General features: G+C 51.5%; 4 protein-coding genes and 1 long non-coding RNA gene across 12 annotated transcripts; 3 read left to right on the forward strand and 2 right to left on the reverse strand.

Moving 5' to 3' along the window:
- Positions 1-1,313: 1,313 nt before the first annotated feature.
- PALD1 (phosphatase domain containing paladin 1) lies at positions 1,314-70,964 on the reverse strand. Its single transcript, XM_059170028.1, has 20 exons — positions 70,607-70,964; positions 34,110-34,323; positions 31,344-31,446; positions 29,962-30,141; positions 28,686-28,850; positions 27,678-27,838; positions 27,374-27,449; positions 26,491-26,642; positions 26,037-26,136; positions 25,739-25,843; positions 23,555-23,650; positions 22,977-23,105; positions 22,367-22,483; positions 22,116-22,271; positions 21,612-21,794; positions 20,385-20,525; positions 20,071-20,142; positions 17,528-17,668; positions 3,535-3,684; positions 1,314-3,019 (listed from the first exon to the last, which is right to left on the reverse strand). The coding sequence occupies exons 2-20, from the start codon at positions 34,292-34,294 to the stop codon at positions 2,867-2,869; spliced, it is 2,565 nt and encodes an 854-aa protein (XP_059026011.1). The 5' UTR covers positions 34,295-34,323; positions 70,607-70,964; the 3' UTR covers positions 1,314-2,866.
- On the forward strand, positions 69,722-76,110 carry LOC131828869 (uncharacterized). The gene is made up of 3 exons (XR_009352597.1): positions 69,722-69,979; positions 74,812-74,881; positions 75,070-76,110. It is a non-coding gene; the product is annotated as an uncharacterized LOC131828869 (long non-coding RNA).
- A 23,090-nt stretch (positions 76,111-99,200) lies between these two features.
- NODAL (nodal growth differentiation factor) lies at positions 99,201-107,016 on the forward strand. Its single transcript, XM_059172627.1, has 3 exons — positions 99,201-99,795; positions 104,005-104,702; positions 106,127-107,016. Exons 1-3 carry the CDS (start codon positions 99,600-99,602, stop codon positions 106,277-106,279), a joined length of 1,047 nt encoding a protein of 348 aa, XP_059028610.1. The 5' UTR covers positions 99,201-99,599; the 3' UTR covers positions 106,280-107,016.
- A 2,733-nt stretch (positions 107,017-109,749) lies between these two features.
- EIF4EBP2 (eukaryotic translation initiation factor 4E binding protein 2) lies at positions 109,750-133,018 on the reverse strand. Its single transcript, XM_059170038.1, has 3 exons — positions 132,572-133,018; positions 117,040-117,225; positions 109,750-116,108 (listed from the first exon to the last, which is right to left on the reverse strand). Exons 1-3 carry the CDS (start codon positions 132,714-132,716, stop codon positions 116,077-116,079), a joined length of 363 nt encoding a protein of 120 aa, XP_059026021.1. The 5' UTR covers positions 132,717-133,018; the 3' UTR covers positions 109,750-116,076.
- On the forward strand, positions 131,995-243,248 carry LRRC20 (leucine rich repeat containing 20). 8 transcript variants are annotated; one of them, XM_059170029.1, is made up of 6 exons: positions 132,002-132,169; positions 161,665-161,809; positions 198,138-198,287; positions 216,169-216,336; positions 228,167-228,247; positions 240,767-243,248. In XM_059170029.1, the coding sequence occupies exons 2-6, from the start codon at positions 161,728-161,730 to the stop codon at positions 240,919-240,921; spliced, it is 636 nt and encodes a 211-aa protein (XP_059026012.1). In that variant the 5' UTR covers positions 132,002-132,169; positions 161,665-161,727; the 3' UTR covers positions 240,922-243,248. The 8 variants fall into 8 exon arrangements, with proteins under 8 accessions (XP_059026016.1, XP_059026012.1, XP_059026015.1 ...); XM_059170032.1 differs by having other exon boundaries at positions 228,170-228,247; XM_059170035.1 differs by having other exon boundaries at positions 132,004-132,169; positions 228,167-228,222.
- Positions 243,249-251,393: the final 8,145 nt, after the last annotated feature.

Here is a 251,393-nt window from a genome sequence, read left to right on the forward strand (position 1 = left end):
CAAGTGCTCATTAGCACCCACGGGTGCATCCCTAAGGCAGGCAGGGTCCCAGTGAAGGCCCCTCTGGTCTGTACACAGGGGCAAACTGGTGTGGCAGGACCCCCAGAAGGCCCAGGAGCCTGTGCGACAGAACCCAGGGTAAGGGCGTGGGAGCCAGGCACATGGAGGCAGCTGGCCTAGGTGCTAAGCCCTGGGGGGGGGGTAGCGGGAGGGGAGTGTGGCAGCTCACCCCAGAGACCTCGTCGGGCTCCTCCACTGCAAGTAAATACAGACCCCAGGCCCTGTCCCCAGTGACACCTCCCAGCCTGGGCGCTTGAGCAGGTCAGAGCTCCATGATGTCTGAAGTTTTGGAAGGTGCAGGGAAGCCCCCCACAGTGATGACCACACATGAGATAAGTGAGGAGACTACTCCTGAGCACCCCAAAAGGACTGATTCTGCCAAGTTGGCTAAAACTGACTGCATACTTACGATGCATCAGGGGCTGTTCGAAGGTTTCACGTGTCTTCACTTATTGAAGAGTCTTTGGGTGTCTTGCCCTAGAGGGGCTCCTGACATGGGAGCTGGTACCGTCCACGTAACGGCCCGATGCCCTCCCACAGGTGGGATGGCCCAGGGAGCCAGAGGGGACACACACACCATGACGACGCATGTCTCTGCATTCACATTCAGAAGGCAGAGGGAGCCTCTTGGACTCTGCCATGCCGGGCAATAACCCCAGGAGACCTTCCCCCAGGGCTGGGCAGATCATCACCATTAACCCATGGGGCTCTGGGTTCCATTCTGACCACCCCCAGCTGACCTCTGAAATACAACCCAGAAGGTTTCATTCCCCTAATGCTGGGAGAGCTGGGATCTGTGCCCTCTGCCTCACACTCCTCGCTGCCTCTTTACACGAAAATCTCTCAATGCCGTTGTGTCCAAGTATTTAGGGGCTGGAAGGGGCCAACCAAAGCCTACAGAAGTGAGAGGAGGGAGGAGAGGCTGAGGTACATCCTCCATCATAGCCCCTGAAATTCCGTTTTGCTCCATGTCCAAACACAACAGTCCTTCGCACTTAAGCATGAATTTGCCTATTTTACCATGTTCTTCAAGGAAGGGCTCAGCATGACAGCCCCAGGCAGCCAGAGTGAAAGAGTCACACATGAAGAAAGTGAAGGAAGGAGAGGGATGTCTGGACAAACCTACCTTCTCAGAGAGCCAGTGCTTTCAACTCATCTGGCCCCCACCCCCGCCCCGTTACTCTGAAGGAGCCAGGACCACAGCTCGCATCCGTTCTAGAACATACTATGGACAGATCAGCAGGCAGGCACAATTCACATTTAGCCATTTTTAATGCTCAAAAGCTCTGTACAAAAAACAAAAGTCACAAATGAGTCCTCACAACACCCCTGTGAGGTAGGTAGGCAAGTATTATTCTCCCATTTTACAAATGGGGAAACTGAGGCAGAGAGGCGAAGTGACCAGCCCGTGGTCCCAGCACAGCTGAAAGTCAGGGCCAACCATGAGAACACACAGAGGATCCCTCCCAGTTCAGCCTGATCTGTGACCCCTCATCTAGACCTTGTCTGCAAAGAAATGAAAACTTTTTAATACATGCAAAACTAAAAACAAAAAAGCAAATCTGAAAAGGTAATGAACAGACATACAGTAGTTTTGCAAAAGATTTCAGCCAAGATGGCCAAGTATTTTCCACTACTAGGTGGATGTGAACAACTCTGGCCTCTCCTCTCAGAACCAGAGATGCCTCTGCTGTTTTTCTGCAGAAGTGCATGCGTTCAACCGGGGAGGGCTCCCAGGCTGCCACGAGCCAGGCCTAAGGGGCAGCCTCCGCACCACCAGACCCAGGGCATCAGCAGACAGTGGTCCCCAGAGGAAGAGCCGCAGGACTCACCTCCACAGGGCCAACCGCTCCCCGCAGCCTTCCCACCGTGGGGACAGCGGCTCCCAAGGCCTCCTGCTCCCCAACCCTCGGCCCCTCTGCTTCCTCTAGAGGGAAACCTCAGGGGTCCTCAGCTGGGATGGCATGGAACACCCTTCAGCCTACTCGCATGCTCCACTGTTCACTTGGGGTCACCCAGCCATCCTCGGGGCTCCTGCCACAGCTGGAGGGGACCTGGGGCCATCTGGGCAGCCAGGGTAGGGAAGAAGTGAGAGGGACCCCCTGCTGGGAGCTGGGGCTTCCTCAGCACTGCCCACCCTGGTTCCCTGGAAAGCAGGGCAGGCCTCTTTTATAGGCCTGCAACCACCTTCTAGAAGCTCCTGCCTCTTGAGAGGGACTCTGCCCTTCCAGCTGGAGGACCTCCTCAGTCCCACCAGCCCCAGGGGATGGGGCGGGGAAGGAAGGATAGGCAGAGCCTCTGCCAGACACAGCAGGTCATGGGGTGGCACTCTTGAGGTCTCCAGACTAGAGATGGGGCACGAGAGGCAAGGACACTGGGTGGGAAGCTGCCTTAAGGTGACAAGTCCACCAGAACCCTGTCTACTCCCGGGGGACCAGGAGCCAAGCAGGGAGGGCAGCAAGAGAGGGAAACCAGCCCAGCACCCCAGGCTGTCGGGACCACTGTGGTATGAGAGAGGAGGGCGCACACGTGGCCGTGGCGAGGAGCTTTGCTCGGCTACTTGGGGACTGAGCTCCTTGGAAGCCGTCTGCAGTCTGCAAGGCGCACGCGCCTGCTGTTCACAAGCATTAACTGTGCACTACTTGTCCTATAAAAAGCTCTTTTTGAAAAAGGGTCCCAACCCCGCCCCAGTGTCTCTGGGAAGCTGGGGCATGGATTCCTTGAGAGCACTCCCCGTGGAGAGCACCTGGAGCACCCCCAGACTGCATGAAGCCGTGGGGGGGGGGCAGGGATGGGGGAGCACATCTTACAGGAACTCCCCAGGGGTGGAGGGCTCGGGGAGGCGGCTCTGCTCCTGCCACCGGCAGCGAAGCCTGGAGAAGGGCTGGTCCCACCCGCTCTCGAGCTCGGGGAAGCCCAGCTGGTTGAGGATCTCGTAGACTCCCGCCTTCGATGCCACCTGGGGAAGACAGCAGAGCTGGGGGCGGTTGTCCCAGGAAGTTCAGGTCACCCTGCCCCCTCCCACGTCACCAAGCCCTACCCCCACCCCGGCCCCTCCGCCTGCTGGGCTCCAGATCACACAGGTGAGGCTGGGGCCCAGCGCTGCCTTCCACCAGCTCAGGCCCTGGCCAAGCTTGCGTTTTGACTACCACGAACTTCAGCTTCCTCATCTTCTACCACCCAGGACGATGCCGAGGGTGGGGGGGTCTGGAAGCACAGAAAGTACCCAGCAGATAGCAAGGCAGAGAGAGTGGCGCAAGGAAGCCAAGTATCCTGTGCCCATGTGGCCCTGATGTGCCCACTGAGACACTGATTCCCGCCTCTGATGCCTCCCACGTCGTGGCCTCTGCCACAAGCAGAGACCGGCCTGGACGCCCAATGCTGATGATAGAGACACGGTCCCGTATCATGGAAGCTTCCCGCGGAGCCGAATGACAGCGGGGCGGGCGGGGGCGACGAAGGGTGGCCCCTCACCTGCCGCATCCAGGAGCCGAAGGGCCTCTGCCAGGAGTCGGGCTTCTCCAGGTGGAGGTAAGCATTGAAGAGCACCAGGTACACGTAACGTTCCAGAAACTGTAGGCTCCGCAGCTGCAGCCGCCCCGCCTCCGACTTGGCCGCTTTCGCCTGGAAGACAAGGGCAGTGAGTGGGAGTCACCGCGGGGCCCATCGCCACACCCCATGCACGGACACACACACACACACACACACAGCTCCGGGACTAGACAGGAGGAAGAGACTCGGACAGCAAGGCCCAGGGCATGGCCCTGGCTCAGGTTCCAAGGAGACCAAAGGAGAGCAAGGCTGAGCCATTAGGGCTCTGACCTTGGACGCAGCACGGCCTCCCCTCAGCCCCCAGGGCCTGAGCTCTACGGCCTCCCCGTGGCTCCCAGGCTAGTGCGTGTGTCTCTGCCTGGGAGGGCAGCCTCCACCTTGGCCTCGGCCCCGACGGGTCCTTAATGGACTTCCTTGCCCATTTCTCAAATGGCTCAGGATCAGGGGCAGAAGTGGGGTGAATCCAGTCCCCTGGCCCTGGCCCTACCCTCCCCAAGGCTGGAATAGATCCTAGAAAGGCCACCAGGGCTGGGGAGTAACGAAAGATAAGACGGCTGAGGGAAGAAAGAGGTGTGTGTGTTTTTAACAAGCCATCCCCAGCCCCCTATAAGACAGCATCAGGCCACATGCCAGGAGAGAGGGGACCGCCACATGACTAGGGAGAGAGCATGGGTTGTGGCTGGGCGGTGCAGGCCGGCTGGGGTCGGGGTAGAGAGCGCAAACAGCCCGTCATGGGGCTGTGCGGACGGTGGGCAGACAGTACCCAGCCGGCGGGACCCAGAAGGTGCTGGCCTGGCTGGAATGAGGGTGTGAAGGGACAAGACAGGGAACTGGGCTGGCAGCTGACTGTAGAAGCCCGCGCTCTACCCTAGCCAAGCTCCGCACCCTGGCACGCGGACACCGGGGCCCCAGCTCAGACCCCTCAGAGGAGAGCCTGCGAGACACGGGGTACAGGTCAGCGTCCTGAGAAGCTCCCGGGGGAACTCTGCAGAAGGGATAGAGCCCCATGGCTTTAGCTCAGGAGAGTCACTGAAGGTGTAGGGGCAGGAGTGACGTCTGACCGGAAGACTCCCGGGGACTTAAGTGGGGTGCTCTGGAAGCTTCCTCGGTGTGGGCATCAGTAGGCACCCCAAGGCACACAGAGTCGGCGTCCCCGTGGTACAGTGTCCCTGCCGCCATGCCTGAGGTGCTCCTTAGACCCACCACAGACGTGCAGCCCACCCTGGAGGGGGAGCTCAGGAGAGAGAATGCCACACCCCACCCCACACCCTCCAGGCCTCCATCCACCCACTGCAGCTCCCTGTGCTCCAGGAAGACTAGCCCGGGAGCTGTTCCCTCAGGCGCCAGGAGCCTCCTCAAGGAAACAGCAAGGAACTAGAAACCAGAGACCCAGGAGCCAGGAAGGGCCACCTCCCCACAGCAGGCCCGTTGCCAGAAGCCTTCCAGTGCAGGCACAACTCAGCCCAGCTGCAGGAAGGCTTTGTGTGTGGAGGGGGGGACCCTTCCCCAGACATGACGAGACCCACAGCCTCAAGAACCAGGAGCTGGAGTGGGGCCGTCTGCAGGGCCTGTGGTCCCCCACCTCTCACTTCCACCTCAGTTAACAGCCTCCTCCAGGGTGGAGCAAGGACATAGTAAGAAGGAGCTCTGGGGCACTGGGGACAGGGAAGGGGTAGGAGGTGGGCAGTGGAGGGGGCCGTGGAGGGGAAAGGGGCCCACAGCCACTGCTGTGGCTCCCTGCAAGACATAACTCTGGGCCCGGTCCTGCCATGTGAACTCTCAGCTCCCAGGTTTCTGGAGGTAGGACTGCTCAGATGTGCAAGGTAGCAGGAAGCATGCTTAAACCATGAGCAGCCACAGCAAGCCATGGAACAGGAGAGAGAGCAGCTACACGAGGAAGATGCGTGCACGGGTCCCGCCTGCAGCCATCCCTCGGGGGCTGGCTGGGTGGCTGAGGACAGTCCCAGGGCAACCAGAGCAGCTGGGTCAGGGGACTGAGACAGGGAGGGGAGCCAGACCAGGGAGGGCATCAAGGAGGCGGTGGTATCTGAGGCGGGTTAGGAAAAGGGGCAGGGAGAAAAGGCCTGAGAAGAGGAGGAAGGGGCCAGAGAATGAGGGGTGTCCAAGGCAGACTGACAGGGGAGGGGGCACAGAGAAAGAAGCAATGGAGGGGGGAGACAAGAATAGGATATGGAAGGCCAGCCAGGCCCTGATCCTACAGACAAAGGGGCCACAGAGGGCTTCTGGAGAGGGTGAGGGTGGAAATGGCCCCAGGGCTGCTGCCCGAGATGACCGCAGCAGGGTAGGGCAGGGTGCCTCTTGTTTTAAGGATCAACCCACCGGGTGCTCAAAAAAAAAAAACAATTTTGTTTAGAAATTAGGTAGTGGACCCCCCCCAAAAAAATTTACCTAGAGACAAATTATGGCCAATCCTCCACCACCCCACTCTCCCCAAGGAGGGCCTTGCTGTCCGGCATGGGCCACTCACCGCCCCATCCTTCCTGCTGCCTTCCCCATCTCCATCTCTGCAGCTTATTGAAGGAGGGAAAATTACCCACAGTTCCACAAGACAGGACCCGTTTGAAACTACTTTCAATTAGCGCTAAGGAAACATCCCGTGGGCATGAGAAGCCCACGGCTCCAGGGCTGACCCATGGGCACAGGCACCCAGACCTGTCCTCCCCAAGCCCTCAATCCCATGGGGACAGGGGCCAGCTGCTCCCAGATACACCAGAGAGGGCCGCCTCTGAGCAAAACTCAGGGTGGAGAGGCTGGGTGACTCCTTCTGAGCCCTACCGGCAAGGTAGGGTAAAATTATCTCTAAATTCAGATCGCAAGTAAAGGTGACACCTGACACCCCCCAGAAGGTTCCGTGGGCACTTCCTGAGCGCAGTCATAGTCTGTGATTTGAGACAATAACCCATCTTCCTATCAAAGCCCAATTTCCTTAAAATTCCTTAAAACCCGATGTGGGCACTGTCTGGGGACAAGGATAGGCCAACCTCCTCCTGTTGATAAAAATAGCAGAGCTGTTTTTAAATGGCCTGGCAGGCCAAGCTGTCATTAGCTGAGGTGGCGCTGGATAAGGCTTCCGCGTCCATTGGGACCGAGCCCTAAAATAGAACAAGCTTAGGAAAGGTGGCCAAGGGTGCTGGGCGTTTCAGCTCTCTCGGGCCTGCGGTCGGCCGGCATCCACATAGGCCCAGCGTCTACAGCCGTGGCTCTCTTGAAGCTCTTGCCCTTTGCTGGGCCACGTGGAAGAGACCTACCAAGGCAGGGCTGATCCCCCTCCCCAGGTGTGTCAAGGGTCTACAGCATGCCACGTGCCAGGCTGAGCCTGTCACACCCAGAGTGGACTGTTAGATCCTAAAACGTCTCCTAGAGGGACACCCATTTTGCAGATGAGGCTGGGCAAGGCTAAGTAAGCGCCCAACGTCAGAGTTCCCAGCTGGGACACAAATTCCAAATGCCCAGCTCTCTGACCCCTCTGGGCCCTGTGGGCATCAAGCTCAACCACGCCCCGCCTCACTCTTGCTTCTGTACCTTGACCGCCTGCCTTCCCTCTGCCTGGAAAACCCTTCCCTTCCACCAGGCCTGGCCCTGCTCCGCTCAGCGCTCCAGGCCCAGGCTGAGACCCGGCTCTCCTGAAGCCTGCTCTGAGTGCTCCAGCCTCTTCTCGGTCTCCTCTGCTCCCCAAGGAATGATCAGTCTTGAAAACAATCCTGGGGACAGGCACCAGACTATAACGAGGTTTACAACTTGCATCCTCCCCAACACCCCGAATATCAGTGTCAGGACACAGACCAGGCACGTGGCAGGCACCCAGCTGGTGGACAAGCACAGACTCCCCAGGCCAGCTCAGCCACTCTCATGTCTCCAGTGCCCCCCTGGAATCTAGAGTTCAGACAGGACACTGGGGACCCCACACGTGCACCTCCACCTCCGGGAATCCAGACTCCAGGCTGAATGGAGACTCCGAGTGCACCACCACGCTGAAGAGCTCTAGGTAGATATCAAACCAACTTCTCACACTCACAAAACATGTCCCACCCAGGTGAACCTCCTGAGCTTTCCCCAAACCTGCTGGACAGTCTGCCCATCTTAACGTCCATTCTTCCCGCTGCTCAGGCCAAAACCCGGTCTCCCGTCCTAACTTCGCCCTTTCTCAGCCCCACAGCCAACCAGTCAGGGCATCTCGTCAACTGCTTTGAACACTGCCAGCTGCTGCTTGCCTCTTTATCACCTTGGCCCAAGCCGGGTCACCTCAGTGACAGTCCCTGACTGGCCTTCCTGGTCCCCCTCACCCCACTCCTGCAGACTATTCCCACCACAGCCCCAGAGTAAGCCAGCTAGAACCTTATGTTTGCTCCTCTGCTCAACCCGCTCCACAAGCCCCCACTGGTGCTCAGAGTAGAAGCCGACATCTGTGTAATCGTCTATACAATCCCAGACCAGGCCCCATTCTGCCTGCCCCCAGCCCCTGTAACCTCTGACCTCCTCTCCTGTTCCTCAAACATACCAGGAAGCCCCCACCTCAGGGCCTTTGCACCTGCCGTATCCCTCTGTCCAGATGTCGGTATGGATCTCTCTCACCCCCTCAGGTCTGTGTTCAAACGACACCTTTTCATCAAGCCCCTTCCTGACTCAGACCCCATGTAAAACTGCAATCCCCTTAACCTCACAGACGCATCCCGACCGGACACAACGTGACTTTGACCTGTGTCTTGTTCCTCGTGTGTCTCCCTCCCTGGAGTGAGGGTTCCACACAGGCAGGAACTTCCCTGGGCTGTCCACGAGGCATCTCCAGACCTAGCACAGTGCCTGGCACTCAGGAGGCCTACCAGAAATGTTTGCCGAATACTTCAATCTCCCATTTTTATCAAGCCCGGCATCACTGACAGGCCGGGCTTACCTACCTCAACCCTTCTGCTTTCCAGAAGAGGCGACCGAGGCTAAAGAGATGAGCTGACCTGCCGGATCGCATGGAGGGCTGGACGCAGCCCAGGCCATGGGAAAACCAGAGCCCAAGGAGAGAAACAAGAAGCGCAATTGAGGCCAGGCTCAGGGCCTGAGTCAGTCCCAACCAGAAGACACCTTCGTTCCTGGGATCCACCTGCTGCCCTTTCCCTGACCTACTCATAGCAATGAGCACAGATGGCCTGGTGGCCTCTGCTGTCCAGCTGAGCAGGCAGCAGGCAGTCCTTGAAGACGGCTAGTCTCTAAGGGGCGAGGTCCCAGAGCGCCGACCCACCCATCCTTCTCAAAGCCCAGTGCTGCCCTCTCCCTGTCAGATGCTGGCTCTCAAGCAATCAGTGCCACCTCCTTCCAGAGGCTTCCTAGGGGTCCCTGTAAACTCCATCCTCCGGCCTGTCCCAGGGCCTCAAGCACAAGGATGCTTTCTACACCTCATCCCCAGAAGAGAGAAAATGGCCCTTGGCCCATAGACAAGTAGCCAGTTTTCCAAACAAAACAAAACATTTTTTTTAAAGATTTATTTATTTACTTGAGAGAGAGCACGCGCATGAGCGTGAGAGAGAGCACAAGCGGGGGAGAGACAGAGGGAGAAGCAGGCTCTCAACTGAGCAAGGAGTCTGATGTGGAGCTCAATCCCAGGACCCTGGGGTCATGACCTGAGCCGAAGGCAGATGCTTAATCAACTGAGCCAACCAGGCGCCCCCAAAAAACACATTTTATTCAGTACTTTCAAAGCAGGAAGGTACTAAACCTGGCAACACAGACTTCTCTGTGCACCCTTCATTCCCCAAACATCATTTACTCCTAGGCCAGGCACTGGGATGCGGTGCCAAGACAGCCCTCGGGAGCCCACTGCCCTGTACGTAAGCTAGTGAACTGGCCAGGTGTCCCCGCTCCCCGCCCACGGCACCCTACACACCCCACTCTCACTTGACCTTGGAAACAAGCTGTGCTCACTGCCACCCTTATAGGCAGCTGGAGAAGCAACAGTGACCCCAGGTGACAGATGGCAAAGGAAAGGCCCAGAGAGGCCAAAGCAATCCACCCAGGGTTGTGCAGGGAGCTCTTAGCAGAGCCCTGGCCAAAACTCGGGGCTTCCCACACAGACTCGGCATTTTGGGCGGCTGGAGAAGAGCGCCCTCTCCTGGCAGACCAACAATGTGGACAAAGAACAAAAAGGCACAAGGAAGGGTAGGAGTCCGATTTCCTATTTAATCACACGGTGACTTACTCAGGCTTCGGCTCACTGGTCTGCTCACTGGCCAGACATCTGTGGAGCCCTACTTGCCCCAGGCGGGGTCTGGGGGTCAAGGGGTCAGAGATGAGCCCTGGCCCAGCAGAACAGAGAGGAGCAGCAGAAAGAGGCACCCTCGGGGGAGGGGGGGAACCAGAAGGTTAACAGGGGCAGCAGTGAGCACAAAGGCGGGTCTCCTTGGGGAGTGTATCGGCTGAGACCTAGACCCCTCCCGAACCACAGAGAGCTCCAAGCCTCCAGGGGCACACCTAGGGCCAAGCTCAGGGCAGGTGGGCAGGGCATGGCTGGGGCAGGGTTAAAGCAGGAGGTCGCCCTGGAGGGAGAAGATCGTTCAGGCTCAGCCATACCATGGGAAGGAGGGGAAAGCAAGAGAGGTCTCAGGTCTGAGAACACGTGCCCTATACACACACACACACACACACACACGCACACGCACACACGCACACACCGTTCGAGCAGCCACTCGTCCACCCGAGCAACTCTTCCTTCCATCATATTTTCTGTGACAGTTTACAGCATTCCAAGGCCGCTCTAATTGCACGGCCCAGGCCCTGGAGACACATTACCTACTGGAATGAGGTCTTCAGGGAACGACTTTAGCCAAACCATAGTCGCAGAGAGACTGAGAGGAGACCCCACCTGGGATCTGTATTCTTCTGAAGATAACACCCTTTGTCTTTGGGGGCACCGAGCTAAACCTCTGACGTTTTGGCAACTCGGCACCAACCCAGGGCAGCGCATGTGGTAGGCCCTGGTGGCTTCCTCACTGGCCCCTTCCTTTTTCCACCACAAGACTGCCCCCTGGGTCATGGCTGTCATGGAGGAAAGGAACACAGGCTGAGGTGTTGGGAGACGGGTTCTGATCCTGCTTCGAGTTGATCACGGTGTCATTAGGCCTCAGTGTCCTCCTCGCGAAAATGGTCTAGTAAAACCTACCATCACCTCCTTACCAGCCGCCCCAAGGACCAAGGGAGACAAAAGAGTAAGTTCTTAGAAAACTCAAAAAGCACTGTTCAAAGTTAGAGATTTATAGATGAAATCTCATTTCAAGACCAAAGGACATTTTATTCCTCTCTGTGTGGCTACTTTTATCTCAGTTCTTCTTCAAACTCCTTCTGAAGGGACAGAAGGGAGACACATCAGACTGTTCAAAACACAGTACACTAAGAATTAACGTCACCAGCCAAAGCTAAGGAAAAGGCCGCTGGCATTAATGATTCTAGCAGGACTTCCTCCAGGAGCCCTGACCTGAGTTTCTGTCACAAATATTTTTCCCTTTCTAGGCCCAGCAGGAAACAACTAATTCACCAGATGGTGTCCCCACTGTGGGCTGGGACCTAGCCTTGTCACCTCTATTGCCACCTCACAGAGTAGCTTAGTTCAAAGAGCTTTCTCTTTCTTTTTTCTTTTTGAGGTGGTTTTTAAAATGCCCTGAGCATTCTGGCCCCCTCACACACATAAGGCAGATTAGGCTCCGGCCCAGTCTCACTGCACTCTAGAGAGTGGAGGACACATCGCTGGGCTGCCTGGGATGAGCCTAGGCAGAGAGGGGGGCCAAGACTGTCATACAAGGGAAGGCCTGTCTCTGTGGAAAATGTGTGTGCAGCTGCAGTCCCATGACTCCCTCTGTGTTTATGACCCAAGTCCGCGATGTGCTCTTGTCCTCTGGCCGCCTCAGGCCAAGAGCACGAATTTTGGCTTCTAGTTCTGCTTCCCCCAACCCCGGAAGCAGCAGGGCTTGAGTTGGGAAGGAGCTGAAACTGTCCTCCAACTTGGGCGGCAGGGCAGAGAGGGCCCAACCTGGAAGTCCGGGCCTGGAGTCTCGCGCTCCTCTTGCCATCCACCAGCTATGGGTTCCTGGGCAAGCCCAGGGCCTCCCTTCCTCAAATGCACACATGGCCGTGAGGTACAGCTTCCCCTTCCTCGGGCACAGATACAAGTAAGGACTGAGCCAGACTGTGGAAGTGAAAATGCTCAGTGAGCCTCGTGGGGGCACCTCCCACACTGTTTCTGAGTCGGGATGAGTGGAGACTGGGTCTCCGGGTCTCCAGCCCTGGCCTCTGGCAACTCCCAGCCTCCCCTCAGGAGCCCCTCCATCTTCCTTCTCCCAGACCACCCCAGTCACCCAGACCCACATGACGGGCTCCAAGTCCGAGTCTGGAAGAACAGAGGCTCCCCGAACCCAACATCCTTCCCCTGGGCTTTAGCGAAGCACACCTTGCAAACCTCCTTTAACACGAGCAAGTCCAGTGAAAAACCAAGCTCGGGCCCTGCCTTCCTGCCTCCGCCACACCTCGGCAGGGAGTATCTTTCTGGAATGATTGAGTTAGCTAACAGAGGGGGAATGAGAGCACCAGCGAATCAGCATTTTGCAAACCCTCGGTGAAATAAAGAATCCAGGAGACGACCTCCAGCAGTTGCCCAGTCCCAAGAGACACCACGGGGACTTCTGTACCCCTGTGGAAGCCCACGGCATCACCCGTGATTAGTTAGAGCTCGGGGTGCGACCAGCCAGGTCCAGACTGCAGGTATCTGGTAAGCAACCTGCTTCCCTCTGGGGTTACACTTCAGGGGAAGGAGAGGGAGAAGAGCAGCCCTGGGCTCCACGGGCCACATCAGCCACATGTGATCTGTGGTTCTGATCTGGATCCTGATCCAACCGCAGAAAGACTCTGGGAGACCACTGAGAAAATCTAAACACGGACCAGGTGCTGGGGCGGTTTGGAGTAACTTTTAGAGGCGTGGGGTCTGGGAGCAAGGCTCTTTGCCTCTCAGCCCTGCTCTGAGAGCGACGCCCATGGGACCCTAGAAAACCGCTCTCTAGCTCATCTGTCAGCAGAGGGGACAAATGCTCTGTAAGTTCTTTAGCGCTGAAACCTGAGGGTCTCTGTGGGGATTCTGAAGCTACAGGACATCACAGGACACTCTGGCACTACAGGGATCCTCAGAGCCCTCCCATGAGTCAAACACGTGTTGTGTGTCAGCCCCGTACTTCTGGTCCCTTGTGTCCTTTTCACATACAGCCCTGCCAGGAAGCAGTATCGGTCCTGCCTGTCAGGTAGGGACACAGGCGGTCAGAGAGGATGAAGATGGCTATTGAAACCCAGGCTCCTCCAACTCCCACACCCACATTCCTTCTGCCCATCAGCCCAGAACAAGCCAGCCATTCCAGAGTCCACACATAGGCATGCACAGAGCAGGCCAGAGGCCCCTTCTAATCTCAAGGCAGTGGGGGCAGCTCAGGCCATCCTGACCTTAGCAGGACATATGCTCTGGGTCTAGCCAGGCCAGGTCAAGTGCAGGGTAACCTTGGAGGAAAGACATTCTGCCTTTTCTCTCTAAAGGATATAGGGGCCTGGTCACCAAAAGCTGTGATTCCTAAATCTGGGTCCATAACCAGTTGCAAGGGTCCACAGGAACTTAGAAACATAAATCTGTTCAAGGACTCTACTCTGAGATCATGTCTATTCTACTCCCAGATGACATCCATTCTACCTTTCTGGTACTAAAATATCCTTTTATTAATGAAATGTCAACCATGTATATGGTAGTTAGGTTTTTAAATTGTTGCTTCTTTCTTTCCTTCCATCTCTCCTTTCCTTAAAATGGACACATTTAGCAAGGTTATATACTGGCAACCCTAGAAAGGTCCTTCCCTGTTTTAAACTGGCCTCATGAATCCCAGCTACTGGGATTGAGGCTGCTTTTAGCTCTTTCTTTGTTCTAGGATCTCTAAGATTAGTGTCCTTATAAGAAAAGATATCAGACAGCCCCTTCCCTCTCTCTCTCTCTCCCATCCTGCCATCTGTCCATATCCAGGCAGCCAGGAAAGGTTGGGGGAGGATACAGAGAGAAGGTCGATGTGTACAAGTACGGTGAGAGTGCTCTCTGGAAACAAATCGGTCAGAACCTTCATCTTGGACTTTCCAGTCTCCGCAATGTGAGAAAATAAATTTCTGTTGTTTAAGCCATGTGGTTGTGGTATTTTATTGTGGCAGCCCGAACTGACTAATAATGCACGTATGATGGCCTCTCCCTTCTTGAGGTTTCGGTCTCATCTGCAAAATTGAGACAGTCACATTCTGTGAGGCCAGCAGGACCCTAATGCCAAACCGAACAAAGATAAAAGAGACCAAGATCTCTTATGAATCTGACACAAAAATCCTCGACAAACCAAATCTAACAACATAAAAAGACACACCATGACTGAGTAGGATTTATCCTAGAATGCAAGGTTGGTTTAACACCTAAAGTTCAATTAAAATAACATACTATATCAATAGAATAAAGGGCAAAAACCATGATAATCATCTCAACAGATATGGAAAAGCATTTAACAAGAGTCAATATCTCCTCATTAAAAGAAAAAAAAATACACTCAATAAACTAAAAATGGAAAGGAACTTTCTCAAGCTGACAAAGTTTATGTTTTCTCAAGCTGACAAAAATCCAGTTAGGGCACCAGGGTGGCTCAGTGGATTAAAGCCTCTGCCTTCGGCTCAGGTCATGATCTCAGGGGCCTGAGATCGAGCCCCGAATCTGGCTCTCTGCTCAGCAGGGAGCCTGCTTCCCTCTCTCTCTCTGCCTGCCTCTCTGCCTACTTGTGATCTCTGTCTGCCAAATAAATAAATAAAATCTTTAAAAAAAAAAGAAAGAAAGAAAGAAAGAAAAAGCCAATTAAAATAAGATTTAATGTGAAAGGCTGAAAGCTTCCCCCTAAGATCGGGAACTAGAGGGAGGTGTCTCTGCTAGCTAACTTTACTTAACATTCCACTGGAGGATCTAGCCTGGGCAATTAAGCAAGAAAATTAAACAAAAGGCACCCAAATTAGAAAGGAAGAAGCAAAACTATCTCTATTTGCATATGACATGATCTTTTAAATAGAAAATCCTAAAAATTTCACTAAGTATGAAAATTAATGAATTAGTTTAGCAAGGTTGCAAGATAGAAGATCAATATACAAATGTCAATTGTATCTCTATATAGTAACCATGAACAAACTAAAAACTGAAATTGAGAAATTAACTCCATTTACAATAGCACAAAAGCAGTAAGTTACTTATGAATCAATTTAATATAAGAAGTGTAAAACTCACACTCTGGAACTATAAAATATCTTGTAAAAAAGCAAAGAAGCCCTATGTGAATGGAAAGACATTTCATGTTCATGCATCAAAAGAAGAACTATTGTCAAGATGGCAATACTCGGGACGCCTGGGTGGCTCAGTTGGTTAAGTGGCTGCCTTTGGCTCAGGTCGTGATCCCAGCGTCCTGGGATCGAGTCCAACATCGGGCTCCTTGCCTGGCGGGGAGCCTGCTTCTCCCTCTGCCTCTGCCTGCCACTCTGTCTGCCTGTGCTTGCTCTCGCTTCTCTCTCTATGACAAATAAATAAATAAAATCTTTATTTAAAAAAAAAAAAAAAAGATGGCAACACTTCTCAGATTGATCTGCATCGAAATCCCTATCAAAATCTCAATTGGCTTTTTTGTTATTGTTCAGAAATGAGCAAGCTAATCCTAATTCCTATTCATATGGAAATACAAGGGACCCAGAATAGCCAAAATAATTCTGAAAAAGAAGTTCTGAAAAAATAGTTCTGAAAAAGGCATACTGGGAGAATTCATTTCCTAATTTCAAAATTCACTATAATACTAGGGTAATCAAGACAGTATAGTACTGGCATAGAATACACAAACAGATCAATGGAACAGGATTAAAAGCTCAGAAATAAGCCCTCATATTTACAGTCAATGTATTTTTTTTAGAGGTATCAAAATAATTCAGTGGGGGAAAGAACTGTCTTTTCAACACATGTGGGAGGACAACTGGATATCTACATACAAGAGAATGAAGTTGGATCTCTACCTCACACCATATATAAAAATTAACTCAAGATGAATCAAAGACTAAATGTAAGAGCTACAACTACAAAACTCTTAGAAGAAAAATACTTGCCTCTTAGAGGTGAATTCTCATGAGTTTAGATTAGGCATGACACCAAAAACAGAATGTGATATATACAAACAATAGAATATTAGTCACAAAAAGGAATGAAGTCATGATCCTGGTTAGAGCACAGATGAAACTTGAGCACATTGTGCTGAGTGAAAGAAGCTGGTCAAGAGGACCACATGGTGCGTGATTCCATTTTTATGAAATGTCCAGGATAGGCAAATCCATAGAGCAGAAAGTAGATTCACGGCTGCCTAGGGTTGGGGGAGGACGAAATGGGGCAATGAAAATGTTCTGTATCTGGCTGTGATGATGGCTACATAGCTCTCGGAATGTACTAAAAACTGGGGAATTGTACTTTAAATAATTGTTTTGTATGGTATGTGAATTCTATCTCCATAAAGCTGTCATTTAGAAGACAGCAAGAGGGTGAGACTTGGCTGCAGCAAATCCCCCAGAAGGGGCCCCCAACCAGAGCATTGCATCATCTAAGAGCTTTACAGACCTACGGAATCAGAAACTCAGAACTGGAGCCCAGCCCAGAACGGGCCCCCCAAGTGATCTTGAAACTCACCACAGCTGGGGACTCCCGCTTAGATGAGATGGTTCTCACCCTTGACTATGCATTACAATCACCTGGGAACTGTACAAAAAACACTCACACCCTGGCCCCCCAAGGAGACCTAGTAAGTTATACTTTATGGATGGAACTGAGGCATGGGAATGTTTTAAAGCTCCCATGTGAAACAAGTGTGTCACCGGGGTGAAAAGGACCAGATAAGAGAATGAAGGCCTTCTGCTCTTCAGCCTCTTTGAGAATTTGACCCAGGCTCAGCTCACTAAGGCCACATAGCGGCCATACTGGGGAATGACTCTATATCTTCCTTCCGTTCCACCCCCACCCCACCCTATCACCCCTGCACCAGGGAGCCCTGCGTGGGGCTCAGGGATCCCTATCCTCCCACTGCTGAGGTCAACAGAAGCCTGGCCTCTGGAATGGGAGTGCGTGAACATGGTTACCAAAAGGTAATGTCAAATCATCTGACTGAGCCAGGAGAGCTGTGTATGACAGAGCCCCACCAATAGCTAATGGAACGACACACTTTTTTCTAAATAGGCTGAAACTCTGGGCTTTTACAGAAAGTTTGTAAATTTATGGAAACATTTTCATTGCTATCGTTTAATGAGTCACCCAAACACAATTTTTAAAGGAGGAGGTCAATCTGGGAGCCACCCCAGCTCCCAGGTAGTGCAGACATACATAGGTCCTGAGCAGTCACACGGCATCAGCCGTTAGAACACTAAACGAGTGCCCTGCCAGCCGTTACATGGCCACGTGCCAAGCCCTGGAGTGGCCCCATCTAGCTACCTGACTCCTGCCCGGGACCCTCAGTGCCCCCCATGACCCAGAACCTGAAGGGTTAACACCTGGCACCACAGGGGTCAGGATGGAGTGCTGGTTCTGACTGGCCACATCTCTGACCAGTTCCAGGGCTGCCACAGTTGTCAAACGCTCTGATCATCCCTGACACACAAACCTCACCAAGCACTCCCTGAATCAAGCCAGGGTAAGCCAGGGTCGGGTGTGTTTCCATTTCACAGGTCACTTCCAAAAGGTGAAGGAGTAACAGAACTGATGAGGGTCCCACAGGAGCCCTAGCTGCCTCACGTCCAGTCAGCCCCAAGCTCACTGTGCCCTGGGGTGGGACACCTGGGTCGGGGCGAGGCTCACCTGGCGGTAGGTGCAGATGATGATTTCCCGCAAGTGATAGTGCATGGGCGTCATGGTCTCACTGACTGTGTCCAGGGCTGCATCTACCTCCTTCTTCACTCGGTGCCCGTCAGGCAGCAGCTGCACCACCTTCATCACCACCTGGGGCCAGGAGAGCACAGAGAAAACTAAGGGAGGGGGGAGGTAGGTGGGGCCTCCAGCCCCAGCAACAGGCTCACCCCACACAAAGGGACCCCTCAAGGCCCACTCCACAGTGTGCTGAGAAAACTGGATATTCACATGCAGATTTTTTTAAGTTTTTTTTTTAAAGATTTTATTTATTTATTTGACAGAGATCACAAGTAGGCAGAGAGGCAGGCAGAGAGAGGAAGGGAAGCAGGCTCCCTGCTGAGCAGAGAGCCAGATGCGGGGTTCGATCCTAGGACCCTGGTATCATGACCTGAGCCAAAGGCAGAGGTTTTAACCCACTGAGCCACCCAGGCGACTCTCACATACAAATTTAATTTAAAATGGATCAAAGACCTAAACCAGGGCTAAAACCATAGAACTGGCAGAAGAAAATACAGAGGAAAACTCCATGACATCGCATGTGGCAGTGACTTCTTGGTCAGGCCATCAGACATAGAGGCAAACAAAGAAAGGACACCATCAACACCATAAAAAGGCAACTGACAGAATGAAAGGAAATATTTGCAAATCGTGTACCTATTGAGGGATTGATATCCAGAATATATTTAAAATTTCTGTAACTCAGCAACAAAACAAACCAAATCAGAAATGGGCAAAGAACGTGAACAGACATTTCCTCACAGAAGACATGCAGGCAGCCAACGAGCATCTGGAAAGATGCTCAGCATCACTCGTCATCAGGAAAATACAACTCAAAACCACGAGGTATCACCTCACATCCACCAGGACAGCTACTATCAGAACAGAAGACAACAAGTGTTGGCAAAAACAAGAAGAAACTCAACCTCTTGTGCTTTGCCAGTGGGTATGTAAAATGGCGCTACTACCACAAATGACAATATGGCCACCATTTAAAAATCAAGCAGGTTGGGGCGCCTGGGTGGCTTAGTGGGTTAAAGCCTCTGCCTTCAGCTCAGGTCATGATCCCAGGGTCCTGGGATCGAGCCCCGCATCAGGCTCTACTGCTCAACAGGGAGCCTGCTTCCTCCTCTCTTTCTGCCTGCCTCTCTGCATACTTGTGCCTTCTGTCTGTCAAATAAATAAATAAAATCTTTAAAAATAAATAAATAAATAAATAAAAATCAAGCAGGTTACTGTACAATCCAGCAATTCCACCTCTGAAACTGCAAACAGATATCCAGACAGGTATTTGGGCTCCCATGTTCATAGAAGCATGACTCATAGTCACCAGAGGGTGACGATAACGCAAGTGTCCACCACCAGATGAGTGGATAAACAAAACGTGGTCCATACATACAAGGGAATACTACTCAGCCTTGAAAAGGAGTGAAAGCGAAAAAACACTCAACCTGGAGGACATGATGCTAAATGACACAGACCAGACACAAAGGGACAAATAAATACTGGGTGATATTACTTGAATGAGGCATGGAGAACAGTCAAATCCACAGACACAAAGTAGAACAGTAGTCACTAGCAGCTGCGGAGGGAGCAATGGGGAGTTCCTGTTTCATGGGTATGGTCAGTTTGCGATGAAGAGAAAGTTCTGGAGATGGATGGTGATAATGGTTGCACGACAAAGTGAATGTACTCAATTCCACAGAACTATACGCTTAAAGACACTTAAAATGGTCAATTATATGGTATGTACCTTTTACCACAATGAAAAAATAAAAATCTAAGAATCAGCGAATCAGTGAGAAGGAAGAGGGGAGTTTCAGGAGACAGAAGAGCAGATGCAAAGGCTGAGAAGCTGAGGGAGTTTGGTAAGTTGGAGGGAGCACGCAAAGGCCACAGTGACAGCAGGGACAGAAGGGGAGGGGAATGTTGTGTGGCCAGATGACGAAGCAGGGAATGTTGTGTGGCCAGATGGCCACAGCACCAACAGCAGAGAACCCCATGCAGGCTCTGAGCAACCCCCATAAGATAGGGACCCGCTGCCCGTGTGCAGGGTGTCTGTGGTGATGACATGTGGCAGGTGCACAATACAGGGGTGACTAAATCAGAAATGTGAGCAGCTGTCCACCCAGTGCCCTGGACTGAAACAGGGGCGAGGTGGGACAGGCCACAGCCCAGCATCAAGGTTACCAGCCACAGCTGGGGCCCCGGCGCCTATGAGGCAGTCATCAGCACCATCCAGACAAAATGTGGCCAAGGCCTCCCCTAGGGCACAGAGCAGCCCAGCAGCAGGGCCAAGTGGCACCCCCTCTTCTCCAAGAGCCAAGCTGACCTGTGCTCTGGTTTTCTCATCTGTGAAATGGGAGCAGGGGAGCATGGAGATGATGACATGGGAGAAGGTGATATAAGTAAGAGGAGCTCTGAAGATCCCCCAGAACTGTCAGCCCTCTCCCCTCACCGAGGGGTCCCCACGGGGCCCTGTGGGGTGTGCTCACCTCAAACTCGCCCTTGGTGAACTTGGCATCAGGCACACTCACGAGCTCCTCCTCGCCCACCTCGGGGAAGCCCTGAGGGAGGACAGCTGCTGGGACAGGGAGCACGTCCGTCCAGGTGGCCCCCTCCCCAACCTAAGGAACCCCTTGCCAGGGGTCTGCCGGTCCCCAAGCCCTCTGCCCAGGACTGATGGGACAGGCTCTGGGACCATGCCATGCACCATCCCTGCCCTCCACATGCTCCTGCCACAACCAGGGTCCCAGGGGCTAAGTAGCACTCTGCCCTGTGCAGGCAGGACAGGACAAGCCACACATACCTGGATGTGCCAGAAGGCGAGCACAGCCACCACCATGGCAGTCGTGGTCCGGCCCTGGCCACTGAGGCAGTTGAACACGAAGCCGGTGCCCGGGTCCTTCGCAAGGGCAGCCCGTACAACTTCGAGCAGCCGGTCAAAATCCTGAGTGGGGAGACCAGGGTCCGAGTCAGGCAGCCGGACTGCAGGAAGCAGACTCCAGACGTGGCCCGCCCCTCCAAGTGGCAATCCCATAACAGCTGTTGTGGGACAGCCAGGTACAAAACGGCATGCTTATAAACAGCCACCCCTACGCCTTATTCCCCTCTTCCCCCAGGCACCCACCCATCAACCCACGCACAGACACCCTCCACCAGGCAAGACACAAAAGATGTGTATGCCACATCCATGTGCTCCATCCCCCAAGGCTGCGCAGGGACCCGCAGCCCTGCTGCTGGCCTGAGAGGGACCCCACTCAGGTCCCAGCCTGAGGGCAGGGTCGACCTCAGCCGTTCCCTGAAGCATGTGTCCACCAGGGGGCGACAAACAACAGGCAACCAGACCCACAGAGGCAGGACCTACCAGCCCCGGAGGCCGCCCCTTCCAGGCTGCCATCACCTGTCCCCACACGCACCCAGCCCAGAACCACACCCTGCACAGACACACCACCCGAACAACAGGCGTATCACAGCGACCCGCATGCAGTAAGGGCTGGCCACACGCACCACAGACGTACCCACGGACCTTAAAACACATACTACACAAAGACATAATCCTACAGAGATCGCACACACAGCACACAAACAACCTTGGACACACACAAGCACCCCACAACCCCACTACACACACACCACATCACACAGTTCCCCAGAGACACCTGCCACATACCCCCCGGGAAAGACAAGATGTCCGTCGGATTCCAGACCAACCCACCCACCACATACATGTACACAGTCCACAGGACACCCACACACACTCCAAACACGCTTCCCCCACAGACGCACATTCGCTACAGACATCGTGGATACACTTCCCCCACACACACACTTGAGATACAGAATAAACACAGACATGCATACACACCCCCGGACTCGAACCTTGGAAAGGAGTGAGTAAGCCACTGGAGGCTCGTGGAACAAGCGCTCAGTCCCTCAGGGGCTCTGTGCCCACAGCCACAGCCCAGGCCAGAGCAGGGGTGGGAGAGGGTCTGCTCTGGCTCCCTAGGGGCCCAGCCCACACAGCCCCCTTCACCTGCTCGCAGGGGGCGCAGAAGTCCGGCAGGGGGATGCGGTGGTAAGTGAGGCCAGGGTAGGCCCCTAGGTGCTGGGCGAAGACCTCCTGCAAGGTGCGGCAGGTCTGGAACCTGCGGGTCGCTGGACCCCCCGGGCCTGGGAGAGGCATACTCAGGTGGGCCTTCAGCTGGGACTCCAGGTTCTAGAGAAAGGTAGGACAAAGGTGCCACTGAGGCAGCCTCCAGGCCAGCCCCGGAAGGGCAGAGCCTGCCATGGCCAGGACAGGTCCTGGCTTTCAGGTGGACCCTTGCCCCTTCCTGAGCCTCAGGGGTCAGAGCCAGACCCAGAGCCAGGGAGATGACCAAAGTGGGAGTCCCGAATCAGCCACTCCCTGAGTCTGCTCCTCCTGCGGCCTCAGTTTCTCCATTTACAAGAGGAGCCTGGGACCTTCTGAAGATTCTCCAGGGCCAATTTCCCAGAAGGCCTCCAAGGTTGGGGTATGCAGAGGGCAGGAGGGCCTCACCTCAAGCTGGTCGGAGGCCATGGGGGGCCCAGGCCACTTCAGGCTGTGGGTATGCCCGTCACACTCCAGCACGGCCTCCTCCCTCAGGCTGACCCACACGACATGCCGGAGCTTCCTCTTGGCATCAGTTAGGTAGGCCAGGATGCTCCCCAGGGCCTGGGGGGAGACCATCAGTGGGCCATCAGTGAAAGGGCTCAACTGCTACCCCCTCTTGACCCCACGAGGGGACCTGGGGCCCCTGGGGTGGTTACCTTGGCGCTGGGCTGTGCCGTGCCATAGATGGGCATGCGGGGTACACGGCGGAAGTTGGCCACATCCATCTCTCTGACAGTGCTGAGAGCATCTGGGGAGATGAGGTCGTCCGCCCCCTGTGGGGAGAGCAGCAAGCCTGGGACCCCCAGCAGATGACTGAGCTTCAGAGCCTGGCCCAAGTCAGGGCAGGGGAGGGCAGACACCAGCACTTTACAGTCCACGAAGCACGTTAGCACACTGGGCGCTTCACCGCCCCAGCAGGGAGAAAGGCAGTAGTGCCCACCCCCCAGAGGAGAACTGTAAGGCTCTACAATGAGAGGCTGGTGGCAAAGACATCCAAACCAGGCCTCCTGCCTCCTCGCCTGCAGCACGTGGGTTCGAGAATGATGAGAGGGAACAAAAGCAGTGGCCAAAGCTGCAAACGCTTCTTGGGGCCTGAGATCAACCCCACATCACTCACAGGAAGTCTGCCACCCCAAAGGCCATCGCCTCTTTGTCTCCTGGGAAGGAGGGTGATGTTTAATCCAAGCCATCAGGAATCAAGGGCCCACCAGCCCCAGGGACAGCCCGCACTCATTCCCACTGCCCCAGCCAGCCAGCCACACTCACCAGAGAGCCCTTAGTAATGAGGTCCCCAGGGGCCACAGGCCCTGCTGAGCTCAGGGTCACAGGCAGGCGGTACAGCTCAGGATGGGCACATAGCCAGCGGCTGAAACTGAGGGCAAAGGCCAGCGGGTACTGCAGCCCGAGGCAGAGAGAGATGGGAGTTCAGGGGCACAAGGCCATCCCAAACTCTCCCAGCTGACCCTGCCGGGGGGAGGGGGCGGAGCTTCAAGAGACATCCATCGTGGTCCAGGGCGGGGCGGGGGGGGGGGGGTGCAAGAGGACCAGAAGATCCAAAGCAAGATCCTTTCAGGCCCCGATGCCCTGGCTAGGGTTACAGAGACTGGGGCCCAGGACAGAGAGAGGTGGGCCCTCCCTTTGCCTGACCTGCTCTGGAACCACCACTCTATCGGGGTCTCTCCAGGCCTCCCACACCCACCTTCCTCTGGGACCAATAAATACGTCCCCATTCTCTTCCCCAGCTCCACAGGGGTCCTCAACAATCCCATGCCAGTTGCTGTGGGGGACAGGGCTGGAGGGACCCCAGGAGGAGGGGTTGTGGGTCCATTGATCCCCCTGCCCACCTGCTCATGGAGATAGTAGTTAAACAGGATCAGGTAGAAGTATCGCTCCAGGCTCTGCAGCGCCCTCTGCCGGACACCGTGCTGGCTGCAACTTTCCTAAGAGAAGGTGACCCAGAAGGGGGGCCAGATGGTAAAAACAAGGCTCCCGGAGCCACCCTGTCCCCATCCCTCGAAGGGCAGGAGTTAAGCCTCAGAAACCCCCAGGACAAAATCTACCCCTCCCTTTATAACACAGTTCTGCTGGGCTGGAAATTCTTCCAAGCATCTAACACTCTCCCGTTTGCTGCAATTAGTCTGTGGCCCAGGGGAAGCTCTTGGTGACTACCCCAGCTGTCAACACAGGGACCACCTCGCCCACCAGTTCTGTGCCCAGAGATAGGCTGGGACCCTCCCTTCCCCCAACACCATCTTTGCACCAAGCCATGCACATGCAGGGCCGTGCACAATCATGTTGAGGAAGCAGGGATAGAAACACCCTTCTCTAAGCCAGAGGCCCTCCCTTAAGAACCCACTTGTGACCCACTCCACAAGAAAACAAAAAGACCCTCATAACAGTGCTCCAAGGGAGCCACAATTTTTTCCCTTATTTTACAGAGCTTCTGAGAAATGAGCTGACTTGCTCAATCATAACACTGATGGCAAGGAGAGTTGGATCCCCAAACAAAGTTCGTAACCACAGCCCAGCCTGGGCCAGGGGCAGCGAGCAGTCAGAGAGAATCCCAAAGTCTCTCTCCACCTTCGGATCTCAGAGTTTACCGGCTGGGTCAGTACCACCTTCTGGAGGGCAAGTGAGATTCAGAGAGGCCCGCAAGAAAGGTCATGCCCTTTGATTACACTGAACCCCATCTTTAGGAATCTAGGCCAGAGGTCGGCAAACATCTATTTCGATGAAAGGCAGTAAATATTCTAGGGTCTCTGCTTTACCTGCCCATCTTGGCAGCATGAAAGAGCCACAGACAGTGTGGAACTGAATGGGCAAGTCCATGTTCTAATAAAACTTATTCACAAAAACGAGGTAGCGGGTTGGATTTAGCCCCTAGGTCACCATTTGCTAACCTCTAATCTAGACTAAGGGGGAAAAAAATCCTAAATACACAACAGCTTCATTTTCGTGAAGTTATCTTGTTGCAAAAGAATTTACACTGGTGAGGAACTGGAAACGACTCAACAGTCCAACCCGAGGGGCATGGTTAGTAAACCATGACAGTGACATCCCAGGGACGCGTGCTCTGCGACAGGCTCCCTTCCAAGGGCATCAGGGCTCTTCTCTCAGCTGATCCTGGCAACAACTCTATAGGGTGGTTATCATTCGTGGCTCCCTTTTTACAAGCGGGGAAACTGAGGCACAGGCCTATGTCCACACACCTGTAGATGGCAGAGCCAGGACCAGACCCCATGTGGTCAGGCCAGAGGCCATGCTCTTAACCTAGCAGGCCAGGGATGGCTGAAGTCACACAGCCGGCAAAAACCACAATGACGAAAGGAGGGATGGCATGGGGGACTGAGGAGAAGGTCTCCAAGCAGGCATAAATACGCCCAGGAGGCACCCGAACCAAGAATGTCACAAACAAAGTACATGGGGAAAAAAGTGGCCTGAAATGCTCCCAGCAGCCATGCTGGCATGATGGGTGACTTTCTGCCTGCTCCAATTTCTCGATTTTCCATACTCTACTATCACTTTCGAAAGATTTTTTTTTTAAGTGTCAAAGAAGAAAAAGTCTCCGCAGGCCTTAGATTCCTTCCATGTGCTGTGCACAAACACTGTCAAGACAATGGCCTCTCCCCAGAGGGAGGGACAGAGCTGCTGAGATAGCCCAGAGCCCATCGCTCTTCCAGAAGCAGCAGGCTGGACCGAACCCCAGCCTACCCAAGGAAACAGCAAGGGACTGACTAGCAGGGGGACCCGGGAGCAGTCTGGGAAGTCTCTGGCTCCAGAGGCCCCCGGCACCCCTGCCAGCGGCCCCTTCCTCCGTCCTGTTTATTCTCCAGCGAGGGGACCTGGCCAGGGAAGTAAACTTCCCCTCTTCCTTGTCCGTCCTTCCTGCCGGCCCAACAACTCCATCTGCCTCTCTTCTCTGGGAGAAGCAGCCACCAGGAAAAGTCAGTCTCAAAGAAGCCGGTTCACAGCTTTCACAAAATGAGGTCACGGGACTCAGGCAAAAGCAGGCCCTCTCCAGGCCTCACCTGGGCTGGGCTCTCAGGCCGGGCGCCTTCCAGCTTCCTCTGGTATCCCAAGACCACCTCCTTCAGGTCGTGCAGCTCGGCACAGGCGGCAATGGCTCTGTCCACCTGGGGGCCCACGACCGGGGCAGGGAAGGGGTGGTAGGTGGGCAGCAGGGCCGGAGAAAGACAGCGGAGAGGGAAGGGGAGAGAAAGGGAAAGAATGGTTTTCCAAGAAGGGGGCAGTGCAGGGGAGGAAGAGACCCCACCAGTGGAGAAGGGCCCACCCCTCCACGGCCCCGGCCCCCAGCCCCCAGCTCACCTCGTCCACCATCTTCCTCCCCTGAGGCACCACATGGAGAAAGCTCTGGATCAGCTGAAGCTGCCCCAGGGGCAGCGGCTTGGCCTGCAGGGGGACAGCCCTGACGAGGAAGGGGTCAGTAGCAGAGGCGGTACCCCCAAAGTCTTCTACCCCCGCTCCCGCTTACTTGATGCTTCCATTCACACAGCTGCTGAGGGGCCCTGGACTACAGGTTCCAAGTCTTCCTTCCCATTCAGGCTGGGGGAAGCAAGGGGTATTTTCCCCAGTGGGGAAACTGAGGCCCAGAAAGGTCAAATGACTTTTTCCACATTCCTCAGCAAGCCTGTGGCAACCCAGGAAATGATCTCCACGTGCCCCACCTCCAGCTTTGGCCCTGGGCTCCTGGCGTGGCCCCAGCACTCTGGCAGCCCTGCGCCCTCCTCTCCTCATCCCTGCGGCGCCCTGGGACACTCACTCTGGCCTCGAGGCAGCCCCACTGTGGTGAAACAGGACGAGGGACCCCAGGGTCATTCCCAGGTTGGTCCTGCCCACGCCTGTCTGACAGCTGAAGAGGAGAGCAGGGGGAGGCCCGTGGGCATCACGGAGCGGCAGCAGGCTGGGGGTTTCCTGGGAAAGACCACGACCGTCAGCAACAGCATGACCTGGAAACCCTCTGCCAGGACCAAGTCTGGGGAGATGGGGGTCATGACATCGGCCCATCTGTGCCCCGCAGTCTTTGGCAAGGGGTGCCTAGACGGGGGTTCAGCCGCTTCTGGCAAACTTCTAAGCCTAATCTGTTCCACCTGCCCTGAGGAGTACAGCCCTGCCTCCTGCCCCGGCCCTTGGGGAGCTCAGCCAGCTGGGCCTGGAAGTGAGACTGCTCAGAGGTGACAGGCCTATATTTGACATCCCCATGAGATGCAAATTAAATAAGGTGGCCTCCCGCAGGGGCTGGAAAAGAAACAACACCAGTACTCAGGAAACACCAGCTCAAGAGGCCACAGACGAGAATCTCTGAGCCCCAATAACTTGATGTCCAGAGAAGTCAGGTAATTTGTCCAAGATCACACAGCCAAGTTAGCAACTGAGTCTGTCCAGCGTCCAGGCCTTCAGACTGTCAGTGCTGGGCTCTGTCATTAGACAATGCACAAATATACACAGCTACACACACCACACACACACACACACACACATATTCCACCTCCTACACAACACAGAAGGAAGCCTTCCTCTGAGGAAAGCCAGAGGCCACGCTGAGCATCACAATGGAGACAGGGCCTAGACCCAGACCCGCTCTCCAGGCTCCTGTCCCTACTCTGTGCTCCCACCACCCCCTGCCCCCTCCTGCCCTGACTTACCCGGAGAACATTCACAAAGGCATCAAACTGGGCTTCCAGGGGGGCGCCTTGCTCTGGAAGGGGCAGGCGGTGGTACCTGCCAGGTGACGGGGAGAGACCCATCAGGCAGGCCACACAGCCTGGGCATCCCCCCATCCCTGCATTCCTATGGGAGAGATGGCTGTGGGGAGCTCGGCCCAGGCTGCAGACAGTGAAAACGAGGCCACAGCTGGGGAGCAGGGCCAGGGAGCTCCACTGCCCAGCACGCAGGCATCTGTGCGTCCCAAACCCTCTGCTGACATCGAGGAGGCCTGTCACTCGGTACCTGTAGGCAGGTTGCAGGAAGAGGGGCCGCTTGTACACCTCCTCGGTCAAGTGCACATCATCCTCTCCCCGGATGGTCACAACGTGGGGCTCCCCCAGCAGGTCCTCGATGTTGTGGTAGACGTGGTATGTGTTCTCGCTCAGCTGGGCGAAGTCGTGAATCTGCATGGCGGAGTGGGGGCCAGAGGGCCATGAGGGACCTGCAGGCCCCTCCTGGCCTTCCTGGCCAAGCTCTAGAGTGAGGAGACCACACAGAGGCCACGGACAGGCTGCTCTTCCTCCAGGGGGAACCAGGTGCTCTGCGCCCTGGGAGGCCTGATGGGACAGTGGTGGCCAGTGGCCCAAGGGCAGCAACCTATACACAAGATGACAGGGCCCACACTGGGGCCAGGGAGCAACTGCCCTGCCCTGTCCTGTAGGCAACAGGAATCAGCTAAGCCATCAGAATCAAGGACAGGGGAAGCTCAGTCAGCCGGGTGCCAGAGGAGATGAGGCCCCCAGAGGGAGATGGGAGACCACGGGTTTGTGCCCGTGGGAGCCTCTGGGTGCACTATAGCCACCGACTCCAGGCACATACCTCCACATCAAAATCCTTGACAGGCCTCCAGGTTGTGCAGGAGAACAGGGGCACCTCAGGGACAGCCAGAGGCCCATCAAGAGAAGTGACTCACCTGGGCCTCACAGCTCCTGGAGGGCTGACCCTCCATGTTGGGGCTCCTAGTCTAATGCTCCTTCCACACCACCAGGCCCCTGCTAAATATGGGTGCTGGGCCTGGAGGAGGTGTGCAGGGTGGGAAAGGGGCAGAAGCAAAGGGAGCCGGGAATAGGAAACGTCCCTCCTCCGGCTGCCCGTAAGCAGGCCCTACAGCCAGCGACTCGCCCAACCAGGGCTGAAGAGTGGGTGAGCATGGGCCGGTGAGAGCACAGTGGGGCTGGGAGGCAGGGTCCCAACACAGATGCCCGCGGCCTGCCAGGGAGAGGGCCCTCCACCCACACCAGGCACCCTCACCTCTTTCCGGATGGCCAGCTCTAAGCTCTCTGCCTGGATCCCAGGTCCCAGGCCCTGGAGGTTCTCACGAAGGTTCTGCTTATCTCGAGGTGTGTAGGGCACGAAGTCGTCATCGGCACGCAGGAACAGCACGGGCTCCTCCCGCACACAGAAGACCACGCACTCCTGCCAGGGACCAAAGGAAGAAGAGAGTGTCACCGCTACCCAGCACGGGGGCGCCTGGCCTTCTGCCTCACCTCTGTGCCTTTGCACAGACCGGTCCCTCCTCTTTGAACGCCTGTCACCCCCACCCTGGGCCTGCTCAGTCCCAGTGTCGCCTGCTCCTGACTGTCCCTCTTCTCAGAGCCCACAGCCCTTTGCCTGAAGCTCCTGGTGTGAATTCCTGCTTCATCCTCACATGATCAGTGAACACGTCTCCCTTCGTGGACTACAGGTTCCTTACAGGGAGAACCGTATCCTGATCATTTTCACTTCCCCACTCTTCAGAGCATGAAATGGCAGATAAATCAAGCGCTTGATGAACACTGGGGGGAGAAATGAATGCCCGCCACCACCGTTCAACCATTCCTTCACTGAGCACCTTGCACAGAGAAGAGAGAGGTGGGCAGACCCTTCCCTGGGGAACCGGAGAGCTAACAGCCCACCCCACTCTGGTTCCGCCCAGAGCTAACAGCCCACCCCACTCTGGTTCACTCGGGGACTCTCGGGCTAAACCCTGGTCACACAAGACACGGGCTGCCCACATGGAGCCTGAAATCACAGGGGACCCTCAGGCGCGCAAAACCCCGCCTCAGCATCAGGCAGGAAAGAGGAGTCATTTAGAATCCAGGTGGCTGGTTTGGGTCTCAGGACACCACTCCGAAGCTGCAGCACTCATCCTCTCTGGGCCTCGGTTTCCTCCTCTGTGAAATGGGAGTAACTGCCCTACCTTCATAGAAGGACCTGTGTCCACTGTAGTCACCAAGCTGTGCCTCTCTTGTTATGACCTGGACCCTCTCATCACCCCAACACCTTTCTCATTCTCCAAGGTTCTCAACGTGCAGTGTATAAGGGCATTCCGACCTCAGGGCCCCCAGGTCCACACAAGACAAGGCAATAAATATGGACCCAGAATTTCCCAACCATGCTGACCACAGTGATCACCATGGCATTCAAGGCCTGGTAGAGCCTGGTCTGGGTCACTAGCCACCCTCCCCATCATGGGTCCAGGCCCCTCCCAGGAGCCCCTTTGCCAGATGTTGGGGGCAAGACTCCGTCCAGAAGCAGCCCCATTTACCTTGTGTCCATCCTTCTGGAGTTTCTGGAGGACCCGCCTGAATCCAGAGAGACTGGGCTGTCCCATGCCAAACACGGTGAGCCCATTCCGCACTTGCCGGAAGTTGGGGGCCCCACAGCTCCGTGCAGTGCCCAGGACATCAATCTTCTCAGCAATATCCCGCACCAGGAAGTAGCGTCCCTGGCAGGGGAAGAGCCACAGGGGGTTACTCAGATGGCTCAGGGACATCTTCTATTGGTGGAGCTCTGTCCCAGGTCCCCGAGGACAGGGAGCAGAGAGAAGGGGCAGGGGACAGGGTCTTCAAGTTGTCTGCAGGTTTTTAGAAAAAACAAACAAATTATGTGGCCATCTGTGATCCCAAGGAGGATGTCTTTTAGCATGGGAAAGGGAAAAACAACTCCTCCTGATGAGGAATCATAGAAAGTTTCATGGAGGCATTGGAGCCAGGCCTTAAGGAAAGAGAGCACAGAGAGACACTCCAGGGGCAGGATTTGGTTTTAGGGTGGGGCCCGAAGCTCTCCAGGAAAAAGCAAATATCTCCCTTGGCCTGAGGAAGGACTTGGAGCAGGGGCTCAAGCAGGGAGTCACAGCCAGGGCCCCAGGAGTCAGCTAGAGGAAAAGTGCACTAGGTCCTTCCTGAGGTCCTGAAGCTCTGAGGACAGACGGGGCTCTCTCCCCCGCAGCTGGGAATGAATGGATGCAATGAGGACAAAGACGGGCGAGAGCAAGAGGCACCGGGCGAGTTCATTCCTGGGCACAACGGAGCTCGGACATCATCTGGCCGTGCCCCTCCAACAGGACCCACACATGGACTGACAGATTAGAAATGGAACCAGCTCTTCCAGACACCGGGAAATGCCAGCCTCTCTTTCAACAAATGCAGTCTAATCAGCATGATTACCCATTTGCTATTTACGGAGCACCTACACGGTGCCTGAGCACTGTTCCAGGGCCGGGAGCTATAGCAGGGAACAAGAAAAATGAAAGTCACCTGGGTATGAGGGGCTTTCCTGAGGATATGGGAAGGGAAAGACAGCTAAGCCAGAGAAGTTCTGGAATGTGGAGAATGGAATGGAGATCCCCCAGCTCGGGATCCCCACTGATTCTGTTCTCCCTCCTGCTCCGAAGGTAGGGTGTGTGCAGGCTGGGGCCAGGAAGGGACCTGCCAGAAGAGATGAGCAGGGGTCCCCACAGGGCAAGGGGTGCAGCCCCAGGAGACCAGGGGGTGAGAGGAAGTGGATGAGGACCCCAGAGGATAGGGTGAGGACATGAAGCAGAAAAGGGGTCAGTGGGGAAAGTAAGAGGAGGGACGCCATGAGGAAGGAGGACCAGAGGGAGTTGAGGGAGGCTCAAGGGGGAGGGAGGGACCAGGCTGCCCTCACCTGCACCAGGTAGTGCTCAGGGGTGGCGTCTGAGAGCCGGCCCAGCGTGTAATGGGCCTTGAGCAGTTCGTCATGGATCTGGAACTCCTCCTTGCAGTTGTACCTGTCAGGGCAGAATGGAATCCAAGTCAGGAAACCTTCGGGATCAAGGTAGCCTCCACCCTCACCAGACCCCACAATAGGGCCAGCCTACCCACGCAGCTACACACCTGTGCCAGAGACGGCCTGCTGTCCCCAGTATCCACCCTCCCCTTCTTCCTCAGCAACAGAACCCTGGAATTCTGACTGGGCCATTATTCGGCAGAGAACTACATTTCCCAGCCTCCTTTGGAGCTATAGGATGGTCATGTGACTAAGTTTTGACCAGTGGGGTATGGGGAGAAGTGGTAATGCAAACAACTTCTGGCCATTCCCTTAAAGGGAAGGTGGGTGCCTTCTACTTTCTCTTCAGAGGTGATGGCGAGAAGTAGGTGCTGATGATGGTGGGGAAACAAGAGAGAAGGGGCCTGGCTGATCCCAGAGCGGCCATTTCCAGCCTGGCGTGCGTCCTGAACTCTCATGCAGAGAGAAGCTTCGGTCTTATTTAAGGCCTCCCATTCAAGGGTTGCTTGGGTCCCCGGAGACCCTTCCATCAGATTGTCTCTGAGAACAACCCCATGGCACAGTAAGGAGGCTCAGGACACGGGCTTTGGGGTTGCATGACCCGGGCATGAACCCAGCTCCCTCACTCAGCAACGTTGTGGTTTTGGAGTTACTCACTCTCTCTGTGGCTCCCTTTCCAGTAAGTCTCACCTTCTGGGGCTGCTGTGAGAATTCAAGTCACTGCTGAATGGAAGTGCTCAGCCAAGAGCCTTAGGCACAATAAGGGTTTATTAAAATAATCATTTTTACCAGTCACAGAGCTACCGCTACATGGGACCGTTTCAAGCAAAACCCATGGGTATAAAACCAGATTTCTGCAGATACTAAACTGGGATGGATCTGTCTGCTCAAGACACAAGAAGCTTCTGTGCTGGTTGTAACAGTGAATAAGACACTGCTCCTCTTTACTAAAGAACTGCGTCCAGGAAAGGCAGGGCAGGGGACCGAGGAGTCACCTCGAGGAGTCGAGAGACTTAGGGTCCCTCTCCCAGCTCAGCCTCCATCTCACCATGTGGTGGACAAATCCCTCTACCCCCAGAAGCTTGGTTTATGTATTTAGATCCAGTTTTCACACCTGATCTAAAACATATTAGATCAGGAGTCAGCAAACCTTTTATATCAAGAACTGGACTGTCCAGTTCTTGATATAAAAGGTTTGCTGACTCCTGATCTAATATGTTTTAGATCAGGTGTGAAAACTGGATTTAAATACATAGTTTTTAACTTCTATGTGTGTGCCAGACTTCTATGTGTGGCCATAGTTTCTGTTGCAACTACAACTCTGCTATTCCAGTGTTAAGCGTCCACAGACAGTATGTAAATGAATAGGAGTGGCGGCGTTCCAATAAAACTTTATTTACAAAAACAGACGCTAGGTGGTATTTGGCCCACAGGATACAGTTTGCCAGGCCCTGTGATGGATGATTTTTAAGGTCCGTTCCCCCTAAACATGCTACAATCCCAAGGGTGCTGGGCTCATGCTGGATCCAGGAGGCACACACAGTCCCACTCCGGCAGGCCCAAGACTGTTCTGAGCCACACCACTTCATTAAGTATTTTGCTCGTCATCCCCATGTGATCGGATAAGAAAAACAAGACCCAGAGAGGGAAAAGGATTTTCCCGAGGTCACAGAGCAAGGCCCAGGACATGTGTCTCCAACACAGCCCTCAAGGGCCAAACCTCCATGTGTCATCTCTGGCAGAGAGACTACGTATCAAGTCTCTTGTCTGTAACGTCTCTTCTCTTCCCCTTATGGCAAGCACAGTAGTGGATTGGGATCCTAATTTTCCTGTCAGGCCCCAAAGCCAGCAGGCCAATTTACTATTCCCACCCCTTAGGTCTCCTTACACATAAAGTCCCACCTGCTAGGTCTCTGCCAAACTTCTATGTGTGGAACACAGTTCGTTCTTAGCTCACTATGTCCTATATCTTGCGTGCTGGAGGGGCCCAGAGGCAGATTCAACTTCCCAATTCACCAGGAGACAGAGCCCATGCCTCTCTTGTCCTCCTGGCCTCTGGCTCCCAGCACCCACTCCTTCACTGACACCACAGGGCAGACAGGGTCGCAGAGCCCCCTTCTGGATCCTGTTCCTCTGGACGCACGTGGTGTATCCACGTGTCTCAAAATATGGTACCAGAACCCCCTCTCGGCCTCCTCCAGGAAAACCCCTCCAGGACCTAATTAAGAGAAGTGACCAAGAGCTGCCAGCTTTTTGAGCCCACAGCTCTTTCACAACCTGGTATTAACCTCAGTTTCGAACCATAATTACTAGGTGTGAAAAATAAAAATCTTTAAATTTTATTCATCTCCGTCTGTAAGCTCCCTTTGAAAATATTCGGCCAAAAATGATTTTCAAAAAGATGTCCCCCAACCAGCCACTCCTCCTTCTCCATGCTTCCTGGCCCTGTGCCATGAGCTAAGAGACCCACAACAGAGACCCATTCAGCCACTTGATTGCTGTGTTACTCCAGGCAAACTGCTTAACCTCTCTGGGCCTCAGTATCTTCATCTGTGAAAGTGATTTGTAGACTAAGTGCTCTATGCCACCACTCCTCTGGGCAGCTGCCCCCACCATGTCTTCTAGGGATACAGTCACACAAACCCCCATCCCGCCACCACTCACGTGATCACGACGGGGGCCACTTTGTTGGGGATGATGGACTTGGCCTTACTGTTGTGCACGCCCGTGGTCTGGAAGGAGTGGACACTGAGCGAGTGCTGACTGTCCATTGTGCCGCTGCCCTGGAGACCCTCAAAGGGGGCGCCCGCCGAAACCGTCTGCTGGGCTGTGCTGGCCGTGGTGCCCATAGTCCGCTGGCAGCCTCAGGAGCCCAGACCTGCAGGATGAGAAGGCATGTGGCGGCAGAAGCGGTGAGAAAATTCACGGCAGGCCAGGACCTAGCCCACCTCTACCCCCACTGCTCAGATGTGAAGTCTGAGGCCCAGAAAGAGCCAGCTCAGCCTGTAGCTGGAAACAGAAGATAGGTGTGCTGTCTCCCACCTGTTCACTGAGTGCCTACTGTGTACCTGTCCCTTGACTACTGGTCTGGGAGGGTAATGGACATAAAGGGACAGAAAGACACAGCCCCTGACCCCTTACGGTTATACTCCTCTGGCGAAAAGATGAGTGTCAGGAAGGGGTTAATTAACCCTCCACACCAGGTCAGCAGGACCTAGGGCTCTAAGTGACTGGGTCAGGCCCCATGGAGGCCAGGCTCCCAGAGTGGAGAGAAGTGGGAAGACCTGGGGCAGGTGCAGAGGGAAGTCGGGCTTGGCTCTGAAGAATGCAGATGGGTAGGGGGTGCTCAGTCCATTAAGAGTCCACCTCGGTTTCGGCTCAGGTCATGATCTCAGGGTCATGAGATCGAACCCAGCGTCAGGCTCTGTGCTCAACGGGGAGTCTGCTTGAGAGTCTCTCTCCTCTCCCTCTGCCTCTGCCCCTGCTCATGCTCTCGCTCGCTCGTGTGCACTCTCTAAAATAAATAAATCTTTAAAAAAGAGGGGGAGAAAACGTGGATGCAAATAGGATGCAGGAGGACAGTTTAGTCATGAATATCACAAGATGAGGCTGGGGACACCCAAGGGTTCAGTGAAAGTGCCAGGCCCCTGAACTTGACGCCATCATCAGTATCACCATCACAGCCAAAGCTTCCACCCTGCACGTGCAGGAGGCAGGCTGGCCCTGCTGGATGCAGTGAATCCCTGGGGGAGGGGGATTCTCTCCCAGAGAAATACTTAAGGATGTCCGCAAAAACCAGGCTTCCGGGTTGTGTTGCTCCTGGAAGTGTCACTTACAATGGCCAAGCCCCGGGAACCCCCCTCCAGTCAACAACAGCAGCTTTGCTGAATAAAGTAGGGGCATCGCGAAGGTGAAAGGTTCAACAGCCATTGAAAATATCACACTGATGGACTGGAAAGGCATTGAGGACGCAGGGACAGAAGGAACGGGTTGTAAGGCGAGGATAGGCTGCTATTCCGTTTCACTTCATGAAAATGTATCGGTGGAAAACCCTGGCAGATACATGTCAAGATGCTCATGTAAGTTATCACCAAGTGGGATGACAGTTCATTTGTATCATCTCCTTTTGCTTTTTCTCCTCTGAACACTAGGTAATAAAGTTAAAGCATACTGAGAACAAATCAGAGAACGTCTGGGGAAACGGCCAGAGATAGGGGAGGAGCTGCTGGAGGGCGCAGAGAGCGTTCCCTAGACGCCAGACTCCCTCACCCAGAGTCAGCCCCTCAGCCCGAGGTGAGCTGCTCCACAGGATGCAATCTGCTGGAGCCAGCCATGCTTCCCTCTACCCTGGCCTCTGGAAACCAGCAGCAGCACCTCGGGGAAGTGGGTGACGGAGGCAGAGGCTCAGCGGGTCAGTGGGAAGGCGGAGCGTCCCCAGGCCCTGAACACTCAGACTCCCCCTTCCCAGAACCGTCTAGACAGTGACTAGACTCATCCACCCCTCCTCAAACTTTCCCAGACCACCACCTGTCCTGTCCCTCTCCAGTCTGGAGAGGGCTCCCTCTCTCCCTCTGGCCCTGCCTTGTCATCCTTGAAAACTCCCAGCAGCCACGCAACATGGCTGTTAACATGCACACCTTGTGTTTGTAAGAGCCCCACCACACCCCGTCCAATTTCCCCCTCCCCCTTTCTCGCTCTCTCTCTCTCTGTCTCTGCCAAAGGCGGACAGAATGAGCCTCTCTGTTCCTAAACGGAAGCACAGGCTGCTCAGAGAGCAAGAGGGGCTCCGCAGTGGGTCCCAGTCCGCTGAAAGGAGAGCCAGAAAGTTCTTTCCACCTCACTTGCTTTGGCAACGCCACTCACCGAAATTCTCCAGACCTTCTCAGCAGCCTGGGCCGAGAAGGCATGGCTGGGAAGAGTTTCCCCCAGGAACAGGAGCATGGGTAGCTGTCGCAGACAAGGGCATGAGGGACAGGACATGGGAAGGGCCTACAGGAGGCAGTAGGTGCCCACAGCTGCCCGCTCTGCCCACAGCTGCCCAGCTCCAGCCACCCCCCCACTCTCTCATGGGCTCCACAGGTGACAACAGGCCCCAGCTGGAGCCCCATCAGGGCCACTGGGAGACAATATCCATGTGCACAGCTGTAGGCTCCAGGGCTGGGGGATGGACAATATCCTCTGAAAGTTGACTGGTTTCCAAACGGTCCAGAGGAGGGTGAAGCCCCGGATCTCCAGGCCTCCCACTCTGTAAAACTCCTCCTGAAACCTCTCTCCACCCTGCCTGGAGTGAGCCTCACTGGCCCAGGGGCCTCCTCCTGCTGGTCCTAGGCTGCAGGACCCCAAGCAACTTCCCCACGTCCCCAGCCCTAAAACGACAGCAGGGATGGCATGGTCCAAAAGCCTTTTCCAGATCCAAACGGATTTAGCTCCTACGACTGGTGGCCCTAGTGGTCACGCCACGACTGCCCACTACCAGGGAAGGTGGTCAGCAAGGTAGGGGGTGTGTTAGCGAGGTCCCTAGTGCTCAAACTTCTGCCTGGGGGGAGAATGGAGGGCAGGACAGGGTGTGGGCAGACTGAAAGACCCGCTCCATGGACCCTGGATGGTTTATAAACAATTACGCTAGTCTGGAACTTCATCCGATCACGAGTGAAGGCTGCTGTCCCCACTGTGTGACAGAGCCTGGGACATGGTTGCCATGAAACTCACGGGCAGTTTATACCCCACCGCGCCGTGCAGGTGTCTGGAAACTCGGCTGGAGATCATCCCTCCTTTAAAGCCACAGGGACCCGGGGCCCCGCCCACAGGCACTGAAGTGCCTTGACTCGCCAACTCTGGGCAAATGTGTGCCTGGTAGTCTTAAGCCCCCAGGTTCTCACAAGGGACCTTACGAGCAGGTGAATCCTGAGGACCCCAGAATGAAACCTATCCTCACTGTGCCCGGCAAGCCCAAAAGATGCTGCCGTGCCATCTGCAAACAGGTTCTCAAGGCCTGAGACCGAAAGGACAATCACACTGACGTGGGTGTCTGCCGTGCAGACATGTGCCCATCAAAGGCACACTCTAGCTTCATGTCCCCACCTGAGCTGAGCGACAACAGCCTGGTCACAAAATAAAAGTTAACCTTCGTTTACTTCATCGGTGATCTTGTTCACAAAATAATAACTGATGGCATGTATTACTACATCACCAACTTGTTTTCTAGTGTTTCCATAGCTGACTACAACTTACTTCCTCTGTAAGCCCGTACAGTCTGTGCACTTGAAAACATTCTGGGAAGGGGGTTCATGTGTTTCTGCCAGCTTGCTAGAGGGGCTCTTGGCCAGAAAGAAAGAAAGAAAGAAAGAAAGAAAGCCCTAATTTGAGGGAGGAATATTCTCTGCCAGAGGCGCCTGGGTGGCTCAGTGGGTTAAGCGTCTGCCTTTGGCTCAGGTCATGGTCTCAGGGTCCTGGGTCCCGCGTCGGGCTCCCTGCTCGGTGGCGAGCCTGCTTCTCCCTCTCCCTCTGCCCCTCCTCCTGCTCATGCTCTCTCTCTCTCGCTCGCTCTCAAATAAATAAAATAAATCTTTTTCTTTAAAGGTTATTTATTTATTTATTTGACAGAGAGAGAGATCACAAGTAGGCAGAGAGGCAGGTGGGGTGGGGGGCAGGCTCCCTGCTGAGCAGAGAGCCCAATGCGGGGCTCGATCCCAGGACCCTGAGATCATGACCTGAGCCGAAGGCAGACACAACCCACTGAGCCACCCAGGCCCCCCAAATAAAATAAATCTTTAAAAAAAAAGAAAAAAAAGGATATTCTCCATCAAACATAAGGCCCCTTTCACCTTCTCCTTTGCATCTGCTTGTTAACACTTCAAAGCACCGACAGAGTAGGTGGCATCCAACAAGCCCAAAGATCCTAGCCTTACTGTGTCCATTTTCGGAGGAGGATGGCGGACAGCAGCGGCTGTCAGCCACTCCTCCCAGTTTGCCTTCCTGCCTCCTCACAGCTGACCCTGAGAGCCGGAGCATGCCCCACACCCTCCCTTCCTCCCTCTTGGACCCCTACCCACCCACTCCATTCTCTGCCAGAGCACCCCAGACACAGCCTCCCAGAGAGGGAGAGAGATGCCCAATTCCCCATGGCGGGATCAAGGACTCCCAGCCCCTTTTCACCCACAGAAGCCCTCAGCGACTAAGAAGCCACAGAATCATCTGGACCACAGCTCTCACGGTGTCTGAGGAATTCCCCCATGAGGACATGCATCCGCCTGCCTCCACACGCAGTCATTCCGGAGAGAAAAGAAACCGCCCTCTGGAACCCGGGGCAGAGAGGTGACCTTGTTTTCCCAGGAACAGCTCAGCATTAGGAGCTGGAACATGAGCTCCAGCTCATCAACTGACTGCCTGATGTTACAGTACAAATGCCCAGGCTGCAGAGTGATGAGCTTCTCGTCAATGGCAGCATTCAAGCCGAGGAAGTGCTGAAGCAAGGAGGCCAGGCAAGAGGTTCAATGGTAGACTTTTCAAGCCTCGGCCCAAAACAGCAACATGAGTTTAAGTCTGTTTCTTTTCATTTGGTTCTCCGTAGAACTGAATCGTCCCCACTCTGGTCTCTGTTTCCCCATCTGTAACCCAAAGCTCGCAAGTCCTCACCTTCTTTGTCCCTGTCCCGATGCAGCAGCCATGACCTCCAGGTTTGGCAAACCTTGCAGGCTTTTCCAAAGCAGAGTTTGGCTCTCAGGACTGAAGTGGAAAGCTGCACGTCAGCTACTGACCCCAGCCTGTTCCTTTGTCCTCCCTCCCTGCCTACTAGGATGGACCCAGACCCTCTTACAAAATCCCTAGTCCCACCTCAAGGAAAGACGTGACTCCCAGAACCACACAACCAGCTGTCACCAAAGGCTCCCAAAAGCAGCTTCAGAGCAGGCTACGCCCCTGGAGGTCAGCTAGTCCAACCCTCTCTCTCCACAGATGAGGAAACAGAGACCCAGTGAGGGAACTCGGGGTGCTCCAAGTCACAAGGACAGAACTGAGAGCCAGAGCTCCTGCCTCCCATGCCCAGGCTCCCTGGCCGAGCCATGGCTCCCTCCAGCCTGAGCAAAGGGGAAGACTGTGTCAGGAGCACAGGGAGATGGTGTTGAGCAGATAATGCATGAGTGTGTAATTAGCCAAATCAGGGTGTGTGGTCACCATGCGTTTGGGGGGCAGGGGGAGTCTACAGTCCCCTTCCCCTCCCAGGGGCCCCAACCTCATGCACTTCTCTCCCCACCACCCCTTCCCTTACCCCCTCCTGGCCACTGCTGGATCTGAACCTCCCTCATGGGGCCAGGGGCCTCACACAGACAAGGCCTATGAAAGGAACGGTTGGGAGGAATTGGTGGGCTCAGCGGTCCGCTGGCTCCCATCCCAAGCCAGTGACAGGGCAGAGCGGGTATAACACACAGATCTAACTTCCACTTCCGTTCGATGTGGCAGCTCTCTTAGGGAGATTCCCATCTGCTCCTGGCCATCACCATGAACCCAGACAGCCCTGCTCTGCATGACCTTGGGCAAGTCCTCTGCCCACTCTGGGATTCTCCCCACAGAAGAACAGGTTTGCCCCCTCCTGTTCCCCCCACCTCTGCCACCACCCGGTCCAGATCACCAGCTCCTGTCCTCCGTTCCTGTCCCCCCACAATCCATCCTCCGTGCAGCAGCCAGAGGATCCTGTAAAACCCTGAATCAGGTCACACAGGGACATCCAGCCCGGTCCCCTGCTGAGGAGGCCCCGCCCCTCTGACCTCACTCACCGCTTGTCCTGGCCACTGGCCCCTCCTTCTTCCAGCACCCCCAGCCCACTCCTCCTCATGAGGGCTGCACCCTAGCACCCTCTGCCTGGAACGTTCTTCAGCTTGTTCACATGGCCACCCGTTCCTGTGCTCGTGGCTCAAATGTCCCTCCTCAGGGAGGCCTCTCTGAGCCTCTGGGGACGCTATCTGCCCACAGCACCCCACACCAGTCTCTGTCCATCCACAAGCCCTTTTATTTCCCAGTTGCCTCACTGATAGGGTTATGGGAACCCCTCAGCCTCCTCCAGTCCCTCTCCAAGCCGGGACAGTGCCTGACTGGTCCACATCGCTGCCCCAGCACCAGGACAGCGCCTAGCAGATGCTCAGGAAATATTTATGAGATGAGCATTTGACCAGCCTCAGGCACCTGAAGCTTCTAGGCTTCGCAGGAGCGGGCAGCTGGCACCAAGGAGCAGGTCTCAGTCCTTCTCAAGAGTGTGAGGAAGAAGCAGCTCCCACACCATCCTGCTCTTACCTGGACTGCCCTCCTCCTCCCACCCTCCCCCAGTCCACCCACCCCTTGAGGTTAAAGCCCAGTGCCTCCAGGAAGCCCTCCCTGATGACACACCCACCACCCACCCCTCCCCCCACCTCTCAACACCCGCAGCCCATTGTGATCATTGCAAGATGGAACACTCCATTCCCTTCCACAGCATGCTCTTCCTGGCAGGGGCCATCCTGCGTCCTTCCTGGCTCCGTCCGCTGCCTGACTCAGGGGAGGGGCTGCACACATAATGACGGAACAAATCGGCTCCATCTCGTTATCTCCCCACCCTGCCTGGCTCGTGCTGATGGGAACAAGGGCCGCACCCCACAACAAGGAGGCACAAAAGATACTAAGGATGTTTACTTACTCGTGAGTGGGGGCACCAAGTGACCTTATCTACTTTCCTTTGGCTTATTCATCCTTTCTCAGTTTCCGAGGACCAACAGGATTACTTTGGGAACGTGGAATTAAAGTATAGTTATTTATAATGGTTTCAGAGTGGGACAAAGGTCACGGCTCCTCACGTGGGTGCCCCTGCACCCCCCCACACTGTGCTCCCCCAGCTCTGTGTCTTTGTCCCCCCACCACCTCCAGGGGCCGCTGCCCCTTGCCATCCACGTTCCCATAATAATCACGGCACTCATACAGCCTGGTGGGATTTTTCATATCTTTGTGAGTTTTTTAGCTTTGCGAATGTCAACCACCTCAAAACCAGGTGATACAGAGACTTTGTGACTCCCCCACTTTACAGAAGAGGCCGCAGGGAAGCAGGCCAACAACAGGAATTTCCCCAGGCTCCGCAGCTCAGGGGAGACAGAGTCACGTGGCTTCGGCTTTGTAGCACATGGCCTCACGTCTCTGAGTGTCACCCAGACCTAACCCTCCACCTCCTCCAGCCCTCAGCCTCCTCCATTTGAAAACCAGCAGATCAGCATATAAAGCAAAGCTACCAGGGGTCTGGGATGGCAGGAGACCTCCCTCATCTGCTACACTGTATGTTTCTGAAATGTTTCCACTTTTTTCTGAACTGGGGAAAAAAAAAAAAAAAAAAAAAAAAAAGATCTACAAGTTAAAACCAGAGTTGGAAGAATGTTTGGAAACATTCCCCAGTATGCAGCAGGTGGAGAGCCATCCACCAGGATGGGCCTGGAGTTTTGGGCTAGCCTTCGAGGGTCCCAGTTCCAGCAGGGAGGAGTCACAAGACATCCTTGTCACCCCCTGAGATGACAGTATGGGGTGGGCTTAGAGCCAGGAGTGGGCAGACTGGGCAGAGTGACTGGGTAGCTGAGGAGCTGTGGCCAGTGGGAGACCCGCAAGTGACAGCAGGTCCCTCTGCCGAGGGAGCGCCCAAGCTGGGAAACACTGCAGGGGGGAGGGCTAGCCTCCCTCCTGGCTCCCCTAACAGCCGGCGGACGGACGGAGAATGGTCTCCCGTCAGCTCTGCGGAATCTGGGACCCTTGGGAAGGAAAAGGGTCCTTTCTGGCACCCCTAGCCTCCTGCCTCTTAGCCTGGGGAGCCCTCCCACCTCTGTACCTCCCCTGTAGGTCAGCTCCGCCTGACATAAAGCTCTGTCTCTACAGGAACCTGGATTAGAGAAGGAGGAAAGATTATAAGGAACATTCTGCAGACAAATGAGAAATTTTGAATATGGATGGCGTGTTGGAACAAATAAGTTAATTCCTTGGGTGTGATGATATTGTGGATATTGTGCTCCTGGGAGACCCAGGCTGAAGGGTCCAGAGATGACGCACCTTGATGTCTGTCACTTTTAGGTGGTTGAGAGACAGAGATAGAGAGAGAGAGAACACAAGCAAACAGAGCAAACTTCAGCCACCGGCGAGGACAGACACTAACTCACTAACAGTACTCTCCTCCCTTTTGTAGGCTTAAAAGTTTTCCAAAACAAAACTGGGGATGAAAACATTTTTTAAATGAAATTTTTAAAAAGTCAAGCTGTCTCACAAGAAGTGAGTCTTCCATACATTCCCCCTAAGTCCTCCCCCTTGAAGACTCAGGAAGCATCTGGTCTAGAGGGTAGAGGTTATCATCCGCAGGCAGAAAGCTGTCCTGTGTGCCACTGGCTTGATCCCTGCGGGTTTGCGATTTTCCACTCTAATTAGCTGCCAGTACTTGGAAATCAAGGGGTTTTGAACAGAAGTGTAGATCTCTGGTTTCTCTTGAGGTGGGGTACAGGTTCAGGGTCCTGGAGCCCTCCCTGACCTCCCAGCCTGCTCCCTGGAGCAGCACTGTATTCGTGGCACCCGATCTACCTCTGTCACAGCTCCTGCAGCCCCTCCATGAGTCCCCAAGTCTGTGAGTCCCCTGGCCTCCTGGCTACCATCCAGTGAGGGAGCTTGTCCTCTCCCTCGGGCCCCAGCAGCCCAGACACGGGCCACACTTCCCGGGCAGACTCTGACCCCCTCAGGAGAGGCTGGCCCACATCCTTTGTTCTGACCGTTGCCACTGGGCTGCCTCTGACCCCCAGAGAGCTTCTCTGCTCCCTCTTGCTGGCCCTGGGGCAGGAATGTCCCAAGACTGACCTCCCTGGGGGGAATGTCCCTAGGGGAGACTCCACAGCCCCAGAAATCCTGATCCCACTTCTCAGCCTGGGGGGCATCCTCAGGTTTGACCAAAATGCCCACAATGCTTCCACCCATTAAACAAGCCAGACGATGAGCAGGAGACCACTCCCCATATGCCCTGCAGGTACCCATGACCAGTCCCAACTAATGGAACACGAGGGGTCGTGTCATGTGGCAAGTTCCAGAATCTTCCCTAGGGCCCCTTTTCCTCTCTTCCTCCATCCTGCTGTCTGGAACACAGATGCGATGCTTGACATTTCCCAGCCATCTTGAACCACAAGCACGTGAAGCCACACCCTCGGAATGGGAGTGGTCAAGTTTCCCAAGGAATCCATGGCCTGGAACCGCCACCCCAGGCGTGGGCTGCAAAGCTCTGGGTTTGGACAGGACATAGAAATAAACTTCCATCTTGTGTAAACCACTGTTATTTGGCTTGTTCTGTTACTCGCAGCCAAACCTAATCCTGACTAATGCGCTCCAGTATTTTTAGGTTTGACCCTCAGTGACCACACGCCACATGCAACAAGACAGAACGTACTTCTTTCCCCTCTCACAGGAGAATGTCAAGTTTCCTGGCTTGTAACAGTCAGGTAGAGCAACACCAAGATCCTGTGAACCCAGCCAGTGCTGGGGCATGGGGGTTCACAGGATACAGAAGACATTGTCTCTGGCCACCAGGGCCCACAGGGTCGCTGAGGAGACACACACAAAAGACCATCAGAGCACCAACGACTGCCAGATGGTGTGGGGCAGCAGCTCTCCCCAAGTCAGCCACAGAGACCTGGAAAGTTCCAAGCAGCTAAATATTTGTTCCATGTTATAGATAGAGGCTTGGCCACCATTACTCTGAAAAGGCAGAGAGAGGCTACAGGTGTCTCTCCATCTGCAGTTTCTCTGTGGCCCTCCTGGACTGTTCTGGAAAACAGGAAGGTATTATCTGGATGAGAGGGCCCCTGCCTCTTGGATTTTTCAGAAAGGAGTGAGAGGAGGGGGATGTCATACTCCCTATATGGGGGGACCCAGTAGGCTCTGGGAGGGCAGTCATCCTGCTCCTGGAAGAGACTGAGGCACTGTCTGTGTCCAGGTTCCATGCACCAGGGACTGGGGGAAAGGAGAGGCAAAACCCCAGTGGGGAAGACCCTGGAGAGAACAGGGTTAAGGAGGACATGCTCACCGGCTGAGCTCCAAGCAGCTGGCCATCTGGGTATCTCCAGGTCAGTAGAAATCTAGTTTCCTGAGACCCCACCCAGGTCTCTGGGCCTGCTGATACTTGCCTGGCCACTTCCAGGGACTGGGCCCCAAGGGGCCAGTGATACCTCAGGATGGACCCCCACTTCTGACCTCCAGTAACATCTTGGGGGCCTGAGGTCTGCTTTTAGGGAACTGTGAAAATCCATGACCCAATTCTGGGGTCTGTCCCCATCCTTCTACTTCTGTCCCCATCCTTCTACTTCTGTGGCTTTCAGTCTAGACTCTCTTGCCCAGCATTCAAGACCCCTCCCTTCCTACCCTCAGTACCCCCTATTACCCTCCACATCCCCAACCTTCCTGGCAAACCCCGATCTCTATGGTATAGAGCAGCAAAAGCCCCAGGAGACGTTCCTCTCCAGCCCGGACTTTCCAAGAGGTCTCCAGTTAAGCACAGCCCTCTCTGGGCCACATTTCATTGCTATCTGCAAAGTGAGGGGGCTGGGTGGGATGGAAGGCTTTCCAGCTTTTAGCAGCTGAGACCTTTCAGTCCTTGATGAAAGTCCAGTGTGCAACACAGCTCACTGTGCAATACACCCGCTAAGCTAGCGGCCAGCTCAGGAAGGGCGATGCAGAACCTCCTGTCCCCAGCCCCACCACACAGCTTCTCTAGGGAGGAAGAGCTCCAGACCTATGGGCCAGAGATGCTCCAAGTCCCCTCCTGCTTAGGCCTCTCAGGACACATCCAGCCCTTCCCTGCCCCCACGCGTCTGTGCTCAGACATCTGCACCCACATCCCCTCATGCCTTCCACCAATGCCTGATGGCAATGCCCCCTCTTCCTTCCAGAGTGCAGCCTGGGTCCCATGTGACCCAGGCTGAGCTCCCTGCCCTGGTGTCTAGTAAACACATGCCCCATCTCCCTGCTCTGGATCCAGTGCTCCTCCAGGGCCCCTACAAAGCTGAACCCACCACAGCTGTTGGTTCCAAAGATCATTTTCCTAAATAAATTTCACATTCACAACCTCATTTTCACTTCAGAACAATCCTCTGAGAAAGGCAGAAGTGCCAGCCACTGTGCCATTCGGCAGATGGGAATACTGAGGCCTCAGATTCACTACACAACAGAACAACAGAACCAGGCCTCTGGTTCCACAGCTGGGGCTCTTTTCACTGCCTCATCCTCCCACCCTCTCCCATTTCTCCTGATGCCACCCTCACTTTCCCAGGAGACCATGGGAAACTTAAACCAGAGACCCCTTGGAAGGCAGGGAACAAGCTGGACCCAGAGAAGAGGACCCCTTCCAGGGCCACGGCCTGTCATGTGCACCCCAGGCAGCCAGATGCCTGGGGTGGGTAACAATGGAGCTAAAAATAGGGCAGGAGGCTGAGTGGCCAGCTGCCGGAAACATCTGCCTGGGCGGCAGAACAAACATGACGGAAGTCACCATGCTGCAGGGTCCCCTAGCGTGGGGCTGGGGACAGCTGGGGGCGGGGGAGGGGAGGGCAAAACCCTCAGGTCTGCACTGAGGGCAGGGGCCTCGTCGCTCCTAACACACACACACAAACACACACAGTGCAAATCCACCTTGTACACCAACATGGATCTCAGAGTCAGAGTCAGACGCACCTTCAAGTCCCCTGTCTGTTCCTCTCATTTTATAGAAGTGGACACTGAGGTCCAGAGTAGGCCAGACAACCGGCCACAGTCACAGAGACAATGGACAGCAGGGTGAGGCCCCGGGGGGTCTCTGACCCCCTCGCCTGCCCACCTGCCTCCCCAGGCACGTCCATCCAGGGCTGGGAAAGACCTTGACCAGGAGGAGCTCTCCTGCCCCACAGTAGGAAGCATGCCAAGCGGAGGAGACCTATCAGCCTACAAGACTTCAGTTCAGACTTGAGGAGGAACTACACAGCAATCCACAACTTCCACCAGCCAGACCCAGCCTCCCCTTCCAGCCTCGTGCTCCCAGCTCCCAGCCTTGTTCTCCAAACTTTAGCCAAAGTGAAATTCTTACAGTCCCTGGCACAGACATCTCAACGGGGCTTTGCAAATAATTAACAATATCAAAACTAATAAGAAAGCCGAGGTGCATCTTATTGGAGTGGGGGTGGGGCCGGGGTGTTCTAGAATCTATGTAAGGTAGAAACTATGCCCTTGGAAATTCGTACTATAACCCATGGCGAGGCCAGCTCTCCAAGACATCAATGCCGCCCGCTTATCCTCCGAGCGATGGCACACACATCAGCGGGCTGGGCTGAGAGGCAAACGAGGTTGAAAGCTACGCACCGGCCTCATGCTCAATCACGCCGTAGCTTCCTGCCCCACCTGCTCCCCCTGCCTAGCTGACCCCCAGCCCCTGATCCAGGGAGCCTCCTTCATGTCCCCCAAGCCATGTCCCACACGGCCGTGGCCTCCAGGAGCCCACCAGGCCGGGGACGAGGCTGGCCTTCGACAGTACCCCAGTGCCTGGCACAAAGTAGCCCCTGAAATGAACAAAACTGGACAGATTTCTAAAGAACAACAAAGAACGATCAGCTCCATAGGAAGCATGTTGTGAGCACAAATGAGACAGCACAGGTGGGTTTTAGTCCAGGGCCCAGCAAACAGCAGGCGCTCAGTAAATGCATGCCTGTTTGAACCAGCATAAGAAAATGGAGCCTGGGGAAGGACGAGGACTCCTGCGTCCCATATGGCAGAGAAGGTTAATGAGGAAGGGACATGAAGGCCAGAGGCTGTGGAGGCCCCTTCAGGCCAGGAAGGGGGGAGGGTGACTCTGAGAGCCCGTCTGAGAAACAGACGGCTGCAGGAGAACTGCCCGGCTGAGCCCCCTGGGTCTCTCTTGTTGACTCACACTCTCCTTGCCTCCCAGAGGAACAAGAAGAAAGGGGCACCTAAGCGTCCCCTGGACTCCTCACCCACTTCCAAGGACTGAACACATCAGCAGCTTCAGCAGGATGTGAAATCACAAGTGATGAACTACCCAGTGGCTTACATCCCCACCCCCACCCCAAGGTGCGCTCTGCAGATTGTTAGCGGGCGGGGGGTGGAGGGTAGGATAACTGTGGCAGCGGACAAGATGGCCCGAAGCCCTAGAGAAGCCCAGGCCCTGCGCGGAGGCCATTCCCTTCTACCTTACCCACAGTTCCCACCGCATGCTCTGGAGAGCCCAAGTCCTCAGTGCCTTCCCGGTGCCCGCAAGGTCAAGACTAGTCTCAGGACAGTACTAAGTAGCATCGCCTTCTCACCATGAGCGAGGACACTGATAGTGCAGAAGCCACAGGTGAGACTCAGCAGGAGAGATAGTGCTGGCCCCCAACCAGGCCACCCGTCACTCACAGTGACAAAATATGCCCGTGTCACCTAAGAAGGTCATTGATGAGGGAGGGGCACCTGGCTGGCTCAATGAATGAATGGAGCATGCAACTCTTGATCTTGGAGTTACGGCTTCGAGCCCCATGCTGGGTGTAGAGATTACTTAAAAATAAAATATTTTTTTTAAAAAGTCTTTAATGAAACAGTAAAACTAATTTCACTGAAGCCCAGGGCTTAAGTACATATACAAGTGTTTACTATTCTGTGTGATGACAGAGCGTGTACCTGGGCTGCTGGGGGGACACGACAGGTGTCTGGGGGAGAGGCACCTGTGAGGCTATCCAAGTAGTCAGCCTAACCAGCCTCTGCATTCACAGAAAGAACGGCCAACAGACAAACGCTGGCTACTCACAACTGGGTATCTAGCAAAGATCGTCTCAAAACGGAGCAAAGTGAGCCTGCCCTTTCAAGGATCATTGTTGCCAAGGATCAAGTTGGAGCTTTAAGGGAAACAATCGAATTTTGGAAAACTTGCATCAGCCATCATGAGTCTGACAGCATCCCAAAACACAAAGACTTCGCAATGCTACAGGTGGTGATACTAACATAAGTAATTTGTGGACGTCGCTGAAATGAAATGTATCCACATTCAGAAGATCTGTGTAACTCCGTGAGCCAGTATTTTCCCAATGATCAATATGTGATGTGACACAACCATACCTGTGTCAAAAATCCATTCATAAGACAATCCAATGCATCTTAGCATAATGAAATATGAAAAATTCATTAACAGGGTTGCAGATTCTACATTTCAAATGACCTTTAAGAAGCTATCACATGTTGAATTCTAATGGGGTCTCAGAAGAAAATATCCAGAGGCTAATAAAATATCTTTCCCTTTTCCAATCACTTATCTGTGTGAGGCTGGATTTTCTTCATACATTTCAATCAAAACAACATATCACAAGAGCTGAATACAGGAGCAGATATGAGAATCCATGTGTTACTAAACCAGACAAGAAAGTGATCTGCAGAGGGGGTCTGGCTGGTTCAGTCAGTAGAGCATGTGACCCTTGATCTCAGGGCCATGAGTTTGAGCCCCACATTGAGTGTACAGATTACTTAAAAAAATTTTTTTAGGAGGGTGTGTGCTATGATGAGTGCTGTGAAATGTGTAAACCTGGTGATTCACAGACTTGTTCCCTGGGGATAAAAATACATTATATGTTTATTTTTTTAATTAATTAATTTAAAAAATTTTTTTAATCTTTAAAGTGATTTACAAACTGCAATACAATGTCACTCTTCACGTTGTATTTTGTTTTGGAAAACACAGTTCAGATTTCAGGGAAAAGAAAATAAAAAACACCTTATCTATGTTAACATATAATGGGTTTGTTATTATTTTTTTAAATAAACTTATACATGTATGTTTTTAAATATATTCAGTTTTAATTTCTCATATAGTAAATATCAATTTATGTATATAATCCACATAAACAGAAGTTCTTTGGAGTCTTTAATTTTTAAGAGTGTAAAAGAAGGAGGTCCGAAGCTAAAAAGTTTGCAAATAGCTGTGATTTAACACCCACATACCCTTGGTTAACATGTACTAGCGTCTGTCCCACCTTACAGGTACAGATCGTGAGGCACAGAGAGTCTGGATAACCGCCCAAGAGCACGCAGGTGGCAGAGCGCTTCTAAGGGCATATCATCGTCCTCTAGCATCATGCTCTTGAAGGGAGTGCCAAAGGATGAACAATGACATACTAGAAAGGACAGCACATTAGTGACAGAAGAGAATTCGGGACAGAAAAGAACTTTCTATACAAAATGCTAGGAAGACATACAGTTCAACATCAGTAGATCAGACTACATTTAAAAAAAATGGTCAGCTTTACAGCTAAAAGGCAAATGGTAAACCAGATAAAGATATTTTTGATATTTTTGTTATTATTAATCATATTCAATACAGCTCTTCTCAAGCAGAAAAACAAGTATACCTTGAGAGTATAACAGACCCCAAAAAAACCCCAAAAAACCCAACCAAGAAATATAAATGGACAATAAATGTGAGAAAAAGACACTCAACCTAACTTGTATTTTAAAAAACTGGTAAGCGGGGTACCTGGGTGGCTCAGTCATTCGGTGTCTGCCTTTGGCTCATGTCATGATCCCAGAACCCTGGGATCAAGCCCAGCATCGGGCTCTCTGCTCTCCCACACCCCCTGCTTGTGTTTCCTCTCTCGCTGTGTCTCAATCTGTCCAATGAATTTTTTTAAAAATCTAAAAAAAATAAAATAAAAACTGGAAAGTATGAAATGCCCCACCTTGCCTCTCTCATACAGATATAAGAGCATGAAAATACCCAGCATCCATGTGGGTGCCAGGGATGGGCTCCCCCCAAAACACCTGGCAGGATGCACCTTGCACAACTCCCTAGAGGCCAGTCTAGCAATAATTCTTAAATACCTTAACAACACGCAACCCTTTGTTCCCGCAGTTTTCCTATCAGTTGATTCAAAGGAAATCATCAGAGATATGGCCGCAAAAATGTTCGACATAGCTTAGCTTAGTTTAGCCAAAGCCTGAAAACATCTTTCACATCAAACGTGGTCAAAGTCCGCTGTGTGGCGGACGTCATCGTGCGGTCATTAAAATGGTCAGAGTGTCAGACGACTGTCACTTAACAGAACATGGAGGAAAAGAAGCCAACAGAAACACAGTCTGTCTGATTCCGTTCCTCTAAAACTCAAACACAGGCCAAACTAATGCGTGGTGGTGGAAGTCCGACAAGACGTCCCATTTGGAGCAGGAAGGAGGGGACATTGACAAGTGCAGGGATCTGGGGTGCTAGAACCCTTCTGTTCCTTGGCCTGGGGGAGGCCGTGAAGGCTGTGCTCATTTTGTATAATCAATCATCAGGGTGTATACCTGTGATGTGCCTGCTTTTCTGCCCCCCCACCCCGTGAAACTCCAACTTAAAAGTTTCAAAAGCAAGAAGTAACAGTTTATTGACTCACATAGGAAAATATCTATTGTGTGTTTAGTTACCAAAAAAAGACACAGTATATATACACGTGGGCCCACACATACATACACATAGAAAAAGCTTCTGGAAGGATAAATCTCAAAACATGCATGGTGATGTGTGGTTATCACTGGAAAGTGGGGTCACAGATGGCTCTTCTAATCTTCCTGCATATCTTTGTGTTCTCTGATGTTTCTTTTTTGTTAAGATTTATTTATTTGAGAGAGAGAGAGAGAGAGCACATGCACACCCTGATGGGGAGGGACAGAGAGAGAGAGAGTCAAGCAGACTCCTATTGAGCAAGGAGCCCAACACAGAGCCGGATCCCAAGACCCTGAGATCATGACTTGAGCCGAGACCAAGAGTCGGACGCTTAACCCAATGCCCCACCCCAGAGCACCTCTCTTGACGTTTCTGTGATGAACAAAAACTATTGATAGAAAACAGAGGGTAAAACCACAGAACCACACAGTATGGCCGCTCCCAGCAACAACCCTGGTTCTTTAACCACCTTATGGCCCAAAGAGCACCTGATCCCACAGGAAAAGCTCGGAGGACAGGGTGTTCCTGAGTTGCCAGTGATGGAAAGCTAAACACCTTCCCGTGGAAATCATTAGGATCTCAGAATCAGCAAGACTTGGGTAGCCCCCAGGCCTGGCCCCCACAACCAGAGGCCTGGATTAGCTCCTGGGCTTCAGTTTCCCTGCGGCAGAGAAAGGGTTAAATGAGGTCATGGATGCCCTGGTCTGACCCAGTCAGTGCCCAGGGCGTAGGAAATATACAGGCTCCCCCAGGTTCCACAGAGGAAGAAATGGGGGCCCAGGAGGCCGAGTGACAGCCCTGGGGACACACACAGAGCCCTTCTGGCCATCCATGCTCCCAGCGTACAGCGCAGGCTGGACACTGGACTTGACCTCAGGTAGCCTCCCTTGGAACCCACACCCATCATCCCCATGAAACCTCCACGTGGAAGGCCAAGGCAGGAAAGGTGGGTGGCTGATCCAGACAGGAAGTGACCTCACCGGATGAAGGACAGGCCAACATTCCACAGGGAGCCCCACCTGCTGGGGACCTTCAGGGTCATGGGAGCCAGGAGTGGGTGGGCACACAGAGGCCAAAGGAGGAAACAGGATTTATAGCAGAAGGCCAGGCACATGGCAGACCCCCCAGCAAGGAAGTGACTTCATTTCACACTCTGTCGCCCTTGCTTCCGTCCCTAGCATGGCTGGGAGTTAACCCTGAGAGGGCCATTCTCCCCTGGGCTCTAGCCAACTCCACAAGAGCCAGGGCAAGAGAATCAGGCTTTCTCCTCTCCCCACTCCTATTATCCCCAATCCACAGATAAACTGAGGCTCAGAGGGCTGACCACAAGACAAGGACTCCAGGACCTTTTCCTCTACACTGAGCTGCACAAATGGTAATTCAGGGTCAGGAACTCAGGGAAGGCTTCCTGGAAGAGGAAACCACTGAACTGGGCCTTAAAAGAGGAGGAATATTTGACAGACAAGAAAGGCATCCCGCATGAAGGATACAGCATGGAGAAAGAAATGTGTGGCACTGTACAGTGGCTTCGAGAAGTAGTAAGGTACTTGTGAGGCCAGAATACAGGACAGGGTGGGGTTAGGCTGAACCCCAACTGCCTTGGGAACTGTGCCAAAGAGTCAGGATGTTGCTTTGTGGGGTGACTATTGCATAGACTGCAGCAATAGCAGAGCTGTATGATGATGCCCTGTGTTAAACAAAGAGGGCTGCATGGAAGAGGCCACACATGGAGGGACCACTTCATCAAAGACTATTACTCAGGTGCCCAAAGCTCAGAAGACCTCACCCCCCCACCACCACCACCACCCAGCATCTCCAACTGCTCTGGGTTTCTCTGTAACAGAGAAGGAAAGAAATCCGTAGTACCAAGAGTGCCAAGGGACACATTGGACGCCCAGGCTGATCCCAGCCCATCAGGCAAAACTAAACTTGAAACCCTAAAACCTAAAACATGCCTGCTGTGACTCTCCAGGCCTCTGGGCAGCTTCTGGCCAGGGAAGAGATCCACCACCTCAAACCTCGGGTGACCAAGGGAAGGGCAGGGAGAAAACACCAGGGCACAGCAGGGGAAGAAAAATATTTTGAAGTTTCTCCCTCTTCCTGTTTATCTATCCTCTTGATCCAGAAGCTCCTGGTAGCTGTTTGTCCAGGGAAAGTTCTGCCAAGAGTGACATCCTGCCGTTCAGCCACCCTGGACCCAGCGGCCTCTGCCAGCCATGGGCCGGGGGCACTGAGGACCCCATCCCTGAAGATCACTGCTGAGCCCAGGGAGACTGCTTCATAGAGGGGCTTTCAACAGAAGCTGGGACACAGGAACGGGGACCCAGCCAGGGGGAAGGGACCGCCTGCCACGTCTCCTCGGCACCAGCCGGCACCGATCAGCTCCACACTCAGCAAGGGAGAGGTGACAGACAAGGTTTCAAGGAAAAATTCTGAGCCTGGCCTGGACACTGCAAATGGGGGTGGGACTGAGGAGCACGGACTGTGCAGCACGGACTGGCGGCCCATCTTGGCAGACCGAAGACTTGCTGTGTGACCTTGGCCTAGTCACTGGACTTCTCTGAGCTGAATCCCTTTATCTGTAAAATGAAAATAATATTGGAACCTACTTCATAAGGATGTGGTGAGGACTACATGAGACAACACGGGGAAAGGACTGTTCTCCTAGTAAATGTGAATAAACATTCTCTATTCCCACTCCCACCATCAAGTTAATACCCTCACTCAATCCTGAAGATCCGAGGTATTTTGAAAATCTCAGGGGCACCTGGGTGGCTCAGTACATTAACTGTCTGCCTTCAGCTCAGGTCATGATCCCAAGGTTCTGGGATCGAGTCCCACATCAGGCTTCCTGCTCAGCAGGGAGTCTGCTTCTCCCTCTCTCTCTCTGCCCCTCCCTGCAGCTCATGATCTCTCTCACTCAAATAAATTACTTTTTAACAAATAAAATAAAATAAATTAAAAATAAAATAAGCTCAAAAGAACAATTACAACTTCAAAAAAGGAACGAAATTCTGACACAAGCTACAACATAGATGAATCTTGAAGGTATTAGGCTAAATGTTTAAATGAGCCAGACATGAAAGGACAAACACTGTATGATTCCACTTACATGAAAGACCTAGAGTAGTCAAAGTCACAGAGACAGGAAGGACAAAGATGGCTGCCAGGGGCCAGGAGAGGGAGGGTGATGTGGGGTTAGTGTCAATGGGTATAATCTTCGGTTTCAGAAGAGGAGAAAGTTCTGGACATGTTGGCAATGGTAACACAACAGTGTGAATGTACGTCACGCTAGTGACCTGTACAACTAAAAATGGTTAAACAGGTACATTTTATGGTATGTATAATCTATCTCAATTTTTTTTTAAAAGGTTCATTCAAAAAAAAAAGTGGTTTGGGATGCCCATATTAATTTTTGTCCCTGCCTTTGTATAGTTCCGGGCCAAAAGGCAGGATGGACATGGAAATTGCTAAAGGCATGGCCTCCCCCGTCGGAGACCTGGGTGGTGGGTGCCAAGGAAAGAGGCAGACACATTGCTGCCTGGGCCCGGCCGGGCTGGGAGGAGGCAGCCCCAGAGCCAGTGTTGGGAGTAGGGGCGCACCAACTCAGAACAAGCCACTCTGCCAGGCTCCTTCCAGCACAACAAGGGGTCTGAGCCAGGCAGCCCCACCCTCCTGCACCCACCGGGAGCACAGCGAGTGTGAGAGGCACAGGACACTCATACCTCGTGCCCACGCATGCACGCACACATACACACACTCCCAGGCTAAAGGCCCCAGGGCGGCCTTCACACGCTAGTCCTAGCCTCTGCCTGGCCTGCCCAGGCCCCAACAGCCAATAACTAACAACGGCTCCCCCTCAGTCCCAACACCTACCGCCAAGGAAGGCAAACTGCGGCCTGCCTGCCATGCCCAGGGCCAAGGACGGAGAAGGAGGTATGCAAGCAAGAACCACTCAGTGGCACTGCCCAGTGTAAGGAGACCTCCTGATGCCCCCTGACCTCTGCCTGACCACCCTACCCACAGGGCTAGGGTGAGAAGCAGACCACACTGTGGGAGGGGGAGGGAGGTAGGAAGTGGGGGAGAGGGCCAGAGGTGGGCTGGATTGGCTGAGCTCCCCCATGAGTCACTGTGTGACCTTGGGCAAGTCATTTTCCCTTCTGGGTCTTCTGAAGACTCCTTAGCTTCTTTCTTGGTAAAATGAGCTTTCTATCCCACCACCCGGCGGGTGGGCATCCTACAGTAATAAGTGCGCGTGTCCACCAAAAGACAAGCAGGAGTGTTCAGCAGCTTTTCTCACCATCACCAAAAGCTGGAAACAAGCCCCAAGTCCATCCATAGGGAGAAACCGACGCCTGGTGGCACACTGCTATAATGGAATACTACAGAGCAATGAAAAGGAAGAGCCCACTGAGGCCTGTGGCCTCACAGATGAACCAAACCATTGATGCTGAAAGAAGCCAGAAGGATCCAGAGAAAAACAGCTCCTATGCTATAATTCCTTTCATACCGAATTTACAAAAAGTTCAAGAGCAGGGACTAACCCCTGGGGAAGGCACTCCAAAGCATGGGTGCCTGAGAGCAGGGGCCAGGTAACGGCCCGGAAGAGGCCCCAGGGAACCTTCCAGGGCCCTCAAAATGTTCTCTGTGTGGTCTGGGTGAGACGCGTGCAGCAATCCCTCAGACTGTCCCCTGCTTTACTGTCTGTAAATGAGACCTCAGTTCACAGAATAAAAGACAAAGAGCCAAGAGCTCCTGCTCTGTCTTCGGCTGAGGACTGCTGTGAGGCTCTGCTGGGAGTCTGCAGTGGAAAGGGCTGGGTGTGGTGAGAACGTAGGCTGCGAGCCAGAAGGACCAGGGTTCAAATCCTGATGCTCCCTCTGACTGGGTCCATTTTTTTCCCTTTGTTGATTTCTTGTCGTTGTTGGCCAGATTTTTTTATTACATAAGTATTTGTACCTACAGTCCACATTAGATGAAGGTATATAAAGAAAAGATTTATGTCCTTCCCACCATACTCGGAACCCACCTCTTAGAAACTTCCCTCTTGAGGCGCCTGGGTGGCTCAGTCGTTAAGCGTCTGCCTTCAGCTCGGGTCATGATCCCTGGATCCTGGGACCAAGCCCTGCATCGGGCTCCCTGCTCAGCAGGGAGTCTGCTTCTCACTCTCCCACTACCCCTGCTTGTGTTCCCTCTCTCTCTCTGCATCTCTCACTGTCAAGTAAATAAAATCTTTAAAAAAAAAAAAAAGAAAGAAAGAAAAATTCCTTCTCTAGCAAGAGTTTTTTCCCCTCAACTAGATAACACAAACACCCCTCCTGTTCAGACACAGACACCCCCCACCCCGTCTGTTTACTGATGGCAGGCCATTTCATTGAGGTACTACTCATCCAACTAACAGCTATTAAGGACTGACCATGTCAACCAGAGGGGAACAGTCTTGCCCCTCCATGGAACAGACATTCCAACAAGAGAGAGAAAAGAGAGTAAGAGAGAGAGAGAGACAGAGGGACAAGGGAGTCAACAAAGAAATATAATAATGACACATTATACACATTGGAATGTGGGCTCCAAGGGACTGAGAAGCTCAGAGAGAAAATGAGGGAGGTAGGGAAAGGACCATGGTCAAAGAAGGTCTATGCCGGTATCTGAAGACAGAAGGTTTCAGCCATGTGAGAAAGCATGCAGGCAGAGGGAATGGCACGTGCAAATGCCCTGGGGTTGGAAGAACACAGAACTGAAAGGAGACGGTGTGGTCTCCAGCATCCTGCCACAACATCCCTGTGCACACAGCCTTCCATCCTGATATTTTCCATCTTCAGAGCGGGCTACCAAAACTCACACTGCTGAGATACAAAGGCATGTGCATTTAAAACTATGGTAGGTTCTGCCATCTTACTTTGCAAAAGGCAGTAGCATTTTGCCCAGCAACCAGCATTGCTTAAGAGGGCCAGTTTCCTCGCATCTTCACTGGCTCAAGAAATTACTGATCTTTGTCCTCTCTGCCCCATATGGAATCTCTCCACTTCCTTGTCTGTAGAGCAGGGTCAATGACAGTTCCTCCCCTCAAGATGCTGTGAGATTTAACTGAGAAATAAATTCATCCAATCTGCTACCCCACCCAGCACCTTATACAGAGTGGGCACTCCCCATCCCATTAGAGTGTCTTGTCATTCTTCCCGTCTCTCCCTCCTGTTTTATTTCTTCAACAGCCACGAGAACGCGGAGCTCACCCATCCCATTAGAGTGTCTTGTCATTCTTCCCGTCTCTCCCTCCTGTTTTATTTCTTCAACAGAGTGGGCACTCAACAAACGGGGAGAGCCTGTTACCATCATCTCTGTACAAATGTGAGGAGATGCACCTGTCTTTTGTTATTACCATACTGACCAGGCAAACTTCCTAAGGGGAGGTCTGAAGATTCAAACCCACACAGTAGAGCATGGCATTCCCTGGAAGCACGGACAGAGAGAGAAGGAGATAGAAATCACGGCTCAGCACAAGAGCAGTGAACTGGATGGGAGTCAAGAGACTAGGTTCAGGTCAACCTGTGACTCAGCTTCCTCGTCTATAAAATGGGCCAATTCATTCCCTCTTCATGCATGCATTCTATGAATGTTCCCGGGGCACCTAGTAGGTGGGGAGGACTTGTTCTATGAGCTGACAACATAGGACAAAAATCCCACCTTATACTTGCTAGCTGGAGCCACAGAAATACGCTCCATAAATTAGTAAAATGTATGGGGAGGTGATAGTGACACGGAGCTGAGGCACGAAATTTTAGGATATCTAAGTGAGGCTTCACATTTGAGTAAATATCTGAAGGAAATAACAGGGCAAGCTGTGTGGCTCTCTGGAGGAAAAGCATCCCAGATCTAGGTGACAGTCAGTGCAAAGGCCCTGAGGTGAGGTATTTCCAGTGTGCTGAAGGAGCCCTGAGGCAGTGTGGATAGCTCAGTGTGAGCAAGGGGGTGGGTATTAGACGGGGGTATCCTAGAGGCTACAGTAAGGATACTGGCCCTCACTGTGAGTCAGTGGGGCACCACTGGAGCCCTGGGGCACAGGAATGCCTTGATCTGACATTCACATTCTAACACAGTCACCATGGCTGCTGCATTGGGGAATGAGGGGGAAACGAAGCCCACAGACCTATGTGGAGTCTCCCGTGGGAGTCCCAGTGCCACTGGGGGCCAAGCCAGTGGTGTGGGAAAGCTGAGGGGAAAAGGGTTCACCGTGGATCTGCTGTGAGGGTGAGGCCCACAGGGTCTGCTCATATGTGGTTCCAGAAGCGGGAGAGAACGAGAGGAACCATGGATGACTCTGGCCGAACCAACTGAGATGAGACAGACTGGGGAGGCAAGTGTGCAGTGAGGCCTGGACAGCCAGGAGAGCCCCGGTGTGGTCGTCCCTCACCCCGCTACAACCTCAGAAGCAAGCAGCAGGCCTTGGAGGCCTGCAAAGAAGGACAAACGTGTCACAAGCCCCCTGCGATGAGCCGTATGAATGGTAGAGAGGGACAAAGCAGATCCAGAGAAGTCAGTGGGGCACGTCTACAGGCGTCTCTGCCCACGGAGTCCAGGCCACAGCCAAGGCTGGCTGCTCGCAGGTGGGGAAGCGGAGGAAACTGGGTTCTACAATGAACACCTGCCATTTAGAAGCCAGAAAGCCACTGAATGAGCCAAGGAGGTGGGCGGGTAGGAAGCTGGCCCATCTGGTTCCTATAGCTCCTACCTACCACACCAAACAAAGACCACAGGGCAGAGGACCAGCATCCCCACCACTCAGGAAGTCCACAGGACTCCACGAGGCAATGCGGGACAGTGGCTTTTCCAGTGCTGACAATACGGCTCAATCCAGACTCCACAGATGTCTGCTCTGGGGTCCAAGAGCCCTCTCTTTTTTTTTTATTTTTTTATTTTTTAAAAGATTATTTATTTATTTATTTGACAGAGAGAGAGAGAGAGATCACAAGGCAGAGAGGCAGGCAGAGAGAGAGAGGAGGAAGCAGGCTCCCCACTGAGCAGAGAGCCCGATGCGGGGATCGATCCCCGGACCCTGAGATCATGACCTGAGGCAAAGGCAGTGGTTTAACCCACTGCGCCACCCAGGCGCCCCTCTTTTTTTTTTTAAATTGGGATTTAATCCACGTACCATAATATTCACCCTTTTAAAGTATAATTCAGCAGCATTTCAGAGATTCCTAATGCTGTACAACCATCACCACTATCTAACTGCAAAATATCAAACCCAAAAAGTTAAATGCAAGGTTACCATATGACCCAGAAATGCCATTCCTAGATAGATATCCAAGAGAAGAAGGTATTCGAACAACTGCTTGGACACCCGTGTTCACAGCAGCACCGTTCACAAGAGCCTAAGGGTGGAAACACTGCAAGTGTCCCTGAGTTGACATACAGATAAACAAAATGTGGTCTCTCCGTGCAATGGTTTTCTTATTCAGTTATTAAAAAAAAAAAAAAATGTGTTAGCAAGGCTGTCGAGAAAAGGGAATCCTTGCACGCCACTGGCAGGAACGTAAAATGGTGCAAACGCTCTGGGAAATAGTACCAAAGTTCCTCAAAAAGTTTAAAATAGTATTACCATAGGATCCCACAATCGCGCTTCTAGGGATATTTACCCCAAAGACTTAAAATCAGGATCCCAAAGAAATGTTAATATTAGCACACTCGTGTTCGCTGTGGCCAAGAGGAGAAAGCAGCCCAAATGCCCATTGCCGGATGAATGGATAAAGAAGATGTGGTCTGGAGGCGCCTGGGTGGCTCAGTGGGTTAAGCCTCTGCCTTCGGCTCAGGTCATGGTATCAGGGTCGTGGGATCGAGCCCCACATCAGACTCTCTGCTTGGTGGGGAGCCTGCTTCCCCCGCCCCCCTGCCTATTTGTGATCTCTCTCTCTCTGTCAAATAAATAAATAACATCTTAAAAAAAAAGAAGAAGAAGATGCGGTCTAGACGTACAACAGAATAGTGTTCAGTTGTAAGAAAGAAGGGAATTCTGCAATATTGCCACAGCGTAGATGAGCTTTGAGGACGTTATGCTAAGTAAAATAAGCCAGTCGCAGGAAGACAAATACTGTAGATTCCATTTACATGAGGTAACAAAAATGGTCTAATTCATACACTCACAGAGTGGAATGGTGGCTGCCGGGGGCCAGAGGGAGGGGAAATGGGAGCTAGTCATCCTGCGGCATGAAGTTTCAGTGCGGCAATATGAAAGCATTCTAGAGATCTGCTGAACAACATGTATGTAGTCATCCTGTATTGTACGCTTAAAATTTTATTAAGAAGGTGGATCACATATTAAGTATTCTCACCAAATTAAAATAAAATTTTAAGAAATGTTTTGGAATGACATGGTTAGTTGCACAAGGCTGTGAATGTACTTAATACTGCTAAATTGCTAAATTAACCGGGCACTTAGAAACAGTTAATTTTGTGTCATGTGAATTTCACCTCCATTTGTTAGGAAAAAAAAAAAGTAATGAGCGCACCCCTTGGGTCCTCTCAATGACCTCATTAGCAAGCACCGCTATGCAATTTGGTGCTGAAGTAGGCCCATGTTTATAATCAATTTTCTTTTTTTTTTAAAGGCCAAATCTCATCATTGCACATGGTACAAACAAAGGGGGTGGTTCAGGCAGGGGGGTGGGGTAGAGAACTGAGCCACCCCATACATAGCCCAGGGCAGCCTGTTCAAAGGCCTGACTCTTGGGAGCGGGGACCATGTTCACGTCGACGGCATCTGTGTGAACTGAGCAAAGTCCACCTCTGTTTATGCCAAATGCCCGATTCCCACCGGAAGTAGGGTTACGAGCCAATATATGCAGATTTCAAAAACACCACTATTTCGCCTTTATCTTCGATCAAACAAGCCAGCTTCCCAGATCTCAAGTGGTGCACTACTGAGACAAACATTTGGAGATTACTCACTGGCAGTCTGCGCTTTCTAACGGGAGTGATCAGGATTGCCCTCAAACCAGCCAACTAGCCAACATCATTAATGCCACTCTGTACAGCAAGTTCAGGTGACAGGGGCAGGGGAAACAGAGGAGACTCAGCCTTCTACTATGAACCCAACACTGGCAATTTAGGCGCAGCTTACATCCTTCCAATACATTAACATTGTTCCTTTGCAATGGGTTGGCTTTCTAGTTTTATTGGTATTTCATGTTTATTTCACGGTTATGGAGAAACTATGTAAATGTGAGGCATTTACGCCTAGTTTTATATGTGTACACATTTAAATTATTATTCTAATAAGGAAACAAATCAACAAGTAAGGTTTTTATTCTCTTACGTTTTTAAAGGTTTTATTTATTTGAGAGCGAGCGAGAGATCGAGACAGAGAGAGAGAGCAAACAGAGAGGGAGAGGGAGAAGCAGACTCCCCACTGAGCAGAAAACCAATGAGAGACTCGATCCCAGGACCCTGGGATCATGACCTGAGCTGAAGGCAGATGCTTAACCAACTGAGCCACCCAAGCACCCCCCAGAGAGTGCCCACATTGTGTTCCCAACATTGGGCTCTCTGCTCAGCAGTCTACTCCCTCTCTCTGCCCGTTCCCCCCACTCCTGCTTGCTATCACGCTCTCTCAGACAGATAGATAAGATCTACAAATAAATAAATAAATAAAAACTTCAAAAGGGAGTCCCCCCACCCCAAAAAAAAACCACACCCTGTATGATTCCATGCAAAATGTCCTGAATAAGAAACTCCAGAGATACAGAAAGTAGATCAGTGTGCTGGAGGTAGGGAGTGACAAGTAATAGATACAGAGTATTTTCTGGGGGTTGATGAAATGTGATCAGACAGGGCGCCTGGGTGGCTCAGTGGGTTAAGCCGCTGCCTTCGGCTCAGGTCATGATCTCAGAGTCCTGGGATCGAGTCCCGCATCGGGCTCTCTGCTCGGCAGAGAGCCTGCTTCCCTCTCTCTCTCTCTGGCTGCCTCTCTGTCTACTTGTGATTTCTCTCTGTCAAATTAATAAATAAAATCTTTAAAAAAAAAAAAAAAAAAAGAAATGTAATCAGACAGTGGAAACAGAGACAGGACTTTAAATATACTAAAAGCTATTGAATTATGTGGTTTTTTTTTTAAGATTTTATTTATTGGACAGAAAGAGAGACAGACTGCAAGAGAGGGAATACTCCACAGGGGGAGAGGGAAAGGGAGAAGCAGGCTTCCTGCTGAGCAGGGAGCCCCAGGCAGGGCTCGATCCCAGGACCCCGGGATCATGACCTGAGCCGAAGGCAGATGCTTAAAGACTGAGCCACCCAGGCGCCCCAAGAAGGATCTTTAAAAAGAAAGGGAAATAAGAACTAAAGACATAAAGATAGAACACAGACCAAATCTTTTGCAATGTTTGGCTAAAGGAGGAGCAAAAGCTTAAAGGAGGTATGAGGTTTTAGGGCAATTTTATTTGGCTGGATTTTTATTTTTTATTTTTTTAAAGATTTTATTTGAAAGAGCGTGAGAGAAAGCACAAGCAGGCAGGAGGGTTAGAGGGAGGAGCAGACTCCTTGCTGAGCAGGGATCCCAATGTGGGACTCGATCCCAGGACCCTGGGATCATGACCTGAGCCGGAAGCAGATGCTTAATGACTGAGCCACCGAGGCAACCTGAATTGTGTGCTTTAAATTGGTGAACTGTATGGCTTATGAATTCCATCTCAAGACACTATTTTTATTTTGTATTCTTTTTAAGATTTTATTTATTCATTTGAGAGAGAGAGCAAGACAGCACAAACTGGGGGTAGAGGGAGAAACAAACTCCTCACTGAGTGGGGAGCCTGACTCAGGACTCAGTCCCAGGACCCTGAGATCATGACCTGAGCTGAAGGCAGACACTTACGGTATTTTTAAAAGGGGAAGGGTCCACATGTTACCCAGGTTTGAGCAGCACTAAGCTGGAGAAATCACAGGGAAATCAGCAAACCCACCTGTTGCTAGCTTCCTTCCTAGGCTCACTCCCCTCTCCCTCCCCTTAAACCGTCCCCAAGGGCTCAAAGAAAGAGGCTCACAGGAAACCCAAAGCCACAGACAAGCCCATCCTGAAACACAACTCAGGATTCCCATCTCATAGAACTCACATCATCCAACAATAAGACACTATTCTGATTACTAAACTTGGAAACAATGAAAACAACCGATGTTAGTAGTATGCCCAGAATGTGAATCCTTTACACGTGCATGGCCATGGTCAGGGAAAGAAGCATGACAATACAGATGCAGAGCCTCCGTAACCCCATCGGCTGGGGTCAGGTAGAGCCAGGCATGTGCAAACCTGAGCCAGGAGGGCCCTCTTCCTCAGGAGGGCCACAGACATCCCCACTCCCCACCTGCACACCCAAGACAGGGGTCCTGTCACCTCGACAAGGTGCAATTTCATTGCAACAAGAAGGGAGGCCTGCAGGGTCGTCCAACAAATCCCTGCTCCTGGGCCTATTCTTTCCAGGGACATGTTATGGAGCCCGGAAGAGGAAGCCCCTGCAGCTGGCTGCAAGTGGGAGGCAGTAGTGACGGAAGCAGGAATGCACATCCACCCAGATGCCCAGCTACCCCCTCACCCACCCCAAGGATGGTCTGATCTCTTGTGTTCCAGTGCCTCCCTCCTCCAGAAACCTGATCCGAATGGCCCACCTCCAGCAAGCCTTCATTCTATCTCCCCAAAGTCTGGCAGAGCCTCAGCTCAGAGCCAGGGGGAGACGGACACCTGCCCGTCTGACCCAGAACCCCATCTCTGGCCGGGCAGCTCCCAAGGATATGGCTCCAGCGGCAGTGCTGGGACCCTCCCCAAGACCAATGGCTAATAAGGGAAAAAGCAGCCCCAGGGCCATGGCGCTGGTATAATTGAGAACCCCAAATCAAAACTACACAAATTCACCAGAGGCACAGAAGAAACACTGAGGAATACTCAGTAAACTGTGGGCAGCGTTCTCTCCAGTGAAGACAGGACGGGGGCGAGGGGCGAGGGAGATTCCCATCGTACTCTCTGTGCGAAGCTACTACTTGAATCTTTCATGAACATAACTACTTTATATTCTTTTCTCATTGACATTTTCAAAAGCAGGGTGGGCAGGCATCTCCTGGGAACCTGATAAGCGATAAGCAGTCCCCCCCACCCCACCCACACTCAGCCTGGAATACTACTCAGCAGTCAAAAAGGAAGGCATGGCCAAAGTGTCCAGCAATGTGAGCACATCTCAAGGGCACAAGGACCAGGGAAGCTGGACAGGAGACGAGCCATGCTCTGAGTCCATTTATGTGACAATCTAAGAAAAGCAAAACCAGAGGGACAGAAAGGACCTAAGTGGGCCCAGGCCTGGGGGTGGGAGTGGTGACCGGCTGCATCAGGGCTCGAGGAACCTTCCAGTGGGGAAGGGCTCTCAGACTTGACTGAGGTGTTGGCTGCACGTTCCCGGCAGTTACCAGCACTCATGCAGCTGTGCACTAAGAATCCATGAATTTTGTGGCACATACACCTCCGTAAGTCTTTTTGCGGGACGCCTGGGAGGCTCAGTCGTCTTGAGTGCCGGACTTTGGCTCAGGTTATGATCTCAGGGTCCTGGGATTGAGCCCCGCATTGGGCTCCTTGCTCTGCGGGGAGTCTGGTTCTTCCTCTCCCTCTGCCTTACCCTCCACCACACACACTCTCTCTTTCTCAAATAAATAAATAAAATATTTTATTTATTTTTTTTTTTTTTAAGTAAGACAGAGGTGAGAATGGGAGAATGGGAATTGGCTGCTCCGTGAGTCCAGGTTTTCCTTTGGGGTAAGGAATACATTTTGGAACTCGACAGAGCCGGTCATCAAACGACACTGTGAATGGACAGGTCACTGAAATGTACACTTGAAAATAATTAACTTTATGTCAAGTGAAGATCCCCTCAATTAAAAAAAAATTTTTTTCTTTAGGTAGGGAGGGAGGGAAAAAATTATTATGCCCATTTTTCAGATGGGAAATTGGGCTCCAAGGCAGCTGTGAAATCTAGTCCGGGGCTTATCCACCCCAGGCCCAGCTCAGGGCCCAGTAGAGAGTTGCACCACAGCTCCCTCAAGGGCTCTGCACCTCGGAGGCCCGATCTCCAGGGAAGGCCCTTCTCTCTGAGGCATCTGGAAACCAGAGCTTCCCAGCAGGCCTTGGAGTGAGCCAGTGGCACAGCCCCTGCCACAGACCTCTACAGCCCATGAGGCTCCATCCAAAGGCAAGTCAGCAGGCACACACCCACGGAGCAGGGGGTCAAACTGAGGCTGAAGAACTGCTGGGCCAAGATATGGGCAGGGAGGAGCCAGCATCAGACCCAGCCTGGATGAGGTCTTCTAGGCCCTGCCAACCAGGGCCCTGGGGCTCTAATGGAGGGCTGCCATGGAGACTTGAACAGGTCAGCACCCACTTCAGGGACCCTAGGAGGAAGGACTCAGTAACTACAGGGTAGCAGTCAAAGAGGACACATGCAGCCGTCACTCTGTGACCAGCAGGAGAGGGTTAACGTTGTCGTGGGGTCTACAGTTCCAGGAAAAGGAAAAAGAAAGGAAAAGAAGAGGGAAACTCCCTTCTGTGCTTTCTAAACATCAACAACCTTCAAAACATCCAAGCATCCCTATCCTCCACTCTGAGGAAGGCCTGGACAGAGGCCACATAGCCTGCAGGCAGACAGGCCCTGGGGCTCAGCAGGCAGCAGAGGCTGGCAAGGCCAAGGTCATCTGAGGGCACCTACCTCTCTCCTCCTGCATGGGCCAACCCAGACTCTTGGAATGGGGCTGTTCCTCATGGGCAAGGGCGGGAGGCTGAGCGGTGGACCCACAGTGCTCCCAGCACCACACCCTCCCTTCTGGAATTTCCAAAAGCCCTACCTCCCTGGGAGCCCACCAGGTCAGCATGACACACCCAGTTCCCAGATGCTCCCTGCTGCCTGCCTTGGGCATGAAGGTAACCCCAGATGCCCTGTGTCTCACTCGTCGGAGGACCACAGCCAAGAAGGGGCACCCCCCTCGGAGATAAAGCCAGTCCATATGTCAGTTAAAGGAAACATACAGAACACGTCCCAAGGTCCCAGAATTCCACCATTAGACATTCACTCCTTAGGAAAAGCTAAGGAGTTTTCAACGGCTTCAGTTCATTCCCAAGATGGGGGACCTATTAACACCTGGGTATCTTAACCAAGAGCAAAAATAGGCACGTTCCTGGGGCAGGAGCAGTCTGGAGCCCCAGCTCAAAAACAAGGGCCCCCAGGGAGGGCTGGCAGGCATTTCTAAGCAGCAGGAGGGTCTCTGGAGAATGAGGGGACAGCAAATGTGGCTCCTAAAAGGGAAGTGAGAGGCGCAGAATTCTGGTGGGCCTCCAGCTTGTGTCCTAACAGGGAAACCAGGGCTGCCTCCAGACAGAAGGTCCCAGCATACAAGGGCTTTTGTGACGGGGCAAGAGGCTAAGTGTGGGTCCCCTCCCCAGGCGCATGGATCTGCTCACGTTCCTAAACACACCAAGCTGTCACCGCTCTGCATGGGCTGCTTTTTCTGCTTGGGAAGCCTTCCCTCACCTTTGCAAGCTCTATTCCATCCTTTGAAGCCCACCTGATGCATCACCCCACCCCAAGGCAGATCATTGCCTCCCTCCAGCTCCCATCACAGCTAGTACAGGCCCTGGGAAGGTGCCTGTCAGGTATGGTATAATGTATGCATGTGCCTCCATCACCCAGCAGGGACTCGGTCTCTCTCACCTATGGTCCCCTGTACCTCATACTGAACCCAGGGCCAGGAATCCCCATCGAAAAGCTTGCATACAGGTGCCTTCTGACCAGGAGGCACCATGCAAGCCAGCCTGGCCTCACCCATCTCCCCCTCTGCAGAGAAAGCACTAATCACAGTAATCACAGTAGCCCCCGACGTTCAAAAAGCACTTACTAGGAGCTGCACGTGACCCCACTCTCCAGGCACCACCTCCTTTCATCCTTGCAACATCCCTCTAAGCAAGTTACTAGCATTAACCCTGCTACACAAGGAAATCAGGCACAGAGAAGGTAAGTGAGCTGCCCAGGGGCGCACAGCTAATGTGTGTGGGACCCGAAATTCACACCCTGGTGGTATGGTTCCAGAACCTGTGTTCTTAGCCACCGCAGATCCACTGGCAGGTAGGAAGACGATCAGGGAGCCGGTGACAATCTCTGAGTGGAAGAGGAACTTGGAGATTTGAATGGTCAGTGCTTCCCAGGCCTTCTCTTTCCCCAGGTCCCAGCCAAAAACCCAAGAAGAGGCTGCTGCTCCCAGGCCTGCTCCTGTGGGGAGAGCCAGCTGCAAGAAACATAAAAGGGCTGGCAAGCACCTTGGCCCATACAGGGGAGGCACACGGCTCCCTGCTGGGAAGCAGACCCGTGATCTGGGCCTATTCTTAGCAAACCACTGGCTGCCCTCCCAGAGGCCTGGCAGGCAGCAGGCCCAAGCCTCCAGACGCCCTGCCTGCCATTTCCTGACCCTGCGTGTGGACGGTCCATAGGACTGAGGAGTGGCTGGTGGGCAAGGGTTGAGGACAAAGCCCCCAGCTTTCCAGTGAAGGGTGCCTGCCTGCCCAGCTTCCCAAGGCCAGCCACCTGGCTTCCGATGCAGCTCTGGGGGGTCCTGGCCACAGGGAAAGGCTTGTAATCAAAGCTCCACTGACAGTACTCCCTCTGTGCCATATCCTGGGTCACAGGCCCTCTACTGACTTTCTCCTATTTAAACCTCAAAACACCCTCAAGGGCTAGGGGTCACTGGCCCCGTTTTAAAGATGAGGAGTTTGGGGCTAAAGGTAAATTAATGCAGACAAATTAAGTAACTTACCCAGGGCTGTGCAGTGAGTTAGTTTCAAACTGGGTCTAGACGTCGTGCTGGCTCCCAGTCTCCCAGTTGGGCAGAACAGAAGTGATGACAGCCAGAAAGGGGGGGGCCCTTCCCTGGCCAAGCCCAGGGTTTAGGGGAGGGAACACCTGAGGGCAACAGTCTTATCAAAGACAACCCCCTACACCATCTGCCTTTTCTTTTCCATAAGAATGGTCCCCTCCTGGGCACCTTGCTGGCTCAGTCAGTACAGCCCATGACTTTCAATCTCAGTGTCATGAGTTCGAGTCCCATTTTGGGTGTAGAGATTAGTTAAAAAAAATAAACTTAAAAAAAAAAAAAAAAAAAAAAAAAAGAATGGTCCCTTCCCTGCCAGAGACCCTCACTCAGGCATGGGCTCCAAAGAAGAGCCCCCAGCAAGGTTCCTTCCCTACGCAAACCACACAGCCGCACTTCAGGAAACTTCTGGAAACCCAAGGAAGATGAGATTTAAAGGTTCAAGGAGCCCTTACTGGCGCTAGGGCATGTACCTAGCCCTGTAACCTAGGGAGAGGGGAGGTCAAATGACTCTTAGAGTACAAGAGAGAACATCAAGCCCTTTGAGGGCTTCAAACCCCAGTGGGGACCTAGAAACACAGCCACACCACAGATCGCCTACACCACCACCACCTGAAACGGGACAACTTCCTGCTGCCAGGAATCACAGGGATAACCGAGCAGGGCACTCCTCAGGCTACATCCTGGAACCCACCTCTGTCCTTGTCCAGGACTTCCTGTCGGGTAACTCAGCAGGTATATGTGTCCATTTCCCCAGGAGCCCTCAGCCAACTCCCAGTCCGCCAGCTACTCAAGCCACATCCGTGGGACTCCATGTCTAGTGTCTCTGCCTCTCGTGTGGGAAGGTTCCAGGGCCCCCTGCCCCGGGAGACCTTATCTGCTTACACAGTGTCTGTGGCCCATGTGTGGTCCACGCTTAAGTGTCCCCTGCCCACATCTGTACCCCTGGGTTGCTTGCCCACCTCTGTCACCTTCCTGTATCTGTCTTCATTCACACTGCATCTTCTTCCTCTCAGTCTCTGCCCACATTGCTGCAGACCCAAGCACACTCACATCTCTGGGCACACCAGTGTCCCCCACCCGGGCCTGGGTGACCCGTGTGTGCCGACAGCTTGGAGGTGGGTGTATTCACAGCAGTGCTCACGGTCCCAGCCACGGGCCATGGGGTGAGCAACACCCTCTCTCAGAACAGTGCTCAAGGCCACGAGCACAATGCCACCTCCACAAAGCGTTCCAGAGAAACAGAAACCTGCCAGGGATGATGGGAGAGGGGGCAGAGCCCCCAGACAGAGCAGAACCTCAGAGTGAGGTCAGCGCTGCCCTGGGACCACCCACATCAAGCTAGCCCTGTCCTACCCACCCCCCCATGCCTCCATCACCCCAACCAACTTCAATATCTGATGGCCAGCAAAGACAGACAGCCTGTCTGTGCTCACAGGAAACCCTGGCTCAGGGCCTCCAGCCTTCCAACCTCATCCGCAGCCCCCCGCAATAGAGGCGCTTCAGTAATGAAGTGCGGACTTCCTCCCTGCTGGCCTCTGAGCCTCCCTCCCATAAGGCTAGACCTAGACCTCAAACCTCAGAGGCCCCAGGGAAGCTGGGGGAGTCCCGTGCTTGGCCTAACTCCAAAAACCAAAAGGGCTTCTTCAGAAATCTACCAGCGGGAAAAAACCTGAGCGTGGGGCTGGGGACACATACAGGCAAGGAAATCTCTGGAACCCCTTTCTGCTCCCTGTGCACAGGGGTGGGGACTTCTGATAACCAGGAGGAGAGGGCTATGGTGCTAGAACATTTTAAACAGATTTAAACATATGCATATGATTGCCTGAGAATAGCACCCCCCACCCCAGCAGTGGCAGCCTACATCACTTATTTGGCAATTAATCATACGGAGCCTCTTGGCATTTCCGCTATTATTAGTCCGGGACTGGTATGGAAAGCCTGTATCAGCAAACTTTCTGTTTGTCTTGCATTCTCCATAGGGCTGAGCCACCTGAGGACAGCACCCTGAGTCCTCCCAGACTCCCATTCTCCCCAGCAGAGCCAGGGGCCTGGCATGTAAGAGGTGCTCAGTCACTGGGTCCAGCCACTCGAAGCAGAAGCCAAGGACTTGGTGCCTAGACCTTTGGTTGGGAAAGTAAAGAGTGCCAGAAGCTTCCTGAGGCCAGGACACTTTCTTCCATCTCCCACTGCCCAAGAGGTAAGAACAGGTTCCAACCATCCTGGCCACTTTTGAGTCAGGTGCAACAGCTCTCCCACACCCCACTCTGCTTTCTGACAAGTCACTGACTCTTCAGGAAAAAACTCTGAAGATGAAAAGGGATTCTCCCGGGACTCCCAGGCCTGCAGAGGGACAGGGCGGGAGGGGCTCAGAATCAAAGCTTGAGCCCACTGGGACCTCATAATTTGAACCAGCTCCATGGGCCTCAAGCCCCTTAAAGATGTGTCCAGTGACCCTATGCATGGATCAAGAGTTGGCTTCCCTGCTTCCCTCCTCCCAACTGCGCAGTGAGGCTGCTCAGGGACCGTGCCCCAGGCCTTGTCCCCAAGAGTGGCGGAAACCTTGGCGGAGGAGAGAGATATAGCCCAGCGGCTGGCAAACAACTAATAACCGCCCACTCTTTATTGAGGTCCCACTTCTCTCCCAGGCACCAATACCGTGCGGGTTTGGATGGGAGCCCGGAGCCTCTCCTCTCCGGGAGCCCAGGAGGCGTGCAGAGCCGGGGGATGGCGAGTGGGTGGTCTGAGCCGCCCCAGGAAAGGGGGTGCCCAGGGGACTCCGGATCTGTCCTCCCATCGCCAGCCCCGGGACCGGACGCGTGTATACCTGCCAGCCCGCGGCTCCGGGGGGCATCCGCGCTCCTGTGTTTGGTGCGCAGCGCCCAGACTGCGGGCGCCAAGACAGGCAGCGGCTGGGCGCGCCCCGCGCGGGCTCCGTCTCGCTCCTCCCAACTTCCCCAGCCCATCCGTGGGCAGAGGCGGCTCCGGAGGCGGTTAGGCCGGGCGCAACGAGGCGAGGCCAGGAGAACCTCAGCCCGCGCTCGCTGGTGCTGGAAGATGCGCGTCCCAACCCCAGCTCGCAGCTTAGCTTCCCGCGCCCGGCGCCCCCCGGCCAAGAGGCGGACCCGGCCCGGCCGCCAATCACCGCTCCAGCCCCCGGCCAGCCCGAGGCCCTGCCCTAGCCGCCGCGGGGGCGGGGGGCTTGGATTTAAAGACACACTCACCCAAGCCGCGTCGGGATTGGCATCCCAGAGCGGCGGCTCGGGGGTGGAGAGGGAACGGCTGGCCCCACCTTCTCCGGCCCCGCTTCCTCTCTCTGCCCGCCCACCCCGCGCTGGGAGGAAAAGTTTGGGGCGGGGGAGACTGCCTGAGAAGCCAGTTCCTCTTCCCTTGTCATTAGTTCGGCTCCTGCTGGAAGATGCCCAAACCCTCCATGCAGCCTCCCTGGCTGGAGAGAGAAGCGAAAGCTCTCGGCGCCACACCCCCTCCCAGACTCCAGCTCTCCCCGGCGATCGGCGGGCCGGAGCTTCCCTCGCCTCTCTCTGCTGTTTAAAGCCCGGCCGGCCGTGCCTCGGCGGTACTCCGATGAGCATCGGGGAGCCTGAATAAATGCCTCACTGTGCTGAGAACCTGAGCGAGACGATCGCCGTGTCCGGGTCTCAGCCACTCCAGTGTCAGCGGCTGTAGAGCAGACTGTCCGCTCGGCCGGCCGTGGGCTTCTCCCAAGCCCTGGACGCCCCTCAGACCCGAGGCTTAAAGGGATGAGAGGACAGAAACTTCGGAAGGGGAGGAGACCCTCCACCCCCATCCCCATGAGTGGGGGGAGGTGACTCCCACTATCCTCGCCCCTTAGGTGCAGCGTTCCAACTCCCGACGCCGCAGCCGCCCACGCAGGCCCGTGGATGGCACGCCTCCGCCGGCACCCGCGTGCGTTCACTCTCTCCCCGCGGCTTCCCTCGGAGAGATCGGCTTTGTTGTGGTTAGTGAGTCACTTCTTCCCTCTCCACATTCGGGAAATCCTTCTTCCTCACCTGTCACTACCTGTCTGGCCCCCACTCAGAGCAGGAGCAGGAGGTGGGGGAGCCGGATCTCCCCAGGACAAACGCAGCGCTGCCCTCACCTCTTTCCAGAGTCAGGCCAGAGGGCCCTGGCCTGGAAGAGAGGCACGCAGCCCCCCAGGTCAGCCCTGGGAATGAATGAGAACAAAAGGAATGGTTGTGGTTTGTGGTTCTCTCATCCAGCCTCCAGCACCCAGGTTTCAAATGCTACATTCAGCAGATGATTTTATGAAATAAGTACTGTGACTTAATATCACCCCTAGTGTAGTGGATGGGGAAACGGAGGCCCAGGGAAGACTTGCCTTCCACTGCAGGCCTGCCTCTGCTGCACCCAAGATATGCCAAAAGAAGGGAAGAGGAAGTCCAGGAGGGGCCAGAGAAGCCTCTTAACCACCTTGAGAGTCCAGCCAAGCTAGGACCAGATGGGCTCACAGTGTACTGGCTATGTGGTGTGGAAAATGTGACATAAGCTCTTTTTCCCCCAAGTTCCTCACCCCTAAGCAGGCCTGTCTGCCTTCAAGGAGGTGTCCAGGGCTAGCAAGTTGCACATGGTATGCTCCATTCTTGGGCACCATTCCTTTCCTTCCTCCTCTTGCCACAACCCCATAATACCCCACCCACTGCCGGGTCCCCCACTGATGCCTGATGCCCCTGCCTGCCATCCCGAGGGTGCCGCGTTCCTGGGTACTTGTCCCTGGAGTCTGGGGCTAAAGTAAGGGTGCTTACCCCCGCATTAGCATGAGCGCACACAGAAACACACAAACGCATGCGCGGGCATGCACGCGCACATAAATACACAAGCGTGCAAACATGCTGCTCACCCTCCCTCACTGTCCAGCAGAGGCCGAGGGCTGTGTCTGTGTTTATTTCTCTACACTGAGTTCCCGGAAGACAAAATTCTAACTGGTCCCCAGCGCAGTGCCGAACTCCTCCATCTGTATCCACCATGCACACAGTAGGTGTTCTTGTTGAATCAAGCAGAAAACCCCAGAGCAGAGGTGTCCCCAGGAGAACCAACCATTGCAGCCCTTCTAGCTCCAACAGACAGCCCTGAGGCTCGGCTGGTAGATCCCAGAAGGAAAGGGCTAGAGGCCTGAAGCTGTTTCAAGGTAACACCAGGGAGTCCACCGGGCCACAGTGCCCAGTCTCACTAGCCCACACCCAGCCTCTGAGGTTCCACCAAGTCCCTGCTGGTCATGAGGCTGGGGGTCCCCCCAACCACAAGAAAGGCTCAGGACCAGATAGGCCCCACCCTGGGCCTGGGAGGAAGAGAGGGCTGAGTACTGAAGGAGAGAAGAAGGAAGGGACATAGAACAGCCCTAAGTATGAACTACTCTATTCTCTATTCTCTATTCTCTCCCAGCCCAAAGCAGGAGGGAAGATTCTTTTGTGCCAACTCTTTCAGCCCAAAAGGCCCCAGAAGCTTCCTGAGAGATCTAGACGCTCAGAGCAGAAGCCCAAAAGTCCATGGGAAAGGATCCATGGTCCTAGAAGAGGACCTCAAAATCTAGAGGGCTCAGGACCTACACCCACTCTGCCGGCACACCCTGCCCCCAGCGCTATGACTACCCCACATTCCCCACACACCAGCACCCAAGACATCACTTCATGACTTAAAGAATGCCAGGGCCCCACTGACAGCCCTATACAAGTGTGTGTACTTGTGTGTGCATACATATGTGCTTGTGTTATTCATGTGTAAGCTCACATCTGCAGAGATGTGAATAAGGGTATATGTGTGCACAAGTGTCCAATGGGCATGAGTGTGGACATGAAAGTGAGCATGGGTGTGTAGGTAAGTATGTGTAGCACACACACAAACCAACCTACTGTAGCCCAAAGCTACAAAGAATAGCCAGTAACCCCACTACTCACACTCCCAGAACTGTCTGTAGCCTCTAAAGTCCCTCTACCCAAGCCAGCCGGTGCTGGTGCTGTCAAAGGAGAGATCCCATGTCCAGTCCCTGCACAGAAACATAGGCTGTGGGAACCCCAGTTCCCTCATGGGAACTCTCAAGCCAAGAGTTATTGCCTGACAAGCTCAAATGACTCACCGGGAGGCAGAGGAGCTGAGTTCAAATCAGCAAAGATGAGACTAGATGAACGATGAGAAACAGGTCTCTCTCTGCTCTGCTCCTCGCTCCCTGCCAAGCCCACCACAGGCCGCAGGGGGCTGGGGCCGAGGCAAGGACAGAGTCAGGGCAGGGAGCCAACCTAACCTTGCTCCCCAGGGCACTGCTTTGGTCTCAACCTGGGACCTACATGGGCCCACGAGGTTGGGGGTTTGTCATAGAGCCTGCAGTCTTCCCCCTGAGCCAGGAGGCCTCTGAGGCTCAGGTAATCAGACATCTACTGTCTGAGTCCCAGCATAGACCAGTTTCCACCTGCCCTGGTTGCCTGGGGTCCTACTGCACCTGTCTGGCCTTCTAGGCCCACCACACCATCTCCAAAATGTGGCAGCCTTCTTCTGTTCAATCCCGTTTCATGTACGGCCCAGGCCTTACAGACCTGGTCTTCGAGCAGTGCAGTCGTGCCTTGGATCCAGCCTCTGTAATGTTCTCTACCCTAAAAGTCCCCACATTTTTCAAGTCTCATTGTCTTCATTTGCAAAATGATGTGAGTGGTTCCTGCCTCCCAGGAGTGTCTGGAGGAATGAGGGGGTGCCTGGTACTCAGCCAGAGCTCACCAAAGGCACCTCTTACTAGCGTTATGATTAGTGCCACCCGAGGTTTGCGCTCTGACCCAGCCCTGAACCTGCCAGGGTAGAGGGGTTCTTCAAGGCTGAGTGTGCATTCCACCTCCTCCAGGCAGTCTTCCCTGCTGACAGGATCACTCTCTGCTCTGGACTCTTTCCCCCTCGCCTCTGTGCAGGGCCCTGGGCCTAAGCACCCCCACCTGACACGGAACACATGTTCAGTAATTGGCATCATAGTTACCAGCCGGATCATTAATTTCATTGCTTGTACTCTTTCAGGTTCAAGGATGACATCTCCCATGACTGAAACTCACACACTGGGCTCCAACTTTTGTGATCAACACTCGAAGTAAGAAATACATTTTACATATGTTAACTAACTTGAATTTAAATAAAATCTTGGAAGAAAAAAAAAGAAATGCATATTAGGTGGGGACCACCACCTACACAAGAGCCATGAAAACGTGTGCGGGTCACAACAAAATGCTTAACCTTCTGTGTGTGATGTCTAATCTATCCTGGTTGTTCCCACTGTAGTACACAAAACTGATTTCACCTGTGGCCTGTGTGTGACAATGCTGTCCCCAAGGGCAGGGAGACCTCACTTCCCTCCTTGACTTCAGTGCCTGCCTGAAGACTGCCCAGGACATATGAGAGGAGGCTCATTCTGTCTCCAGAACATTCCTCAAGAATGACAGAAAGAGTGCTCCATCAGAAGAAGAAAGAAAAGGGAGAAGAAATCCTGGCTCGTTCATTCAACAAATATTTCATTCATTTATTCATTCAGTTGGTTGGTCGGTCAGTCAGTCAACAAACATTTACTATATACCTTCTCTGTGCCAACCCTGTGGTCGGCCCTGAGTAGGGAAAGAGGCAGACAAGGTCCTGCCTTCATGGGGTTGACATTTCTATAAGATGAGGGTGAGGGATACCGTGAACAAGTAAACAAAAAAGAAGAAAGATCATTGTGGAGGGACTCACACTATGAAGAAAATAGCACAAGAGATCGGTCTAGAGGTGGGTACTATGGGGCTGCATTAGAAATGGCAGAGGCCTCCGAGCCTCTGGTGGCTGTCTATAAAAGGACAGTAGTGACAATTACCTGAGCCGGTGGCTGTGGGCCTCAGGTGGGGCAATGAATTCGCCGCCCTGCACAGAGCGGCCTGTGTGACCCCCATTATCAGAGGAAATAGCAAGGCCTGGTTTGAAGGCAGGTCATGATCAGCTGCATGCAGCATAGCCGTGGGGTCCAGGGGAGGATGAGGGGACAATGCCAACTACAGCACAAACCCAGGACCCACACTCATGTATGGACCTGCCCTTCCCCATTCTGCCCCCGCCTCCCCACTCCCACCCTGCCTACCAGAACTCGGCCTGGCTCAGTCTGAGCTATCCTCTCTCTAAAAACTAAACACTGAAGAGTCTTCTGGTGAGGCGTCCCAGACCACACAGGGCCTGGTACCCAGTGCCCCCACACCTAGCGGCTTTCACCACCCGACCCTGTGCTTTGAAGTGCTCCCAGCTGATCAGACCTCGCCTGTCCACGAACCCCGGTGCTGGATCCCACCACACAGCAAGAGGGTGCAGATGGGAAACCAGCCCCCAGGGAATGCTGCAGGGCCCAGGTCTGTCCAGCTGGGGCAGAGACGGCTCTGGGGGAGGACACTGTCCTTAGGGATCTGCAGGTAACAAGGAGGACCCTGTCTCATGCATCCGAGCTCTGTGTGACAATGTTCTCTAAGTACCTACAAGAATGCCTTACCCTGGGCTCGGGGCACAGAGATAAGCAGGATCCCACCCGCCCTAGGTGCTCACCAACCTGTGGCAGAGACAGACAAGGAAATTGATCACCAGTGCCCTATTTCCTGCAGAAGGCCATGGGATCTGGGTGCTGGGGGAGCAGGGACAGGGGCACTCAGCATGACTTTCCAGGTCAGCTCGGGGTGCAGTGGGTACCCTGCCAGGGCCCTGCCAACTCCAGCCACATACAGCAATTCGTTCCTGTGTGTAATTCGGCATCAGACAGACCTGACTTTTAATTCAGTTTCTGCCCCTTGTTAGCTGTGTAACCTCAGGGAAGTCTCTAAACCCCTCTGAGCCTCTGTTTCCACATCTATAAAATGGGAATAGTCACATCTACCTTGACAGGGTTTTTAAAGCTCTTAAAAATGAGTAGTTGGAAAAGAAGCTCAGTACCTACCAGCAGTTGTGGCTACTGTCACCATCAGAAGATTCCTCCGAGGCCTTGTTCCGAGGCCTTCCCTAGCCAACGCTTGCTTGGTGCCTCCCTAGAACATTCAGGGAAACCCCTGCCCCCACTGCTATCAGGAGGGAGCTCCCAGTGGTCTTGTGCTGGGTCTCGCAGCAGAATCCCATGCCCCGGACACTGGGAATAATGAGGCAGGAGGTGGGGGGAGCGTGAGAGGGGGTCTGCCAAACCCTGCGGCAAGGAGATCATCTACTCCTGAATAAACAGGCTGTCACCCCTTCCCTCCCTCCCTCTCTTTCCTTTAAATAACCCAGATCTGTTGCCCAGTTGTCTCCAAGCAACGTCACTTGGGCTCCCAAGGATGCCTCACTCTGACAGAGTCCTTTAAGAAGATGCGTAGGGGAGGTGGGGGGCAGGGCGGGGGTGAAGGGAGCTACAGAGGCCCGACACAGCGTCTTCCCAGGACCTCCGAGCGGCAAGCTCCTGGGCTGCCCCTTCAGCATGCCAGTGGGCAGGGCTGGCTTACCAGACCCTCCTGGAGGAGAGACCGAGGCCCCCAGACTTACAGGGAAGGTCTCAGGCTCCAAGCAGCTCGGGACACACAGGAGCCAGCCGAACGCCTTGGCAAGTTCGCTAGCCCAGGTTCAGCCTCCTGGGCTCTAGTCTCAGCGTCAGTACTCACCAGCTATGTCGTCCAGCCCGGTCACTTACCCTCTCAGAGCCTCAAAGAACCTTAGTGCTAGAAGACAGCTTCTGGCAGTGGGGGGTGGGGTAGGGAAGGGGCACTGTCACACCCTCCAATGACATCTATCCAAATGACAACCATACAGACTGCTTCGGTGGCTGCACCTCCGAGAGTTCCGCCTATACTTGCACACACACACAAACGGACACATGGACAAGGGTGCGCATGCTTCGCCATGGTGAAAGAACGGGAACAAACGAAACATCCACAGACAGAGAGCTGAAGGCTAGCTAGACTGCAGCTTCCAGAAACAGGAACTGCCATGCCGATGTCTTAAAATATGAGGTGGGTGTATGTGGGCTGATGGGAAAGGATGCCTAGAGGCCGGAGTAAGGTCCACACGTGGACGTGGACACGACGGTCAAGGCAGGGCTGTCCGTGATGGTGCAGGGCTGGAGTCAGCCTCAGAGGAATGGGTAAGTCACAACTACAGAATCCTGTGCAAGTTATACCCCACAATCCAGGGGTACACAAGGAAGTGCAGAGCGAGTGTGAAAATGCAATATTCTAGGATAAACTAAGAAACAGAGCTCAGGGGCACCTGGGTGGCTCAGTGGGTTAAAGCCTCTGCCTTTGGCTCATGATCTCAGGGTCTTGGGATTGAGCCCCACATTGGGCTCTCTGCTCAGCAGGGAGCCTGCTTCCTCCTCTCTCTCTCTGCCTGCCTCTCTGCTATTTGTGATCTCTGTCAAATAAATAAATAACTTTTTTAAAAAATCTTTAAAAAGAAAAAAGAAAGAAACAGAGCACAACGGGCCACACAATACCATGGATGGAAAGTAACAAGACTTATACCCAGAAAAACATGAGAGTGAGGATGTGTACGTTATGTGAAAACATTTGTCAAACACACTACCCTGGGTGCTTATGAGAAAAAGGAATGAGATGAAGGGAAAAGAAACCAAAGAGAACAAAGAGAACAACACCAGAGAAAAGCTTCACGTGTCTCAATGATGAGAAGGTGCTGTGGGTTCAGGGAAATCACCCATTCAACTCTGAAGCTGAGTGAAGACAGTACGAGGGGAGGCAATGGGAGGGAACCAGGGGAAGAAAGTACAGGACAGACTTTCTGATGTTTAACGCTTGAGGGGCTGCCAAAAGGGTATGAACATACATAAAGACAATATATAGATAATATAGATAATATATAATAATATATATCTATTTTTTCTATATATAGATAATAGATAACATATCTATATATACCTATATATCTATAGATATCAATATATACATAGATATTCTATATATGTTCTCTCTATATATGGGATATATATGAACATACATACCTGAATATATATATGAATATATATAAATATACATATTTCTCTTACACACGCGCATGTGCGTGCGCGCGCACGCGCACACACACACATTGAATGTCTCTGAAGGACACCTGAGAAACCAGTAACTTTCGTTGCCTCCACGAAATTGGGTGGCTAGAGCCTCCAGCGGAAGGGAAGGTTTTGCTGCATACCTTCTCGTGCATTGGAATTTCGTTCCACATGGATATGCTATCTATTTTTAAATATATTTTTTTAAGTGAGCTCATAGATGTGTGTACCCATGCACAGTGTCTGTTGGCTGCAGAAGAGGCTGGAAAGGGGACTCAGCCCTCGCGGGGGAAATGGAACCCGAGGAAGGTCAACCGACGTGCCTTCTACTCGCTGTCCTTTTTTACCCCGTACATCGAGGACACATTCGGATAACTAAGTCATTTTTAGTTTATATTTTGAACATTTTGTATACGTGCCAAAACAGACGAGTATGCTTGATTCTATGTCCCCATCATTCGATTAGAACAACCATCACAATTCGGCTGTCCCGGCTTCATCTCCTATTGTCTTTTTTTCTCGTTCGGTTTTCTTGCTGGAGGATTTTAAGGCCACCCCTCGACACCCCCCCGCATCAGGATCGCATGGACGTCATAAAGGCAGCTAAAAGGAACAAAGCCTGAGGAAGGAGTCAGTGTATGAAATCCCCAAATGTAGTGGTCCCTGCCTCCACTTGACTGCTCCCAGAGACCAGGAACTCACTACCTGACCCAGTCCCCTTCTTTGTCCTTAATGGCCTAGAACTAAGCCTCTCAGAAAGGACAGACACCACCCCCACTCACTCTTTACTGTCTTGGAGGCGCCCAGCAGCGGACCCGGTCAGCTCAAAGCCACAGGGAAACAGGCCCACTCGTCAAGGGCTATTCCTCTCCAAAGCAAACTTGGAAGCAAAATGGCACACCACACATGTTCACAGAAACCAGAGGCCCCTGCATTGTGGCAAGATCTGAGACAGGCATTCACTGTCCTGGCAGTCAGGGGGAGACCTTGGGCCAGGACTGCCTGCCTGTGTGCGTATTTGAATCTCCAGCAAGAAAGTTTCAGCCTCAGACCCCCAGGCTCCACTCCAGGCCTCGTAAGCTCAGATCTCCAGGGCGGGAGACTGGGAAAGCCCCCTGGCTGGTTCCAAGGCTGTACTTGAGCTGGTATTTGGGGAACCACTGGGCCAACAACCCTGAGGCGCTCTTCCAGCTGCAATCAGCCATTCCAGCTCCTGGCTGCCTGCCCTGATGCTAAGACTCCAGCCTCCCCCACCCATCAGCATGGATGAAACACCCCCACCTGCAGCTTATAGGGCACTGGGGGGGGGGGGGGGCTGCCAACTCCTTTTAAGAGTTCGTTGGCCCAGGGGCACCTGGGGGGCTCAGTTGGTGAAGTGTCTGCCTTCAGCTCAGGTCATGATCTCAGGGTCCTGGGATCGACCCCCACATCAGGCTCCCTGCTCGGCTGGGAGTTTGTTTCTCCCTCTGCCTCTACCCCTGCGCGCACTCTCTCTCTCTTTCTCTCTCTCTCTCATGCTCTTTCTCAAATAAATAAATAAAATCTTAAAAGGAAAAACAAAGCGTGCAGGCCAAGGCTCAGAGGGGCATGTGCAGCTCCGACCCCACAACCAAATCCAGGGCGCTTCCTGGAGCCAGACACGGCAGATTCAGAGATGGCATCTTGCTCCCTCCTCTCACCATTTCCCTCCTCCAGGGAAGGACAGACTGAGCATTCCCTCTGTGTCACAGTTCATGTGCCTTCACTCACTGAAGACTTGCTTCTATCCCACAAGGCAGGAGTCATCTCCTTTAACAAAAGAGGAAACTGAGGCTCGGGGACGTGAACTAACCATCCCAGGGGACACAGCTGGTAAGAGGCAGATCGGGGATCCTTACCAGGCAGGCTGATTTCAGAGCTCACCTTTCTCTACCCACAACACTTGGCAGCCCCCACGTTCCAGCAATCCGAGTAAGACATCTGAGGTCCCCTCTGGCCTGCCACCCAAAGTGAAGGTACCACTTTTTTTTTTTTTTAAGATTTTATTTATTAATTTGACAGAGAGAAATTACAAGTAAATGGAGAGGCAGGCAGAGAGAGAGAAATAGGGAAGCAGGCTCCCTGCTGAGCAAAGAGCCCGACGCGGGACTCGATCCCAGGACTCTGAGATCATGACCTGAGCCGAAGGCAGCGGCTTAACCCACTGAGCCACCCAGGCGCCCCTGAAGGTACCACTTTTTACCGGATATTAGTAATGACCCACTGGAAAGCGGACGGCGAGGCGGTTAGCCTTGCCAGAGGCTTACTGGGAGAATGCACATGAAAGACTGTGTGAAGAGGCAGGAGTGGGAGGGAGAGCATTCAGAGCGCCCTCCAAGCCTGACACTGAAAGCGGTGGGGAAGGGGAGGTTGCGAGAAAGAGCCCGAGACCTGGCATAGGCCTGAATGCATCGTGGCCAGGCCGAGAGGGCAACCAGAGCAAAGCCTGCCCAGTAAATCTGTCCTGCTTCTGGCAAGAGTGGCCCAACTAGTGTCTCACCTGGGCTCAGCCACTGTCTGGGAGCAGCCCTGGCAGATGGTGGCCTGCATGTAAATGCAGCAGCAGACCCCAAAGGTGTGGCCACTGGGAGCAGCCAGTTCTCTGGAAGGGAGCTCAGAGCAGCAAGCTTGGGCCCAAGGTCTAGAAAATGCTTTTCGGGGGGCACCTGGGTGGTTCAGTGGATTAAGCCTCTGCCTTCGTCTCAGGTCATGATCTCGGGGTCCTGGGATCGAGCCCCGCATCGGGCTCTCTGCTCAGCAGGGAGCCTGCTTCCTCCTCTCTCTCTGCCTGCCTCTCTGCCTACTCTGTGTGTGTGTGTCAAATAAATGAATAAAATCCTTTAAAAGTAAGAGAAGGAAGGAAGGAGGGAAGGAAGGAAGAAAGAAAACGCTTTTCAAGTCACATACAAAGCACTTTCTCAAATGTACCATGCTGGGACGTACCAAACTGGGTACATACCAAACTGGTACATACCAAACTGGGACGTAGCTGCCACTCCCACATCCCAGAGCAAGGAGGCTCAGATGGTGATGTCACTCATCTGAGGAGGGCTCTCCTGAGTCCAAACCCTGCCATGCTCTGTCCATGACGGCAGGTCTGCAAGAGGCCCTGGGCAGGGGCTCCTCTTGGGACAAAGACAAGAACTTCCTGAAAGAAGCTTTCTTCAAAACCTTGCCTGGTGCCCCTCACCCAGCCTTGTTCCCAGCGAGACAGGCAACCCCTCTAGCTCAACGGAAAATCAAGGGCCCCTGCCCAGACAGGTCGGGTGTTCAAGGCCCTGACCAGGCTTCTGGAGACCCAAGCCCCTAACCCAGCACCTGCCTCACCATGTCCACATTGGGCAACTCAAGGGACCTCTGTGGCCTCATCTGTTAAACGGAGTCAACAATTCTTTTCTTACACAGAAACACGAGGTACCCTCCTCACACCCCATCTGTGGCAGGTAGTAAACAGGCTGCCCATCTGGCAGTGGGCGACAAACTCAGACTTCTCTGAACTCTGTCAGAATGAGCCCCGCGGTTCCCCTTCCATGGAACATCAGAGTTGAGGGATCCTTGACGAGGACTTAATGGAACCCCCCACCACCTCACCCAAGAACGTTCCCACAAGCGCCCTCTCCTTCGCGGGGTGCTTAGAGCCACACCGTGTTAGGCTTCACATCCACAACCTCATTCCTCACTTTAGAACGTCTATCCCATTATTATCCCTATTTTAGGAAGAAACAGAGACACAGAGAGGTTGAGGAACTCACCCAGTGGCCCCCAGCCCTCTCTGACTCCAGTGCCCTGCGTCCAGCCAGAAAACGGCCGCCCAGCTGTAATCCTCCCAGGGACAGCCAACTCACTCCCTAGGGAGCCTTCCCTGCTGAGCTGTGACTGGCATGAGGAGGTCTTTCTTCTTTTTCCTAACACAAATCTGACACCCACTTCCCAGACACTCCCCTCAGTCCTCAGCAAGTCCTTTTGTCCCCCACCCTGTGGCAGAACCAGATCACGTTGCACTGAGCACATCTTTCTTTCAATATTTGAGAAACACCCGTCTCATCCCCCAGCCCCAGATGTCTCCAGCTGTTAACACCCCCAAGGCCTTCAAAGCTGGTGGGAACCTCCAGAACCAGAAGAAACCTTAACAATTATTGCACCTTCAGACTCCCCCAAGAGGTTCCTTCCCAGGGGGGTCGAGAGGAGAATGAAACCTCTCTTTCTCTCACCACTCAGCATGCCTCCAACCCCCCAGGAAGCTGGTCTCCCAGCTCTGACCTCTCACCTAGCTGACATTCGACATTTAAAAACCTCTAGACAAATCTCCTGGTGGGGCCATCGGCCACCTCCCAGCCTGTTGGGAGTGCCGTGCTGAGCTGCCGCTGGCCCAAGGCAGTAAAGGGGTTAAAACGCCCTCCATGCCAGTGAGGGGAGAGTGGGAGCAGCCAGGATGGGGGCAGGAAGGAAATAAAGAGCCCAGTGCTGGGAGTCTGGAAAATCCCAGCAGGTCTTGGAGGTGAGCATGGGGAATGTTCCACTCACGAGGCCCGGTTGCCCACAGCTCCCTTTGTTCTACCTTCCCCCACTTCCCCTTGGCTTCCCCCAGATTCCTCAGGGAGGGCCACCTCCTGCCTCCTCCCCAAAAACCACTATTCCAAAAGCCTCCGAGAGTCAAGGTGTAATGGGTAGAGAGTTCCATTGGGGGAGAATGAGAAAGTTCTGGAGATGGACGGCGGTGACGGTTGCGCAATGTGGGTGTCCTTGCTGCCGCTGTCGATCCATGTTATATTATGTGTACTTTACCACAGCTTTTTAGGAAGGATAACCCACAGAACGGAGAAAATCGTCACCACACCCACACCCACACCAAATGCCTCCCCAAGATCTCAAGGTCCAGCTCTGAGGAAGGAAGACTAGGGTGTGGGAAGCAAAGAACGTGCACGGCCCCCCGGCGGGGGGGGGACCTAAAAGAAGGGGGGGGCCCTTTTCCCCTCCCTTCTCCTTGATAGCAGCCCTGGAGCACAGAACACCTGTTGGGCCAATGAAGGCCAGCAGCCCCCCAGCCCCAACCCCAACTGAGCAAGTTGGGGAACAACTCAAATATCCACCAAGGGGAGAGTAGACAAATCATGGAGTCCTCTCATAATGGAATACCCCCCAGCAACTAAAATGAACAAACTCCCCGTACAGTATCCTGGGTGAGTCCCACAGACTCCATGAGCGAGAGAAGCCAGGTAGAGATGAGAAGGTGGCAGAAGATGTCCTCCACTAAACTGAGGTCCTAGGACAGGTCACACTAGGCTGTGACCACTGAGGTCAGAGAGTGGTGACCCCCAGGAAAAGGGTAACACTGACTGGGGAAGGGCGTCCTGAGGGAACCTTCTGGGGCACTGGGCATGTTCCACATGTGGCACCAGGTAGGGGCTACAGGGAGGCACACATCCGTGAAAGCCCATCAGCTTGAAACAAATAACACATTATATGTTAAAAAGGAAAAAAAAGAAAGGCCCATCAGCTTAGGACTGTGTCCTCTCCCTCAGCCCCTTCACCCACGGAGTTCCAGCCTAACTTGTTTGAGTTCCCTCAATGGGCCAACCATAGGACCTCCTCAGGGCCTTTGTACTGGCTGGTCCCTCTTCCTAGAATGCTCTTCCTCCAGGCCTTCTTCCTTCCTTCTGCTTAGATCTTTGCTCAAACACGGCCTCCTTGGAGCGGCCTTCCCTGTTGCTCTACCTGAAGCCCCGGCTCATTCCCTCACTGTTGCCAAGCCCTGCATAACCCCCGGCATGGCCCCCATCACCATCAGATGTTTATGTCTCCCCCCCATTCCCATCCCCCAAGGATGTCAGCTCCATGAGAGCAGAGACACATCCCTCTGGGCTCGCATCTGGACTCCACGCAGAGCAAAGCCTGGCTGTACAGTAGCAGCCGCTTAATAAGTCTTCATGGGACGAACAGGCCATCTCTAGGGCAGGTCAGATTATGCCTGACAATGTCACTCTCTTCAAGGCGGGGAGAAGGAATTCATTTTTTGTGTGTGTTCAGCCACCATACACACATGCCAGACCAGCCACTGTGTGCTGGGTGCTACCCAAACTCCAGAGGGGTTCACCATGGGGCAAAGGAGAAAGGCCTATACCAGACACGGGCCAAAGGTGCGTGTGCCTGGGGCTGGCTCAGCCTCCCTGTCCCCAGAGCAGGGAAGGTGGAGGGGGCTCTGAGTATGGCCATGGCTGCCTGAGCCAGCTGAATGTCTGGGCTGCAGGAAGGCCTGTGCTTTGGCAGGAAGCCTGCTCCTTCTAAAAAGCCAGAGAGCTCGGCCAAGGCCAGCCACTGTCCCCCTGCAGGCCTCACCCGCCCCCCGCTACCATGGCAACCTGTCAAGTGGTCCCGAGCTCAGGGGGCACATTGCCAGGAGGGTGACAGGGCATCTGCTGGGCTCCCCCGTCCTGGCACGGAGGGCACCTCAGCCCGCCAGAGCTGTGGCTGGGAGCGCTGCATGCTGTTCCCGTACTTTCCCTGGTGTGCGTGTGTGTGCCGTGCACACGCATGTGGGAGGTTGCCCAGTGGCACTGTGGGTAGTCTCTCTCACACCTGCAACTGGGGGTTCTGGCGGGGGGTCAAGAATGGTTCCATTGTGGGCGCCTGGGTGGCTCAGTGGGTTAAGCTGCTGCCTTCGGCTCAGGTCATGATCTCGGGGTCCTGGGATCGAGTCCCACATCGGGCTCTCCGCTCAGCAGGGAGCCTGCTTCCCTCTTACCTCTATCTCCCTCTCTGCCTGCCTCTCCATCTGCTTGTGATATCTCTCTGTCAAATAAATAAATAAAATCTTTAAAGACTTCTTGGAACCTTTCTTGTGTAGTGTGGGTTTGCAGCTGCTGAATTCTTTCAGCTTTAAAAAAAAAAAAAAAAAAAAAAAAAAAAAAGAATGGTTCCATTGAGCTGTCCTTCACTGAGCCTTCCTTCTATACCAGGCCCTGTTCTGAATACTTTCCACAGATTTCCTCAGTCTGGTGTCATAGTGACCCGAGGAGGCAAGCGTTAGTCTCACTTTTACAGAAAAGCAGCCACAGATTGGTTAAGTGACTGGCCCCAGATCTCACAAGGAGTCAGCAACAGGGCCAGGATGAGAACCCAGGCAACTGGGCTCCAAAGCCTTCGCACCGACCACCAGGAGAACGGCCTCGCCGCACGACCAAGTCACCTTGTTTCTGCTAGTCATTAGTTCTGGAGCTCCTCACTGTCACCAAGGGAGAAAATGGGTTAGAGCCAATCCAGACCTCTGCAGGAGATGTGGGCCAAAATAACCACAATGCGATACTTAAAAAACAGGGGGAGGGTGTGCCTGGATGACTCAGTAGGTTGGGTGCCCCTGTCTTGATCTCGGCTCGGGTCATGATCTCAGGGTCATGAGATGGGCTGATGTGGGGCTCCTGGCTCCACGCGGAGTCTGCTTGACATTCTCTCTCTCCCTCTGCCCCTATCTCCGTGCCCCCCCCTCTCTCTCAAATAAATAATCTTTAAAATATATATATATATAGCCACAATGCGGAGATGCAAGTTTCAGACAAGTGTAGGGGGAAGACTGCCTCCCACACCTGCCTTTTAGATCTCCAGCTGGGGGGCACCCTGGGATACCATGAGCAGTCCAGGAATAGGAGGCCTGATGAAGTTCTGTCCTGGGAGGCCACCTGCTGGCCAGACAGCAACAGGACAGCCTGGGCAGCCAGCCTCCCCAGGCCTCCCTTGGGCCAGGGAGCTCTTGGGGGCCCACGGTGCGCTTAGCACCGTACTAAGTGTGGAAATGCAGAACAACACAGAGGGTAACATCAACAGCCCTGGGGGGGCCGCTTACAGTCAGGTAATAGAGGCTGGCATAAACCAAGAGCCCCATGAGCAAAGCCGAAACTAGAGCTGACAAGTGCTCGGAAGGGAAAATACAGGGTATTTGGAGGGAGTGTGGGGCTGGGGGTCCTTTTTGGACAGGAAGGCAGGGGGAAACCTTGCTAAGGAGGTCATATTTAAGCAAAGACTTGAAGGTCAAAGAGGTGTCTGCGAGGCAGCATGGGGAAAAGGGCATTCTGGACAGAGGGACAGCAGGGTCAAAGGCCCTGAGATGGGGAGAGGCTCGTCAAAGCCCAGGAACTGAGAGAAGGCTGGCGTAGCCAGAGAGCAGTGGGGCCCACAGGAGATGGGGGGCAGGGGCAGGGTGGGTTTCAGGAGCTCGTATTTGATCCTAAAGGCAGTGGAAGGCTCTGAAGGGTCTCCCTAAGGGAAGGGCTGCCATCCTATCTGACAGCAGCTCCCCAGAGAACTGGATTATGGGGGGGAGGAGGGGGAAGACCAGCAAGAAGCCACTGCATCTGTCCAGGCAAGAGATGGCAGTGGCTGGGACCAGGGTGATGACAGGGAAGATGGAGAGGAGCAGACAGGTTCTAGAGAATGATTTTGAAAGCAAAATCAACAGGGCTGGTTTTGGATTGGATGTTGGGGTGTTGAGGGAACCAGGGTCGAGTAACTGGGTCGACAGAGGGGCTCGAGTGAAGTGGGAACAGCAGGCAAGGAACACAGAGAGAGCCCAATCTTGGATGGGGTGGGGGGGTCAAGATCCCCCCCAAGGGAGCCCAGGGGAGCCGCACCGATGGACAGTAGATCAGAGTCCTGAGCTCCGAGGAGTGGTCTGGGCTAGAGAGAGGCAGGGCACCTCGGGTATCAGGTGGAGTTTAAAGTCTCCAGGAGAAGCGAGTCGTGGGAGGACAGGAGAGCCGTCAGAGCTGAGTAGGTGGGGTGAGGGGAAGCGAAGAGGAAAGAGGCTGAGGACAGGGACCGAGCAGGGACAGCCAGGGAGGTGGAAGGGAAGCTGAGTGGGATGAAATCCAAGGGGTAAGGAAGGGTTTCAATTGTATCAAAGGCTGGTGTGAGGTCAAGTAGGCCTAGAACCAACTTGGCAGCAGGATCCCACAACCCAGGTGGTTGGGGACAGCGGGAGGCACTCTTAGGGGTGAAGAGTGACCCTGGGTGGCGGGAGTTTCAAGGATTGCAGGGAGCAGAACTCATCAACAACTTGGTTGGGAGGAGAAGATGCCGCAGCTAGAAGGGAACTGGGGTGGGCAGCTGTAAAGACAGGGTGTCAGGGCACCATGGTGCTGTGCTGATGGGATTAGGGGCACGGAGGCGAATAGAGGACACTGGCCAGGCTGCAGGACCCAGCAGCTTTCCAGAGCCCCTTCTGCTCCATCCCCTTCCCCCTGGTTTCTGCAGTCCCTCCTGTAATGACCACCCCTTCCTCTGATGAGGGAAATTGAGCCCATAGAGAGGCTCCAGGTCACTCAAGGGCTCTGCCCAAGCTGGCTCCTTCCATAGCAGACAAAGGGGGTGGGTGATGGGGGAAGGTGGGGAGGTTTGCCAGGCTGTTGGGAGTCCTGGGAAGACAAGAATGTGGTCATGGGAGCCCACTGACCAGGTCTGGGTGCTCTTCTCTTCCTGCCAGGCCTACACACACACACAAACACACACACACACAAACACACACACACATAACCCTGGGCAGTGTGGCAGAGGACAGCAGACAGAGAAAGTACCCCAGAGAAATGACTTGTTGTGGAACTTGAGCCTCATATTGTTGAGGAAAGGAGCCGTTAAGAGAAAATACGAACCTACTAAGATACAACAGGGTGGGGGGCCTTGGAAGGGTCTGAAGCTTACACGTCATTAGCTTCAGCGTAACTCCACCTGTGGTTGCCCTGACCTCAAGCAAGTGATGGGACCTCTCAGCGCCCACTCTGCGAGCTGAGAGCACCAAATGAGACAAGTGTGCACAGCGCTCCCGCGGGTCTGGCTCGGGCACGGGTGCACTGTGGCAGACTGCGGTGACAGCTAGCGTAGCCCAGGATCCCCTGAGGCTGGGGGTGTGGGGACCCCTGCTCTCAGTGCGCTCAGAGACAGCAGCAACTCCTGGGGGCAGGAAACACTGAGGAGGACGAAGGGGGGGGTGGTGTGTGTGTGACCCATGTCTCCTGTCATATCCCTTTCCCAGAGCTAGCCTGGTACTTCCTGGGGACTCTGCAGATGGTCCTGAACTATGACTTTATCCTCGGGTCCCCTGGTCTACAGAGCAGGACCTGCCACCCCTTGAGGCCGGCTGGCAACAGGAGAATTAGGCTATTGGACAGAGACCCAGAGTGGGAATGGGACGGGGGAAGGGGGACACATCCAGCCACCCCCAGGGAGCCCTGACCACCCTGCTGCCCCATCCGGGGCTCACCTGGGAGTGCCCCCCTTTGGCGGGGCTCAAGTCCAGGACCCCATGGTAGTGGCTCGACCCACAGGGCTGGGGAGATGCCTGCTGGGCGGTGCCAGGACGCAGGAGCCACAGATAGGACTGGGGTGACTCCACAGCGTCCTCAGGCCAGGGCTCAGGGTGGGGGCGGCCCAGGGAGGGGGCGGCCCCGGGGACACTCACCGCTGCCTCGGGCCTCCTGTCCAGCGGCGCCACAGCCGCTCTGCCTGCTTTCCTACAGAGACGGGGCCTGCGAGGCACCGTAGGCACTCAGCTCGGTCCCACGGGGTCTGCAGGCTCCAGACGCCTGGGCTGTGCCAAGGGCAGGGCCCGGTGCACCAGGCGACTGGGCACCGCCCCCTCACATCCCTTTAAGACCCTTCTCCAGAAACAAGGAAGCGAACCAGAGGCAGGCACACACGCTGAAGGGCACAGGTTCGACTATTGGGCCAGCCGGTGCTCCCTTCCTTGGCCTTGGCCACCCCCTGTGACAGCAACCAACCTGCAGGGGGCGGGGGGAGCAAGCTGTTTGATAAGAAAAGTACCCTTTGGGGCCTCATTTATTAGCAACTACTGTACACAGGGCACTGAGTGCAGGGGTCAAAAGGCGACTTCTGTCCCCCCGGAAGCTCATAGTCCAAGAGGAGGTAGGTCATAGGGGGCATGACGTAAAGGCCCTGGAACCATGCCAAATGCAGAAACAGGCTCCCTGAAGCCATGTGCCCTAGTCAAGGTCACATGCTGGTCTGGACTGAGCTGAAAGGAGATCCTAGGTGTCCCAACTCCCTTCACCTCCCCCCAACATACTGCAAGTCTAATTGGTACTAATTCAAACCAATACTGTCCCCTGCTCCTGGCTCCCCTGACCTGAGCGGGATGGATGCCCCAGCAGGGCAGGGCCCTGTTAGTTTCTATTTCCAGTCCTCCCAGTTCCACTAGGGCAGCTCAGGTACAGGCCGAAAAAGGGAATCTTTTTAAATCTTAAATCTTACCAGCGGGGAAAGAACAGTGTTCTGAGGGTACAGCCCACGGGAAGGACGGAAAAGGGGAGCTAAGGGAGGAGGTGGTAGAAGGGAGGGAAAGGGTGCTGCGAGCCAGGAGTAGGAGCTGGGCCAGGGTGTCCCTGCAGGGAAGCCAGCGTAGCCTTTGTCTCACCTCCTAACCCTGGTCCGCTGGCTCTGAGTCTCAGCTGCCAGGGGAGTGACTGGGGTGTGTGGGGGGGATATGGAAGCTGCAGGATAAAGTGGGGGCATAGGGTGGTTTTGTCCATATATAACATCTTAAATCCAGGGGACATGCTCTCAGCACTGGATTACCCAGTCCCTGTCCCCCAAAGATGCGAATGTAGAAAGTTGGCAATGAGGCACAGGGCCTCCGCCCCCCGTGCCTGTCACCCTCCCAACAGAGTGAAGAAAAGACCAAAAGAACACCCGGGGGTCTTAACTGTTTGTCCCTTTCCAAATGATAGGATAGAATATGAGGGTTAGAGTCAAAACAGACCTTGGCCCCAATTCCGGCTCAACTGCTTAGTACCAGTGTGACCTTGGGCGAGTATTTAAGCAATCCAAGCCTCAGCTTTCTCATCAGTAAAATGGGAATAATTTTATCTATAGACCACAATGTGAAGGGAGTTGGGTGCGAGGCCCGTGTCCAAAGCACTCAGCACTATGCCTGGCACAAAACTGGTAACAACTGGTTTTCAACATGTTTTTCAAACAGCTCTCACCTCCCCCCCCTAATTCCCAGGGGTCTACAGTGTCTGTTCGTAGCCACAGAATGAAAGATGCTGGGTGTGGGGGGTGGGCAAGAACGTATTCAAGTTCCTTCCACTGAATTACCCGCTCCATGAAGACTCTTCCTGCCCCATTGGGTCTCTGGTTAATCATATTAGCTCTCCTGGGCCTTTCCTGCATACCCAGACAGCTATGTGCATCTCCCTTTAACCTGCCTTTGAAGCCTGGGGCCCTTTGATGTGGGTGGAAAATGCACCAGCCTGGGATCCTGCCAGCCTTGTGGTCAGGAGCTAACAGAGCACAGAGCTTGGTAGAGTTTGGAAATTCAGGTCCCCTCACCCTGCCTGAGTTACCCCAAGTGCAGGCTTTGGAGTCAAACTGCCTGGGGCCCCCATTCCAGCACTGCTTTTTTTTTTTTTTTTTTTTTTTTTTTTTTAAGATTTTATTGATTTAGTTGACACAGAGAGAGAGACAGAGAGAGCAGGAACCCAAGCAGGGGGAGTGGGAGAGGGAAAGTGGGCTTCCCATGGAGCAGGGAGCCTGATGCTGAGCTTGATCCCAGGACCCTGGGATCATGACTTGAGCCAAAGGCAGACGCTTAAGGACTGAGCCACCCAGGTGCCCCTCCAGCACTGCTTTTAACTGCCTGCGTGAGCTGGGACAATTCACCCAGCCCCTCTGAGCCTTGAACCCCTCAACTGTAGAACAAAGCAGAGAAAAGCAGCTATGTCGTGGGTTTGAGGAAAGACAGAAGAGAGAGGAAAAGAAAGAGATGATGCCCTTTTCCATCATACTTAGTAAGACTACTCCAGTAAGTCCAAAGTCCAACAGACCTAGAAGGCTTTGGTATTCCAAGTTTTAGTGCATTTTGAAGCTTTAGCTGAAGTATAGTCCATTAAATGGGCTTCTATTTGCTAAATGCTTTTAAATGCTTCTTCTAGAATGCTACAAATTTACAAAGAACACTGAAGCTTAATTATCTAAATGTCTTTTTTTTTTAAGAATGACTTATTTATTTTATTTTTTTTAAGATTTTATTTATTTATTTGACAGAGAGAGATCACAAGTAGATGGAGAGCCAGGCAGAGAGAGAGAGAGAGAGAGAGAGAGGGAAGCAGGCTCCCTGCTGAGCGTAAAGCCCGACGCAGGACTCGATCCCAGGACTCTGAGATCATGACCTGAGCCAAAGACAGCAGCTTAACCCACTGAGCCACCCAGGCGCCCCGTGGAATGACTTATTTATTTTAGAGAGAGCAGGGAGGGGCAGAGGGAAATGGAGGGAATCTCAAGCAGACTCCCTCTGAACTTGGAGCCCGATTCCACAACCCAAAGATCATGACCTGAGCTGAAATCAAGACTCGGACGCTTAACCAGCTGAGCCACCCAGGCGCCCCTCTAATTTTCTTTTATGCCTATTTATTTTTGTGGATTTCGAATGATGATTCTTATATTTTGAAAGTTTATTATGGCTACATTCATTGTGACAAATTTATTTTCTTTTTTTTTTTTAAGATCTTATTTTTTTTAAGTAGTCATTCTACCTAACGTGGGGCTTGAATTTACAACCCTGAGATCAAGGGTCCCACACTCTACCAACTGAGCCAGCCACGTGCCCCAATTGTTACAGCTTTAGTTAGGTATAATAATTCAGAATACCTGAAGCGTGTGTTTTGGTAAGCTTTGACATGCTATACAGCCATTGCTATAACCAAGACAATAAATGAATTCATCACCCCCCAAACTCTCCTTGTGCCCCATTGTAACATTTCCCTCTCCTCCGCGACAACCACTGAGCCACATCCTGCCCTGTTTACCTGCAATCATTAGTTAGCCTTTTCTAAAATTTGATAGGAATAGAATCATACAGTATATCCTAACTTTTTTCTGGTTTCCTGAACTCAGCATCATTTTTTTGAGGTTCATCCTCGCTGTGTGTGATCAACAGTTAATTGCCAAGCAGCGTTCCCACGTACAGGTATACTACAGTCTGTGTGTCCAGTCACCCACTAGTGGGTGCTCGGGTTGTTTTGAATTTCAAACAATGAAATTTTCATTTAATATTTTTTGGAAGACAGCAAAGGTCGACTGGAACAAAAAAATTTTAATTAAAAATGCCATTAAAAATTCACAAACTAGTACAAAAGGAATTTCTATAATTGTACTGTCAAAGGGTGGTTTTTATAAGTTTCTATCCTTGGTACTTGCCATATTGTTAACATTTCAAAGGGCGCTAAAAGTGCACCCAGACTTTGGGGGCTCCCTTTATCTTTAAGAAGTGCCTCCTGGGGATTACTGTGGTCAGGCAGTTTTGGGAGACACCAAGTCGTGGTGCATGTAAATCTTTCGGCATAGCCAGGACCTGGCACAGGGGTGACGCTCCCTAAGCTCTCCTTATTGTCGTTCGAATGTTTGCCCATAGTTCTCATTCTTTTCCCTGCCTCCCACGCACGCACACATGCGCACACACGCACATGCACACACGCACGCATACGCATACATGGAGGCTCTCCGACCCCCGGCTCTCTTATATCATCAAGCTCCAGCCCACCTTCAGCACCAGAGAGTCTCCCTGGAAGGAGATGGGGAGGTGGGAAGAAGGAGGTGGCTGGCGGGGCTGTGGGAATCTCTGAGAAGCTTCCCAGTGGGAGGAGAGGGATTCTCCCGGTGGTCTCTTTGTTTGTTTCCCAGGGCAGGCTGAGCCTTCACCTCCTGACCCTGTGGGAAGCACAAGTGGAGCCTGGGCTCTAACCAGGAGGGGTTTCGAAGGAGAGACCTGATCGGAGGGAGCACTGAACTCCAAGTCAGACAGGCCTGGCCCCTACTGGTTATACCATATGAGGCTAATCCCCCTCTTCAAGGCTGACAGCAGCCCTGCTCAGGGCACAGAGCTCCTAGAATGCGGCAGAGATGGCTCCCTTACATGAATCGTGGTCAGACGGAGCCAGGAGCACTCAGGAGGCATTCTCTTGCTGGTGTTAAGACATCAGCATGCTAAGACAGGTGTACTGACTATTTCTTGAGCATCCACTGTGTACCCGCCAGCCATGTACTCAGGACAGTGAAGTAGAAGAACTTGAAACCAGGAGGAAACTGGTGACCTGTGGTGCTTACATCCTTTTGGCGGCCCCTGCATCTCCCTGTCCTTGTCTTCTCACCTCTGTGTCCCCCAGTCCAGGGACTGGGTCAAACAAATTCATTCAAAATAAATAGGTACTGAACATTTGCATGTGTCCAGATCTGTGCTAAACCTCGGGGGTTCCGTGGTGAACTGAACGGACAGGGAATCTGGCTTAAAGCCCGGGACTGGGGGAGGGAAGAGACAAAAACTGAACAGGACCAAGCACAACAGGTGAATTTCTGACCAGGGAAGAAACGAACATGATGATGTGATAGAGCCCAGAGGGCTTGCTGAGATGGGGTAAGTGGAGAAAGGCTTCTTTGTGCACAGGCGGTAATAAGTGACTGTGTAGGGACACGGTGGTAGTCAGGCTCCCTTCCAAAGTCAGAATAACTGAGGGTCCATCCCAGCTTGACCACTTGCTAGCGGTTCTGCCTTGAGCAAGCTCTGAGTCAGTTTCGTCACCTGTAAAATGAGAGTCAATATCCGGTCTGCTTCCTAGGGGCAGGAGGGGTAAATTAGATAATGCAAACACATTGTGGTAAGCACTTATTTAATAATAGATAATTCACAGCTCATCCAGCCTGGAACGGGTCCCCACAATCTGTGGGTTAGTCCCCGTGGAGTAGGACACTCCTGAGTCTCTGTTTCCTCACTGCTTCCAGAATGTCTCTCATCCAACACACAGCATGTATCTCAAACTCACCCGTCTCAGGCAGCCGGGCGAATGGGCGCAGTCAGGTAAGGAGGGGTGAGAACCGAGGCACGCTGTGGACAACAGAGCCTGCCACAAAGAAAACAGCTAACGTTCTGCATTAGGGAACATTTGCCATGTTGAAACAAGGGCCAAGATCTTTCCATTTCTCAGACGACGAAATAAAAGCATTTTATTCAGGGGCACCTGGCCAGCTCAGTGGGTAGAGCACACAATTCTTGATCTCAGGGTCATGAGTTCGAGCCCCATGTTGGGGGTAGAGATTACTTAAAATGCAGAGGTATTTTATTCAAGATCTCAGGCATTTTTACTGTTGATGATTTAAATGAAAACCTTCCAAAACATTGTTGGGGGTAGGTGAAACACTGCTGCAACCCAAGGCTGGCTGCAGGCATGGTTTGCTCCCTCCCCTTACAGAGTGCCAAGCCCTCCACTGAGCACTCTGACGAAGGCAAAGGCAGGCAGCAGGCTCGCTGGTGGAAAACTCCTGAGGGCTTGAGGACCTCAGCCCTCAACAAAGAGTGGCTTGGTTCAGAGCCTGCAGAGGGAGAGGGACCACATAGGAAGGCTTTGTGGAAGAGGAGACCCTCGAGTTGGACATAGGAATAAAAAGGAGTGTTTTGTGTGAATGCAGAGGGGACAGAATTACCCTGGACAGAGGAAGAGGGGCTTTGAACTTTGAGGGAAGGGCAGGTGTTTCCACAGGGCTGAGTACATTTGGAGTACAAAGGCACTGTAGTGGGGAAGGCTGGGTCTCTCTCTCCAGGTCACAGGGAGCCACATGTGCTCAGCAGAAGCATCTAGATGATTCTCCTAGCTCCGGGAGTCATCCTCCAAGATCAGCAGAGTGGGCAACAGAAAGGATGGACAAATACTGAAGACAGAAGCCAGAAGCCTGTGCTGAGAGCCACCTCTACCATTTCTTCCTTTCTTTTTAAGATTTTATTTATTCATTTGAGATAGAGTATGAGAGAGCACAAGCTGGGGGAGGGGCAGAGGGAAAGGGAGAAGCAGACTCCCCGCTGAGCAGGGAGCCCAATCCACGACTCCATCCCAGGACCCCGGGATCATGACCCTAGCTGAAGGCAGACGCTTTACCAGTTGAGCCACCCAGGCGTCTCTCTACCATTTCTAGGACTGGACTCATTCCTCTAGGTTGAAGATCACAGCAAGCGACAGTCAGTTATGAGCCAGGAGCTGGGGCTTCAGAAGAAATGGATCAGGAGCCATCTCTGCTTCTTGGGAGCTCACAGTCCGATGGTGGCCTCTGAAGACAGTGTGGATGATGGCTCTGTCATGCTGTGCTTAGAAGAGGCCCTGCCCAGCTGTGGGGGAGCTGGTGATGGGTCCTTTAAGCTGTGTCTCGATAGCTGAGTAGGCGTTCCCTCGGGATACAATGGACACACGACCATAGAAGAAGGAGCAAGAGGGGCACTGGGGAAGTGGGGACAGCCCAGGTCACACTGGCATATAGGAGATGCTCCCTAAATACGTGCAGACAGGAGCTGCCTTCCTGCCTTGCCCCCGAGGGAGTCTAGCTCTTGCCGTTAACCGGCTGTAGGCACACTAGAAAAGCATGTCTGTTCGATGAGTGAATACACAGCCAGCGCGACGCTATGCACACTGTGTGCTTTACACACATTTCCTACTTAAAACATCCCTGTCGCAGGGGTCCTATCCTTTACCCCCATTTTACCACTGAGGAGCAGAAGCTTCGAGATGGTTAGTGGCTGGTCTGCCGCGCCCAGGTAGGGACATAGAAGGATCCTGACCCTGCCTCCTGGCAGCCTGGGTTCACGGTTCCAGCATATAACCATTTAACCATGCTAAACGCCTCTGCCTGTGTCAAGGGAGGGTCTGCGACTCTCTGATGGAAAGCATTCAAGAACTTCGGGGGACTTTGCTCCCCGACCCTCCAGCGAGCTGGGAGGGCCCTGAAAGGTTATCTCCCAGGTCAGGTAATCTGTTGGTCAGTCCGTCTGGGGCAGGGGAGGTGAGAAGGTGTCATTCCCCACCCAGGAAGAGGGAACTTGTAGTCCTTCTTGCAGGAAACAGATCCTGGGTGAACAAACACCCTTAAAAAATGAGTGGGAAGACAATGAGCCTTTGTCCCACAGAGGTGACAGATTCTATTTCTTCGAGGTGTGGGAGCTGCAGAAAGGTTGGTGATGGATGGGATTTGACAGTTGCTCTTGCTGGCCGGAGAGCACTTCCAGGCCCCTGCGTGGCTCTGGGCCAATACACATCAGAAATGAGCTCTGTCTGCAGCTCCCAGACCCTGGGAGAGGCAAGGCTTGGGGAGTTTCTAAGTCTTAGTACAAGGCACACATTCACCTTCTCATCCGTGGGGAAGCGACAGAGCTCAAAGCACAGCTTTGGGTCCCAAGCACACCTGTTCTTCACATGCTGGCCGCTCCCATCTGTAAACCTAGGGCCTTGAGCAAATCACCTTGTTTCTTGCAAGCCTCTGTTTTCCCATCTCTGTGATGATAAAAATCAACTGCAAGGATGAGCAGAGTGCCCGTTGCATGAAGGACTCAGGAAAGGTTAGCTACCGTCCCAACCATTCAGCTTAGCTAAAACACTGATTACGCACCTTCCAGGTATCACACAGTGCAAGGGACACAGGAGGAATAAAACTTTATCCTCCGCTTCAAGAAGCTTCTGGTCCACTAAAAGTAGATTCATCTTTGCTGTTCCTTTCCCCATCTTTAGGGGGCGGTCAGATTGCTCTATGCTGAATGTCCCTGTTTCCACGGGGACCACCAGGATTCTGGCGCACGTGGGACTTGGGAAGATCCAAATTTGGAGGAGACTGACTCCTGTACCTCTTTCAAGCTCTACACCCCTCCCATGTGGTGCCATTTTCGGTGCCCACATCCTTGTCAGGGCTCCCGCTGCACTCTCAGTGACCTGTCAGTTTTTTATTTATATAATCGTCTGAGGGCTGGGTTTGACTATCCTGAACCAGCAAGCCCCCAGGCTGGGGAGGCTGAGCAACAACCATGGACCACCCATAATGTCCACGTGCAGAGAGTTCTACATATACACCAGGTTTCAGAACTTCTGAAACACTTCACCCTTTGCTCCATTTATTCTGTATGAAAGGAGGGAATCTCCGATAACATTTTACAGATGAGAAAACTGAATGCTGGGACGGGAAGGAGGTCTGAGGTTCTAGGTTCTACAGCTAGAACCCCAGCTAGAACCCCAGCCCCGCCCAGGTTCTCGAAGTTGTCTAGTCGGGACCATGGGGTGCTTGTTAGACATGTAGATAACCAAGCCCTCTCTCCAAATTCTAAGTCTAGAGGTCCGGATTGGGACTCAGGACTTGATAGTCTGACGGACACTCAAGGTGATAGTTATCTCTAGGCCAGTCCGGACACAGGGCCACTCACTGACTTACGGACTCAGCTAAGATTCTGGGGGTCCAAACTCAAATGCATACTGTGGGGAAAGCACCATGAACAAGGCAGTCCCCTCTTTAAGGAACTAACAATCTGCCGGCTGAGCGGACTGTCCAGGTCCCAGGGCCGGCGTGGGCTGCAGCCCAGCTGTGTCCTAAGTGAGGCTCCTTCCTGCTGGCTGTGGGCCTGGGTGTGGGCCCAGGTGTGGGCCATCTCCTCCCCCTCGACCTTCCCCCACTCTCCCAAGTCTGGAGCTCCTGACTGAGCCTGGTGGGCCTCCTTTCCCTGTCCCCACCTGCTATGGAATGAGTCTGTGGTTCTTTAGAGCTCAGCGTCCTGTGAAAGGAGCAGAGGTGGGCCTGGCACACAGCATTTCTGTAAACGCCAGCTGGCTACTCGTGTGCCCAGCAAAGCTAAGAAAGGAAACGGGGAGGGGGAGCCCTTCTGGTTGGAGAGAGGACAGCTGTGGCCCAACAAGGGGCAAGGATTTCTACTTCTTTAAAGGTAATTCCAGCTCTGACCTGACTGCCCCCGGGAAGGGCAGCCAGACCAGGGTCAGTCCCTTGCAGATGAGGAAAGCAGGGCTCAGAGAACGGAAAACCAGAGTGCTGAGCTGAAACAGGTTTCCTGCCGGGCATGGAGACCACTGACGACACCTTTCTCCTGAAATCCCCTGGGGGATGGATGGGAGCCTGTGAAGGGAAGAGCTTGATGCCCCCCCACCACCACCCGCAGGTGCTCCACTAAACAGCGGCCAGGATCCCCCTGTTAGCCATGCCCCAGCTTCTGCTGAACACCTCCCTGATGGAGAGGTCTGTCCTTTATCCTGGTCCTGTCTGCCCTTTGTTTTCTCCAGGAGAGCCCTTCTGTGCCTGTCTGAAGCCTGTCCCATGGGCCTTCCTCTGGAGCTCACCTTCCTTGAACCAGCAACTCCCAGTACTCAGTGGTTTCCCGGAGGCTAGGCCTCCCGACAGGCCTTGCGGGATGAGGCCATGAGTGCTCCCGGAGGCCATGGGGCGGTGTCCTGGAAGGCTGCGTCTGGCGGGGCTGGCCTTGCAGGCCAGTGTGGGCAGAGCCTCCAGCACCCACCACTGTTCCTACCCAGTCCTGTTGAGCCAGACATCTCTTGGGAGCCTGGGGACACAGGAAGGGGCAGGAATCCAAGGTCAGGCAAAGCAAGGAAGCCACAATTCTAATCGGAGGGTTGCCTGTGACATGTTTGCTGTGCCTCCAAAACCAGGCCGTTAGTACCTAGAGGAGCCTGGGCTCGGTGCCAGGAGGGGCCACCAGGAAGGTCCCCCACCTACCATCACCTCCAGCTCCGCGGGTCTCCTCCCTACCAGGCTCAGGTCTGGCCCGCCCCAGCAGGTGGTCACTCTGGGGGCCACCACCAACAACCCCCTCCAGGTTGGGGGCAGGTATAGGAGCTCAAGGCTTTCCCCAGGGAGGGAGGAAAGAGGCGGGGCGGCGGCGAAGGCCCGGGATATAAGGGGCGGAGGCGCGGCTCGCAAGCCCAGCCAACCCACCATGCACGCCCCCCAGCTGCCGGTGTTCCTCCTGCACGTCTGGTGGGTCCTGCGCCAGGCGGGCGCCGCCACGGTGGCCCCGGTGCCGCTCCGAACGCGGGTACAGCCCTCGTCGCCGTCCCCTCTCGCGTACATGCTGAGCCTCTACCGGGACCCGCTGCCCCGGGCGGACATCATCCGCAGCCTGCAGGCTCAAGGTAGGCTGCGCCGCCCCGCCAAGCAGCCAGGGACCTCGGGACTGCGGAAGGGCGCCGGGGCGAGTTGCGGGCGGGCGGTCCCGAGCTGGGGACGCCGTCGCTAAGGGCGCACCAGGCTGGGAGCGCGCTGCCGGGGTCCGGGTCTGGGATGCTCGGCGTCGGCACTGGCTGGGCGCGCGGGGTCGGCGGGTGGAGGGGTTGTGGCATCTGAAAGGGCCCGGGCGGAAACCTTTGCGTCCCGACTCTTGCTTTAGGGTGGTCAGAGAACGGTGCGGGAGGGTGGGAGGCCGACTGGGCCAGGGGACCACGTGGGCTTGTTGAATTACGTAAGCTCCCGTCTCCTCGGCGTCCGATTCCTTGCAATGGGGACACCAGTACCTACCTCCCTTAGAAGACAGTGGTGAACGCTGGGTAACAAAACACATAACAATTAGCACGAAACCAGACGTAGTAATAAATGGTCGTTATTATTGCTACATACATTTTGCGGATTTCTTTTCTTTTCCCGCGTCAGGGTGAATGTGTGCCGGAGTCTGGCGCCGTGAGAGTCTCAGGCTGACTGCGAGCTTCGAAAGCCAATGGGTGCATGTAACATCAGGGATTAGAGTTCCGAGATCCTGGAGGAGAGATGGGGTGCGGCGAAGTCGGGAACTGAGACAGGCTTGGGAACTCGAGTCCAGGCTGGGAAGGGGTCAGCGTCCTGAGTGATTCCGGTTCGGAGCCTAGGTGTGGATGGGGGGAAGCCCTCAGCGACCATGGTGATTCGGGAGGATCACTCGGAAAGGGCTGGGCGTTCCAGGTGTCGGGTGCGATAAGCCCGTGGGTGCTGAACAGAGGGAGCACTCTCCCGGGGTCTCCTTGCCCCTTGCAATCCACATCCTGATGCCTGGGGTTCCCGGCCGCCCTGTTCAGGCCTATGCCTCCCTGGGCCATCTGGGGCCAGACGGCCCTCCCCCACGCTGGGGCGCAATCCACATCCTATAATCTGATCTAATTGGTCACCCGCCAGCCGCTTGTGGTCTGGGGGCGGGGGCTCCTAGCTCCCTGGCCGGCCACATCTGGGGTCAGACAGTTGGTGACCCTCTCCTGAAGGGTCATCTGGGGACCAGACAGACTGTGGACAGCCGAGGGGCAAGCTGGCTTGGAAATGACTGGAGTGGTCTCCTCAGTTTTTCTACCACAAAGCTGCGTGCGGGAGGACGCTGGGCAAACGGGTGGGGGGTTGCCCTTTTTCAGTTCACTTGTCCTTCTGGAGAGTTCCAGAAGGTTTGTGGGGGTTTGACAGCCTGGGAGACTGGGAAATGGAGTCCTGGTCTTCAAAATCTGCCTTTCAATTTGGATCAGTTTGGGTCCTGTGCATATCCATTGAGTTCTCTAGTTTCCCCTTCTGTAAAGCCGAGGGGGGGGGGGGGGGCAGCGGCTGGCTTTCTGCCTCATTGGTGTGTACACATGGTAAGATATACAGGACCAAATCGACCATTTTACCTCTTTTTAAGTGTGCGGTGACATTAAGTACATTCAGTGTTGTGAACTGGCTTTATTTTTTAAAATGCAGCAAGAAGATTCTGCCTGGAAAGACAATGGTGGAGAAGGGACATTCTAAATGCCCCTTTCCCTTGGGTTTATCTATAGGCCGCCCCAGGAAAGAGGGAAGTGGGTGTTGGGAGTCTAACCAAAGTGGCTTTGTATCTGCCTCTGTCCGTGTTAAAACACCCTCAGCTTGGGCCTTCAGTTTTCTTACCCCCAAAAAACAGTAATAGTGATGGTGATGATTGAAAGAGACCAGGCTTGGATGGGGAAGCAGTTAGTGGCACTTATCTTCAGAGCTGGACACCTAGTGTCATCCCCACACTCTCTTTCAGAGCCCCATGTCCTAACTCAGCCTTAGCACCCTGTCTGAGGGAGAGAACCCAAGGGCATGGGCCCAACCACTTTCTTCTTTAGAACTGGACATAGGTCAAGATTTCACGTAGGGCCCGTGGGGCCAACTCTGTCCAGTGCCTGGATTGGTTTCAGGGTGTCTGTGAACCCCCGTCCTGATACCGATCCCCTGAATCTCATTTATTGTACAGGTGGGTGCATTCTTACCTTGTATCAGGCATCAGTGAACCCCAAAGGATTAGGCACCCCTATCCTAACAAGAACCAGAGCCAGATCTAAGAGAACCTATCAGCACTGTTTCCCAGGGAGCCCTTGGCTAGGGGTGGGCTCATGGAATCAAAGACTTTTCCTGGGTATGGAGCACTCCATGCACATTGTCCATCCTGGGAACAGATGACTTTGCTCCTTGTCCAGGTCCCTCACTACCTATTCCGACACCTTCATTTCTAACCTTGGCCATCGGCAATAATAAGGAGGTAGTTGACGCCAGCCAACTTTTGCTGTACTTTGGTTGTGTTGGGTAAACACCGATGCATGTTATCTCAGTAAATCCTAACACTCCGTTACTATCTTCCTTTTACCAAGAGGCCTACAGAAGGAAAGTAATCTGCCCAAGGTTCAATGGTGAGTGGCAGATTTTGAAGCCTCACAGGACGCACCAGAGCCCCTGGTCTTGACCGCTGAGCTGGAATGTCTTCCTCTAAGAGGCCATTTGTGGGTACTTGAGATAAGACTTGACCAGGAGTTGCTGCAGGTCCCACCTAATCCCCGGGAGGCTAGGGGGTGCTGCTGTGGGCCAGGGGGAGTGCTGGTCTCCTCCTCACACCTCTGGGTAGAGTTGCTAGCCAGGGGCCGGTTATTGCCCCCTGCAGGTGCTAATGAGGAGGGAAGTGGAAATGAAGCAATGGGCAGCTGGAGGTGGGCTGGGAGAGGCTGCCAGGAGGCTGAAACTTGTCTGCAGGTTGGATTTCTCACAGAAATTCACTTACCATATGACCAAAGATGCTTCAAAAAAAAAAAAAAAAGTGGGGGGCACCTGGGTGGCTCATTCGTAAAGCGTCTGCCTTCGGCTCAGGTCATGATCCCAGGGTCCTGGGATCGAACCCCACATCAGGCTCCCTGCTCAGTGGGAAGCCTGCTTCTCCCTCTCCTACTCCCCCGGCTTGTGTTCCCTCTCTCGCTGTCTCTCTCTGTCAAATTAATAAATAAAATATTTAAAAAAAAAAAAAAAAGGGAACTGTCATGTGGTCTGCCCAGAGTGGACTTAAATCAGAGACCATTACCACCCTTGAGATGGATTCACAAAAGAGTTAGTGTTTTATTCTAAGGGACGATCCCTGACTTTGATTCAGCAACAAGCCTTCAAGCCTCTTTGTTTCCACATGCGCTCCTGAGAACGCAGGGATGGGTCGGGCACGACCATTCCCATTGCAAAGAAGAGGAAACCGGGCTTGAAAAAAGTTAAAGGTCACTTTTAGGTGACCTGAAAACCCACAAAAACATGTTATTCCCAGACATAAGACCAAATTAGTCCAGGACTAAAATGAATGGAATGTGCTTCCCCATTCCTTTTCATCCAGTTTGGGTTGAGTTGTCTTGAGGAGGGGGGTGTGGAAGAGGGCCAGGGGCTGTGTGTGTGCTGCGCTGTCTGCCCCAGGTGTGGGAATGCCCCTTGTGGGGGCGGTGTGATAAGCCCCATTCCGGTAGATGAGAAAGCCCCACTGGGTGGCAAACTGCCAGGTCATGCTTAGAAAGCCTGTAGAAACCTGTGCGTCAGGTTGTCAAGAGCTCCTGAAGTTTCTGCCTCCACCCTTAGAAATGGGTGGAGCAGAGAGGGGTCAGTCTTGGGCTTCTGTGCCCCCTGAGCGCCCCAAGCCTCACCTTTCCGTGATATGCGCTCATGAGCTAGACCACCCTTCCCAGCGAGGAGAGGAGACGGAATCTGGGAAGGTGACTTGCTCAGGGTCACAGGGTGGGTGGAGGCTCAGGGTGTGGCCAGAGAGCAGGGAGGACTCATCCAGTTTGTACCAGTTGTTCTCTAGCTCTGGATCCTCTTGGAGGGAGCAGCAGAACCGTGATTTGCTGTTTGGGCAGATCCAGGTTCATTCTTGGCTGTGCCACCTTGTGCGGGTGATTTAACCTCTCTGAGCCGCAGTTGGAATTGAACCAAAATAGACTCCACATTCCTAGCGCCTAGGGCTGGGGAGAGCATGGAGAGGATTCCTGTCAGGTCAAGGCTCCAGCGTGAGCTCCGGTGGTTGTCAGAGCGATGAGGCTGCAGGGGGCCCCCACTCATCCTGCTTCCTTCCCGGTTTTTTCCCCACCCAGATGTGGAGGTGGATGGGCAGAACTGGACCTTTGCTTTTGACTTCTCCTTCCTGAGCCAAGTGGAGGATCTGGTGTGGGCCGAGCTCCGGCTGCAGCTGTCCCGCCCTGTGGACCTGCCCCCCGGCGTCCCACTCTCCATCGAGATTCTCCACCAGCTAAAGCCCGATGCGGAGCAGGACCCGGCTGACTGCCACGAGCGTCTTCGGATGGACCTGTTCACCGTCCCTCTGTCCCAGGTTACCTTTTCCTCAGGCAGCATGGTCCTGGAGGTGACCAGGCCACTGTCCAAGTGGCTGAAGCACCCCGGGGAGCTGGAGGAGCAGATGTCCGGTTTGGTCGGAGAGTGTCAGCGGCGGGCTCCCACCCCGCCTGTCACCAGCGTGCTCCTGCTGCTCTACTCCAACCTCTCCCCAGAGCAGAGGCGGCTAGGGGGCTCCACCTTGCTGTGGGAGGCTGAGAGCTCCTGGCGCGCCCGAGAGGGACAGCTGTCCCAGGAGAGGGGCCGGCGGCACCGTCGACATCACTTGCCGGACAGAAGCCAGCTGTGTCGGAAGGTCAAGTTCCAGGTGGATTTCAACCTCATTGGGTGGGGCTCCTGGATCATCTACCCGAAGCAATACAATGCCTATCGCTGCGAGGGGGAGTGTCCTAGCCCTGTGGGGGAGGAGTTCCATCCCACCAACCACGCGTATATCCAGGTGCGGAGCCCTGCTAAGGGGAGGGGAGGCAGGGGGCTGTGGGGGAGAGGAGGCCATATTGCCCAATCAGTGGGGGGACAGGACTCTGGCTTTGCTGGTAAATTTGTGTTCATTCATTCACCGTTACTCAGGCACCAGCTGTGTGCCCGCTCCTGTCCTGGGAGATAGTGATAGTCTGTGACACGGTCCCCGGAGGGCCTAACTGCAGTTGCGCCCCCTTGGGTAACCTTGAACACCTTGCTTCGTTAGGCCTCCTTCCTTGCCTTTCATAAAATTAGGGTTGGAAGGTGTAGACCAGAAGGCCTCCGCTTTTCCTCCGCTCTGGCTTCTAGGAAAGGAAGTTCAGAATCTGGTCTCTGGGAATAAACCTGGCTTCGATCCCTACATATTAGCTGTGTGATATCGATCAGGTTGCTTATTCTCTCTGAGCCTGACCGTTCCTGCCTGTGAACGGGGGATGGCAATGCTGCGTAGTTCAGAGCAATGTTGTAGGGTTAAATGAGACAAGATGGATACCGTGTGTGTACCTGCGGACAGGGGACCGTGGATGTTGTATTATCATTTCTAGAAGCCTGTGATTCACTGATGGAAGGAGGGGGCGCATTTATGGGGCCGTGCTTGGGGTAATTCTGTTCCAGCCACTGTCCTTTTGCTCCCTCAGACGGGAGTTGGACACCGTTGTATAGTAGAGAAAGCCCAAGACTACCACTGTGTGCCACGAATCAGCCTAAGGTCTAGAAAGTGGTGGAGGAGAGCAAAGGGAAAATGAGAGGGAGGGGGAACAGAATAGAGCCTCACATGGGGGCCCTGATATTGGGGTTCAGATGCTCTGGGGAGCGCGTGAGCTGAGCTCCTACAAGGGAAGCACTGGTGGGGCCAGAGCCCTCTAGGACCTTTCCTGGGCAAAGGCCTCAGCCTCTCCTGGGACTTTGCTCCCTGAACCTCCTGCTGCATGATCAAGGGGACCCCCAGAGACCCAGAGAGTCCCAGTAGCAGCTCTGACACTGATCCAAAAAAACCTTGCTGGGCCGCAGGGACGGGGCGCGGTTCCAGAGTGCCAAGGAATCGTTACCTTTTCTCCCGTTGACTCTCCTTGCTCTTCTCTGGGCGACAAAGCAAATCCCACAAGAATTTCTGCATGACTCTCTTCTGCTGAATGTTTCTGGAACTAAACCAGGAGTTTTTTGGAATTGGTATGCACTCGAGGCTAGAACAGGAGGACATGTCCGTTTGTTCCTGCTCTACCCAGATCCAGCTTTTAGAATCTTCTGTTTAGCTCTTCTTTTTTTTTTTTTAACAGCCTGTAAAGTTACTTTACATGTAGAGAGTTGTGGATGCGTTGGCAGGCTGATTCCCTTTATGAGAACCAGCTTCTTCAGCTTTTGTACCAGAAACGGATTTTAACTGACTTTTTTCTCCCCCAGAGTCTACTGAAACGATACCAGCCCCACCGAGTCCCTTCCACCTGCTGTGCCCCAGTGAAGACCAAGCCACTGAGCATGCTCTATGTGGACAACGGCAGGGTCCTCCTGGACCATCACAGAGACATGATTGTGGAAGAATGCGGGTGCCTTTGACGAGATCCTGGTGGGGCCGGATTTGCCTATACCCTGGGACATTGGGAAGGTCCTAGAAGACACGAGAACCATCTAATGCAATGAGGAGACACAGAGGGGGAAAGGTTGTTCTGCGTGCTAGACCAAGGAGGAAGGGCTGTCCCCTCCGTAAAGGAAGGCTCTGGGAAATGTGCCTCATATGGAGGCTGCTGTCAGGAGATGGCAGGCTGGTTGGCTGTTCTTCCTGAAGAGATGGTGGTGATCAGAAGCACTAGGGCAAGGGTTCTTTACTTGACTTCTTAACCTATGAATCCCCAGAAATGATAGTCAAAAGGTGGGGCATGTGTGCATTCATCTTTGAGGTGGGGCAGGTTACCAATGACTTTTATGTATTCTCAGAAGGGGTCTTGGACCAGCCCTGCCCCCCCACCACCCAGCAAGATGAACTTCACTGTGTTAAATGAAAAACAGTTTCTCTCATTGTCTCTGGCTGGTTTGGGGTAGCCCCGCCCCCCAGGCTGGCTGGTGGCGATGTGCTGGCCTTGTCCAGAGGCTCCCCGGAGTGGGTCTCTGCTAATTATGTGCACAGACACTACAACCATTGTGAAGTCCTCCCAGGCCAGCTGGTGCCTTTGAAGGGAGAGGCAGGAACTCCCCCAGAGAGCTGGCCACGGTGCACTCCAGGAGTGGAGCCCTCGGGAACCCCCCCAACCTCCCCGACCCCCCGTCAGCCTGCTTGGTAGACACTGTCCGAGTCTATTAAAGTTGGTGACAGTTCTCCTTGGTCTCTCATTGTGTGCTGTTAATGAGGCCCCGAGCTTCCCATCCAACAGGGGTGAGGGCGGCCTAGGACTTGGGTTATGGTCACAGCTGAGCCACTGAGAGGCTGTGTGGCCTCAGGTAATTCCTTGCTCAGCCTCCTTCTGTAAGGTGTGAGTAGGAGGATCCTGTTGGCCACCTGTAACCTTACCAGCAGGCCTGACGTCATGGACTGTCCTCTGGGCCTTATTCCTGTCTTCCTCTACAGCTTACGAAGTCTGCTGAGCCCCGGGGCCTGCTGTACCCCTCTCTCGAACCTTTATCAGCCCTTCTGTTGCTCAGGGCTTGAAGTCTGGCTTCATTTCGGGTTCCACCTAGCCGCCCAGTAGAAGGAACCCCAGCTTTTTTGTGGGAAACTCTGCATCACAGCACCCGGGCACGGCTTTGCCTTTTGGACAAAAAGACCCCAAAGGCAGCAATCCTGGTTTGCTTTTAGCTGACCTCATAAAGCGTTGCCGGAACGGGCTGTTTCTGTTTGGCAGCAGGGAGGAGGAGGGCATTCTAGTGGGATTGCGGGGTCTACGGTCTTTCTACCCCAGCTCCCCACCAAGAAGCCGGTCAGCTTGTGCTGCCTCTACGCAGAGGAAAGGATGCATGAAGTGCTAGCAGAAGGCTTAGAAAAATGATCCCATCATGTGGAAACCTGTCCTGACGTGAGATGTGATTCGACTGTAGTGACAGTTGAATCAAGTTAGCAATTCTGGCCTAGGCCAAGGTTGAAGCTAGAGCCAGGTCCGGGCTTGAGAAACCTCAGTGCCCTGATTTGGCAACCAAGCCATTCTGGCCTCTGGCTGCTCCTTTCCTGGGGTGGAAACAGAACTGCCCTCGCCATGATCCCAAATCACAATGGGATTCTGCCCGCTGACTCCATTCAGAAAAGAGCAGAGCTGGGGAGCCCCTGTGAGGCCAGCTTTTTAATCCCACCCAGAAGCCCAGGGCCTGACCACACAGCTAGGAGGCACTGGGTCAAGACCGCAGCTCTGGTCTCGGGAGCCCCAGGGCCCTATCCTTGACAGTAGCCGGAGGTTTTTGCTCCCCTACTTTGGGGTCAAGGACTTTGGAACCGAACATCTGGACCCAATTCCACTACCACACTGAAGTTCTGGCAAGTGAAAATCCCACGCTGGGGCTTTCAAGCGTCTTGCATACTAAACAGGTATCCAACATTCCTTCTCTGGCGATGGCCGGGAAAGTGCAAGTTAAAGCTGCTTGTGGCTGCGGCTCCCTGGGAAGGTTTACTGGCTCAGAGCAAACCTCGAAGACAAGGCCCTACCCCTCCTCGCATGAGGCAGGCACGAAGGGGCAGAGCTTGCTTCTGCTGAGCCCTGCTGAGCGCCCCGCAATCCCACTAGAATGCCCTCCTGTCAGCCGTGGGTCGTCCTGCCACCGGGCCAGAAGCCTAGGAGTATAGCCTCGAGCCCTGCACTCCATGTGGAGGAAATACCGCCCCCCAAGAACAGAGGCCTGCCCTAACCTGGGGGCCACACGGGGCTCTCAGAATGGTTACTTCAACGTGCTCTCAAGGCAAAGGTCTCCTGTACTCAGAGCCGTGCCAGGCCAGCAGCTGAGTGGGGACAAGTAGATGTCTTACTGTCCCGGGTTGGAGCAGGAGGTGGGCCTGGCGGCACATACGAGTGAAGAAAGAGATTGGAAGGAGAGAAGTGGAAATGTGGGATGCATGGGAGCCGGTTGTGACTCCCACTGGGACTGTTCGCCGCCGTCTTGTCTCCCCTTCTCCCCCCATCCTAAGTCGCCTTGGAAGGTGGCATCCCACCTACCTTAATGTAGGGGAAAAGGCCATATGAAGTGCTAGTGGGAGGGTTTGGACCCTTCTTACCCCAGATTCCTTCCAGAGGTCCCAGGCTGGGTGGTTGGCTGTAGTCAGCTCCACGCCTCAAGTTGCTCACTCCCGAGGGACAGGAGGCCCAGCTGGCCGACCTCGGGTCACCCCACCAACTGGGCTGTGCTCCAGCCCTTTCCTGAACTCCTCCTGTGCCAGCCCGAGGCTAAACACCTTCCATGAGCCTCACAGCCACCTAGGGGCAGGTAGTTCTTAACCTTGACCTACCTGAGCGAATCCTGGCAGGAGGAAGGCCTCCGAGCAGCTCGGCTGGGCTTCAAGTCTGGCTCACTCCGAAACCTCAGAATCAAACTTCGCCACTGTCTGATCAGGAAAACATTTCCTCGGGTCCACTTTGACTCCACGGACCTCTGTTCACCTCTCTGACAAGACAGAATTCTCGCTCGCGGTGGTAATATGTGAGACTCACTGGATTAATAATAGCAAGGAATTGGATGCCCCCGGAGTACAGCCTAGTTTGGGACCTCGGAGGGGATGGGTGTCTGGCGGGTGCCCCTGGAGACACATGGTGCCCTTTTGGGGAAAAGGGGAAGCCGCTGTCTGGGCCTCTGTGACACTGGTCCATGCCAGGGGCCTTCCTGGCACGTCCGGCCTCCTGCATGCACCCATTCACCACCAGGCTTGAGGGAAGGGACTAAACATCTCTGGGCCGGCTGAACAATGTCGGTTCTCCACCAAGGTTGAGAACTGCCCCACGAGATGGCTGACCACCCCTGCCCCTGCCCATCTACCTCACCAGTAGATATCCCCCCAGCCTCCCGTATGAAATCAACAGGGTTTCACCCCAAATTTAAGACAATCAAAACACAAGTTGATATTCAAGATCTTTATTGATTTAACTGTAACAGCAACCATTGGTGAGAATTTAATTTTTTCCCTAATTTCCAAACACCTGCTGGTTTAGGACAGTTACAAAAACCAAAACCAAAACCAACAAGAGTGATCACAGGCTCACAGAGGACTGCCTCGAGACCGCATGGCATCCTCTGCTCCCCATCCATGACGGTGAAATGGACCGGAGGGATGGCGGACAACCACGTCAAAGGGCATGAAGGGAAGACCAAGAAGTACTGGCAGTTTCCACTTTTCCGTTCAGTGGTTGGAACTGGGCCACTGGTGGCACCAAGACAGGAAAGAGCATTTGTTTTACACAGAAAATATCTTATTAAAGATGCATAAAATGGACCCCTGGATATGAGTGTCCTCAGGGCTCTCCAAGATGCCTCCTTTGAGGCTCGCCCCTGGGGTACCCAGGTGGGAAGAGGTGGGCTGTGTTCAGGGGAGGGAAAGGCACTGGCTCACAGTATTCAGTGATTTGGACCCGGCCACCAGGAGCAAGATGGCTTACTTGGAGCACCGGTCCTTACTTAGCTCGTGTTCCTCCCCAACCCTCCTGGTTTCAAGTAAAAATTACCCTTGGCCTGGACTTGGTTTGTTTTTAAAGATTAAGATGGAGAGGACGGGGCTACACCAGGGGCAAGATTGGCTGTTCTGTGCTATATTCATTGAACTCTCTGAGTTAGAAGTGTCCAGGAATTTGGGGGGTAAGCACCGGCAAGAGCCCCCTCTGGAAATTTCGGCACAGCCACATGATGATCAAACACTGCAGCATCTGTCAGTGCCCCACTCTCACAAAGGTGGCAAAAAATTTAATACCCCAGGAAATGCGTTTCATTTCCCCCTGGCCATCCATACTGCATGGCTGGCTGGCCAGGGCTGCAGGCAGAGGTTAAGAGAAGAGAAACCACAGGCCCTCTGAACAGGAACTTGAGACCTCTTCAATCTAGTTTTGCCACAAGGTATTCATTTCTAGGACCAGCCCAGAGAAAGAGATTTAAATTCCGGGGGTGGGAAAGGTGACATGAATGAATGCTTGAAAAAATCAGTTTGCATCCCTCTCCTTCAAGCCTTTCCTAAGAAATTCCTGAGCTAGCCTCAAGGAAACCTCAGTGCTGAACTGGAAAATCCTTACTAGAACAGGAAATGCCCCTGGGGTGGACGCATGCAAAAGAATTGTGACCCGGTTGCTTCAAGATCTGATTTCATCCTTTATTAAAAACTGAGAGGTAAGGACACAGGGATGGGGGTGTGTGGTTAACCACACCCCTTTCGAAGTCCGGACAGAAAACTGCCCAGCCAAAGAAACCATGCTTCTTTAAAATGATTACCCGTGCCCAGATGCCATGGGTGGGTAAGTGATTGGGTTTCGCAGATTAATACACAGCTGCTATTCTAAGTCCAGAGACATGCCAAGATAGGCAAGCTCTGGCCCAGATGCAGAGGCAGCAGACTGACCACCACTCTGCAGGAGAACTCAAAGGGTCCAGGGCCCTGGCTTTAAGCAGCCAAGATGCTTGACATGCCATCGAATATCCAAGAAGCAGAGAATGAATAAAAAGTCCGTTTCTGGGATCCTGCTCCAGCACTATCAGCTGCCTTGACTGCACGCAGGCACACAGCGTGTGCGGCTAAACAAAAGGCTTTGGGGTGAAACCTGCACAGGCAGTAGGCTGTGTGCTACTGCAGACATCCGAACCCAGGAGGTCAGACGGTCAGACGGTCCCAAAGAGCTGGGAGCATAAACAACAAAAAACAAAAGACCCATCTATTTTGACTCTGCCTCAAAATCAGAAGGAAAAAGGCAATTCATGGAAAAGTGGTGTGAAGGAGTCCCTACTTGTGGAGGGAAGTGCCTTGTTCTCCAGGCTGCCTCAGCAGCAATGCTTCTTGGTCAAGTTCACGCTTAACCAAGCAGTGCTACAGAGAAGAAAACACCGGGAAGAGGCAGAACATAAAGCCAGACAGGACTGTGTGTCTGGAAGCTATCTCAAGTCTCTAAAACGTGGTTCAGCACGGGCACCAGACACCCGGCAGACATTCCCTAAAACTTAGTGTTCAACTGACTGGGGTCATCTAGGTTTCTTCCATGGGTGAAGCGCAGACCAGTTCTCTTTAAGAACACGTATCCATCAGGAAGCCCAGGCCGAGGTGGGCACCCAGTTAAGACACACACTGGATTTAGAGGTGCGATGAAGCACCAGCAGACATTTCTAATTCCCAGATGTTACCTACTGAATTGCAGAAGTAGCTTCCTGGGGGAGAGAGCCGACCTGAACGTGTTTTGGCTGGTATGGCTGCAGGGAGCAGGTGCCAACCTCGACTCGGCCAGGGGCGTGGCTCACAGCTGCAATCAACTTTCCTCTGAATCTCAACCCGTGAAACTTTTATTCGGTCGCTAACCCAACACCTCGTTCACATACCCTCCTTTGGCTTAACAACACTGACGACAATGGAGTCTGCTTTAGTGGCTCAGTTAGAAGGATCCGATTCCCTTTGTCAGTTCCTGGCCCAGGGAGAGGCAAAGATGGGGTGCTGGTCCAAGGCATCCTTGCCCTGCTGGTAGCCAGGCAAACGTAGAACTCTTTTTATTCTCTTAGGAATTGTCATTTCTTGCCACCGCTCTCCAAACCTGCAGGTGGCTTTGGGGAAACAGAGAACGTCTGTCTTCTATTCAGTTTGGACATGGCAGTAGCAAGCTATCTCTCTATGGTATCTAGTTTTACCTTCCCCGCGTTGGATTGACTGTATCCTCTGTTGGGAGTGAGGTGGTTTTAAGATAGAGCCCCCACATTCTCAGATACTGCACCACTGTCGGCCAGGCGTAGGATCTTGCTTCTAAGGGCCACAGGACCGTCATGAAAGGCACTGCAGACTCTTCCTTGCCCTTCTCCCTGGGGTCCCCTGCTCAGGGGTAGCCTGCTGCTCTGGTGCGAGGACTCTCATGCTGCTCTACACAGGGACCCGTACGGAGAGATCGAAGGCATCCTGCCAATAGCCACAAAGAACGCACGCAGAAGGGGATTCTCCAGCCCCAGTGAGATGACTGCAGACCCTGCCAACATCTGGGTGGCCACTCCCGGTGACCCTGTGCCAGGGCCATCATGCTAAGCTGCTTCCCATTCCTAACCTCCAGAAGCGGACAGAAAACGTTTGCCTTTCGAGATTTAAAGTTTGGGGGTAATCTGTTAAACAGCAATAGAAAACAAATACAGGCGAACGACAAACTCTGGCCTTGACAGCCCAATACCAAGAAGCCAGCTGCAAGACAGTGTGCTCTGGAGAACGTTAGCTATTTAAACAGAGTACAAAGACATGGTGATCTCAGCAAACTACATGGTAAAGACAGACCAAGACAATGCATGTCTCCTGCTGGAGTTCTGAGCAACGAGGTCATTTCTCACTGTGATGGACTGTCCTCAGGGGTACAGAAACATGGTCTCATCACAAAAAGAATAAATGATCACTAAGATTTTAATAACCATCTCACTCAGATGGTCCTCAAAGGGTTCTCCTTCCCCAAGAGAAAGCCAGGAGAGATTACTCATTCTTCTGGATCTGGCTTGCCCTGAAAAAAAAATCACTCCATGAGGCATGGTACCAAGGTGTCATCTGTCACAAGCTCATCTGCTGCCTTGTGAAACTATCTTTAAAATGCAGATTTGTGGAGGTCAAAGTACGTCCCACAGCAGTGGCCTCCAGGAAAGGACACCAACCAGTAAGGAGGTCCTTGTAGAGAAGGCTGAAGGAGTGGGCTGCTGCTCTATACAGCTGACATTCCCTCAAAAACTAGAAAGATGGCCTCGGATTAGGGAGCCGTGTGCAGAGATTCCCCAAGATGGTAGAAGAGGGGGAAACGGCACCTTGACATTACCGAAGCTGGCATGTTTCAAATCCACTCCCTGCTGCTCAGCGAGGCCACCAGATTTTCATGTGTAGCAAGAAAGATCGAGAAGGAGCATTTTCTGCTCACTGCCCGACTAGCTGGAGTTGGAGCTGGGCTCCACAGAATGCCAAAGCCAGCTATGAAGGACGAGAAGCTTCATTCTCAAAGAATCGAGTTCCCAGCGGACTATGGGGTCCTGAGCAAGCTTCTCATGCAAATGATGGTGCAACTGAAGGTTTCCCGAGAGTATGGAAAGTGAAATTTGGGAGTTTAATTACAATCAGAACAGGGATACATGAAAGCAACAAGAAAATACTTTTTTTGATCATCAATTTTTGAGACTAAAAACATCCCCCAAATTTTGGAGATCCAGCTTATTCCTGAGAAACATCAACCATCACAAAAGGGTCACTCTGAACTACTCACATTTTGTAGCAGAAAACAGAACAAAGTTCCCTAGACAGCCTTTCTTCTGTCTAAAAGGTGTTCATAAACAGGGTCTTTTCATAGTTCAAAAGAAAAACAAACAGCTCGCTTTCTTAGTTGGTTGACCTGTTACTATCATCCCGGGATGTTGTCTCTCCACAAGAGGGTTCAGGGCACCGAATGCAACCAGAAATTGCCAGAACACCAGCGGCTACCTTACTTGTCGTTCCAGGACAGAGGTGTTGGTCTTTCTACAGGGGTGGGGCGTGTCACTCTCCCGAGATTACTGTACCAGTCAACAGTCGGGAGGGTGGTGGTGGGGACATGAAAAAGCAAAGGGGAAGGGAAAAGAATGAGGTTCTGGTGAACAAGCCACATCAAGGCAGAATGGTCCAGTTTGACACACCACCCGCTACAAACTGCAAACATGCACACCCAAAACTAGAGGGAGAAGCAAAGAGCTTGTCAGGGACTCGGGGGGGACAAAGGATGGTGACATGGAACAGCAGACTCGCCCGTGGACATTTCTCACCTTCCTAACACTGAAGATGTGTAATTAAAAAGTTGCTGTTCAAAATCGTATTGAAAACATATCTAAAAATAGGTCTGTAGTCATCTTAAAAATAAAAGATCACTCCTCAGATAAGAGGAGTGAGATATTAACAGATACCAACGCTTGAGGTATCTTTGATGTGTACTTGAAAAATGGCCTGGCAGAGAGAGAGGTGGGAGGGAGGGACAGACAGAGGCAGGGAGAGGAGAGGAACAACTCTGAGGACGACGGGGAAGGCAAGAGAACGGGGAGAACCCACTTTCGAGCCAGTGCTTATCCATCCCAGCAGTCTCTGCAGGTCCACAAAGGAAAAAAGTTTGGCTCTCTTCGAAGAGCATTCTGAAAGTCATCTTTTAAACTCAAAATGTAAGACCTTGCGGTCAGAGACTGCGAATATCTCGAAGCTCAGGGGACGAGGAAGCAAGGACTGCTGAGGCCGAGTAACCACCCGGTTCAGCACGCTCCCCAGGTCATTCTGCAGGGTCACCCAGTAGAACGCTATGAGCAGGCCTCCCCCAGAAGTGCCTGTCGCTTGGACAGGCCTGTTGCAGGAGCGGCAGAATCACCTGGGGGGCTCAGATACAAAGGGACAGCGGGCAGTGGCACGCTAGCAGGGAGGGAGGAGAGGAGAGCCCCGCTGCTTCCCGAGGACTCCCCCCTCAGGTGGGGCCCACACTTTTCTGCAGAGATGTGCTAAGTGAAGGACCAGAAAGCGGCACTCAAACATTAAAGACAGAAGACACTCGTGCCGGACGAAGGAGGGGAAGCAGGCCGAAGCGGGTCTCAGAAAGCGTGGCAGGGTGATGCCAGCAGAGCTGTACAAACCACACTCTGACCCGAAGGACAAATGCCTCAACGGATGAGGAGAGTGGCTCTCTCCATTTTCACCCCCTCTGACGGCTGTGAAGACCTGAGACCCAGACTCCTGCAGCTCTGAACCACAGAGGGGAGACAGGGAGGGCACGTGGGGGGTTAGGACGTGGACAGTGCCAAACCCACCATACCCGTGTCACTTCCCTAGACTTCCCAGCCAAGCAATTGTGGGCAGGTTGATATCTGACTTGGGATTTTAAAAAATGGGGGGTGGGGTGGAGGGAGTACGGGGAGGCTAGGTTTTCTCAACTGTCTTTCTCAAATGACTATGGAAGCCAGAGTTTAACTGTTTTCCTCTGTGGGCTGCTTAGGTCTACGGAAATATGCCAAGGACCTTGGATGGAATCTGTGTAATTGGGAAGGGGGACAGGAAAGAGGGAGAGGAAATGGTCAGATGAAGCTCATCTGCGCATCATTTGGCACCCAGAGCAAAGAAGAGGAGGACTTGGGGGCTGCAATGGGACTGCTGGCTGCCCCTTCTGTCCGTTCATTGTTGATCCGATGGGCCCAATCCAGTGCGCCCGGCCTCGGCGCCGCTGCTCTCCTGCCGCTCCTGCAGGCGGTCAGATGTCCATCTCAAACTGAGCATCATCCCCTATGAAGAATCAAGACACAGTTTAGAACAAAAGGCAAGGCCAAGCAGCTCTGTCATTCCTCCGCTGGAGGGTCAAAAACGGATCCAAACTCTCCCATTCTCTGCTGCCTTAGAACAATTATGTGTTTGCTTTGGCTCGTCCTTTTAATGTGGAAAAAAGAATGGCACTCAACCCGCAAGGAGTAGGATCTGGGAAAGAAGATCCAAGTGAAAACCCGCCCAGCATCCCTCTGGCTGCAGGCGACCCCAGTGGGATGCCTGCATCTATCATGCCAGCAAACTCTTCTGGAGGCTCTCAACTTCAGTCCTCCTCTCAATCAATACTTTGTCCATGCAAAGCTCATTTGGAATTTGAGAAGGCAGAATGCTGGCTCCTGCACAGAAGTCGGGGGGTACGACCCGAGGCATACCTTGGGAGCTGGCCACTTCCACTGAAACAGAGTGGCTCATTACTTAGTGTGTGTGTGTGAGAGAGAGAGAGTGAGTGTGTGTGTATCATAGGCAGTCCCGGAAAATGGGGAAACAAACCCTATTTCCCCCTGCACCACAAAAAGGACATTCTTCTTTTAAGAAAGAGGTCTATTTCTGAAGGGCAATGGAAATGAGGCCTGTTCAGTTCTGTTCTGTGTGTTACTCCCAGTTCAGTACAGCCCAGGCTGGAAAGGACTTGAGGGCTGGTTCAAGGACTAATCTAAGAATTTCCTATGACCTGAGTTTGGATTTCTCCCTATTCCCGGATTAGATTAACCTAAGATTTAGAACCTAGGGTTTCCAGAACATTTCAGTAAACCTTGGTGATGGGAGCTGCCGGGAACCTTAGAGACCTATACATGAATGTAGGTTATAACTGAGGAATCAATTTTCAACCTGTCAACCTTTCGACTGACACTGGAATTCCCAGGGCTATCCACTCGGCCCCCCAAACACTTACCAACTGCATGCTTCCTGTCATGATTGTTCAAGTTATTCAAATTGTTTACTTCTACTTTGGAGTCTTCGATTAAGGTGCCAGGGCTGGTGACCCCTGGGATATTGGGCAGATGGCAGGGTGGGGTCTGAGCCATGGGAGAATTGCGACGATCCAACAGAAACTTTCGATCATAAATGATTCGGGTTCCTGGAAAACAGGGTTCAAGAGTCTGAAACAAATTAAGGGGCTTTCAATCTACAATTATTACCCAGGAATTTATTTTAAATTCCATCAAAACCTAACCCTTGAGGTTTCACAGTCCAAACAAAAAGGGTAAGTTCTACCCTTCCCGCCTGGGCCAGGCCCCTCTGCTGGAGGAGTGCCTTTTCCTCCTCTTCCACTCCAGCTTTAAGGCTCAGCCCCAACATCACTTCCTTTACAGAACACCTTAAAAAAAATTCTTTCCCCCGTCCTACTCCATACACATCGCCTATTCTAGGTCCCGTTTCATCGCTTTGCTTCTCTAAAGCCTGTGACTTCCTTATGCCACAGCTATGTCTCAGTTCTATGTGACCTTGGTTCAACCATTTAGAAAGTTTTATTTTTTATTATTTTTTTAAGATTTTATTTATTTATTTGACAGTGAGAGACAAAGAACACAAGCAGGGGGAGTGGGAGAGGGAGAAGCAGGCTTCCACTGAGCAGGGAGCCGGGTGCAAAGGACCCTGGGATCATGATCTGAGCCAAAGGCAGAAGCTTAACAACTGAGCCACCCAGGGGCCCCCATTTATAAAATCTTATTATTTATTTATTTATTTATTTTTTTAAGATTTTATTTAGAGTTAGAGAAGAGTACAAGCAGGGCAGAGGAGCAGAGGGAGAGGGAGAAGCAGAGCCGGATGTGGGTCTCCATCCTGGGACTCCAGGACCATGACTTGAGCCGAAAGCAGATGCCAACTGACTGAACCACCCAGGCGCTCCTAGAAAGTCTTAAATAAAGTAATAAACACGTGAAAAAAGGGCACCAATAGATTAGATTGCTGCCTTTAAGTTGAAGGCTTTCCAAAGGCACTGAGACAAACATCCTTCCCAGACAGAGCTGTGGTAAAAGCTGGACCCTTCTCTATTTTATGAAACAATCTGCATGCCAGTAAGTGCTACCGGAGTGTTTTACAACAATCCTTCTGAAGAGGGCATCTGACCTGATGAATAGTTAAGAAGACCTACTACTGCTGCCCCTTCTGTTGTCCCAAAGTGACTTAATGGAACTCACCGAGCAAACCAGTGTCCACACCAGAACCAAGCTCCTGGGGTGCCGACTCCCAGCCCAAGCCTCTCTACACTCTGTCTCCATGCCCGGAGTGGGAGCACAGTGTCGGAAGTGAAAGAGTCGGACGGTAACCACCATTAACACACAAACACCGGGGTGAGTGGCACATGGGCCGCCCCAAGGGCCCCCAAGCGCTATTTCTCAAGAGGGACACAGCAGGATGGCCACGACCTTACTGCCCCCTTGGGAGGGCGACAAGACACCGGTAGAGGTGGCTTCTGTTTTTCGATTTCTAAGTTTACCAAGGCTTGAGTGCTCAGGTGTTTTAGAAACTAGGTAATCCGTTCATTTTTGCCCACAGAACAGAAATAACGCAGTTTTAAAAAATTACACGAGCAGGCAGGTCCTATAATCTAAGTGCATTTCAGAATAATAAAGGGGGCCTCGCTGGTAGTAAAAGGAGATGCTGGAGGATCATCTCTGAAGGACAGCATGGCACAAACCAGGTCAACAGCTCTAATCCCTGTTGCCCGCTGGCTCTTTCATTCCAAAGCCGTTAACCGAGATAGGGAAAGGCTGAGAACTTCAGAGAGGGAGTCTCTGAGTCCTAGAGTGGGCTACAATTATCTTCCTATGTTTACTATTAGAATAACTGAGAGGCGGGACGCCTGGGTGGCTCAGTTGGTTGAGCGGCTGCCTTCGGCTCAGGTCATGATCCCAGCGTCCTGGGATCGAGTCCCACATCGGGCTCCTTGCTCAGCAGGAAGCCTGCTTCTCCCTCCCTCTGCCTCTGCCTCTGCCTGCCTCTCTGTCTGCCTGTGCTCAGTCTCTCTGACCAAAAAAAAAAAAAAAAAAAGAAAGAAAGAAAGAAAAAGAATAACTGAGAAGCAAAGGACCATAGCCCATTTACGATAGGACTCACACCGTAAACCTAACCTTAGCAAAGCACCTGGCATGCCTCCCTCCAACCCCTGGAGAACACCTAGAAAAGCTGGAAATCATTCCTCCCCAGCTGAAAGAAGACACAAGTCTTAGGTCCTGTGTCCAATATAATTTTAGGAGAAGGAACGTAAAATAATCTATTTTCATCCTCTTTGCTTTGAAAAATAAGAACTACAGTAATAACTTAAAAAGGCATCTGGAAATGAGGAGGAGTGAGTCATTTAGGATAGCAGAAAACAGTTCAACTTTCCAAAAGTGAATAACATGAATTATTTTGGGTGGAAATTTTTCTAGTACAGATTTAAAACTTTTTACCACCTTCAACAGGAAACAACCAGACCCTTGCTTGATGAACTGCAGTCACTATTCTGAAGATCACTTCATGAACTGTGCTGTGGCGACTCTGGGAGCCTACATTATTTTCCCTCCACTGCACAGTATTTGAACAGCCTGCACATGCCTCTTTCCTCATTGTTACCTCCCTCATCGTTAGGCTTAAGAACTCCCCTCTTTTCCCAAGTCTCAGGCAGCTCGGACTGCCACAGCAAAATACCACAGCTTCAACAGAAATCTATTTTCTCAGTTCTCGAGAAGCCCAAGACTGAGATGCCAGCATGGTCCGTTTCCGCCGAAAGTTCTTTTCAATGTGGCCTTAGATGGGGCAGAGTGGGGAGCGAGCTCCCTAGTGCCTCTTCTTCTAGGGGCATGAATCCATCATGAGGGCCTCGTGACCTCATCTAAACCTAATTATATCCCAAGACCCCAGCTGCAAAGATCATCACATTGGGGGTCAGGGCTCCAACTTATGAACTTGGGGAAGGGTGGGGCGCACACAATTCACCCGTCCTAACCTGATGCTTCTATCCTTGTAGGGACTTTGTAATCAGCGGTACCCTTATTCGGACACTATGTAAAATGAAGAGCAAATGGGCTGAGGGGGCCTGATGGCTTTCCAGTGAAAAAAGGGAAAGAGCTTTCGTGGATGGACTTTGTGTATTTGCTGTATCACCTCCACTTCTATTCGTCACTAGGTTTCAAAAGAGTGAGGTTTCATTGTCAGATGTTCTTAAACTAACAATCAGCTTGCAAGTCAGAACAAGATTATTCTTACTTCTGCAGTATGCCAAGCCTGGAACTCCGGGGAAAAGAGTGAAAAACACAACACAGGGTAAAAGCAAGCTTTCTATTTCTAAATTATATATTAGCAATAGCATATGCATTAAAGAACTGTAATTGGACCAACTAGGAAATAAGCAGTAGAGGGTCTACCTAAATGTGTGAGGTCTAAAGGAAATTTTGGAGAACTTCTTTGTCTTTGCAGAGGTGATAAAATCCATTTTTTACAGCTTTATTGAGACGTAATTCACATATAGTTCAAAGTGTGTAATTTAGTAGTTTTTAGTAAATTCACAGAATTGTGCAACCATCACCACAATCAACTTTAGAACATGGCAACCATCCTCTAAAAGATAACCCATACACATTGAGCAGTCCCTCTCCAACCCAGAAGCCCCAGAAAACCACTGTTTTCTGTCTCTACAGATTTGCCTATTCTGGACATTTCATATAAATGGAATCTTACAATATGTGATCTTTTGTGACTGCTTCTTACACTTGCATATGTTTTCAAGGTTAGTCTATTTTTAGTATCTTTCAGTGCTTTCTTTCTTTCTATTGTCAAATATTCCATTACATGTATATGTCACATTTTATCAAGTAATCAGTTGATGGGCATCTGGGTTATTTCCACTCTGAGTAATGCTGCTATAAACATTCATGTACCTGTCTTTGTGTGGACATATGTTTTCCTTTCTCTCGGGTAAGAGCAGAATTGATAGATCATATGATTAACTCTGTGTTTAATCTTTTGAGCAACCACCAGACTGTTTTCTAAGGTGGCCGCACCATTTTACATTCCCACCAGCAGTATGTGAGGGTTCCAATGTATACACATGGCAGCCGACACTTTGTATGTTTTTTTATTGTAGCTATCTTATGAGTGAGAAGTGGTATCTCACTGTGGTTTGATTTTTAAGTTTTTATTTAAATTTCAGCTAACACAAAGTATAGTATTAGTTTCAGGTGTACAATATAGTAAGTCAACACTTCTATACAACACCTGGTGCTTATCACAACAGGTGCACTTCTTAATCCCCATGACCTATTTCAGCCCTCCCCCCACCCACCTCCCCTCTGGTAACCATCAGTTTGTTCTCTATAGTTAAGAGTCTGTTTCTCAGTTTGCCTCCCTCCTTTTTCCCCCTGTGCTCATTTGTTTTGTTTCTTAAATTTCACTGTGGTTTGATTTTAATCTGCATTTCCCTGACGGGTAATGGTGTTGAACATCTTTTCATATGCCTATTGGCCATTGCAATAGACATCTTCTTTGGAAAAATGTCTATTCAGACCCTTTGCCTGCTTTTTAGTGGGTTACCTTTTTACTACTGAGTTTTAAGAGTTCTTTATATTTATGAATACATGTCCCTTATTCATATATGATTTACAAATATTTTCCCCTATTCTGTGAGGGTTTTTTTTTTTTTTGTATTCTTTGAAGCATAAAAGTTTTTAATTTTGACAAAGCCCAATTTATGTCTTTTTCTTTTGTTGCTTGTGCTTTCGGCACCATACTCAAGAAACTATTTACTAACCAAGGTCATAAAGATTTGTGCCTATGTTGTTTTCTAAAGATTTTATAGGTTTTACGCTCTTACATTTAGGTTTTCGAGCCATGGGACCCAACTTCAGTTTTTGTGGGTGGATATCCGGTTGTACCAGTTTCATTTGTTGGAAAGACTGTTCTTCCCCCATTTACTTGTCTTGGCAGCCTTGTCAAAGATCAAGTGGCCATAACTGTATGGGTTTTTTTCTGGACTCTCAATTCTATCTCACTTATCTATGTTTATCCTTTTTTTTTTTTAAATATTTTATTTGACAGACAGAGATCACAAGTAGGTGGAGAGGCAAGCAGAGAGAGAGGAGGAAGCAGGCTCCCTGCTGAGCAGAGAGCCCGATGTGGGGCTTGATCCCAGGGTCCTGGGATCATGACCTGAGCTGAAGGCAGAGGCTTTAACCCACTGAGCCACCCAGGTGCCCCATCTATGTTTATCCTTACAGCAGTACCAAACTGGCTAGATTTGTAACAATTATTGAAATTGGGCTATTTTAAGTCTCTTAAAATTCCTTATCAACTTTGGGATCAGCTTGTCAACTTATGCAAAGAAGCCAGCTGGGATTTTGATGGGATTGTGTTGACTGTGTAGATCTGGGAAATAGTCATCAACACCATCTTCCAATCCACACATGGAGAACGCCTTCCATCTATTTAGGTCTTCTCTGATTGCTTTTAACAATGTTTTGTAGCTTCCACAGTGTAAGTGTTGCGCTCCTTTCATTAAATCTATTCCTATATATTTTATTATTTGATGTGATTAGAAATGGAACTGTTTTCATTTTTGCATTGTCCACTGAAAGTGTATAGAAGTGTATAGAAATACAATCGGTTTTTGTATACCATTCTTGTATCCTGCAACCTTGCTAAACTCAATTAGTTCTAATAGTTTTTTAGTGGATTCTTAAAGTACATTTGGTTGTGAATGCAAATAAAGCAAATTAATTCAGAAGAGAAGACACTCTGAAGAACCGGAGTCTTAAGGGTCGTCACTAAGGTTCTCAAATAATGCCAGGGAAAACAGGAATACAAAAGGATAGCATTTTAGGTGTTTGGATTTTAGATACCTGAAAGCTAAAAAAAGTTTCATTGTAGCAGATACAGAGCAAAAATGGAGAATTAGCTTGTCAGCAACTGAGGATATACAGTACGATTCAAAAGCACCTGACCATTCAAAAAAATCAAAAGTACTCAAAGAAAAACATTAAGATTTGACTATAAAGTGGCAAGAAAAAAAGCCTTTGTTTCCCTTGTTATATACTATGTTTACCATGAGATTATGTCTATTCCAAGATAAAAACAAACAAAAAAAGCGCTACAATACTCAAGGTCTCTTAAACACGTGTATGCAGAGACATCTATTTTCTAAAGCAAGAACTTCCTGGTAATCCACATTTCATCCAAACAGCCCGCCACACTTGTCAGGCCAATTTCATGTCAGCCAATGCAGCCACAAGTAACTAGAAATGAGTTAATATAAATTCCTGAAGAAGGAAAATTTAAAAAACCATACAAGAAACCCATACCTTGAATATAACATATTAAAATGGGCTGCGAGGCGCCTGGATAGCTGTTGGTTAAACATCTGACAGTTTGATTTTGTCTCAGGTCAAGGTCTCAGAGTTGTGAGATGGAGCCCTGAGTGGAACTCTGTGCTCAGCAGTCTGCTTGAGATTCTCTTTCTCCCTCTGCCCCTCCCCTGTGCATATGCTCTCTTGAGAAATAAGTAACAACAACAACAACAATAAAAGACCATGATTTTGATCAATTGATGGAGTGTTAAAAAAAAAAAGTTCTCTATTTCACCTTGACAATGGATGCTTTTCCTTCCAGTGAGTTTTCTATTTCCTTTTCTATGAAAATAATCATGTCCCTTGGTTTTATATTGAAAAGTTAAGAACCAAAATATCATATATGCTATATACCAGATTTCACTGTTTGTGATTAAACTATAAAAAGAGCGAGGAAGAATACTTACAGGAGAGTATGTACATGTTATATGCCCTCCCTGATACTGTCAAAATAATGGGGAAGTTGACCTACCAGGGAATTAAAGCCAGAAGGGATGGTACAATTTTATATAGCAGAGAGCTAAGCTGACAGACTGTGACAGAGATTCTGACTCTATTATTTTACATTTTGAAGAGAGCTATCAGAAGAACCGATAACACAATTTACAAAAACTGGTAAACGGAGAGGAGCGGAAATGAAAGGGAGAAAGTAATAAAAGTGTTCGAGATTACTCATTTTTCATAATAGGGAATCGATGGTATTATCTAACGTTAACAAGCCAAGAAATTATGGTGCACATGTACATACAGCACCAGCAGTAACCAATAAAAGCACTAAAACCATTAAAAGTAGTTGTCTACTGGCATTTTACTTTGCATTTTAGGTGCTTCTGTTTACTTTTTCCATCTTACCTCTTTTTTTTTTTTAATTTTTTTAATTTTCAAGATTTTGTTTATTTGTTAGGATAGAGTAGGAGCATGGGCAGGAGAGGGAGAAGCTGATTCCCCGCTGGGCAGGGAGCCCGATGTGGGGCTCAATTCCAGGACACTGGAATCATGACCGGAGCCAAAGGCAGCTACTTAACCGACTGAGCCACCCAGGTGTCCATTACCATCTTATTTTTAAAATGTGCATATATTACTTCAGTCTACATGTTTGGATTTCAGAACAAATAAGAACTTTAAAATCTTTTAACATCAGATATTTATAAATTTTCTTCATGCCTTAATGACCAGATAGATAGAAAGATAAACCTAATACCTTGACCCTATTGCCTTCTAGATGCTGACACTACCAGGAAATCATTAGAGTAAAACAGAGTTCCTTTGGTGAATGGAAGAAGGGGGAAAAAAGCTTCTACCCTTTGATGAAAACACTAGTAATTTTCAAAACGGCAAGGAACAAGACGACCAATAAAAGAGGCCCAAAATTGTGCTTACCAAGATGGTTAGGTACACAAACAAGGTCATTCAAGACTAAGGGTCTCTTTCTAGACCAAGTAGCTTGGTTTAAATAATTAATCCAGGGATTATGCTATATACATTCAAGAAATTTTATTAATTTAAACCACCTAGAGAAAGTCCACTGTCATGTGGTTAACTGAACAGGGTAGTCGTAACTATACTTTCAGAGGGTCCCCAGCATAAAGTTCTGTTTAACTATGGCCGCCTCCTATATAGAATTAGGCATCCGCTCATGCAAAATGACAGCTCAGAGCAAGAAACTTCAAGTAACTTGCCCAGATTGCACAGCTTGATTGAGTAAGCTGGTGACAAAAATCTTCCAAAGGCTAAGATGGACCTACACCCCCACACAAGTGTGCACGGAGAAAGGGGGAGTGTGGAATTAAACAGGGCTTCCCTCAGGAGACTCTCTCCATCCAAGAGAAAATCCTCAGCAAACCCTCGGCACACTTTCTTCTACATCTCATTTGGCCGGAACTGGGTCAGATGCACACCAGACCAGACACTGCGGGAAGCCATGACTGGTAGGCATGGTGCATATCCTGGGGCTTGCAACACTGCCACTTAGAAGAAATGACTGCTTTTTGTTTTGCTTTGTTTTGTTTTGTTTTGTTTTAAAATGTCTGCTTAAACATCTATGCTTCGTGGAGACTCTGGAAGAAAAGCAGATTCCTAAAAAGCCCTATGCCGATAACCCAGAGGAAACTAAAAGCTGCCTAAGCCAGCCCCCTCCATTCAGTGTGTGCCACAATCAAATCCCTGAAGTGCTAATAAAATCAAGAAGGACAATTTTTTATGTCAACGGGACGTATGACTGGAGGCTCAGGATCCTCTAACTTAGTATGAGTAAAGTACCAGGGCAAATGGGAGACGTCTAAGGTTTGTGAAAAGCCAATCCTACTCTGCTTTGTTTAACTTCAAGTTTCAGTAAGCGGAAGCAATGATCTCCAAGATACTGTCCAAGGATGGCTTCTGGTGCAGTCACTTGGGACACAGCCATCACAGAACATACGCCTGGCCTGAAAAGGAAGTTGGTAACGACTGTGTTCCTATTCTGAAGGTCTGGTGTTAGAAGAGGCTTAGAGAACATCTGGCAGAAGCTTGTCATTTTAGACACGAAGAAACTAATATCCAGAGAAGTTAAAAGTATTTATAGTGCCCCTGGAGTCAGGAGACCAACACAAAGTAGCTAGGGGCACTAAGCAAACCTCGTTCTCCAGGAGTCTCAGCTGCACCATGAGTTGAAAAGATGATCTTTTTAGGGAATACCAGGTCCAAAATGGTGTATGAACCACAAACTAATCAATAAATGTCAAATGATTTTAAGTTTGTCTAGCCTTGACCTTCAGAAAATCTGGGTCAAAATAAAGTACATCAAATATATCCACTTTTTTTTTTAAAGATTTTGTTTATTTATTTGAGGGGGGTAGGGAGGGAGACAGAGGGAGAGGGACAAGCAGACTCCCCACTGAGCAGGGAGCCAGACACGGTGCTCAATCCCAGGACCCTGAGATCATGACTGCCCTCCTCCCCCAAAGGCAGATGCTTGACAAACTGAGCCACCCAGATGCCCCCCAAATATATCCACTTCTACTTGGGCTTGAACATTTATCCCGAAATAAATCATCTCTACAAAAATGCCCTGCTCTGATTCCAGGAAAAAACTGACTGGCTCTGCCAGGTTGCTGACTGTGTCCTGGATCAATTCTTTGGATTAGATTTCACAGACGTGGTTACACTGTCTGTAATACTAATAATTAACGAAGGATCACTGCTACTGGTATGGGGAAAACATTCAGATTCAAACCTGGCTTTCATTTCAACTGTGTTTCTTCCTAATTTCATCTAAATTTCCCTGCTCTTGGGCATGTATTTAAAAAAATAAAAATAATGCCTATCTACTAACATCTCCCACTTTTCATGTATGGAGCCTGAAGTCTAACAACAAAGTCTTGATGAAAGGCAAGAGTCTACTGGAAAATCCCTAGTCTAGGTCACTGTTTTTACCTGCTGCCTATTTGCGATTCTAGGAATTTATCTGACCAGAGAATAGTTTCATTTCAACCTAAAACAGCCTGACTCGAACATAAAGTCTCTGGTGGTAACATGGGCTCCTCTGAGGCCCAAATGATTAATTATGCATCTTAGCGTGAAGAATCACAACCTCTCACACTTTCTGAAAAGTGTCTCTTAACACCTAGAGAGCAGCATTTACATTTACACCTAAATAGGCAGCATTTTGCTATAAACAGCAGGCCATTTCTAAAATAATTAGAAGTGAATGAGGCCAGTATTATCTTGATTCTAAAACCAAAGACATCATAAGAAAAATATAGACTAATACCCCTTATGAACAGAGATGCAAAAATCCTCAACCAAATATTAGCACAACAAATTCAGCAACATAGAAACAATTACATACCATGACCAAGTGGGATTTCTCCCAAGAATACAAGGCTGGTTCAACATCCAAAAATCAATTGACATATATGCCATGTCGACAGGATAAAAAACAAAAATCACACAACCAACTCAGTAAGTGGGGGGAATAAAAGCATTTGACAAAATCCAACCCCTTTTCATGATGAAAACACTCAACAGACGAGGAATAAAAGGGAACTTCCTCAAACTGATAAAGGGTATCTATGAAAAACCCACAGCTAACATCTTACCTAATAGTGAAAGACGAGAAATTTTCTTAATACTGAAAACAAGGTAATCTGTTCACACTATCTTGCCACTTCTGTTCAATACAGTACTTAAAGTTCTAGCCAGAGCAATTAGGCAGGAAAAAATAAAAGGCACTCAGAAAGAACAAGGAGACATACAACTATCACTATTTACAGATGATATGGTCTTGTCTACTAAAAAACCCATGGAACCTACACGGATGGAACTGCCTTCTCCAGTTCATTTGTCCTTGCTTGTTAAAGTTTTTACTTTCTTAAAACACTCAATGACTAGAACAGCTTCTGTTTGTCAGGGCATTCATCCTGAAGATCTAAAAGATTATTTACTTAGAAGTAAACTCTCAGGGATTTCTGAGCTTTTGCCTTCAAAGAATGGCCTGAGAACACGTGCAGGGGACCTTTAAAAACTAGCCACTCATGGGATGGACAGCTGCTGCCTGTTAAAACACAGGTTCTAAGGGGCTTTCACAAAATGGGAGTTCCACAAGGAACAAATCTGAAAATGGAAGTCTAGGCCTTGCCTATTCAGTAAGGTGAATGACTGCAATTCTCAGCTGACTTTTGTTCTATGATAAATGGAGAAACAAAAATCTCTTAAATATTACACTGTTTGGGGTCCCTGGGTGGCTCAGTGGGTTAAAGCCTCTGCCTTCAGCTCAGGTCATGATCTCGGGGTCCTGGGATCGAGTCCCACATCGGGCTTTCTGCTCAGCGGGCAACCTGCTTCCCTTCCTCTCTCTCTGCCTGCCTTTCTGCCTACTTGTGATCTCTGTCTTTCAAATAAATAAATAAAATCCTTTAAAAAAATAAATAAATATTACACTGTTCATCAAAAGACTTGGAAGCTAAGAAAAAGTTCTGCTACTCACAGGCTGTCTTCTCCAACCAGATGTACTACCTTACCCCACATTAACTGCACATTTTTACACACACAATGAAGCCTACAATGCAGCCAAACTATGCAAGACTCCTCTTCTTCTTCTTCTGTTTTTTTTTTTTTTTTTTAAGTAGGCTCCACGCCCAACTTGGGGCTTGAACTCAGGACTCTGATATTAAGAGTCACATGCTCTACCTACTGAACCACCCAGGCGCCCCTTTGCAAGACCCCCTCTTATAAAATTGTTAAGACTCCAGTCATAAGTCTGAGTCATTCAAGATTAAGGGTCTCTTTCAAGACCAAGTAGCTTGGTTTAAATCATGAATCCAGGGACTATGCTATATACATTCAAGAAATTTTATTAACTTCAAATTAAACCATCCAAATAAGTACATTTGTTGGTTCAGAAGATTTTGGCCTAGAATAAACTCAACCCAAGGTCATGGAGTTAGAAATTTCACAATAGTCAGAAACTGACCTTCCTTCCCCATATCCACATAGAGCTCTATTCATCTCCCAGGGAAGGAACCAGGTCAAAACTTAGAGCACTCCTCACAAATACTCTTATTTATTTACAGGTCACGCCAAGTTTTTTATTTTCCCTTCTTCCTACTTTCTCCTTTATTTCCAGACCCTTCCAATGGCCGACAGGTAATTCTGACCCAATGAACCAATCCCAGCAACTCTCCAGTTGGCAGAGAGGAGATGTAGCAGCACGAATAAGATTTTAGACCATCACAGTTAGTTCCCCTCTGGTGCTCTTGTTATGGCAACAGCACTTTTCCATAGCTGATGAGGATATTATGCAGCATAAGAAAGGCAGAAAGAAAGGCTAAAAAAGAGTTCTCTCTGTTTCTGCTCATTTCCCAGAACACAACATTCCCAGAAGGAGAAAGTTCAGAACTTACGAAAGCATTAGGTCCCTTCCAGCTAACCAGAGTGTTACAAAAGTGAGGACAACTACAGTAACTTTCCCTTCCATTGAGGCTATATGTAGCTTCCCAAAGGAAGAACCAAATACCATCCTCACTCCTCCACAGGCAGATAAAACATAAAATCCAAGGGCATTATTTTTGTTGTTGTTCTGCCTTGAATTTACTCAACAAAAATCTTCCTTCTCCTCAACAATGAAAATAAGTAAGCACTCTTCTAGCAAGCTGAGAAATCCAAAGGTCAGAGCAAGTGTGCTTCCACCCACCTCTCATTTCCTAAACCATGAGAAGGCAGTTTTGAGAAACCTTCCCAAGGGATAGGCTGTAACCTCTGATCCCCAGTAAACAAAGGACTCTCAAAGGAGAAGAAATTCTAAGTTCACTATGTTGTGAATGCCCCTGCCCAGTCTGATCACTTAGGGCACTGAGCACATCAACTGCTATCCTGGAACGCTGCAACATGTGCATGGCACTCCAAAAGGTTTCCAGAAGTTAAAGACAGGACATACTAATGCCCTTCCTTCCCACTAAGTAGAGATTTCCAACGCAAGCTTACTATCATTTTTCCAAATGTTTTCACACCTGAAATGTATTTTAGCATTGGATTCTATACTTTGTTGTTGTTGTTCTAGAACAAAAAAATCTCAGTCCCCAGCCCCCTTCAACATTTTAAGATCACTGAGCAAGGGCCGCATTTCCTACTTTTGTCTGTGGTTCTCTTTTGTGCAAAGCACTGCACTAGGCCCACAAAACACACTTAAAATACCTAATCACATTAATTCAGGTACCTGAAAGAGAGACCAAATAAACTATCTTTCCCTGGCTCAATTACACAGTGGCAGAGAGAGGAATGTAACAAGAGAGATGAACAAACCACCACAGGAGGGGAAAAATTTCCAACGGGGGAAAAATTAAATCAGTAACTACTGTGCATCTAAACAGCACTGAATTAATCGTGATTAAATCCAAGCCCAACAGTACTGTAGCCTACAAACACATTATGTAAGTCTCCGTGTTAAAAACCCAAAGATTACAATCTGCTCTACCCATAAATATAAGTTCAATATCATAGATGAGCTAAGATGACAACTATTTAAATCTGAAACAAAAGACTGTGTACAGAAACTATCTGGAGACAGTTAAGTGATATTCGAGAAAGCAGTAGTGACTCTAAGTTGGAAGGAAGGGTAAATGAATCAGTATCACCGACAGAATCTTTCCAAGCATTTCAGGAACTAATCCAGACTATGAGACAGGTTTCTATCTTTAAAGCAATGCTTAAAGACTATGCCCTTATTTTAAAAGCAAGGTAGCTTGGCTGTTTGAAATACGCCCAAAAGGTACTCCTTCTGTGACTCTTCTGGCAGGGGAACAATGATTAATATATAGCTAAAAGTTTAGTTCCTTTCCCACATAAATAATAGCTCAGTGCAGTTGTAAACCATGACATGTTCTCAACAGCTGGCAGCGTGGGCATTTACTGACCAGTACCACCGAGAATTCTGAAGGAAGTTACAAACCCCTTCCTATCACCTTGGAAAACAATATCCACTTCTTAAAAGCTGTCAGTTCAAGTTCAGGACAACTGTATCTGGAGCAGATACTGGTCTGCCAAAATCTTTTACCATCAGAAAGCACAATGGCAGCATACTCAGGGGCCGGCCTTGAACAGATCAGAAGATCCAGAGGGCTCTCCAGTGAGGCAAGCCACCTCACCAAGCCATCCCACTGTCCCGCAAAGTTAAAGCCTCTTTAAGCCCAGCTATCCAAAAATACTGGTGAACTTCTGCTTGGGTCATTTTAAAGTCTTTCAAGGCAGCCACCCCTCCCCGTCCTGGACGGATTCCTCTGTAGAGTGGCCTGGACCGTTTCATCTGCAGAGCTCTCTCCTCAATTTTTTTATCCCTTGTTGTTGGCAAGTCTTCCTACTCTGTGGGCCTTGCTGTTGTGCAATCAATTCAAGGATGGCTGGGCCTAACGGCACCCGATTGGTTGTAGTACAAGCTGGTGAGCCCCGCCCACAGGAACGAAGCTAGCCATCTTCTTCGCCAGGGGCTGCCAGCAAAGTTCAACCATCTAGGGAGAGGCCACCCCAACACCAAAAGAACGCAAAGTTCCCAAGGTAAAATGAAGCGCCAACCCCTTCAATAAGGTCCCACAAGATCACTCCCCAGTCTCCTCCCTCTGGAGAACAGCCCAGTCAGCGGACACACAACCTTTGAGTTCCCTTTCCCCAGACCAATTCAACATGGTTCACCTCCCCTCCAGTGTTCTTCCTTGTAAACAGTTCCTGGTCACACTTGGAAAAGCAATGCTAGGGGAAACTCTCCCTGCGCTGCCTCTTCCCCAGAATCGAGCAATCCCACCGATCCGGGTGCCCTTCCTGACAATGGCCCTCCTCATCTATCCCCAAGGGCGCCATTGCCAAAAACTTATCCTTAAAGCTGCCAGCGCTCTACTACCCCCACGTCTTCTCCCTTGGCTATTACTCGAATATTATTTTATCACTCTCTCATTCTCTCCCCCAGCCTGGGCCTGGGGACTCCCCCCGCCCCCGCCCCTCGTGGGGCCTCGTCCAGCAAGTAAACAATGCTGTCAAAGCAGGATAACGCTGGGCGAGGCGTCCAAACTCCGCATTCCAGCCTCCTCCTGCTGTTCTAAAAGCAGCAAAACAAGTCATCGCAGAGTCCCAGCAGCGAATTACTCTGCCCAGCTTCCTTTCCAAAAAGGCCCGGGAGAGAGCTCCAAAGTCAACCACTAATGTGCACAAACGCAGGACATGCAAGAGGCAGAGGTAATGCAGAACGAGAGCAAGGCCAAGTGCAAGACGAATTTGCCTAGGAGGAGGCGGGGGTGGGGGGTGGGGGGAGAAAACTGGGTCGAGCGCAGAAATCTGCCACGAAACGGGAACAAGGGCTTTTTTTCCCCCCAACCGAAGGGAGAGCCACGTTCCCCGAGTGGGCGCGCGCTGAACAGAGTTGCAGCCAAGAAAGAATGCGAAGTTAAGGTTCCGAAAGCAGCCTCCCGGGGGCTCTGGCGGAGCTGGGGGCGGGGAGGCTCTGGCGGAGCTGCGCGGGCCGAGGCGGCCCCGCTTGGACACGCCCTGAGTTAAAGGCCCGCGGTGGGAGGCAGGCGGGGACGCGGCGGAGGAAACGGGCTACAAGCTCCGGGCCGCGGCGGGGCGGCCGGCGCTCACCTCCCGGCGTGGTGGAGAAGAGCGTCCCCCCGGGCGTGGTGCAATAGTCATGAGGTAGCTGCGCGGCGTCGCTGATGGGCACGGTGCGGGTGGGGATGGCGCGGCTCTGGCTGGGCTGGTGGCCGCTGCCGGCGGACGAGGACATGGCTCTGGGCGCGGGCTCTCGGGCTTTGTCCGGCGGGCGGGCGGGCAGGCGGCGGCGGCGGCGGCGGCTGGGGGCCCGGGCTGCTGCGGCCGCTCCGGCGAGCGGAAGGGCGGGCGGGGCTGGACGCGCTCCGCTCGCTCCTCGCTCGTTTCCTCTCGCTCCCTTGTCCCGCTCCGCTCCCGCCGCCGCCCTCTCAGCCGCCGCCGCCGCCGCCGCCCGATCCTCCGGCCTCCGCCAGCAGCCCCAGCAGCAGCAGCAGCGGCAGCAGCGGCGACGACGACGACCGGAAGCGGGCGAAGGCGGGAGCCAGAGGGAGTTCGGGGGAGCGGGTCGGCGGAGGTGACGTCGCAGGGGGCGGGGCGAGGGCTGGGGGGCGGGGCCGCGGGCGGGGAGGGACTGAAGCCCGGCGGGCGGGACGCTAGTCTGGTAAGTCTACGCCAAGTGTTTCTGAGTCGTGAGAAGGTAGGCGCAGAAAACTTTGGTGGGCTTTTCCTTTTTTTTTTCTGGTTGCCGGTTAGCACCACTTTACTTTAGCCAACTTCTGTTTTCTAGCCATCCAAAAAATGTAATTTTACTTTTAATTGCTCCGTATTAAGTGTAGGTGATAAATGGGCCATGTATTAGAAAAAAATTCAGAGGTGAAAGGTTAAACCGCTGTCTCCCAGTTTCCAAATTCTTCTTTCCTGAGGGATCCACTGGTACCAGCTGTATACTCTTATATCCCTCCAGAAATAGTCCCTACATATAACATATAACATACAACATTATATGCAACATATAAACATTAAAGAAACAAAGATATTAATAGCTACCCGCGTCATAAGGATGAGAACTGTGTTAGAAAGGAACTGAAACACCGGGTAAGGATAAGAACCCGAGGTACCTGAAAAATCTCGATTTAGAACGCTACTCTTCCCTAAGTGTTCTCAGACTTTTCAAAGTTTACATTCCTAAGAATTACTGAGGATCCCAGCTTTTCTTTGTGTGGATTATATCTATTGGTAATTACTGTGTTAGAAATTAAACCTGAGAATATTGAAAATGGTCATTAATTTATAAAGTAATGTCATTACATATTAACATATTTTTATTTTAAAAATTGTATTTTCCAAAACAAAAAGAAATTACTGAGAACAGTGACATTGTTTTACATCTTGGCAAGCATTTTAATGTCTGCTTCATAGAAGACAGTTGGAGCCTCACATCTGTTTCTGCATTCGATCTGTTATGATGTGTTATTTTGATTCAAGTATGTGAAGGAAACCCAGATTCATGCAGATATGCAGTTGAAAAGAGAAACCCTCACAGAATCTTGGAAAGAGCCTCAGGGAACCCCCCCTCCATCCCCCAGGGATTTCCAGACCACATTTTGAGAACTGCTGCTCTAGATAGCATTGTCTCTGCCCAGACATATCCAAAATGGAATTGGAAGGAGAATCATGGGTACCACCAACGTAAGTACCCTCATTCCCATTTTTTGAATAAGGAAATTGAGGCTAAGAGATATTGAGTGTTCAGCCCAAGTAAAACAGCCACTACCTCACTACTGAGAGCACCAAGCAATTACTTAGTAAAGACACAAGCAAAAGAACTTAACACAGGGAAGCAAATATTGTGATTGGTGGTCAGGTTGGGCCAGAGCATGACATGGAACTGATTTTGTGGTGAGTGTCCAAGAATTCGGGAAAAAGAACCTCCTGCCTACTCTGCAGTGTGGAGGTCCCCAGAGCTGAAGGGGACTGAGCTCAACCTTGGAAGATTCAATGCTTCTGTGGTTTTGCATATGTCAAGACAAGGACAGAGTGCCTGGCTGGCTCAGTAGGTGGTAGAGTTTGCAACTCTAAATTCCAGCCCCACCTTGGGTCTAGAGATTACATAAGTAAATAAATCTTTTAAAAAGAGAGAGAGGGAGAGAGAGAGAGAAGGAGGCACTTTCTAGGGGGAAAAAAAGCTAAGGTACTAGTTTACATCCGTGTAAAGCTTGCAAAGTGTGTGATTACAACACACCCCCTCCTTGATCTCTCTTTGATTATAGATATCGGTGTGTTCTGGGAAGAACAGGAGAGCTTTCTGGCCAGAGATTGGGTTGGAATATGAAATGAAATGAAGTAAATAAGGTTGCCACCAGGGTACAATTTTGAAATTGTAGAGGCAGAGGGCGCCTGGGTGACTCAGTGGGTTAAAGCCTCTGCCTTTGGCTTGGGTCATGATCCCAGGGTCCTGGGATTGAGCCCCACATCGGGCTCTCTGCTCAGCGGGAAACCTGCTTCCCCCCACTCTCTCTGCCTGTCTCTCTGCCTACTTGTGATCCCTGTCTGTCAAATAAATAAATAAAATCTTAAAATAAAAAAAGAAAGAAAAAGAAATTGCAGAGGCAGAGATAGGGAAGTATCAACCGGTTTTTTAATTCATTTTGACAGGCTGCCTGGAGAACAGAAAGAAGCTCTTCCATTAACAGCTGGATGACCCCAGGCGAGATAGTACACTCTCTGAGCCTCATCCATATAATGGAGATAAATAACTCATCACCTCACTGAGTACTCCTGTTAGTTAAGCATATAAAGGGTTTAACAATTGTCTCCTAGAAAGGGCGTCCTGAGGAGTTCTGGTGTCTTCTTTCCCTAAATAGAAGGTATCATACTCACATATTCTGGTTTCTGGTTTGAAAATAAATGAGTGTGTGCACATGTGCATGTGGTTGTGTATGTACATGTATGCATGGATTTCATCACCTCTAGAGTACCCTAAAAAAACCCAAAACACTCAACTAATTTTTTCACACCCTTTCTGAAAACTTGCTCTTGTGTAACATCTTTATTGAAATATAATAATTTACCATCAACTTTAGCCTTTTAAAATATGCAATTCAGGGGTGCCTGGGTGGCTCAGTCTTTAAGCATCTGCCTTTGGCTCAGGTCATGATCCCAGGGTCCTAGGATTGAGCCCCGCATCCAGCCCCTTGCTCCTCAGGAAGCCTGCTTCTCCCTCTCCCACTCCCACTGCTATGTTCCTTCTCTTGCTGTGTCTCTCTCTGTCAAATAAATAAATAAAATCCTTTAAAAATAAAATAAAATAAAACATACAATTCAGTGGTTCTTAGTAAATTCACAAAGTCATTCAACTATCATCACCATTATCTACTTTCAGAACATTTTTTCACCCTGAAAAGATACTCGGTATCCATTAGCAGTAGCTCACATTTACCTCCAACCTCCTCAGCCCTAGGCAACCACTAATCTAGTTTCTGTTTATATAGGTTTCCCTGTTTTGTGACCGGTTTCTTCCATTTAGCGTATTTTCAAATTTCAACTATGGATAGCACATATCAGTACTTTGTTCCCTTTAATAGCTGTTACAAATTGCACTGCTATGAACATTTGTGTACAAGTGTTGTATGAGTATATGTGTTCAATTTTCTTGGTTATACACCTAGGGATGCAATTTTAACTGTAGCCTTAACCACTTGGAGAACTCTCGGGCTGTTTTTCAGAGTGGCTGCACCATTTCACGTTCTCAGGAATTGTGCATACAGGTTCCAATTTCTCCACATCTCTGCCAATACTTGTTATTAGCTGTCTACCTGATCATAGCTATCCTAGTGGGTGTGAAGAGGTATCTCTTTGTGGTTTTGATTTGCATTTCCCTGATGACTAATAGTATTGAGCTTCTTTTCATGTACCTATTGGTGTTCCAGAATATATCTTCTTTGGAGAAATGTCTATTCACATAATTTGCCCATTTGAAAATTGGGTTATTTGTCTTCTATTGAGTTTTAAGTTGTTCCAAAAACTAGAACCTCATCAGATATATGACTTGCAAATAATTTCATTCACTCTCTCTTTTTGCTTTTTTGATGGTAACCTTTGAGGCACAGAAGCTTTTAATTCAATAATGTCCTATTTGGTTTTTTTTTTTCCCTTTGGTTGCTTGTGCATTTGGTGGTGTCCTACCTAAGAAACCATTCCTGAATCGAAGATCACAAAAATTTATGCCCGTGTTTCTTTCTAAAAGGTTTATAATTTTAGCTCTTACTTATAGGTCTTGGCTCCATTTCAAGTTAATTTTTTATATATGGAGTGAGGTAGGGGTGCAGCTTCATTCTTTTGCATGTGGATAACCAGTCCATGTGGCACCATTTGTTGAAAAAGCTACTCTTTCCCCATTGAGTTGTCTTGGCAAACACTTACTTCTTAACCTGACATTCTCTGGGGAAATATACTCCCAGATGAGGAACTCAAGGAAGTGGGACCATTGTAGGTTGGCAGGAGTACTTTTAGAAGCAACTAAGTGGTAACTGTGATAGCAACTAATGTGCAGTGTCTCACCATTTTAAGTAATTGATGTATACTACTGCTTCATATACTCCTGACAACAACCCCATACAGTAGCCCCCATTATTATAACCTTTTTACAGACGGGGAACTGAAGCTCAAAGGAGTCGAATCCCTTACACAACAAATTACCCTAAAACCTGTGGCTTAAAAGAATACATATTTGGTATCTCTCAGTCTTTGAAGGTGAGGAACGTGAAAGCCACTTTCTCTTGAGGTTGCAATGAGACTGTTTGCCAGGTTTGTACTTATCTGAAAGCTTGATCGGGGTCAGAGGATTTGCTTCCAAGTTCATTCATGTGGTGGGGGATAGGAGGCCTCAGCTCTTCACTGTGTGGACCTCTCCAGAACCACTTAAGTGACATGTCCTTGTGACATGGCATCTGGCATCTTCCTGAGTGACTGCACTGCAGGAGGGAACAAGGAATGAGTTACAGGGAATCTCCCGACCTGGCCTTGACAGTCCCCTATCATGTCATTACTTCTGCATTCTGTTCATTAGAATTGAGTCACCAAGTAAGGCAAACATTCTCTGGGGAGGGAATTAGTTTCCTCCACTTGAAGGGAGACATATTTTAAAACCACCACACTTGCCCAAGGTCACAAAGATTATAAGTGTTTTAACAGGAGAAGCCCAGTATGCAAGCACTGATAAATTCCCGCTTGTACCACACTTGTTAGTGTTGCTTTGGCTAAAGAAATCGGGTGGCCAAGCCCAGAAGCAATGGAGGAGAGGAGGAGCCCACTCACCGGGAGATAGAATTTGCTGGGAACTGCCAATGTAACAGTCTAGCACAATGCACAATGCACTGCCTTTTATCTCCCTGAAATAATCAAGTCTTTTGGAGTTGTCTTTTCCAACTTGCTTTGTCTCTGTTTCCTTGGGTTTACTGTTTTTAAGCCCCTTTTCAGGTTAGAAACATCCCCCACATGCCCAGTGATCTTCGGCTGTCCGTTCACAAGGGGCTAACATACTTAAAGGACACTCTGAGGTAGGAGGGAGGCTTGTCTCAGGGTGAGAGTCTCTGTGCAGTCATCAGATCCAGACCAGCTATTTCGGAGGGGGGTAAGGGGGTCCCCTAAATGTCAGTAGCTATAGATATTTTATCATCTGCTGGTCAGTGTTACCCAAAAAGCAGCCTTTATTTTCCTGCCTGGGAAATGGACACTGGGGCCTGGGTTCTGAAAGCCAAGTGGGGGCCAGGCAGGGAGTAGGGACTCTCTCCATTCAGAATACAGACTCAGTTTCTTTTACTCCAGCATCTTCCCGAAGCCACACATGGAGTGTGTCTCTGAAGCCCCAGGTGTCCCCAAGTCCTGCTCTATCTCTTGTTCCACTTCTCTCAAAGGTAAGCCTCCCATCCCCTGTGGGTGTCCTGGAGCGAAAGGTGCTTGGCTGGATAGGATAGTGGAAGAGATGTGGGGGTTCCAGCTGATCCTTTTTTTTTTTTTAAGATTTTATTTATCTATTAGAGATGACAAGTAGGCAGAGAGGCAGGCAGAAGGGTGGCGGGGGTGGGGGAAGCAGGCCCCCTGCTGAGCAGAGAGCCCAAAGATGTGGGGCTCCACCCCAGGACCCTGAGATCATGACCTGAGCTGAAGGCAGAGGCTTAACCCACTGAGCCACCCAGGTGCCCCCAAGCTGTTCCTTTTAAAGACTTTAAGCCAGTCTTTCTCTCTCCAGCCATACCTTGCATCCTTGACCCCAGAGGTACCTGGAGCCATGGATCTGTAGGCCTTCCTGGAATGCTGATATTGTTAGCTGCTCCCCCCGCCCCACTTTCCCACTCTGTTGGGTCAGTCGCCCTACATCTGTCTGCATTCCAACTTCCAGAATGTTGTTGCTCTCTCTGGTCCTTGGCCATATCCTGTCCTGACTTCTTAGTCCTTATGGGTTTTTGCTTTAAAAAGAAAATTCCTCCAGTGCTACTTTGGGGGGTGTCTAATGGGAAAACAATAATAGCTAAACCTGTATGTTTCCCTGGTTTCATTTAAAGAACACATGTTTTTAAATAGTCTATCAGTTAGGAGTCTGTTGTGGTAACAGAAGAGGTTTATTCAGAGGAGAGGGTGCTTAAAACAAACTGGGTGTGCTCTAGGAGGGGGGTCCAGGCTGGACCTCCAGGAATGACCCTCAGAACCCTATAGAACCGACCCTCCGGGAAGGCCACTACCTGGACTGGAGTCAGGAGGCTGGGGAGTAAGCAGCTACTGGCCCAACCGCCAGCCCCACTGTAGCCCCTATTAGGGATCACAGAGCTCTTGTTGGACTGGTGGCTTCAAAGCCACACCAGACCTACTAGATCCATCCAGATAACGGATGTCTGGGGCAACAATGCTGCACCTCCCTCCCCACCTAATCAGTTCTGAATTCAAGCTTTGTGTGAAGGCATCTGCTGGTATAACCCCAATCCCCGAAACAAACATCTGGGGGTCTTGCTGTAAAGAAACATGAAAATGCCATTTTTTAAGCTTTCAAGCCTCTTCATTGTGAGAAGGCACAGCAGAAGGACATTAGAACTGGCGTTGAGTGCACCAATCTGTCTATCCTCCATGAAGGGTAAGGAAATGTGTATGAACATTTTGTAACTGGACACTAGGATTCATTCCCACTGCTCTTCTCACCTCCCCTAATATCCTTTCTCCTAGCCCTTAATTAAGGGTTAAACTCCAGGGGCATCCCCTCTTGCCTTTGGTCAGAGGTTTGCAGCCTTTTTCTATAAGAGGTCAGAGAGTAAATATTCTAGGATTCGCAAGCTAGATGGTCTCTGTCACAAATATTCAACTTTATTTTTGTAGCAAGAGGGAAGCCAGAGACCACGCGGGGACAAACAAGTGTGGGTCCAGTAAGACTTACTTTCTTTCTTTTTTTTAAATTTATTTGACAGAGAGGGAGACACAGCCAGAGAGGGAACACAAGCAGGGGGAGTGGGAGAGGGAAAAGCAGGCTTCCTGCCAAGCAGGGAGCCGATGTGGAGCTCGATCCTAGGACCCTGGGATCATGAGCAGAGCTGAAGGCAGACGCTTAATGACTGAGCTGCCCAGGCACCCCCCAGTAAGATTTTAACAAAAGCAGGCAGCCAAGGCACCTGGGTGGCTCAGATGGTTAAGCGTCTGTCTTGGGCTCAGTCATGATCTCAGGGTCCTGGAATCAAGCCCCACATCAGGAGGTGGAGGAGCCTGCTTCTCCCTCTCTCTCTGCCCCTCCCCCTGCTTGTGCTCTCTGGCTCTGTCAAATAAATAAATAAAATCTTTAAACAATGATGATAAAAAAGCAGGCAAGCAGAGAGCTGGATTTGGCCCACGGACCAGTTTGTAGACTCCCATATTTGCTCATACTGTCCTTTAACAAATCCTTTTTTTTTTTTTTTAAGGTTATTCATTTATTTGTTTGACAGAGAGAGAGAGAGAGAGAGCGCACAAGCAGGGGAAGTGGTAGGCAAAGGGAGAGGAAGAAGCAGGCTCCCTGCCAAGCGGGGAGCCCGATGCGGGGCTTGATCCCAGGATCCTGGGATCATGACCTGAGCCAAAAGCAGTTGCTCAACCAACTGGGCCACCTAGGCACCCCTGTCCTTTAACAAATCTTTAATGAGCACCTACTATGTGTAGGGTACTTTCTCGGGGAGGGGATATGGCAGTAAACAAGATAGAGGTGCCCCAGGTCCCATGGAGTGTAAGAACATCCTACCTAGAGTGATGGTCTCCTCCACCCACCACCCCCACCTCCAGCCCACACTCTTATTCAATACTCCATTTAGGTTGACCTTCCTTGACTTTCCTCTCCCCAGCCAGTGTCGGTTCCCTCCCTCCAAGCGCCCGCAGTGCCCTGTGCACACTGAGATCACTTGTACCCACCTTGTGCAGGGGTGCTGTTTGCTTCTGCTTCTGGTCCCCTGCAGGACTGCTAACTCTGCAAGGACAAGGACTTCCTTGCCTCGCATTCCCCGGGGACCTGGCTCAGAACCAGCCTGTGGTCTGTACATGCTGAGCTGATTTTAAAAAGCTTCTGTGGAAGCTAAGGTATAAACAGGAGACAGTTGAGGGCCATTTGGTCTAGTGTGGCTCTCCCAATGCAGATGAGAATTTTTGTTTCTCAGTTGCATGATGGTGTAATTGACACGCACTTCTCTCAAATTGTGCATGCCTCTGAGTTTTAAGGAATGTTTCCATTTATGCAAACACCAAGATACAGAACATTTCATTACACCCAGAAGTTCTCAACCTTTTTGCAATCAACCCTCCCATCAAAGCCCAAACCCCAGGTAAGAATCACTGTTTTACTTCCTATCACAATTGATTCACTTTGTTTGTTCTAAAACTTTGTATAAATGGAATCATACCACATGTATTGTTTCAGATGTCACTTCTTCATGAGGCATAACGTTTTGCTTCTATGAGTAGTTCATTCCTTTTTATGACCGAGTAGTAGTCCTTGTGGATATACCACAGTCTGTCAGATCAGAATTTGAAGATACCTCTCTGCCTCCTCCCCTAGAGCTTACCATGGGGGACTAAGAGGGTCTCATGGCTCAAATATGCTAGCTGGGTATTATCACAGAATGAGGTTATCTAGATGGTTCAGGATTGGGAAGCTGCCAGGGCAATCGTGACCCCATTGCCACTGAACATGCAAATTATTGATCGAACATGCAAAATATACCACATTTGGGCAGCCCTTTCTTGGAATGGTTAACATGCACTGATATAATTGGGGTTGCAAAAAACGGAACTTGCCTGGATATGCCCAAGCCGGGGATATCCTTCCTAGAGTCTACTATTTCAGTGGTTAGCCACCTGGGCTTTCCAAAACTCATTCCTTCTCCCTGCATTTATCTGATGCCCGTGTTCCTTCTGGTTCTACCTTCCCCAAGGGCAGAGGGAGGCCTGTCCTCTGTAATGAGGCCACCCACACAAGATCTGTATTGTCATAAGTAAGGATAATCACTCCTTACCTTTGGTTAACACTTTGCCCCTTTCAAAGCACTTTCAGACCATCATCCCACGTAAGCTGAGCCACAGCCCTATGATGGAGGCAAGCTGCTTATTATTCTCACCTACGTTTTACAGATAAAGAAACTGAGGTTCAAAGAGGCTATGACTTCACTGAAGCCATGCAGCCAGGACCCATGGAGCTGGGACCAGTGTTCCTGCTCCTGGCTAGCCATCCTGCGCATCTCTTCCTTCAGCTTGGGTGAAGGTGCCCCTTGGGTACTTGTTCTTTATCGTCACATTTCTGAGTGTACTAGGCAATGAACAGCATCTATTTCCGGAGCTCCTGAAATGTAAGAGACAGAATGTGTTAGAAAGTGATAATAATCACAGATCACTTTTATGGGCATCCGGGCTGAGTCAGGTGCTGTATCAGGCCTTCTAGAGATCTTATCTCTATATTCCCACTGCCATACAAGGTAGGTTTTATTATGCATGTTTTACAGATGAGGGAGCAGCCTTAGAGAAACTAGCTTGCCCAAGGTCACCTGCTGTATCTCTAGAAATTCTCTAGCCTCTTGTTGTGATCGGAACGGTCTCCAGTGGACAGGCTTTCATGTGCCTTAATTCCAGTGCTGGGTTTCCCACCTGCTGTTGTATGACCGTGAGCTTTGAAGCCATTCTGTCCTCCAAAAGAGGAGCGGGTGACCCCCCACCCATACTCAGACTCTTCTTCTAAGGATTACATGTCAGGCCCAGCCAAGGTTTGGCCAACAAGCCAGGTGATTAGGCACCAATCCAGATCCAAGAAGGTGCTGGGGGCCAGGAGGCTGGGAGAAGAGGGGCAGTTGGTGTAGCAGCGTGTGTGACTGTTGGGCATGCCAGAGGGGCTGGGCCTCAGCATTTCCTTCTCGGGAGGTTTTGTCGGGTGATGCCAACAGAAGTCTGTAGCTGTAACTTCAGAAAGTGAGGTTGGGTTGTTCAAGGTTACTTCAACAGAATGAAGTCCTCCATCAAAGCCAGTTTACTCTCTGCCTGTTTACTACAGTTCAACACCTGCCTTGCCTGTCTTTCTCCCTCTCCATCCCAATATTAAATGGAAGATTCTTCATGGTACAGTCCTCCCCGTATGACCCCAGACCTGCAGGGAAAAAGCAGGCAGGACACTTAATGCCACACCACATCCATTGGTATGTTCTGGTTCTGATAGCTTGAGGTCCAACCAGAGAGAGCACTTTTGACATGGAAATGTACTGTCATCCAAACAGTGAATGACGTGCCATGCCCTGTGCCAGCCACAGCCCAATGGCAAAGCACGCACAGTGTACACAGCCTGAGAATCAGGAGCCAAGAATGGGTGCCTGCCATGTTGGAGCAAGAGGTACTCTGCCCCAGGGAGCTCTGCTCTCTTTTGGTGGAGCCCAATGTTTGGTTTCCTCTCCTCTCCTCTCCTTCCTCTCCCCTCCTCTCCCTTTCCCTCCCCTCCCCTTCCCTTTTCTTTTGTTTAAAGATTTTACTTATTTACTTGAGAGAGTGAGTGACAGAGAGAATCCGAAGCCGACTCCCCACTGAGCACAGAGCCCTATGTGGGGCTCCATCCCACATCCTCGAGATCACAACCTGAGGGGAAACCAAGAGTTGGACACTCACCTGACTGAGCCATCCAGGACACAATGGGAGCTCTTTTTTTTTTTTTTTTTTTAATCCTCAGTGGGAATCCTTTTTTTTTTTTTTTTAAAGATTTTATTTATTCATTTACAGAGAGATCACAAGTAGGCAGAGCAGCAGGCAGAGAGAGAAGGGGGGAAGCAGGCTCCCTGTCGAACAGAGAGCCAGACACGGGGTTTGATCCCAGGACCCTGAGATCATGACCTAAGCTAAAGGCAGAAGCTTAACCCACCGAGCCACTCAGGTGCGTCAGTGGGAAACCTTTTATGATGACTAGGTGCTGTCAGATTCAGGATGAAAGTCTCGACTCCGGGGATCTGATTGTCCATTCAGGCTCTTAACAAGAGTCCTGGCCTCCATCTCTCCATCAGCTAATTCATTCAGAAACATTTGCTCAGATCCTGGTTTGGCCCCAGCTCTCAGTTCAGGGGTGGACAAGAACAGACCTCATGGAGCTTCTGTCCAGCTATGGGACATACCTGTCTTGGTGACACCTCCTTGCATCTAGGTCTTCCGGCTTAGTTCGGATGAGGATTATTCATCCTTCCACTCTGAATTCACCTAGAAGCTCTGGGGCAGCATTGATGGGAAATGCACACTGAGTTATGTCACCACTCTCTCTCCCATGGCTTGCCATTATTCTTAGAATCTTGCGGAAGGCCCTGCATGGTCTGGCCTCAGCCCTTTCATATCTCTGTCTCGTTCTTGTGTTCCCGTTCCTCACATGGACCACACTCCCTCTCATGACAGGGCCTTTGCATGAGCCATTCCCTTTGCCTGGTTGATCTCTGTGGTGAACAGATTTTAAGGGGACCACCATGATGCTCATCTCCTGGCCTTCACATCCTTGAGAATATGGCAAAGGCAATGGAATGTCCCCGCTGGGATTATGTTAGGTATGACTCCATCTCACTAGTGGACTCACTTTAGGGTCCTTCCCTACCTCCATCTCTGTCACTCTGGCTCTCACTGGCTTTGGAGAAGCAAGCTTCCGTGAGTCCTGCTGCCACAAGAAAACGAGGTCTGCCAAAGCCTGAACGTGCTTGGAAGTGGATCCTTCCCCAGTCAGCCCTCCATGTGAGAATGCAGCCCCGCATCATACCTGATGGCAGCTTTGCCAAAGACCCAGCAAAGCCATGCCAGGACTCCCGACCCACAGAAACTATGAGACAATAAATGTGTTGTTTTAAGTCAGTAAATTTTTATTTAAAAAAAGAAAGCTGTATAAATGTGTTTCTATTTTCTGTGTGCAGCATAGAAAACCAATATATTCTCCAATATTCACCTAGTTGACTTCTACTCATTCCTTATCATTCCCATCCCACTCGGATGCATTTTCTCAGGGCAGCCTTCCCTTTCCTGTCTGCCAGGGCCCAGTGTCCTATTAGTGGCTCTCAGGTCATTGTGTGCCTCACCTGGATGACATGTCCAGTTACAGCTGTGTGATTAATTACTATCTGCCCCTTCACTGGACTGTCAGGTCCAAGAAAGCAGCCTATCATGGTCTCTGCTTTTCCCCAGGGACTAGCACAGCGCCTGGCCCATGAGCAGATTCAGTAACGCTCTGGTGGATAAATAAATAATTTATCAGGAGGAGTCAGGACAAGTGTGTTTCTCTTGGAAGCTCCAGGCTCCCTTCTCCTTTCAGAAGAATGTCTTGTATTTTGATCACCAGGCAACTCTCTTAACAATGTCTTCCTTTTGAGTTCCTACTTGGAGGACAGAAAATACAGGGGGAGAAAGGAGGGGTAGGTAAGGTGAACTTCAGCTTGGCAGTTCCGGGAAGGTCCACAAAATGCCAAATAGCTTGCCCCCATAAGAGATAGATAGGTAAGTACATGGTGCTAGGGACTGACAGGGTTGTCTCCACTCTCCCCCCAACCCATGTGCTGAAGTTCTAACCTCAGATACAGTATTGTATTTGGAGATGGGACCTCAGCCCGGATTCCTTGAGGCTGCCTGGATGTCCCTCAATTAAGGTTAAAGGAGGTCATAAATGTAAGGCTTCAGTCCATAGGGCTGAAGAGGAAGAGATACCAGAACTCTCTCTCTGCCATGTGAGAATGCAGTAAGAAGGCAGCTGTCTACTGCCAGGAAGAGAGTCCTCAAATCAAAATCAAGTCAAACTGGCATCTTCCTCTTGAACTTCCCTCTTGAACTTACTGACTGTAAGACAATACATTTCTGTTGTCTAAGTCACCCAATCCATGGTATTTTTGTTCTGGAAGCCTGAACAGATTAAGACATGGGGTTATCAGGAGGCAGTTTATGCTATAAATATAAGGTTGAGGAACCTGAGTTTAGGCGTGTGTTCTCTCGTATCTTCAACTGGACTTTTTCTGTCTCCTCTGATTTTTTTTTTTTTTTCAACATCAGAGTTTAAGCATGCCCAAGTCTCTATAGCTTTAAACATCCCTCTCTGGGTCCCAGCGCCCTTCCTAGTGATAGCCATGTTTTCCTTCCCACCTTCCAGCCAAGCTTCTGGCATTGTCTACACTTGGGGGATTAGCACACTCTCATTTCTGTGTATTCACTTTTCTGTCCCTTCAGCTGGGCTTCCACCCCGCAATAGCTTGGAATCTGCTTTGCTGTTACATCCATCAGACTCCCTTCGGTCCTCATCTGTTCTTTTTCTCAGCCCGCCCTCCTCCTCTGAGTTTCTGGACACTGTTCTCTTCTGCTTCCCTTTATCTCTTCCTGGCATCTCCTTTGCCATCTTCATCTGCCCTCTGCTACCCTACTGCCCCACATGGAAATGTTGATATTCTCCAGGTTTTGTCCTTGGTCCCCTTCCTTTCTCACCGGGGAGCCGTCCCACTCCTTTTGCTCCAGCATCCGCTGAGGGTTCCCACACCTCCACATCCGCTGAGGGCTCCCACACCAAGGAATCTTCAGCCCAGATTCCTTGAGGCTGCTTGGATGTCCCTCAAACACTGTATGTCCTGTAAGCCAAGCCTACTGCTCCCCCTCCTCCCACCCAGCTCCAAGTCCTCTCCCCTCCCGCACATCATTTCCTGGAACATGGCATCGTCATCCTCAGATTGCTCCAGTCAGAGACTTCAGGTTAACCTCCATTCCTTTTTTCTCTCATTCCTCAACTCTAGTCAGGCACAGTGACCTGACTTGTCGGCTTCCTAAATATTTACGTGCACCCATCCATTTCTATCTCCTCTGCCTCTTCGTCCCATATAGAGACCCTGAAGGACTCCAGTGTATCTGTTGCTGCTATATGGCAGGATTTAAACAGGCAAAGGGAAAAGTAGAATGGGTGCACTGAGGAAGTGATCTTTCACTCTTTCTAAAGCTGTAGGAGAGAAGTGGATTGATGTCTGGAGGTGCAGGGTTTTTAGTGGATTTTTAATGAATTCTGTGCCATTGGAGGCACTCAAGGAGAGGATACTATAGTGTGGTCTACTGCTTTGGGTGTGACGTGGGGCTGGACCCAACGTGGCACTTTGGTGAACACATCTGGCTCACAGATGTGTTCTATTTGGCTCATGAATGGTTCAGAATTGTTTAATGAGTTTCCAACATTCAAAACCCAGGTGGCTCAGTTGGTTAAGCATCTGCCTTAGGCTCAGGTCATAATCCCAGAGTCTCAAGATCGAGTCACACGTCAGGCTCCCTGCTCCACAGGGTGTCTGCTTCTCCTTCTGCCCCTCTCCAACTCATGTTCTCTTTCTCTCTCTCTTTCTCTAATAAATAAATAAAATCTTTAAGAAATCAATAACACAGTTTGCTTTTAAATTAAAAAAAAAACATGGAAATTTAAAGATAAGAAAACGGATTTTTAGCTTTTCTGGAAAAGTCGGAATTAGCAATTCCGGGACCGAGCCCAGGGTCAAGACTGGGAGATGGCTTAACAGCTGCTGCATCTGATGGACTGTTCCCCACAGTGTCTACTTGTGGCTTCAGTCACTCATGCTACTGCCTGGACCCTGGAAGCATCTGAGTTTGCTAAACCCGAACTAGATATTCCCCTGTTTCCATCCAGCCTGGGATTTTACACTACCATATTTCAGCAATGGAGAAAGTTCCCTTGGGATTTCCTCGCAGCTCGGCCATGTCACTAGTCCCGGAAAGTCCCCCTTCCCTTGTCTCTGCAGTAAGAAGTGTAACTGGACCTGTCTGCTTTTTGCCTTTACCCACCACATCCCTTTCCTGTCCACCCCACTAGTGTTCCTGTTCCAAATACTCTTCTGGTTGAGGTCTTCTGTTCTCTGTGGTCCACTCAGCTCTAATAGCGTGGCTCTTCGAAGCCCAGCCTTTTCAGGTATTTTGGTTAGAGGATGTGTGCCCATGTCTCACCGGAGGTTACGTAACTCGCAGAGTGAGACATTGCAAGATAGATGAGTGGGGATGTTCTTATACGAGGTTCAGAATGTCTGCTAATGGATGCAGGGGAGCGAATGACCATCCAAGGAGATGCTAGACTGGTTAGAAATGCTTTCAGCCACAGATAAGAGAAACGGCTCCTCAAAATCCTGAGTCAAAGCCATGTGACAGAATGTCCAGAGTTCTGAGGTTGCTGGAGTGGGTTCAGGGCCACTGTCACAGTCAGAGCTGGCAGCCGAGGTTGTAGCTATCATAGTCACACTCAAGGCAGGAAGAAAATGGTCTCATTTTATCAGGAAAGCAAACACTTGCCCAAATACCTTCAGCTGATTTCTGTTTTTATTTCACTGCCGTGGTGGGTGTCCTTCCGAAAAAGATTGGTCGGAGCCCTGAGCACCAGGACCTAAGAATATGACCTTATTTGGAGACTGCAACTTGAAAGAGGTAGTCAAGATAAAAAGAGGTCATTCGGGTGGGTTCTAACCCCATATGACTGTGTCCCTGTAAAATAGGGAAATTTGGACAGAGAGGCACAGGAGGAAGGTGATGTGAAGGAACAGTGGAAGAAGGTGGCCATCTACAGGCCAAGGAGAGAGAGCTGGAGGAGAGCCTTCCCGCACAGCCCTCACAAGGAGCCAGTCCTGCGACACTGCAGCAGTACTGTGTGACAGTAAATGTCCACTGTTCAAGCTACCAGTCTATGGCACCTTGTCATGGCAGCCCTACAAAATGGACACAATCGAGCAGACCATGACACATGGCTCCCTCTGGTTTCAACAGAGGCAGGAAGGCAAGGACTTCATTGACATAGAGCTGCCCCGAACAAAATGGGATTCTGCTGATGAGAAAAAAGAAGACAGTGGATGTTGGAATGGGTGCCAGTAGCATCTGCCGATATCCTGTGGAGTCAGGGACAAGAAAAGCTGGTCTACAAGAAAGGGTGAAGAGAATGGATGCATTAATAATTTCCCGCCCCACTGATGAACAAAGAATTGGTTAATAAGCATTCCCAAGCCTGTAGGGTCACCAGCCCCCTTCTAGGTAGAGGTTATTTCCATTGTCGATCTCTGGCCTTCCCTCGAGCCATAAGTAGCCATAAGTAGACTGTGGATACAAGATCTATGCTTATGAGCCATGTTTCCCTGGGCCCCAGTAGTCTGAGCATGAAAAGCAAGGTTTATTTCTTTGGCTTGGTCCCCACCTACTGAACTGTAGGCTGCCCGCATCCCAAATCCCTCCCTTGGGCAGAGATGCTAATTGTTCCCTAGTATCCATTGCCCCTTCCTCTTTTCCATAATGAAATCTACAAGTTTTAACTGAGCACTTGACCACCCAGCCGCAGACTATATTCCCAGCCTCCCTCCAAGTTAGGTGTGGTCACATGACCCAGTCTGGGCCATGGGAGTGAAGGAAAGTGAGGCCAGCAATATAAACGGTCATCCCCTTGAAGGCAAACTGGCTTGGCCAGGATGCCTTCTTTTCTCCTTCCTGCCAGCTCGGAAAGGGTCTAACTACTGCTGCACTCTGGGACCCAGGGATGGGAGAAGCATACTGAAGAGGACCCTGTCAGCTGTCTGTGGTGGTTTTTAGATGACTTGCTGCAACAGAGCTGTCAACCTTCCCTAGATCACCTGTTTCCAAGAGAGAGGGAAACAGATTCTTTTGTTTTGGATCTTTTTTCAGCAGCCTAGCTGTCCGCCAGAGTAGGGGTGCCCTACTCTGCAGACATACTGCCCTCTAACGCTGTGGGGGGTGGGGAATACTCTCCAGGATGACATTTCCAAGTCCCAATGCAGGCCTGTCTCTGGCTTTCAGTTTCTCACTGGAACGCCCCAGCTAGGGCCGGGGGCGGGGCCATGGCAGACAAGCCTTAAAGAGGCACTTTCAGGCTGTGCCTCCATGGGATTCGCAGCTGAGAGGGAGTCGTTCCTTAAATGTTGTACCCTGGGAGCCTCTGAGACCACTCCCTAGTCTAGGATTGCCAGAAGCTATAGATTTGTTGTGGCCATCCTCTTTTGTCTCTGAGGGGTCTTCTATCATGCTTTCCACCTGGGCCTGAGACCAGTGACACTGCCTGCTGACCTCCAGCCCCCGTCTATCTCCAGACCTCCTGATGCAACTTCCAAGACCTTGTTGGACAGCACCCAGTGGATGTGCCCTTAATGGTCTTCGGAACATACCCTAAATCCTGCTGCTAGTCAGCCCTAGACCCACACATCCTTTGATCTATAGAGGGCACAGCCCAGGCCCCTGCTCCTGACCCCTCCCCCAAACATTTTTCCCCTTCATCCCCACATCATTTCCAAGCGCTGCCCTGTCTACCTTGGCAGTATCTCTTGCATCTGTCCCTTTTCTGTTCTCTCTACAGCTACCTTCCTCACGTGGACCACCCACAGGACGACCTTGCATGGGCCCGTCTAGACTTTGGCCACCATGCACGCAGGCTGTGGGGCTGGGCTAGCTGAGGTTGAATTCTAATTGTACCACTCAGTAGCTGCGTGACCTTTGACAAACTCTTTACCTTCTGTGTGCCTTTGTTTCCTCATCTTTAAAACGGGGCTGCTAGCAGGTGTGTGTGTGTAAAGATGGAATAGATAACGCAAAGTATGTGGTGGAAAATGTGAGATGTTAAGTATGAACTATTATTGCTGCTGTTATTAGCATTATTGTTTCAAATCACCCTGTGCTCTGTTCCTTCCTTCCATAGTGCTTCTGGAAGGAAGTGACCTGTCACTCCCTTGACCAAATGTTTACTCCTCCCCATACTCACCCCTCAGGGGCCCTTCCATATTGTCTCTGGGCTTGACCATGGTTTGGCTAATAACATAACAGAGTTTGTGCCACTAGCTGAGGCTTGAAAAGTTTTTTCACGATGGGCTTGCCTTTTAAACCAGGCTGGTCCCCTGGTAAATGACCATGTGGAGCAGAGGCCCCCGTCTGTCCCCGCTGAGGCCCCTCTGCCAACAGCCTGCTGACTGCCAGATGCGGGAGTGAGGCTGTTCTAGACCATCCAGCCCCAGCTGGCTGCCAGCTGACTGCAGAGTTCAGCCCAGCCAGTTCAGACCAGAACCACCCAGCTGACCTAAAGAATTGTGAGAAATGACACATGTTTGTTCCTGCAAGCTGCTGAATTTCAGGGTGGTTTGTTGCAAAGCAAAAGCTAACTGAAACACCCAGGTAATCAAGTGCCACTTTGTCATCTGGGAGCAAAGGCTCTCATGAGGGCTCAGTGTAGCTTGGCGGACCAGTCCCACTGCTCCTTAGGCACCCGTCCCCCCCATCCCCTCATCCACTCCTCCCACCTTCAGTCTCAGCCAGAGTGAGCCCTTGGGTGTTCCCAGGAATGCTTTATGCTTTCTGGCTTCTTACCCTGTGCTGGGGCCGAGCCCCACTCTGGGAGTGCTCTTCCCTTCTCTCCTCCTTTCCCTGTCTCATGTCCTACTTGGTCTTCTCTATTATAATTCATCAGATCCTTGAAGGCATTTTAAGACTTCTTCGAGGGGTCGAATTCCCTGTGGTTGGTGGGCCAAATGGAGCAACGCACCCTTGAAACTCTTCACTTGGTACTGCAGAACTCCTAGCTCTCTGTGGTTGTGGGGACAGTCTTTCCCAAGGCAGGACATACATTCTTGGAGGTCCAGGAGCACTGCGTTGAGAGAGTGATTCCCTTTTTAAATTTCTGCCAAACATTTTGAATCAACCAAGGCACTGCCATGTCTTTACTAGCTTGCTAGCACTTGCTCGCCTCATTTTAGAACAAAGAGAAGAGCCTCAGGAGCAGGCCGTTAGTAGGCAACCGTAATGTTTCATTTTATTCACTTAATTATATTTAACAAGTTTTTCCAATTCTATTGGAATAGAACTAACTTGCAGTATTTATTTTTCAGTTTACATCCTATCTGTGGCAAGTGATACTACCTTTCATTTCTAGTAAGGATATGTGGTTTTCTGTTATTTTTTTCTCTTTGTCTTTCTTTCTTTCTTTCTTTCTTTCTTTCTTTCTTTCTTTCTTTCTTTCTTTCTTTTTAAGAGAGGGAGGGTGGGGAGGGGCAGAGAGAATCCCAAGCAGCCTCTGCCCTCAGTATGGAGCCCGACCTGGGGCTTGATCTCATAATCCTGAGATCATGACCTGAGCTGAAATGGAAAAGGAGAGATTTGAGGTCTGGTTTTCATTTTTTAGAGCTGCTGTAATAAAGAATCACAAACATCCCACAGTTCTGGAGGCTGGAAGTCTGAAATCGTGGTGTGGACAGGACTGGTGCCTTCTGAGGCCGAGGAAAGACCTGTTCTAGGCCTCCGTCCTTGGCCTGTAGATGCCCCTCTTCTCTGTGTGTCTCTTCACAGTGTCTTCCTTCTGTGCCTATTTGTCTGTGTCTAAATTTCCCCTTTTGACAAGGACCTAGTCATATTGGATTACGATCCACCCTACTGATGTCATTTTGATTTGATTACTAATGTAAAAAGCCTGTCTTGAAATAAGGCCACAGTCTGGAATCCTGGGGCTTAGGACTCTTAACCCATCTTTTGGTGGCAGGAGAGCGGTATCAGTAAACCCACAATAGGCCTTGAGATTGAGATTGATTCTAGTAATTTTTGGTTGGGAAGTGGTTCCCATCAGGGCTCCTAGTCTTTGGAGTTGAGCTGTTGGCTTTGGGGACAAGAAAGTACCCCTTCCTCAAGTACCCTGAGAGTTGATCCTGCTTGATGAGGGGAAAACCTGCAGGAACTAGCCAAATAAGGGGCTTCCTACCAAGCAGGTAGCAGCAAGGCTTTGAGGAAATTAACAAGGGCTATATTTAAGCTCTGGCAAAAAAGAAAAAAGCCCCTCTCTGTTTCTAGGTGAAAGTGTATGGCTTCCAGCTCACATGACCAGGTCTCCAAAGATGCTCTGTTTGACGGCAGGAGCCCGTTTGGGGCCCACGGAGCTTCTTCACTGAGAAGCCTCAGTGGGGCTTTCTCTTGCACAGCCCTGTCTTCCTGATTGCCTCATTTGTTACTCTGGAACCGAAGGTGGCAATGGATAGCTTGTGAGTGAGAGATAACATTTTTGCCATTTGACTGTGTTGAACGAGATCGGTAAACATCATGATTGAAAATCTTAGCGCCGTGATAAATACTGAGCACCCACTGTGGGCTGGGTGTCATGGGAGTATTTATCAAGCACTACAGTAGATTGCAAAACTAGCCTTGATTGTCTACCCATCCCCATATCCATGTTCCTTGCAATGTGACCTTGCTGCTCTTGCCATCAGAAGATGGAATCTATTTCCCCACCCTTGAATCTGGGTTAGACTCATGACTTGGTTTAGTCAATACGACTATGGAAGTAATGTAATGCCAGCTTTGAGCCTAGATCTTTAAAGATCTTGCACGAGTCCATTCTTGCTCTTGGAACCGCACAGCTCCGTGTGAACCTGGGCTAGCTTACTGGCGGATGAGAGATGTGTGACCCAGTTACCTCAAGTGACAGCTAGCCATCTCCCCAGAAGCAGAAGCCTCTGCTGAGACCAGAACAGCCTAGGTGAGCCCAACCTAAAAGGCTGACCCATAAAAATCATAAGCTAAGTAAATATTTATTATTTTAAGACACTTCTGGGGTACCTGGGTGTTTCATCTGGTTAAGGGTCTAGCTCTTGAATTTGGCTCAGGTCATGATCTCGGGGTCCTTAGACGGAGCCCCATGTTGGTCTCTGCGCTAGGAGTGGAGCCTGCTCAGAGTCTCTATCTCCCTCTGCTCCTTCCCTCCCTCAAAAAAAAAAAAAAAAAAAGAAAAGAAAAGAAAAGAAAAGACCCTTCTGCACTTTGGGGTGTTTTATGATGCAGGGACAGAAAGTACTGACTGATACCAGAACTTACTATGTGCCAAGCTCTGGCTGAGCTAAAATCAGGCAGAGTCTTGGGAGAAAAGACATTTGCAGAGATGGCATAGTCATGGGCCTGGAGCAGTAAGTACTCTGGAGAAGCAAACTCACCAGCCACAGGAGCCGTGGTCTTTGAGCTGGGCAGGAGTCTTCTCCCTGTGGAGTTGGAGGGTCCAGGATGAAATTTTTGGGAGAGAGGAGAGTATAAGGAACGAATATGGGGTGCCCCAGGCTGGGCCATCAGTCAGTGGTATTCACTGAGCCCTTACTATATGCACAGAAGCACTAGTCTGGCGATCTCAGGTCTGTATATGGCCTGGAAGAGAAGAGAAGACTTCTCTGGAAAAGATTTCTCTGGAAATTAGCCGGAGATGTAAGGCTGTTTTCTCTTTCCTTTTTTTTCCCCCTTAAAATTAAGCTCTATGCCCAGCTGTGAGTTCCAGCCCAGAGACTGAGTCACATGCTCTACTGATTGAGCCAGCCAGGCGCCCTCTAAGGGTGGTTTTAAGTGTAACAAGTGGCCGAGTCCTCTTTGTCCAGAGTAGTAAGGATCTTGGCTTGGGCAGAAGAGGACCCAACACTTTTGTTCTTAATACCTGGAACCTGGTAAATATGTGGCAGGGATAGAGTGATGATGAGGTTGGGGAAAGGTCTCCACAGATAGTCTTCGTGGGATGGAGTCAGAACACATGGCCATTCAGGGATCCCCAAGTGGTAACCCCTTGAGGGCAGGATCTGGGTCTCATTGATCTTGGCATACCCAGAGACATGGGGACCTTGCATATCCTAGGCATTCAGGTTTAAAGACTTTTTTTGGAGACGTTTTCCCTTCCCTGTATTGCCAGAAACAATGTGACTTAAAACTAAAGAAATATCTTTTCTCATAGTTCTGGTGGCTGGAAGTCCAAATCGAGGTGTCGTCAGAGTTGTTTCCTTTCTTGCCCCTTCCTAGCTTAGGGGCCTTGCCCACACAGTCCTTGGGATTCCTTGGCTTATAGGCACATCACTGCCAAATCTGCCTCTGTCTTCACATGTCCTTCTCCCCGTATGTGTCTCTTCTCATCAGAACACGATACACACCTTACTCCAGTATGACCTTACCTTAACTAATCTCTGCAGTGACCCTATTTTCGAATAAGGTCACATTCCGAGGTACCTCTTTTGGGGCAGATGACCCAACTAATAACATCCATCAAGACCCTGGGGGGAATGTGTGTTCCTTACCTGAGTGCCCCAAGCTCCCCCCACCCCACTGCCCCAGAGGTGGAATTAAATGGTCTTTCTTCAGGACTTCTACATAGTACATGCTCTGTTTACCAGAACATGGGACATGTTGATCATTGTCACAGGCTGAGTGAGGGGCCTCACCTCTTTTGTGGTCTCTGTAGTGCCTTTTAAAGGGTATATGGTGAGTACCCCCAATGAAGCCACCGCCTTTCCCTGAGCTGTCAGGCTCAGCACTGCAGGAAACTTGTCATATATTAGTCCTCGCAATGACCCCTGTGTATTTGTACTTTAACTCCTACTTTATCATGGAGAATGTTGGGATTTAGAAAGGTAAGATACTTAAGGGTAGCCATTGTTATCGTCTCTAAAAACCCAAATGGGCAACTCAAGGCGTCCCATGGAAAGTTTTCAATCCGCATTTCTCAAAGTACCCCTGATCTGGCTGATTCAACCCCATTCCCTTGAGAAGAACCTGGAGCCTCAGTCCTATTTCAGGGTCTGTGTAGCACGTTCGGGTCTACACGCCCGCCCTCCCCAGCGCTTTCCCTCCAGAAGCCGCACACAAAGCGGATCCACCCTGCGCACGAGAGCGCGCGGGCCGCTTTTCCGCGCGCCCCGCTCCCGGGCGCGGCGTGAGGACTGGCGCGCTGATTGGCTGCTCGCGGCCCGGCCTGCGGCCCGCTCCCGCTCCAGCACCTATCCTGGCGCGGCGATTGGCGGAGCGGCCGTGCGCGCACCGACCGCGTTTCCGCGCGCCCCGCCCCGCCCGCTCCAGCGCGCCACAGTTGCATGGGGCGCCGCCGGCGGCCGAGGGAGCGTGACTGCGCTGCGCAGGGCGCTAGGAGGCATTGTCGCTGTAAGTGGAGCAGAAAGCGGCCCAGAACGGGGCCCCACGCTTCGTGCCCCGCAAAGTAAATGCAGTCTGAGACTGAGCGCTGGAGGGCTGGGGGCGAGAGGGAGAGAAGTGCCCCCGGTTCTGCAGCGTCCCCTCCCCTCCCCCAGGTCACCGGGTGGAGAGGGCAGTGGTGCATCAGCTGCGGCTTCTGCAGTGCCCAGGGGCCCGGCGCCGTGCCGGCTTCTGCTTGCAAACTGCGGCGGGACCCCGGCTGGCCCGCGAGAGTGGGTGCAGCGGTGTCAGGGAGTAGGGAGCCCGGGGAAGCGGCGCAGGGCCTCCGTTCCCGCGGGAGGCGCCCCGGCCGGGAGAAGCTGTGGTGTATTTCGTTCCAGAAGCAGCGCTGTCGGGATTCGCTTCCGTTCCAGGAGCCGCAGATGCCAGCCCCAGAGCATGCCTCCCGGCCTCCGGGGAGCGCGGGAGTCCCCGACCCTCTGCAATCGCCAGCTTTCGCCCCTCTCCCTGCTTTATTTTCCCCAGTCTCCGCCTGCCGCGCGAGCGGAGGGCCGGCGACGAGGAGCCATTGGCTGCGGGTTCCGGGGGGTGGGGTAGACGGGTAAGGCGGGCCCCTTGCGCTAGGCGCAAGGACCCCGGCCTGGCCCCGCGCACATTCCTGGGAGGCGATGCCTAGGTGCCCAGAGCGGAGTGTGCGCGCAGCGCTGCAAACCCCAAGGCTCAACACCAGGCGCCAGCCGGTCCTGCTCACGCCCCAGCGGGCTGCTTCCCTGGGGTGGGAAAGTGGGTCAACTCTGTCCAGGTCTCCAGGGCTTTCGGGGCTACTTGGATACCATCCAGACCTCCGTCTCTCACCTTCCCACCTGCTTCCCCACCTGGTGTGGCCGGAGGGACCCGCGGGAGCCCGCGGTGGGGGAGCTTGCACACATGGCCCAGGAGGCTCGAGTTGCCCTTCGGAGCGGCTGCCAGGCTCTAAAGTTCCCAAGTGACCACATGTAACTAAATATAGGAGCAGCTGGTGCGGACGGGGTGTCCGCAGCAGCTCCTCCAAACAGATCTTTGGGCTCCAGATAGGGTAGAGTCCTCACTGAGGAGAGCAGGAGCGCCAGCAGGGGGCTGCAGGCAGGGCTTAAGCAAAAACCACCCCAACTCCAGCCTTGTATCCCGGTGAAACTAGGTTATAGATCAGAAGGGCCTGTTGCCAGCTCCCACAAAGGAAGACCACTTTTCTGTTGTTTAATTTATTGTGTCCTGAATCACCTACATTTAATGCATTAATGTGGGAAATGCTTAACATTTGCAAAGACCTTTCTCAAAAGTTGTAGATCATTTGCTGCTCTCCAAACACTGAGAACTTTTCCAAACTCTGATCTTAGGCTGCTGCCCCCAGAAAACTTTCCCTCGCTCCCTGCAGAGAAACAGGACAGAGTGTCTCGAGGGCCTACGGCCTCCTCCCCCTCCGCCAGTAGTCTGGGATGGATTGGCTAGCTGTCTCCCACCTTCTCTCATTTCTTTGGGTCCTTCTGCTCAGTCTGTGTCTCTCTTGCCTTCGTGAGGAGGGCACACGTGCCCCTTGGGCCTGGTGTCACAGCCCTACTAGCATCTAGCTATTCTTCGTTTCGTCGCCCAGTTTCTCCTAGTTGTGGAAGCTCATTCTGGCCTGTTCCCCATCTCTATAAATTTATTCCCCTGTGTGGCCCTTTGAGAAGGTGCCCAGGAGATGTTTGTTGGATTTAAACATTTCCTGAGGCTATGATGCCCACTCCGAGGAAAGGGGAGTTGGGATGTAGGGAGAGGGATGTATGGCTGGGGACAGCAGCCCTGTGAGTATGGCTTTGGAGCCTGGGCTGAAGGGTCTCCAGGACTTGGAGCACTTAGCCTTGAAATTAGCTAAGGCTTCCCTGCGGTCCCTTGGGGACAGTCTCTGACTTTCTTCTACTATCACTCTGCCTGTGGGTTTGGCCAGATGCCTCAAAGAGCCCAGAGGTTGAGCCTGTGGGGTTCTCCTGGGGCCCTGTAGTTGGGTTCCAGTTCCAGGAAGGCTCCCTCGCATACTGATCGCTCCTGCTGGCCGGCATGATACTTCTCTTGTGGGATTGCAAGAAATGGGTGGCCAGAGTGGTGCTGACATGCTGATTTTTGTTGACTCGTGTTTTTTTATTCATTTTTAAAGATTTTATTTATTCATTTGACAGACAGAGATCACAAGTACGCAGAGAGGCAGGCGGGGGTGGGGAGGAAGCAGGCTCCCCGCTGAGCAGAGAGCCTGATGCAGGGCTCGATCCCAGGACCCCGAGATCATGACCTGAGCTGAAGGCAGAGGTTTAACCCACTGAGCCACCCAGGCACCCCTCGTGTTGTTTTTTATAGAGACAAGTGTCCCCCCACCCTATGGGCTGCCCTGCCTATGGGCTTTTGCACTCTGTCCACAGTAGGTCCATAGCTCTCTCTGCCACTCAAATGTGACCCAGACAGTTTTCTATTTTTCTCAAAAACACTGTAAAACAAAAGAATAGCTTTATTTTTATTTCAACCCCCCAACCTCCTCTTTCTTGGAGTTTCTGTTACATGCTAAATAAATCTTGCTTTTTTTTTTTCTTTTTTGTCAAAGAGGCCCAGTGTTGGGTTAGATCTGAAAGGAGCCGTTGTGAAGTTGGACAACCTCTTAAGGCGCCCTTTTAGGGACCCACTCCAGACTTTTGTCATCCTATTCTTCCCTCAATCCAGGGCCCCCTGACCCCACCTCAGGTCTTATACCACACCTGACCCTGCCATTCTCCTCTCTCACAATCCCGGCTTTGCCAGAGTGACAAATTTTGTCATCTGACCTGAGAGAGGGACAGTCAGCTGGACTGTAAGAAGGAATGCTCCCTGAAGAGGGGAGGGGTTGTGTTAGGTGAAGGGAAGGTGGTTTCCTGGTCAGTTACTGCGGTTGGCAGTTTGGGACAGATGGCACCTGTCAGGGGTCTAGGACACATCTGTGTGGTACCCAGAGCATCCTCTGGAATGTAAGGGGCCCTTCCTACTAATGACTGGCTCTGACAGCCAGACCTTGTAGCTTGCTCCTGTTCCCACTTTGATGTCCATTCTCTGATCTACACCGTAGAGTGTCTTCGCTTGCCACCAGGGGTGATGTTTTTAATTTGATTGTCATCAGTGGGCTGTAGGGCCTGAGGCATCCCCTGCCCTGCTCCCTTCCTCCCCCAACCACCCCCCCCCCAACCTGGTGGCAGCTAGAATAGTAAGCATAGCGCCTGGCTGAAAGTAATCAGCCCAGACAGCCCCCCTCAGGGTTAGCACAGACCCTGGGCATCTTGGAGATCGACCTTCCTTTTTCCTTGTGCTGGGAGGCCAGGAGTGACTCAGTGATGTTTCCTAGAAAGCTGTCCATCAGAACCATAAGTCCGAGCTTTTTCCTTTGTTTCTGTCCTCTTCATTCTTATGCCCTATACCTAGTAGCTGCTCCATACGTGTTTGTGATTATGGATGATAAGTATTAGGGTTAGGGCAAGGCAGGAGCATGGTACAGTAGGAAGAATCCTAGGCTGGGAGTTAGGAGACTGAGCTTTTTTGTCTTCCCTCTAGCTCACTTACCTCCCCTCTTGAGCCCTCAGCGTTCCCATTCATAGCGGTTAGGGTTAAGTCACCAAGATCCCAGCAACATTGCTGTGACTCAGGCTTAGGGGATGGTCCTAAGGGCAGCATGGTAGAGGTGTTGGGTTTAGTTTGCCATAGTCCTCACTATTCCCAACTATCCTCCCCTGGCCCACGTTATGCAAGTTGTCTACCTAGCACCATTGGACATTTGACTCTATGACCCTTCTCATTTAGACGCTGTCTTGGATTTATTTTAAGAGTCCATTGACTTGTATTTCGATTTGGAACCCAAATGGTGGCTGTTGATCGTCATCATCACCATTGGAGTATCCTACCTAGACATCTTTATTCAGTTTGTGGTGTAAATTGTGGGGGGAGGGGAAGCACAGTAGAGAGCTGCTCCCTGTGCCCAGCTGCCCACAGGCTGATTAGGGAGATAAATATGTATATTTTAAAAAGCTCCTAAGTAACCCAAATGGTTTGTGCTGTCATTAAGTGGTGCTGAAACTCAGAGGGAGGAGAAAACACTGAGGGCTGAGGCAATCAGGGAAAGCTTCCTGGAGAAGGAAATTCTAATCATTCCTTAAAGATGAGTTCCACTGAGTTGTTTGTTCAAGTCACATGGGTATGAAATTGGGATTAGAGGCCAGTGTCCTATTGCATGTGTACTGTTTTATCCTCTTGACTAGAATTTGTTAAGACCTACATGTCCTGGGCCCTGGGCTGGAAAGATGTAAATATTTTTGTTCAATTCTCATATGAATCCAGTGAGGTATTACTAGATCTCCTACTCAGAGGAAGAAACTACAGCTCAGAGTAGTTAAAAATCTTTCCCAAGGCCCCTGAAGTAATAAATGGCAGAGTTGGGCATGAGGCCACCGCTCTAATTCTACTGCACTGTGGGTTTCAGACCTTCCGAGTCAGCCTCCGTGGTGAGATGCAGCCACATACCAGAGTCACTCAGCAGATGGCTGGGCCTGGCCAGCCCCGGCTCAGCTTTGCCTGTCCTGCCCGTGTAGCTGAGCACATTTGGACTTTGATGTGGTGTCTGGTAACAACGGCGAGCGCTCCCCTTACCCCCTTCTCTCTGTCCTCACCTTCTTCGGCCTTTGACACTCAGAGCTGTCTTTGAAGCTGAGACTGGGATCCAGAGGCAAAAAAAGGGCACTGGCCTTGGCCCCAAGTTCGTTCTGTCCCTGGGGTGCTGCTGCCCGTCTTGTGGGCGATTTTTATAAAGAGGTGAGCGCTGAATGTGGAGCTGAGCTGTTAACATTGTTGCTCACTTTGGACTTGGTCCGGCTCTGTGCCTTAGTTTCCCTCTCTGTTATCAAACAGGGAGTTGGAGACCTTTCTAGAGTCCCTTGTGTCTTTAACCCCAAATAGCTTTGATTGTGTTCCTCACCCTTCTTGAAGCCTTCCCCCCCCCACCCCGATCCAATTTCTCTTCTCTCCTTTCCTCGCCCCGCCCTGCCCTCTTCTCCCTCGGGTCTGGCAGATAAACTCTTGCACCAGGCTGATCATCACGTCTGCAGGATAAAACAACCAGAATCAACCCTAGCCTTCCCTCCTTGTTGACAGGTGGGAAGGGAATGCTTAATGACCCCTCCCCTCTCCAACTGTGACCTCTGACCTAGCAGGCCGGCTACATTTGCCTTTGTACCCCTACTTCCCAGCACGCAGGAGGTACCCAGCAGAGGCAGGTGCGGTGAACCGGGAGCTGGGGAGCTTGTCCCTGTGGTTGTGGACAGGGCACCAGCCCAGATGCTGCTGGATGGAGGGACAAGTGTCTCTCCTCCACAGTTGGCTGCCCCTCCCCCCCCCCCAGCTTCTCCATTGTTCCACCTGCTTAGTGAGTCCCAGGCAGCACACACCTGAGTCCTCACATCTGCCTGGCCACTGTTTCAGGTCCTTGCCCTGAGTCTGGAGATGTCAGACGTGTGGACCCACCCAGGAAACTGGTTGGGCTGGGCTGCCCCCACCCCTGATGGGCAGATCAGCTGCACATGGCATGGTGTCTGGGCCTCCCAGGTGGAAGTGCGTGGCCTGGCACCCTCCCGGCAGGCTTCCTGCAGCCTGGGTCCCAGGGAAGGATGGCGTCGGGGGCATGTCCCCAGCTGGGCGGCAGGCGCTTCATGGTCCTGTGTCTTCCCCAGGCACGGGCCCCCTTGTGAGCAGCAGACCGGCCTGGTGGCTGGCAACAGGACCCCCTCGCCTGCATGCTGAAGAAGATGGGTGAGGCCGTGGCCAGAGTTGCAAGGAAGGTCAACGAGACTGTGGAGAGCGGCTCTGATACCCTGGGTGAGTGAGGCCAGGGCCTTTCCAACTGCAGGGAGCCCCGTAGGCAGCGTGTGAAATCAGTTTAGATGGGGAATTGAAACAGGAACAAAGAGGCGGTATCAGCACCTTGTCCCGAGGAGATGCGTCCCATGGAGTTTTACTGCACTCGTGCTTGGTGTGGGAGCAACCGGGAGCCTGTGTACACGGCTGCCAACTCTGAGTGGATGTGTGCCCTTGGCCCAGGTGACGATAGCTGCCGCTGCCGAGGAGCCGCAGGGGCCTGATGAGTGTCGCCATATTGAATCCTCACTGCGGCCGTGTGATGGCGGATCCCCGCCAAGCATGACTAGCCTTGGTCTTTGGATGAGGAGGCAATGGAGGGTCAAAGGCAAAGAGGGCTTTCCCCAGGCCACCCAGCCTGGAGGCCGCTTTTCATGCCACTTTTTACTTGAATTGTGTCTTATATTTTTTGCTTTGACTTGGTCATAGCATTTTAGCCCATACAATTATGCCAAGGCTTCAAGCATCGAACTGAATTCAACAAATATTTATTGACTGTTTGCATGTGCAAGGATGACACGCGTGTGTGTATGTGTGTGTGTGGCTCATGTGCTGGAATATGTGTACCCCTTAGAGCTGTTGACATACTGTGGGAACCCAGAGGAAGGGGAGCACATTCCTGCCTTGGGGGTTATGGTGTACATAGGGTGGAATTTGAGTGGGGCCTTTGGCACGTGGAGAGGAGTTCCATCGGCAGGTGTGTGTGCCCATGTGGATTTGTGTCTTTCTCTTCAAGGAGCATCTCCGTGGAGGTTATTGCCTGACCAAAGATCCAGACACTGGGACGGTAGAGCATTTCTGTAAACAGCCATTGGTCAAGTGTGTCTGAGGTTCCCAGGCAAGGCGTGGTGGTCTCGAAAGCCTTCAAGAGGAGCTTGGGGGCGCCTGGGTGGCTCAGTCAGTTAAGTGTCTGCCTTCTGCTTGGGTCATGACCCCAGGGTCCTGGGATTGAACCCCATGTCGGGCTCCCTGCTCAGTGGGGAGCCTGCTTCTCCCTCTGCCCACCACTCGTGCTCTCTCTTGGTATCTGTCACTATGTCTGTCTGTCTGTCTCTCAAACAAATAAAATCTAAAAAAAAAAAAAAAAAAACAGAGAGATGAGCTTGGTCACTGCTTCTTTCAGGAAGCCCTCAGTCCTACACCATCCACCCCTCGCCCTTTCTTCCTCTGTAACTTTGATTCAGTGTCCCTAGAGGGCGGAGACTTTTGCCCCCATCCTCCAAGAGCCAGAGCAGTGTCAGGTACCTGGTAAGCACATAGCGTTTGCTGAACTGAGCTAAAGCAGAAGCATCTGCCGTGGCAGACAAACTTGAGGCTTGTGGTTGGTTTTGGAGGGAACTTTCTGGTGAGCTGACGGGCATGGGCCCACACGAAAGGAATTTTGGAATCCCAGGCCAGTTCCTGATGTGGTCGTACTTAGCCCAGCGTTCAAGGCTCTCTACCACTCACATGGCCTGGATTCGAATCCCCACTCCGCCACCCACTCATCCACTACCTTAGCAAACCTGCTAGCCTCTTATGTACCTGGTTTCGTAATGTCTATAACGAGGATGGTGCCTGCCTGGTCAAGGTAGGACCCAGTGGCCTGGTCGTAGAGGAGTTGAACGTCTTATTTAGCCTTGGCTGTCTTGACTGGAGCTCGGAACTTTCACAAGGAGGTGACTGGGTCTTGAAAATTAGGGCAGACTGATGGAGGCCCATTTGTCTCTCAGTGCCCAGCAAAGACACAGAATGCCAAGACCAGGCCCCTGGCGGTGCTTACACTTCAGCAGGTGGAGCTCTCTGGGGTCATGCAGTCTGGAGGTGCTGGGGTCGAAGCTGTCTGCATGTATTGAGCACCTGCTGTGTGCGAGGTGCTGGGAGGCTCCCTTGGGCTGTGTGCAGTAGAGTTCTGGACGCGAGACCAGCCCACCACTGTGGGACAGAGAGCGGTGAGGGATACGAGGTTTCCTTGCTGAGCCAGGTCAGACATACCGCAAGTGGTCAGAGTTCAGAGGTGGGAGATGTTAAAGGCGTCTGGGAATGCTTTCTGGAGGAGGTGGGCATTGAAATGGGTCCTGAAAGAGGTGCCAGCTAACCCAGTATGGTTCTCATGTAAAACAGCAAGCAATCTGATGCAGCCTGAAACAACCAGCCCCAGAAAATGGCTTAAATAGATTTTGTTAAAGCTGTACAATGCCATTTGTGGAGCTACTAAAAGTGGTGCTTAAAATCTAATTACATGCTTGAACAAAGACTGGCATATTCCTTAGAACATAGGTTGGAAAAGGCAAGGATCCCCATCTGTAGAGATAGCGAGATGCTGTTATGTTAAACACGCGTATATACAGGAGAAGAAATGGAAAGGAAATCAAACAGGACACAAATGGATGTGAGAAAATACCCTTGGGTGCTTCCTGAACATTCTATGATAAACATATTGCTCTTTTAAGGAGGGAATTAGAGATTTTAGGGAAAGGGCTACCTGTCACTGTAGGAGGTAGAAGGAACACTTCCCATCAGCAGACGAGAGTTACAGGGATCGCCCCTTCTCTCAGCCCTTGGATATGGATGGGGCTTTTCTGGCTTCTCCCCCTCTACTGGTTTCCCCAGCCTGCCTCCCTGTGCACAGGCCTGGGGTGCAGCCCTGGGATGGCTGGCTCAGAAGCCACAGGTGTCTGCAGGGCAGAAGATCCCTGCGGAGACAGGGAGATGAAGACTGGGCTGAGAGGGCTCAGTTACAGGCTCTCACCTTACTCCAGTAAGCATCATGGGCATCCCCCAGGCGCTCGTGGGTGCCCTCTGGAGCCAGGCTTGCTCCTCTTGCAACCTGAGCCATGGCTCCTGGCCCTGGTCTCCCCACCCCAGGCCTCTTTGTCCCCCTGACCCCTCTGGTCTGCTCCTCGGCTTGAGCTGAAGCCACTTTTCCCCAGCCCCTTAACCCGACCTCAGCACTTTCGAATGAGTTTGTCCAGAGGTGGTAGCTCTGCACAGTCCTCAGGCTTTCCTCTCCATCCTCTCCTTGTGTCCCCAAGTTAGTTCTTTGTCTTTGTCAAGGCCTCACGCCCAGTTGGGCTTCCTGGGTCCTCAGACCCCTAGGGGCATCTCTCTGACTTCACTGTTCCCTCTGGCCAGTGGCTGGATCGGCAGACCAGGCCACCCTGCACCCCACTCCTCTCCAGGGGAAAGGCTCCTGGACCTTTGGGGATGACTTGTAAGAATGGATCACACTTGCCGAGGAGCGGCACTTGGAAAGGTCTGGGAGAGTATGGCTGGCTGGGACAGAGACGCTGGCAAAGCAGGTGGGAAGGAGTGCCCGGAGTGAGCTGCAAAGGAGGGAGCGGGCATTTCCCAGGCCTGCTGTGTGCTGGACGCAGAGGTCTGAGCCCTCTTTTCATCCTTTCTCTCGTCTTCTGTACTTCCTGCAGGAGGATTGCTGTCTGTGTTCATTTCCAGAAAATTCTGAGTCATTAGCTCTGGGCATGTTGCTTCCCCTCCATCCCTTGGGTCTCTTTTGCCTGGAATTCCTCTGGGGGCCTCCATTCTAGCGTATTTCCTTTCTCTTCGTCTTTCTGCCGCATTCTGAGATCCGTCTGCCATTTCATGGTTTGCTTCTCCATTTGTGTTCAGTCTGCTTTTGAATCCATCATTGAGTTTTAAGGCTACATATTTTATTTTCAAAAGTTCAGAGGGGAGGGCGTCGGTGGCTCCATCGGTTAGGTGAACGATTCTTCATCTTAGCTCAGGTCTTGATCTCAGGGTCATGAGTTCAAGCCCTGCGTTGGGCTCTGTGCTGGGTGTGGAGCTTACTTTAAAAAAAAAAAAAAAAAGTTCTGTTTAGTTCTTTTAAAAATCTGATTTTGTATACTCTATTTTCTCTCCAGATCTGGTAAGTGTTTTACCTTTTACTAAAAAAAAAAAAAAAAAAATCCTATTTGAGGGGATAATATCTCATTCCCTTCTTATGTGTTAAAATCTATTTTTTATTTCTTTAATCATTTGACTCTTCTTGTCTTTTATCTTTTGTACTCCCTCTATCACAGGCAGTTCTCAGCAGCCCACGTCTGCTGTTCTGCTGACTGTAGCTCACAGTGGGTTGTTCCGGGTGGATTTGGTGTAGTACTAGACCCCTACCCTTGTCTGATGGAGCCTTGTGTGGGCTGACGGGCTGTCCTGGAGAAGGGCTGCCGTCCCTTCCCTCAGACACCTGCCCGAGACCAGGTTAGGAGCAACTCTTGTTAGAAACAATCTTTCTCAGCCCAAAGGGTTTCTGGGCCATAAGGGAAAGGAATAGTCAAACCCCACATGCACTATGAGGGCAGGCCTGTGACTTTGTTTTCTTTCTTAATTCAGGGCCCAGGCAAAGACAAAGCAGTGTTCTTATTATGAAAAAGTGCATTTTATCCCTAGTCCATTCTTTCTCTGATGGCGGTCCTTCAGAACTCCAGCTTTCCATGGGCTCTCGGCTGCAGCATCCCTCAGGCAGGCCCAGAGCAGCCTTCCTGCCCCCTTCTAGGCCTTTCAGCCCAAGCCCCCAGGAACCCAGCCTCACGGCCACCAGCAAAACATCAATAGCTGCCTGTCACTGTCTCATGGACAGTCCTCTCTCTCCACACCCGGCTCTGATTAAACATCGGGCAGTATTGTCAGCACTTGGCCAGTGTTGAACCCCGTTGAACCCCCGCAGTGACTTTGTGACAGGGGCGGTCTTAATATCCCTACTTTACAGATGAAGAAACCAAGGCAGAGCTTTTTAAATCACGGGTTTCTTAAGTGGGTGGTGGCACGAGGGCGTGCAGCTTGTCTCCTTGGCCCTGTGGCTTCTGAACTACGCCTTTCCTGGTCTTCTAGAAGCTGGAGCTAAGGCTAAGGATGTAGGTGTTGAGAGGTGGAGCAAGTTCTGTCCCAGCCCTGGGTGGCCTTTTCCGTTGAGGGCCACGGGAGGAGATGAGAACAGGGGCCCCTGCTCCCCGATGTGCTGGCCTCTCACACCGGGTTGGAACCACAGTTGGGTCTACTATGTTCCTTGAAAAGGAAGGAAGTTATTGGAAGCTTAGTGTCTGCTGGATCATTTACAATGTCTCAGGTCATGATGGGGACAGCCGCCATGGGCTGCTTCTGTTTACAGACAGATCCGTGGACCCCACTCGAGAGCTTTGAAGGTGACATCTCGGGGGGGTATGGTATTTGCATTTGAACATGAACCTTATATGATTCTTCCCTACCTTGAATAAACCTCTGGCTTATGATTTCCAATCTGGAACTTCCTTCTGGTGGTGGATTCTGCAGGGCTGGGCAGGGAGGGGTGTTGTCTGGGCAGGGGTGGGCGGGTGTGTGCATGTGTGAGAGAAAGAGAATGAATGTGAATGGGGTGTGATCCATTCTCAGGGAACTGAGCAGCTAGGCCAGGAGCTGTGAGATAGTCATGTGGGCAGACCAAAGCTAGGGAGGGAAGGGACACATCCCCCACTTCCCAACTTCCCTCAGATACCAGGCTCATCCCCACTTTGCTGCTCCTGCTCTCACCAGCAGATGGCGCCTGTCACCAGCCAAGCAGGTGACCAGTGGCTGAGACTGGGCCTTGACCATACTGTTGCTGGGCCAGTGTCAGTGACCCAGTCCTGACTTCCCGAGGAGGGCTTCCACTCCCAGCCCAGCTCACATCCTGTATTTACATTCCTAGCTGACTTCCATGGGGGATCTGGTTTTGCAACCCATTTCTTGAGAAAGGGTATTCAGGAAGCTGGGTATTTAGGAAGCACTTAATATATACACTCACTAAATGAGAATAATATCTTCCCTTGCATCAGACACTGCCCCTTTCCAAGAAACACCACACTGAGCACCTACTGTGTGTACCCCACTTAGAGGAACCACATGGCCACGAGTGCCCAGTCTGGAAGGGGAGGCAGACATACACACACACATATACTTATGTTCTCTCAGGCACGGGAGGGGAGCCGCCAGGGACTGTGGGGGAAGCAGTTTTTCTTGACCCTAGGCAGGGGTCTGCACACCATGGCTGGGCCCTGAGTCCAGGAGGCTGGTGCTGGCAGGGATGACAGGTGTGCCTGTAGCTCGGATGTAGCCTGGCCTGGGGCATCCTGAGGGTCATCTCGACACAGGTCAGCTCTAAATGTACGGAAGAGGGAGCGGGCTCTCAGAGGGCAGCCCTCTGCCAGGCCCAGGCTATATGTCTGTTCACCACAAGGGCTGGAAGCTTCTGATCTGTGTCCTCAGCTTCCTGCCTCTCAGCTGGGAAGGCATACTGCTCTCACTATAATCATTTGATTACAAACAAATCTGTAGGTATTCCGTGTGCCTGGTGTACAGAGCATGAGATCCAAAGGATAAACAGTGGGAAGCCAGGCTTCTTCCCACCCTGTCCTCTGTGCCCCGGCCCCTTCCTCCTTGGTATCATGTCTCGTGGAAGCAGAGGACTAGTTATAAGGCCCTGTTGGGGTTAGACTGGCAAGCTCTGGAACTGCTAGGGGTGAGGATGGTTAGCTGGGGTCCTGAGGCTTTTTCTGGACTGTTTTCCAGCAGTGGCCGGGAAGGGACTCCAAAACCTGACAGGCGTGGCCCAGGTCTCTCACTGGGCTTCCCTGAATCCCCTGCTAGAGCTTTGGGAACTCCAGTGGCCATGAGTCCCCACCTGTCCCCCACCTCCATCCCCTCTGTGGACTTTAGACTTCTGGGGGGATGGGGGCTAAGAGTGGGGGTCAGTGGTGGGTGACCTCTGGCATGGCCAGCCTGTGTCTTGCATTCTAGGTCACTGCAGTGCTCCCCACACAGGGGACGCAGCAGGCACCTTCTGGGTGCATGGACAGGTGCCCTCAGCCCCACCAGTGTGTGCCGACCACTCAGGGCTCCCCACTTAACCTGCTCCCCTCACCCTCCCGTCTGTGGAAAGGAAACTGTCCAGCCATGAGAACTGGTCCAACCCTGTGTGGGCTCTAGGGCGGCCCTATGGGAGGCGGAGAGCCCTGTATTGCAAGGAGGCCATTAGCCAGGTGTGAAACACCTGCAGGGAGAAAAATGAACTGGGTGGATGAGTCCCACCTCTACTGTCTGTAGACGGATACACGCCCACTCTGGCTGAGCGCCTGTGCTGAGGGTGGCACAGAAGAGGGGGCATTGTGGCTGAGCCCCCGAGGATGGAGCAGGTGTAAGGGAGGGGAAGGCATGCAGGGAAGGCCATTCTAGGGGAGGGCGTCTCTGTGGACAAAAGATGTGGCCTAAGGCAGGCACTAGCAAGGGGGTCGGCAAGGCTGTGACCCGGGAGAGTAAGAGGAGCCCTCGAGTGTCACCTTCAGTAGTTTCTGCAGTGAGGTCCTATTTTCGATGCAAATGAATAGACCTTTTAGAATCTCTAAAAGCAAGAAAGAAAGTTTTACTAGAGTCCAACTTAGGACAGCTGTCCAGGAAACACGCTCTTTGCAGGGAAGAAAGTGTTCCGCAGAATAAAAGGTTCTTATAGGGCTGTATATTAGAGGTTCCGTACTTTTTACATCTTGGAGAAGCTCAAAAGATTGTAGATGAGCATAGAAGCAGGAATCACGAGTGCTATGATAAAGGACTGAGGGGAGTAGGAGCATTGATGGATATCTCACTCATTCAGAAAGGACATGTACAGTGCACATGTGGCAGGCTGTACATCAGACTTTTGGTTTGAGTCACATTGATTAAGAAAGGAATCTAAAACGGCTTTCTTTATATAGCATGCCTTTAGAGAGTTTTCCTGTCATTATTCCCCCTTTTGACCTATAATCTTTTGACAGAAAGCATTGAGGGTCATTGTCCAGCCCCTCAGTGCCAGGGTGGTTGCTTATCTGCCCTGGGCCCGTCCTGTCCCTCAATGCTAGGACCAAATTAGGTCACCTCGGAGTCTATGGGGGGAGGGTCAGTAGTGGGGCCTCTAATAGGGAATACTACAATTGATATATATTTTTTTAGTGAGACCAAATTGTCATGCAAATGTCACTGTAAAAAAAAAAAATTTTTTGAAGTCATCACCAGTGAATAGGTACAGAATTAGAAAGACAAAAAAAGGGAAAAAAAATATCCATCATAAGTTATTTGGTTGTTTTAAATTAGAGCATCTGTTTACCTTCTTTATGTACAGTCATGTGTGCTTTGTGATATAGTTAAGTTGATGGGCTTAAGTGGTTATTAAATTTTGTTATTATCTGTAATAATGTCCCTCACCAGTTATTTTCTGTAAATATTATCTCTTGTGGTAGTTGTAGTTCTGTCTCCCAAAACATTTGGTATAATATGCATCAATATTAACATAATTTTAAAAAGATTTTACTTATTTATTTGTTTGAGAGAGACAGAAAGAGAGCGCGTGCTCACTAGCGGGGGGAGGGGCAGAGGGAGAAAGACAAGCAGACTCCCTGCAGGGCAGGGAACCCAACATGGGGCTTGATCTCAGGACCCCAAGATCATGACCTGAGCTGAAGACATACACTGAACTGACTGAGCCACCTTGGTACCCCAATATTAGCATAATATTTTAAAAGATTTTGTTTATTTGAGAGACAGGACCTGAGCAGGGGGAAGAGCAAAGGGAGAGGTAGAGAGAATCTCAAGCAGACTCCCCAGTGAGTATGGAGCCTGACATTGGGCTCTATCTCATGACTTTGAGATGGTGAACTAAGCTGACATCAAGAGTTGAATTTTTTTTTTTTAGATTTTTTTTTTTTTTTTTTTGACAGACAGAGGTCACAAGTAGGCAGAGAGGCAGGCAGAGAGAGAGAGAGGAGGAAGCAGGCTCCCTGCTGAGCAGAGAGCCTCATGTGGGGCTCGATCCCAGGACCCTGGGATCATGACCTGAGCCGAAGGCAGAGGCTTTAACCCACTGAGCCACCCAGGCGCCCCAAGAGTTGGATGTTTAACTGACTGAGCCACCCAGGCACTCCAGCGTAATTTTTGTTAGCATCAGGCAATTCTATTTGAGTTGCAAAGCTAGTATTACACCCTATAACAGTAGCATTATGATGAAAAGTACTCTGGTTACAAAATAAGTCAAGGAGTATTACAGAGGTGTTTTATAAACCTTTCCAAAAAATCTTCCTTTTCCTATATACCCTATCTTATGGGCATAGGCATTTGTTTGGGCATAGCTATTATAGGCCAATCTGGAGTGAATTCTTGGTTCCATTGTTATTCGGGGCATAACGATGTATCTTGCCTGAATTTGCAGATGTCAGTAGGTATTAGAATCCAGAAAGAATCATTGACTGATGAGGCCCATCTGTCCCCAATGGGAAGAACTCTGGAGGTATTTACAATAGTTCCTATTCCTATTAAGACATTGAGGAATGTCATAAGCCTGGTTGGCCATACATTTGGGTACCGAGGACAATAATTGAACATTTATATAAGATACAGGAGTCTGTAGTGGTTTTCTACAGATTAGGAGAGCTGAACATTTGGGGTTTCTGGAATTAGTAAAGAAGGCCATTGACCAGTTGTTACCTTGGAATCTTCTGGGTCGTAGGGCAAAGTTAGATTTGGGAGGCGGCTGAATCCAGGTCACTGCCAGAGCAGCGTCTCTGAAAGATACCTGTGTTTTTTTCTTATTTTGTCTTAGGCCTTTCCATCCACAACATGGTTAGTGATTACATTGGAAATTCTGGCATGTTGGGCAAGTTTCTCCCCTTGTGTCTGGGAGCTTTTCTTAATAAATTATCACCTAAGTTTATAGAGACACAAGGGTCAGTCCATTGAATGTTATATATAATGCTGCTTAAATTTGAATTAGATGGTACTTCTTGAAAGGTTTTTCCAAACGGAGGCCCTTCATAATGTATAAGCACCAGAAGCTAATAGAACGTTGGAGTGTGTCTAAGAGGTTATAAGCATTCTATCTAAGTTCTCATTATAATACGGTACTAGGGGAGTATTTGAAGTTATATTAGTTAAATTCATGAGTAACTGTGATATTTTACCAGGGTGTAATAAAGGGGGAGGTGAAAGCAAATAAGTAGGTTTTTATTGTCTTCTAATATTACGATTTAAAAAGAAAGAAGAATAGAATCGCAGGCCTGGTGCTGAATCTTGGGAAAGTAGTCTATTCTGATGTCATCTCCTCATCCTGGTTTGTAATTCAGGTAGCTCTGATGATCTTTAGTGGCCCGCCGAGCAATGGGCTCAGAGATTGTGAACGCGTGAGCTATTGTGGCTGATTTCCTTACATCAAATTTAGTTTGTAGGGCTTCAAGAAAAAGGGCAATTGTAGCTCTCAAATGATTTCAGGTCAAAAGGGCGGGAGAAAAATCAGCATGTTAGTCTGGAGAATTGTAGTCAGGCATTGGGGGACACTAGAAAAAATAAGGGTCTGATCTATTTTATAATGAATGGTATTAAAATCTAATATCTACAAAGATGTGTTATTGAAACATTTTCTTTCTATGATCACCCTCATTTTTACCAAAAATAGCCAAAATAAGACAAATTTCTTCGTAAAGTAAGTCCAATGTTAACAAATTTGGCCTTAAATAAGCAAAGAAAGAATAGTGATTGACCATCTAAGTTCTTTTAAATCTATTTCTTGCTAGAATTTTTTATAAGGAATTTTAGATTGAGCTTTTAATAGCTTCTCAAAGCCAGAAGCCAAGCCAAATATTTGCCATCAGTTTGTCCACAAGACTTGTAAATTTGAGTGAATTCCTCTTCTCAGTTTCCCCCAAATATCATGAGGTTCCTGCATCTGTCAGGAAGTGATCTTCTTTACTCACCAGGTAAGATTGCTGGGAACTCTGTTAGCAAGATGTCAGGCCAGCATTTCCCAGGGGTTCCACTGGCTCCATAAAGTCAACCTCAGGTCCTTAAAGCTGAATATCTGCAACTATGCATCTTTCTCTAAATATGACCTTCCAGTTAAAGCCTTGGTAATATAGCCAAGGTGTCTTGTTAAGAGAACAGATTTTTTTGTTAAGATTTATTTATTTATTTGAGAGAGAGAGAGAGAGAGCTAGGGGAGGAGTAGAGGAAGAGAGAGAATCTTAAGCAAGCTCCACACTCAGTGTGGAGCCCGATGCTGGGCTCGAACTCACCATCCTGGGATCATGACCTGAGCCAAAATCAAGAGTCAGACACTTCACCAACTGAGCTACCCAGATGCCCCTGTAAGTTGTATCTTAAGAGAAAAAGTTCTCTTGAATCTGGAAGAGCACACATTAGAGCGAGCAATGTCTCAAAGAAACATTCATAGAAACTATCATCATCTTTCTCCGTTCATGTAGCCCCCGTTACTAATTCTTGTTCTGACTGAATACAGCTTTTCCATTAGTTCCAAGAATTCTTACCCACTTCAGTTTTGTGATCTTAGACATATTAGAAACCTGTATTTGTCAAAAAGGCTTTTTCATGAATCTCCTTGAAGATAAAATTGGCTTTAAGAGCATCAGAACAATAACAGAAAAATAAAAGAAGGACATGGTGAAATACTGGATGACAGTTCATTATAGTGTGGTTCACAAGGAAATGCAGTTACTTCTGTGACACAACATTTCAGTAACTAGAATGTGAAGAGATGACCTTATACCAGGACATGTTAAAACTTTAGGGATTTCATATAACTTCTTGAACAGTTATAGCATTTACTCATGCAATGTAACCTAAAAGGCTATCACCATCTGTTTGACAGCACTTCCCCTGTAACCCAGCTTGCCGAATAAACAAGCCTAATTAGTCAAAAGTGTTCCTTTTTTTTTTTTTTCTTAAGTAAACTCTGTGCCCCAAGTGGGGCATGAACTTAACGACCCCAAGATCAAGAGGCACATGCTTACCTACTGAACCAGCCAGGTGCCCCGATTAGTCAAAAAGATTTCACTTAGAATTTGAATATTTGGAAACGTTTGTTAAAAACCTCTGAAGGCTTTCTAGCACATACCTGAATAGGACTACAGATCATTACAAAACTTAATTTTTTTTAATTTTTAAAAAATATTTTTATTTTTTTATGAACATGTAATGTATTATTAGCCCTAGGGGTACAGGTCTGTGAATTGCCAAGTTTACATACTTCACAGCACTCATCACAGCACATATCTTCCCTAATGTCCATAACCCAACTACCCTCTCCCTTCCCCCTCCCCCCGGACGAACCTCAGTTTCTTTTGTGAGATTAAGAGTCTCTTGTGGTTTAATGATCTGTGGCAATTATAGACCAGGGTGGCAACTATAGATTCCAAAAGCAAACACAGAACTTTACCTAGTTGTTAGCAAAACGTAGCTCCTCTAATATCGAGAACTTTTAGTTCTCTTAAATAATCAAATACCAGATAGACAAAGCTTAGGAACTGTGATTTTCTGGGCAGATAAGGAAAAAAAACAACAACTTTGTTTATAATTTCTTATCAAGAGCAGACCAACAACCTAAGAAAACTTGGTCTTTTTAACACAGAGAAAGGCGGGGCATCTGGGTGGCTCAGGGGGTTAAAGCCTCTGCCTTCAGCTCAGGTCATGATCTCAGGGTCCTGGGATCGAGCCCCTCATCGGGCTCTCTGCTGAGCAGAGAGCCTGCTTCCTCCTCTCTCTGCCTGCCTCTCTGCCTACTTGCAATCTCTGTCTGTCAAATAAATTTAAAAAAAAAAAATTATTTACGTATTTGAGAGAGAGCACACAAGCAGGGGGAGCAGCAGGCAGAGGGAGAGGGAGAAGCAGGTTCCCCTCTGAGCAGGGAGCCCAACGAGGGGCTCAATGCCAGGACCTTGGGATCATGACCTGAGCTGAAGGTGGATGCTTAACTGACTGAGTCATCCAGGCGCCCCAGCATTTCATAATTTCTAGAAACGTCTGTTGTTGGTTTTCTTATAGTACAACTTTCAATAAAGCGCAAAGCACATTTACCAACAGATCCAGGTATCCCCAGTTTCTCTGCAGTAAGAAGCCAAAAGCAGGCAAACCTATGTTCATTATTCAGTGCTTTTGTATTCTGTCTTATTTGGAAAAGACTAATCAGTGAATTCAACCCTGTTTAACATAACTTAGCAAAACTTCAAAGTTTCAGGTTACCAAAGGTTTTGAAAGCTATATACCTTTAAATTTATTCAACCTATTTTTTTGGTTGTTTATTTTTAAGTAATCTCTACCCCCAACATGGGGTTTGAACTCACGACTCTGAGCTCAAGAATTGCATGCTCTTCTGACTGAACCAGCCAGGAGACCCTCAATCTATTTGTTTTCAACAGTTACCCATGAAGACTTTATGAAACAGACAAAATTAGCCATCATTTTAGTCATTTTTACTCTCACTTTACAGCAGGTAAAAGATGAATTTAATAACCTCAGAAGTTGATTATCTGTATTCTGTTTGATGTTGAGAACACCAAAAGACATGACTATTTAATTTATTTATTTTTTAAGATTTTGTTTATTTATTTGACACAGAGAGAGAGAGATCACAAGTAGGTAGAGAAGCAGTCAGAGGGGGTGGGGCAGGCCCCCTGTTGAGCAGAGAGCCCGATTGGGGGGTGGGCTCCATCCCAGGACCCTGAGATCATGACCTGAGCCCAAGGCAGAGGCTTAACCCAGTGAGCCACCCAGGTGCCCCAAGACATGGCTATTTTAGTTAAACCAACACACTTAAGCTAGATTTTTTTTTTTTTAAAGATTTTATTTATTTATTTGACAGACAGAGATCACAAGTAGGCAGAGAGGCAGGTGGGGCTGGGGGAGAGGCAGGCTCCCCGCTGAGCAGAGAGCCGGATGCAGGGCTCCATCCCAGGACCCTGGGACCATGACCTGAGCCGAAGGCAGAGGCTTTAATCCACTGAGCCACCCAGGCGCCCAGTTAAGCTAGTTTTAATACTGAATCATTTTCCACATCCTGTGAACTTGAAAAACATTTGCATTAATCTCCATCTGAGTTTTTTTTTTTTTTAAGATTTTTTATTTATTTATTTGACAGGCAGAGATTACAGGTAGGCAGAGAGGCAGGCAGAGAGAGAGAGGAGGAAGCAGGCTCTCCGCTGAGCAGAGAGCCCGATGCGGGGCTCGATCCCAGGAGCCTGGGATCATGACCTGAGCCTTCACCCACTGAGCCACCCAGGCGCCCTCCATCTGAGTTTTAGAATGCCTGATTCTTATAAGGCCTTGCCTTTTAACCAATTAAATAGAGTTCTTTTAGAAATTAATTTTATGATGACAGCTTTGTAATAGAGCTTGAAGTCTGGAATTGTGATGCCACCAACTTTGGCTTTCTTTTTCAAGATTCCTTTGGCTATTCGAGGTCTTTTCTGGTTCCATATAAATTTTAGGATTATTTGTTCCATTTCTTTGAAAAAGATGGATGGTACTTTGATAGGAATTGCATTAAATATGTAGATTGCTTTAGGTAGCATAGACATTTTCACAATGTTTATTCTTCCAATCCAGGAGCATGGAACATTTTTCCGTTTCTTTGTGTCTTCCTCAATTTCTTTTATGAGTACTTTATAGTTTTCTGGGTATAGATTCTTTGTCTCTTTGGTTAGGTTTATTCCTAGGTATCTTGTGGTTTTGGGTGCAATTGTAAATGGGATTGACTCCTTAATTTCTCTTTCTTCTGTCTTGTTGTTGGTATAGAGAAATGCAACTGATTTCTGTGCATTGATTTTATATCCTGACACTTTACTAAATTCCTGTACAAGTTTTAGCAGTTTTGGAGTGGAGTCTTTTGGGTTTTCCACATATAGTATCATATCATCTGCGAAGAATGATAGTTTGACTTCTTCTTTGCCGATTTGGATGCCTTTAATTTCCTTTTGTTGTCTGATTGCTGAGGCTAGGACTTCTAGTACTATGTTGAATAGCAGTGGTGATAATGGACATCCCTGCCGTGTTCCTGACTTTAGCGGAAAAGCTTTCAGTTTTTCTCCATTGAGAATGATATTTGCGGTGGGTTTTTCATAGATGGCTTTGATAATATTGAGGTATGTGCCCTCTATCCCTACACTTTGAAGAATTTTGATCAGGAAGGGATGCTGTACTTGGTCAAATGCTTTTTCAGCATCTATTGAGAGTATCATATGGTTCCTGTTCTTGTTCTTTCTTTTATTGATGTGTTGTATCACATTGATTGATTTGTGGATGTTGAACCAACCTTGCAGCCCTGGAATAAATCCCACTTGGTCGTGGTGAATAATCCTTTTAATGTACTGTTGAATCCTATTGGCTAGTATTTTGGTGAGAATTTTCGCATCTGTGTTCATCAAGGATATTGGTTTATAGCTCTCTTTTTTGATGGGATCCTTGTCTGGTTTTGGGATCAAGGTGATACTGGCCTCATAAAATGAGTTTGGAAGTTTTCCTTCCATTTCTATTTTTTGGAACAGTTTCAGGAGAATGGGAATTAGTTCTTTAAATGTTTGGTAGAATTCCCCCAGGAAGCCGTCTGGCCCTGGGCTTTTGTTTGTTTGGAGATTTTTGATGACTGTTTCAATCTCCTTACTGGTTATGGGTCTGTTCAGGCTTTCTATTTCTTCCTGGTTCAGTTGTGGTAGTTTATATGTTTTTAGGTATGCATCCATTTCTTCTAGATTTTCAAATTTGTTGGCGTAGAGTTGCTCATAGTATGCTCTTATAATTGTTTGTATTTCTTTGGTATTAGTTATGATCTCTCCTCTTTCATTCATGATTTTATTTATTTGGGTCCTTTCTCTTTTCTTTTTGATAAGTCTGGCCAGGGGTTTATCAATCTTGTTAATTCTTTCAAAGAACCAGTTCCTAGTTTTGTTGATTTGTTCTATTGTTTTTTTTGTTTCTATTTCATTGATTTCTGCTCTGTTCTTTATGATTTCTCTTCTCCTGCTGGGTTTAGGGTTTCTTTCTTGTTCTTTCTCCAGCTCCTTTAGGTGTAGGGTTAGGTTGTGTACCTAGACCTTTCTTGTTTCTTGAGAAAGGCTTGTACCGACAAAGCTGTCATCATCAAGACAGCATGGTATTGGCACAAAAACAGACACATAGATCAATGGACCAGAATAGAGAGCCCAGAAAGAGACCCTCAACTCTATGGTCAACTAATCTTCGACAAAGCAGGAAAGAATGTCCAATGGAAAAAAGCCTCTTCAATAAATGGTGTTGGGAAAATTAGACAGCCACATGCAGAAAAATGAAATTGGACCATTTCCTTACACCACACACGAAAATAGACTCAAAATGGATGAAGGACCTCAATGTGAGAAAGGAATCCATCAAAATCCTTGAGGAGAACACAGGCAGCAACCTCTTTGACCTCAGCCGCAGCAACATCTTCCTAGGAACATCGCCAAAGGCAAGGGAAGCAAGGGCAAAAATGAACTATTGGGATTTTATCAAGATCAAAAGCTTTTGCACAGCAAAGGAAACAGTTAACAAAATGAAAAGACAACTGACAGAATGGGAGAAGATATTTGCAAACGACATATCAGATAAAGGACTAGTGTCCAAAATCTATAAAGAACTTAGCAAACTCAACACCCAAGGAAAAAATAATCCAATCAAGAAATGGGCAGAAGACATGAACAGACATTTCTGCAAAGAAGACATCCAGATGGCCAACAGACACATGAAAAAGTGCTCCATATCACTCGGCATCAGGGAAGTACAAATCAAAACCACAATGAGATACCACCTCACACCAGTCAGAATGGCTAAAATTAACAAGTCAGGAAATGACAGATGCTGGCAAGGATGCGGAGAAAGGGGAACCCTCCTACACTGTTGGTAGGAATGCAAGCTGGTGCAACCACTCTGGAAAACAGCATGGAGGTTCCTCAAAATGTTGAAAATAGAACTGCCCTATGACCCAGCAATTGCACTACTGGGTATTTACCCTAAAGATACAAACGTAGTGATCCGAAGGGGCACGTGCACCCGAAAGTTTATAGCAGCAATGTCCACAATAGCCAAACTATGAAAAGAACCTAGATGTCCATCAACAGATGAATGGATAAAGAAGATGTGGTATATATACACGATGGAATACTATGCAGCCATCAAAAGAAATGAAATCTTGCCATTTGCGACAACGTGGATGGAACTAGAGCGTATCATGCTTAGCGAAATAAGTCAAGCAGAGAAAGACAACTATCATATGATCTCCCTGATATGAGGAAGTGGTGATGCAACATGGGGGGTTAAGGGGGTAGGAGAAGAATAAATGAAGCAAGATGGGATTGGGAGGGAGACAAACCATAAGTGACTCTTAATCTCACAAAACAAACTGAGGGTTGCTGGGGGGAGGGGGGCTGGGAGAAGGGGGGGTGGGGTTATGGACATTGGGGAGGGTATGTGCTATGGTGAGTGCTGTGAAGTGAGTAAACCTGGCGATTCACAGACCTGTATCTCAGGGGATAAAAATATATTATATGTTTATAAAAAAACAAAAAAAATTAAAAATTAGAAATTAATTTTAGCAGTGCCACTGGAAAAGTAAAAAAAGATCTCACATTTATAACACATGTGGACAAACATGGTACAAACAAAATCTAGCCTTTGTTTCGTTACTGTTTGTGCAGACAGCATTAAAGGCCCAATTTCCAAATACCTCTCTTTTATAGGAACAGATCTAATTGCAAGATACCATTATAATTTATGGATCCATTAATTAGTTACTTCCCATTTTCCAGTTAGAACATGTCCAGTTTTGTCCAGAGATGCCAAAAGCTGCACCCACAAACAAACCAGAAGAATCCCAAAATACCTCCCTGAGTGTTGGTTCCTCCCCAAAAGCTGGGAGCTTCACTGAGCGGCCCAGACAACTCCCTAGTTTCTGGCTGCTCAGCTGTCTTTAATTGCACAGGCAGGAAAACTAATTTGGACATGTCAGAGGAACCCCACTGGGGCCATCTGCGACTTATCCGTGGCTACATTTACCTATTTCAGGAAGCACTTGCTCAGAGAGGTGCCATATTTGTCGTATGTACAACCTACTGGGGTGCCCGTGAGTGGTTGTTGGTTTTCAGGGAGCTCTTCCACGTTTGGAGAGAGATTCCGCATTCATGTGAGTTTCGGGTGGACAGGGTTGAGCACAATCCAAGGATATTAAGTGTGGCAGATCTAGAGAGTGGTGCTGGTGAATGTCACTTCCAAAGGGCCGTGGTGCACTCTATTTTGTGTCTCGACCTCTCCCAGCAAGGTCTGAGACTACCGAGAGGGCTCAGAGTGCTGGGTGATGGTGGGTCCTTATGTGTGTGTCCCTAGACAAGCCAGTTGTTAATGACCTTATGCGATGGGAAATTCCTACACGACTGCTTCATATCTCGAGGAATATCCTCAGACACTTGCACTAGGCTTTTAGTCACTGGAAAGCACCATTTGGCCTGAAGGACCGTGTGCCTTCTCTTCGGAGCTGACTCAGTCTCTCTTATCTCCAGCCAGAAAATTGATTCAAGGCTTATATTAATAACACAGGTCCAAACAATGCCAAGTTAAAACAACTACCTCAACCACTCCAGCCCCTCGAAGTCATTCCCACCTCAAGAACATTCCAGGAACCCTCAACAGCTCCAGTAAAAGTCAAGAGCATTAACTCAAATCGAGGAGCTCCAGATATAAGGAGAAGTCAGAGGGGCACAGGGAGCCCGTGTTGGTGCAGAGCTCAGAGTTCCAGACGGCCTCCAGGTGTCCCCGGGAGTCTTGCTCTGATATCCTGCCGGCTACTCCCAAAAATGGAGATGAAAAAATGAACAAACCCTTAGTATTCTGAAAGGAAGAAAGAGTTTCATTCGAGCCAGGTTAGGACAGCTGCCTCAGGAAACACGCTCTTCACAGGGCAGAAAGTGCCCCAGAGAATGAATGGTTTTTACAGGAGTGTATACCTCTTATATCTTGGAAAAGCTCGGAAAAGTGTAGATGTGCATGTAGGCATAGTCACCAGTTTTAAAGGAATGTGGGAGCCCGAGCACTGATCGCTGTCTCAAGGACAGGACGGTTTTTCTTTAGGCTACAAGCTCACAAAGCAGATGGACAGTGCATGCGTGGCAGGCTGTAAATCAGGCTTTTTATTTTTTTTTAAAGATTTTATTTGTTTATTTGACAGACAGAGATCACAAGTAGACAGAGAGGCAGGCAGAGAGAGAGAGAGGGAAGCAGGCTCCCTGCTGAGCAGGGAGCCTGATGCGGGACTCCATCCCAGGACCCTGAGATCATGACCTGAGCTGAAGGCAGCGGCTTAACCCACTGAGTCACCCAGGCGCCCGTAAATCAGGCTTTTGAACAAAGTTTATATACAGTCGTGTTGATCTGGAAAGAAATCTAAAGGGGCACTTGGGTGGCTCAGTCAGTTAAGCAACTGCCTTCAGCTCAGGTTGTGATCCCAGGGTCCTGGGATGGAGCCCCATGTCGGACTCCCCATTCAGCAGGAAGTCTGCTTCTCCCTCTCTCTCTCTGCCACTCCCCTTGCTTCTGCTCTCTCTCAGATAAAATCTTTTTTTTAAATGATTTTATTTATTTATTTGAGGGAGAGTACAAGGAGAGGGAGCCGTAGAGAGAGAGGGAGAAGCTGAGCAGGGAGCCCGACATGGGGCTCGATCCCAAGACCTGGGGTTATGACCTGAGCCGAAGCCAGACACTTAGCCAAGTGAGCCACCCAAGTGTCCCTCAAATAAAATCTTTAAAAAACAAAAAAAAAAAAAAAGGAAAGAAAGAAATCTAAAGTGGCTTCTTTTATATATCAGGCCTTTCGAGAATATTTCTCTCATCACTCTCTACACAGGGGTTATATTCGAAAGACAGCCTAAGAATGAACATCACCTAGAGTCAAAATGACCCATGAATACTAATGAGCTCACACTTATTTAATGCCCACAACATGCTAAACTGTCCCAGTTGTTTTGTGTATGTCTTGTTCAGTCCTCACCGGGACTCTGTGATCTGTTCACTCAGCCTGTGAGGGAGCTGCTGTTCTCCCAGCTTCCAGAGGGAGGAGACGCCACACAGAAGGGCTAGCTGCTTCTCCAAGGGAGGAGGGGGGATCCTAACCCAGGCACTCCGGCTTCAGAGGCCATGTTCTCACACCTGGCTTAACCAACGGTACAGGATAGAGCGCACTGATGGCTGGGAATCAGGGGAAGTCCCTGGCTGTGGACAGCAGACCTGCGTTGTAAGGAAAAACCAGCTTTCAGACACTCAAGTCACGCTCAGCCTCTGAGAGTTCCATGGGGTCTGAGGGTGTCTGCTGTATTAGATCCGGCTGTTTCTGAGCAGAGTATCATGAGTGACATGATAGGGGTCAGGTTAAGGAAGATCACCACTGGGCCGAGGATGGTGTGAGAACAGCAGGAGGGAACCCAGGGAAGAGGCACTGTCCGTGCACCAGGCCTGAGCTGGTGTAACTTTGTCCTGAGTGGGGCCTGGAGTGGAGCAGGCTGGGGGTGGGGCTAGACGGGCAGGGAAGGCTGCGGATGGGGGTGGGGATATGCAATTTGAAGCCTGGTCCTGCCATAGCAGAAATAAGGAAGTCTGTTTGGGGCGGGTAAAGGGATTCTGATGAGTTGGGGTCCCCAAGGGACACATCCCTGAAGAAATGCACGGCAAGGGGACTGGAAATATTAGCACAGCCAGCTGGAAGTGGAGAATTCTGTAGAAGGGTTGCTGCCCAGGGACCAGCGCTTTCTGTCTCAGCCCCCACCCTACTAATTGCGGGGGCCCGGACAGCCCCCAGAACATCCTTCACGTCTCCCTCCAGTGTAGACCCCCAGACACCCAGCTACCCTAGTGTCACTGGCACCTGAAGCAGCGTTGTTGGAAGGTGAAGAGAAATACTGACCTCACTTGGATAATTACACAGCCTCACAAGATACGTGTTGGCAGAAGACTGAGAACGTTCTGCCTCAGAGAGAGAACCAGATAGAAGGTGTTGTAGCAGCAAATGCTGGGGTTGCTCCGGAGGCGAGTGTTAGCCTTGGGAAGGTGATTTAGGGAGGCGGAGGAGTTGATTAAAATAAAATATTTTCAGAAACGCCTCCGTGGCTGCGGCTGGGCTGCCGAGGTGGCCGGGGGGCAGAGTGCCCCATGGGGGGGCTCTGACACACCTCGCCGGGAGTGTGGGGAGTGATTGAAACGAGTGATCCCCGCTCTCCTCTGTGGGCTGGGAAATGTGGTTCCTTCCCGGGGGCAAGTGCGCCAGAAGGTCATTATCTCTGAAGACGAGGTTGGATTCGATAGACTTGTCATTGGCACTTGCCTCATCTTGGTTGACTGTTTCGCTAAGGCGCCTGTTTTTGTCATGCACCAGTTTATCCCCAGGCTTCCTTATTCTGTCAAGTTCATTTCAGCAGGCCTTTATTCATGGTGGGCTCTGTCAGGCTCTGGAACGCTCTGCAGAGGATAGAAAGGTGAGGGAAGGAGGAGGGAGCTAATTCCTCAGCTCTGGCAGGTGTCCCGTTACACTGCATGCCGGTGTGGGTGTGCACGCGTGCGTGTGCTTGTGTTTCTTCCTGGGCTGTCCTTTGCCTAGATTTTTGCATGCTCTGCTCCTTCCTACTCTTGTCTCAGCTAAGTGCCGCTTCCTCAGAGAAGCCCTCCCTGACCACCCTCGTAAGGGTGGCCCCTGCCTCTACCGCAGTCACCTGGTCTGCCATCACACTGTTTCAGTTTCTTGAGAGCAGTTTTGCTGCTTGACGTTCCCTCAGGTATTTGTATTACTGCTCTTCTCCCCACACTAGAGTGTAAGCTCCTTGAGGTCAGGGGCTCTGTCCTGCTCACCACCATCAGCCTGGACAGTGCCAGCATAGAGCATGTACTCAGGAGACCACTGTCAGGTGAATGACTGCATCTGATTTTCTCAACAGCTGTGGACAGGTGGTGTTTTCACATCACTCATAGAAGGGGAAGCTGAGGCTCTGGGAGCACCCCTGTTTTGCCTGGATTTTCACAGCCAGCAAATCTTTTTTCTTTTTTTTTAAGACTTTATTTATTTTTTTGATGGACAGAGATCACAAGTAGGCAGAGAGGCAGACAGAGAGAGAGAGGGAAGCAGGCTCCCTGCTGAGCAGAGAGCCTGATGTGGGGCTTAATCCCAGGACTCCGGGATCTCCGAAGACAGAGGCTTTCACCCACTGAGCCACCTAGGCGCCCCTCACAGCCAGCAGATCTTGTGTGGGACTTTGCACTTGAGTCTTTGGGCCTCCCACGTCCCTTGTAACATGCCCCCCACCTCACTGGGACCTGATCCCTGCCCTCGGGGAGCTCTGTGCCCTGCCAAGAAGCGTGGACATCCTGAAAGAGGCAGCAGACTCACGAAGGGGGCTTGAGGGCGGAAGTAATGACATCCCTAGATGAGAAGAGCAAAGGCTTCATGGAAAGGCCACCGTTACAAGGCGTTGTAGTATGGTGCTGATGAAAAACAAGGTTTCTGAGGCTAAGGGAGTAGCACCAGCAAAAATACAGAGGTGGGAAGTAAAGGGATTTTGCTGGCTTGGCCTGCGGGTGGGAACTCCTGTGAGCTGTGTGAGGGACTTCTGGAAAGCGAGTTCGGACCCAGACCCCTTGGCAGGAATGCAGGGCTACAGAGGGTGGGTTCCACTCATGTGCCGTGGGGCGTCCTGAAGGTTCTCAATTGCTTAGGGGTATTCAGGTGGTGGGGATGGAAGGGTGGGAGCGGGGTGCAAAACCAGGGAAAGGGATTCTTTAATAAAGGAACAGCCTTGGTCATTGTCAAGGTGGATTCCAGGGTTAAGAAGCTGGTTTTAGGTAACAGGAAGAACATTTTAGTTGGAATCTTCACATCTTGGCTGCAGAGGGCTTGGTTCTTGCTGTGAACTCAAACCTTAGAGAGGTATTACCTCGTTGTTTTCCTCATTCCCCAAAAGGGCCTCTGTGCCCCTATTTTACAAAGGAGAATCCCAGGGCAAAGCTTCTCTTGGTGGTGACGGGGATAGTTGAGTCCGGAATTGTTTGCTCAGCTCAGTGGCAGGCCTGAAGGGTCGTCAGCAGAAGGGATGCACACTTCTCCCGTCAAGTTCACCGCTCATGGATCCCAGAGGCAAGATGGCAGATAGTTACCAGCTGGGAGAAGATGATCCGGGACGAGCACTAAGGCAGGTGTCCTGGAGGCGAGGTGGTTAGGGCACCCTTCCTGGGGGAGGTGGGGCAGGCTGGCCAGCCAGAGGATTTGTGGGGGCAGAGGGGAGAGGGAAGGGTGTTCCAGACTGGGGGAATGGCATGGACCAGGTCCAGGAGGCTAGCGAGCTCGCAGACTGGCAGGCGGACGAGACAGAGCAGGCTGGTGGCCAGGCGCTGGTGTCTGACGGAGTCAGATGCTGAGCACAGATGCTCTTTGGAGGTGTTTGCTATTGTTCCCTGGTCCCTTCAACCAGCTGTGACCTCAGGAAGCCCAGTTATTGCTCAGAGAACTCACACCCTGACAATTGAGAAAAAAATGAAAATTTAGCCAGCCATTAAGTGAGCCGTTCTCTTATGCCTGGGGCCCTGCCTTTGTTGCTAAGAGCCGTCTCCTGGCTGTCAGCCGCAGCCCCCTCACCGTCCGCCCTGCTCAGAAGTGGTCTCCAGGGGACCAGAGCTGTCTAGAATCTCATCACCCCCACAAGTGTCCACATGTACCTACGTGTGGGCACCTGCCCCGTGGCCCCGGGGGCAGGGGTATGACCCAGTCAGACCCCAAGTTTCTCTGGTGCCCGGCACGTCGGGCCAGAGAAATTTATCGCGGAACACGCCTCGGCCCCCACTGTGGATGAGACCTTGTGCTGAGCGCTGCAGGTGTCAGGGAAGCTGAGGGGCATCTGAACACCATTCCTGCAGCTGGAAACAAGCGTTTGCCTCGCTTTGACCTCACCCAGGGGACAGTCACAGTTTTCGCCTCGTCAGAGGGCCAGCTGTGCTCATTCATAGATGGAATAACGTGATCAACCCTGAAATCCAGCTGCCCTGCCTCGAAGCCTGGCTCTGCCACCTGTTGGCTGGGTGACCTTGGGCAAGTGACTTAACTCTCTGATCAGGTAAAGTCTGATCGTGGTTAGGTTTCCATTTGCTCCCTCTAAAAGGTCCTCACTTTCTAGAGGCATAAGGATGAAAATTATTTTATGTTTAGAAGGGCGTCTGGCCTCTACTCAGTGCCATAAAAGTGTTCGTCGTGATTATGGTCACTTAATGTTTTTCTTTAAATGGAGTTAGCTTAAGTAAAATTTGGAAAGACTTTATATTACGACTATAAATGTAAAATCAGTAGCTGTTAACTGTAAAAATAAATATGAAAAGAATGCACAATTGGGGAAACTTAGGTATGTAGGTTGGTCTTACATCTGCTCCCTCGTCGGGAAGGGGCTAAGGCAAAGGTAGAGGGGTGAAGGCCAGCTCCGGACTAAGAGTTTGAAGTAGTTAGTTTTCACCCCGTGGCTGGCTGCCATTTGCATGGTGATTCCTCTCCAAGTCCTGCTTCTCAAAGTGGGGCCAACATCAGCATCGCCAGGCGGTTCATTAGAAATGCAGATTCCTAGGTCCCGTCCTGGGTCTGCTGAATCAGAACCCACGTCCTAGCAAGGTCTCCAGGTGACCCGTGGGGCTGTTCTGTTTTGAGAAGTTTGGTCTGTAGTCACCGGTGCATGTGGGCCACACTTGGAGTTACGAACAGCAATGTATCAGAATCCAGGTCTCCAAACTCCCTCTGCAGGGCAGCATCCTTAAAGGAGGAGAAGCTCCAACAGGTCTTCACGTACTGTGTGATCTTTGAACAGATTCTTTTTTTTTTTTTTTAAAGATTTTATTTATTTATTTGACAGAGATCACAAGTAGGCAGAGCCGCAGGCAGAGAGAGAGGGGGAAGCAGGCTCCCCGCCCAGCTGAGAGCCCGATGCGGCGCTCAATCACAGAACCCCGAGACCACGACCTGAGACGAAGGCAGAGGCCTTAACCCACTGAGCCACCCAGGTGCCCCTGAACAGATTCTTAACCTCTCTGAGGCTTCCTTTCCTCATCTGCAAGAAGAGACTGATAATGACGCCCTCCCTCCGAGGTGGTTTTTAGGATTATCTGGAGCAGCTGTTCCTTCTGTGTTGGCTGCCCTTGTCTTTGTAGGAGACTTCAGGGCCTGTCCCGGCCTTCTCCAGGGTCTGGCTCCACGTGTGGCCTCTGCCGGGCCCAGCCAGCGCTGCTGGTGGCAGAGGTGTTGGCAGCCGTGCTGTCGGCATCATCACGGCTGCGGTATCTGTTCCCCTGGGTCCCAGTGTGTTAGCCATTAGCCATCTCACAACTCAAAAGAATTTAATCTCTCAAATGTTGACTGTGTGTCACTTGTTTTTTTTTCTGTGTGGGATTTAGTTCCTTCTGATTTTAATTAGATAGGTGTTTGTGGATTGGCTGGCTCACCAGGAAGACACCGGGACTGTTGCGGCAAGTCCCAGATCCTACACGGTAGCACACGTGGCAGTCTGCTTGCTGTGAGGCAGTGAAGGGGGCGGCTGCCTGGGGTCCTGTCCCTCCCTCGGCCAGCCGCAGAGCTAGAGCTCAGCCTGGCCCTGAAGTCTTACCTGGAAACTATGTCTTTGCATTCTCATGGTGGCGCTTCCTGTCCCCTGAGTGACACCATCTGCTGCCCTCCGCACCCAGCTTGAGGACGTTTTATTTTATGCTCAGAACAACCCTATTAGTTAGTTGGATCACCTTGTTCTTATTTTTTTATAATTGAGGAATAATCCCTTTCCGTAAAATTCTCCATTGTAAAGTACGGCGTTCCATGGTTTTTATCGGATCCATAGGGCTGTGTAGCCATCACCACAGTCCATTTAAGAACATTTTCATCACCCCCAAAAGAAACCCTGTCCCGTTAAATGGTCTTTCCCCATTTTTCCCATCTCCCCCAACCCCTAGCAGTCTCCTTTCTGTCTCTACAGATCTGCATATTCTAGACATAGCTCTATCAGTGGGATCATACAGTATGCAGTCTTTTGTGACCGGCTTTTCTCACTTTGCACACCATTTCTGAGTATCAGTATCTGTATCAGTACTTCATGCCTTTCTGTGGCTCCGTGGTGTGCCATTCTACAGAGACAAGTTCCCACTGACAGACATTTGAGCGATTTCTACTTTCTGGCTATTGTGAACAGTGCTGTATGAATGTGTACCTACAGGTGTTTGCGTGATTTCTTGTTCCCATTTTATCGAAGGGGAAACTGAAGCTGGGGTTAAGTAACTTGCCTCAGATTGCATCACAGAAAAGTGCTTGCACAAGGAAAGCCTTGGTTTGGATCCTGTGGAAGAGTGAACTCTGAGGCCCCACCCCAGCCAACCCTTCCTTTTTAGATCTCTGGCCCTCCTGCGGCTAGAACGTGTTCTGGCTGTTGGGTGTGACAGGCCCTGGCCCGGGGACCAGAGAAGTTCAGCTGTGTTCTATGAGGCAGACATCCTGCAGTCAGGTCATTTCCCAGAGCGGCTGGGACTCCTGCAATAGTCAGTGAGCAAGCACCTCTAGATCGGGATTCCCATGTGTGTGGCATCTGTCATGGGCGGTTGCCTGGGCTTTGCTGTAGCCCCTCTGAGCTTGGCCCTGATGGTTTTTGTTTGTTTGTTTGTTTTTAATTTAGATGACAGACAAAGATCACAAGTAGGCAGAGAAACAGGCAGAGAGAGAAGAGGAAGCAGGCTCCCCAGTGAGCAGAGAGCCTGATGCGGGGCTTGATCCCAGGACCCAGGGATCATGACCTGAGCCAAAGGCAGAGGCTTTAACCCACTGAGCCAAGCAAGCGTCCCCCTGACGGGATTTTAACCCAAGTCCCCTTGTCCCTATCAAGACGATCTCCACTGACCCAGCATTCTTAGCACTTGAGGGAAAATGTTCCATGGGTAGCTAGATTCTAAGGATGTCCCTCTGTGCCAGTGACTCCTGAACATGAGGGTGCCTCAGAGATGGAGGGCTTGTTAAAACACAGATGGCTGGAACCTGCTCCCAGAGCTTTGGATTCTGCAGGTCTGGGCTGGGGCCTGAGAATGTGCATTTCTAATAATTCTGGGGTGATGCTGATGCAGTAGGTCCAGGGTTCCCACTTTGAGAACCACTGCGTTGGCCTGGCCCTTGCCACCGAACATGGTCCTGGGACCTGCCTGGTAGATGCAGAATCTCAGGCCCCACTCCCAGACCTGCGGCATCAGAAGACTCACCTTAGCAGGGTCCCCAGGCGTCTGTGTGCATATCGTGGTTCGAGAAGCAATAGCACGGTGCAGAGTTCCCTACCGTGGCTATGGAGTAGAAGTGCCAGGAGACCTTCAGAGGCCCTGGACTCCCAAGCTCCAGCTCCCATTAGTAAGTCAGAGTCTCTGGGAGTGAGACTCAGACATCAGAAGTCTGTGACTCCAGCGTGGCCGAGTGTGAGAACCAGCAGCTAGAGTCCACAGTGGCAGCCAGGAGGGGCCTCCGGGACCGTAAGTTCTAACCCTGGCATTTGACTGAGATGTAAACCAAAGGCAGGAGAGCCACAGCGGCCTGCCCGAGGTCCTACGGCTGGGAAGTGACACGTCCAGGCTCCTGAGTCTGGATCGTTCTTTCACAAGCTCTTTTAATTCCAAGTCCCCTTAGTATATGGCTGCCTCTTAGCTGCTGTTAATATACCCATGTCCACGGGCATCTGTCACACCTTGAAGATGGGTCAGCTCCTTGGAAACGGCCTCCTGTTGTAACTCACAGCAGCCTTCCATGCTGCGTGCACATTGTCCATTCGAGTGATTAGGGCTACATGCCGAAGGCCAGCCCTGTCACTTACTGATCGAGGCCTGTGGTTCCATGCCTCTAGTTCTTCTTCTGACAACGGGGACGGTGATAATAGTACCCATCTGTGGAGCTGTGGTGAGGATTAAGGGTTAATGTGACAATCAGGGACTCGCTCAGGGGAACACTTCATAAACGTTAATTAGTATGTCAGTAATGGGGTGACCTTGAATAAGTCCTGTGACCTTGAGCAGTCCAAGTCCTTTCACTTCTCTGTGACTCTGTTTCCTCCTTTGCTAAATGGAGGTAAACAGAGAACTGACCTCACAGGGTGGTTGTGAGGAGGAGGTGAAATCGTGAGTCTGAAGCCCCAGGCCAGTTTCCTGCACCCAGTTAGCCTCCACAAACAGTGGCTGCGGACTTGTGTCACAGACTGAAAGCCTGAACAAGAGGAAGTTCTGGCTGGGGCAGGCTCTGAGTTGGGCCAGTCCTGAATCTCCAGAGGGAGCATCTAAAATAATGGGGATTGAAGTTTTCTGGGATGTTTTTGTCTGGAGAAAAGCTTATAATATCCCTCATCCTCACTGATGTAAAAGATTGCCATGCCAGGGCAGATACACTATGTGTGAGTAACAGCATGTAGCTCATGAAAGAACTCTCTAATAGTTAAAACCATTCTGTAGAAAGGAAGGGTGAGCTTCCCATCACCAGAGATATTCAGGAACTTTATGCCCTCTGGTGGAGACATTAAGAGAATTTCAGGTCTGAGATCAGAGGCTACATAGTGTTCCCCAAGGTTGCTTATTGCTAAGAATCACCTGGGAATATTTATTAAAAATGCAAATTGCCCAGTGATCATTACAGACACACTAAAGCAGAATTTCAGGGGTAGAAGCCTAGGATTCGCCTTTCCACACGATTCTTACTGGGAAGTTTGGAAAACATGGGCTAAATGACCTCCAGTCTCCTTCTAACTCTGAGAGTCTGTGAAAAAAAGATTATAGGGAAACAAGACGCTATGGGCAGGCTCAGGTCACACTCCCACAGCCTTGGAAGTGCTGCTTCTTGGCCAAGCCTCAGAGCCCATGTGCACGCCAACTTGAGTCCCCAACACTTTCTCCTTTGGGCCTATAACTGGTGGGTAGGGGCTCTGCAACCCTCTCTGCCTCCCCCTACAGGACCCTGTCACCAGGCCCAGCTCTGAGCAGTAAGCCACAGGTCTCCTGTGTGCCATGGCACACTTCCATGTTTCTGAGAAACCAGGAGTCTGACCCAGCCCTCCCAGCTCCCTGCACTCTGTTTTGTTTACTTCTTGAATTTTGCTTGTTTTGCCCTGGTTCTGCCCACCAGTGACTTTTCATTAGGCATTCATTAGGATTAACAAGATAACCTTTAATGAAAGATCTGGGCATTGTGAATAAAAACTGCTTTATTAACACCAACACTATCGTAATTAGAGGTTTAGGGAGATGCATTTTGGCTTTCTCGCAATAATAATTATAATTATGAGAATAATCTTGCTTTGTGTTTATTACAGTGCCTTCCCTCAAGCTTCTCTGTTCTCTGCTGCAGCTCAGATATCAGCGGGTGGTGGCGGGGGCCGTGGGGAAGGTCATGCGTGAAACCAGCTACTGTCCAAATGCTGTTGTTGGTACCCCTGAGTCTCACTTGGGGTCTGTGGGCGTGCACGTACCACCCGGTCACATGAAATGTTTCCGAGCCAGAGCCTTCCTCTCTGAGGACTCACTGAGCAAGGGTGGGGCCCTACGAAATTGTAGGACAGGGTGGGCTCAAACGGGTTGTCCCAGGGTGATTGAAGTCCTCTGGGCCTTTGCATGTGGCTTGGCCCACATCTGGGTTGCCTTCCCTCTCCCGTGCCTCTAGTAATCTCTCATCCGTCAGCATCTAGCATGCATCAAGGGGGACCAACTCTCCAGAATTGCCTGGGACTGAGCAGTGGTCCCCCAGGACACAGGACTTTCAGTGCCAAAACTGGGAACGTTCTGAGCAAACCAGGATAAGCTGGTCACCGTACTGGAATCTTTGCATTCAGATTCTTTGTCCTTCATCATCTTGCCAAAATGCCCTTGAACAATTTACCTATCAAGATGGGGCTCACTTTCTACCCGTGAGGGTAACTCATGGTTATTATGGGAATTTACTGAGTTAATTTTAAGAAGTGCCTATTACCGTGCCCGGCACGTAGTGAATACTCAGTGATGTTAGCTGTGTTTGTTTTGTTGAATCGAGGGAGACCTTTGAGATCCCCTGGCCTCCATGTGGTTCATGAACCCTGTGGGTGGTGACTGCTTGGTCAAACCCCCAGATGTCACCCTCACTTCCTCACGTGGGATGCCTTTCCTTTATGACTGGTGAGCTATTCCCTATACTGTCAGCTGTTCCATAAAGAATGGGATCCCCTTCTTGGTGGCATCCCATGGCTTCTTGAGGATGACTCACCTGCTCCAGTCTGGGTCTTCTGTTCCCTGGGCAGGGTACCCCCTCCATTAGTGATAGCTGTGTCTTCTGGGAGGAGTGCTGCCTGCTCCTGTAAGCTCCGGGGCCCAACGTTGAACTTGGCTCAGGCTTAGCAGGCTTTTCTCTACTGCAGATAGGTGTGGTGGGTAGATATGGTGTCCATCCTCTGCATTAGATCTGAGAAGAATTTCCTTGAGAACAAAAGGTGACTGGCCTCGGTCTCCGGAATCACACTAGAAAGGCTTACTAGAAAGGATTTTTTTAGCCAAGGCCCTGGTTTCCCTTTGCAGTGCTCTACATGGACTCCCATTTCTCTGACTTGGCCCCAAGACAGGCACCTAGGTCCTTCTTAACTCAAGGGGGCAGGATAGTAGAATGGTTAGGACCTGTGGCTTCCTGCACATCTTCACCATCTCAATCTTAGTCTTCTCCTTTTAGCTGTATGACTTTGGGCAAGTCAGTCCCTTGCAGTTTCATCATGTGTACAGCAAGGAAAATTCTTATAAACTAGGACATGTGAAATAATAAGTGGTACTATTTATGGTTATTATTATCCCCGTTCCTGAAGGAATAAACACGAGTTATATTGTTCCTTGTGCACAGGTGGGAAGACTGGGCAGGGCTGAGACCCGTTCCTGCATGTCTGGGTGCCTGGGCCTCCATATTCTTGTCCCAGGAATCATGGAGAACTGTTCCTGAGATCATGGACCTGTTCTCTCAGCAGGGATTGGAGTCCCTATGCAGTGTTAGTGGCTGGTGACGTGGCCTGGATGGGGTGCGTTTGTGTCACGTTCCAGCAGAGCCCTTTGCCATCATTGGGGTACTGTACCCCTCCCACATGCACGCCAGCCTCTGGGAGGCTGTTCTGGGGTCAAAACGTGGATGGAACAGATGGCATCCCTAAGAACAAAAAAAAAATCCTAGGGAAATCTCTAGGCAAAGTGGGGAGCAGTGCCTGGCACACAGTAGGGCTGTTACGGAAAAGAAAGGAGAGCAGCAGGCGTGAATACGTTCTAGGCCCTCCAGACCTTCAGAAGGTGGCGGGGGTGGGCGGTGGCACATGCGTCTGTGATATAGGTCAGTCGACCAGATGAGGGTGCTGAAGCCCGGGCTGCTTGAATTAGGGACTGGAGAAGGGGAGTGTGTGTGGTCAGGATGCTGCGTGGGTGGCCCAGGTGGCAGAAAGGAGGTTGTGGGCTGGGCATTCCTGGGCTGCTGTCTCAGGGAAGACTGCTGCTTTGATGACCCTTGGAAATAACTCAGATGGCCTTATGGCTTTGCGTCTCTTCTGCCTCCATCATGAGCACTTTCTCTCCCGACTGTACAATTGATTGTACAATTGACTGTACAATTGTACCGTGCAATTGATTCTTGGTGCCTGAATCCTGAAAGTTCCATCTCCTAGCTTTTGCTCTGCTCCAATAACAAGAGAATTTCTTTCTTTTCTGGGTCTTTTTTATTTCTTTTATTGAAGAGGAGCTGGCTGCCCTCAGTTTATACTTGAATTTGCCAGGTTATTTTTTCCAATAAAAGCAGTTTTTATGATAAATTAACTTTTCTATTTTAAAAGTAAAATATCAGTATATATGCTTGAGAAATATTTTTATTGAAGTAGAGGGTGGTACTTTGCCTGTTTTATGTAAAAGAAACATCGGGACTGTAAGTAATCACCAATTGCTCCAATCCTTTGTAATAACTGGTTAACATTGTGGTTATTTGGCTCTTTCCCAGGCATATGTACTTTTTTACTTAGTTTTACAAGTGTTATAGAGTGCATATATTTTTTTTATTCTGCTTTTAAAAATGCTATAACTTGAATTATTAAACAAGAAAAACAATGGACAAACGTAGGTCTACAATACTACTTAAGAAAGTCTACCGACATTGGAGAGGGTGGGGGAGAAATGCCCGAACGCCAGATAGAAAAAAGGCAAGAGATGTGAACAGGATCTGTCACAGGGGAAATAAAAATGGGTAATTACCCATGAATGATAATCCATCTCATTATTGAAAGACTTGCTGATTAAAAGCAAGGGATACCATTTCCCCTGATTATATTAGCAAAGATTTTTTTTTAATGATCCTCTTACTTATTGGATAGGATGTATGTTAATTGGCATAAATACTCTGGAAAGCAGTTTGACAATACATGGGGAGCCATATGTTTATTTGTTTACTAATTATATTTTTCCGCTTGCAAACACCGTATGTTCTTTTCTTATCTCTTCATTTTTAAAAATTGAATTATGTTGAGAACTTTAAATAATAAAGATAACTTTTTATTTATTTATTTATTTATAAGAGTGCGCCTGAGCTGGAGAGGCAGAGAGATGGGGAGAGAAACTCTCAAGCGTGGAGCCCAACGTAGGGCTCGATCTCATACTCCTGAGATCATGACCTGAGCCAAAACCAGGAGTCAGACACTTATCCAACTGAGCAACCCAGGTGCCCCAAAGATAACTTTTTTTAAAGTTTATTTATTTAAGTAATCTCTATACCAAACAGGGACTTAAACTCATAATCCTGCAATCAAGAGTTGTATGCTCAACAAACTGAGCCAGCCAGGCACCCCTGAACATAGCTCTTTATCCTATCTGTAAATCCTTTTCGCAATATGTTGCCTTATTTTTTTTTAAACATCCAGGTGTGCTATGTGGTTTATACAGTAGGTCTGTTGATCTGTTCATTGTGATTCTGTTACTGCTCATAGGTGACTTTCTAGTCATCTTCGCTTAGGAGGTTGTGTAAATATTAAATTCTGTTCACTTGTGATTTTTTTGTTTGACTTCAAAAATATTTCAAGTGTAATTCTCTCTAGAATTTACTTCTGATTCTTTTTTTTTTTTCTTAAATAGGGAAGAGGGGGAGGTCAGAGGGAGAAGGAGAGAGAGAGAATCTTAAGCAGGCTCCATGACGTGGGACTTGATTTCACAACTCTGAGATCATGACCTGAACTGAAATCAAGAGTCCAACCCCAAACTGACTGAGCCACCCAGGTGTCCTAAGTTTGCTTTGATTCTTAGGTTAATTGAGAGTCTCTTTTGTTTTCCCAGAATTCTTAACTGGCTGTTGTGATATCAGTTATTAATCCTTCCCTTCCCCAATTTATTTATGAGGTCTCCTTTGGTGTTTATTAAATTGTAACATGTTTTTTATAGGCTACATTTTCCAAACTATTTTCTTTCTATAATACATTTTTCCTGTTGCCCTCTGTTGTAGTTATTGTAGCCTTAAAATATTGGTCATCCCCTTACCTTCTCCTCTCTTAGGGAGCCTTGCTTGCTTAATTCCCTAGCTGAAATTTAAAAGCATTTCAATAAATGGTTTTGGGTTTTAAAGTTAAAAAACTAAAAAACTTTCTGGATTTTCAGTAGGAATTGCATTAAACAATCTATAAAGTGATTTTTTTTTAAAGATTTTATTTATTTATTTGACAGAGATCACAAGTAGGCAGAGAGGCAGGCAGAGAGAAAGAGGGAGAAGCAGGCTCCCCACTGAGCAGAGAGCCCGATGCGGGACTCCATCCCAGGACCCTGAGATCATGACCTGAGCTGAAGGCAGAGGCTTTAACCCACTGAGCCACCCAGGTGCCCCTATAAAGTGATTTCTGAAACAAATCACTATCATTTCAATTTTTGTCACTAGCGAGCATGTTCTGTATGTTCACATCCAGTCTATTCTTTTTAGCATTTCTTAATTTTTTGAAAATTTAAATTCAATTTAGTTGACATAGAGTGTATTATTAGTTTCAGGAGTAAAAGTGCTTCATCAGTTGGATGTAACAGTGCTCATTCCGTCACATGCCCTCATTAACACCCATCACCCTTTTAGCTCATCCCCCGCAGGCACCTTCCGTCTGGCTACCCTCAGTTTGGTCCCATGAGTCTCCTATGGTTTGTCTCCCTCTCTGATTTCATCTTATTTTACTTTTTCTTCCCTTCCCCTATGTTCATCTGTTTTGTTTCTTAAATTCCATATATGAGTGAGATCCTATGGTATTTGTCTTTCTGTGATTGACTTATTTCGCTTAGCATAATACCTTCTAGTTCCAAAGATATCTTTGTGCACTTTTCTCCTTAATATTGGTTAGATACATTTTCCACTCTGGTTATCTCTATATATTTCATATTATTATTGCTGTTTGAAGTAGGCTTTTTAAAAATTATATTTTATTGCTGACATGTGGGACGACTACTGAATTTTGCGTATGTATTTTGATTAGCCACTTTGCTGAGACCTTTTTAATTTGTGTAGTTTGTCAGATGACTGCTTTGGTTTTTTGAGGTTACGCAGTCATTTCATATGTGCATGATAATCATTCTGTCTGTTTCCAGTGTTTGTGTCTTTTGTTTCTTTGGCCAAAACTTCCAAGATCATATTCAGCGATACTGGTGATGGAAGGCATCCTTTATTTTGCTCTTTGCTTTCAAGGGAAAGCTTCTGACATTTTCCTTGATGTTGCCTCTAGCTTGAATGAGATCTGTCGCTTTTACCCAAAGGGGCTGCTATAATTTACAACCACAACTAAATTCTTTTCTAGCTCTAGCCCATTGCACATCTGGCACAAAGTACTAGGAGACTAATTGTTTGGATGTGTTTGTTCTTTCTAGAATCCCTAGCCTCCTCCAAACTTTGAGCCCACAGCGCTAGTCTGTTTCCAGCCCTTGATCTCCCTCTACCGAAAGCCTGACTTCCAGGGGATTCATTCCTCCCTAGCAAGACCTCAGACCCTCTTCTGTCAGCCCTACTGGCTGATGTAAGAGCCAGTGCCTGACATTGGACAGTGGCAGGGCTAGAGTCACTCATGCCGACTCCCCAGTGAGCTCAGAGCCCCACTTGGGGCTCTACCCCACAACCCCAAGACCATGACCTGGGCCGAAATCAAGAGCCAGATGCTTAACCAACCAAGCCACCCAGGTGCCCTCAGACACTTCTTAATAGCATGCCCTATAGAAGACACCTATGGATTCTCAGTTGTCTAGACTTCTGCCCTTGCCCATCTGTCCCCTTTCTTTTCCCAGCCCAGCTCTGTGAGGTTGCCAGTCCCCCTACTTTACCCTCCGAGCATGCTGGGACACTGCCGGCTCTGTGCTCTGGAGGTCTTCCCAGTCCAGTGGGAAAGCAGACAAAAAACAAGGCTACCATGGCACAAGATGAAGAGGTCTCATTCCTGCTCTGAGACTCCAAGCCTGGAGCCACTAACTGCCTAGAGCAGCCAGAAAAGGTTTTTAGAGGAGGTGGCATTTGAGCTGCTCCTAGAACAAGAGTAGAAATTCTATGAGGTGGTTGAGGGAGAAGGGCTTCAATTATGATTTTTTTTTTTAATGATTCTATCCATTTATCTGACAGAGAGAGAGATCACAAGTAGGCAGAGAGGCAGGCAAGAGGGGAAGGGGGAAGCAGGCTCCCCGCTGAGCAGAGAGCCCAATGTGGGGCTCAATCCCAGAACCCCGAGATCATGACCTGAGCCGAAGGCAGAGGCTTAACCCACTGAGACACCCAGGCACCCCCCAATTATGAATATTTTGACAGACTTTCCATTTACTGTTGCTGTTCAGAATGGGATCTATAAAAACTACTTATCATTACTGGCATGTAGGAATATTAACTAAATTTTGCATATTTATTTTGGAGCAATCTTTAAAGGCTTAGGGGCCCAGGGGAGTCCAGCCTCTTTGGGGCCAAGACAAGTTTGCAGAGAGACTGGTCAGTGCTGTCTGAGTTGGTTAGTGCTCCTGAGGTTCATGGGTTGGAGGAGGGTGATCCCAGTAGTGGGGATGGTTCAGGAAGATTTCCAAAGAGGTGGGATGGAAGCTGGCCTTGAAGCATAGAGAGGATTTGGGTAGAGTGGGAAGGGGAGGGTGAAGTGGAGGAGGGTGTTAGAAACGGCATCCCCACCCCCACTGCACACCTGCCAGGCATTTTGTTAGCACGTTGAGTCTTTTTCATATTTAACTTTCCTGACAACTCTGCTTGGTCGATGGTTCCAAACCCACGGTTCTGGGTGCCAGAGAGAGAGGGCTATGACCCATGGTGATGAGGGCACTTGGGAGAGGGAGGGCAGAATTCTGAGCCTGGCCCAGGGGAGACGGGCCAGAGAGAAAGGAGGTGGGGAGCAGAGGCAGGGTCGGGGGCCTCATGGTGTGGGGCGAGTCCCCAAGCAGCCAGGGCTGACTCTGCTCTGTCTCTGCTCTCTGGCTGCAGATCTGGCCGAGTGCAAACTGGTTTCCTTCCCCATTGGCATCTACAAGGTCCTGCGGAATGTCACCGACCAGATCCACCTCATCACGCTGGCCAACAACGAGCTCAAGTCCCTCACCAGCAAGTTCATGACCACGTTCTGTCAGCTCCGAGGTAGGCCCTGCTTGGCCCCGCTGGGAGGGCATGGCCAGCCCTTGGCCCTCAGGTGCCAGCTCTGTGTGGACAGTGTCCACTCGGGCCAGGGCCCGGTCAGCTAGACTCTGGAAATCATTCCGGGGAGAGGCTTCGAGGCTGGAACCATGTCGTCCCTATGGCCTGGAGGACTGTAAGCATTGCTCCTCTGGCTGGCTGGCTGTGAATCAGATCAACCGATGGTCAAGGGTGTGGGGTCCCGGAGTGACTATCTTGTTCAGAGCAGACCAGAGGACAGTGTGGGGCCCTGACGCCCATAAGTAGTTATTTCTCAGTAGGCTTGAACCAGTCCTCTTTGTACCCTGCCACCCTAGCCCTGGTTTCCTGCATGCCTAGCGGCCGGCATGTAGCATCATGGATTCTCTTGAAACAGCTTCTCTGGCTGGGCGAGCCAGGTGTGGTGGCTGCTGCAGTGCCTGCTCTGCTCTTCCCTGCAGAGCAGCCCCTCTACCTTCCACGAGAGTCCCCTGCCGCTCGGTGAGCCATGGGTGGGAAAACTGAGGAGGGCCCAGGGAGCAGAGGAGAGGCAACTCCTGCCTTCTGGAATTCTGTCTGGTAGGGGCATGAGACAGGTCAGGGCCTGTTGCAAGAAACCAGTAAGTCACATGCTGATGCAGCAGGAGGTCGTGCACAGGCATACCTCACACGGCTGATTCCAGGCCTTGTAGGGGAGGTGAGGGCATCGGGCAGAGCCCCGAGGGGAGAGGGAGGCATGACTTGGCAAACGCAGCCCGGGGACAAGAAGCAGGTGGTGTAAGGCTTGGGAACAGTCTACAGGCAGGGCCTGGAAAGGCCACCGGCTAGCTGCACACAAGTGGCCCAGTGGGGAGGGATTGGTCTGTGTTGTCATTTCTGAGTGATGCTCACAGGCCTCGCTGCTTTGGGGCCTAAACCCCTGGGGGGGTGGAGTGGATCCTAGGGCAGCACTTGGCTCCCTGGAGGCACCCTGGGCACTTTGAACCAGGCTAACTTTCCCCATCTTCTGCCCTTTTCTCGTGGCTGCTTCTCTGCACCGGCAAGAGGGGCCCTCAAAGCCTGCAGGCCCCGTGGACCACTATGCTTGGCCCTGGTGGAAATTAGGATCATCTGGGGCAATTTTCCACAAACATAGTCACCTTAGCTCTACCCCATGGCCAGTTGAGCCAGAATGTCTGAGTATGGGCCTGGGCCTTGTGAGCGCGTTTTAAAACCTGTTCCAGTCATTCTGAAATGCCGAAGCTGAGGCCATGGCTCGGGTTATACATGCAGATACCTAAGACACTAGCGTGTGAGCGATGAGCATCAGGACTTGAGCTTGGGCGGCGGGTGGGGGGGACTGTGACAAACTAAAACACACCCCACTTAGCTTCAGCCAGATATGCCACGAGAATGTTCTGTTTTATTCAGTAGAAGCTAGAGAGAGGGGCTTAATGGGGACTGTACCAGTTTTTATATAGTCTGGAAGCCGATAAAACTCCTGCATGGTGGATCCAGCCCGTGGGCTGTAAGTTGGAAGACTCTCCCATGGTTGGAGACGTTTCTGCCACGTCCTTTGGTGGCTGGGGAAGGAAAGTCAGGGAGAGGAGGCTTGTTAGGAATCTCAGAGCCACACACCCACATGCTCCACCGTGCAGGCTAGGGCTGTCTTTCTGGGCCCTCCTGCAGTACCCCTTGGGTCCCCTAGAGATGTTTGCTTCCCAGAGGAGAGTAGAAGGATCAAAACTGCATGGCGGGGCTTGGCAGGGACCTCCAGGAAGGCCAGCCAGCTAACACCCGAATTCGCTTGTGTTTCCCTTCATTCCGCTTTCCCTTGGGTCCCTGCCGTGTTCCAGGTGTGTGTCTGGAGGCTGGGGAAGAGACTGGTAGGCCAGGGTGTCCCTTAAGGAGCCCAGGATCTCCTGTGCACTGGTATGGACGGCGTGCTGAGGCCGCTGGGAAGGAAACGTTGCCATGCTCCCTGTGGCATGAGTGGCGTGGGCAGCAGGTGGGCATGGAAAGCAAGGACTTTCAAAGGACTTGACATTTGGCAGCGCCTTGGGGGACGAATAAGTAGGCCCTCTCTAGGGGGCACGGTGACACATGCCAGAGAAACGCGCCTGGAGCCCCGCACCTTTGTGCCTTCACTACAGAATTGTTTCTCATAATACCCTTCCGGTCAGACGTCCGTTCAAGGATGCAGTTTGCACTCCCCCCGTGTGGCTGGCCGCCCTCCCCCACGCCGCCCTGATCACAAAGGGAAAGCTGTGCTGTGCACAGTCATTGGACCTCACAGAGGTGGCGGTGGCGGTGGCAGCAGCCGATGGTGGGCTGGTGACCAGGGGCAGGGAGGGGCTGGAGCTGAGAGCCGCACCTGGCTCCCCGAGCGATGGCCCTGGGCCCCAGCCAGGATTTGTGGTTTCTCTTTCAAATCGAAAAAATGCTCCCCTCCCCCTTTATGTATGAAGGGAGAGCTTGAATAAGGCTTTGCTGGCTTGCCAGCTTCCTCTTCTTGGTTCTTGACAGAGGAGGCAGACTGCCTCGGTGCTGAGGAGAAAGCCACCTGCCACATTGTCTCCGGTGGGCGCCCTGGGGACTGGCTTCTGTCAGGCTCATAGCCCCCTCAGAGTTGGGTCATCTTTAAATGACTCCATCATCTTGATGCCCTTCACCCATGTTCTAGAAGAAGAAAGCAAAACCCAAGAAAGCCCGCGGCACCAATGGAATCTGTGCAAAGAGCAGGTGCGCCCTATGGAGGGTGTCTCATTGTCTGACTCCGGCTCCTCTGTTCCCTGTTCTCCCAGGTGCCCGTCTCCCCACTTCCTCCCAATGTGAGCCATTCAGCTCTTCTTATGACTGGGCCCAGGGCCTGCACACCTGTGGAAATCCACAAAAGCCACCCAGATGAGAAGCAGAGGCTGTGTATTCAGAACTGGCTCTGGTGCGGTGGTGGGGGGTGGGGAGCCAGCAGCTGTCACCGGCATCTGGCAGAGACTCAAAGGCAGGCAGAGGAGTGGGATAAAAGGGAAGAGGATAAAAGGGAAGGCTGTGCTCCGCTTGCAGGGGAGAGGAGAGCTGGAGGCAGGCCAGCTCGCAGCAAGCGGCCCATGGGATTGGTTTGGGTACATTTTTGCCTTTCTCCAGTTGACCCGAAGTTGGACATTGGAACAAGAATTAGGGAGACTGTCTGTTGGTAATCAAGTCCTGGCCATTTTGGGGGCTGATTGTTCTGGGAGTCATAGCTGGCTTCCTGGAGAGACTGCCGTCTGAGTCCCTGTGAGTGTGAGTGAGAGCAGACTGGCAGCCAGGGCCGGTTCCCACAGAGGCTGGGTTGGTTCCCTGGGTGGGGGGCTGCAGGGTGGGGGTCGGCGTGCTGTCTTCATAAGCGACCTGGCTGCTGTCTGTGTGTCTGTTCAGTTGCTCACAGCCGGCCTCTCAGCTCTGTGCAGCAGGTCCTCGGGAGCACCTTTTGTGGCCTGACTGTGGGCACGGACACGTGAGTAGTAACCTGAGGGTCCAGATTTGCGGAGCACTTAGCCCTCAAAGCTTCTCGCGGAGGGACTGACATGTGTCATCTCAGTTAACCCTCCTAGCACCAGCCATCTGGGGTGGACAGAATGACAAAGACCTAGACGTGGTCCTTGAGGAGTCCCCAGTCTCTCAGGGGAGGCGGGTATGGAAGCAGACCGCCACCTAAGCCCCGAGGGGTGGCACGGCAAGTGTGGTTGGCAGGCTGAGGAGGCGAAAGTCAGGGCTGCCTCGTGTGCGAGCATCGGGTCGCTGCGGCCGCCAGAACAGAACACCGCCGCCCAGGCCTCCACCAACAGACATTCATTGCCCGCAGTCCTGGCAGCTGGGAGTCAGACATCAAGGAGTCGGAAGGTTGGGTTTCTTCAGAAAAGACCTCGCCTCCCAACACAGTCACACTGTGAGGTGCAAGGGGCTAGGGCTTCAACACAGGAACTGGGTGGGGGGGGGCACCAAGACGAGGGGCTGGGCTGTTCGGTGTTCAAAGCATGGACACCCAGTTCTGGGGCTTGCTGTCTCCTGTTTTCCTCTGATCCTACTCTCTCTTCCCCTGTGACTGTGGTTGGAGGCGGCCACTGGGGAGCCCCGCAGGAGATCAGGGGGTGAGAGAGAAGCAGAGAAGCAGCTCAGTGAATACCTCCCATGAGGCCCACCTCATCCCGAGGTCACTTCCCTTGAGGCAACCTCCACATGACTGTCTCATCCCAGGGTTGCTGTGGGTGGTGACAGCTCCCTGCTCCGTACCCGGGGTTCCTGCACGATCCTTTAACATTCCCCTATAGCTCCCTATGCCTTTGTAAACAGCTCCTTGCAAATAAAGCCTTCATGATTGTCCTAATTGGAGGGTGCCATCTGTTCCTGGTTGGGGTCCTGACTAAGGCTCTTTGCCACTTATTAGCTCTCTAAGCCTGGGCAGGTTGTTGAATGGCCCTGTGCCTCAGTTTCCCCCTTAGTATCATGGAATGATGACGGTAAAGTCTTTACCTCATAGGGCTCCTGTGCAGATTGGCTGAGTTCATCTGTGCATACCCCTGGGGTGGGGCGCTACAGCTCCAGCACCTTCCACCACAGGACTTGGTCCACAGCAGCCGGTGTTCAAAATGACGCGCTGAGTGGCGAATGAGCGACTTCCCATCAACTGGTGCGTGGAGTAATGACCCCTACCACAGATGTCCACGTCCTAGTTCTCACCACCTGTGACTCTGTTATCTTATGCAGCAAAAGAGACTTTGCGGATGAGAATAAGCTGAGGACCTGGACTTGGAGAGAGATCCCGGGTTAAGTGAGAGGGGCGTGGATGTCCTCCCGAGGGTCTTCACGAGGAGGCAGGAGGGTCCGAGAAGGAGACAGGATGGTAGAAGCAGAGATTGGAGCGGTATGGCCTCAAGGGCCTAGAAGCCAGGAAGGTCAAGGCACGGACTCTCCTCTAGAAACTCCAGACCATACATAGCTCTGTAACGTGCTTGTAGTCCTCTGAGACAGACCGTGGTCTTCTGAGCTCCAGAGCTGTAAGAAGAGAAGCGGGTCTTGTTTTTACGCTGCCTAGTTTGTAGTCATTCGTCACAACAGAGTGGCAGGGGCCTCCTGCCTCAGTGTCCCCACTTTGCTTGCTTTTTCTGTTCTCTCACTTGACTCCCACAGGACTGTGCCCCGAAGGAGAAACCTCCTCCAAAGACCCACCATGGCCCCTTCTCTGTGGCGTGTTTCCCTCGGTGCCTCCCAGCGTTTGATCCCTCCTAGGGCACATGGGCTCAAGGCAGCTGGTGCTCAAAACTCCTCTGTGGGTCTTGCTCAGACCCCCAGTAGCAGGTTGAACTGTCATAGTGGGGCAGAGCAGAAGACCTGCTTTCCTCTCCAGTGTAGCCCTGAGCTGGGATGTGGCAGGGTGGGACCAGCTGTCCTTAGAAGGTCTAGGCAAGCGTGCATTGCTCCAGGAGGATCCTTGGCAACAGAAGACCCGTTTCTTTGCTCTATTACTGCGTGTCAAAGCACCCTAAGGTTAATTGGTCTCAAACAACAGTGTGCTATTCCTTCCAGCTCTGTGGGCTGACTTGTCTCTGCTGGCGGTTCTGCTTGATAGTGTAGACTGAGGTCACCTGTCTGGGCAGGGAGGCCCCTCAGCCTCCAGGGCCTCGATCCCTGTGGGATCGGATCTGCTTGGACTTCCTCATGGCACAGTGGCTGGACTCCCCAAGGAAGGAAGTGTGGGTAGTGCCCAGCTTGATGGCCCCGAAGTCACGTCTGCTGCGTTCCATGGGTCAGAGCGGTCACAGGGCCAACCCAAGTTCAAGAGGTGGGAACTAGGCTCTACCTCTTGATGGGAGTTACTGCAAAGTCTCAGTCCAAAAGGCCTGAAGCACTAGAGATCCCACCGAGCCATCTGTGGGTGGCTTTCAGGATTTCTTAGCTGGCCCTCTGACGGAGGACACTTCTGCCATTCCTTATTTGCTCATCTGTCTGCGGCCGCACTTTGCCAGCCACTGTGCTAGGACCCTGGAGGAACTGGTTTACCACTGGGGTCCAAAAACCTCGCCCTGGCATTTCCCAGCTGTGTGACCTTGGGCAAATGATTGAACTGCTCTGAGCACTCCACTCCCCGTCCATTTCTCTAGTCACTGTAAGACTGTAAGGCTTCCTTATACACACACAGTACAGTATTCCAAGGGTCAGAGAGGGAAATAGGGGAGAATAAGTCTCCTTCTTATTCCCATCTCCAGATACCCATTTCCTCCACCCCTAGGCAACTTTTCCAGTTCTAGAGATAATCCATGCCAGTGTGAACATAAATGTATTTAAATGTTGGTCACATTTCCGGTGTACTGCCATGGGCAGGTACTAGGAAAAGCACTTGGCAAGTATGAAGTCATTTAAATCTCAACCTTGATCATCGCTTTGTTTCTGATGAGGAACCTGAGGCAGGGTCGGGATCAGGAACTTGCCCCAGGCCTCACATCGAGGAAGGAGGGTTGGGACTGCGGGCCCACAGCCAGAAGCCCGTTGTGGAGCTTCTTGTTTTGCTACTGGTCTTTTTCACTTAGCAGTATATTTTAGCAGGTGGCCCCTGTTGGTACAACGAGACTCCCCTTATTCTTTTCCTGAGGCAGATGGTTAGCAACTTGGCTTTCATGAGTTCCAGACCTGGTTTCCCTCCCCTTCCTTGTGTCCGTCCATGCAGATGTGGCTTTTAGAAACCTGACTTGTCTCTTGGCCCCTCTGTTCGCTGTGGCCAGCAGCTGTCTGTGCCAAGCGTGGGCCAATGGAAGGACACTGACGGCCTCACCCCACCAGCCCGCCGCGCCGCAGGGGGCCCTGGCAGGCAGGAACATGATTGCTCATTGACGCAGGGTCACGGCCAAGGTCCTCAGCGGGCAGGTGTTTCTGGGGCCGGCACAGTCCCTTGCTGCCTGGCTGCCTAATTACTGCAAGCCGGCTTCATCTGCCCTTTCATGGAATCAGCAGGCTTCCTCCATCCCCTGGGGTCAGTCCAAGGCCTCGGAGTCCGACCTGGCTGTTGTCCAAGATGAGGAGAATGCAGAAGTAATAAGAAGAACTTGGGGGAGGAGAGGTCCATTAAGCAGACACCAGAATGCACACTTCAGCAGGGATGATAAATAAGGGAATGTCATAACGAGCTGCTCCTAGACCGCGGACAGTGTTGGGAGCTGGATGGAATAGGTTTCCTCCCAGAGCCCCCATCCATGCTGGGAGCCCAGGTAGTTGGACTCTGAGCCCTGGCTAAGAGAGAGCAGAAAGAAACACACGGCGCCCCCACTCACACAGCCCTCATGGGGCCAGAGGACCTCAGCCCTCTGCGTCCACAAGAGAGACTGGCCAGGCCGGTGCACCTTTGTGACTCAACAATGTAGAAGTGTGTCGTGGCCCCCAGGTTAAGCAGCAGGGCCAGCCGTGGCTGCTGCGGTGGGTTTCTGGAAGCTTAGTCCACCAGCGCACCGGATAGCTGGGGTCTCGCCACACCTTTGTTCTTCCTCTGACGTGGATACATCAGAGAACACCTCAGGCATCCAGGGTAGGGCGCCATAACGTCCCGGGGTTAGACAGGGCTAGAACTTGGATGGGTGTGGTGGATTCCATCCCAAGAAACCTGTGTGCTTTGCCCTCCCTCCCCTCTTAATGGGGGCCGGGGAGCTGCTGCTCCTTGGCTTGGTTCCTGCTCAAAACTCACCAAGTCCACTGCGAACAATGTGGCATTTGGAAACTCTGTAAATTCCCTAGCCCAGCTAGGGGTGACACGCAACTGACGAATTATTGAACACTGCATCTGAAATTCATGTGCTGGCTAATTGAATGTAAATTTTTTTTAAAAAGCAAAAAAAAAAATACACTCTCTAGGCCCAGTTGATTTCACTGGAGAACTCTAGGAAATGTTTAAACAAGAACTAGCATCAATTTTACATAGCCTCTTCCAGAAAAGAAAAAGGAAGGGCATTCTTTCCAGCCCATGCTATGAAGCCCGTCGAGCTATGATTTCAAATTTAGATAAAAACAGTCATCAAAGAAAACTATCAGCTGGTGTCTTTCATGAACTTAGACACAGTAATTTTCAGCAACACATTAGTGATCAAATACAGTAAAGTATAAAAAGCATTACGTGCCACAGCCAAGTGGGATTTATTCATTTTTCCAGATGTGCAAGTGGGATTTATTCATTTTCCAGATGTGTCATTTGAAAAGCTTTTGAAAAATCAGTGTTTTCTATCACATCAAAGACTAAAGAAAAAGAATCATGTGATCCTATTTGTTGATAAAGATAAAGCATTTGACGGACTAGGAGTACAAGGGAAGTGCCTTAAATTGGTGAAGCCCATCTATAAAAATCCTATAGCTAACATCAGACTTAATGTTGAAATGTTTTCCCTGTAAATCTGAGAACAAGGCCAGGATGTCTGCCCCCATCCTGAAAGTTTTAACTACTACACCACACAAGATAAAGAAAGGCATAGATTAGAAATTACGAAATAAAACTGCCCCTCTTTGGGGCACCTGGGTGTCTCAGTCGGTTAAGTGTCAGCTCAGGTCATGATCTCAGGGTCCTGGGGTCGAGCCCTACATCAGGCTCCCTGTCTGTGAGAAGCCTGCTTCTCCTTCTGCCTCTACCCCTTTCCCCTGCTTGGGGGCATGCTCTCTCTCTCTCTCTCTCTCTCAAGTAAATAAAATCTTTTTTTAAAAAATTGCCATGATTTGCACATGACATGATTGTCTGCATAGAAAACGCCAATGAATCTACAAAACAAAATAAAACAAAATCAAAACAAAAAAACCCTCCTAGAACGCATTAATGAGTTCAGCAAGCTCCCAGGGATACAAAATCAACACAAAACATGCAGACTTACTCTCGAAATGCTTCCCTTGGCCTCCTATCTGATGGAGAGTAAACCCACTGTCTTCCAGACGTCTCTGGGGTCCTGTCTAACCTGGTCCCAGCCCCCCCAACAGTGTTCTTCTTTTGCTCCCCTCTCCCGACACACTGCCCCCTTTTCTGTTCCTTGGATGTGTCAGGTCTTCCCTACTTTGGGGCCCTGTATGTGTGATTTCCTGATAGCTTTCCCCTGGGCTCTTTCCTTCTCATTCTTCACTCTGATCTTAAGTGCCTTCCTAGCCATCTGAAATAATCTTACTTATTTATTTGTCCCCCCCCACACACACACGTGTATAAGCTTGTTAAGGGGAGACACTAGTGTTCCCCACACCCTCCCCATGGTCATGCAGCAGTTAACCCCATGGCCGGTGCCCAGTGAGTGGGGGTCAAGTGAGGGCGTGTGGGCTGTTCCGGTGGCACCGTGTCTCAGTGACTTTCCCATAAGTCACGTGTCCCAGCCGCACCCACCTTTTCTTTTATTTTCCCTTTCGATTCCTGCTTTAATGTTTGCTTTCAATTTGGCTTCCAGCAAAGGCTCCAAATTCCAAGAATTAAGTCTCATGGGTCTTATACCTCCTTAACAGAAAGAATGCCATTGATTGAGGGCTTTTACTTTTCAAAGGGTGTCCATTTCATGTTCAAGTGCCAGGCTGAGTGTCTAGGGGCTGCTTAACTAATCCTATCTATCAGGCATCCTGTCTGCAGTTCACAGCCCTCTGTCAGGGCTCCCTCTCAGCCCTGCTGTCCACTGCACGGGAGACCTTCTCAGGGGGCCTCAGCAGGAGGCCACAGACACAGGAGGAGAGGGACTCCATCCAGGTCAGAAGTAGGGATTTGCCCAGTCTATTCTCTGAGAACAGCAGGGTTAGAGAAACAGCGCTGGAAAAAACAAGGTGCCCGAGGGGCCCTCTTCTCTCGGGGGTTCAAATCCTGGTTTTGGGAATTGGGGGAGGAAAGTCAGACCTGGGGGAGAGGTTGGGGTTTGACCTGGGACACATTACTTTATCTCTCTGCAAACTGGGGCTCATAAGTTATGAGAAAATGAACACATTGATTGCAGGGAAGCCCTGAGAACAAGTACGTGAAACACAGCAGTGCTCAAGAGCTTTTAGTGTCCTTATTACTTTTTTTAAAAAATATTTTATTTATTCATGTGAGAGAGAGAGAGAGTACAAGCAGAGGGACAGAGGCAGAGAGAGAAGCAGGCTCCCCACCAAGCAGGGAGCCCAATGCAGGACTCGATCCCAGGACCATGGGATCATGACCTGAGCCGAAGGCAGACGCAACCACCCAGGCATCCCATGTCCTTATTACTTTTTGTTATCAGCCCCAGACCCCATGAGCTGAACTTTTGGTGTCCAGCAGGAGAGCTCTTTCCTGGAATCCCTCCCCAACTCCAGCCTAGTACCACAACACTTAGACAAGGCAGCAGGAGCCCGATTTACCGATTCACCGATCACCCAAGGGGCCAGACACAGACTCGGCCTCTCAGGAGCACCTCCAGCCCCCCTTTGAAGCTCAGCAGTGGAAAGCCCCGCTTGGGCCCCAGCTTCAATGCAGCCCCTTTGATGAGCTTAAGGCCTTTAAGGACCCATCCACCAAGGGTGCAAGATCTTCCTTTCCTGGGGCCTCACACTTTTCAGAAAAGTTTCTGAGCTGTGAGAGAGGCCACCTTCCCGGCAGATCCAGCCCCGCCTCCTTGCTGGAGCCTTTCCTCTTTAAGAGCCTGCTGCTAAAGAAGGCCGGACTTCAGAGAGCAGCCTTTCCTGGGGGGCTGGAAGCTGGGGCCGGGCTGACTGTATCCACAATTTTCTTAATCTTTAGAGCTGTGATCCCCAGAGGATGCAGTAACCGATACCTTGGAAGGCTGCCTAAGCTCTGTTGAGTGAAAAAGGCGGGTCTCAAAAGAGTGTATAGTCTATGATTGCATTTTTAAAAAACATTGATTGATTGATTGATTGATTGGGGCTGGGGGAAGGGTAGAGGTAGAGGGGAAACAGACCCCCTGTTGACATGGGGCTCAGTACCTGAGTGGAAACCAATGCAGGTGCCCCTACATTTTTGTGTTTTTTTTTTTAATCTATCCATCCGTCCGTGAGTATATACTTAAAAAAATATGGAAGAATGAAGAGCAAACAACTCTGATACTCTCTAGGGGTGGAAATACTTGGGAGTTTCATCTTCTTCTGCCCTGTGTTTTTGTGAGGTCTTTATTTCTACAACGAGCATGCACTGCTTTTGTAAGCAAGAATACGCATCTGAAGTTCAACAGATCATATCAGTCGGGATGGGCTGGCTGCACCTCAAGAACCAATAATCCCAAATCTCAGGAGCTAAAACAACAAAATGCTGTAGTTCCAATGGGCATGGTGTTTGGTTTCTGCAACAGTGATCAGACCCGCCGAGTGCTAGGCTTCCTGCTGCCTTCAGTGATGACCGAGGGCTGGGCCCTGCATTGCCTTTAGCATCGTGATGGCACAGACAGGGTCTCTGTGCAGATGCTCCCCATGTTCCTGGAGATTCATAGACAAGGGAAGGGGAAATGGAATGAACACCCCCTATCCTCCGGGAAGGGAGAGGCATCCAGACACCAAGATGGGGCCAGGGCTGGGTGGAGCGGAAGGAGGGGCGGAGTCTGAGGAAGGCTGAAGACCCGTCTATGGGAAGCCCGTTTGGCACAGGCTCAAGGCGAAAGAGCAAGGTGAGCCCCTCTGCTGGGAGCCCTGCCAGGATCAGCCCAGGGTGGGGGTTCCCCCAGAGCCAGGGAGCTAGCAAGCTTTTTATCTGACTGATGGCACTCTCATAAATGCTCTGCATGTCCTGCCCCATCTCTTTCCTGCCGTTCAGTAGCTTTTCTCTGCGTCTCTGTCTTGCCCCAGCTATGACTCAAGGGCTCTGCATATATTCTTCCCTCTCACGCTCCTAGAATGAACGTCATCGGGAGGCTTTTGTAGAATCACCGGAACCTCCTCTTCCAGCTGTGGGAGGAGCAGGTGGACAGGAGCTCTCTCTGCCTGGGAAGCTCTGTACACATTTCTTGAGCCGGGCCTGGAACTATGAACAGTGCTATGGGTTCAGTAGGTGGAAAGACCTGACCCTTATCAAATCCCTGCTCTCTCCAGTTCCTGGTTGCCCTGGGGCAGGGGGCCACCACACACCTATGATCTGGGTTTTCTGGACTGTAAAATGATTTATGTCCTTTCTCTTTCCTATATCTTAGGCAAGGACAGAGTTAAGTGTGTATTGAGCACCTGCTATGTGCCAGGCTCTGTACAAGTATCATCACCTTCAATTTTCCTAGCATCTTGGCAGAGGTGACTTTTATCATCTCTTTTAGAGATGAACGAAATGACTCAGAGAGGTTTGGCGATTTGCTCAACATCACACAGGTAGGGAGTGGGGCAACTGAAATCTGACACTGGATCTGTCTCATTCCAAAAACACTGTGGGCTGCTTCCAAAAGGGTGGGTGAAGGACTTTATAAGCAGAGTTGAATGCAGAGAATGATGACAGACAGACCCATGAAAGACTTAACTCTTCCAAGCTTTACAAAATGTCAAGTCCCTACCTGTGGAGGGCCTAGGTTATCAGAAGGCCAAGACTGCACCATCACCCAGCATGATTAATTAAAAAGTACAAGCCCAACAAGACATTCCTGCCTCCAGAAAGGTTTGCCTGAGAACCACTCTGAACAGCAGGCTCTTCTTCCTAAGCTCCTTTGGCCCTAGGGACTTTCTGTTTTGACTCCATTTGGTTGGACCCCATTCTGGGAAAAGGCAACACTCATTCCTATCAAATTTCAGACGGGTTGTTCACATTCACACACACCATGATTTGGGGTTAGCCCTGTGTCAGGCTGGAAGCAGCAAGAAGAATTTGGGGCATTTGTGGTCAAGTCAGCCTATGGCAATCTTTTTGTTCCTTATCTGTCAAGTCTTTTCAGAGCACCCTCTCCGAGTCAGGCCTGGTGCTGGGCACCCTGTAGCTGCCTGCAGTGGTGGCTGCTTCTCCCAGTTCTGAGGCAGTTTGGGACTGTCATTAGACTCAGGTCCAAAATGCTTTCATGAGAGTCTCTCTCTTTTTTTTTTTAAATAGCATTTTGGGACATGTCAAAAATTGAAGATTGGCGCTTGGGTGGCTTAGTCGTTAAGCATCTGCCTTTGGCTCAGGTCGTGATCTCAGGGTCCTGGGATCAAGCCCCACATCGGGCTCCTTGCTCAGTGGGGAGCCTGCTTCTCTGTCTCCCACTGCTTGTGTTCTCTCTCTTGCGGTGTCTCGTTCTGTCAAATAAATAAATATTTTTTTTTTTTTAATTGAGGATAACGGGGCGCCTGGGTGGCTCAGTGGTTTAAGCCTCTGCCTTCAGCTCAGGTCATGATCTCAGGGTCCTGGGATCGAGCCCCACATCGGGCTCTCTGCTCAGTGGGGAGCCTGCTTCCCCCTCTCTCTCTCTGCCTGCCTCTCTGCCTACTTGTGATCTCTCTCTATCAAATAAATAAAAATCTTTAAAAAAAAAAATTGAGGATAACAAAACCAAGAAAGGGGATATTCCTTTCCCTGCCCCCATTGCTGTGATGCTGGGCCGTGCTTCTCAGCTCCCCACTGCTCCCCAAAGTCCTCCGTGTTCACTGTCACTTCAGGCAAAGAGCATTCTCTTCCAGGTTTGGGCAGTTAGAAATACACACCTAGCAGGTAACTCCTTTCTAATTGGACTTCTGTGTTCACTGGCAGTACCTGACATCATCTGCTACATCTGTCTGTCCATCTGTCTGTCTCACATACTTACACAGGGCTGACTGTGTGCCTGGCGCTATTCAGAGCCTTTTTCATGTATTAATTCACTTAAATTCACAGCAGTCCTATAGAAGAGTCCAGTACTGTCCTCATCTTACAGATGAAGAAATTGAGGACAAGATACACAATTTGCCCAAGGTCATGTAATCAGGAAGTGGCAGAGCCTGACTGAACCTACAGGTTCCAGACCCTAGAGCCTGGCACGGTCACACACGTACCGTGTGGCCTCCCCTGTCTACGTGGGGCTGTACCCCAGCCGCATCTGTGTCACCTAGCGGGCAAGAGCTACTGGGGGAATGTGGCATGTTCCGGAGGGGAAGGTCCAGCACCCAGGTGTGGGAAGGCCTTCCCAGAGTTGGCATTCCTGACCATGGGAATGAAAACAAACCTGGGGACGGTTGACATCTGCCACCTCTCTGCTAGAACACTGACCGGCACGTGCTACTGAGCTTAGCACATGGCGCCGTGCCCTCGAGACTGCCGTCTTTGTCACCAGCAGCTACCTCGTGGGGGCCGGACAGGCTCCCTGAGGGACCTGTGACAGCCTGCACTGGCAGGTGGCCTGCGAATTGGGGGTTTGGGGGTGTGGCGACTACCAGACCACACAGAGTGTGGCAGGCAGATTCTCAGAAAATGATGGCTCAGGGAAACATACCCACAGGAACCAAACAGCCAGGAAAATTGGGCCAATTCTCATCTGAGAACAAATGTCCCTTCTAGGCATGCGGCTTTGGAGAGCCTCTGGGAGCAGCCAACCCCCTGCCCTCCACTCTTCCACCCTCCGCTGGTGTAAATACGCCAAAGACCCAGAGTCCTCATCTGGGCTCAGCGGCCAGTGAACGTTGAGTAACATTACTCTTATGCAAAGTAATAGCAACTTTTCTCATTTTAACGTAATAAAAACCGACTCAATTTTAAGAGAAAATGCATGCGTGGAACAGAAGTTTGGCAAAATTGTGAGGGTGATACTCTGATTCATTGGTTTATTCATTTGCACATTCTTCCAACACGGAGTCCTCCACGCAGACCGGGCGCTGTGACGTGGGCACCTTTCCGCAGCAGAGCAAAGCCCCAGCATCGTGCGGCTCCGGCCGTAACAGGGGAGACCGTGTGCCAACAGGTCAGCGTTAGGTGACCATGGATGCTGTGGAGGGAAAGACTACAGGGGAGAGGGCAGAAACCCATGGGAGGGGACCCTGGAATAGATACAGTGACACTGGACAAGGACGAGCGCTGCAAATAAACCAGTCAGGAGCATTCTAGAGAGGACTACAGGTGCAAAGACCCCGAGGAAGCAGCATGCTTGGAATGTCTGGCAAAGGCAGGCCTGGGAAGCACTGGCCCGGATGCTCTCCGGCATCCCTTCCAACATAGCGACCTTGTAAATGTGATCTGGATAGGGGTGTTTTCTGGTTTAAGGCATGGCCATCTAAGAAGTTCGCTGCTGGGGAGGCCCTGGGTTTGTGGGGGGTGAGCTGTGGTTCTGCTGATGGAGCTTTGGGTTCAGGATGTCCCCAAAGGTGGGAAAATGAGAGGCAGACCAGTTAGGCCCCTCGCTTTATCTGTGTGCCCCCAGGGTTGGGGGTGGGAAGAGCCGTTAGTTGTCTGGTATTTGCTGAGTGACCACCACAATGTGCCCCTCAGAGGGCTGGGTGAAGGGGACAAAGATGAATCAGGTACAGTTCCTGTCTCCCTGAGCCCCAGCATGACAGAGTGGGCGCCCGGGTGTGGCCGGTACTCAGATGTGTGGGTACAGAGAGTGCACGGCAGGGGGGGGGGGTGCAGGGCGAGGGGCTCTGCCCTCACTACCAAGCCCTGGGAGAGGCCTTTGGCACATGAGAGCAGCTCATCTCCCACAGCTCAGGGCTGCATCCTGGAGGACCCGAGGGAGGAGGGAGGAGCACAGCCAGACACATAATCACTGGGGCATAGTGCAAAATGAAAATGCAGGATCCTCATTCAAAAAGCAGGAGAGAATTGCCATTAAAGGTACGTAGCGGGGCGCCTGGGTGGCTCAGTGGGTTAAGCCGCTGCCTTCGGCTCAGGTCATGATCTCAGGGTCCTGGGATCGAGGCCCGCATCGGGCTCTCTGCTCAGCAGGGAGCCTGCTTCCCTCTCTCTCTCTCTGCCTGCCTCTCCATCTACTTGTGATTTCTCTCTGTCAAATAAATAAATAAAATCTTTAAAAAAAAAAAAAAAAAAAAAAAAAAAAAAAAAAAGGTACGTAGCGTTTCTCTTCTTCCCGAGGTCGCTCTCAGGGCGTCACGGTGCTTTTCATTTGCCACTGAAGGTCCTTCTGTGTAAGGAGAAATTAACACTTCAAATGATTCGTGTGAATTTTACCTTTCATCTTTAGACTATGCACTGCTGGTTTGAGATACGGGTATCAGAGCATCGAACTTGTATGCATTAAGAAATTACACAACTCGTATTTTGTGACCCATTTCTAGAGGGTGCCTTGAGTGGGCCAGGACAGATTCAAGCCAGGCTCACGAAGTTTGGAGGGAGGGAGGCAGGGAGGGCAGCCTCTCGTCAGTGCGTAAGCCCTTCCTGTCCCTGTGACGCAGGATACACGTGCATGAACCTTCAGGCCTGAGGGCTCCCATGGTGTGCAGGACCCCTGAACTCTCCCCAACCAGGGATGGGATTTGGAAGGCTCAGCCCACATCTCAAGCATCTTTTTTTTTTTTTTTTAAAGATTTGTTTATTTGAGAGAGTAAGAGCATGTGTGAATGGGCAGAGGGAGAGACCCTCAGACTCCCCGCTGAGCACAGAGCCTGACACAGGGCTTGATCCCATAACCCCAAGATCATGACCTGAGCTGAGATCAAGAGTTGGATGCTTAACCGACTGAACCACCCAGGCGCCCCTTAAGGATCTTTAAGCCTCTACCTCAGGACATGCTCAAACCTGGGTCGGGGTGGACGAGAGGCTCCCTCCCGCCTGGACCCAGTCCCCAGCTACCCCCTACCAGATACACTTTGGTGAGGCCAGCCCAGAGGCAGGGAGAGTCGGTTGCTGAGAACGTGTCCTCGGGAGGCAGGGGGAGTCCTGACTCTCCATGACCCCATCTCTATTTATCAAACACAGATTCCAGGATAAAATTAAGACTTTCAGAACGGCAGCATAGAACGTTCAATCTCGGGTGTGTGACCCTTCTGAGCCTAGGACCCCACGTGACTGCACCAGTCCCAGGCCTGCAAAACCAGCCCTGGGGAGAAGAGTGAGGTTGTTGTTCAGGTCCCTTGCCATTTCTGGGCCTCGGTTTCCTTTAGCTCAGACAAGGTGACAGGATGTGCCTGAGTCAGGTAGCAAAGGAGGGGGGGACGACAAGGTCCCATGTGGACGGGGCTGGGAGAGCAGCAGGAACCAAGGCCTCTGCTGGCCCAGCCTCTTTATCCCAGGCTTGTGATGGTTCTGCCTCTCTGTCTCCCCTGTTTTCCTGCTGCCAGCTGGCTTCCTCTGCTGCCAGCTGGCTTCCTCTGTTTCCTTGGGCTGTTTCCCAGTGTTTATTGAGCATCTACTGTGTGCCAGCCGTGTGCGAAGCCCTTGGCACTCCCCCATCTTCCTAGAGCCCCGTGCTGCGATGGGAACGGCAGTGTGTATGAACGCTCACTGTGTGCTGGGTACCACACCATATGCTTTACCCACGCCAACGGAGGGCCCTCCCCGATGACAAACAGTACGAGGCCAGTGGTAGTGGTATCGGTCCCCGTCTGCAGATGAGGAAACTAAGATGGAACGTGGTTCCATTTCAGGCAGCACAGCTGGGATGTGAGCCAGGCAGTGGGGAGCGCAGGGCCCTGCCTTACTCTTGGTTTCTGCCCCTCATCCCTCTCCCTGCCCAGGCTCCCCTACGCCCTGTACCCCGGCTTCTGGCTGCAGAGCACAGCATTCCGGCTTCCCCGACCCCCAGCAGAGGGACTCCTGCAGAGGACCACCCTCGTCTGTGGCTGAGCAGGGGAGCCGGGTCACATGACACAAAAGGACCTTGGCTGGTCCTGGTGGCTCCTCGAGCAGGGAAGATGCTAGAAAGTGATGTCCCTCGGCTGAGCTATGGATGTGGGGAGTCCAGGGACTGCCCACCCTGACCTGTCCTGTGAGGCCCAGAGTTGAGGCCTCGTCTGAGGGAGGAGTCAGCCCATCCTGACCCTTTCACCACTCTCTCTCTTTCCCCCACAACGGCAGAGCTCCGCCTGGAAGGGAACTTCCTGCACCGCCTCCCCAATGAGGTCAGCACCCTGCAGCACCTCAAGGCCATTGACCTCTCCCGGAACCAGTTCCGTGACTTCCCCGAGCAGCTCACCACCTTGCCAGCACTAGAGACCATCAACCTGGAGGAGAATGACATCGTGGGTGAGTGGCCCTGGCCATGTGGCCTCTGCAGCTCCCACTGCCTGCACTTCCTCCCTCTGAGGGGGACATGGGGCTTTTGGGTTAGACTGTCACAGACAAGAGGGTAAGGGTGAGCTTTCTGGTTTGAGACACCTGAGCACAGGCACTGAGCCTGGGAAGGGAAGCATTAGGAGACCCTGCCGCCTGCTGGGACTGGGGTGGACCACTGCTTTCACCTGGCAGGTGGAAGGCCTTGGCTTCCTCCTGGCCTGCCCTGAGCCAGCACACTGCCTTGGCCTACAAGCTCTGTCTCACTTCTCTGTCTGCCGGCTCAGGCTGCCTCCCAGACTCTCCAGCTGGGACCCTGTATCCATGTACTCCCCCTCTGAGGGCCCCCGTCTCCCCCCACCCTGGCCTCCACAGTGAGCTCTAAATTGTTAGTACCCAGGAGCCACTAGGCAGCCGTGCTCAGAAGAGCCTCTGGGAGCTTTCCAGTGCACACACACACTCGCCCCAGAGAACCCGAGGGTCTCCCTCCCTGGGCTCAGAGCACCTTCTGCCTCCTGCAGAGGGCAGGCCCAGCGAGTGGTCCTTTCCTCCTCCTGAGGCTTGTCCATATGAGCATCCTCTCCCACTGCTGCCTGATCTCCCCGACAGAGGAGCCGCACCTCCTCGGCTCCCTCCTCCAGCTGCCTTGGCTCCCTCAGAAGCCTGTCTTCAGCCCCGTTTGGTGCCTGTTCATGTCGCCTCTAATGTTGGCAGTGCCCATAATAGCCCCCTTCAGAGCCGCTTTTATTTTTGTAATTGCTTTCACAGCCATTATGCCATTTGACTAAAAGCAAGAGCTCTCCAGTGGCTTGGAGCTGGATGGAGAGTGCCTGTCGCCGGCATGGGGTGCTGAGCATCCCATCTGTCAGCAATGCCGCCAGCAGGACGCTGGCCCTGACTGAGGGGGCATGGGACCACTTAACCTCTGAGGTTTGGGATCCAGTCTTTTACAGATGAGTAAACCAAGGCTGGGAGGAGTCATGAGAGGGCATCGGGTTGGACAGGGAGATAAATGGTAGAGGTGCTGCCAGGACAAGGATACGTAACTCTTAGATTCAGTCCTATGCCTGTGATGAGGTTCCTTGTCTGGACTCTCCAAAAGCCCTGCAGATGGGCTCCGGTTTGGTCTTTTCCCTCCCAAGACCAGGATCCTTGAGTACCTTGCGCCAGAGTTGGTCACCCGTCCCTTGAGCCCTTGTGTCGTCATTAGCTGGAAGGAGCATGTGCAGAAGGGCCTTTCCACCCTGAAGCTTTCCCTCCCTCCCATGCTGCCATCACTGTCTGGGGTCTGGCCCCGAGCCCTTCATCCTCGACCAGGCCCTTCTTGCTGAGCCTTTCCTTCTCTGCCTCCTGTTCTTTGAGGCCATTGCTCATGGCTCTGCTTCCTTCTGCTGCTTCTCCAAATGGGGTAGTTCCCAAGCAGGGGCATCAGCCAGCTGATGCCGAGCCCAGAGCTGTACCTTCGGGCAGCAGGTGAGGGCGAGCGCTGGCCATTGGCGTCCCCACTTCCCGATGGCAACCTCAGAAGTCCCATGTCACCTCTCTGAGCCCCTGCTGCTTCTCTGCTTTTAAACTGAGATTCTCCCCCACCCCATCCTAGAAGGGAGCTGGGCCCCAAGCCAGGGAGCAGGGCACATGGTCTCCTGTGCCGGCTGCTGTAGGAAGCGGGGAGCACGGCATGGTCCAGATCCCCCCGTCCTTCCCCTCCCATAAGGCCCACGACATCCCTTAGCAGCAGCAGTTCCCACAACAAAGATGGGCTGTTTTGATACATTCTCTTGTGTAGATATCTCTTCATTTCTGCATAGTGACAGTAACAACTACATGTGGGAGCCTCTTACAGTTTACCAAGAATGCTCAGACACAGGGCCAAGGCCCATCTGATAGATGTAGAAGCCTCGGCTTGAAGAGATTTTCCCTTGCCTTTATGGCCAGGTGCCTGTCGTACGGCGGGCCGGGTGAAAGAGGCATCAGGCCCTGGGCTGTTTCCAGCCAGGTCCACCTGCAGCAGAGGTGCAGGCCAGCCTGGCCAGGTGCAGGGGATATAGGGGTGCTGGGGACTGCCCTGGGCAGCAGAGGCTCCCCGAGGTCCTATACTGATCCTAGGACCCACTCCACTGCAGGAGGCCTTGGCTGTTCTGCCACATGACCCCACGGAGAGAAGGGGCCCATGGAGGCGGCTCCTGTAACCTTGCTGGAGTCTCCTCACTTCCATTCTCTGCCTCTCCCTGATCCATCCCGGTTTCTTGGATTGCTTCTATCTCGCAAAGCTGTGGCAGGCCTGCCTTCCTAGCCCGGCCGCACAGAGGGGGCCGTGATCACAGCAGTGTGGAAGGTGACGACTGCGCCAGCCTTCATTACTGAAATAGCTTTGCCCTTGCTGCACTTTTAGCTCATCTCCTGCAGGATCGCATTGGGAAAATTGTAGTAGACGCTTCGGATGCCTTAAGCGTGGCTTCTTTCTCCCCGAAGAGCCCACAGATCTTGGAAACATTTTTTTTTTTTTTTAATGAGAAATAAATCTGAGGTGCATGGGTTGCTTTAAAGCTTTAGTTCAGTGAGAAGAGAACGGGCAGCTCGGATGCGAGCCCCCACATGCATCAGTAGACTGTCTGAAGGGACCGCCCTGAGGATGCCTCCAGCCTGGCTCCTGGGAGCCCGGGAGACTTGCAGCCCTTCGAGAGAGGCCGAGGGCAACTCCATCCTCTTCTGCTTTCTCAGTAGGGCTGTTACCTGATCCTCCTCCTCTCTGGCCCAGAATGGGGGCTCCAGTTCATGGAGGGGAGCAGGGAGGGGGCCTCACTAAGTCCGTAGGCTGGGAGAGACAGGGATGCTCCCATCTTGCTTTCTGATGCCAACCGCCAGCCAGTGCTGGTGCCTGTCTTTGGTGCTCCCTAGGAGCTGACTACCCTCACTCAGGCTGTGTGTCTGGGTGGGCCTGGTGGCCCCGGGGCTCCACCTGGTACAGACCGTATTCTGGTCTGTGTGCACGACATCTCCCTATCCCCATCTCAGAAGCTGCCCTGCTCCCTACCTCCACCCAGCCACCCCGAGTCTGCAGGTCTGGGCCAGGTGTAGGGGAACATGAAACGGTGCAGTTCAAGGGGACTTGCCTCCCCCCACCAGCTGGCCCCCACGCACATACAGCAGCCAGTATCCTCATCTGGGTGGGAGAGCCACCAGGACAGTTGTGGTGGGTCACATGTCCTTGTGAGGTGGGGCTCCTAGGGAGCGGGGGGAGGTGACATTCAGTCATGTCAGGACATGCTAGATCATCTGTCTCGTGAAAATACCCAGAAGCCGGCTCTCTGGCCCTGGCAGCGGCCGCACATGACTGGAAGGTGGAAGCAGGAGCCACATCAAGTTCACGTTAGAATTTGATCCTGCGTGGCTTCCCACCAGGCTCCTGGAATGTGTGGGGGTGAGGAGAAAATCAAGTACTTAGGAAACTTCATGTTGCTAAGCAGGGGACTCTTTCAGTTAATGTAGAATTAATTCTCCATGACCCTCAACTCACAGGGGTTCTTCCCAGTATTCCAGAGAGAGCCAGAGATCACAGGAAAACAAGCGCTTGCTAAGAATTTCATAGAGCAATAGAAATCGGAAAGCGCATAGTGTCTGTCCTATAGGGATGCTTTGGGCCGTGCAATTTTACTTCTTACTCATATTTCTTCAAGTGGGGTCTCGGCAGCAGCGCCTGAGAACTCGTTAGAAAGGCATGTTCTCACAGGGCGCCTGGGTGGCTCAGTCACAAGCATCTGCGTTTGGCTCAGGTTGTAATCCCAGGGTCCTGAGATCGAGTCCAGCATCTGGCTCCCTGCTCCGAAGCGAGCTGGTCCCTCACCCTCTGCCTGCCGCTACCCCTGCTTTTGTGCTCTCTCTGCCAAATAAGTAAATAAAATCTTTCAAAAACAAAACAAGAAATACAGAGCCCCAGGCTCTACACCTAGCCTCAGGCCAGAACCTGTATCTGAGCATAATATCCAGGTGATTTCTGTGCATCCTGAAGTGCTTGGCAGAGGGGGGGACTCCCCACCCAACAAACCACCAGGTGCCACCAGCTGTGCTTTTTTTTTTTTTTAAGGAGGAAGCAGGCTCCCGCTGAGCAGAAAGCCCGATGTGGGGCTTGATCCCAGGACCCTGGGATCATGACCTGAGCCGAAGGCAGAGGCTTTAACCCACTGAGCCACCCAGGCAACCACACCAGCTGTGCTTTTGTCCCTGCCCCCCACCCCTAAGCACAACTGCTCTGTAATGTTCCACATCCTGGTCCCCCCAGAGTGCTGGCTAGAGAGGAGGGCTCCCAGGTCCTCTGTCAGAATCTCTGCAGATGGGCCCAGGAACCCACATTTCTAACAAGGGCCGGGGACGGGGTGGGGAGAGGTGGGGGCATCTGTGTGCTGACTGAGAATCTAGACCCCACCCTCACGTCACGGGCTTTAGGTGTTTGTTGTAGTTTATCTGGCCCGTGGTACCAGCCCTCACAGGGCAGGTTTCCCCCAAGGACAGGACCCCTGTTGTCCCTGCAATACAAGGATGGGAGTGGGGACACCGTGGGGACTTGGAGGGAGCATGGCTGGCCGAAGGGTTACCTGTACCACTGCCCTGGCCCATTGTATCCCAGGGGGCCTGGGGCCTGGGTCCCAGCATCCTTTCCCTTCTTTGGCAGGCAGGGGAGGGCAGATCCTTCCAGGCAGCCGCAGCTCTGCCCTGGCCTCCAGCAGGAGGAGAGATCCTCAGGAAGGCAACCTCCTCCGCTGTCGTCCTAGCCTGGGAGCACGGATGCCAGCCAGGACCTCAGGGTCGCCCTCCCCGAAGTTCACACGGCTGTTCCAGCCTTGTCTGTGCCACAGAGAAGAGCGATCAGTGTCACGGACAGAGGGAAAGTGGCTTTGTTTCACTGTGGTTGCTCTCGGAACTCACCTGTGTGGCAACGGGGCAGACGTGTTGAGTTCTACGTGCTGAGGGAATGGTGCCCTTAGAGGCGGGGTGGGGAGGACTTCCTGGAGGAGGTGAAGTAAGCAGGACAGTTCCCTCTGGTGGGATGGCAGGCGAGTCTCCCTAGTTCTTTCACTAGAGCCTGGAAAATGTTTTTTAAAACAGAGAAAACCCTGGACGAGCAGAAGCAGAAATAATATTCTATTTGAGCTAAAAAGGCAGAAGTGCACGGACTTTGCAAAACCTAATTGCTCTGGGTGCCTAGCTCAGGTCTCCTGCAACGATCTCGTTCAACCTGCTCCAGCCTCTCTTCTTGTTAGGACTCCGGACCACCCCTTGACAGCTGAGAAGAGAGGCTTGCAGAGGTCAGGCAGCCTGCACAAGGACTCAGTGGCAGCGGGATTCTCACCCAGGTCTTCGGCCATCGAAGCCCACGTGGCTTCATTCGATGGGAGAGGGGGGTGTGGGTAGCTGCGTGAAGGGAGAAGTGAGGGATGCCCCGTGTCTGGTAGGCACCCACAAACAAGTTGGCAGGTTACAAAGGGACAGCTTTGGCCCACTGTCCTCCCTCAGCCCTGGAACGAGCCCGAGGCTGCAGAGAAAGCTCTCCCAGGAGAGGAAACTGCAAGGCCTCATTATCGAGTGGTTTCCAAGAGGACCGACTTCCTGTAGCTCTCTGCCTGCTGTGAGAGGCCTGTCAGCCCCTAAGCTGGCCTCTGGCCCTCCTTTCCCTTCCCTGCCGGGCTGCCGGGCTCTGCTGGGGGAGGGGGCTGGTCTGGTGTGCCCATGGATGAGTCAGTGGTGTGTTCTGTGCCCTCCAGTGCCAACACGCTGCTCGGCCAGCAGGCTATGCCCAGAGCTACAGAAGTAACTTGTGGAATCAGCTGGTTATCTCTTCTGAGCTCCTGCAGTTTCTACCTCATCCCACTCCAGGTTTAGCCAGACTCTGGTCCTGGTCCCTCCAAACTGCCACGCCAGAGAGGGGCCGTGTCCAGCCCGCAAGGGCTTTGAGAGGCTGGGCTTGCCGTCCACCCTGCACCGGCCCTTCCCACCTACCAACACTCCATGGGGAAAGGGAGCAGCGAGTAGGGAAACAAAGGCTTCTGGACCCAAGGCCCTGCCTCCTGGCCAAACAGGCAGGGACGTAATGGGGGCACTTCCATCTCCCCAGCCTTCCAGGGCACGTACCTTGATCTGTTAGCACCTACCGCCCTCTGAACCCACCCTGGGCCCAGGAGGAAGCTTAAACAACAGGCAGGGAATTCCAGCTTCTTAGAGTTTACCTCCCTACCCGTCCTCCCCACTCCCTGCCCCCCGCCCCACCCCGCCGCCCTGGCCTGCCTACCTGCCTGTTGTCACTCTGGACAGAGGGAAACCACCCCCGCCATGGTGATCACAGAAGCAGAGTTTTGTAGCTAAAAAGGCATAGGGCCGGGGCCCCACTTACATCATTAGCACGAACATGTCACCTCTCCTCTGCATACCTCTGTTTCATCCCTGCTGCATGGTGGGGAAGGCAGTTCCCCCCTTTGGAGCTGGTGTCTAGGTTCACTGCAGTCACTTCCCACCAGCTGCTGGTCCTTCTGCTGCTCCAGCCTAGAGTCCCGACCTCGTGCGGCCTGCTCAGCCTCTTCCCTCGCCCCTTGCCCTCCAGCCTACTGGACCTCTTCTTGCAATTACCCAGGGGCCAGGACAGGCTGCAGGGGCTGCAGCTGAAGGGTTGGATAGAGGCTGATGAGTGGGCCACAGCATCCAAGGCAGGGCTCAGCTGGCCAAGAAACATTTGCCAGAGATGTCCTTCCAGAGGATTCTGAGGGCCAGCCCCTGGCAGGATCGTGGCACCCACCCGGGTCCCCTGAAACCTACCTCACCTACCCCCACCAGATACACACACACCCTGTAGCAGGCTGCCGTATCATTCCCGGTACTACTCTTGCTTCCAGTGGGAAGGGATTTGAGAAGGGCACTTAGTAGCTGAGAAGAGGGCGTGATCACTGGTGCAGCCTTCAAGACAGGCAGGGATTCGACGAGGCTGGCAGGTCTGGGAGGATGAAGTTACACCCCTGGCACTTCTCGCCTAAGTCTGGACCTGGGACTCTAATCTGGACTGGGGGAACATGGAGCCAGTCCCCACCCTGGGCACTGGGCTTGGCTGTCCCTTGAGCACAGCCAGTTGATAGCTGTCTGAGCCTTGCCCGGCCCCCTCCCTCAAGCACTGTCACAGGGCCCAGGGGACAATGACTGAGTGCCATGGCAGACTCCTGCCGTGTCCTGGCATGCCCTTGTCCAGCACCACAGAGTACCACGCTGGGCCCACAGGCAGTGAGCAGTGGGCGCAGGCATCCCTCGAGCTGGCAGGCAGCTTGGGGAGGTAATCATCAGACACACGGTGCAGGGAGCACTGGCCGCCCACAGAGCCAGGATGAGGGAGAGTAAGCAAACAGGCTTTAACAGCAATTAGTGCAAGTTAGGCATGCCCCCACCCCGGATGGGGTGGGGGGGAGGCAAGCTCCTGTTCTCGGCCCCTGCTCATGTGTGTCTGCCCACAGGGACCAAGCAAGTGGGTCTCTGGGCAAAACACCTCACACCCTGGGTCTCTGCCCAAAAGGAATGGCTTTCTCTGTGCCAACCACTGTGTGGTAAAGCCTCGATTACTGGGAACCTCCAATTATCCAGGATGCTTTTGGCATTCTGTCGGCAGCACACAAGGAAACAGCAAGAAAAAAAGGGGTTGTTCGACGTTTGTTTAAAACAACAAAACACTTGCATGCTCCATGAGCCAGCCAGCCAGTCTCCGGCCAGCCTTCCGGCTCCGTCCACAGTGTGCTGGAGAGCAGCCCCTTCACTCCACTTCACAGAGCTCAGCCCTGCACGTGCCCGACTCAGGAAACACAGTGTGCGGGGGCACAGGCACAAACAGGCATTAGGAATGTCTGTTGGTTCGATGTCTATTGGAGTCAGAGATGGGCAGAGCATGTGCTGCGGTCTCCCAGGGCTTGTGGAATGGTTGGTGACGCCGGCTGGTACTCAGGGACTGTTTACTTTGTGTCCGATCTTCTCTAAGCATTTTTCAAGTGTGCTCTTGTTGAATTGTCATGACAACCTTGTAAGGCAGGTACAGTCTTTCTCCCCAGGCGAGGAAACCGGGGCACAGGGAAGTTGAGTAACTTGGCCATGATGCCTAGGCAGAGCCAGGGTTCCAGCCCAAACGGCCTTGCCGTACAACTCTGGTTATTCAGGACCACACTTTGTGCAGGGAGAGCAGATTTTGCACATCACTGTAGGGAGATAGAAAGCCGCAGCGATGACACAGCTGAGACACACAACTTTGGTCAGAAGGAAGCTCCCTTGGGGTAGAGAGAAGGATGTAAGCACAGAAGTGCTATTTTGGATTTTCACCAGATTCTCCCATTAAGCCTCACAGGTAAGACCAGTGGTGCTCAAGCTAAGTCATACGTTCAGATCATCTGGGGAACTTGTAGAAACCCTCATGTCCGGAGCACACTCTGTGCCAATTAAGTCAGGTTCTCTGCTGGTGGGTTTTGGGCTTGAAGATTTTTTTCAAACTCTCCAGCTTGTTCCAAAATGCAGGCGTGATAGAACCGTGGAGCTGGACCAGACCTTCCATCATCACCCGCATTCCCTCCTGAAGAAGCTGTAACCTTCCTCCTCCTCCCAGTGTCTTTCCACTGTGTGTGTGTCTGTAGCTCCATCAGGATGAGGAAAGCCACAGCCTGGCCTTAACAGCTGACACTTGGCTGGAAGGGGGGCAGGGGTGAGCTCTGTGGATTTGCATCTTTCCCTTGGGGTTCCCCTTTTACACCGACCCTGCTGTCCCCTTCATGTCCCCCACCCTGAGCATGGTGCTCTACTGCCCCAGCGCCCACAAATTCCTCTCTCCTGCCCGTGGCATGGCATGCTTACCTAGCATTTTCTGAAGCAACTTGATCCAGAAGCCAAAGGCAACCACCAACATACGGGTAATAAAACAGTGGGCCAGTTCCCAGAGTACAAGCTTATATCAGAGATTTCTAGTTTAAGTGTGGAGTTGGCCTGAGCGCCAGCATCCGTCATGCCGCAGTCCTGGGGTGGGCTTCTCCACATGGCTCCCCCATGGTGCTCTGGGGTGCTCAATCAGGTGAAGTAGCTTGAAATTGGCCATAGTGGGAGTATGTTGCACCAGGACACATCGGCAGATGCTATACATCAGCTGTACATTTGCATATACATCTACATCCTCCTCGGGGAGTGGATTGTGAACTATTAGCCAGCACACCACTGGCTCTGATCTCCCCATCTCCCACCTCCCACCTCGGTTTTGTTTCTCAGAAGCTGGCTTCCCTGGGGGTGGGTTAGGTAGCTCATTCCTACCTGGTGGTTATCTTAGGAGCTTTTCTTCTTATTTTTTCCAATAGTCAGAGAGGTCTTAGTTCTCTGACAATGGTCTTAAACCTGAGCAGTTTTGTAAAGTTAGTGTTAGCAACCTTATTTTGCAAGTATGGAGAAGGATTTTTCAAAGGATCCATTTTCACTTCTGCCCCACACCCCACCTCCGCCCAGGGAGAAGAACTTTTAGGAGAAGTGATTAGTCTTCCATCTGCGTATCCTGTCCCGCCCCTAGATGCTGGCCATACACACCGTGGATTAGACAGTTCGGGTCCTCCGTTCGCACCCTGCCAGTGGAGGGAGCACCTGGCAGACACTTAGAGCTGACAACCAAATCGTCATTCTCTGGGCCTTTGGAAGCCCTAAAAGAGCCCTGGAACAGCCTGGGGGTGGGGGTCAGGCGGGGGTGGTGGCCCTGGAGGTGCCTTCCAGTGGCCCAAGTGAAGGGGATATAGGCGGGGAACAGGGACGTCGGCAGGGGGGAGGAGAGGACAGCAGAGCAAAGACTGGAAATCCTACTGGGAAGATAAGGGGTCGCCAACGTGACTCCCTTCTCCAGCTGTCTCCAGAGCAGCCAGTAAGACTCTGTCACTTATAAAGAAAATCGTCATGATGTGTCTTTGACCACTTCTCAGCCTGGCGGGGGGGAAGTGTGCAGGGGCTGACGCCCCTTCAGCCCACCTTGGCCGGCCCAGCTGGGGATGGAAGCGGGGTGGGGGGGGCTCACGGCATGGACTTTTCTCCTCCTCCTTTCTTTCTCCGAAGCTTGTAGTGAAGGGGAAAAATGTGTCTCTAGGTTCATCAGTGGATTCTCTTTTTTCCTGAGTACAGTTGACACACGATGCTACAGGGGTTTCAGCCGTACGGCAGAATGACCCCGCAAGTCACCCCTTACACTGTGCTCACATCACGGGAGCTGCTGTCTAGCTCGCACACTGTGCTGCTTCAGTCACAGTTTCTTCCACACTCTGCGCCCCGTCTGCTCACCGGGGTGTCCGCCGCACCCTCCACAGCTCGGTAACCGTGTCCTCCTTGGGGTGTATATGATGGTCCCCTCCATGGTGGCCCCTGTGACCCCAGGAGGCAGAGGACCATTTGAAAGACAAGAGGTGGGGCTCCAGGGAGGTTGAGGGGTGTGCCTGAGGTCCCATGACTCAAATGGCAGATCCAAGGTTAAGGATGGGATCTCTGACCTGTCCACACCCCCCGGCTGGTCTCTCTGTCAGCGGGGAGCTTCCAACTCCCGGTCCACACTGTCTTCCCTGAGGGCCATGGGTCTCAGCTTGCAGGAGGAGCAGGGCCGTGCGCTCCGTGTTCTTCCTGCACCACCTGACTCTTCCACCCCGACTAGGATGCTCAGGCCAGGGCTCTGACGTGGGTTCAGTCCCTGCCCCCCGCCTTTAAGAGGGACAGACCCAGGCATGACAGGAGTGAGGGATGTGAATGAGAGTGTGCCTCAGGAGCTTTCTGGTTATAGGCTTAACTGTTCTGCTACGTCACCATAGTTTGCCTGCTTGTCTCTTGCGGCATTTCAAGTGGGGACACGAAGCTCGGCTCAGCTCAGCTCTGCATCCTTAACCTTGGTTAGATTTCCAGCTGCCAGCTGTCGCATCCAGGCCGAGGAATGGGGACAGACCCCAGCTGTGAGACAGTCTGGATCCTTGAGCATGAATGTGCCCACAGTTGCCTGGAGAGGCTGAGATGGCTTCCCAGGCATTGGCCTCAGGCACTAGCTGGGGTGCCTTCCCCCGCATCTTTACCCAGCGCCTCAGGTGCCATTGTGAGTGTGTATCCCAAAGGTGTAGACTCCACACTCCCCAGAGTCCTGCAGAAGCAGGAATTCTGGCCAGAGTCCTTTGTCCAGGTCAGAGGTGAGCCAGCTGCCTCCTGGGAACTCTCTAGGATACTCCAGCATGTCGCAGGGCGTGGGGTGCCATGGCTGGTTTCTTTCTTTCTTTCTTTCTTTTTTTTTTTACGATTTTCTTTCTCTCTTTTTTTTTTTTTTAAGATTTTATTTATTTATTTGACGCAGAGAGAGAGATCAGAAGTAGGCAGAGAGGCAGGCAGAAAGAGGGGGGAAGCAGGCTCCCTGCTGAGCAGAGAGCCTGATGCGGGGCTCCATCCCAGGACCCTGAAACCATGACCTGAGCCAAAGGCAGAGGCTTAACCCGCTGAGCCATCCTGGTGCCTCCAGTGTTGGTTTCTAAGCTGCCTGGGAATCCAGAGAGCTTGTTCCCTGGGCCACCAGGCTGGGGAGCCTCAGACCCTAATTGCAGAAGGGACCTCAGAGGTCATGGGGCTCAGCCACACCCAAAGCAGGAATCCGAGGGCTGGTCTCTGCCTGGCGGCTCCCTTAGCACCCATTGCTGCCTCCCTGCGCCCAGACCCCTCCTTTTCTCAGGGTCTTGTTACACCCTGAGGACCACAGGTATGAAGACTAGCGCTCTGGAGTGATCGTTTTTTATCATCCTGTCTCCAGCAGGTCTCATCAGCACGAAACAAGTTTGCCAGGCAGTAATGCTAATGATTGAGGAGGTAAGGTCAAGCCGACCTCAGGAAGGTAATTTCCTCTAAACATTTCCTGCTCGGATTCTGCTATTATCGATTACCTTACGCTTCCACAGACACAGGCAAGAGTCTAGATGGCTGTGTGCCATGGGAGGAGAGTCCAGCAGGGACTGGGGTCGCCGGCTACAGCCATGTGAGGTGACAGGAAGAGGCAGTGCCCTGTGCCTCACCCAGACGCAGTCATGGTATTTAGTCCAGGCTGGGGGCCTTCTTCTCCACCAGGGCTCTCTTTGTGGCTTTAGGCCTCACGGCAGTGGTTTCTTACCATCACCACAAGGTACTGGGGGCCCTGGGAAAGTCAGAGGAGCAGGACTCTGGCTTCATCAAAGGATTCTAGAACCCACCATCCTACATTCTGCAGTCATGAGCTGAGAGATGAAGGAATCCCAGAATGACCGTGGACTCCACCTCTTGTTATCTGTAATACTGAACCCTGGGAACCACCCGAGTGTCCCTCTGTATGCCATGGGCTCCGGTGTGGTCCTAGAAACATCATTGATTGCAATCTGACAAGGTATTTACATCATCAAGAAATCATTTTATTGGATAGTATCTAGGCGGCCTTTTTTGAAATCTAGATGCACCTACACGTACATGCATATTAGTAAGGGGGGAAGGCCATCCACCAACACGTGACCAGTGATTGGTTCTAGATGATCAGTGTTTTCTCATTTTCTGAACTGGATAACTGCTGCTAACAGGCCTTCAGGCTGTCATAGTTGGTCCACAGATGCCCGGTCCTGACCGGCAGGTATGCACAGGGTGGGTCAGACCGGAGAAAGGGCCCCAGCTCTCCAGTGTGCTGTGGTCAGAATCGCTTAAGCAAATGGTGGTGATGGCGGGAGCCCAGTGTGGTCCCAAGCCTGGAGGAGCTTATGCTGTAGTTTAGGAGACAAAACATTCATGCATTCATCCATCCTTTAATTCATTCATCCATCCATTCATTCATCCTTTCATTCATCCATCCATCCATCCATTTGTTCATCCTTCTATCCAACCATCCATCCTTTCATCCATCCATCCATTTGTTCATCCATCCATTCAGCCATCCATCCATCCATCCATCCATCCATCCATCCATTTGTTCAGCCATCCAGCCATCCATTCATCCATCCATTCATTCATCCGTCCTTTCATCCATCCATCCAGCCATTCATTCATTCATTCATCCATTCATTCACCCAACATAGTTACTGAGCACCCCGTGGGTACTGTGCCTGGCGTTGCATTTACAGGGCGAGGAAGCACGTTCACTGGTCACAGAACACGATGTGCAGTGCTTATCTGGGGTAAAGTGTCAGGGGAGTTTGGTTGGGGACCACAGGGAACGACAGAAGAGGTGGCCTTGGAGCTGGAATAGGAGGGTGAGCAGGACACTGCCCAATGGTCACTTGGGTGGGGCCCACAGGAGATGGGAGAATTGAGGCCCTCTTCCTCTTCACATGCGCCGAAGTCCCAAGATTGGCTTCTGTTTACTCCATGATGCCGACGCATCTTGCAGCCTTGGGAAGCTTATTTAACCTCTCCAGCCTCAGTTTCCCATCCCACAAAATGCAGATCATTTCATATCCTCCTCCACCCTCCCACCATCTCTGTCTCTCTTGTCAGGATGCTGTGAACAAAAGTGTTCTTCTTTAAGCCTTATCCAGAAACTTCTAGTTGGCCTTTTGGGCTTGTCACTTGCTAGCTTGGCTGCTCTAGTCCGTTGACTCTGCTGGTTTTGACAGTTTGGTGGCCCCATTGCTCCTGCCTCGGAGCTGCTTCTGCAACTTGGGTGGTTCCATCAGGGCCAGGAGCTCCCCCTATACCCAGCTCTGCACTCAAGAAGCCATCCCTGTCTGAGACTGAGTGGTTCGGAGAGCTCTGCAGGACCTGGAGAGGCTGGCCGGGTGGTCGATTTGGAAACAACAGTGAGGAACTCCGGCAGCACTGCTGTCTCTAAGCCTGGAGTCCTGGGGACCTGCTCCAAGGCGGGGCCACACTTGCGCTTCATGCCACATCCAGCAGACCTAGGGCAGTGGCATCACAGGAGGACCACCCCCACCCCCACTCTTACGAGCATCAGCCATGCTGTAGGCTGCTGGACCCCCGGGCTCAGGGATGCAGGGGAGTCAGGAGTCCAGACACAGAAATGTCCCAGTCCAACCCCCTCTGGAGAAACTGAGGCAGGACCAGTGGTCCACAGTGGCAGCTGAGGAGATGGGGTGACTTAGTGGCTCCGAGCCTCAGCCCACACCCTGAATTGAAGCCATAGTGACAGTTGAGGCTACATTGCCCCGGGGTCTAGCCCTTAGTGAGTCACTAGTGAAATGTGCCTGTTGTGATTTCCTGTCGGGGACTGAGAGACAGGCAGATGGAGACCAGCTCTGGCCTTGGCCTTGCCCTCAGTGTTGGGGGACAAAGCCTATGGACTTTGGGATCAGGGACTCTCTGGCCTTCACCACGTACTGTCTTGGTAACCCTGGGCCCTGTCGAAGAAAAAACAGAGCTGGGCAGTAGTGGAAGCTGTAAAAGCAGTTTTTATCCAGGACCCTTGCAGTTGGAGAGAAGGGGACTCACTGTAGAGCCAGGCTCAATCCCAAATGCATTATGGGCACGTGGGAACTTAGAGCCCAGAAGCAGGGTGGGGGCAGTGGGTGGAAATGACAAAGAGGAGGTATCAGGTGAGTGAGGCTGAACCCATCCCACAGGCTTCCTGTGGCTGGAGGCCAGGGTGAGCAGACATCACCTGGTTGGGGCGGGGGGTGGTGGAGAAGGATGAAGAATCTGATTAGATACCAAGGGGGAAGGGTTCTGGCTAAGGCAGTGTAGCAGGATTCTAAACTAAACTGGGAGCATTGAACACAGAAGCACAAAAGTCAGGCTTTTCATTTTTTTTTTTTTTAAGATTTTATTTATTTTATTTGACAGAGAGAGAGATCACAAGTAGGCAGAGAGGCAGGCAGAGACAGAGGGGGAAGCAGGCTCCCTGCTGAGCAGAGAGCCCGATGCGGGGCTCGATCCCAGGACCCTGAGATCATGACCTGAGCCGAAGGCAGCGGCTTAATCCACTGAGCCACCCAGGGGCCCCAGGCTTTTCATTTTAATTGGAAAAAATTCAGGGGAGCCGGAGTAGAGTTACAGAATCTGTGAGCACCAAGAATTGGAGCCTCAGTTTCTTCATCTGCAAAATGTGTTATTTGGAGACCCCAGCAGCCTCCTTTGCTGGGCCCATTTATACAAGGTACTCAGCCTTCCCGGGCCTTGATGTCCTTCTGTGTCACATGCAGGTTACAATACCTTATGAAATGACTTCTGTTAGGGTCCGTGATCAAAGGAACGAGACTGATACAAAGCGAAGGTCAAACAAAACTTTATTTCGCGCCAAGCATCAAGAATCAAACTGACCGGTCAGGGCTATCTCTTACGAAAAGGCGAGGACGATGATCCCGACAAGGTCACTCCCAAGAAGGCCGCTCCGGACGAGGCTGCTCTAGATGAGGCCGCTCCGCAGATGAGGCCGCTCCATGATCGAAGCCGCTCCCAAGAAGAGGCCACTCCCAAGATGAGGCCGCTGCTCCATGAGGTTGCTCCCCAGACAAGGCCACTCCCAAGAAGACGCCATTCTGGACAAGACCGCTTCCCGGATGAGGCCGCTCCCGACGATGAAGAGGCAACGATGACAGCGACGATGACAAGGAGGACAACCCGGATGACACAGACTCTGCTCCCCACGATGCCACTCTGACAAGGTTGCCACCCAGAGGAAGCCACCGCTGCGGACAAGGCCGCTCGTGGCTCAGGGTGGCAAGGCATTTTGCCGCAAGGCTGCTGGCAGCTAGGGGCTGTTGGCATCTCTGGGCCACTGGCGTCTCGGGACCGCTGGCATCCAGGGGCTGCAGGCATCAGGACCGCTGACCGCTGGGCCGCTGGACCACTGGAGTCTCAGGGCCGCAGGCATCAAGGGACCGCTGACAGCTGGACCGCTGGTGTCTGGGCAGCTCGGGGCTGCTGGAAGCTGCCCACGGCTGAAGGCTGCAGGTGGCTCGGGGCTATCAGACGGGGGGCCTCAGGCGGCTTGAAGCGGCTGGAGGCTGAGGGGCGGCTCAGGGACCCCCGGTGGCTGGAGGCTGCAGGCGGCGGCTCTTGGGGCCACCGGAGGCAGGACCGCGGGAGGTGGGGCCGCAGGCGGCTGGAAGCTGCAGGCGGCGGCTCGGGACCCCCAGTGGCTGGAGGCTGCAGGCCGCCGGCGGTCAGGTGGGACAGCTCGTGGCGGTTATAGCTCTTAAAAGAGCTGTTATAGCTCCTCCACTCCAACGACTCTTCCACTCCCATAGACTCTTCTGCTCCAGTCGCAGCTCTTCTGCTTTGCTAGCCTCGCAGCAACCTTTATGCAGTTGGTTGAGTCCCACCCCTATACAGGTGGCCAATCGGATCTCAATCCATCCTAGTGGATATACACATGCTGCACCGATTGGACATCTCCACCTGGCCTGCCCCACCCCTACATCGGGGTCCACAAGCAAGTTCCTCTGGGAGGGGCAGGCCCTTACAACTTCAACTCTTAAAAGCCTGTGCAAAGGGGTTTTCTTACCTGGGTGATCAGGGGCAGGGAGCATGGTGTCAGGCCCCCCTCTTCCGGCCCCATTGCAATGACCATTAAAAAGCTGCCACTGATCAGTGAAGAAGGTAAGGCTTGCAAGTAGGTAGCCCTTTTCGTCCCAGCATGGGGTAGGGGAATGGGAGCGCAGCTCTTGGGGAAAGCCTGAAGGGCTGTGGGGAGCTCCCACTCCTGCCCTGCCCCGCCCACTGAGCCGCAGGGAGTTGAGCAGGCTGCTGGCCAGGCGGGACAGGACATCAGCAGAAAAATGAGTGCAGGTGAATGCTGGGTTGGTTCAACTTGCTTTTCCTCTGCTCCCAGGAAGGAAATGTACTTCAAACCCTGCTTATGGGAAAGCCTTTGCTTTGCTTCCTTCATTCCCTGAACTTGCAGGTGCGCCTTGGGCTCTGGGTCCTTCCCACTGCCTCCCTCACATGTAGGCATCTGCCTCAGACAAGTAATGACCAGCCTCATCCCCCACCCCCCGCCCTGGGGATTCAAGGACAAAGAGGAGCCCCTGTCTTCAGGAGCTCCTGAGTTTCCTGTGCCACTGGGGTGGGGTGTGGGGAGCGGCGCACCAGGCCAGGGACTAAGCCCCGTGCTCACAAAGAGACCTGGGTGCTCAAGGAGCTCTTAGCCTGGTCCTTCAAAGTGCCAAGAGAGGGCAAGCTCCTGGGAAGGGATTGGGCCCGGCCCAACCCAGGGACTCCTGTGCATGCCTCCTCTGCATTCTGAGCAGGCCTCCATGTCTTCTTCAGTTTGGCCACCCTGGGGCTGGTGATCTGGGTAGAAGTTCCTTCCCCCACTCTGCCTGAGTTTCCAACTTCCTCCAAGCTCTCACAGTCCCTCTGCCATAACCTTACAGCCCCTGCCCAGCAACCCATGAACAGGAGCTCGAGGGACTTTCAGGTTGGTCCTCTCAGTGGAGGCCATATCCCAGGCTCCTGACCTCTCCTGAGTGGTGGTGAGTGAGGTCATTTTGGAATGTTGGTGAGGTTGGTAAGGTCAGAACCAACGTCCAGGAAGGAATTCCTGAGATGTCTTCGGTGCTGAAAGATGGTTTTATTAAAGCCCAGGGACAGGACCCGTGGGCGGAAGGAGCTACTGCCCTGGGATTGCGAGGAAGGAGGGACTCATGAGACGCTTTGGGATGGGGATGGGGAGCAGTAAAGATAAGGGAATTTTCAAGAGGATTTTCGTATACTAAAGAAGACTCACTGGAAACGTGATGCCTTGCTTTTGTCAAACCAAGGTTGTTTATCCCTCCAGCGAGGCATTAACGTTAAGCCAGGAGCCTCCTGGAGGAGGGTTATACTCTGTATTTGTCAGTGGGCTGCAGGTTATCTGGACATGTATAATTGACAGCCTTCTGCTTTGTTCTCCAGTCAGTTGGGGGCTGGGGAACTGTGAGGAAGTCTGGACTCAGCACCTCTGCCCTGCACAGATCTTCCCTCCAGGTCATCTCCTGGGGAGCTCGAACCCACTGCTGGCCTCCAAGCTGGCCAAGCATGGGGGCAGGGGGGTGGAGGAAGGCATGTTCTGGGGGGATGGGGGGGCACTCGGCTGCAGAGGGAACCATCCCCTGGCCAGCAGCCCATGCAGCAGGTGCCCTGCTACTGTAAAGTCATCCCCGCGCTTTCACCGTCCCCCTGCATTTCCCAGGCGAGAAAGCAGAGGTTCAGGGGTCCTGCCTGAGGCAACTGTCAGGCACTGGCAAAGCTAGTCTTACCTTTCTGATTCCAAAGCTCTGCTCAGCATCTTAACCACCACCTACTCCCTCCCCACAACATATCACATGAAGTAAACAATCTGGGAGGGAGGCGTGCACGCAAAGTATGTTTGGGGCTACCAGTTTCAGAAATCTTTATCATAGAAAAAGGAACAGGTTTCTTCTGCATTGTGACGCAGAACAGAACAGGAGGCATGGAAGATTCTAGAAGGAATCTGAGAAATCTCCAGGAAACCCTTTCAGGGCAGGTCAGCAAAGATGCCATGCCTGCTGTGGCGGCATTAGAGAGCTCTGAGTTTATGTGCCCCTGGCATCCCCTCGGAGAGGGAGTCCCTGGACTATGGCAGGGAGCGTTCCTGGCTGGGTGGTCCAGAGATCTGTGAATGCTGGGGTCTGAAAGCCACACACTCCTGCTGGGTCCCAGGAAGACTAGTTTCCATCTCCTGTTGACTAAGGGAACCTGTGGAGGGTTCTCTGGTGGTGGGATGGGGGGCATGGGATGCCCGGCTGGAGGGCCCAGTGGGAGGTGGTGTGAAGAGCACAGACTCAAGCCAGTTGCCCTGACTTCATATCCTGGCTCCAGCACTTGCCACCGGTATGACATGGCCAAGATACCTAACCTCTCCACAAGCTTCCTCATCTATAAAATGGAGAGAAGCTGATACTAGGCTGTAGGGCTGTTGTGAGGATGGAGAAACTTAGCCTAAGGTGCTTAAGTCACCATGCACTCAACACTCATGAGTTAAACAGAAAACCACCAACCCACCAGCAGAGATCGCGAATGGCCTCAAACTCCCACTTTGCTGGGAGCATCTTGGGCTTGACGGCCTGTGGAGGGGTGGGGAGGCTTCCATGGTCACCGATCCTCCTACCGAGGCAGATTTAAGGCCTTTTTCCCCACCCACGGCCACCAAGGCTGGGCTTGGGCTCTGAGGGGGTGCTGTGAATGAGCTGCCCCTGAAGGTCAGTTTCCTCATCTGTAAAGTGGGTCGAGGAGCACCTGTGATGCTCTACCCCTTGGCTCTGGGAAGAATCAAGTGTGGAAGCATTGTATACACTTGAGGGACAGGCACCTGTGAGGAATTTTCCTGAGCCTGTGGCCTCCCCTTCCCTTCTCCTGGAAGAGCTAGGGGGTAGCTGGGTCCCAGTCACCAAGTTCAAAAGGGAGGAGAATAGATGTCTTCAGAGGATTCTGTTGTGGGGCACTTTCCGAAGGGTGGACAGCAGAGCCCAGGGTGGGCCCCGCTCACCCTCTTCCTGGACCATGGAGCCCCAGGCACTGCCCACCCCTCACCATGCAGGGGAAGGGAAGAACACGCAGAACCCTTGCCAGAGGTCAGGGGCCCCTCGGCCTGGAGGTTGGGGCCAGCAGGCCCAGGCAGCCTCATTTGAAAGCCTTGGGACTCCAGGGTGGCTGGAGCCCGTTGGACACTCAGCACGGTTTCTAGAGAGCAATGAGATGAAGTACACACACATATCCTTGGACAGAGCAATTGGCCCTGCTGCTGGCATCCATCCAAGGATGTTAGCACACCGACCCTGAAGGCCAGAGGCACCTTGCTGTCCATCACTGGCAGAGTGGAGAGCTAGAGTGTGATGAGGACGCAGGATTGGTGTTCTAGGCCACAGTCTGAAGCAGAGAGATCAAATGTGCACAGGGCCTCATGGGTAGCTTGTAAAACATGGTTTGATCACCAGCACCGTGAGTATTGGGCACGGATGCTCTTCCCACCAAGAGGAAGAGGACTTCCTGGTGGCTGATGCCCAGGCTGAGGCAGTAAGGCCTGGAGATGAACCTTACTGCAAAGTCAGGAAGGGCATCCAGAGAGGGGGTGGGAGTGGCTGGTCACAGGACTCGGGAGCCGGATCAGAGGGCCTCCCACTGGCCAAATCTGGGGCAGTTTGAGCACTGAAGTGATGAAATTCAGCAGGAAACCCTAAACTGCTAGAAACATAGGCATCTACGCTGATGATAAATAAATCCTGGGAGAGAAGGGAAGGCTCTTGCCTACAGCAAAATGCTGAGGGGCTGCTGGCACTGGAAAGTCAGTTTGCAGCCTGCGTAAAGATCAGATCAGGCGGGGCGCCTGGGTGGCTCAGTGGATTAAGCCACTGCCTTCGGCTCAGGCATGATGTCAGGGTCCTGGGATCGAGTCCTGCATCTGCCTCAGCATCCGTGCTAAGCAGAGAGCCTACTTACTGCCTCTCTCTCTGCCTACTTGTGATCTCTCTCTGTCAAATAAATAAATAAAATCTTAAAAAAAAAAATCAGATCAGGCAAGAGTCAGCAGGTGTTACATCTGGGGATGATGGATGTTAATTCTGACAAGCGGGATATTTGCATGCTCCTAAAGTGTGTCCCCGCAGACTTCTTACAAGTTGCAAGGGAGGAAAAAACAAAACAAAACCAGTAATCACATGGTGGAGAAATCAAATAACACCCGGACTGGGTGATGATGGTTAACATCACATCCCAGGGACAGACGGGTGAGGGACAGATGGATGGACACTGTGTGCCTCCAGCGTGACAGCCCAAAACCCTACCACCTCTTTGAGCTGAGGACCCATAGTCCCAGTTGCGAGCAGTGCCAGACAACCACAAAACATGAGATTCTTTTTCATTTTTACAATTTAAAAACATTTTTTTTAATTTTTATTTATTTATTTATTTATTTATTAGATTTTATTTATTAATTTGACAGAGATCACAAGCAGGCAGAGAGAGGGAAGAGTACAATTTTTTTTTTTAAAGTAGGCTCCAGCACCTGGCTTGGGGCTTGAACTCAAAACCCTGAGATCACAGGTCACCTGCTGTATCAACTGAGTCAGCCAGGTACCCCAAAACATGGGACCCTTTATTAAAGACAGAGATTGTGGTCCTCATATTCTTCCAAAATGTCAGTGTCTCAAAAGACAAATGAAAGGAGCACAGAGAGGCGACACCTGTCCCTACACTGGATCCTGGGGCGGGGTGGGGGGGAGCTCAAAGGGACATGATTAAGCCTTGCAAGAAAACTGAATTATGGGCCGTGTGTTAGGGAAGGGTTCTATCAGTGTAAACTTAAAAAATCAATAGCTGTGGTTATGGCAGAAAATGTCTTTTTTTTTTTTTAAGATTTTATTTATTTGAGAGAAAGAGCATAGCCAGGGAGAGGGAAAAGCAGAATCCCCACTGAGCAGGGAACCTGATGCAGGACTCAATCTCAGGACCCTGGGATCATGACCCAAGCCAAAGGCAGATGCTTAACCAACGGAGCCAAATTATTTCCAAATAAAAAGGTGAAAAAAGTAACTTGAGAAAATTGTATTTAAAATGTCCCCAAGTAAAAAATTGTCTCACTGAAGGTCTAAAGCAAGACATACTGGTAGGTTCCACTTGGATCAAGTTCAGGATCAAGCTTGTGAATCAGAGGTGAGAAAAAGCAGTTGGAGATAAGCTGCAAAGAGGCACAAGAGCCCTGTGGAAATACTTGAAATGTGTTCTAGCATGTTCTGGACAGAGGTCTCAGGAGTGTGTGCCTATTTGTACATCTACCTGCACTTGAGGCATTTTGCTGTGTGTGTATCTAAAAAAAAAAAAAAAAATGGTGCTTAATAAAAAAGCACAGAAACAGATGAGATCTATAACAGTACCATTTACCTAAGTTAAAAATATGCATATAACAGGGGCGCCTGGGTGGCTCAGTGGGTTAAGCCGCTGCCTTCGGTTCAGGTCATGATCTCAGGGTCCTGGGATCGAGTCCTGCATCAGGCTCTCTGCTCAGCGGGGAGCCTGCTTCCTCCTCTCTCTCTCTCTGCCTGCCTCTCTGCCTGCTTGTGATTTCTCTCTGTCAAATAAATAAATAAAATCTTAAAAAAAAAAAAATATGCATATAACATGCCGAAGTCGTCTAAAATGAAAAACAAAAACCAGAAAACCCTCCCTATGCCCAATACAGGTGCCCAAAAGAGGTAGAAGTTGGTTCTTGCCATTACTGATGGCCGGAGGTTGTGTAAGACTCAGGGGTGAGGCCCTGGCCCTGTCTTGGGTTGGGGTGGGAGGTCACATGGTGTGTGGGCGGCTTGCAGGGTTGGAGCAAGGTGGGGTTGGGGGTTGTCTGCCTCCGGGCGACTGGCCCCCAGGCCTGTGTGTGTGAGAGCCTTGACTCCTGGTTGTTGGCTGCCAATCTGTCTAGCCACTGTTTTGAGTGCCTTGTATTATCTCTCTAAGATTCATAAGACCCCTGTTGGAAAGATGGTGTTATTTCTCCCATTTCACAGACAAAACTGAGTCACAGAAAGTTGGATCAATTAGCCCAAAGATCCGTGGCTAGAAAATGGGAGAACCAGAGCCTGAACCCAGGTGGCCTGGGTTCCAGCCACCTGAGTAGAGATTCCCTCACGGGTGGTCCAAGGCAGGGAACAGAAGCACCGGTGGCTTGTCCCACAGATGTCCCTAGGCCCAAATGGGAGGGCCTGGCCCCCTGGGCTGATAGGTCCTACAGGCTTTGGTGTTCATAGCTGCCTGCAGGGCTGTGCCCTCAGGATCCAGGCTGGGACGATGTCATTCTAGATGCCATCGACAGAACCTTCCAGTCCCCCTGCTGCCCCCAGCTCTCGCTCTGGCATCCTAGCCCCACTCTTCTGCCCTATTTCCCTCTGGCCACAAGTACCTCCTTCCCCTCATTCAGACCCCATCTACCCTTCAGGTCCTACCTGAGCCTTCACCTCTGTCTCCAGCCTGGCCCCTTTCTCCATGGACTCCTGCAGTCTTTTTTGAGAACTTGGATTCCAATCTGGTCTCAGCTAATGATGTCTTTGGGGCCTTAGGCAAGTTACTTCACTTCTCTGGGCCTCTGTTTCCTTTCATAGTCATACCTGATGTTTAGGGAGTCCTGTGCAGAATGCATGTGCTCTCCCATTCATCCCCAAACAGCCCTGCGAGTTATGTCCTGTGATAATGATGAAGGTTAGTGATGTCCAGCTGTTCTCAGGGACTCCAGGGACTTGACCCAAAGATGGGGTGATCCTAAAGGTTAGGGGTGAGGTGCTGTAGACCATTAGCAAGTTAATATAGCTGTTGCCTTGTTCTGCTATTTTTTTTTTTAAAGATTTTATTTATTCATTTGGCAGACAGATCACAAGCAGGCAGAAAGGCTGGCAGAGGGGGTAGGGAAGCAGGCTCCCTGCTGAGCAGAGAGCCATGGGGAGCTCAATCCCAGGTCCCTGGGATCATGACCTGAGCTGAAGGTGGAGGCTCTAACCTATTGAGCCATCCAGGCACCCCTCTGCTTTTTTTTTTTTTTTTTTAAGATTTTTTAAAAAATTTGACAGAGTCACAGCCAGAGAGGGAACACAAGCAGGGAGAGTGGGAGAGGGAGAAGCAGGCTTCCCGCCGAGCAGGGAACAGGGAGTGCAATGTGGGGCTCAATACTAGGACTCTGGGACCATGACCCTAGACATAGGCAGACGCCCAATGACTGAGCCACCCAGGTGACCCTGCCTTTTTTTTTTTTTTTTTTTAATGGAGATACAACTCATGTAACAAAGGTAACTATCGTAAAACGTACCTACAGTTCAGTGGTATCTAGTTCACAGTGTTCACAACCATCACTTTACCTAGTTCCAAAGTACTTTCCTCCCCGCAAAGGAGACCTGCGCCCATCCCCCCAGCCCCCAGCACTCAGTCACTTGTCCACTCTCGATCTCCGTGGAGGTGATTTTCCCAGGCTTTTCTTAGAAATGGAGTCGTACGCTTTGTTAACTTTGGTGTCTGACTGTTTTCATTCAGCATCTTGTTTTCGAGATTCGGGGCACGGACTCCTGCCTCATTCCTTCCCCCAGCTGAAGTGTTCTGCTGTTGGGACCTAACTATACCGAGTCTGTCGCTTGCCTGTGGCGGGACACTCGGCTGCTGGGGATGTCTGTGCCCACGTCCTTGCTTGAGCACCTGTTTTCACTTGTTCCGGTTCTACCCAGGAGCGACTGTGCTGAGAGACGAGGCAATGCTAGCGTTTGACTGTGTTTGTGTTGGCGGGGGAGTGCTTCCCTCCATGTGGGTATAACGGTGCGGTGGGGTCTGAGGGTCCCCCACCCGGGGCTGGGTGCCAGCCACTGAGCCCCACATGCGGTGAGTGATGGAGAGCTGTATCCACGTCTTCCTGCTGCCTGTCCTTCTCTGCCTGCTTACCCCAGCCCCCCAACCTGTCCTCTCTCCTTAACAGATGTGCCTGTGGAGAAGCTGGCCACCATGCCCGCCTTGCGCAGCGTCAACCTCCGCTTCAACCCCCTGAGCCCTGAGGTGCGCGTCATCGCTCCGCCACTCATCAAGTTCGACATGCTCGTGTCCCCTGAGGGTGCCCGACCCCCTCCACCTTAGGCCTCTCTCCTCATGGCCACCCGGTGAGGGACTGAGGCCACCTGGGCTGGCACCCTGAGGGAAGGGCGTCCCACAGGCCCCTGGGAGGCCAAGCCTGGGGTGGGGGGAGCTGGGGGCGGGTGGGACAGAGAGCACGTGCTGGGAGGGGGCCCAGCTGGCTCTGGATAGATAGCTTAGAGCAGTAGTGGGCCCTGGGGTCCCCTGAGGCTGGAGCCTGGATGCTGGGCGCCCGCAGCTTCTGTGTGCATCTGGACAGACGCCTACCCTCTACGAGACTTGTTTGGGCAAAGGGGCAGCGGTGGGGGTGGGGGCCTTTGCCAGTCCTTTGAGCTCCTTGAAGGCTTTTTGGGCAACATATGCCTTCAGGTTGTCTTCAGGCCATCAGGCTCCTTCGGAGCCCGCAGATCACTTTCTGGGCCACTGTGGGTTTGAGGCCTTGCTTCTGGCGCTGAAAGCCAGCCGCCACTCTGAGAGGACTAGAAGACAACCTCCCTCTGCTTATTGCTTCCTGAGGACTGACCTGCATTGGGCCCTCTATGGAGCGCCATCCACAGCCCCGTGGGTCTCTAGATTGGCGGGAGCCGGTGCCAGGAGTCGTGGGAACGCTGTGGGGAGAGTGTGGCTCTGCTCGAGCCAGGCTGCGGATGTTTATAGAGGAGCCCAAGGCCCATCAGTCCAGGAAGAGGAGCAGATTGGGTCCTTCGTGATGAAGACATGAGCTGGGCAGGCAGTTCTAAGGGTTCCGCAGGACAGATGAGGTGTGCCTGGCATCAGCCCTTGAGCCACGCAGGAGGTGGCCCAGGAGAAGCCAAGCCAGTCGTACCTGTGGCTTGGGTACAAGGTGGTTGGCTACCACCATGGTCTCCTTCTGGCAGCAGCCTGGCCGCCGCCTCATTGGTCCCCCGGGGGGGGCAGAACACACTGTAGACCTTCGGATTTGTGGCTAGCCAGCTCCCAAGCCTCCACCCAAAACCCTGCACCTAGTCATTTCTGGGCCCTCCACTTGGGGTCTAGGATGTGGCCAGGCCATAGGACTGGGACTGAGGGGTTTCCTGGGACATGGGATTGCAGTGCTCCCGCTGAGACAATACCTGGCAAACAGGGACAGCTGGTTTCCTATGAGCAAGGGACTTGGGACTCTTGCTGATCATATCTGTGGTGTGGAGAACCCTGACCTCTTGATCCCCCAGGCATCCACCTCCCACCTTCTCATCTGTGGAGCCAACAGACTCAGAGCCCACCTGGCCTGGATCTTTGTCTTGGTCTGTGGGAGATAGCTGAGACCCCAGGACATGGTGCAGACCAGGCCACCCAACCCTACATCCAAACATTGAAAGCCACACTTCCATGCCCATGGTTAAGCTTCTTCCAATCCCAGACCCTCCTCCTCAGAATGCCGTGTTCCTTGTCCCCTCCCCAGCCCTGGGGCCCGCCTCTGCCCAGGCCTCCTGCCTCCTAGCCAGACTGACAGGTTGGACCATTGTTGGCTCAGAGTGCTCAGCGTCCCAAGAGATGCTGTGTTGACTGTGCTCTGGGAAAGGGGTTTGCAGGCCAGGGAGATCCAGATGGATCTTCCGGCCTGCAGGGCTCAGCTGTGGACAAGTGGGAACTGTGGCCCCGTCCGGACTGGCCTGGCCTCCCAACCCTGTGTCGCGGCATCAAAGAAGAAGTGCACTTTTCTGAGAGGCACAAAGGCACTGTGTGGCCAGAGCCTCGCAACCCAGAGTGTGATCTGGGGACCAGCAGCACTGGCATCTATGGGAACTTGTTAGAAATGCAGAATCCCAGGCCCCACGCCAGACCTCCAGCAGCAGCACCTGCGTTTCAACAAGATTCCTAGGTGATTCCTAGAAGCACTTTATCGTTTGAGAAGCCAGGGCCTAGGTGTGACCCTGGGCTCATCCTTGGAGTGGAGGACAGAGGTTTCAGCCCTCCCCCTGCTACTCCAGGTCTCTGAGGCTGTGCCCACTCCCATCCCTAAACCAGCCCCAGGACACCCCAGGCCTCTCAGATCTTTTCAGAGTCTGCATGACTCTTGCAGCAAAGGGAATGATCTGAAGTCCTCAGGAGATGAGGGTTGAGTTTGCCTGGCCCTCTGGCCACTGCCTTCCTGGTTACCCTCTGCATAGCCAGCTCCTGCTTCCCTACATCCTCACATCGGGCCCTTTTGAAGGGGTTACTTCTGGAAGTTGTTTTCTACTCTGCTGGGAGAGTCTTCCCTTGCCTGTGTGGGAAAGCCTGAGGTGCAGAAGCCCCCAGATCAGAGCCCACAGTGTAAATGAGCCCTTAGCTTCAGTCTGCAATAAAGAACGCTTTAGTTTCATCTGCTTGCTTGGTGCTGGGTTCCTTCTTTCCGCACAGAAAACCCCCGCCCCGCCCTGTAGCCTGCGTGTCAAACCTGAGGGGCTCCTTTTGTTGAAAGCTTGAGCTTCAAAAGGAGTCACCCTAGGGTGATACTCAGAATAATTACAGGCTGCTGCAGAGGTGACCAGGTAGATGTGATACATGGCTTGGAACTGTGCTATTACAAGACCGCCAGACCCCCAGCCCCGGCTGGGACCACAGACCTGGGAAAGGATGAAGGCACCTGCTGTCCCTCAGTTTCTCCCTTACCAATGCAAGAAATGACACCCTTAGCAGTTCGTTCCTCAGTGTCTGTGGCTCTCAGAGAGAGGCCTCTGGACCAGCACACCTAGGGAGCCGGCCAGCTGTGCACATTCTTGGTCCCTGCCCCGATCTCCAGAATCCGACACGGGGTGGGCCGGCACCCTGTTTCATCAAGACTTCCGGGGCGTCCGCTACCTGCTCAAGTTAGAGTTCGGAGTTCAAGTCAAATTTTGTTTCCTAAATCTGAAAGGTTTCCTGAGTTTATTCTGAGTTGTGGGCCACCCATATGTAACAACACTGAGGTTAGTGGGTACCAGGCAGCGTCTAAGCACACGGCAGAGCTGAACTCATTTGACCCTGTAACAACCCGAGCAGGCTGGGAGTTGGACAGATCGCGTTCCCTCTCCAGGCCTATTTCCTGTTGATAAGGAGACTGCACCAGAAGATCCCTGAAGGCCTTTCTGGAACATTGATCCCTATTTCTTGATTCTGGGGCCTTGCTGTATCTGTCCCTTGTGGATGAGCCTGGACACAAACTGCCCACCCCTCGCCCCAAAGCTCAGAGGACTCCCATTTCTTCTGGTCGAACTCTGGGTCGCCGAAAATCGCACAGGCTCGGCCGCTTGGTGAGACAAAGCTCCGCCTCGAGAGCATCTGACTAGTAAGTGTGTCCCGTGGGATGACAGAAATCACGGCAATTAGATTTCGGAGTGTGATTTCAGGTGGGTTTTCAATGCAGTGGAGGATGGACACCTTGACTGAGACTAGGTGAGGATTATGGTCTGGTTTGGGATGGGCGGACACAGCAGAGGGGCATTTGGAGACAAGGAAATCAGAGTCTGTAAGATGTAAACTCTTGCGATGCTATTTACTGAAGAATTGAGTGGTTTTTTCCTTTAAATGATTCAGGAAGCCCCGGAATGAACAATAAAGTTATTTACAACTTCCCTTTCTCAGGCAGGAGTTTCCTGGAACGATACCATTATGTTGAAGAAGGCAGGGGTATAACCAAGTCTAATGAATGTAGACAGGTGTGTGGGACTCGAGGTTTTTTTTTTTTTTTAAGTATTACTGAGATGTAATTAATATATACATTATGTTAGCTTCAAGTCTTCAAGTGTCCACGATACTGAGTCTCTGTAGCTATTGTGAAAAGAACAGCACCAGAATTCTGGTAACATCCATCACGGCACATAGAGGATACTGATTCTTGGTCTCACCAAAATACCGTGTGGGACCCTAGAGCCCTCCTTTGGAGCTGCCTTTTACACCAAACGTGCCTCTTGCTTCTCAGAAAGCCAGCCCTGGCGTGGAGAGTGGCTCCTGGGAGGGTTTTGCCCCAGAATCCCTGAGCGTAGCCCTGGGAGAGATGCCAAGGCCAGGACGGACGGGGACCAGGAGCAGCGAGACCATGCTAGGAACCTGTGTCTCAGCGCCAGGTGTGCTGGACCCCTCTTAGGAAAGGGCCACGAGCTGGCTGCCTGAGGTCTGGGCGAGAGCACCCATGGAGCTCCTGGTCCTTATGAGCACCAGGAAGGCACCTGGATGTTTCTCCATTACTCTTAGCAGTCCCCCTCCTGATGCCTGCTGTACCGATGAGGAAGCCGGCTCAGTTTGGGGCTTAGCATGGGCCTGGGAAGGAGCAGAGCCGGGGTCTGAACAGGGAGACCAGCTCAGACAGGATAAGCATTGCCGTCTCCAGCTCGCACGCTTCCTTTCCCATCACAGTCCCATGAAGAGGCCTCTCTGTGCCTTACTCTCATCTGAAAAGTGGGTGCTACCCCTGCCTTCCTTCCCTAACGTCAGAGGGCTTCACAACAGATGGTGCAGGTAAGCAGCGCTGGGGGCGCCACCGCACACCCATCTCGCACACTCGAACATTCCTCTCCCAGCAGAGCACCACTGCCTCATGTGAGCCCAGCCTTCCCTGCTGAGAACCTCACGGGGTCCGGACAGGGCCGCGCTGCTTGTCACGCAGCTCCGGGGCACACCGGGTGCCGGTGGGAGGCTGACTCCCACAGGGCACAAGAGGACAGACAGATTCCTCCCCACACCGACTCACCCCACCTTCACAGTTCGGGCACCCCTGAAGCTCTGTCGCAGGCCTTGGCTCAGGGCCCGCCGGGGCTGATGGCAGACTGTGTGTACATCTGAATTCTTACAGCCAAGGGCCTGGGCACCCTCACTCCTGTAGACCAGAAGCCTGGCAAGGTGGGTGTCTTCAAGGGTGGATGTGGCGGGGCAGGGCCGTGCAGCTGCACGGCCCTGCCCCGCGGATGTCGCCTGCCACGGACTCCAGCTAATCGGTGCCAGGCACCTGGAGAACAATGTGAAGGGGCCACTGGAGTTGTGCAGTACAGGAGAGAAACGGACTCTTCGAGGAGCAGAGGTGTGGGCTTTGCTTTGAGGTTGATGTACTGGGAACCTTCATCTCTGTGGGAGCCAGAGACCCAGTGCCACACCGTTCACAACTCCAGGGGCCTTTTATTTTTTTAATTTTAATTTTTTAAAAGATTTATTTATCGGGGCGCCTGGGTGGCTCAGTGGGTTAAGCCGCTGCCTTCGGCTCGGGTCATGATCTCAGGGTCCCGGGATCGAGTCCCGCATCGGGCTCTCTGCTCAGCAGGGAGCCTGCTTCCTCCTCTCTCTCTCTCTCTCTGCCTCTCTGCCTACTTGTGATCTCTGCCTGTCAAATAAATAAATAAAATCTTTAAAAGAAAAAAAAAAGATTTATCTTAGTGAGGATGAGAGTGAGGGGTAAAGAAAGAGGGAGAGAGAATCTCAAGCCGACTCTGTGCTGAGCGTGGAGCCTCATGCGGGCCTCGATCCCAAAACCCTGAGGTCACAGCCTGAGCAGAAACCAAGAGTCAGACGCTTAACTGATGGTGCCACCCGGGCACCCCTGGAAGGCCCTTTGGATCCTAAATCACTCATCTGCCCAAGTTCTACAGTGGTTCTCCGTGGTACTTCAATATAACAGCCGCATCCTTATAATGGTCTTTGAGCCTGATGTTTTCTTCCCTCCATCACTGCTCGTTTCGTGCCTCCAGCTCCTTCACCGCACTCCAGGCACACTGGCTTCTGCAGTTCCTCTAATATTCCACATCATCCGTGCCTGAGGGCCTTTGCATCTCACCAAGGAAGTCTGCTTCCCAAGGACTGACAAGCAGTGGGATGTCTTCCCTACTTTGGTCTTTTTCCCATCACTCACAAGTCTTGGTACCGTGGCTGGGGCTTTTCCTAAATGGAGTGATCCATAGCTAGTAGGCACAAGCCGAGAAAGTGGGGACACTCCCCCAATACCCCCACCAGCCTGTCACTGTGCCTGAAGTCCCACCAGTATGAGACCACTGCTCTTGGTTAGGCTCTCCCTGTGATCATATGCCAAATCTTGCCAGGATGCTGAAGGGGGTTCCTTCAAGAAAAAAGTCAAGTGTTTGCCCGGGCCCTTGTCACTCCCAAGTGTGGTCTTCAGGCAGGCAGCATCGACAGCACCTGGGCATATGTTGGAACTGCTGAGGCTCGGTCCCTCCCCAGAACCACTGGGTCAGAATCGTGTTTTAACTAGACCCTCAATGTCATCTGTGGGCCCATTGAAGTTTGAAAGCCGGACTTTTGACGACTGAGACCCCATCTCAGAACCTACTCCAAGTAAGTCCCAGTGATAGACAGTGAAAAAGCATAATTTTCAGAAGCTAAAAACATGAGTCTTCCTATAGGATGAGCAGGTATCAAAATTTTATTCAATTTTATTGATCGATGAAGGAATCAGTGGGACAGTAAATCTGGTTCCCAGAGCTTTTGAGGAACTGGAGTTTATGTAGAACAAATCCACAAGTTCACTTGTACATTCTCAGGGGCCGGCCTGTTAACCAGAGCCTCATCTCTAGGCTTGGGTAGGATTTTCTAATAACAGATTTCCCTGAAAGGGCGTGAATCTTCCCAGGACCAAGCAGATGACCAGCTCTGTGTTCCTGTTAAAGGATCCAAAACTTGAGGGGAAGGAAAGAACCAGGGCTGCCCAAAGGAACAGAGAGGGAACGTAAAAAAAGGAACAAAGGAGGTGAAAGTAAAATTAAAAATACTTTAGCAGCTTACCACATATCTGTGACTATGCCAAGAACTTCCCATTTCTTCTCCCACTTAATCCCCACAGCAACGTCTGAGCCCGCTACCACTTGTGTTTACATTTTCTAGAAGAGGACACTGAGGACTGGAGTAGACCAGGAACCTGGCCAAGGTCAGACAGTGCAACTGGCCTTTTGAGCAAAGTCCCTGTTTCTTAGAATTGTCGTCCAGGGCCCCAGGAAATGGTTTACAAAAGCACCCCCCCTACCCTGGAGGAGGCTCCTGGGCTGCCTCCAGAAATCTCCCCACCTTTCCCAATAGGCTTCAACACCTTTTCCAAGTACGTGTTCTTCCTGAACTGGGGAGCCTGACCCGAACCCCACTTTGATCCGGAAGTCTACAGCAGCACTGCCCAGGGGGCAGGACCCCAGCCAGAGAGCTGGGGTTCCCTGGGGGGGGGGCTGCCCACCCCCTCCTCAAGAAGAGACTTCTTACCCTCGGCTCTCCAGAGGACAAGGTCAACTGTTCCAGAGTGTTCCAAAGGGCGTGTGGAGTGACCTGCCCAAGAATAGGCAGCGAGCAGGTGGCAGAGCACAGACAAAGGGGCAGGTTTCCTGGCTCCTGCTCTGGGTTCTTTCTGGGGCCCCTGCAGGGCCCTAGCGTTTGGGAGCTCTTCTGCTGAGCCCTCATTTTGGCCTCTCCTCTAGGGCTGTGTTGCCCTAACTGTGCCTGCCCTAGAAGTGAGTCAGTCCTTTGAGTCCTCCCTTGTCATTTATAAATGCAGATAACAACTCTGGCCTCCTTCCTTGGGGAGAGCTCACTAATAAGCATTTGAAAGCATTCTAAAGGAAGGGCTCCTCAGGGGCTGGCAGGAGAGAGGGAGGGGCCCCACCTCCAACCCAGCCTCTCTGCACCTCTGGACCTCACCCTCCTGGAAACAGGCCCCCTCTCCCTGAACTCCCCCCACTACCACCAAGTAGATGCTAAAAACGCCAGCTGTGTGCTGGGGTTTGCTTCCCAGGGACCCCCATATTGCCACCAGGCAGAATCCCCTTCCCCTTCCCTGTGAATCTGAGCCTTTCCAAAATGAGGGCTATGCCAGTGGCCTTCCTCGCTCCACAGGCCCAAGTGCATTTCCATTTCCAGCCCGGAAGAGAGAGACTGGGTCTCCTGTGGGAGATGCTTGGCTTTCCCACCAGCGGGGAGCTTCCCCACAGGGCGCTCTGTGGCTTCATGCCAACCCTCTCTCAGGCTCCTGCCAACTCTCGGGCATCTCAAGACGCACCTCTGACCCGGCTGAGAAGAGACAGAGTTCATGTGCCTTCCAGCCATACCCAGCAAAGGCCTGTGACCAGCGTCTTAAACCTCCAAGGAGAAAGGAAATCCTTCAGTCATGGTAGGGTCCCGTTTGACCTCCCTCACTGCCCTCCAGAAAGTTTGATTGTAAGAAGATCCCCCCCTCTAAGTCCTCCCCTGCTTTCTCAAACCCTTCTCCAAGCAGGGGTTCACATCAATGCTTCAGCACCAAGGCTCCTCGGAATCTCACTGCCCAGAAGCCACCTTCTGGTTCCCAGCTTTTCAGATGGAAATCAGTTTCCAGGAGAGTGGGGTTTTCTGTGAAAAGACTCCCTAGGCCACAGTTGATAGAGGCAGGTCAGCATGGGGCACAGCTCCCCCCCACCCCAGAGGAAGGGACAGGCCAAGAGCTTGGCCAGAATGGGCCAAGTCAGAACTCCTGAATGTCAAGGCGGGGGTGGGCCTCCTCAAGACGGACAGGGATCCCTTCTGTGCTCTGAACAACTATACCCATAGTTTCTCAGATGCTCCCAGAGGGCCAAGAACCTTGAAGGCAGGCTGGGGTAGGAGCAGCAGGGCTAAGGCCCAAGAAGTCTAGAACAGTGTTCTTCCACTTTTTGCCACTGCCCGGCTGTGCAGGGTTGGATCAGGCACTGGGTTCACCTGCAAAACAGGAACAAGAGTGCCTTGCTTGTCTGAGGGGCTCTGGATCCACAGTTCAGGACTGGGAAGGACCCCAGCCCTGCCATCATGTGAGCCCGGGAGGAAGGCATGATCTACAGCAGAACACTGAGGTGCCTCTGGTTTCCTGAGAGCCCCTTTGGGGCAAGGAGGGGAGTGAAAGGAGGCACTTTTTTTTTTTTTTTTTTAATCTGCATGGAGAGATATTACCAAGTCTATCTGGCCTCTTCCCGTGGCTTTGGGGATAAGGAAGGGCACTGTATGACAGGCACTTGACTCAGTCTTCACAGCAGCCTTGAGAGGAGGATTGTGAATCCCATTATATAGGTGGGGAAAATGAAGTCAGAAGGCTTATCACCTGGGTCACACAGTGATTAACGGTGGAGGAAGAATTCACACGCAGGTCTTTCTATCCATGCCACTGCCCTCCCTGCCCCGCAGAGGCTGACCCCATGGAGTGTGCTCTGTGTGGTACTTGGGCGTGTTCATATATTTGGGCACCGTATAAAGGTGGAGGAAAGAAGTCTGTGGAACAGGAGGCAGAAAGAAGAAAAAAAGGCTTCGTGATCCAGAACCACTCAAATAAAAAAGATGGGGAATGTGGGAACTTGGCCACAAGCCTGAGTTAATGCCCTAGAATGATGTGGCTGCTAAGGAAAGGTGAAAGGCAGAGGAAAGGGTAAGAAGGTGGGGGGGGGAGTGAAAAAGTGAGATTGAATTATTCAAAGCCTAGTGTCCAACATACAGCTCGTATTTATTGAGTACCTACTATGTGCCAGGCACTGTTGTCAGTGCGTGACTTTACGGTGGGTACTATTATCCCTATTTTGTAGATCGGGGAAACTGAGGCACAAAGAGATTATATAACTTTTCCAAAGTCACCCCGACAATAAATAACAACGCTGGGCTACATGGACAGGGAAACTGAGGCACAAAGAGATTATATAACTTTCCGAAAGTCACGCTGACAATAAATGGCAATGCTGGGCTATAGGGATTTTACAGCAGTGCCCTGAACTCTGAGTCAGTCAAGGGGGCTTGATATCACCTATCACAATTCTGGGTCCTGACAGTTAGAGGGACTCTGAGAACTGTGAGCGCTTCCATAGGGAGGTGGGCTCAAGATAGTAATGATCGAATAACTAAGGTTTATGGAGCACTTACTACGGCGAGGCACCGTTCCACATGCGATACGTAGAGTAACCCCTTTCATCTTCACTGCGACTCTGGGAGATAGGTACTGTTATTAGTCCCTTTTTACAGATAATCCTCAGGCCAGCCACAGGAAGAAAAAAAAGCCCAAAGAAAATCAGATGTTTGGCCTGCAGAAGGGGGTCTCGACAGGAAGCTCTCCCTCCCTGCTGCTCCTTCTGGGCTGTTCTGGGCAAAGAAAGGGTGATGCGAGGCAGAATTACCCACTACTGGGCATTAGGAACCGGAGCCCTGGCCCAGGGTGGGGTTAGACTCCCTGGTCTCTCAGGTCTTCCAGCTCTGAAACTCTGCCGGCCACTCAGGACAGAGGAGGAGCTGGAGAGAGACTGGGAAGAAGCTGGATTCCAACATTTTCCTCAGATGTCTGGATAGAGGCCCCACCCCCAGAAAAGGAAGGAATGGGCCAGTCACTCTCTTCCATCTGCTTGGAACCTAGGATCTTCATTCATGTGACACAAGTCTGTGGTGGTGGTTGTTGGGGGGATTGACAGGGGATAGAGTAATGAGAGGGAGAGGGCCTCCCATCCAGCTGGAGGGACCTTTTGTTGGGCCTCTACTATGTGCTGGGCGGAGGCTTTGGCATCTCATTTCCTCTCCTGGAGACCGTT

Source organism: Mustela lutreola, chromosome 4, assembly GCF_030435805.1.
Source record: "Mustela lutreola isolate mMusLut2 chromosome 4, mMusLut2.pri, whole genome shotgun sequence".
Lineage (NCBI taxonomy): Eukaryota > Metazoa > Chordata > Mammalia > Carnivora > Mustelidae > Mustela > Mustela lutreola.

Coding starts and splice junctions, on each gene's coding strand:
- PALD1 (XM_059170028.1), bottom strand. CDS start 34,294: ATGGGCACCACGGCCAGCACAGCCCAGCAGACGGTTTCGGCGGGCGCC. Junction 30,142..31,343: donor CTGAGCACTACCTGGTGCAG/GTGAGGGCAGCC, acceptor TTCCCCTGCCAG/GGACGCTACTTCCTGGTGCG. Junction 3,685..17,527: donor TCATCTGCACCTACCGCCAG/GTGAGCCTCGCC, acceptor CTTGTCTTCCAG/GCGAAAGCGGCCAAGTCGGA.
- NODAL (XM_059172627.1), top strand. CDS start 99,600: ATGCACGCCCCCCAGCTGCCGGTGTTCCTCCTGCACGTCTGGTGGGTC. Junction 99,796..104,004: donor CCGCAGCCTGCAGGCTCAAG/GTAGGCTGCGCC, acceptor TTCCCCACCCAG/ATGTGGAGGTGGATGGGCAG. Junction 104,703..106,126: donor CCAACCACGCGTATATCCAG/GTGCGGAGCCCT, acceptor TTTCTCCCCCAG/AGTCTACTGAAACGATACCA.
- EIF4EBP2 (XM_059170038.1), bottom strand. CDS start 132,716: ATGTCCTCGTCCGCCGGCAGCGGCCACCAGCCCAGCCAGAGCCGCGCC. Junction 117,226..132,571: donor CTTCTCCACCACGCCGGGAG/GTGAGCGCCGGC, acceptor CCTGTTTTCCAG/GAACCCGAATCATTTATGAT. Junction 116,109..117,039: donor TGACAGGAAGCATGCAGTTG/GTAAGTGTTTGG, acceptor GATTCTTCATAG/GGGATGATGCTCAGTTTGAG.
- LRRC20 (XM_059170029.1), top strand. CDS start 161,728: ATGCTGAAGAAGATGGGTGAGGCCGTGGCCAGAGTTGCAAGGAAGGTC. Junction 198,288..216,168: donor CACGTTCTGTCAGCTCCGAG/GTAGGCCCTGCT, acceptor CCACAACGGCAG/AGCTCCGCCTGGAAGGGAAC. Junction 216,337..228,166: donor GGAGGAGAATGACATCGTGG/GTGAGTGGCCCT, acceptor TCCTGTCTCCAG/CAGGTCTCATCAGCACGAAA.